We start from the raw sequence: 288,358 nt of genomic DNA on the forward strand, positions 1-288,358 counted from the left end.
TCATTTTGGGGCACAGGCAAATGCACTGAAGATTCATTTGGATACTTTTTTATGTCTAGATTTGCTTGAATGTCCAGAAATATTTGTAAGACAGAAGTAACAGTCTGAATAATGGTCATTAGGCTCACACGACACCATCAGAACAGTGAATGGCGTGGCTCGGCGTTTTCCTTTCAGCCAGTCGGTTAAGGTTGTAGTACACGTTATGCAGGCAATACGAGGTGCAAAATTTTCATCTTGATCACCAACAGGACAATCAAAATACAATTTATATGCCTTCTTAACCAAATCAATGATTGGTTTTCTTTAGGCTTTTGGAGTGACTTTCCCACACACATAAAAAAAGTTGTCAGTGTGGTTTATACAGCAATGAGATTTACTAGTTGCCATTTTTCTTTGTCTAAGTTTTGAACACAGAAAGTTTGCACTATCTTTCACAGGAAACACTCACTGAGGATCTCTTTCACAGATGCAAAATGGCTGTTGACTAGTGTAATGGTATTGATGATATCCCCAAAATTTACTCTCCTATCCTTGAAGAGGAGCTAGGATGACAATACTTTTTTTTCATATCAAGTCGTAGACCAATGTATGGACACAGAACTCTGTGTGAGTCAGAAAATGCGTCATTAGCAACGAATACATAAGGCACTGGCGTTTTGTTTATTTCTGAAATTTGTTTGCCTTCTGGAATGTCCAAGTTATTAGACAGTATTCGCTTATAGAACACTGATTGTTGAAATATTGTTGACTCAGCACATTTACCATATGATCCAACATCCACAGTGACAAATTTGTAGTTTGTATCACTAGCAGCCATTAATACAATAGAGAAATATTTCTTATAGTTAAAAAACATTGATGCACTGTTTGCTGGTTTCACCAGTCTCACACGCTTTCCTTCAACAGCACCGAGACAGTTTGGGAAATTGGCCTTAGATTCAAAATCTTTTGCTGTTTGCAACCAATCGCTTTTGGTAGGATCTGACAAACATTCGTCTTTCAAGGTAATCCAGGTTGATGAACACACTCTTCTTACGATTTCTCTGATTGGTGTTACTCCAAGCCGAAAGGCCTGATGCAAATCAACGAACGAATATCCAGTTTCTAGATAACTGAAAGGGAGAAATTACTAAATCAGTTCACACTTCTGGGAAACAGGTTACATTTCAGGCAACCTTTTCCTGAACGTAATTTCGTGAAACATTTTGCTAAGATAATCTAATAAGCAGAATTATTGTAATATTGTTTAAAAAATTAACTTATGGTATGTGGAAACTCGTTAACATATCACTGCTTGCGGTATCAGTTTACAAACAATGGACTTTATTTATAGTTAAAATAACGTTTCATTATTACAGGCATGCAATTACAGATGAAATGTCGCAATATCAAAGACTCTTACAACCGAGAGAAGAGGAGATTAAATGGTAAAAGTGGTTCTGCCGCTGCAAGGAAGACACAATATTTGTATTTCAATTTGCTGTCATTCTTCAATATCACCAGTCCACCCTCACATACGCACAGCAACGTATCGCCTGAAAACGTTGAGAATCGGGCCTGACAAGAAAGTGAAGCAGCAAGTGGACCATACACGGCTAGGGTGCTAGGCAAGAAAAGGAAACCGCAAGATGAAATTGGTAGAGAATTAATCAATGTGCTGCAAAAATCTGCAGAAGCAAGACAGCAACTAGACACACAAATGATGACAGACTGTTTATGTTATCTTTGGTCTCCGATTTTAAGAAAATACCGCAGCACTTGAAGTTGTCAGTAAAACGAGGTATCTTAAGTATTATCGAAGATGCTCAATGTAATCCTAGTTGTCCAAGCACATCCAGCCATGAACACCACCGACAGAACTTTTTTCAGCCTTCACAATTATCAGTATATTTCTCACAATGCCATCCTTTAGTTACATCGCTACTTTGTGAAGCAGAAGGATATTATCAGCAAAGCTACCCTGCGCAACCTGTTTGTTCTTCTTCACACGACAACATAGCGAAGTCTCCACAAGAAACCATCAATGATGGCAGTATTGACAATAGTGCTACGTCACCTTTACTCAGTAGTTTCATGAATGATAAAGTCAATATCACTAAGTGTAGTGAAATTAAATTTTTTATTCTTCATTTTCATAAGATAACTTTTAGTAAAACTTACCTTAAGGTAACCAGCAGTTTCTCTTCATTTCCTATGCATAGCCACATTGTTCCCCCCCATGAACCATAGACCGTGCCTTTGGTGGGAAGGCTTGCGTGCCTCAGCGATACAAATAGCTGTACCATAGGTGCAACCACAACGGAGGGGTATCGGTTGAGATGCCAGACAAACGTGTGGTTCCTGAAAAGTGGCAGCAGCCATTGCAGTAGTTGCAGGGGCAACAGTCTGGATGATTGACTGATCTGGCCTTGTAACACTAACCAAAACGGCCTTGCTGTGCTGGTACTGCGAACGGCTGAAAGCAAGAAACTGCAGCCGTAATTTTTCCCGAGGTCATGCAGCTTTACTGTATGATTAAATGATGATGGCGTCCTCTTGGGCAAAATATTCCGGAGGTAAAATAGTCCCCCATTCGGATCTCCGGGCGGGAACTACTCAAGAGGACATTGTTATCAGGAGAAAGAAAACTGACGTTCTACGGATCGGAGTGCGGAATGTCAGATCCCTTAACCGGGCAGGTAGGTTAGAAAATTTAAATGGGGAGACAGATATGTTAAAGTTAGAGATAGTGGGAATTAGTGAAGTTTGGTGGCAGGAGGAGCAAGTTATAAATACAAAATCAAATAGTGGTAATGCAGGAGCAGGTTTAATAATGAATAAAAAAAATAGGAGTGCAGGTAAGCTACTACAAACAGCATAGTGAACGCATTATTGTGGCCAAGATAGACACAAAGCCCACTTCTACTACAGTAGTACAAGTTTATACACCAACTAGCTCCGCCGATGATGAAGAAATTTATGAAATGTATGATGAGATAAAATAAATTATTCAGGTAGTGAAAAGAGATGAAAATTTAATAGTCATGGGTGACTGGAATTCGATAGTACGAAAAGAGAGAGAAGGAAACATAGTAGGTGAATATGGATTGGGGATAAGAAATGAAAGAGGAAGCCGCCTGGTAGAATTTTGTACAGAGCGTAACTTAATCATAGCTAACACTTGGTTCAAGAATCATAAAAGAAGGTTGTATACATGGAAGCAGCTTGGAGATACTAGAAGGTATCAGACAGATTATATAATGGTAAGATAGAGATTTAGGAACCAGGTTTTAAATTGTAAGACATTTCCAGGGGCAGATGTGGACTCTGACCACAATCTATTGGTTATGAAGTGTAGATTAAAACTACAGAAACCGCAAAAAGATGGGAATTTAAGGAGATGGGACCTGGATAAACTGACTAAACCAGAGGTTGTAGAGAGCTTCAGGGAGAGCATAAGGGAACAATTGACAGATACGGGGAAAAGATATACGGTAGAAGAAGAACGGGTAGCTTTGAGGGATGAAGTAGTGAAGGCAGCAGAGGATCAAGTAGGTAAAAAGACGAGGGCTAGTAGAAATCCTTGGGCAACAGAAGAAATATTGAATTTAATTGATGAAAGAAGAAAATATAAAAATGTAGTAAATGAAGCACGCAAAAAGGAATACAAATGTCTCAAAAATGAGATCGACAGGAAGTGCAAAAAGGGATGGCTAGAGGACAGATGTAAGGATGTAGAGGCTTATCTCACTAGGGGTAAGATAGATATTGCCTACAGGAAAATTAAAGAGACCTTTGGAGGAAAGAGCACCACTCGTATGAATATCAAGAGCTCAGATGGAAACCCTGTTCTAAGCAAAGAAGGGAGAGCAGAAAGGTGGAAGGAGTATATTATACAGAGAGGGTCTATACAAGGGCGATGTACTTGAGGACAATATTATGGAAGTGGAAGAGGATGTAGATGAAGATGAAATGGGAGATACGATACCACGTGAAGAGTTTGACAGAGCACGGAAAGACCTGAGTCGAATAAGGCGCGGGAGTAGACAGCATTCCATTAGAACTGTTGATAGCCTTGGGAGAGCCAGTCCTGACAAAACTCTACCATCTGGTGAGCAAGATGTATGAGACTGGCGAAATACCATCAGACTTCAAGAAGAATATAATAATTCCAATCCCAAAGAAAGCAGGTGTTTACAGATGTGAAAATTACCGAACTATCAGTTTAATAAGTCACAGCTGCAAAATACTAACGCGAATTCTTTACAGACGAATGGAAAAACTGATAGAAACCGACCTCGGGGAAGATCAGTTTGGATTCCCTGGAAATATTGGAACACGTGAGGCAGTACTGATCTTACGACTTATCTTAGAAAAAAGATTAAGGAAAGACAAACCTACGTTCCTAGCATTTGTAGACTTAGAGAAAGCTTTTGACAATGTTGACTGGAATACACTCCTTAAAATTCTGAGGGTGGTAGGAGTAAAATACAGGGAGCGAAAGGCTATTTACAATTTGCACAGAAAGCAGATGGCAGTTATAAGAGTCGAGGGGAATGAAAGGGAAGCAGTGGTTGGGAAGGGATTGAGACAGGTTTGTAGCCTCTCCCCGATGTTATTCAACCTGTATATTGAGCAAGCAGTAAAGGAAACCAAAGAAAAGTTTGGAGTAGGTATTAAAATTCATGGAGAAGAAATAAAAACTTTGAGGTTCGCCGATGACATTGTAATTCTGTCACAGACAGCAAAGGACTTGGAAGAGCAGTTGAACGGAATGGATAGTGTCTTGAAAGGAGGATATAGGATGAAAATCGACAAAAGCAAAACGAGGATAATGGAATGTAGTGGAATTAAGTCGGGTGATGCTGAGAGAATTAGATTAGGAAATGAGACACTTAAAGTAGTAAAGGAGTTTTGCTATTTGGGGAGCAAAATAAGTGATGACGGTCGAAGTAGAGAAGATATAAAATGTAGACTGGCAATGGAAGGGAAAGCGTTTCTGAAGAAGAGAAATTTGTTAACATCGAGTATAGATTTAAGTGTCAGGAAGTCGTTTCTGAAAGTATTTGTATGGAGTGTAGCCATGTATGAAAGTGAAATGTGGACGGTAAATAGTTTGGACAAGAAGAGAATAGAAGCTTTCGAAATGTGGTGCTACAGAAGAATGTTGAAGATTATGAAGATTAGATGGTTCAAATGGCTCTGAGCACTATGGGACTTAACTTCTAAGGTCATCAGTCCCCTAGAACTTACAAGGGAACCTCCCCATCGCACCCCCCTTAGATTCAGTTATAAAAGGGCACAGTGGATAGGTCTTGAAAAACTGAACATAGACAAATCTAGAAAACAGGAAGAAGTTGTGTGGAACTATGAAAAAATAAGCAAAATATAGAAACTGAGTAGTCCATGTACAAGATAGGCAACATCAAGGAGAAATGGAGCTCAGTGGTGCCGTGGTCCCGTGGCTAGCGTGGGCAGCCACCGAACGAAAGGTCCTTGGTTTAAGTCTTCCCTCGAGTGAAAAGTTTATTTTCTTTATTTTCGCAAAGTTATGATCTGTCCGTTCGTTCATTGGCGTCCCTGATCACTGTAATAAGTTTAGTGTCTGTGTTTTGCGACCGCATCGCAAAACCATGTGATTAGTAGACGAAAGGACGTGCCTCTCCAATGGGAACCGAAAACATTTGATCGCAAGGTCATAGGTCAACCGATTCCTCCACAGGAAATCACGTCTGATATATTCTATACGACACTGGTGACGGCATGTGCTTCACATGACAGGAATATGCTGTCGACCCACCTAACTTGTACACTTGGCGAATATGTAAAAAGATTCTTCTACCTTGCCCGATTTAGGTTTTCTTGTGGATGTGAGAATCACTCCCAAAAAAGTGATGAAAACATGAGAGTTTGTCACATAAGCTGAAAATAAAAAAATTAAAATTTCCATTCGAAGGAAAACTTGAACCAAGGACCTCTCATTCGGCACCTGCCGACGCTAACCCCGGGACCACGGCACTACTGAGCTCATATTCTCCTTGACGTTGCATATGTTGCACATGGACTACTGAGTTTGTATATTTTGCTTATTTTTTCATAGTTCCACACAACTTCTTCCTGTTTTCTCTATTGATCTGTGTTCAGTTTTTCAAGGCCTATCAACTGTGCCCTTTTATAACTAAATCTGAGGGGGGTGCGATGGGAGGTTCCCTTGTTAGAACTACTTAAACCTAACTAACCTAAGGACATCACACACATCATGCCCGGGGCAGGATTCGAACCTGCGACCGTAGCGGTCGCGCGGTGGAAGATTAGATGGGTAGATCACATAACTAATGAGGAGGTATTGAATAGACTTGGGGAGAAGAGGAGTTTGTGGCACAATTTGACAAGAAGAAGGGATCGGTTGGTAGGACACGTTCTGAGGCATCAAGGGATCACCAATTTAGTATTGGAGGGCAGTGTGGAGGGTAAAAATCGTAGAGGGAGACCAAGAGATGAATACACTAAGCAGATTGAGAAGGATGTAGGTTGCAGTAGGTACTGGGAGATGAAGAAGCTTGCACAGGATAGAGTAGCATGGAAAGCTGCATCAAACCAGTCTCAGGACTGAAGACCACAACAACAGCAACAGCCGCATTGTTGTATTTATACTCCTTATACTGTCTCCAATTTTCTTTAACAATTCATCAAAAGTTTTTGTTGACATTCTAGTGAAATTGAAGAATTTCTCTTCGTGTTCGCGAAGTCCACAAAAAAAAAGTAACAAACATTCCGTTTGAAGAGCGGGATTGCAACACAGGATGTACCCAATGTCGCTTCTTCTTTCGTTTTTTCTCACGATTCCAGAGGTAGACAGCCGTAGCTGTCTCCGTGACGCCCGTCGTGCCACTGACTGCCAGCCGTGCCGGCCAGCCGCAGTCCTGGTCGCAGCCGTTGGTCGTGGCTGTGGCCGTGGCCGCACTAGTGCGCTATCGCGGCACTCGCGAATGTTCGAAATTTCACAATATTAACGGGTGTTGAAGCAATCATTGAAAGAGTATGCAGAAGCGACGCAAATAGTAAGATATGCGAATCTAGAACTTCAAATCTGCACACAAATCTTGTGCACGCGGTCTCACGCAATGGAAAATTCTGAAGTCGGCTTTTATATACAAATAAACGTTCACATTGCACAGATTTTTCACTTAGCTGCTTCTGTGCAAACTTCTACACTGGCGTGCCAAACAAGAACGCTGAACTTGAGTTTACCTCGGTCAAAATCACTAAAATGTGCAGCACCAATAAAGCACATTTTCTGCCTGTTGCAGCTAACATTCATAGTTTACAATCTTTCTTGTCTGGTCATTATCAATCACAATATCATTGATTTTCGATTCCATAAAAAATTAGGAAAAAACTTAAAATTATTGATGTCGTTGTATTACAAATTGAACTCCTGGACAGAGAGTGCAGCTATTTATACAAACATCCAAGATTCCAAAATGTTGGTTTTTAAACAAACATTGAATATTTCAGAGTATACAAACAATTAAAACATAAAATATATGAAGAACCTGCCAGAAATGATAGATACTAAATAACAAGTAATTGGAAATGCTTGGATTTGAAATGGTGACCAGGAAAATGCCAGCCAGTGGTATTAACGACTATGCCACAATGTATACACCAGAATTAATGACAATATTAATTTCTGTAACAATTCCTAAAATCAGTCTTGAAGCTCACTGAGCTAGTGTCATTACCATGATTTTTTTTCTGGTGAACTTGGTTTTTGTGTAACATGTTTGTAGGGTCTGTGATATACTTTCGTTATAATGTATTACATTACATTTTCATGTTGTCCATCCTGCCTGTCATTGTCTCGTGTCCACCTTCGCATTCAGCATGCATTCTACCGCCTCAGGAAAATGCAGGTCACCCACAAATTGCCTGCATTCCTTACACAGCCCCATGTGGCTGACGGTTTCTTTAATAAAATATCGTGTGATAAAATGTGAAAATTTTTTGATAAATCAGGAAGTGTGCCGTGTAACAATGGTCTGTTTTGTAGTTCCTTAATGTATTGTGCCAGAAATTACACAGTAGATTTAACGATACTCATGCTTGATTTCATACCAATCTTATTTTCACTAGAGATGTTTTCTTCAACATAATTTACAATCTGTTTATTCAGTATAGCTACAGTTGCTTTTTATAGCATTGGAAATAGTGACATAAGCTTGTAATTGTCACAACTTGAGAGACTACCACTCTTATGAAGAGAAATAAGGCCGAACGGGATTAGCCGAGCGGTCTTAGGCGCTGCAGTCATGGACTGTGTGGCTGGTCCTGGCGGAGGTTCGAGTCATCCCTCGGGCATGGGTGTGTGTGTTTGTCCTTACGATAATTTAGGTTAAGTAGTCTGTAAGCTTAGGGACTGATGACCTTAGCAGTTAAGTCCCATAATATTTTTTTGTAAAAAAAGAGAGAAATAAGTTTCACATTCTTTAGTGCCCTTGAGAGCTAGGATTCCAGTACACAAATATTCAGTACATACATCAGTAGTCCTGTTAGGTGAACTGATTCACATTTTGTCGTTGCTGTATACAGTCCATAAATATCACTACCGAATCTATTTCTCATCTTTGTAATGGATTTAACCATCTTGCCTCTCAATCTATACAAAACAGAATGCACTTACTGTCTTTGTAGCATTTTCCAAAAATCTTATAGTCAATGATTAGCTACACCCATGATCGGGTGTGAGATCATCTCGGGGTGCGGCAGGTGGTGAAAGACTTCCCAGGGGGCCGCACATAAGCCCCCCCCCCCCAGTTAGTCTGACAAACAGGTTCCATGTGCTGCCTGTGGCTGACACTGCCGCTCAGCCAGATGCAGTCGCCTGTTCTGTTTCAGAGGAAACCTTGCAATGTGCAAGATCTGAGCAATCACAGAGGGTGGGATTATTGATGGGTCTCCTTGGGGACATGGCTGCCAAGAAGGAGAAGAAAGCCAATGTGCACTGTGTTTGCATGTCGGGAGTAGTCATTCCAGATGTGGAGCGTGTCCTTCTGGATGCCATGAAGAGCACAGGGTGCAACCAGCTGCAGGTGGTGGTTCACGTCAGTACCAATGGTGTGTGTCGCTTCAGATCATAAGAGAACCTCTTTGGTTTCAAGTGGCTCACACAAGTGGTAAAGCCTGCCAGTCTTGCTTCCAAGATGAAAGCAGAGCTCACCATTTTCAGCAGAGTTGACAGGACCGATTGTCGACCTCTGGTACAGAGCCAAGTGGAGGGTCTTAATCAGAGGCTCAGACGGTTCTGCGACCGTGTAGGCTGCAGATTCTCGACTTGTCTCATAAGGTGTTTGGATTTGGGGTTCCGCTGAATAGATCAGGGGTCCACTACATGCAGGTGGCGGCTACACGGGTGACAGAGGCTGTGTGGTGTGGACTAGGTTTTATAGGTTGGAGGGCATCGGGAAAACACAAAAAGAACTTCAGTCTCAAAGGGTGCAGGTCTAACACAGAAAGAACGTAGATACAGGAACCATCGGTATGTTGTTGTGTTGTTGTGGTCTTCAGTCCTGAGACTGGTTTGATGCAGCTCTCCATGCTTCTCTATCCTGTCCAAGCTTCTTCATCTCCCTGTACCTACTGCAGCCTACATCCTTCTGAATCTGCTTAGTGTATTCATCTCTCGGTCTCCCTTTACGATTTTTACCCTCCACGCTGCCCCCCCAATACTAAATTGGTGATCCCTCGATGTCTAATAACATGTCCTACCAACCGATCCCTTCTTCCAGTCAAGTTGCGCCACAAGCTCCTCTTCTCCCCAATTCTATTCAACACCTCCTCATTAGTTATGTGGTCTACCCATCTAATCTTCAGCATTCTTCTGTAGCACCACATTTCGAAAGCTTCTATTCTCTTCTTGTCTAAACTATTTATCGTCCACGTTTCACTTCCATACAAATACTTTCAGAAACGACTTCCTGACACTTAAATCTACACTCGATGTTAACAAATTTTTCTTCTTCAGAAACGCTTTCCCTTCCATTGCCAGTCTACATTTTATATCCTCTCTACTTCGACCATCATCACTTATTTTTCTACCCAAATAACAAAACTCCTTTACTACTTTAAGTGTCTCATTTCGTAATCTAATTCCCTCAGCATCACCTGACTTCATTCGACTACATTCCATTATCCTAGTTTTGCTTTTGTTGATGTTCATCTTATACCCTTCTTTCAAGACACTGTCCATTCCATTCAACTGCTCTCCCAAGTCCTTTGCTGTCTGTGACAGAATTACAATGTCATCAGCGAACATCAAAGTTTTTATTTCTTCTCCATGGATTTTAATTCCTACTCCGAACTTTTCTTTTGTTTCCTTTACTGCTTGCTCAATATACAAATTGAATAACATCAGGGAGAGGCTACAACCCTGTTTTACTCCCTTCCCAACCACTGCTTCCCTTTCATACCCCTCGACTCTTATAACTGCCATCTGGTTTCTGTACAAATTGTAAATAGCCTTTCGCTCCCTGTATTTTACCCCTGCCACCTTCAGAATATGAAAGAGAGTATTCCAATCAACATTGTCAAAAGCTTTCTCTAAGTCTACAAATGCTAGAAACGTAGGTTTGCCTTTCCTTAATCTTTCTTCTAAGATAAGTCGTAGGGTCAATATTGCCTCACGTGTTCCAACATTTCTACGGAATCCAAACTGATCTTCCCCGAGGTCGGCTTCTATCAGTTTATCCATTCGTCTGTAATGAATTCGCGTTAGTATTTTGCAGCTGTGACTTATTAAACCGATAGTCCGCCAGTTTTCACATCTGTCAACACCTGCTTTCTTTGGGATTGGAATTATTATATTCTTCTTGAAATCTGAGGGTATTTCGCCTGTCTCATACATCTTGCTCACCGGATGGTAGAGTTTTGTCAGGACTGGCTCTCCCAAGGCCGTCAGTAGTTCTAATGGAATGTTGTCTACTCCGGGGGCCTTGTTTCGACTCAGGTCTTTCAGTGCTCTGTCAAACTCTTCACGTAGTATGATATCTCCCATTTCATCTTCATCTACATCCTCTTCCATTTCCATAATATTGTCCTCAAGTACATTGCCCTTGTATAGACCTTCTATATACTCCTTCCAACTTTCTGCTTTCCCTTCTTTGCTTAGAACTGGGTTTCCATTAAAGCTCTTGATATTCATGGAAGTGGTTCTCTTTTCTCCAAAGGTCTCTTTAATTTTCCCATACGCAGTATCTATCTTAACCCTAGTGAGATAAGCCTCTACATCCTTACATTTGTCCTCTAGCCATCCCTGCTTAGCCATTTTGCACTTCTTGGCGATCTCATTTTTGAGACGTTTGTATTCCTTTTTGCGTGCTTCATTTACTGCATTTTTATATTTTCTCGTTTCATCAATTAAATTCAATATTTCTTCTGTTACCCAAGGATTTCTACTAGCCCTCGTCTTGTTACCTATTTGATCCTCTGCTGCCTTCACTATTTCATTCCTCATGGTTACCTATTCTTCTTCTACTGTATTTCTTTCCCCCATTCCTGTCAGTTGTTCCCTCATGCTCTCCCTGAAACTCTGTACAACCTCTGGTTTAGTCAGTTTATCCAAGTCCCATCTCTTTAAATTCCCACCTTTTTGCAGTTTATTCAGTTTTAATCTACAGTTCAAAACAATAGATTGTGGTCAGAGTCCACATCTGCCCCTGGAAATGTCTTACAATTTAAAACCTGGTTCCTAAATCTCTGTCTTACCATTATAAAATCTATCTGATACCTTTTAGTATCTCCAGGGTTCTTCCATGTATACAACCTTCTTTCATGATTCTAGAACCAAGTGTTAGCTACGATTAAATTACGCTCTGTGCAAAATTTTACCAGGTGACTTCCTCTTGCGTTTCTTACCCCCATTCCATATTCACCTAGTACGTTTCCTTCTCTTCCTTTTCCTACTGTCGAATTCCAGTCACCCATGACTATTAAATTTTCGTTTCCGTTCACTACCTGAATAATTTCTTTTATCTCATCATACATTTCATCAATTTCTTCATCTGCAAAGCTAGTTGGCATATAAACTTGTACTACTGTAGTAGATGTGGGCTTCGTGTCTATCTTGGCCACAATAATGTGTTCACTATGCTGTTTGTAGTAGCTTACCTGAACTTTTATTTTTTTATTCATTATTAAACCTACTCCTGCATTACCCCTATTTGATTTTGTATTTATAACCCTGTATTCACCTAACCAAAAGTCTTGTTCCTCCTGCCACCGAACTTCACTAATTCCCACTATATCTAACTTTAACCTATCCATTTCCCTTTTTAAATTTTCTAACCTACCTGCCCTATTAAGGGATCTGACATTCCACGCTCCGACCCGTAGAACGCCAGTTTTCTTTCTCCTGATAACAACGTCCTCCTGAGTAGTCCCCGCGCGGAGATCCGAATGGGGGACTATTTTACCTCCGGAATATTTTACCCAAGAGGACGCCATCATCATTTAATCATACAGTAAAGCTGCATGCCCTCGGGAAAAATTACAGCTGTAGTGTCCCCTTACTTTCAGCCATCGGTATAACAGTTGTAAATTGTTGTTGCTGTGCTGGGAAAGTACCTGAGCTCTAAGCACTACTAGAATGCACTGATGCTCAAAGTGTTATAGGCAATGAAACCTGGCTAAAGTCGGAGATAAGTTCGCCGAAATTTTTGCGAAAAATCTAACAGTGTTCCTGAAGGATAGGCTAACCACAGTTGGTGGTGGAGGGTGGAGTGTTTGTTGCTGTTAGAAGTAGTTTACCTTGTCGTAAAATTGAAGTAGATAGTTCCTGTGAGTTAGAATAGGCCGAGGTCATTCTTTTCAACGGGAATAAAATAATAATTGGATCCTTTCGCGGACCTCCGAATTCAGATGACACAATTGCTGAAAGGTTCGAAGAAAACCTGAGTTTGATTTCAAACACGTACCTGACACATACGATTGTAGTTGGTAGTAACTTTAATTTACCCTTGATATGTTGGCGAAAATACATGTTTCAGTCCACAGGTATGCATAAAACATTATCCGAAATTGTGTTAAATGCATTCTCTAAAAATGATTTCAAGCAGTTAATTCATGAGGCCATGGGAATTGTAAACGTTTGTGAAAACACACTTGACCTCTTAGCAACAAATAATCGTGAGCTAACAAAAAGCATGAAATCGGACACATGGATTAGTGAACACAGGGTTGTCGTAGCGAGATTGAATATTGTAACCCCCAAATCCTCCAAAAATAAACGAAAAATATACCTATTCAAAAAAGCAGATAAAAATTCACTTGACTCGTTCCAAATTAACAATGTTAAGTGTAGAACAGATGTGGCTTGAATTCAAAGAAATAGTATCGGCAGCAACTGGGAGATTTAAACCAAATAAATTAACAAACGACAGAGCTGATCCTCCTTGATACAAAAAACGGGTCGGAACACTGTTGCAGAAACAACGAAAAAAATATGCCAATTTTAAACTGACGTAAAATCTCCACGATTGGTAATCTTTTACAGAAGCTCGAAATTTAGAGCGGACTTCAATGCGAGATGCTTATAATAGTTTCCACAACGATACTTTGCCTCGAAACCTGGCAGAAAATCGAAAGAGATTCTGGTCGAGCGGCAAGACACAATCAATGCCTTCTCTGAGCGATAGTAATGGAAATACTATAGACGACAGTGCTGCTAAAGCAGAGTTACTAAACACAGCCTTCCGAAATTCCTTTACTAAAGAAGACGAAGTAAATATTCTAGAATTCGAATCGAGAATAGCTGCCAAAATGAGTAACGTAGAAGTAAATATCCTCGGAGTAGTGAAACAACTTAAATCACTTAACAAAAGTAAGTCTTCTGGTCCAGACTGTACACCAGTGAAGTTCCTTTCAGAGTATGCTGATCCAATAGCTCCATACTTCTTAAATCATATACAACCGTTCGCTCGACGAAAGATCCGTACCCAAGGACTGGAAAGTTGCACAGGTCACACAAATATTCATGAAAAGTAGTAGGATTAATCCACTAAATTACAGGCTCACATCGTTAACATCGATATGCAGCAGGATTTTGGAACATAGCGGGCTTATGGAATATAGTCTCAATTATATAAATGGATTCGTGATTTCCTATCAGAGAGTAACTGACGGAAAGTCATGGAGTAAAACAGTTGTGATTTCTGGCGCTCCCCAAGGTAGTGTTATAGACAGTCAGCGCTTTTACAAGAATTCATGTATAATATGACTTATTTCTGAATTAGAATTTAACATAACTGTTGTGTAACCCACTTCCCATCACCGTTATGATGAACAGGTTTCCTTGACACCTATCTGCTGAAGTGAATTGAGTGAGTTTGAGACACACTTGTAGAAGACAAAAAATTTTCCAAAATTTTTGAAAAGGTAATGCACTCTAAAATAATATATCACCTGAGCAACAGTAACATCCTCAGCAAATCACAGGTTGAATTTCAGAAGAGTTGCTATACTAAGAATGACATTTACATGTTCACTCAGCGAATTTAACAAGCACTAATTAACAAAATACCACCAGTTGATAATTTCTTCGACCTATTTAAGACGTCTGACTGCATGTGCAGGGTGATTAATCTATGTATGACAGAAGGTCTGCAGTAAGTATAGTACGATTTGTTGAGTAAGTTTTTTTGTAACATGCATAACATAAACACTTAAAAAAATATATTACTCACGTTTATTAAGGAAGGAGATGCTGGTACTGCCTCCTTTCGTTGTACAAGCATTTCTGACACCTGCTTAGGATATTTCTCATTACACTCTGCAGCTCTCTCTGAGCAATGGTAGCGATTTCTTGAGGAATGTTAGGTTTGAGTTCGTTTAAATTGTGTGGATTTGATTTGTACACTTACTCTTTTAGTGCCTAAACAGATAAAAATCGTAGGAGGTTAAATTGGGGGAACAAGGAGACCATATATATTTTAGTGACAATTCTATCCTAAAACATGTCATGAATTTCCTATAGTGAGAAGCTAAATGTATGTACTGTAGCGGCACCACTGTTTAAGATAGGAAAACGTTAGATACGGAGCAATATTTCTGAGTGCGCAAGTTACAGCAAGGCGCAGGCCTGTTGACAGTAAGTTATGCCTACCAGCAGTTGCGAAGTACAACGGAGGCCACAGGGCTGCAAAACCGCTGAAAAGACCAGCCGTTTGCATGGCACAAGTTACAGGCAGAAGGGGCCCACTGGCCCAACCTAGGTATTATGAGTACATGACTCGGAGCGGTGCGTTAGCAAAACAGAGGCACACAGCCGCATATAGATAGGTGCCGGTTTTCTAATGAAGGGGATTCAAGTGTGGCAGCTCTCCTGGATGGTGAGGCATGTCACACCACCAGCTACAACAGCAACAGATGGGGCGCCAGCGTTCGAGTCCATGGCGGGTCGCTATTTCGACCCTCTGAGGCCAATGCGGGGTCTGTAGCCAGCCAGCGGTGGGCCACTCGATGGCTTGCTACCGCAGGCAGTCTTTTTGGCTCCCAACACACGCCGGCACACGCCGGAGGAATCCTGAGGCGAGGCGAGGGCTGCAGATTTGGTTGTCGGATTGCCTGCGCTTGTTGTCACCGTGACCCGGTAAAGAAGCACACAACGGGCTGCCCTGTGGCTCCCTGCGAGTGGGGCTGAGACAATGGGGACGAAAGCTGCTGAGTCAGCTTCCAGTGCATCCTGACGTCATCAAAACTCCGTGGCTGTACACGGCCGGCATGCCATAGTACGTTGCATGGGTCGCTGAGGTAGCCGTTCCACGTCAAGCTGTTTTGCAGACAGCAAAGTGGCGTCCTCGGCATTGCGGGACCCTGTGACGTGTACAGAGAGGAACGCGGCACTGTAGCTGCAAATAACAAAACACCTGAAGATCACAGCCGAGCTTTAATACAGCACATCCTGACGGTTTCCATCCACGTCCAACATTCCTCCACCGCACGCCAACATCTACATTTGGCAGTGATGGCTACATTTGGTGTCAGAATAGCGGGTGTCGTTTGTACAGTACGACGTTTTGAGCTCCCGCCTGCATTACAGTCACAAAATGTGGTTGGAATGGGACTAACTGGGAACGAAAGCAACACAGTGGCAGAGTCAAGGACGCAAGGTGTATCGGAACCAGAAGCGGTACGGATTTTGTTGGAAAAGGTAGCACAATTGACAGCGGAAAATACACAGTTGAATAGTGAATTAACGTCTAGGAGTGAACGGGAAACCACATCTGATCAGTCGTTGTTGCCTAGGGTGACACAACAGGAGATTGATCCAGCTGCCGCGAGTTTGATTATTCCGTTTTCTGGCAAGGCATCTGAGGATGTGCGTTCTTTTGTGGAGGACTTAGAAACTTCAGTTGTGATGAATGATTGGTCTGGTGAACAGTTGTTACATGTAGCCAAGATTAGATTAACGGGTGAAGCGAAGACATATGTAAGGTATTCTGAGGCCCTAAGGAACGCAGGACAGTTTAAGCAGTTGAAGGAGGGGCTTTTACAGAGGTACAAGAAACAGAATAGCGCTCGGTACTTTAGGGAGAGGTTGAATACCATGACGAAGAGACAGGGGGAGACAGTAGAGAAATTTGCAGACAGAATAAGAGAACTTAACGACTATACTTTGATGTATTTTTGAGGGGGTTGCCGGCGCATATGTAGCGGAAAGTGCATGAAGGGACTCCGAAAGATTTGTATTCGGCCATTCAGCTGGCAATCCAATGTCAGGAAATAGACATGACAATTGGGGTAAGTGATAGACAAATGGTGTTTACAGCTGATATAAAATGTTATGAGTGTGGTCGTACAGGACATGTGCAGATGCAATGTACCCAGTCACAGAGGAATAGTGGAAGAGATGGAAATGAGCAGCGTGGAGGATGGAGAAGTGGAGTTAGTAGAGGTGGACAATCGTTAAATGGCAGAGGGGGCCCAAGACCCACCTAAGGGAGCTCTCGCTTAATTTCAGTGCTACAAATACGTATTCAGAGGTGGAATGTTCAGTGGTAGGATCCATAGGAACTAAAAAGTTTAAAATTTTGTTGGACACAGGGGTGCAAGTGTCAGTGGCTACTAAGAGTTTAATGGGGCGAAGGAAATTAGAACCACTACGTTATAGGTTGCGTGGAGTGGGGGATAAGGAGGTCACGCCTTTGGAATCGGTGACAGTTGACTTTCGAATAGAGAAAGCCCGATTTAATGCATGCATGGAGGTAGTACCAACGGGTAAGCGAGGGCTACGACATGATCCTAGGAGTAGATTTCTTGCATCAACATCATGCCAAAATTGACCTTGGACAACGAACTGTAGAATTTAGTGAAATGTTATTTCAGCTAGGGGAAACTGTTGTCGATGCAGAGCTGTCGCAAGGGGCGTTCAACGTATTGAACAAACCAATTGAGCCGGATACATTAGCGTTATGGCTTAATTCGCATGAGTGTGTGTCCAGTGGCACCGGGAAGTCGCTTTGAGTAAGTGTAGAGTCGAATCTACCTGTGGGTACGGTATGTGTTATTGAACCATTGGAGGATAATGAAGTTTTGGATCCATTAGGTTGTTTTGTGAAACATAGTATTGTATGCGTACAAGAGGGAAACGACGGGCGAATAGTCCCCGTGAAAGTGGATAATTTCAGTGCTGTAGACGCTAATTTGGGAAAAGGAGTTTTAGTAGCGAATTTGGATGTACCAGATGACGAAGGCTGGTGTTCGAGAGGTAGGCACAGCGATCAGCCACTAACTGCCGATAGAACTGCATTGTATAACAAAGTTAAGCATTTGAAAGGAGGAGAAAAAAAGCATATGAAAGAATTGTTGTGGGAATTTAAGGATTTGTTTTTTGCGCGAGCGCCATTACCAGCAATTCCATTAGTTCAACATAGGATACCAACAGGGAACGAAGCACATGTTTACCATAAACCATACAGAATACCGAGGTATTTGCAGCCGATTGTGGAGGATTTCATTGATCAGCAGCTTGCGGACGGCATTACAAAGTATAGTAATAGTTGCTGGGAAGTGGGCATTGTCGTTGCGCCCAAAAAATCTATGAATGGAACTAAGAAATACAGGTTCTGTTGTGACTACCGATACCTCAATAATAAGACAATCACAGATGCATACCCCATTCCAAAAATATCGGAGACTTTGGATCGCTTAGGACAGTGCCAGTACTTTTCTACGATGGATTTGACAAGTGCTTATCATCAGTTAGAGTTGGGTCCAGAGGATCGTCCAGAAACTGCTTTCTCTACTCCTGGAGGCCATTAGCAGTACATCGAAATGACATTCGGTTTGAAAAACGCTCCGGCAACGTTTCAGAGGTTGATAGACAGTGTGTTAAAGGGTTTGAAACCATGGCAGTGTCTTGTCTATTTGGATGACATTATAGTGTGTTCAAGTAGTATGAAATGCTTAAGGGAGGTCCTTATGAGGTTAAGAGCAGCTCGTTTGACGTTGAGACTGGAGACGTGTCATTTTGCATTGGAAGAAGTGAAGTATTTAGGTCATATCACCAGTAAGGATGGAGTGCGAACATATCCGAGGTTGCTACAGGCTGTAAGGGATTTTCAGGAGTTGAAAACAGTTAAGGAAGTGCAATCATTCGTCGGAATTTGCAATTTCTATCGAAAGTTCGTGAAGGATTTTGCAGATTTAGCACACTGACGTGATTGTTACGGAAGGGTGTGAAATTTGAGTGGACAGAAGAGTGTCAGAAAGCGTTTGACAAACTGAAAGAAGTGTTAACATTAAGTCTGGTTCTTGTATATCCAGATTTTGAAAAGGAATTTATTATAGCATGTGATGCATCGAATCAAGGATTAGGGTGTGTTCTTAGTCAGGAAATTGATGGGAAAGAACATCCAGTAGCCTATGCGTCTGGGCAGTTGAATGCAGCAGAGGAATTACCCACTGGCCCAACCTAGGTGTTATGCGTACATGTATAAATACGTGTCGATTTTCTAACAAAGGGGATTCAAGTGTTGCAGCTCTCCTGGATGGCGTAGCGTGTCACACTACACTACACGCAGCAGCAGATGGGGCGCCAGCATTCGAGTCCATGTCAGGTTGCTGGTTCCACCCTCTGAGGCCAGCGGCGGGACACTCGATGACTCGCTAGCACGGTCAGTCTTGTTCCCTCCCAACACACGCCGGAGGCATCCTGAGGCGAGGGCTGGAGATTTGGCTGTCAGATCACAGGCACTTGTTGTCGCCACGACTTTAAGCACAACAGCAAAGAAGCACGCAGTGGGCTGCCCTGTGGCTCCAGGAGAACGGCGCTGAGACAATGGGGAGGAAGGCCACTGAGTCGGCTGCCCACGCATCCTGACGTCGCCAAAACCCCGTGGCTGTACACAGCCGGCACGCCGCAGTACGTTGCATGGATCGCTGAGATAGCCTCTTTGCATCAAGCTGTTTTGCAGACAGGACCCTGTGATGTGGACAGAGAGGAATGCAGCACTCTAGCTGGGAATAATAAAACACTTGAAGATCACGGCAGTAGGGGGACAAGGGGGATGCCAGCTCACACTGCATTGTTGCCAAATTTATTCAAGATGGCGATGATGAAGTCATCCAAGATGGCGGCATGTAGACTTGGCAACAGCGCATGACGTCATTCAAGATGACGGATTTTGGCGGGAAAATAGGCCAATTGTGCTATGTCCACTAACCACAACTAAAAAAAATGGCAGGAAGTTTGAATTTTGGCGGGAAGTTTCAATTTTGGCGGGAAAATAGACCAATTGTGCTACATCCACTAAACCAAGCCTCCAGAAGAAAAAATGGCGGGAAGTTTGAATTCCAACAGGATAATGCATGCAAAAACCGTACTTGTCTTTATTATTACTGATTATCATTCATTAACATTCACTATCATTAATTATTATTTATATAATGCACGTATGTATGCATTCCAATGTGAATTAAATATTATTACCATTGCTGCAATATTCTGCCAGCGCTCGATTTGTACCTATTTTTCCGCTCTTAACTGTTGTCACCAGCGGTCAAATATCACTATCTATAGATTGAATAAATTTCCACATAAAAAAAATCTCGCCCCGCCATTTAGAGACTCCTATATCCGAACACACAGCATCATTCAACTATCACTTTCTCTTATCTAATAACTCACCCATCAGGTCTGGGGGCAAGGTCACCCCTTTCTTTCTTTCATTCAGCAGCAGACAGCTATTTTTTTTTACAGTGGTAGCTAAATTGCGCCATCAACTTAACACCACCATTTGCGAAACATATCTTCAAATACGTAAACACTCTTACTCAATTACACAGCGGTCCCGCTGAGGACATGACCTTCAATATTACAGTTCTTAATCCAATAACCACCGAAACAAGTACTAAATGCCCAAACTAATCCCATAGCGCCTTACAAAGCGAGTGTCCGAGCGCCGCCGGCGGCACGTCAAAGCCACACAGCTGTCCATCTAAACAACCGTCCACTTAGCCCCCAGAACCATCATGCTGAAGTGGGCTCTCCCTATAACTGCTCTCCAGCTATTGTCTAACGACATACAGTGCACAAATGGATTCCTGAATAGCGCAGATCTCTATCTCCCCCTTGCATCTCCAACAGGACATGTAAACAGTGTCTCCCACAGCCAGCGAACCTGACGTCATTCACCCTTCGCTGACAATTTGCACTCACAAATCTTAAACACTCACATATATAAAACCATATTCACTCCTGCAAAAACTCACTTAATAATAAAAAAAAAAGCATTCTCCCTTTCTAAGCATAGATGAGTATGCATTTATCTTCACCTTTCTGATCTCTGCAATTTAAGTTGGAGAAAGACATATATATTACCTTCTGCAACCTGTCTATTAACAGAACGATCTCAGTCACTACAACAGGATCTTGTTTTGACCATTAGCGGGAAATGCGCACAATTTTGTACACCTCAAACTAGGTACAAGTACAACAGCTCCTCAACACCCTATCATCTTTATCCTCTACCATCAAACAGTGAAAAAGTCACGAAGGCACCAATGCGATCCACCTCCAGCGCGGACAAACGGAATTCACAATACTCTCACTGAATAACTCAGAGTGCGAGCATCCAAGAATTCCAACAGCTCGCCAAGTCCGACACCTCAAACTACAGATGCCTATATGAACAAGATCATATTAAATAAACACACTCTGCAGAGACCCCTTTAAAGTCTGATCACCCATACTCTAAGCGAATGAGAAGCTGCCTCTGGCCCTTGTTCAAACAGTGTTTTGTAACACGTTTTTACACACTACCGAGCATTTCGTCTTTCTGCCGCGACTTCAAAGTCAGTGTCTGATTCTAAACAGACATTAACACAGACTGTTGCACGGCCTCTCGCAGGAAACTATACCTTGCCCCTTGTAAATCATGTTCTTACAGTCGATAGCATAACATTGAATGATTTTAAATAAAGGATAGCCACAACATAAGGAAACTAGAAGAGCCTGGTGGCGTTGTAGCGACTTCCCTCGAAAGTGATTGACCACCTCTACATTTAAACTCATATGTGGCAGTGACCAAATAGTTTATAACTCTGCGTTCCATTTGTAGTGATTGGTCATTTTTGCACACTAGTACGGGATCACCGTTTTCGGTGCTAGCAATACTGAGATTCATTGGAAGAATCCTCAGGAAATGCAATCCGAAAACAAAGGAAGTAGGTTACAGTACGTTTGTTCGCCCAATACTGCTCAGCAGCCTGGTAGCCATACCAGATAGGGTTCATAGAAGAGATAGAGGAGATCCAACGGAGAGCAGCGCGCTTCGTTACAGGGTCATTTAGTAATCGCGAAAGCGTTAAGGAGATGATAGATAAACTCCAGTGGAAGACCCTGCAGGAGAGACGCTCAGTAACTCGGTACGGGCTTTTGTTGAAGTTTCGAGAACATACCTTCACCGAGGAGTAAAGGAGTATATTGCTCCCTCCTAGATATATCTCGCGAAGAGACCATGAGGATAAAATCAGAGAGATTAGAGCCCACACTGAGGCATACCGACAATCCTTCTTTCCACGAACAATACGAGACTGGAATAGATGGGAGAACCGATAGAGGTACTCAGGGTACCCTCCGCCACACACCGTCAGGTGGCTTGCGGAGTATGGATGTAGATGTAGATGTAGACCAACCTACCCCACAACATCGCTACCCAATTATTCCTCAACCGAGCAGACGAATGCAGCTACACTCCACCACTCTTGACTGAATAGACCTTTCCTAGTCCTATCCCACTTCAGCATGATGGTCCTGGGGGCTGAGTGGACGGCTGTTTAGATGGACAGCTGTGTGGCTTTGACGTGTCGCCGGCGGCGCTCGGATGCTCGCTTTGTAAGGCGCTATGGGATTAGTTTGAGCATTTAGTACTTGTTTCGGTGGTTATTGGATTAAGAACTGTAATCTTGAAGGTCATGTCCTCAGTGGGACCGCTGTGTAATTGAGTAAGAGTGTTTATGTATTTGAAGATATGTTTCGCGAATGGTGATGTTAAGTTGATGGCGCAATTTAGCTACCACTGTAAAAAAAAATAGCTGTCTGCTGCTGAATGAAAGAAAGAAAGAAAGAAAGAAAGGGGTGACCTTGCCCCCAGACCTGATGGGTGAGTTATTAGATAAGAGAACGTGATAGTTGAATGATGCTGTGTGTTCGGATATAGGAGTCTCTAAATGGCGGGGCGAGATTTTTTTTTGTGTGGAAATTTATGCAATCTATAGATAGTGATATTCGACCGCTAGTGACAACAGTTAAGAGCGGAAAAATAGGTACAAATCGAGCGCTGGCAGAATGTTGCAGCAATTGTAATAATATTTAATTCAAGGTGGAGGTGGTAAATATGGACCAGGCTTTGAATACTGGTGTGATTGTAGTATTTGCTTGATGCTCTGTATAAAAGTTTGACTCTTTAATTGCGTTTGGTATTTCTGGGTGTGTGTAAAATTAATTTTTCTGTTGAAAGTGAGAGAAAGATGAGTTGATTGGTGTTTAGATAGAGGCTACGTTTGTAATTCGAAAAGAGGGGATGAGAATGGTAAATTGATTGATGGACATGGTTTGTGGGGTGATATATGAGTGTCAAGATAGGACTGAGGATGTCTGCATTTGTTGATGGTGGAACGGGTGTGAGGTTAGGTGCGGTTGGGGATGTAAATTAGATCTTTTTTTTTTTTAAATGTTGTAAAGTAAGAATAATATTGAGAAGGTTTCAGATCGCTGGTCATGCGACGATGCGAGAGTAGGGATGTGTAGTGATGTTTAGTTAAAGGGCCGTGTAAAGTCGTGTCAGGAGCAATGCACAGTGTGCTACTGTGTCATAGGAGGTAAAGACATGTGCTGCTATGATGTGTCTAGCGTATGGAGGCTGCGCTTTGGAATTATGCTACGTTGATATAAAGTTGACTTTCACCCGCGTTCAGTGGTCGCGGCTCGGGATTGTGACGGATCGCGGTGCTGGTCGGACGTATGTGTGTGCTTTGACCGCTGACGAGCGCGTTGACCGCGCCAACTCACGCTTGCGGAAGCCGAGCAGGGGCTGTGCGAGGTCTGAAATCAGACGGATGGGTGACTTCACGATCCTGTGGGCAGGGTGCGGAGTAGGGGGTACCTGTGCACGTCTGCTGAGTTATTTTGCGAGCGGATCTGCAGGCTCTGCTATGCGTTATTAGGATGGTTTACGAGTACTGAGCGTATCTACACATTTGTGTGAGGAATTATTTAGTAGCAGTTTGCTATAGTGTGTACTGAAATTATGATTGGGTGTGTGTCTGTGGGCTGTGCAACACGGCCCAGGGCACATCTGGGTGGGTGTTTTGTGGTAGCGTAATAGATATACTGTATGGTTAAATAAGTTGTTCGAAAAAATAAGTAGAGTGTTCTCAATGATTACTCGCGCCTGCAGCACAGATCAGAGTGATTGGTTTTGCGTCACAATCTCGGTTGCATGTGAGTTGTAAATGTTTTCCCGGTCGCGTTAATCGTGTGTGTCAACGAGCTATGAGCTATTCTGACAATAGGCGTGAAGGCAGGTCCAGACCTGAGACGCCGGCGGTATACATGAGAAGAACAATGCAGCTTTGACATGTGTCAGAAGAGAGTGCCCTTTCTGGTCGGCTGTCACGAGCGCTCGGAAGCTCAACTTGACTCTAGACTCTGGAACCCTCACTCCCGCCGACCTGCGCGCGGCCTTGGATCGTAATCTAAGGCGCATAGGCGATATCAGTTTTCCGGTGTTGAAGGGAGGCCGAGCAGAGACTTTTGTCGGTTTGGCAGCTGGGGCTGTTTGGGCGCGTCTGTTGCACTATTTTGCGAGCATTTATGTGCACTGTGCGGTGCTTTATTTGGAGAGTTTAAGAGTACAGAGCTCGTCTGCTGATATTGTGTACTGTATTATTTAAGAGCTGTTTGCTAGTGTGTAGTGAAATTAGGAGTTGTTTACGTGTTTGTGGCCTGTGTCAGATGACCACAGTCGGATCAGTGCGGGTGTTTTGTGACAAATATACTCCACGACTAAATAAAAGGGATCCAAATAAATAGAGTGCAGTCCTTCCTTACTTCCCCGAGCAGCACAGCGCAGTCTGAGTGGCTTTTGCGCAAAAAACTGCAATCTGGTCAGACTGTGAGTGAGTCGACAAATAATTGGACAAATTTATCTGTAGAGGAGTTACAGGTCTGGATTGGAATGAATATCTTGATGGGTTTGGTTGTGATGCCAAGTGTAGTGCACTACTGGAGTTCAGAACATGCCTTAGGTCAGTTTTACATATTGAAACCTATGAGAAGCAAAAGTTTCAAAAAGATATGTCCCAAATAAATAAAGTACACTCGTTACTCCTTCCATCAGCCTACGCACTGAAATTATTTGCGAAAATTAGGAGTTGTTTGGCTACTTGGATGTAAATGTTTTGCATTATTTACGAGTGGTTCGCATGTCTGTAGGCTGTGCTATGCATTGTTTTTAACTGTTTACAATTAGCAAGCGTGTGTCTAGAGCATTATAAATGAGTTATGTAGGAGAGTTTTGCAGGTCTGTATGGTGTGGAACATGTCAGTGTGATACATATACTCCATTCCTAAATAAAGTAAATTGGTTCCTCCATCCATGGGCCTAGTGCAGGGCGAGTCCTTTTACCCGAAACGTGTAGGAAGGGGTTGAGTGCTGGTGGCTTAGTTTAGTGGTAATGAGCTTCGTTTGCAACAATTTTCTTAGGTTGGTGGCAGAAGTTCAAGTGAGCTTTGTTTACTGGCAGATTTCAAACTTGGCGCTGGTTCCTAGGGAGAGGTGGCTGTCTGGTCCTCGAAAAGTAGTTGAAATTGGGTAATTGAATACCTTTGCAAATGTATATGAAATTGTAAGTTGAATTATTTAATATGATTAAAAACGAAATGGAATTAAGTACTTAGGTATTTACAGAAGACTATGTCTGTCGTGTGTATGGAGGGTGTGTGACGTAAGCGGGGTGGCGGCGCAGCGATTGTACGATTATTATGCGGGCCTGAGAGAGAGTCAATTAGCGAGCGTTCTAGTGCGGACCAAATGTGCTGTTATATAGTCATGGCGGATTCCACTGTCGAGCAAACTTTGCCGCCAAAAGTGTAGCACTGCATTCTCCTTCGCACAAGGACATGTGGTGGACGGTGAGCGGTCGGCATCGACAGGCCTGAACGTGCCCAGGAAAAGAACTTTGGCGCCAAAAGTGTGGCAGGGAACGGCCGACCGTTGTGTGATTCAGCTCCGAGACAAACAATTTTTGGCGGGAAACGTGCGGAGGCGACGAATACACGTGGTGAGCGGACAAGGGACCACTCTGACATCAAACTTGGCAAGTTCCACAGTGTCCAGCGAAAACATGTTTACGATGTGGGAGCGATCGCTGGGCTCGCCCCCAGCGTACCGCCAGTCCAGCACGAGTGGCCAGCCGCCTCACGTGACAGGCATCAGCAGTGTCTCCGCACGCTGGCCAGGGAGTGGCGAGGATTTGAACTAATTCAGTTGGAGCGCGGACGTCGTGGCGACTGCACTGCGATATCAAAGATGTGTGTGCTGACTGTGTTGGAGAACAAGTGATGACCGTACTGCTTGAAATAAAGTCTTCAGTCCCTTCCCCCCTGCAAAACCAAAGGACGTGAATTACGTTACTATAAGAGCAGTTTATTATCTGACGCGATTATGATAGACTACCAGTGAAAAAAGATAAGTGAGGGAGAAAGTTCGTACATGTGATCAATTATGGTGTTGGGATTTGAAATTGTGATAGATTTTTGTTATGGATGTAAGGAAAATGGCTTTCTCGCCGAGAAAATCGGCCATCTTGAATAAATAATAAATGATAATAATAAATAGAAGTACAGTTTTCGAGACATTATCGCGTTGGAATTTGAATTTGGCGCAATTTTCTAGTGGAGGTAGGCCTATAATAATGAATAATAATAATAATAATAATAAATTATAATGAATGATAATAAATAATAATGAATGATAATAAATGACAATGAATTATAATGTATGTTAATAAATGATAATCAATAATAATAAAGAAAAGTACGGTTTTTATATGCATTATCGTGTTGGAATTCAAACTTCCCGCCATTTTTTCTTCTGGAGGCTTAGGTTAGTTGACTTAGCCCAATTGGTCTATTTTCCCGCCAAAATTCAAACTTCCCGCCATTTTCTCTTGAGGTTAGGTTAGTGGAAGTAGCACAATTGGCCTATTTTCCAGCCAAAATCCGCCATCTTGGATGATGTCATCATCGCCATCTTGAATAAATTTGGCAACAATGCAGTGTGAGCTGTCATCCCTCTTGTCCCCTACTCAAGCCAAGTTTTAATACAGCACATCCTGACAGTTTCCATCCACATCCAACATTCCTCCACCGAATGCCAACATCTACATTTGGCTGTGACATCTACTGTACTGCTACAGAGTCCCACTGAAAGGTCACAAAAGCATGTTCTCCCCCAGTTCGTTGACCAAAAAGAGTTTGCTAAATGTTTTCCACATATCTCTCACTGTTAAATATTTCATCAAAAAAACATGGTCTCTTATTCTCTCACCACAAATAGTGCTCCACACTCCTATTTTTTTGATCATGCAGAGGTGCCTCGGGTATTGCATAAGGCCTTTAGAACGCCAGTAATGGATACTTTGTGAATTAACGTGTCCACTTGGGTGGATTCTTGATTCGTCCAAAAAGAAAGTTAGGTGAGTTAAAATTTCTCTGCTAAGGACCATATCCAAAATCCATTCACAAAACTACAACCTTTTTGCAGGGTCACTTTGTTTAAGCACTGCAGTTACTTTATAGGACTGTAACTTCAATAACTTTTAAGCCATTTGAACTCAGCCGTGGGAAACTCCCATTTGCTCTGAACGACCTCGAACTGATTTTCTAGGAGGCTTTTCCACAGCATGACAAATGTTATTGAGAGTTTCTCCTGTGAGTCTTGTATGTGGTTGTCTATGTTTCCTGTCAAGAACACTTCCTGTTTCACGAAATTATTTATCAACTTATGAATCACACTACGATTAGGAACTTGATCATTTGGAAATTCCTCTTGAAGTAATCTCCTTGTAACACACGCAGATTCAACATACACATATGAATCATACATGAATACTCTCAGGCGAATAGAATACTGGTATTTCGCAATTTTACTTGAAACAGTTTAATGGAAAACATTATATTCCGTAGCATAACAAACATGTGCTACCTCCACAACAATTCTACAGAAGCAAAGGCCTCACAGTGGAGAAGAAATGCACTCCCTACCAGCACCACCACCGCATTATGGATTGATCACCCTGTATAACAGTATTGTTCTAGATAAAATGAGGTTTGATGGAAGTGATGGTACAGCCAACGAATGGATAATATCATATCCAACCAAAAGCATGCAGAATGTTGTACTTAGTAATTCAAACAATTTAATCAGGAGAGGTTCTTCTGACTGGGAAGAAGAAGAAGCTTAAGGCATTCCCCAAGGCTCTGTCTTAGGTCCACTATTCTTCCGCATACATGTAAACAATCTTCTGTTTAATATGCAACAAGCAAAATTAATTCTTTTTGCAGATGACACTAGTATTGATTCTTGAAGCTCTCCTGGTGTAAAGAGTATTCAATGAAGTTTCAGCATTGCAGCCAGATGGCGTCGACACCTTCCCACAACATTTCAGTTGACAACCATTTAGCCATCATCACTGAGTGTTTTAGGCAGGAGACTGCTAGTACATGGAGCTAATTCTTGCAAGATCATCTTGTAAACACGTGTTTATAGACTCAGGGACTTTGACTATTGCTTCACAGTATACTTATTCCAGTTTTTTTGTAATTTACTCTGATCCAAAAAACTCATGTGGTTTAAAAAAAATTAAAACACATAAAAAGCACAATAAAACCCAACTGTATTTAATCTCAGAAATTTAATTAACATTCAAAATATGACATAATTAGCTTTACACAAATTAAAAGGAACCTTCATATTTAGTGATAGCAACTATTTACTGTCACAAGAATTTATTTTATTAATATTTTTTTTTACTTTTCTTGCAATATAAGGGAGACAGTGAAATAACATTTACACTTGTCAAAAAATGCTTTATATACAACTGTAATGGCTGTAAAGTACAGTTCAGTTTAAATGCAGAAATTCTATATCTTCACTAATTTCTTGGATCTTTTCTCTCCTAAATCATTACTTAATTTTGACAAGACAAACCTTAGGTGGAGAAGATTCTCTGAATGGATTTAGTGTTGCTAGGTCAAGAAGTGATGGACTAATGAACTAGTTTCTTTGTTACGAACAAATTAATCATAGGAATTTAAATTGAATTATCTAATCATCAGTACAACAAAAAAACCTAATATCCATAAAAATCCGATTTTACCCACTGGGTTGGTTTTTTAAATATCCAGCTTTTTCCCTGCCCTACTTTATTCCTAAACGAAGTTTGCTTCAAATGATCCAAAGAAGCTCAAAAGGAAAAATAATGCACATAATTACAATACCAGAAGAAATCGATATGATGACTACTCTGTATTAAGGATGTCTTTAGCTCACAAAGGGATGCAAAAATCTGCAAATAAACGTTTTGATAATTTGTCCAATCAATAAAAGATCTGACTGAAAGGAAAGTAAAATTTGAAAGCAAACTGTAAAAGCTTCTCCTTGACAATCCCTTCTATTCAGTAGTAGAATGTCTGTTATTGTAATGTGTAAAAGGTGGTGGGTAGGATTTGCTAACACACATCTGCAAATAAAAAATTAATGAATAAGAACCCTTGCAAATGGTCAGCATGTTCTCATATTTACAAATTAATTTGTGATGGGAATAGAAAATGACTCATTTGTATCATTATGATTTAATGTGCAAATCATCCATGGGACATTAAACTTATTTGATTTGATTTTTTGTTTAGTCCTGTTGATTACATATTGTACAAAGGGTGTACTAGTAATATAGGTCAAGTCAAGTGAATAATACAAAATCATGTGAGAATTTTATGTATCATACAAATACTTATTTTCTATGAACAATTGATTATGAACAGTACAGTGTTATTCTAAATGATGGAGCCATTTTCAAAAATTCGTATGTTTTCAAGTACAAATCCAAAATGAATAAGCTTTATACCAATTAAACAAGGAAGCTTCAAAGTTTATGGTGGGCAGTGGTGGGTGGGTAGTGATGGTTTCGGAAGTGGCCAGTAGAGATCGTAAGGTAATAGGCTGTCATTCTGTTTCACTGTCAGTTGAGAGTGACATGGCGACTGTGGAGCACAAGGTTTTCTCTGTTCTTGAATTCGCGAATAGTGAGTTGCAAATGCAGTCCAACAGGCATTTTGTACCAAGGGCCGACCGCATGTGCCATGATTCAAGAAAGTTTTGTGCACAGTCCTAGTAAGTCTACCAATAGAGCCAGCTGAGAACTTGGAATACCCCAACGAACTGTATGGAAAGTTCTGAGATAGCGTTTGCTGTACAAGCCCTACCGATTACAGCTTGTGCAGGCTATCAACACCAATGATAAAGAGAAGTGTCTCGCATTTTGTGGTTATGTGCTATCAAAGATGGAGGATGATGCATTTCTACAGCGTGTAACTTTTACTGATGAAGCCATATTCCACCTTAGTGGAAAAGTCAACAGACACAATGTTCGGATATGGGGTTTGGAAAATCCGCATTCGCCATTGCAACACGCAAGACACTCACTGAAGATTATTGTGTTCTGTGCCATATCCTGTACAAAGGTTTATAGACCATTTTTCTTTTTAGAAAGAATGGTAACGGGAATCACGTACCTGGACATGTTGAAAAAATGGCTGTGACCTCAAGTTATGGAAGATTCCTAGGACTTCATTTCCAACAGCATAGAGCTCCGCCACATTAGCACCGTAATGTATGAGGCTTTTTGAATGACTCCCTTCCGCAGCGCTGGATCTGTCACAGGGGACTTAAAGACCTAGCTCTGCACTTCTTGCCACATAGATCTCCTGATCGCAACACCCTGCGACTATTTCTTATCAGGTTATGTGAAGAAAGCTGTTTATGTCCCGCCTCTGCCAACCACTCTGAACAATCTGTGGAACCGGATCACTGCTGTTGTGCACTCAGTAACAGCAGATATTCTTTCGCGTGTGTGGGACAAGTTTGGCTACCTCATCAATGTTTGCTGTGCAGCCAACTGTACATTGATAATATTTATCACATACATAATTATTAAATAATTATATGAAACTAATTAATTACAAATTATTAAATTTATGAAATTGATATGAAACATTATGAAAAAACTTTGAAACTTCCTCTTTTCATTTGTATAAAGCTTGTTCATTTTGGATTTGTACTTGAATAAATATAAAGTCTTGAAAATGGGTCCATCATTTAGAATAAACCCGTAATATAACCTGCATTTTACTGGTCTAAGTTCAAGTGAATGCTTAAAATAGCAGAGTGCATGGAAATACACATTTTTTCCCAGTGTCACAAATAAATAATGAAATTTACATTTTGTAATTATGTTTGGAATTAAAATACAAAACTTTTATCTTCATCACGCAAGTAACTTCAAATGAATACTTAATAGTATAGAATAATTGCCAGTACACATTTTAACCTATGATATAAACACATTTACATTTTATGACTATAATGTATGTTAGAAGTACACCATTTTGTCTTCACAACATAAATAAAGATTTTCTTTTCTCTATTTTTACTCAAAAGGATGCCTTATTACTCTAGCAATTCAGTCACATTATAATAAGTTTGTTCTCTGAGGAATGTTTTTAGTTACATTTTGAATACCTGCATGTTATCAGTTTCCTTTTTTATACTGATGGGAAGCTTGTTATATAATTTTATTCCTGATCCAGCTACTCCCCTATGGACCATTGTCAGAATTGCAGAGTCTTGGTGGAAATTTTTCCCCTGTCTTGTATTAAGCTTGTGAATTTCACAGTTTCTTGGAATAATTCATTGTTGCTCGCTATAAACATCATCAGTGAGTACATATATTGAATTTCAACAATAAATATCATGAGAGACTTAAAGAATGCTCTGTAAGATATTCTGTTAGAGACCCCAGATATCAACCTCGCTGTTCGTTTTTGTAATTGGAAGACTCTTCCAGCCATTTCCCCAGAAGATAATCTCATAGAAGAGTACAGAATGGAAACATGACAAAAGCAATATTTCTCTGTTAACAAGGTGAGAAACAGGGCATAACATGTTGTGTTAAATTTTTCTTGACTCGCTGATCCATTTGCTCTGTCTGCCTTAGCAGGCTGTCTATCTGGATGCCTAGGAATTTTGTATATGTGGTTTCATAAATTTTTTGTTGTTGATCTCCATTTCTGGAACTTGGTGTTTTCTTTACTGTCTGAAACGGTATAATGTTAGTTTTTGAAAAATTTAAGACTAGGCTACTTATTGTGAACTATCTGTGTTCTTGGTTAGTGACTGTCAGGGCTGTATCCTGCATCCGTCATTAATTGTAACTGGTAGATCGTTAATGCAGATCAGGAAAATCAGTGGCCCAATGATCAAGCCCTGGGGGACTCCATATTTTACATTTCCTTAGTCTGTGTTCGCTGTGTCACCTGCCTCCATTAAGATAACTCATTGCTTCCTGTTGTGTGGATAAGAATCTTGCCACATCAAAGGCTTGTCTTTGATGCCATAGTGTGGAAGCTTTTCTTGCAATGTGATATGATCTACACAGCCGAAAGCCTCAGCAAGGTCACAAAAGGTCCCCATTGGATACCTTCTGAGATTTAATTCACCAAGAGTTTCATCTGTTTAAGTACAGCTCTCTCTGTGGAGAATCCCTTATGAAAGCCAAACTGTGTAGATGTCGTATGCCATTTTGTGTCATGTGGCCATAAATCCTATCATAAGCTATTCTCTCAAATGCCTTTGAAGAACACTGGCAGCAAAGAGATGGGCTGATAATTGGATAGTACATTCCTTGCCCTTCTTTTGTGGATTGGCATCACTACTGCATGTTTCAGTCTGTCTGGAATATCCGAGTTATTCATTGATTTGTTACATAAATAGCATAATACGTGACTGATAAAGTCTGCACATGATTTTAGAATCCTATTTGATATTGCATCATATCCACAAGAGCCAGAGCTATTAAGTAATTTTATGATTATTTTTCAATTTCTTTAGTAAATGTGGTTTTGAAATGAAATGCTGTATTTTGTGTGATTTGCATGTGACTTAAGAGCTTTGTGGCTTCAGTGGGAGACTGCTTATTATGGATCCCTGTTCTTTCAGCTACAGTGAGAAAAACGTTATTAAAAACAGAGCCTGAAACACTACCAGAGGACTGTGGAGTCCTGCTTTTTCAGATTTTATGTTCCTATTTGTCTAACTTTTTATTATGTTCCATGTGGTTTTTACTTTATTGTTTAACTACCTAATTTTTTTCTGCACACTGCATTTGTTTGGTCTTTCTGTTTACACATGTTAAAATTTTACAGTATTTTTTGTAATATAGTTTCACTGCTAGGTTTTTACTACATTTTCTTCTACATACAGGTCTCTCTTTTTAGCACATAATATTCTGATGCCAGCTGTTATCCACTCTTTACTTTCACAACATATTGATTTCATTTTAATCTGTCTTTGACAGATGCAACCTTCAATATGATTGAGAAATAAGTCCAGGAATGAATTGAATTTCTCATTCATTGTAAGTGTCTGGTACACTTCCTCCCATTGTTCACAGTGTAAACTGTTTCTAAATAGTTAGTAGATTCCGTATTTATTATTCTAATATGCCTTACCTGGGTGTGGCCATTTACTATTTTCCTACTTGCGAGTTTTAAGGTTATCATTTGAGCATCGTGATTGGGCAGGCTGTTTATTATGGCTTGTGTTTTTACATAATTGTAATTTGTGGGATTTGGGAACAGATTATCAATTAAGGTCTTGCCATGCCCATATAGTCTTGTTGGGAATGAAACCATCGGGAGAAGGTTGCAAGTTGAGAACAATGATTCCAGTTGATTATGACTGTTTCTATTTGAAAGAAAATTAGTGTTAAAATCGCCACATACTGTAATCTGACTGTTGTTCCTATAAAGTATTGTAAGAACTAAACGTAGCTGCGAGAGAAACTTTTATTTTCCCACGGGTGTCCTGTAAACTGCAATTATTATGAGGAACTGAGTTTCCACCACTAATTTGACAGCACAGCATTCAAAATGTTGTCAATACAGTACTGGACTACATCTACGGTTTGTCATCTCAAAATATTGAGCATATAAATTACCACCCCACCCTGCCTTAAGTTGGTCCTGCAGTAGAGACAATTCTATAACTATTTAAATGTATTTGATTGATTTCTGTAGCTTCCAGGTGATGTTCAGTGAGGCAGAGCACATCAGTAATAGTTTCATCAATGTCAGCTGTTTCTCGAAGAGAAAGCAATAGTTCTTCTTTATTTAAAATGTTTCTTATATTTTTAAGCTATGCAGATAATCTGTTGAACTTCTGACAGGTTTCTTAACGTTAGGTTTGACATGAGCTAAATTATTATTGCAGGGTACATTTACTCTGTAACTTTCCCTATCCTCCAGTATAAAAAAAGGCTGTTTTGAGTATTGACTACTACAGGAATGTGCTGCAATGGCAAAGAATCACTACTTCTCTTTTTTTTTATAAAGGGTCATACAATACTTTTTATAACTTCACTTGCATCTGACATGAGAAAATTACATACAATTGTTTCGACTATTTTTGAGCTATGAACTTTTTCCCAAGGCCATTCAAATCAAGGCCATGTGTGATATGGAATCTTTGGCCAATGCTATTGATTCTAACTAAATAACTAGCATGGGATAGGAGATGTGTTCCCTTTACGAAAATTTACTGTTAGGTTTTCGAAAGGTAATATTTGTGGGAGATTCTGAACCATTCCTACCATCACCATCACGTGTTTCCTTTCAGAAAAAGATTACCAAGTACAGAATGCATACATGTTTACAGTTATAGTGGTGCTGCATTTGATCTGTGAAAATTGAAAGAAGAAAGCAAAGGATTCTGATTAAACAAGAAAACACAGAATTGTGTTGAGTTACACTTTTATTAGAGACTTTGATAAACAGCTTATGTTTAGATTAAGGGGCCCTGAAACGTTCAACATTATTGTAAAACTTTCAGTATATTGACCATCTGAAGGCATGTATTGATGTATTGTTAATCCTTAAACTATTGACGAGCAGTACTGATGGACCTCAAAATATTCTCAGTACTGTCAATATATACGGAACGTGGAAACTCAGGTATTGATGGTTTGACCATATTCTCCATTCAGATGTTGACAGAGCTTCAGGAAGCAGCCAAGCGGCATTAGTGTGCACTGTTTATTTTTCAATATGTTGTTGTGTATGCCATACCTCAGATTCAAGTTTCAGGAGTCTTTTAACACAGAAGAATTTTAATAGGCCTATGCAAGGATAATCATTGTACATACCACTTTAGGACAGTTAGCGGAGGATTCGCTATTCACTGCTTACTTCAATAAATTGAAAATATAATATAGATTGGTGTACTATATAGCAGTTAGGAGAAACGATCCCAGGTCGAAAAATAGGTCATATATCTGCAATGACTAGTAAGAGGTCTCACAAATACACATCAGTTTCACCAAACTACGGCAAAACGAAAAAATCTGCTATAAGTTAATTGCTAGAATAGATTCTGGCCAGGCAGATATAATTGATTCACAGTTTTCCACAGAATTTTACTACATCACATTACATTGATACTTGTTCCATAGATCACGATATGACATTTTGTAATGATGTGGAATGTGTCAGTTTAAGATAAGTTTTCATTACACAATATATATATATATATATATATATATATATATATATATATATATATATATATATATATTACTACTTCGTATCTAAAAATTCATCAATTGAGTAGAAGGTGTTGTCATTCAGAAATTCTTTTCATGTGTTTTTAAATGTTGGTTGGCCATCTGTCAGACATTTAACACTCGAGGACTGAGAAATAAAATTAATGAATTAATGATCTGCATAGATGAATTAAGAGTCTTCAAACCCAGCTGACATAATCTGCCTCTCTGAACATCATGTGACCACTGGTATGGAACTTCTAAGTGTTACAGGGTTTAGGTTAGCATCTCACTTTTGTAGATCAGAAATGGGGAAAGGAGGAGTTGCTACATTCATCAGGTCCTGTCATAAATAAAAACATAGACATTCATTAATTTTGCCTAGAACAGCATATGGAAGCATGTGCAACAGATGTAGAGTTTCACAAAAAATCCTTCATAATATTAAGTGTATATCGACCACCTGCAGGTAACTTTAATGTGTTCATAAACGACCGTGACTCTGTACTGGTCCATTTAAAAACCAAAAACAAAGAAATAGTGGTTGCTGGCGATTTCAATGTAGATTTCCTTAAAGACTTTCCCAATAAGAACTTATTTGAGTTAGTAACACTATCATTCAACTTAATTCCCACTATAAAGTTCCCCACTAGGGTAACCAATTGCTCACAAACAGCCATTGATAATATCTTTATAGAAAAGTCCAATGAACAAAAGTATATTACAAAACCAATAGTCAAAGGCCTCTCAGACCATGACATGCAGTTCCTTCTGTTAAATCTTAATACTGAACAGGATATAAAACCTGTTAAATCTGAGCTCAAGAAGGTAATCAATAAGCCAAAAATTGATTATTTATGAAACTCCTCAGAGACATTCACTGGACTGATGTTTACAGTGCTCATGGCATGAATGAAAAATATAACACTTTTGCTAATAAAGTGTTTACCTTATTCGAACATTGTTTTCCCCCAAAACTTACCAATGTTAGAGCGAAGTCTACAAAGAAACCATGGATTACTCAAGGAATAGGGGTATCTTGTAAAGCAAAAAGAAAACTGTATCTGTCAATCTGAAACAGTTCCAATGTTGATGCTATAGCACATTACAAGAAATACTGCAAAATATAAAAGACTGTAATACAGACATCAAAGCAAATATATTACAAGGAAAAGATAGTCATATCAGGTAACAAAATAAGGACTATATGGGATATATTGAAGGAGGAGACCGGTAGAACCAGACACGAAGAGAGACAAATAGCATTAAGAGTAAAATGATACATTGGTGACAGACGTGTATAGTGTTACAGAACTTTTTAACAAACATTTTATAACTGTTACTGACAAGATGGGGTTGTCAGGTTCTGCAGATGCTGTTTTGGAATACCTCTGACCAGACATTTCAATAAGTTCCACAATATGAACTTGACCCTCACTACCCCAGCAGAAATAATATCCATCATAAAATCTTTAAAATCAAAAACATCAGGTGGGTATGATGAAATATCAACAAAGTTAATTAAAGAATGTGATTCTGAGTTAAGTAACATATTAGTCTATTTGTGTAACCAGTCATTTATTAATGGAATATTTCCTGAATGGTTGAAATATGCTGAAGTTAAGCCAGTGTTTAAGAAGGGAGATAAAGAAATAGCATCAAATTTCCGTCCAATTTCATTTTTGGCTGCATTCTCAAAAATTTTAGATAAAGTAATGTACAAGCGGCTTTATAACCATCTTATCTCAAATAACATACTCTCAAAGTCACAGTTCGGATTTCTAAAGGGTTCTGATATTGAGAAGGCTACTTACACTTACAGTGAAAAATTTGCTTAATTCATTAGACAAAAAATTGCAGGCAACTGGTATATTTTGTGATCTGTCAAAGGCATTTGACTGCGTAAATCACAATATCCTTTTAAGTAAATTAGAATATTATAGTGTAACAGGAAATGCTGCAAAACGGTTTAAATCTTATGTCTCTGGCAGAAAACAAAGGGTGTTATTAGGAAAGAGACGTGTATCAAGCTATCAGGCATCATCCAAGTGGGAAGTAATTACATGTGGGGTCCCACAAGGTTCCGTTTTAGGGCCCTTACTTTTCTTGTGTATATCAATGACCTTTCGTCAGTAACATTACCAGAAGCCAAGTTTGTTTTGTTTGCCGATGATACAAACAGTGCAATAAATAGCAAATCAAGTTTAGTCTTAGAAATGTTAGCTAATAAAATATTTGTGGACATCACTGGTTCCTAGCCAATTGTTTGCCACTAAACTTTGAAAAATCACACTACATGCAGTTCAGAACTTGTAAGGGGTGTCCCACGAGTATATGCCTAACATACGATGACAAGCAGATAGAAGAAGTGGACAGTGTTAAATTGTTGGGATTACAGCTTGATAACAAATTCAACTGGGAGGAGCACACAATAGAACTGCTGAAGCATCTTAACAAATCTGTATTTGCAATGCGCATTGTGTCAGATATAGGGGATATAAAAATGAAAAAGCTGGCATACTATGCTTACTTTCATTCCATAATGTTATATGGGATTATTTTTTGGGGTAATTCATCAAGCCAAGCTAAAGTTTTCCGGGCACAAAAACGTGCAGTAAAAGTTATATATGGTGTGAACTCAAGAACATCCTGCAGAAGCCTGTCTAGGGAACTAGGGATACTAACTACTGCTTCCCAATATAGTATTCCTTAATGAAATTTGTCATTAAAAATATATAACTTTTTTAAATCAACAGCTCAATTCATGGAATCAATACTAGAAATAAGAGTAATCTTCACAAGGATTTAAAGTCACTTAGCCCTGTACAAAAAGGTGTGCATTATTCAGGAACACACATTTTCAATAACTTGCCAGCAGCCATAAAAAGCTTAACAACCAATGAAATTCAGTTTAAGAGAAGCCTAAAGGATTTATTGGTGGCCAACTCCTTCTACTCCATTGATGAATTTCTCAGTAGAACCAATTCATTTGTATATATAAGTACAATATAACTTCTGCACAATTTCACATAATGTGTTCATTGTAAATAAGTGTATGTGTGTGTGTGTGTGTGTGTGTGTGTGTGTGTAAGTACAATCTCACTTCTGCACCAGTTCAGTGCAGTAATGTGTTCATTGTAAATAAGTGTTATAGTAATTGTAGTACACGTTATTACCTTATAATTAAATAAAAAACTTTTTATTTTATATTCAGCACCTTAGTATTTGTAAAATGATTCTTTCATATAGCGTTCATTAAAAAATGACGACCATGCCACTTGGGACCTGTGGTATGGTACATTAGCTTATTTGTTTGAGTTGTAAATAATTGTCATGTATTGTTGTTTTTCTGACATGTTCTGCATCCTGAAGGACCTCCTCACTACGGATCAATTGGATTGAAAGTAAATCTAATCTAGTCTAATCTGAGAAATCAGCAACAGATGGCAGCAGAATGCCCACCTATGTGTCTTAACAGTAATCTTTGATATGAGCTGCCATTTTGATGTTTCGATCAGCTGTTTTATGCTGTTAGTTGTTGCGTTTTTGTACTCCTCTCTCCACGAATATTTATAAGGTAAGTTTTGCATAATATTGTTAAAACTGCAATGTATCACTAACTGTAAAATAATGACACATTTGTAACGATTTATACTCAAAACACTTAATAAATTGTGACTGTTGCCATTTGGCAACTATGGGAATTCATGTCTTGCATTTACATAACCTCAGAAACTGTTTCCTGTTTCACAGGTTTCTGAGAATGGCATTCCCCCAGAAAAGTCTAACTGATAAGGAAATATTACAGATGCTGCAGATTCTAGATGGTGATATTTCAGAGTTTAGCTTTTCGTCAGATGAAGAAAATAATGAGTCTGACTTTATCCAGCAAGACCCCGACAGTGTCCTAGAATATCCACAATGTAATCATATTGAAATACACATGCAAGGGAAGGATTACACTATTGAACATGACATCACAAACTGCAAGCAACAAACATAGAAAGTAATGGTGTACAACATTCCACCAGTGAGGTGAGTAATATATCTTTTCAACACGAAAAATTATTACATAGTGTTACCTCAAAATGCACGTAACTGATTGTTTATGTATACGTTATGCTAAAGGAAGCACCTCAACCCGCAAAAAAGAAGAAGAAAAACTGTTCATGGAAGAAAGGTGATTTCGTTCTGCCAGGTACCATTAGGAAAGACAACATACTTCCACCACCATCTGATGAAGACCTAACTCCAATGAATTCTTTTCAGATTTTCGTTGATGATAAAATATGCGAATCCATTGCCCTTGAAACAAATCATTACACACACATCAAAGATGGGGTTGTCATTGATGTTTCTTGCAATGAAATAATATAATGATTTTTTACTATTTATGAGTACAGTTACAATGCTACAATATAAAATGTACTGGTCACAACAGAGTCGCTTTCCTCCAATTGCAGATGTTATGAGTAGGAATAGATTTGGAACTCTAAGGTCATATTTCCATCTAAATAATAACAACAACCAGAAACCGAAAGGTGATCCCAAGCATGACAAGTTATTCAAAATGAAGCCCCTGATAGATTCTTTACAAAACAATATGTTGCAACTCCCTCCACAAGAGAAACAGAGCACGGATGAACAGATGATCCCTTTCAAGAGAAGAAGTTCTTTAGTTCAGCATCTCAAAAACAAACCTCATAAATAAGGATATAAAGTGTTTATTTGAGTTGGAGTATCAGGCCTAATACATGACTTCGCAATTTATGTGGGTAAAGGCACATGTGATGAGCACGGTTTAGGAGTTTCAGCAGATATTGTTCTGACACTGTGTGAAGATTTACCAGAGGGCAAGAACTACAAGATATTTTTTGATAATTGGTTCGGCTATTTAGAACTTTTAGATGTTCCCAAACGGAAAGGTATTTTATGTGTTGTGGCTATTTGTTCAGACAGAATGTCACTTAGCCCTGTAGCAGGAGAAAAGGAGCTGGAAAGGAAAGGAAGAGGGGCACTGGATTATAGCACTGATGAATCATCCAACATCATAGCAGTAAGGTGGTATGGCAATAAAGTTGTGCAACTGGTTTCCACATATGCAGGTATAAATCCACGGGATAAATGCAAGAGGTGGAGTAAAAAGGATAATCAGTCCATTCAGGTACATCGACCACTGATTGTGAAGGAATATAATGAACATATGGGAGAAGTGGATTTAGCAGACATTCTCATAGAACTTTATAGTATAAATGTCCATTCCAAAAAGTGGTTGTAAATTCATGGTTGCTTTACAGACGTCACTTGAATCAGTGAGGTGCAACAGCTCATCTTTCTCTTCTGGATTTCCACACTCATAATGCTTCTGGTCTTACTATGGCAGGAAATGTTGTTCGTTGCAAAAGAGGAAGACCATCTACAGAAGACATACAAGCTCCAAAGAAGAGGTGTGTAGCCTCCAGGGGTTTTGCAGATGTCAGATACGATGAAGTTGGTCACTGGCCACAACAGAGCCACCAGAAAGGCCGCTGCAAGCTCTGCCATAAATGATTCAGCTGAGTGTCATGCTTAACATGTAAAGTGTTTCTATGTCTAACAAGTGAAAAAAATTGCTTTATGTCTTTCCACACCAACTAATAAATAAAGTATTCTGTAACTTACCTTGACGACATGTTTATATGATGTTGTATAAGAAAATTTAGAAATGGTCATGTCATCCATATAAAGGTATATTCTCCTTGTTGCATTGATAGTCTCCCTTCTATCACAAGCATATGTTGTATTTGTATTCAGTTCTTCAATGTAAATGATTTTATCAAATTCCTACCATATGGCAACTTTTTTTCAAAATTCGGTGGTGGAAAATTTAGGAGAACTTCAAATTATATTTCCAAATACATCCTAGATAACATATGTCAAAGCAAATATTTTTGTAAACCACATATAATAATTCGGGGATGAAAGGGTTAAATAAATGTCTGCAAGGTGATCTCGGGTGGGCTCCAGCTGTAATTCTGATAACATACTTTTCTGCAACGAATACTTCTTCTCAAAATGTCAAATTACCCCAAAATATGATGACAGATGAAAGCAGTGAATGAAAGTAGGCTAATTTACTGACATGTTTATCACCAAATTTGCAATAACCTTAAAGGCACAAATAACTGAACCTAACAGTTTCAGCAGATCATCAACGTGTTTCTTCCAACTCAAATTTCTCATCGATCCACACACCCAGAAATTTGGAATATTCTGCCTTACCAACAGGCTTCTGTTCAAAGTCTACATTTACCAATGGTGTTATGCCATTTACTGAACAGAACTGTATATACCGTGCTTTCTCAAAATTTAGTGAAGGATCATTTGTGGAGAAACATTTAATAATTTTCTGAAAGAGATTATTTACAATTCCCTCAGCTAATTCTTTTATTTCTTTATGTGATTACTACACTTTCATCATTAGCAAAAAAGAATGGCTTTGCATCTTCATGAATTAGGAGAGGCAAGTCATGAATATATATTAAGAACAATAAGGGACCCAAGACTGAACCCTGTGGGACAGCATTCTTGATACCTCCCTAGTTAGAGGACTCTGCTGATTTTTGCAGATTATCTGTAGAGTTAATTTCAACCTTCTGCATTCGTCCAGTTAAATATGAATTAAACCATTTGTGTGCTGTCCCACTCATACCACAATGCTTAAGCTTATCTATGAATTTCATGATTCACACAGTCAAAAGCCTTTGAGAGATCACAACTCATGATGTTCAGTTCTTCAGAGCATTTAATATTTGATCAGTGAAAGCATATATACCGTTTTTACTGAAAATCTTTTCTGAAAACAGTGTTGACATTTTATTAGTACTTAATTTTTACAAGAATTTTTACTTTTTCAAGAATTTTGGATAAAGCTGTCAGATGTAAGACCGAGCAGTAGTTGTTAGCATCGGACCTATCCTCTTTCTTATGCAATGAGTTAAAAACTAAACTCCTTGTGAACAGACCATGAAGGCCCAATGGTACCGACTGGCCGCCATGTCATCCTCAGCCCATAGGCTTCACTGGATGCAGATATGGAGGGGCATGTGATCAGTGCACTGCTGTTCCGGCTGTAAGCCACTTTCCGAGACCAGAGCCACTACTTCTCAATCAAGTAGCTCCTCAGTTGCCTCACAAGGGCTGAGTGCACACTGCTTGCCAACAGCACTCGGCAGACCAGATGGTCACCCATTCAACTTCTAGCCCAGCCTGACAGCACTTAATTTCTGTGATCTGACGGGAACCGATGTGACCACTGCAGCAAGGCCATTTGCATGCAATGGGTTAAGAGTAGCATATCTCTGTCTATCTGGAAAAATACACTGTTTCAGTGAGGTATGCATATGTGGCTGAGCATCCTACTTATCTCTTATGAACAAGCTTTTAGTGCTCTGCTGGGAATGCCATCAATTACATGTGAGTTTTTACTTTTGAGTGTATTTATTGTTTCCCTTATTTCAGTAGGAGGGGTAGGTTGAATTTCAGTTTTATGAAATTGCATAGGTATTGTCACTTCCACACACAGCCTTGCATTTTCTAATGAATAGCTGTATCCTATTTTCTCCACAACACTTACAAAATGACTTTTAAAAATATTTTCTACTTCTGACTTTTTGTTAACAAACTATTCATTGATTTTGATAGAAATACAGCCTTCCTGTGGTCTTGGTTGCCCTGTTTCCCTTTTAACAATATTCTAAATTGTTTTAATTTTATCATCGGAAGTGCTAATATCAGACAATACACATACTTCTGGAATTTTTCTTGATACAGTGCAGTAGTTTTTATGATGTTTAGCAGTTACTGGATTCTGTTTACAAGATATTTTTATCCTTTTAGTTGGTTTCTTACAATTATATTTCACTATTTTCTATGGGAAACTGTTTTTAAATATACTCACAAAGGTATCATGAAATAGGTTACATTTTAAATTAGCATCAGGTTCCCTGTACACTTTATCCCAGTCTAACTGGTGCAAGCTTTCCCTTAACTTTGCAAGTGTTAAACTGTAATTGAACGCATTATTTTGGAGAACTGCCTTGCGTTACTGTATGGAGGTATTTCATGTACTGTAACTAGCTGTGCATCATGATACGATGGACCATTCTTAACAGGAAAAGTTTGTATTTCAATAAATTTATCTTGAGCTATAAAAACATTATCTAACAGAATGCTGCTTTCCTGTACCACACGAGTAGGAAAATCAATAACTGATATCAAATTGAAAGAACCAAGTAACTTCAAGGTCTATCTTTCTATCGGAAGCAACCGTCTTGTGACAAAAGCGATATTTTAGGGTTCTGCATTTTATTATACAGGCCCATCTCGTCGCTTTAAAAAAATAAAGGTAACTGTCTCGAAGAGGCAACCGCTTGACCTTTTTACAAATTTGGTGTGGTACTGATATGCTACTTGCAGGAATTTACCCAGCTATATTGGTGCCCAAACGTGAGACGAAATTTAGTTATGACTGATCACAATACAAAGAAATGTGATATTTTGGCACTCGAATAACGTACTTAAATGCGATAAAAATAGAAACTCCAACATCGTCACGAAAACCAACAAATGAGCCATATATCGATAGTTTAAAGAAATGAGCGTGCTTTTACGTGCTTTAGTGCAGTATTGTTATGTGATAGTAGTGTTATATTTAGTGATGGAAAATGCAGTCCTCGGTTTTAAGGCTATTGAAAAGCAGTATCGCACAGACAGGTTTGTTACATAGTATGGTATTTCAGCGCATTATTTATGAAATGGAATGCCGCCAGATGGTACTCGTGCTACGCGAGCAACAAAAAAATGTATGCTTGGGACTTCCATCGATGAAAGATCGTCACACGATTTACATTTCTTTTTTTAATGGATTACCTTTCAGAAGGAAATTGTCCCCCACATTTAGGAAATGTTGCGTGATGACAACAAAATCCGCGGGAATTCGAAGCCGCAAGAAACATAGAACAACTTTTCACTATCCATCTGACAATGTTTCGCTGAGACCCTTTGTTTTCAAATGAGAAGTGATGAACTGTCAGTTTTTATTTGTTAGCTACAATGTGACAATAGAGTCCGGTTTTAGCCATGCTGGTGCTAAAGTAATTAAGACATACCTCTTCTAAAAACGTTGTAACCGCTTTGAAATAGTTCTGTTATGTGTACGTCCTCCCCGTTTTCGGACCGTACACACGGTGGTTTTAAACAAAATTAAACAGTGTGGAACTGAGACTTTATTATGGCAGAAGGCAGTTTATTAGAATACTATTTGTTTACTTGCTCACAGTTCTGCATTACGTCGCCTCACTACTTGTAATGATACGTACAATGATAGAGGAGGAGATACATCGAAATGTGCGTACTCATGTGGGGGGAGGGGGAAAGAAGCATCAGAAGACTATGTAGTGTTAGAAACAGTCACTTTAATCTCAATGTGTGGTCACTTTGGGGTCCCGCAGGTGTTTTCTATAAGTAAAGTTATTGAAAAATGTTGTGAAGTAAGACAGGTTTAGTGTGGATAATTTCTTCAGGAGGCTACCATTATTTAACATTTGATGGTAAATTAAGATTAATTTGTAAAATCTATTTAAAGTCATTGATATATTTGTATATTTACACTATTCTGTTTGCCAGTAGAAGTTGAAAATGTGGTGGGTGGAATTGTGAAGCTGAGGGAATATTCTGTTTATATTATGTTCCATTTCTAGAATGTGTATGAAAAGATCTACTAGTCAAACTATGGGGGGAAAGTCCAAGAACTTTTTACCCTGAAAATGTTCTTTTGTATGATAATCATTCATCATAATTCTACATTATAAGCCTGTAACACATAGACACCTTAAAGAAAAAAAAGGCTATAATTTGTAATGAAATCAACAAAACTTGGTTCATCTGTGGTAGTAGAATCTGCATGACATCCACAGCACTGATAACAATGTAAGCAGTGTAATTTTTTGGATAAAAAAGGGAAACCCAAGTGTATAATGTTGCTGCTTTCTGTTCTGGTATTGTTCCTTGTGCCTACCAGTAGCTGTTATTTCTTGTCTTATCCTTCAATTTTCTGTACATTTCCCCCATCAATAATTATTAGTTTATCACTGAACACTTGATTTGTTCTTAAGTGTTCCATGATATTACCAGAAGTGGCACAATAGTTTAAGGTACTAGATTTGCATTTTGGAGAGCAGGTTTTCAGTCCATGCATGGCCATGAAAATTTAGATTTTGTCTAATTTCCCTAAAATTGCTTAATGTGATTGATGTAAATGTTTCCTTGAAGAGTCACGTGTAATTTCCTACCCCATACTTTAATTCGATCCAAGCATGTTCAGTGTAGGGAATGACCGTGTCTTTAATGGAACACCGTAACTCATTTTTTTTTAATTTTTTTATTTATTTATTTATTTATTTTTTTTAATTGCCTCTGTTCTGGTGGATGACATGTAAAGAACACTGCACATATGAATACTAGGTGCGCTCTTCCCATTTAAGAAACAGACTTACCCCAGTGGATAGGCACATGGGCCTGTGTATGATGTTAGTGTACTGCTTTGAAAACATTTTTTGAATTTTTCAGTTGGTACCTATTCAATGGTTGTTTCAGCACTGATTACATTGTTTACACAATGAGTACCATTTCTGATCTTATCAAAAGGAAAATTATAAAATTATGGAACAGAATTGCTAGCCACTACTTACTTTGAAGAGAAATATTCAGCACTACCAAATTACACGTAAAAGTACATACACTATCCTAGCTTTTGGAACTAATAGTTCGTTCCTTGGGAAGTAGCTTTGTCTCACCTTGTCCTCACAACAGGTGGGTCCCTCTCATCTTGGGGCCTGAGTGACCTGTCCCCTTTTTAATCTTCTCCCTCCTGGGAGTTTGTAATGTAGAAATGGTGAAAACTGTAAAAAGGGTTAATACTGCAGTCTGTGTCTGTGCATGGATTTTGCACAGGCTGTATTGAAGTATGCATCGGTAACCTCTTCCACGATTGTCAAAGAGGATGTATATGCTTCACCACAGAGGTGAATAGTGAAAAGAAGGTAAACAGTTCCAGGATTCCTAGAAAGCTCCTCGAAGGATTCTATGATAAGATTATCATAAGAGGGGTCCAGCCTGATACACACAGGGGTTTATTTTATTTGCATACTGTCATGAAATTGATGAATTTTGCAAATGGCATAGGTGAACAATAATCTGCAGTATGACACTGGAACATTTTAATGACTATAATAGCATAGTGTTTGGGTTTTGTAGTATATTGAAACCCTTAAAAACACAATCTCAAAAGTAAAATTTAAGAGTGAGGAATCCTGAACTTCAAAATAAAGGCAGGTGCCAGACAAGGTGATGGTTTAATATTGGTGCACCAAGAATAATTGCAGCTGTTTGTAGGCGTGTCTGTTGGTGCAGATACTACAGTATGAACTGCCACTTACAACACTAACTATGGCCTGGCTAATGTTTGCACAAGGACTTTGCTACTAGTGTTGCACGTGTGTACAGTGCACTTTGCTCGTACTGTGCACCTGTGAGAGCTGACTTGTCATGGCACAATAGTAGTATGTCCTCTTTTTTTTCTTTTTTTTTCAATTGCATCATGAAAAACTGTGAGAATTTAAAATAAAAAACTTAAAGAAAACAAAAATTACCACTTATGCTGGGAAGAAAGAGTAAAGGTGTTGTAATAAATAGCCTAGTATTTACTGATGATTTTTCTGTATTTTCTGAAAGCCTTACAAATGCAGTGGTACAAGTCACCTGGAAGAGATAGCAACGTGGTACTATACTCACTTGTCATACCGGACTCGAGAGTCCATTACCGCAGCAATGTGTTTTCGCCATCTGTCCCTGTCTTGGGCTATTTCCTTCCATTCACCTTCAATACCTAGGCTCCTCAAATCAGCTTTCACATTGTCCTCCCATCTATGCCTTGGTCTCCCCATAGGACGTTTTCCTTCTAGGTGCCCTACCAGCACTCTGTGCGCTGCCCTGTCCTCACCCATTCGAGCTATGTGACCTGCCCATCGCAGCCTACGTGATTTAATAATACTGATTATGTCAGGGCTTGAATAGAGTTCGTGAATCTCTTAGTTATGCAGTTTTTTCCACTCTTCGCTAATGTCATCCCTTTTTGCTCCGAAAATTTTCCTCAAAATTTTGTTTTCAAATACTCGAAACGGCTTTTCATTTTGCACAATGAGAGACCAAGTCTCACACCCATACAGCATAACTGGTAGAATAATAGTTTTGTATATTCTAATCTTTAAATTATATTTAAAAACAAAGATGATGCGACTTACCATACGAAAGTGCTGGCAGGTCGATAGAAACACAAACAGACTCATAGATACACACAAAATTCAAGCTTTTGCAGCAAACTGTTGCGTCATCAGGAAAGAGGGAAGGAGAGGGAAAGACGAAAGGAAGTGGGTTTTAAGGGAGAGGGTAAGGAGTCATTCCAATCCCGGAAGCGGAAAGACTTACCTTAGGGGGAAAAAAGGACGGGTATACACTCGCGCGCGCACACACACACACACACACACACACACACACACACACACACACATCCTCTTTAAATTCCTAGACAATATCTGTGATAAAAGTAATCTATTCAGTGAGAAGTAGCATGCATTTCCCGCCCGTAATCTCTTCTTCAGTTCGGATTCAATCTCATTTCTCGAAGTGATGTCCACGCCTAGATACTTAAATGTGTTCACTTTTTGAAACTGCATGTCTCCAACTGTTAACATTTCCTGATCTACTGCTGTTGGCATTCTAGTAGTAACCAGGTATTTAGTTTTGTCTTCACTTATCCTTAGACCTACATCTTCACTAGCCTTGATTAACACATTCGCATTTGCTGTTACAGATTCTTTCCTATTGCTAATGATGTTTAGATCATCTGCCTACCCTAATATCTTAATATTTCCATTTAACTCCACACCCTCTGAATTATCTGCTGCCATTTGTACAATATATTCTAGGACTAAATTAAAAAGTAGCGGAGACAGGGCATCTCCCTGCTTAAGTCCGTTCTTTATTACAAATTCTTCTGACTCCAATTTCCCCACGCATACTCTACCTTTTGTGTTTTTCAAACTCACTTCTATAAGTCTAACATACTTCTTTGGTATTCCAAGTTCCAAAAGAATTCTGTACAGTTTTGACTGCAATACTGAATCGTATGCTTTTGTAAAATCTATGAACAGATTATGAACTGGTTTATTGTATTCCAATTTCTTTTCCAAAATTTGACGCAGGGTGAATATTTGGTCTATAGTTGATCTGTGCCTCCGAAAGCCGGCTTGGTAATCCCCCATAATTTCATCTGCATATGGTGTAAGCCTGCTTAGTAGAATATTCGAGAAAATTTTGGAACATACTGGTAATAGCGATATCCCTCTATAATTACTACAATCCATTTTGTATGAACCTTTCTTAAAAATTGGGATCAGAATCGACTCCTGCCACTCTTCAGGTATCATCTCTGAGTTCCATACTTTAGTTATCACTTTGTGAACTACTTCCACCAATTTCTGTCCGCCATTTTTAACTAATTCTGCAGTTATGCAATCTGATCCTGGATAGCAACATGGTAGGCTTAAGAATATTTACAGAAAAAACAATGTTTGTAATAAATATAAAATGTGCTCAAAAATTTTATTACAACGTTGGTCGCATATAAAAGGTAAAGAAATTAAGATGTTTGGAGAAACAATTCAAGAAAATGATTTAAAAAAATTGGTTCTGAAGGAAAGGAAAGACAAAATGCAATGAGGAAACAAATGCTTATATCAAAAGGTCAGAAGGAAGTAAAACAACGTAGTTGTGAAACTGCCTGTATTAAAGTAAATGCTTATTAGTTAATTATAGACCTGGAAAATTATGTGTGTTGGGAAGAAGAATCCAAGGAAAATATTAGGTGCTCTTAAAACTTATGTAAACTTAATAATTCTGGATATTAAGAAGTGGCAAGAAAATGTATCAAAACATAGAAAGCCTATCAGAATCAACAAGAAAGAGGGGTTCACAATTCTTAGGACACATTTATGGCATGGATGGCAACAAACTAATCAGTGTGTCTTCAGATATCTTTGGATAACTAAAAAGAAAAATGAAATGAGCGTGTGGCATTGTTGGCCGGGAGGCCCCATGCAGGGGGAGTTTGGCTGCCGTATTGCAAGTCCTCTTTAGTTGACACCACTTTGGCAACTTGCGGGTCAATGATGATGAACACCCAGTCCCCTGTCAGAAATTGGACCCGGGCCCCCTGTGTGGTAGGCGGAAATGCTGCTGCTACGCTACAAAGGCAGACTTTGGATAACTAATGAAGAGGTACTGAATCAAATCGGAGGGAAGAGAAATTTATGGCACAACTCGATTAAAAGAAGCGATCGGTTGAAAGGATAAATCCTGACGTGTCGAGGACTATTCAGTGAGGGGAGTCAAGGCTCAACTGCAGTAAGCCCGTTCAGGTGGATGTAGGTAGTAGAGTACAGTGGTTATGTAGAGATGAAAAATTAGGATACATTATCCAGGAGAACTTCTTTAAACCAGTATTTGGACTGAAGACCACCACAGCATATAAGGAAAATGGAGGTCATAACTATCTATTTTTTTATTTATTCATCCAGTGATCAGGATGATATAGGATTTGTCGTCATAATACAATAAAAATAAATGGCTCTAATATACATACACACAGATTATCAAGTGTGTGCTATGAGGATAGGATGGATGGTCATCTGTGGCCTTGCTAATAAACCATTCCATCATTTATCTGAAATGGTTTAGGATATGTTAAATCAAGATGACTGGACAGGGCAAACTTCATCCTCCCGGACATGAAGTTAGTGTCTTAACAACTTCACTGCCTCATTCAATTGGTCCATATTTACAACATTCTTCTGATCATACACAAAATGAAATGATCATGTGGCATTTATTGGCTGGGATATCCCCTTCGGGGTTCAGCCACTGTATTGCAAGTCCTTTTAGTTGACGCCACTTTGGCGTCTTGCGTGGCAGTGATGATGAATATGATGATGAAGAACACACAACACCCAGTCCCCTGCTGGGAATCGAACCTGGGCCCCCTTGCATGGCAGGCGGTAACGCTACCGAGGCGGACTGATCATACACAGTTTGCACCAGATAACTTATTGCATAAAACACAGTTACGTTACTATAATGCGCTATGTACCTTGACACACGTGCTTGCGATGCATTACATTGTAATCGTCTGTTTATATATGACAGGGTTTTGTAGTTGGCCCCCTTTCATTACTAAGCCCCATTCTGCATCATCTAAGTAATCTTTAATTATGTAGTGTGCATTACTTAAGAAGTATTTTTAGTGGGCTTTTAATTAGATGTATTTTAGTAATATTTTTCATCTTCAAGGGGAATTTATTTTTACAGGTTTTATTTCCAGATAGAGACTGCTGTTTTGATTTCTTTGTTTTTCAGTTGATAAATGGAAGACCAGACTGGCTCTTCTGCCATGATTATTGGTAGAACTATTAGGGAAATACATGGAAATGTTTTTTCTCAAATGCTCATAAGATTACTAGCTGCACTTATTTGGTGCAGTTAGGATATCCAGTTTTTAAAAAAATAGTTCTTAACTATGGCCCCAGCAACTACTTTGAGTTTTTTATTCTTATGGTACTTTTCTGCAGTTTGGAAATTGTGTTCATGCTTTCTGCCATTGCCCCCAGTAAAAAATCCCATAGCTAAGAATTGAGTGTGGATAGGAAAACTGTCACCACAAGATATTGGCTGTTAGAAACTGGTGGTAGAACACTAAGAGCACAACTATACTTGTGACATTCTTTTCACTAACAAGGGAACCTCCCCATCGCACCCCCCTCAGATGTAGTTATGAGTTGGCACTGTGGATAGGCCTTGAAAAACTGAACAAAGATCAATCGAGAAAATAGGAAGAAGTTGTGTGGAACTATGAAAAAATAAGCAAAATATACAAACTGAGTAGTCCATGTGCAAGATGGGCAACATCAAGGATAGTGTGAGCGAAGGAGCGCCGTGGTCCCGTGGTTAGCGTGAGCAGCTGCGGAACGAGAGGTCCTTGGTTCAAGTCTTCCCTCGAGTGAAAAGTTTAATTCTTCATTTTCAGTTTATGTGACAAACTCTTATGTTTACATCACTTTTTGGGAGTGATTATCACATCCACAAGAAAACCTAAATCGGGCAAGGTGGTAGAATCTTTTTACCCATTCGCCAAGTGTACGAGTTAGGTGGGACGACAACATATTCCTGTCATGTGACGCACATGCCATCACCAGTGTCGTATAGAATGTATCAGACGTGCTTTCCTGTGGAGGAATTGGTTGACATATGACCTCGCGATCAAATGTTTTCGGTTCCCATTGGAGAGGCACGTCCTTTCATCTACTAATCGCACGGTCGCATGCTTTTGCGGTGCGGTCACAAAGCACAGACAATAAACTTATTATCGTGAACAGAGACGTCAATGAACAAGTGGACAGATCAAAACTTTGCGAAAATAAATAAAGTAAAATTTTCAGTCGAGGTAAGACTTGAACCAAGGACCTCTCGTTCCGCAGCTGCTCACGTTAACCACGGGACCACGGTGCTCCTTCGCTCACGCTATCCTTGATGTTGCCTATCTTGCACATGGACTACTCAGTTTGTATATTTTGCTTATTTTTTCATAGTTCCACACAACTTCTTCCTGTTTTCTCGATTGATCTGTGTTCAATTTTTCAAGGCCTATCCTCTGTGCCAACTTATAACTAAATCTGAGGGGGGTGCGATGGGGAGGTTCCCTTCTAAGATTATTGTGCATTCATTCCATGTTAATTGACAGGCAGTATTCACCCCTCAAAACTTTGTATTGGTCATACAGTCTATATGTTTATCATCTATGCTTAATGTGACACAATTGTTTTCCCTCTTTGTGCTGAAATGCATGCTATGTGTTTTCATTATGTTTGGCGGTTATTTATTACATACTGCCCAACTGTAAACATCCTTGAGCGTTTCATGTGGCTTTTCTGTTAAGAGTTGTGGTATTTTATTGACAACTGTGATGCTATGATGTTGCTGCCTCTTGCTGAGCTCTTTTCTGTTAAGAGTTGTGGTATTTTATTGACAACTGTGATGCTATGATGTTGCTGCCACTGGCAAAGAGAACTTTTTCTCCATTTCTTACACTGTGTGGAAATTCATTGATATATGTTAATAACAGAATTTGTACCCAATACACTAACCTTTGGCACACCTATGTTTGTATGTTTCTTACCTGACAGTCTTTTCTCTGAACTATCTTAACTTTTGCAGCCTATTTTCTAGATAACAGGAACCACTGGTTTGCTGTTCCTCTTATATGTGATGCTTCTAGTTATAGTTAAATTTTATGGTCAGCAGTGTCAAAAGTTGTGGACAGGTGTAAGAATATGTTAGTTAACACAAACATCCTTGTCAAGACCTTCAAGTACCACTTTTGTGAACTGTCATGGCCGCTATTGTACTTCTCGCGCTTTGGAACCTAAACTGTGCTTCCTCAAAAATGTTTTATTTATTCCTGTAATCATTAGTTTATTTTTCATGATTGATTCAAAGTCACAGTAGAGAAACTGGCCTGTGGTCTTTTACAGTCTCTGCATTACTGTTCTTTAGTTGTGGCTTAAGTCATGCATGCTTTAGGTACTCATAAAAGAATATCTGAACCATAGAAATCATTTATTATATTTATTTATGGGGTTTGTATGCCGTCGACACACACCTTTACAACAGAGAACTCAATCTCATCTATGCCAGCTGATGTCTTAATTTTTAATTTCTGTATTGTCTTCCTGACTTCAAGCTCTGCTGTGGGAAAAATCATCCCTGTGCTTTAAGTGTAATGCATTTGCAGGTGCTACATGTGTTTTAGGAAGACTTTATTGCAGTTGCTTAGAAATACCAGAGAAATAACCACTTACAAAATTTGCCAATTCCTGAGAATTTTCTATAACTTTACTCTCATCTTTGATTTGTATGTTACTATACTTGTGTCCACCTTTTGCAGTTCCATAGTTAGCGACAGTCAATACTACTATGTCTTTATTTTCTTCAGTGTATATTATTTTGCCATTGAATGATTTTTTGCAGCCAGCAGTACCCTCTTGTATATCTCTTTGTATGGGGTATTTTGGCAACTGGCTCAGCAAGTATGGCACAGCAAATTTTCCCACGTATAAAGTTAGTATGATTTATCATCAAATGTTTTTGTCTGGGTCGATACCCAGGACCTTGTGTTGATGATTTCCATTGCTGAAATACTGCCTGTACTCTCCATATCCATTTGATGTGAGTTGACTGTTTTAAGTGTAAGTAAGTGGAATTTCATGACATTAGTGTTTAAGCCCTGCTGAAGGAAATAAGAGGTTACATCTGTGACATCACCAGTCACAAGTGATCCTAGGGCACTACAGTCTTCCATATAAAACAGAAGAGAGACGTCATGTGCATAGTTTACTGTGTGTGAATTGGTGGGGTTGAGCAATATCATTAATGTACACCAGAAGAGAAAAGGGCTAAGAATTAAACCTTGGGTGTCCGCAGCTCATGGTCGTGCGGTAGCGTTCTCGCTTCCCGCGCCCGGGTTCCCGGGTTCGATTCCCGGCGGGGTCAGGGATTTTCTCTGCCTCGTGATGACTGGATGTTGTGTGATGTCCTTAGGTTAGTTAGGTTTAAGTAGTTCTAAGTTCTAGGGGACTGATGACCATAGATGTTAAGTCCCATAGTGCTCAGAGCCATTTGAACCAATTAAACCTTGGAGAACACACTGTGTTTCCTGTATCACAGATGGACTGAAAAATCTGTAATTTGTTATCCATTTCATATGAAAGCTTTGTATACTGTTAGTGATTCATTAAGTACGTGGACAGTAGCTGATGGGTGAACACTTGATATTATATGCCTTCAATATCTTAAGCAGCGTGTCATGTTGTATTGAAACAAGTGAGTTTGAGAGCTCAAAGAATATGCCTGCAGAACTTGCTCAAGGAGACTATTTGATGGAGAAGCTCAAGGACTGCTGTAGTTATACTGTGATCTTTCCTGAAAGCATTCTGTTTTTACAAGTATCTTGTTTTGTGGGAAGTAAGCATGAAGTAATGACAGAATAACTATTTTACATAGGCCTACCTTACTAAAAGTGAGGATAAATGAAATTGGTTGGTAGTTTGAAATTTCTTCCTTGTTTCCATATGTATGTGCTGGTGTGGTGATGCTTATTTTTAAGCAACTCTGGTAGGTGTTCTCTCTAATGTTTCAGTTGATGTGGTGGCTGGGTGGGTTTACTATTTCCTTTATACAGTCATTAATTATGACACTTTGCAGTACATTCTATCTCATCCCAGCAAGAATTTGTTCTTTAATATGTGAATTGTTTTGTATACCTCACGTTCATTCACCTGTTCCAATGTAAGACCATTATTTGGATGGTGTAACACGGTACCATTTATTGCAAACCTATATTGTGTGCTGCACTGAATGACTGCCTGTTGGTGAGGTAAAAGTATTTATTTAAGATGTTTCGTACTGTGTATGGGTATTTCATGAATTTGCCATAATGTTTAATGTGTGTTTGTTCACTGTCCCCAGTCACAGAGACTTTTCAATACTTACCAGTTAATTTCAATGAACCTTTCCTTATGCTACAAGGTTGTGCTATGTCATTGCTGCCTACCTATTTTTAAACATTTGAAAATGTTATCTTTAAAATTTTTCAGCTGCCTTATATTTTTGCTTGAACAGCTGTAAATGTGTTTACTTGTGTAGCACATCCATTATTCCACCTAAGCTCAAATATATAGGCTGGAAGTGTGAATCTGATGCTATTTTCACTTTGACTGTATGTAAATATTCCTCAGATTCCTCTAACGGGGCAAAATTAATTATAATGTCCCAACAGAGTTATGTAGAATTTCTCCCACCAATTTTTAAACATTTGAAAATTTTATCTTTAACATTTTTCAGCTGCCCTATGTTTATGCTTGAAAAGCTATAAATTTGTTTACTTGTGTAACACATACAGATCATGATTTTTCTACCTAAGCTCAATTATATAGGCTGGAAGTGTGAATCGAATGTTATTTTCACTTCGACTGTATGTAAATATTCCTCGGATTTCTCTAATGGGGCAACATTAATTGTTATGTCCCAGCAGAGTTCTGTAGAATTTCTCCCACCTGTTATATGATCCTTTCACACAGTAGAGTGCACAAACAAGGAAAACAGCTTACCCATGTAGCAGAGGTCAGTGTGAGGTGGCTTGAAACAGTGCGAAGAGTATCCCCGTGTTATAAAATGGGGGTAACACACAATGGCAGCCAGGTCGCACCACCGACTCCAGTGTATAGGCGCCACTTGCCTAAATGGAATGAACAGAATATTATTTTATGTAAATGAAGGTGGAAGAGGGGGGGGGGGGGAAGAAAGGAAAGGGAAGGAATTATTGATGTTAGCTGCATCGGGACTATATGAGGGATCAGCAGTGATGAGTGTACTGGGCCGTGACTCGAACCTGGGATCTCCTCCTTACTAATCAGTTGCGTAAACCACTGCGCCATCTGGACACAATGTTTATTGCAATGACATGGACTATCTTGGCACACCTCCCAGCCGACCCACACTCCCACCGAAGCATCCCCTATCCACAGTCCCTGTCTGTGTCCTCCATGCTTGCAACTTTGAGATTCCCGCAGGAGGTCAGATATAACTGTGTATATGCACTGAAGGTGGCGGCCTATTAACATGAATCAATTATATAAATTTGTGGTGTCTGTCCTTTTTGGACATGTCCGGAAGAACAGACACCATGCATTCGTACAAAATAATATTTGCTTGCTTTGGTGCGGCCGATGGCAGACACTTTACACCAGCAAAACAAAATCGTGCTCACATCGGCTGTTCTGCAATCTTTCACAAATAATTTTGCAAAAACTAGTTGGTGAAAAATGTTGATTCTTTGGTTGCTTGTAGCCTTATATGTCAGCTACGTAGTAAACTGCATAGCTTTTCATTAATGGTCATAGTTATTGTTATTATAAACCACTGTACGAAATGCAAGTAGTTAGCAACAAAAAATAGGAGTCGCTGTGAATTTGTATTTGGTGCGTGTCAGGTCATACATTGGTGCATGTTAAAAGTAGATAGTATTTTAAAACTGAGGTGTATATCTACCTCCAGTCTTGAGAAAATGGATTGTAGATAGTACACTCACTTTTGCCTGTGCGTGAGTGCCATAGATGCCAGGTGGTGCTATAGGTTCCAGAGACACCAAAGCATTTGTCTCAGATGCCCCAATGTCATGCAGCGCAGGTAGCAGCCTGAAGCCTGTTGGCCGTGGCCAACACAGCTTCCAACTGTTTATGTATAGCAGGGAATTCCTCCTGCATCTGTACACAACAGGTGCATTCCCTATCCATGATTACTGAATTTTTGCCTATATCACAAGTAATGTGACAGTAACCCAAGAAGTCATGTGGTGCAGTCAAAGTTGTGCTGCTACGATATCTCTAGTTTACACTTCACTCAGCTCACATGAAGATAATGCACCAAACTTTACACAAAAAACTTAAGTTAATAAACACTAATCTATGCAATTCACTTCTTGGTAGAAGTATGTGAAAAACAGAAACTAAACTAAATTACTATGTATTAAACAAACTGCTACTGCTCCACAGGAATCTGCTCAGCTCTTAAACAGCTGCTACACTGCCAGTGCAAACACTGTACCCAACACTTACAGTCCTTCAAACGATTTCCGTAAATGCTCCCGACAGTTGCACACGAACAGCTGATCAGCTTTGCTGTTTCCAAGATACTTGTTCCTGGTACTGGACCACAATAATCTGCTTTTTGTCAAAGTCGATTATGTCATTGGATTTCCTTTCATCTTGTTCCATCCTTGAATGACTCCCCATTCATCTCTGCTCTCCTTACAGACTTTCCTTACTGCATCACTTATCCACAACACTGCCAGGCAGCATTCAGTCTTGTGGGTGGCAGTGGTCATAATGTTTAGATCCGTCAGTGTATTCCTAAGATACTGCACATTTTAGTTTATTACCCTAAAATTTATTTTGCATCTTTTTTGTTCATTACTCGTCAGTGATTTCTGTTTCTACTATGAGAGATCCAACATCAGCTACTTCTCTGCTTACATCTTACAAGTCTTCAGCATTATGTAGCATTCCAGTTTGTTTTGATCAGGCCCAGCAGTAGTTGGGCTTCGTCACTGTTTGAAGTTTCCCTGCTTTGAAATTTAGAGTTTACTCATTATTGTTGGTGCAGCCTGATCAATCTTTCACAACTGTAATGTTTTCTTACTATGTATAGTTTCTTCCAGTCCATTGAGATGTTTACCATGTCCTGTGTGCCAGCTTCTGTTATATTGACAATGTGATTTATGAATTATCAGTTGACTGTCTACAATTAGTACTTTCATCAACATCTACCAGTGTTTTGTTTTTAAGTTATCTACAAATTGAATCATATACCTTATTAGCTTTACAAAATTCCATATTTGCATTCAATTAAGTCATAGCGGTGTGGGATTTAAACTACTATAACATTTTGAATGCGTTAACTTGCCTGATGTTTTCTCCACTGCTGATGTTTTTGCAGCTGTTTCATTTTGATGGGTATCAGTAGCACAACCTGTGATCACTTCCTCGGCTGTCACTGTTTGGCAGAGCCTGCCTCCTCCTCACAAAAGTGAAAATGATTGGAAATCATGTAATTGAATATGGAGTGGAGGATTGGAAACATAAGTTCATTTTTGTGAGTGGTGTCGATTGCTGAAAAGTTGTACTGGATATATTGTGTATCAATGAAGAACATTGGTGTAGAGGCAGGAGGCATCAGTGGTGACTGACAAGAGATGAGGTAGAAGTGGGATGGGCACACATTGCAGGCAGATTGGGAAATGGTTTGTGTCTTTTAAGATGTGGATGAAGTTTTTGGCAACAATAAAAGCAGAGACATTTTAAATGTTTTCTCCATGCCACAGTCTCTTCATACATTGTTCATAGTAGGAAAGCACACAAAGAAGAATGCATTGTGGTCTGTGTTATATCCTGTGACTAGTGCATATGCCCCTAGAGTGGTGTTGCCGCACATTTGTGTTTAATTCGGGTACCAGCTTTATCAGCATGGGCCGGCCACTGGAGGCAGCCTGTGGGAGGTGTGCATACGGCGAGGCCTTCTCTCCGCTATCTACCAGCGACTTTCTCTCTCTCCCTCAGAGACACACAGGGATCACACTCCAGATACGTGAGCTGTGACCTCCTCATGCAAGCCTCAGATTGGTTGCTCGTCATCCTGGAGCATCGGAACTCCCGGCAATGGCTGCCGTGCCAGATGCCACTTGCTGTGGCTGGGTGGCCCCCGTGAGGAGAGCCCCTGATCGGAGTGGGTGGTATAAGGGCAGACGCTATGCAAATGAAACGCATACGGGTCCAGAACTCTGGCTGTTCTTCTGCGGCCGTCTCTCTGCATGGAACTGATTCTTCTAGTGCTGCTTCTCCTTCCTCTTTGGCGTTCCCTTCCATGGCTATCCCCGGGAAGAGTGTCAGGCCCGTCGGCTAGGGGCAAAGCCTTTCCCCCACTATCTGGTTTGCACCAGGACTGATGGGGACACTTTCACCAATACCAAACCTTTATTCTTTGTGGAACACATTGAAGACAAGTTTGGCAAAGTGGACTTCCTGAGCGAGGTGCGGTCGGGTTCGTTGCTGATCAAATCTGCTTCAGCTGCCCAGTCTGTGGCCCTTCTTGCCTGTACCCATCTTGGTACAATTCCTGTGTCCATTAACCCCCCACCAGTCTCTGAAGATGGTTCAAGGTGTGATTTTTCACAGTGACCTCATCCTTCAAACTGATGAGAAACTTCGGGACAATCTCGGACGGCGGGGTGTTCAGTTTGTTCGGCATGTTCAGAAGGATCCTAAGGACAATCACATTGATACTGGTGCCTTTATCCTGGCCTTTGAAGGGGATACTCTCCCTGAGAAAGTAAAGTTTATGGTTTATCCCCTTCCACCTTTGCAGATTCAGTGCGGCATTGAGGAGGCCTGGAGAGGGTCCAAGACTGCACAGAAACAAAATGCTCTGTCGAGTAAGCTGGCAGTCAGGGTGCACCTCCCACTGTAGTTTAGCATTATGTCTACTCTGAAAACTTCTGACTAGAAATACAGAAATACAGACAACATATGTGCAACTTTCAGCTATTTAACTTGATAAGAGATTATTTCTCTGTGAATCTCTTGTATTGACATTTTGTTCTTAACAATATTGATTTAACTACATTTCTAGAATCTATTTGTGAAAACTCTGTAGACTCCACGAGGCTCTGTTTTAATAGCATGCAACTCAAAACAGACCAAACATCAGTGAAGTGTTTGGTCCATAATACCTGCTATCATAATTAGCTTTAGAATGTGATGTAATTATTCATCACTTCTCAGGTACTTATATCTTAAGTGAAATCTCTTAGCCTGTTCTGGTAGTCAGTCAAACAAATATTGAGGAATATTTTCTGTAAGTCCATCTTTTTCCAGGTTGGTTGCAGGACCTTGGCTGTTGAGTATAAAATGTCAGATCAAAAACACCTTCAGCTGTCTATAGTTTCAATTTGATGTTATTGATTTGACATTTTATTGAGTGATACTAGTTATCACTTTATCAATAACACAGTTCATTCTACTGTCACCTGTGCTCCTGGCAGCTCAGTTTATTTTCTCTAACCAGTAGTGCCAGTTTATAAGCATGAAGATGAGAGGAGCTTTCTACCATGAATGGGCCATGATACAACCAGTGATTCTTTTTTAATGTCGTAGTTCTTCATAATCTCCCCTAGTGTTAACAAGAACTAAATACTCATTTTAAAGATTGTAACCTAGTTGCCTTCCTATCATGTCATTTCTTCCTATGCAATGCTTGCTTATAAACCTGCTGACAAACTTCCCTTTTTATCTCATCTCTTGTCAACCTTTGAAGAACAGGGAAAAGTACCTCCTCTCTGATGTTGGTAGCTGGCATTTTATCAAACATTAATTTACATTCAGCAAATCGTGTTGCCTCAGGCTATGTACTGTTTATTATTCCTTGTAAAGAAGAGTTAAGTGTGTCTCTTATTACAGTATGTTCTACACAATCTGTTTATCTCCTCCATAATCCTTTTTCTGGGACTTCTGTGTGGAAAATAGGGTGAAATTTCGGTGTGATGAATCTGGCAACTTTCTGATGCAAGTTCAATTGTGTTGGCTATGAAATGATACCATTATCAGGTAGAATAGATCTTGGCTTTACTGTATGAACAAAATAGCCCTCCGGTTTATCTATTGGTACTTAAGCTGTGCTTTTTTGATGGTAGACAGCTTTACATATTCAGAATGTGTACGTAGCACTTCAAACATATATGAACAACCTCTGTGCCCATGTTGTGGTCCAGATAGATCCGCAGCCATGGGTACTCTGACTCTGTTGGCTCCATACTTTGCATCAGACCTTGTATAGGTACAGCTGTTGCGTGTACTCTGTGGACTTGCTCACATGCAGACACACTCTTTCAGATGCAGTACCATAGGTCACTAAAAATAATAGTTTCTTGAAGTTTCACAATATACTTTTTTGCACCAAAATGCCCGTAACTTTTGTGTACAGAATCAGTCAATTTTTGTGCGCGATGTTCAGGGAAGGACAACTCCTGGTCTTCACCTCTTAAACAATATACCTTTATGCAGTTTATAGTAAGTTTTTGCCTTTGGATGACCCTTTGAATTCAACGTTTGCTTTACTAATAGTGTATTGTCATCTGCAGTCTATTCATGGCAAAGTTCTCTGTGTATCTTCCAAATGACTTGCACATTTTTAACACCACATTAGTAAACCATCCTGATAACCAATCATATGGTGTGATCATCCTTACATGTACCTGCAGGCACATGAGACAGTGTATCAGCAATCATATAGTTTCGTACTTTTACATATCGAATTTCGAAATTTTATTACTGCACATATACAGCCCAGCTTGTGAGATGTGGATGCATTAGTCTGCATTGCTATAAAAAACTGAACAGTCATTACAATAGTCTGGTGCCTTAGCAAGTAGCATGTGAACTTCTGGAAACCCTAGACGATTGCAAGTGCTTAAAATTCGGAATTGCAATAGTTTCTTTTTGTTGTGTTTAACTCCATCTTGCGAATACAATTATCCTGTGGACGTCTCCTCCTTCAGTCGATTCCATCTGGAACACCCCAATGCCGATGTTTCTGTTGGCGTATAAGAAGATAGTTAGAAATGTGGATGGTATAAAATGTGACTATTAACTAACCTTGACTTTAACTTCAAGAAAGCCTGTTCACATCCTACAGGTCAGTTCCAGGAGACATTTTTATTTAAAAGCTGAGTGAGACAGAACCCATTTAAAGCGTGTTTTGACACAAATCGTCATTATAACCTGATCATGACAAACATGGCTTTCAATTGTTTTGTATTCTTTGGGTATGGCGCTAAAGCTCTTTCATGTATTACATGGTAAAGGGAGTGATTTTTTTCTCACAGATTCTACCCTGACTATATACCTTGTCGAAAAAAGAATGTGACACCCTCAAGGATTGCGTTCAGTGGCACTGAGGGGTAATGTGGACATACTGAGGGGTTGAAGTGTTTAAGTGATTCATCTGTCATGCACGTTGGCAATCACTGGGTGCACAGGAAGCTTGTCTGTGCACCTTTTGTTTTGATCTGTAGGCAGTAACTGTTCTGAGTTTGGAGATGGTCGGTATTTGCAGCATGCATTCTAGAGTACGACCATGCCCCACTGAGAAATGTGCACTCCTGTTGGACAGCTTCAATCATTTCATCGTGGTTACATTGTGGGCCTGCAGAAAGCTGGAAGGACATGTTGACAGATTATAGCACTCACCGGTCACAGTGATGTGTGGAACATTCCCACACTTGTAGACTGGTTTCCAGACATCCACATAGTACAGACACAATCAAGATCGACACTTGTGTCAGCAGTGGTAGTCGACCGAACATCATCCACAGATGAAGTCCGGGCACATGTTGCACCTGGTGTGTCATAAGGGAGCTTTGGGAACCATATGCGCGCAGCAGGGTCATGATCACATATGCCTCTGGCCAGATTATCACTGACACCACATTGCCAAGCATGGCTACTCTATTGTCATGAAAGAGTTGACTGGAGAGTGGAATGGCACTCTCTCATCTTCAGTGATGAGAGTAAGTTTTCAGAATGAGATTTTCACTCTGCTGCGGAGTGTGCGCTGATATGAAACTTCCTGGCAGATTAAAACTGTGTGTCGGGCTGAGACTCGAACTCGGGACCTTTGCCTATCACGGACAAGTAAGTTTTGTCTGCATGTGAGAGACATACATATACAGGGGACAGGCAAAATAATGTGGACACCTGTCTTACTTGGAAATGGTTTGTTAATAAGGGGTTGGACCCCAATTTGGCCATAATACTGCTGTAATTCTTCTTGGAATACTGGCATATAATGATTGCATAGTCTCCAATGGAATGTTATGCCATTCTTTGATCAGAACCTCTTCTAACTCCTGTAGTGATGAGGGAGGCGGGAAATGCTTCAGAGTCTGCACTCCAGTACCGCCCACGAGGATTTGATACTGTTAGAGTCCAGGGATTGTGCTGGACAGGAAAGATGCTGCAGTTCAGTTGCATGCTCGTCATACCACGACCTACTGTCCTGGTTGAGTGAATGGGTGTATTATCATCCTGAAATACGGCATCATTGTTGGGGAACATTTGGATCACGGGGTGCACCTGATCACATAAAATGTTCACATAATCGTTGGCTGTAACACGGCCTTTGAGAGTAATGATGCCATGATATGGGTGCCCACACCATCACATTTCCATCTCCATGCGTAACCGTTGGAATCAAGCAATCGGGATTGTAGGCTTCTTTTGGCGTTCTCCAGATGTAAATCCTGCTCGATGTTGGAAATAATAAAAATGTTGACTCGTCAGACCATATGACGTGTTTCCAATGATAAGCCATCCAGGTTTTATGCTCCTGACACCATGTTTTACACTTCTTTGCTCGGTTGTCATCACTAATAGTTTCGGTATAGCAGCTCGTCCATAAATATTCACTTTATGGAGTTCTCGGCAGACAGTGTCGATAGATACAGTGTGTCGAAGATGGCTGTTGATCTCTGCATTCACTTTAGCTGCCGTAGTTTTGTGTTGTTTTGACACAATTCGTGTTAGCGTATGACGATCTCCATCATTTAGTTTTGATTTACGCCCAATATTACATTGACACGATGACATCTTTCCATGTTTTGTGTAGGCTGTCATGACTGTTGAAAAAGTTGCCTTTGAAACGTTCCATAAGTTGAAGTCATGGTTACTGATGCTGCAACTAATCGGGTCCCAACAATCTGCCCTCTTTGGAACTCTCTTAGTTCTTTTATTGCACGTTGACCTCGACCTCTGAATGCAAATACGAAGTGTGCACTACTCGTAAACAACCTGCACTGATGGCTAATCCGCACTGAACACGCACAGTCCAGTGTAACATGTGGATTACCAGTGTTGTTGACCACCAAACGCAACCATCCTGTTATTACCACTGTTCACATTATTTTGCCTGTCCCCTGTATGTGTATGGCACAGACCTCGTGAGCTGTCTATTCCAGAGTGCATTTGTCTGGGACACAGAGGCTCCTTCCCGGACTTCAACCCCCTTGCGGGTCTGGGTGTTAGAATAGGCTCGTATTCCTGCCTGTTGTAAGAGGTGACTAAAAGGAGTCTCACAGGTTTTGGCCTTTGTGATGGTCCCCTGGGGGTTTGACCTCCATTTTTCAGAATTTTTCTGAAGAGCAAGCCAGTTGGGGGGGCACCTTACATGGTGCATCGTGTCCATCATGCGCTGAGACCTATCTTATCCTTCGTGGACTTGGATCTGCACTTCTGCTCATTCTCGAACTGTTGGTTGAGGTCACCCTCCTGGGTGCGTATTTTTCCATCAACTGTGCCGTATCGTTTTCTACACTGACGATGATAATGGACTTGTTTGCATGGTTGCACCTCATATCCAGCACGGTAGCCAGTCCGTTGTGGTGGAGCCGCCATGTACCCTGTTGGTTGTAGCCCCCTGACCACACAGGGATCGCTCTGCTGATGTATGTGCCGTTAACTTCCCACGTATACCAAGGGGTAGATGCCCATCCCCCTGGGGCATCGGCACTCCCGGCAATAACCATCCTGCCAGGTGGCCTGAGCTGTTGCTGGGTGGCGCCCATGGGGAGGGCCCCTGATGAGAGCGTGTGGCATCAGGGTGGCTGACACGCGATGAAGCATAGTACATCATCTCTATGAAGCATAGTACATCATCTCTTGCTGGTGGTGAAACACCAGCAGTCTCTAAGTGTTCACAGGCTCAGTTCAATGCACAGAAGTACAACCTCAAATTGTTCCCCTCCCTAGCGACACCATAGGAGGAGAGTCAGGCTAAGGATGGCAGTGGCCCAGGTACGTTGTATGTTCGAGAGGTGATGGGGAATCTTACAGGACGATGAAGCCTCAGTTTTTTGTTGAGCATTTAGGGGACAAGTTTGGGGAGGTGGAGGGCTTGTCCAAAATGCGGTCAGGGTGGGTCTTGATCAAAACAGCATCCTCTGCCCAGTCACGGGCACTACTCACCTGTGACAGGCTGGGGGATGTTTCCGTTTCCATGATGCCCCATAAGAGCTTAAATATGGTCCAGGGTATCATATTTCTCAGGGACCTTCTTTTGCAGTCTGACGATGAGTTGCGCGCCAATTTAGAGCAGCATGGTGTCGTTTTTGTATGGCATGTCCACCGGGGTCCGAGGGATAATCAGGTTGCCACTGGAACCTTAATCTTGGCCTTCGAGGGTGATACATTACCCGAGAAGGTCAAGGTGATGGTCTGCCGCTGTGATGTAAAACCCTATATCCCTCCCACAATGTGGAGCTTTAAATGTTGGAAATTCGGTCATATGACTTCCAGCGTCACATATTGAGATTGCGGACGCCCATCACATCCCAATACTCCATGTTCACCGCCTCCCATCTGTGTCAACTGTGAAGAGCACGATTCGCCTTGCTCACCAGACTGCAGGATTCGCCAGAAAGAAAGGAAAATGATGGAGTACAAGACCCTGGTCTGACTGACCTACACTGCGGCTAAGAGGAAATTTGAACACCTACATCCTGTACGCATGACATTGTCTTACACCACCGCTAAAACAGTTCTACACCATCAGCTCTGCCAACCCCAGACACCTCTCAGAGCCAGAAGACTACACCTGCCCCCTTGATGGTGGGGGGGCATTTCCCTCCCTGTTGCTCCTGCACCACTTACTTCAGGAGCAACACCGCCCCCCCCCCCCCCCCCAACCATCGGGGACGTCCATCACCATTTCTAAGCCAGAGAAGCGTACAACTTCTTTGGCTCCTCTCGCTAGGAACGGGTCCCTTGGGTCACTCCCTTCCCAGGTTTCTGCTAGTGGGAAAGATGACACCCACCACTGGCTGAAGAGCCCAAAAGCAGCTGGTCGCAGGGCTTCACGTTCATCCTCAGTCCCAGAGACTGAATCAGTGAAGTCCTCACAGCCAGGGAAACCCAAGGCTCAGCGAGAGAAATTCAAAAAGAAGGTCCCCAAGACCAAGGGAATTGCTGTGGCACCCACACCACAACTACCTCCGAGCTCCGCGTCTGCGGATGAGGTGGAGATTCTGGCGTCCACTGAGGACCTAGATCTCGCCAGACCCTCAGACAAAATGGATATAGACTGCTCAGGCAAAATGTTGGTGGCAGCAGGTGACCCTCAGGCGTAAACTGCCTCATTGAATGTTCCATGCCTTCCCAGTCTCATGATGACATCATCATTCAGTGGAATTGCGGCAGCTTTTTCCACTGCCTGGCTGAGCTACAGCAACTATTAAGCTTTACACCTACTTTCTCCATTGCCCTCCAGGAAACATGATTCCCGGCAATGTGGACCCCCGCCGTCCATGTCTATAAGGGTTACTACAGGAACCATAGTGACTATAACTGAGTGTCAGGTGGAGTTTGCGTCTACGTCCTAAACCCAGTCTGTAGTGAACCTGTGCCCCTACAAACCCCTCTTGAAGCTGTGGCTGTCAGAATAAGGACGACGACGGAAATAACTGCAATGTATATCTTCTTCCAGATGGAGCAGTACCCCTGAATGTATTATCTGCACTGATTGATCAACTCCCTAAATCTTTCCTACTTTTGGGATATTTTAAGGCCCCTAAGCCCCTTGTGAGGTGGCACCATGCTTACTGGCCAAGGCAGAGATGTCGAAACTTTACTGTCTCAGTTCAACCTCTGCCTCTTAAATACTGGGGCGCCACACATTTCAATGTGGCTCGAGGTAGTTACTCGGCCATTGATTTATCAATCTGCAGCCCAGGACTTCCTCCATCTATCCACTGGAGAGCACATGACGACGTGTGTGGTAGTGACCACTTCCCCATCTTCCTGTCACTGCCCTGGCGTCAGTACCACAGACTCCTGCCCAGATGGCGTTTAAACAAGGTGGACTGGGAAACGTTCGCCTCTGCTGACACCGCTGAATCTCCCCCACACGGGAACAACGATGTGATGGTTGAGCAGGTGACTACAACAATCGTTTCTGTGGCAGGAAACACGATCTCTCGCTCTTTAGGGTCGCTGGAAGTCGCTGAAGCAATTAAGGAACGTCGGCGAGCTCTACAGCGCCATGAGCAGCATCCTTCCCTGGAGCACCTCATAGCCTTTAAATGGCTCCGTGCTCATGTTCGCCAACTTATCAAACGACGGAAGCAGGAGTGTTTGGAGAGATATGTCTCGACCATAGGGTGCCGTACGTCAACTTCCCGAGTCTGGGCAAAGATCAAACGTGTTTTTGGGTTCCAGACCCAAACAGATGTTCCCGGTGTTAACATAAATGGCTTGTTATCTATCGACGCAAACGCGATTGCTGAGCACTATGCTCGAGCCTCTGCATCGGAGAATTACCCCCCAGTCTTTTGCACTCTCAAACGGCGGCTGGAAGGGAAAGTCCTCTCATTTACTACATGCCACAGTGAATCCTATAATGCCCCATTTACAGAGTGGGAGCTCCTCAGTGCCCTTGCTCATTGCCCCGACACTGCTCCTGGACCAGAGATGATTAAACATCTCTCCTCTGACTACAAGCGACATCTCCTCGTCATCTGCAATCGCATCTGGTGCGATTTCGTCTTTCCATCGCAATGGCGGGAGAGCACCATTATTCCAGTGCTCAAACTCCGTAAAAACCCACTTGGTGTGGATAGCTATAGGCCCATCAGCCTCACCGATGTTCTTTGTAAGCTGCTGGAACGTATGGTGTGTTGGCGGTTGGGATGGGTCGGATCCTGGAGTCACGTGGCCTACTGGCTCCATGTCAGGGCAGCTTCTGCCAGGGTTGTTCTACCACTGATAATCTTGTGTCCCTAGAGTCTGCCATCCGAACAGCCTTTTCCAGACGCCAACACCTGGTGCCTGTCTTTTTTTGATTTATGAAAAGCGTATGACACGATCCGGCAACATAATATCCTTGCCACATTATATGAGTGGTGTCTCCAAGGCCCACTCCCGATTTTTATCCAGAATTTCCTGTCGCCTCGTACTTTCCAAGTCCAAGTTGGTGCCTCCCATAGTTCCCCCCCCCCCCCCCCCCCCCCAATATGCAGGAGAATGGGGTCCCGCAGGACTCTGTATTGAGTGTCTTTCTATTTTTAGTGGCCAGCTGTAGGAACGTCCGTCTCACCTTCTCTGTATGCAGATGACTTCTGCATTTCGTACTGCTCCACCAGTACTGGTGCTGCTGAGCGGCGCCCTCAGGGAGCCATCAACAAGGCACAGTCATGGGCTCTACCCCACGGTTTCCAGTTTTCGGCCGCAAAGTATGTGTTATGCACTTCTGTCGGCGTCGCACCGTTCATCCAGAACCAGAACTTTACCTTAATGACGACCCACTCACTGTAGTGGAGACGTATCGATTCTTAGGACTGGTTTTCAATGCCCAATTGCCATTGGATACAATGGATGTCAATCGCACAGGTACTCATCTTGTGGCAGAAGGTGACCTTGAGGCGTTTCCAGTGGAATTGCGGGGTTTTTCCACCACCTGACTGAGCTACAGCAACTGTTAAACTTTACACATGCTTTCTGAATTGCCTTCCAGGAATCCTGGTTCCTGGCAATGCGGACCCCTGCCCTCCGCGGCTATAAGGGATAGTACAGGAACCATAGCGACTATAATAGTGTCAAGTGGAGTTTGCATCTATGTCCTGAACTCAAAAAAATGTTTCAAAATGGCTCTGAGCACTATGAGACTTAACTTCTGAGGTCATCAGTCCCCTAGAACTTAGAACTACTTAAACCTAACTAACCTAAGGACATCACACACATCCATGCCCGAGGCAGGATTCGAACCTGCGACCGTAGAAGTCGCGCGCTTCCAGACTGTAATGCCTAGAACCGCTCGGCCACCCCGGCCGGCTTCCTGAACTCAGCATGTAGTGAAATGGTGCCCCTTCAAACCCCTCTTGAAGCTGTGGCTATCAGGATACGGACGATGCAGGAAATAACTAATCTTCCTGCAGATGTTGCAGTATCCCTGAACATATTGGCTGCACTGATTGATCAGCTCCCTAAACCTTTTGGGATATTTTAATGCCCATGACCCCTTGTGGGGTGGTGCCAAGCCTACTGGCCGAGGTAGGGAGGTCGAAAATTTACTGTTACAACTCGACCTCTGCTTCTTAAATACAGGTGCCCCCCACACACATTTCAGTGTGGCACATGGCACATATTCGGCCATTGATGTCGTGGTTTGCAGTCCTGGCTTTCTCCCATCTATCCACTGGAGAGCACATGACGACCTGTGTGGTAGTGACCACTTCTCAATCTTCCTGTCACTCCCCTGGCGTCATGCCTACGGATACCTATCCAGATGGGCTTTAAACAAGGCAGACTGGGAAGCCTTCACCTCTGCTGTCACCGCTGAATCTCCATCACATGGTGCCATCGATGCTGTCATTGAGCAGGTCACTACAACTATCGTTTCTGCGGTGGAAAACGCGATCCCTCGTTCTTTAGGGTGCCCCCAGCGAAAGACAGTACCTTGGTGCTGACGAAGATCAGACGTCTTTTTGGGTACCAGACCCCCACAGGTGTCCCTGGCATTAACATCAATGACGTGTTATCTACTGATGCAAACACGATTGCCGAGCACTTTGCTGAGCACTGTGCTCGAGCCCTCAAACAGCGGATGGAGAGGAAAGTCCTCTCGTTCATTACACGCCACATTGAAGTTTATAACGCCCAATTTACAGAGTGGGAGCTGTTCAGCACCCTTGCACATTGCCCTGACACAACTCCTTGGCCAGATCGGTTCCACGGTCAGATGATTGAACATCTCTTGTCGGACTACCAGCGACACCACCTCTTCATCTTCAACCAAATCTGGTGCAATGGCGAATTCCCGTCACAATGGTGGGAGAACACCATCATTCCAGTGCTCAAACCTGGTAAAAACTTGCTTGATCAGCCTCACCATTATTCTTTGTAAGCTGTTAGAACGTATGGTAAATCAGCAGTTGTGTTGGCTCCTGGAGTCACGTGGCCTACTGGCTCCATGCCAGGGCGGTTTCTGCCAGGGTCGCTCTACCACTGATAATCTCATGTCCCTCAAGTCTGCCATCCGAGCAGCCTTTTTCACACATCAACATATGGTTGCTGTCTTTTTTGATTTAAGGAAAGCTTATGTGACAACCTGGCGACATCATATCCTTGCCACTTTATATGAATGGCGTCTCTGGGGCCCGTTTCCAGTTATTATCCAAAACTTCTCGTCGCTTCTTACTTTTCGTGTCGAAGTCGGTGCCTACCATAGTTCCCCCTGTATTCAGGGAATGGCGTTCCGCACAGCTCCGTATTGAGTGTCTCTCTATTTTTAGTGGCTATTAACTGTCTAGCAGCAGCTGTAGGGCCTTCAGTCTCACCATCTTTGTGTGTGGACTACTTCTGCATTTTTTACTGCTCCTACAGTACTGCTGTTGTTGAGCAGTGCCTACAGGGAGCCATCAACAAGGCGTAGTCATGGGCTCGAGCCCACGGTTTCCCGTTTTCGGCCGCAAAGTCGTGTGTTATGCACTTCTGTCGGCGTCGCACCGCTCATCCAGAACCAGAACTTTACCTTAATGACGACCCACTCACTGTAGTGGAGACATATCGATTCTTAGGACTGATTTTCGGCACCGGATTGACTTGGCTGAAGTGCTGGCAGCCCCTCAATGCCCTCCGCTGCCTGAGCAACACCAACTGGGGTGCAGATCGCTCTATGCTGCTGCAGTTCTACAGAGCCCTTTTCAATCCTGCCTTGACTATGGGAGTCCGATTTACGGTTCGGTGGCACCCTCAGTGTTGTGTTTACTCAACCCAGTGCACCACTGTGGTGTTTGCCTAGCGACGGGAGCATTTAGAGCGTGTCCGGTGGGCAGTGGCATGGAGGAGGCCAGAGTCCCTCCATTGAAGGTTGGGGGGTGCACAACTGCTCGCCAGTTAACGTTGCACACGTTCGTAGTTCTCCTGCACTTCCGAATTACCGCCTTCATTCCAAACCACGGCGGCTCATCTCCCGCATCAGTGGCCCAGGTGAGGGCTTACAATTGCGGTTCCCGTTCGGTCTCTTCTGTCTAAACTGGAGTCCTTCCCGTTACCACCTCTTCTTGAGGTCCATTCACGTACACCTCCATGGTGTACACCTAAGTCGCAGATTCTTCTGGACCTTTCGCATGACCCTAAGGACTTCGTTAACCCCTGCTGCTCTCTTCTATCACTTCCTCTCGATTCTTGACATGTCCTGGGGCCATGAAGTGGTTTACACCAACGACTGGATGGCTGATGGTCACATAGGCTTTGCATATGTTCATGGAAGACATATTGATCAGAACTCCTTGTCAGATGGTTGCAGTGTTTTCACTGCAGAGCTGGTAACCATATCTCGTGCTTATGAGCACATCCGCTCATGCCCTGGTGAGTCATTTCTCCTGTGTACTGACTCCTTGAGCAGCCTACAAGCTATCGACCAGTGCCATACACATACGGAAAACAGCAAATGCTCTCCGAATGTGGAGGTGATTTGATACAGTCAAGTACAGTGCTATATTACACCTCCAGATCAGTGCATTTGGGATAGGTGTTGGCAGCTGTGCTACATTTACTGGCAATTTTAGAACACAGAACGATATGTTATGTCGTGAGTGCATGGATAGATCTGACCTAAAATGGGTAGAATTACGAAAAATGACGAGGGAATAGGTATAAATTGACAGAATATACACCAAAATACTGTGGAATTGAGGAAGTACTTGCGTATCTTCTGGTTCACGCCGAACAATTTGTACATGGGGAAAAGTATGCGGCAACAGGAGGAATCTGGGAAAACGTTGACATCGAAACGAATGGAAACAGGGAGGTAGTGAATTTTTTTCCGTCACGACAGTATTATACTGTGTGTCGTTTGAGGTACCAGTGATACACGCGAGTTGGCTACTGTATTTGATGCTTTTCAGGAGGACAGAGAACCATTCACTTCTATACTTACTTACATCTGCATTAAAGGATAACAGAGATTGGACGGGGTGATTGATTGAGATAGAGTTATAACAAGGTATGATTTAATGGTTGACTGATTGATTCTAGAGAAGGAGAAGTTGCTGGAGGTCAATTTTTTTCCAGTGTTCTGTCCGGATACATCAGTCGCGTGACATAGCCTGCATTCTACTTGTATATAACAACGTGTTCTTCACGAGACGTGGAGTGTAGCGGTCTTCTTCTGGTCAGTTGCAGATTAATTCGCTAACGGTGCTGCAGGGCTGGTTGGCCAATGGCAGTGTGAGGAGGGTCTTTCACTCTCGAATTTAACCCTAAGACAGCGAGAATGCTCTGTGACTCCCATATGCAGAGAGACAGATCATAAATTAAAGACTATGCTCGAGGCGATAGAAATATGTGGAGGGCTGTCTGGTATACTTTGATGATTTGTGTGTTCGAGAATTAACACTGAATGGACTTACTGTATCGTTATCTATCCATGTTCACAATGATACTCGCAAAGTGGAGAGGGGATGGTTTAGCTATGATACTGAAATTGGGGAAACATGCTGTCACATCATTGGCCGGTGTTGAATTTAGTGCAAAATTCGTTGCTCTATCAAGTGTGATGTTTATTATTAGAATACATAGATGGTGTCTTTTCCATCTGGTATGGCTTGTTTGAGCTGGGGAAAAAGTTTTGGTGGATGGACGGCAACTTCTGGGGTGGATAGCACCGAAACAGTGATCGCACACATGAGTGCAATATGAGGAATCAGTCGAAAGGGAACGCAGAGTCGTCAGCTATTACACCAGTGTGAGAAACGAGTGAATCACCTTCGGACTGTAGTTTGGAGACCTACGCCAACGCCGTAAAAGTCTTCCAGTTTGATTATGTTGTAACTGTCTTTTATTTAAAATCATCCAGTGTCATGCCATCCACCATAAGAACATGATTTACACTGTGAAACGTCTAGTTTGCTGCGGAAGGCTGTCGATCGGAACTTCTTAATGTCAGTTTAGAACCTGGCATAGGCCTCGAAGTCGTGACAGAAAAACGACGTGTTTGACATTGTACAAAAGCGTGTTAGGAAACTGTGTTTCAAACAACTAAACACGATGAGAGGGATTTAGTATAGTCTGCGGGATACGATCATTCGAGGCGCTATAGCTGGTCAAACTTTAAAGTGGCCTATGCAGTGCGTGTATATTTAATAGGCGGCAGTAGCAGCAGTAGTTTGAGATGTGAATTCGGTGAGGGACTTGGTAAACCGTTAGGATTGCTTGGAGGGCTGCACACTGCGCTATTCTGGGGAGTATTGCGAAATCTCTTTCTCCGCACTGGAGCCCCACCACAGCTATGCGTTGGGGAGTATTGGGAAATCTCTCTCTCCTCGCTGGACCGGACCGCAGCTATGTGTCATTGCACCAGCATCGGTGCCTAGTTGACTTCTAAATAGGATTAGCTTTTATAGTTCTTAATTTTGAGAATAACGACGATAGCATGTTGGGCTGACTGATTTGAATGGGTGCGGATCTATAGTACTTGTATGCAGTTTGGGGACGTACAACATTGCGCGCATTTCCGCCGAATGGTCGAAACACGATCCTGTTGCAGTAACTCAGATCGTTCTGTTTCTACATGGGTTGCAGAATGTGGTGGATATGGCTTTCTCCGACTTCTGCTCAGTTCTGACTTAATTTGGAGCGATCACATGCGCAGAGCTGCAGAAATGGCAGCAGTTGCAAGATGCGTAGGGACTGACTATAACCACGTTGTAATTTTACTGTAGCAGACAGGTTAGAGAAGGGTGACTTGTTTCGAGATATGAGAGTGCCAGAAATATGATTCACTTGTGACTGTAATCATTAAAAGATCCAACACAGGTATGTGCTTGCATCGAGGGACTTGATTCCAAATCCCTGACAGTATTTCTAGCGAATAGCATAACAGTAGAGGTCTGAAAAGTTAGTGTAGATTTCTTACGACCTCAATCAGCACACCATCTACTACTGTTTGAGATCTGTCTCAGTCAGTCATCCCGTATAACTCAGTGGATGTACCGCAGAACCTCTGACATGGCATAGAGAGATAGTAGGTTACAAATACTGTAGAAATATCTAGCTGGGGTGGCGTGAGGGAGTCGCAAATACCGGTTTCATACCACATTCCCTAGCTGAATCACTTTCAAAATTCAGCGATTTTATCATGAGGTTGCATCATGGGCTACGCGCAACTGGACTGTTGGTCTGATAATATACACTCCTGTGATCACCGTCACGGTATTTGTCTGGACAAGAAACCACCTCATTCAGAGGTTATGTCGTACCTCAATTTATAAAGCAAGTATAGCTTTTAACGTGGAAACTTATATGCACCTGTAGAACCAAGACCGCTTGTGATGGTGATATGGTTGTATTTTCTCTCTGTTTTTAACATCTTGCTGTTTGTAAGACGATTAAGCCTCTCTTTCTAAGACACAGTGGTAGCATTTGCAAGAAAAACTTACGAGACATGTCCACCCATCGTTGATTTTCGGCCAATGTTATTTCGTATCTCCAGCAATCAGTTATTGACGATGTATTATACTTAGTAGTAGTAGTAGTAGTAGTAGTAGTAGTAGTAGGGGATGTGGGATAGGTTTGCATTGAGCATCAGGCCTATAAAGTGTGTGTTTGTGGTCAGACAAGTGCAAAGGAAGGTATGGATTTGACGTGGAATACTGTGATGACGAAGGGAAGAGTATGTCAAGTCACAAGAATGGTACAGATATTTCTATTTCCAGAGCCATCAGCATGATGTATTTCCGATACTTCGCTCATTGTCGAACATCATTCAACTGAAACTGCAATCATAACATTTAATTGTAAGTATAGTGATCAAATATATATGTGACTGCTTTCATAGGATGATTCTGTCTACGTGTGGCCTGTGCTGGGAATGATTCACGTTTCCAGCTAATGGTAGAGGCCGTCCGAATGGAGACAGTCGAATAGCAAACTAATACTTAGTATGTGTTGGATAGCTTTCGTAATCACATGGAAATTTGAGAAGATTATGGACGTGTGTTTGCGCTGGGGCATTATTCTCACCCTTGTAAATTGTTCAGTTGACTGCTTGTTCACATTTTGTGTCGTTATTTAGTTGAGAGAACATCGATTGTGGTGTGTGCATCTAGCAGGTGAAAGACACATTTGCTGGTTCTCTAGATATGAGAAACACCTTAGTTGGCTTTGTAAATTATAGGGGTGATTTGGAATCTGTTACATCAGTGACATCAGTATTCCGCAAGTGGAAATATTTTCCCATTTTCCTCTATTTGTTTCGAGTTCTCACATAAAGATCTTCGCAGACGGGTACTTTCTAGTTACTCAGTGGTCTAGACCACGCTCCACCTCACTAAAGTTTAGGGTTTCTAGAGAAATAACTCCATTCTTTATCTTCGGAATTATGTTGCACAAGCGATCGGTAGGGTACCACTGTGTGCTTGATATCGAGAAGTACCTCGAAAATGGTATAATTTATGGCAAACCATGCGAAAATACATGTGTTATTGTAATCCCAGAGTCTAGAGATTGGTGTAGAAAAGCAAACAAGGAAGCAGGTTCGAACCAGAAACAGTAATGCGTTTGTGGCCGAGGGGGAACAAGCCCGAATTTGTAGAACAGTTGTGAGACTGACTTCGGTCCGCTGAGGGTCCTCTGGTCACTCGTAGGGGGTGGATGACCACCGACCTCGCACGGAAATATCTAGTGCTGTGAGGAGTATATACGGTGCTGTCCATCTTCGTGCTATATGTACAATTGATGTAAAAGGGCTGATTTTGTGTGGCGCAGGATACAAATTGTATGTTTACTACATCGACACAGTACACGGTGCTATATTGTTGGGTTGGAGATTGGTTTCGTGCTCTAATATTCAAGCTCCTGTCCTCAGTGGGAAAGCAGTGTAATTGAGTAAGAGTAGGGGCACTTTGCAAGGTTTAATTGTCGGTGCAATATGACGATCTGTGTAAAATCTTTTTTCTGCTGCTGTAAGCCTAGTCTGCAGAAAGAAAAAAAGGTGAATGGTGCTTCCACGCCAGTGTCATCAGTAATTCGGTGGGTAAATTCGATAAGAGCCAGTCATAATGTACAATTTTTCCCAAGATATCCTTTGTTCTGGGATATTGGAGTCTCTACATAACGGTGAGAACGTTTGCATACGTTGAAAGCAGGAAGGGTGACACATGATGAACTGGATGCCACGTATTCAATGCGAGGAAGAATGTATTTGACATTATTCTGCGCTATTTTCGTCAACAGGTTCTGTTAGGACAAGAATTATCATGCATACAAGCCGAGACATCACAAACACTACTACAAAAGCACATGTTAAGTATTTCTGGGACACTATACAATTTCCGAGAGTTCGAATTGGTTCTTATTTTAGATAGCCATGTGGCTTCAGTATAACATTGAGAACGTTGCTAGATGCTCTTGCAGTGGTATGTAGCTATGTGCGGCAATGCGTCAAACCACATGTCATGCATGTCCCATTAGAATCTCTAGGGAGAATGCAGCCTATGCTATTCTGGAATGGATTTCTGCAGCGTCTGCGAGGGTGAGCTGCTCGGCAATTAGGTCTTTGCTGGACTGCAAGTAGAGAGAGGAATCACACCAGCAGTGATGGACACATGTGCATGCGACCCAGAGGATGAGTTGGCACTTATTTAGATAGACATGTGACGTCAATATAACACTCGAAGAACTTTAACTGTAGAGGTGACTTTGACATGCCATCGGCAGTGGCGTGAGAGTGATGGCTCACGCTGGCTTGCATCCGGCAGTGTCGACGTGCGCGTGCCCTTGGAGCATCTGCGGTCTGCAAATAGGTCTTCACTCCCATCTGGTCGCATCATCAATGGTGCCTAGGTGATCATGTATTTCGAGAGGAATTTCTCAGATGTGAAGTACGAAAGGGATGCTGCCGCCTCATGCTTGAGGGATCTGAATGGGCACCTGTGTGTAGCTTGGCAGCTGATGGCCGCGTCACTTTGCGGGGGCTGCAGGTGCATCCCGACTTCTAGGAACGTGTGCGGTAGCCTCCTGTGTGGTCCAGTTGACAGAGGGTGGCGGGCACTGCCTGGATGCGTTGTTTGCCTGTCTGTTGCATTATTTTATGAGCAGGTCTGCAGGTTGCACTATGCGTTATTTGGACAGTTTACGAGTTGATTTCGTGTCTGCATGTCAGTGTACTGCATTATTTAGGAGGAGTTTGCATGTCTGTGTGCTGTGTACTGAAATTATTTCCGTGTTTTACGAGTTGTTTCTGTGTGTGTAGTGAATTATTTAGGAGTAGTTTACAGGTCCGTAGGCTGTGTGGCATGACCCCAAGCATGTCAGAGCGTGTGTTTTGTATCAGTGTGATAAATATACTATCTCAAATCCATTCCTAAATAAATTATTCCACAATAAATAAAGTACACTCCTTCCTCTCTCCAGAAGCCCAGTGCAGGCTGAGTAATTTTTTCCTCCAGACAGCCATCTTGGGTTACGTCACGGAATGGACGATTGTGCTCTCTGGTGGCAGTACTGTGTAATAGGTTGAGAGCTCACGGTGAACACACTGTTTCCCGCCATTTTCCCCACCATGTTGGATTATTTCATGGAATGGATGACAGTGCCCTATGGTGGCAGTACTCTGTACTAGGTCAGTTGGACTCTGGACCCCATGGCGACCACACTGTTTCTCTCCATTTTCCCCCGCCATCTCGGATTGCATCACAGAACGGACAACAGCGCCCTCTGGTGGCAGTACTGTGTATTAGGTCAGTTGGACTCTGGACCTCGTGGTGAACACACTCGATGGAGGTACTGCCTCTGTTTAAATAAAGACTGAAAATAAAGACTAATGTTCAGCACAGGTCGAGTCCTCTTCCCACCATTTCCTATGAAGAGGTGGTGGTCGGATGACTTAGGTTAGTGGATGTAGCCCAAGTGCCCTTTCTTTCCCGCCATTTTCTTAGGTGAGTAGAGATAGCCCAAATGGCCTTTCTTTATCGCCAAAATACAAATTTCCCTCTAATTCCTTGGAAGAAGTGGCGGTCAGACGACTTAGTTTAGTGGAGGTAGCCCAGTTAACCCATCTTCCCATCATTTTCTTAGGTTAGTAGAGGTGTGTTGCATTATCCTGATGGAATTTGAACTTCCTGCCATTTTCTGGGGGGGGGGGGGGTTAGGTTAGTGGAGGTATCCCAGTTGACGTATCTTCCCTCCAAAATCCGCCATCTTGGATAACGTCGTGTGCTGTTGCCAAGTCTACAGGCCGTCATCTTGGATGACTTCATCACCGCCGTCTTGGATACATCTGGCAACAGTGGAAAGTGGGGTGACGCTGTCCTAGTCCTAGTACTGGTGGGGTAGGACTTCCCATTTTAACGTTTCCAAATACGTTTTGACCTCTTTTGCAACGTGGGGTTGAGCGTTGTCGTGCTGCGAAATCACTTTATTGTGCCTCTTGCTGTATTGCGGCCATTTGTCTTTTAATGCTCTGCTCAAACGCATTAATTGCATGGGATAATGAGCACTTGGTTTTAACACCTCATAGTACACGACACCAAGCTGGTCCCACCAAATGCAGACCATGATCTTGGAGCCGTGAATATTCGGTTTGGCTGTCGACATGGAAGGATGGCCGGGATATCCACATGATTTTCTGCGTTTAGGGTTATCGTAATGAACCCATTTTTCGTCCCCGGTCACAATTTGATGCAGAAATCCCTTCCGTTTTTGCCTGTGAAGCAACTGTTCACAAACACGCAAATGCCGTTCAACGTCTCTTGGTTTCAGCTCATACGGGACCCAAGTTCCTTCTTTCTGAATCATGCCCATGGCCTTGAGACGTTTTGAAATGGCTTGCTGTGTCATTCCCACCAATCGTGCCAATTCTTCTTGAGTTTGACGAGTGTCTTCTGCATCTTCGAAAACATTCTCTCCGTCACCACTATGCCGGTCTACGACGTTAAAATAACCGTCTTGAAGCGTTGAAACCACTCGTAACACGTTCTTTCACTAATAGCGCCGTTACCATACGTACTTGAGAGCATTCGATGAGACTCAGCCGCTGTTTTCTTCATATTAAAACAAAACAGTAACACCTCCCGCAAATGACGAGAATTAGGCTCGTAAACTGACATTTCCAATCAAGAACAACTTTATGATGGAGACATAAGTCGACTAATGTTGACCGAGGTCCAAGCTAACTGCCTGACGCCTGCAATCTGTTCCTTTCGACCGCTACTTACCGTTGTCGCCACCTATCGGCAAACTGGGGAAGCAAAGTTGTACACCTTGTAGTTGAATTTACAGCCTTCAGATTTGTGTGACTTAACGCGTAATCCAAATTTAGCGGATTTCTTTTAGTACTCATGTGAATAACTTCACACTTTTCTTTATTCAGGGTCAATGGCCACTTTTCGTACCATACAGATATCCTATATAAATCATTTTGCAATTCGTTTTGGTCATCTGATAACTTTACAAGACGGTAAATGACAGCATCACCTGCAAACAGTCTAAGACGGCTACTCAGATTGTCTCCTATGTCGTTAATATAGATCAGGAACAATAGAGGGCCTATAACAGTTCCTTGGGGAACGCCGTATATTACTTCTGTTTTACTCGATGGCTTTCCGTCTATTACTACGAACTGTGACCTTTCTGACACGATATCACGAATCCAGTCGCACAACTGAGGCGATATTCCATAGGCAAGCAGTTTGGTTAGAAGACGCTTGTGCGGAACGGTGTAGAAAGCCTTCTGGAAATCTAAAAATATGGAATCAATTTGACATCCCGTGTCGATAGCACTCATTATTTCATGAGTATAAAGAGCTAGTTGTGTTTCACAATAACGATATTGTGGTGTCACCGCCAGACACCACACTTGCTAGGTGGTAGCCTTTAAATCGGCCGCGGTCCGCTAGTATACGCCGGACCCGCGTGTCGCCACTGTCAGTGATTGCAGACCGAGCGCCGCCACACGGCAGGTCTAGAGAGAAGTCCTAGCACTCGCCCCAGTTGTACAGCCGACTTTGCTAGCGATGGTTCACTGACAAATTACGCTCTCATTTGCCGAGACGATAGTTAGCATAGCCTTCAGCTACGTCATTTGCTACGACCTAGCAAGGCGCCATTATCATTTGCTATTAATCTTGTGATGCATGTACCGTCAGACCGATGTTCACCAATTGTGGATTAAAGTTAAGTATTCCAGCAGAAACGTACGTTATTGGCTATCTTAATTACCTTGTCCTGTTCCAGACCTCACGCCAGCCTGCGTGAGCTTAAACGCGTGCCTTTCGGCTTCCTGTCCTAGTGGCTTGGCTGTCTTGCCAGGTCACAACAGATATTTTCTGAATACGTGCTGACTGCGTGTCAATAAATCGTTTTCTTCAAGGTAATTCATAATGTGCGAGCACAGTATATGTTCCAAAACCCTACTGCAAATCGACGTTAGTGACATGGGCCTGTAATTCAGCGGATTTCTCCTATATCCCTTTTTGGGTATTGGTGTGACTTGAGCAATTTTCCCGGTGTTTAGATACGGATCTTTCAGTGAGCGAGCGGTTGTATAAATTGCTAAATATGGAGCCATTGTATCAGCATACTCTGAAGGGAACCTGACTGGTATACAATGCCTTTATTAAGTGATTTAAGCTGCTTTGCTACGCCGAGGATATCTACTTCGATGTTTCTCATATTGGCAGCTTTTCTTGATTGGAATTTGGGAATACTTACTTCGTCTTCTTTGGTGAAGGAATTTCAGAAAGCCGTGTTTAATAACTCTGCTTTAGTGGCATTGTCATCAGTGACTTCATCATTGTTATCGCGCAGTGAAGGTATTGATTGCGTCTTGACACTGTTGTGGTTTATGTATGACCAGAATCTCTTTGGGTTTTCTGCCAAATTCCGAGACAGAGTTTCGTCGTGGAAATTATTAAAAGCGTCTAGTATTGAAATACGCACTATATTTCGAACTTCTGCAAAACTTTGCCAATCTTGGGGATTTTGCGTTCTTTTAAATTTGGCATGCTTTTTTCGCTGCTTCTTAAACAGCGATCTGACCCGTTTTGTGTACCATGGTGGGTCAGTACCATGACTTATTAATTTATGTGGTATATATTTCTCAATTGCCGTCGATACTACCTCTTTGAAATCATTCCACATCTTTTCTACACTTACGTGATCAGATCGGGAGTGAAGACTGTCTCTTAAAAAGGCGTTAAGAGCATTTTTACCAGATGTACTTTGCGTTTCTTTTTGATGGTTGTGGGTGTTACGGTATTCAGCCTAGCAGCAACTGCCTTGTGGTCGCTAATCCCTGTATTCGTCATGATACTCCCTATTTGTCCAGGACTATTTGTTGCTAAGAGGTCAAGTATGCTTTCACAACCTTTTGCGCTTCGTGTGGGCTCGTGAACTAATTGTTCAAAATAATTTTCTGAGAAAGCATTCAGTACAATTTCGGATGACGTTTTATGCCAGCCGCCGGCTTTAAACATATAATTTTTCCAGCGTATTGAGAGTAGATTGAAGTCACCACCGACTATAATTGTATGAGTGAGGTACTTATTTGAAATGAGACTCAAGTTTTCCTTGAACTGTTCTGCAACTATATCTTCTAAGGGGGGGGGGGGGGGGAGACGATCCAATTAATGGTTTAGTCAGATTGTCAAATATAACCTCTGCCCATACTATTTCGCAGGAACTATCTACTTCAATATCACTACAAGGTAAGCTGTTTCTTACAGCAATAAATACTCCACCGCTAACTATATTTAATCTATCCTTTCTAAACACTGTTAGGTCGTTTGAAAAAATTTCACCTGAACTTATTTCCGGCTTTGGCCAGCTTTCCGTACCTATAACTATCTGAGCTTCAGTGCTTTCTATTAGGGCTTGGAGCTCTGGTTCTTTCCCAACACAGGTACGACAATTTACAACTACAATACCGATCGTTTCTACAACTACTTGACTGTGTTTTACCTGCCCCCTTTTAGACGGATGGCGTTCCTGTGGTTTTCTGAGACACTCTAACCTAAAAAGCCGCCCAGTCCCTTCCACACAGCCCCTACTACCCATGTAGCCGCTTCCTGTGTGTAGTGGATTCCTGACCTGTTAAGCGGAAACCGGAAACCCACCCACCACCCGATGGTCAAGGAATTGCAGCGTACACGGTCACAGAACGGCCTGAGCCTCTGATTCAGACCCTCCACTCGACTCTGCGGCAAATGACCACTGTTGGTTCTATCAACGATGCTGCAGATAGTGAGTTCCGCAACAGGTGATGGAGTTTCTACAAGCCGGGGGAAAGACCTATGGTGGTGCTTGTAGTTGACCAGAAAGTAACTAAATCGGTAAAATAGCTACTGGTAAGCATCTGGAACGATCTGAATGTGTATATCAGTCTCAGCTTCATTTGCTGGAATCCCCAATAATGCAAACATTTGGGAGTGATAGATCGAGTTATATGTGGCAGGTGAGGAGCCACAAATCCTGTCTACGCACTGCCCACTACTTTAGCTGGAATACGACATCAAAGTCAGCCCACTCTCAAATAGTGCGTGGGGGGCAAGGGGAGTGTGTGTGCTGGAGGCTCTGTGACGATGTTAGATTCACATTATGTCAGTATATTCCAATTGAAAAAGCGTTTATTATCACAGACACTTTGATACTCCAGCCTTATTTGAGCCAGATATCAGTTTACTTGTCATATGTTTCAAACTTATATCCTTGCATTAAGATTGCAAGTGTTCATTCAAACTGTTGGATCTCCAGGTATTGCAAACCTGCTACATTTGTGTGAACTTTTTAACTCAGATATGTCCACAAAACCGTGAACTATTCTCACGTCATAACCACACTAATGTTCGGATCCAAAAGCATGGTCGTCAGTGAAGTACAACAGTTAGTGCCGAACACCAACATACAGCCAGAACCGAACTGAATTTGTAGATATAGAGCAGGCTCATCCAAGAATTGCGCCCGGCGGGCGCAAGGCAGTGTACTTCAGCGCCCCGTCCGCTACCGTGTGTCGCTAGTGTCGACATAGGAGCGAGAGAGAGAGAGAGAGAGAGAGAGAGAGAGCTGCGGAACGAGTGTGAGAGCGAACAGCACTGCTCTGCGCTGGACTGTTCCGCGGTCAGATCTAACGTAAACAAAATATTCTATTTTAGAATTAATTTTATTTAAGGGATATAGAGTCTCATTCTCACTGTTAGTAGTTACAAGTAAGTATTTTTTGTTATACTTCGTGCTACAATTTTTTGTATCCCTTTTCAGAGTTTAGAAATCGGATCCTCAGTTTGCTGTTTCGTACGTTTTATTTTTAACTGACCAAGTTTGAAAACGTATTAAAATGGAATTAAGGTTATAAAGCTCTTTAATTCTTACAGTCAACATTGTTAAAGAAGACAATTAACATTTTACACGTTTTTCTTCTTTGAGGAAACGATTTTGTCTAGGCTAGGTACAATATTCCGTGAGACTACTAACCTCAAAGAATTGGTCAAATTTTTATCGCCAAGGAATGAAGGGTTCTTAGTTTTAGCAAGCTTTAAAAGAGGGAAAAAGCGCTCACAAATATACGTGGAACCAAACATTAAGAGAACTTTGGCCGCGTGCTTGTGCAAAAGAGGTTATTTCTCTCGTGGAAGACAGCTGTAAAAGTCATCCAAAGTTTTACACAGAAGAAAGCGGTCCTTCGGGCGGATATGGCACTGTAGGTCAATCGAAGCACTTGTGAGACGTCCTCTGCCCGAAGGGAAAACGGGCGAACAAATATATCTATCGGCTGGCGTTCGGGCGGTCCGCACGGCCAGCTAAGCGGCACGGCTCGGCCACTGCAGCAACGTACGAATTCGCCCGGGGCGCTGGCCGCGGGCGCTAGCGCCCCAGGGGCACAGTTTGGACGAGCCTGATATAGAGTGTTGCTACTTTACAAACATTGCAATCATAATAAATTTGGAGAACATTCCAAAAATGATAAATACTAAATAACAAATAATTGCTGATGGTGGGGTTTTAACTGGTGACACAGCACGACACAGCGTCAACCATTACCCCACAATGCACGCACTACAGCTCGCAGAATTCCTTCACGTCCTGAATAAGGGGTGACCTGCTGTTTCAGAAGTTCTCATTGGAGCCAACTATAGCACTCTGGGTATAGATCGTGTGTTAGGGGGCCCTGGTTCTTTCCCATGTTCTGGTCGTGTTAGTACATCTTCTTCACTATGATAGACCTCAGAGGCAGCCCCTACCATCAAAGCTTCACTATCGTCGAGCAGGTCTTCAGTTTCTTTTCACGAGAAGCCGTCATTGTCAATCTGCACCTGAGGTCTGCAGTAGGGTATAGTATAGCAGATATGGATGATGTCACTATGCTTTCGCCTTCTTGACAGATGGTGGCAATCCTTGACGTCTTATGTACTGTCCGACAAGCAACAGAGGACACGATATAGCCAAAAGTACCACTTTAGTAACTGTTACGATAGTCCCATTTTCCGCAGATGAGTAAAAATTTGTAGTAAGTGTCTCAGGCAGTATCTTAATGGCCAGTGCTTGGTCTTTATAGCGCTCTTGGTCTTTTTGCTGGGTGCCTTGCTTGTTTGGTAATGGTGATGAGATGTCTCGCGTAGTCATCTTAAATGTTTTCCACTTGAAACGGGAACAGTATACCCATTGTTGTTTCGGCCTTGTGAGCGTGGAGCAGAAAGAACTGTGTGAAGCCTGTAATCTCTTGTTTCTCTGTGTTATGTGCAAAAGTGACGCTGGGCAGTATTGTATCCCAATCTGCCTGTTCAGCATCAATGTACATCGAGAGCATATCAGCAAACACCTTGTTAATGTGTTCGATGAGGCGACTCATCTATGAGTCGCCAATTGTCATCCTGTGTGTAATGTCACAATGTGAAATAATCTCTGATACTAGTTTCAAAGATTGTCACACGGGGTGCTCCGAACTTCAAAATGATGTCTACTACATTGAACTCAGCAATTTCTGTAGCACTGCTTTGGTAACAGCGTGACGGGTGAGGTAGTCTGCGATTCTCTTTGTCAACTTCGGGAGCCTCCACAAGAGATGGATTCCAATTCGGCGGAATGACGCTTTTTCAAGTGGAATTGGTGCTAGATGTCCTGGAGGTAATGGCATCACTTGCTTCCGTTACTGACAATCCTGGCAGTGGCTCGAATAGTGTTTAAAGGATTTGTAGAGACCTGGCCAGTGATACTTGCGTCTGATTCACTCTAAAGTCTTGACAAATTCCAGGTGACCAGATGTTGGAGTATCATGGAAGTACATCGGGGTAGCTGGCCGTAAATAAGCTGGGATGATGAGTAACCCTTTCGATCCCATTGGATCATAGTTCCTCACGTACAGTATCCCATTTATTAAATGGAATTCTAATTTGGTCACAGTCTCCTCCTTCAAGGCTTCTAAAGTTTTAAGCAGTGCAAATTCTTCCCTCTGTTCAGCAGCAGTGTCTTTACTGCAGCGATAACGGGGATTGATCCACCTATAGGATTCTTTGAGAGACAGTTGAGGTCTTCTCTTGTGTACCAGTGTGACGATTTACTTCTGAAGCGACCATCTCACTGACCTGAATAGAAGGAACGGTCCCGGGGGCAAAGTGGGCAGGGTTCATTGTACTAGGCCTGGCCACGATGTCTCCGTCGCCAAACAGGATCAGGGTAAATGGCCATAAGAGAATATTCGTGTAGTTATTGACAGAAAAGAAATCCGCCGTTTCCATGACTTGTCTCTGGAAGAAAGAAAAATAAACAAAAAGCTACACTTCTGCAACAAGTATATGCGGCGTCGATAATCCACGGACGCCGCCGCCGTATTTTCATGGCATGTCTTCTTGTAATGTCGTGTAGGTACCGTTATCTGTTCATCTCCTTGTGTTTATGCATCAAATTTATCTCCTGCAATGAATAATCCAGCTACGGGACAGATCGTGGAAGATGCACCACAAGAAGCTCATAAAGTATTGACTGTACTTAGGGTTCTTCACAATAGCACAGCGACGATCGTTTAAATAGTTCCAAAAATCCGTGAGTTCTCTGTCGCCACCTCCAAATAAATAATGAATTGCGTGACCGTTGATCCGCGTGACAGGGTTGTGTTTCGTTCTCAGGTAATAAGACGTCGTCCGGGTAGAGTAGGGTGCGGTAATCGACATAAGAGGGTGACATTCGTAAAAAGAGAGCCAAAATTTGACGCACAAAATACCAGATCTTTTCCGCCGGCCCACATTGGAGCCGGTGTTCGTATGTATCCTGGACGTGACAGTTCACACATAAAGGCGAAGCTGCAAGATGGATCCTACGGAGTCTCTCTCGAGTAATTTGTTTTCTGTTCACCGTCAAGTACCAGGTGGAACGTACAGCTGAATCGGGCGTTACCGCGTTGACAGTGCGCCGTACTATGTTCCAACGCACGGTGGCACATGTCAGTTCGACGACATTAGGCGACCGGCGGCTAATTAGTGGTCGGTAGATGTCAGTTGCCGTTGGTAATCGAGAGACGGGGAGAACGTCCCGTAGGTAGCTATACTCCCGATAAAACATCCCAAAGTCGCAAAAGTGCATCGGTATTTCGGTAAGTGCCACTGGAGGGTCGAGGGACTATGGTGCCAGAGCCAGTGAGGCTGGTCGGGCATCTTCACCGAAGCTTGAGGTGCATACTAACTTATAGAGATACTGCTCGGTCATGAACACTGACAATGCCAAGTCCGCCTCGTTCTTTAGGAAGAGTATGGGAGTCGTATCGAACCTTAAATATCCTTCCAGCGCTGACAAAGGAACCGAATGCTGCCACGATGCTCCGAGCTATGTGTTTAGGCATCGGTAGTGTTCACGCTATATGCGGAATTCGTGATGTCTGATAGACGTTAACAAATTCGATCCGTGATGAAGGTCCAATGCACGAATACGATGATCCCCAAGTCCAGCCCGGATGTATTGCAAGTGGCTCCGATAATTGATGGTCGTCTTGCGTGGCTAACCAATCCGAGGCTCTGCGAACACCGTGTTCGAAGAGTTAACATCAGATCATCAGCATACGCAGTGCACCTAAAAACCGAGCCACCAGGAGACAAACCCGTGAGGCAGTGTTGCAGCCCGCACAACAAAGGTCTAATGCTAAAGCGTACAGTATTGTCGGTCATGGTCATCCCTGTCGAACAGAGCGGCGAATTTGCAAGGTCTACCGTTGACAAGCACTTTCGATGTTGCGCCACGTAGGAGACGGAGTGCCACCTCGACAAAAGCACCCGGGTAATGCATATTCTGAAGAACAGCAGTTAAGTACATATTACTGACGTGATCAAATGCTAGACTGAAGTCTATCGCAGCCAGAGAACCCGATATGTGACGCACATTAGCGAGGGCAATCAGATCCCTGTAGCGGCACAGGGCGGAGCGGATATTATCCGTCCCACCCATCGATGCCTGATCCACTGATAGGACATGGGATGTCGTATGCCGAATTCGAGCTGCCAGTAGACGTGTGAAGATTTTCATGTCACAGTTCAACAAAGTTAATGGTCGGTAATCTGTAATACGCGAACTTCTGCGAGGTTTACGTATTGGAATGACGATACCTTCCACAAATGCAGCCGGAAGTTGTACCTCTGGTGTAATGAGCTCTTGAGATATAGTAGTCCAAGAGGGCACCAATAGTCTCTGGAACTTCCTATAAAACTCCAGGGGTAACCCATCCGGTCCTGGTGACTTTTTGGGTGCCTCTCTTCCTATGGCATCCAACACTTCTTCAGTCACCGGCTCTAGCAGTTCCTGTTGGAGTTCTGGGTAAGCATTGCATGCGTCAAACCAGCGACAGCAGTAATGATCTCTGGGTCAGATCTTTTCTCCGCGTACAGTTGAGAATAATGGGTAAAGTATGCATTGGTTATGTCTCTTTGTGTGACGTGCCGGACGCCATCTTCTGTCGTCACCTCATGGATCAATGTCCAGTGTCTGCGCTTTCTTTCCATGGCTATATGGTACATGGAGGGCCGTTCGTTGGCGATTCCGACAATTTGTCGTATGCGAATGATGGTCCGTTCCAGGTGCTGACGTGTCAACTTCAAAATCTTCGCTTTTGCTCGGTTGACGGTCTTCTGACGGTCCGGTGATGGGAGCATAACGGAACACTCCCTTAGGATGGCGTTGTAGAACTCTGTAGTGCTGCGCCTCCATGCCGCAGCTTCCCTACCAAAAATCTTAAAGGTACGTCGCAGGCTCGGCTTGGCACAGTCCAGCCACTGCTGTAAAGCAGATGTATATGCTCCTCGTCGTTGTGGGCACTGTCTCCATGCGCCGGCCGAACGGTCCCAGGCGCTTCAGTCCGGAACCGCGCGACTGCTACGGTCGCAGGTTCGAATCCTGCCTCGGGCATGGATGTGTGTGGTGTCCTTAGGTTGATTAGGTTTAAGTGGTTCTAAGTTCTAGGTGACTGATGACCTCAGATGTTAAGTCCCATAGGGCTCAGAGCCATTTGAACCATTTTTGTCTCCATGCGTCTCCCACTGCCGCTTGACATTACGGTGAAGCTAGGTGAGCGGTGTTAAATTTCCACGGACTTTCTCGTCGAAGCGTGAAAGTACAGATGTAAGCAGTGTGGTCAGTAAATGCTGTTGGCCACATTTCGGCTGCCGTGACCCTGAGAGAGTGGGTGGTGTATATCCTGTCAATTCTGCTAGACGAATGTTCCATAAAGTGCATGAAACCCTGTCTATCAGCATACATGATGTTCCTAGTGTCTACCAAACCTAGCTCACCGAGCGAAGTGGCGCAGTGGTTAGCACGCATTCGGGAGGACGACGGTTCGGTCCCGCGTCGGGCCATCCTGATTTAGGTTTTCCGTGGTTTCCCTAAATCGCTCCAGGCAAATGCTGGGATGGCTCGTTTGAAAGGACATAGCCGACTTTCTTCCCTAATCCGATAAGACCGATGACCTCACTGTTTGGTCTATTCTCCCACACAACCAACCAAACCGAGCTCGCGAATGACAGCGCCGAGTGCTGGGCGTGGTGAATGCTGAGGAGTTTGGTCCTTGGGAGATCGTGTACAATTAAAATCGCCCCCGATCACCATATCATCCAGCCTGGCTCGGCATAATTGTGTTAATTCCTCAGTAAAGAACAGCGAACGTTGACGCCTCTTGCTGGTACCGGATGGTGCGTAAATATTGACGAGGTATCCCTTGGACTGTAAGCGCCGTGCCCCTGGCATTCGGTAGGTAACGTATATCGGTGGCTATTAACCCTTCTTTGAGAAGTATTGCTACGCCACTGCCCGTATCCGACGCGCTTGATATGCATGTCGTGTATCCGATAATGTCCTGGAAGGCAAGAACGTATACCTCCTGCAATAAGGCCACGTCAATATCGGCCGTATATAGTGTGTCGCGTAGTAATGATAGCTTCTTGCGCGACCGGATAGTATTGATGTTAATCGTCCCGAATCGATACGACTGTCATTCGCCCTCAAAGGAAGCGGCATCCATCGGTGTACGCAGTGACGACAGGTTTGGTCACCCCAACGCCACCCTGACGTTTCCATTATCATGCTGTCCGCAGGAGATGGGGAGGTTTATGTAACTTCCCCTCTTCTGTATGTGATGTGCCCGTCAAAGAGTCGTCTTCCACGTCGTCCGCCCACGAGTTACTGGGAGGAGGCTATCGGAGTGGTCCATTGGCTACCAAAGAGGCCCTTTGACTCCTCACGGCTGCGACGGTGTTCCACGGCCCCCTCCATCTCCGCACGTGTGTCCAGGAGAAGAAAAGTCCATCGTCTCAGTTCCTAAAGAGTGAGCAGTTTCGGTCGAAGTCTCCGGAGCACGGCCATCCACGACAGTGTCGAAAACAGTACGATCGTTTGCATCTGTCTTCAAGAGACAGTCGTCAGACGGCGTCCGTCGCCGTTTCTTGTGCTTGCGGGGCGAATGCTTCTTCCAGTCGTGCGTCTCCGTGTCAGAATATGAGTGTAGATCCGACTCCTCTGCGCTTCAGAGAGGTAAGCTCGGGTTTGCACGACTCAACATCCATCCGCTCGTTGTGCGGTGGCAGTTGCTGTTTGGGTTTTATTTGGTGACCCCATCTGCCTCATCAGTAACGTGTCCGTCTGTCTGCGGTAGTAACCGATCCCGATCCCCACCGCCGGCCGAAGTGGCCGTGCGGTTAAAGGCGCTGCAGTCTGGAACCGCAAGGCCGCTACGGTCGCGGGTTCGAATCCTGCCTCGGGCATGGATGTCCTTAGGTTAGTTAGGTTTAACTAGTTCTAAGTTCTAGGGGACTAATGACCTCAGCAGTTGAGTCCCATAGTGCTCAGAGCCATTTGAACCGATCCCCACCGCCTGACGTCGCAGGTGCCGCCATTTGTTTGCCAGACGTCGTAGGAGCCGTCACTTATGCATAAGTAATGGGTAGAATCGATGGAGAAACATGTTGTACGGCTTCTCCTGATGGAATCTGGGAGATCCGCCGCTGCAAGCAATCAGAGCGAACGTGACCCTCCTGTACACATCGTGAGCATGTGCGCGGTTGTCCTTCGTACATAATAATTGCACGACAGCCGGCAATGTTTAAATATGAAGGAACATGCTTCGTCAGTTCGATTTTGACCTGTCTTACTCCGCTGAGTGCGGGATACGTTGTAAAAGTCTGGCACTTCTCAGCCACGGGGCTAATGACAGTCCCGTACGGCTTGAGAGCGGAGATAACGGCCTCGGCGGGTACCTCAAAAGGTAGCTCGAATACCCAAGGGTCCTCATGCGTAGGCCTCCGTTTTCAACGGTAACATCGCCGGTATGTCCATCTCAGCGCCTTAACTGTGGTTTGGCGGCAGCGCCGGTAACCACCTTCGTGCACGCTTCTTCGTTAATCATCTTAATATTGACTACACTGGCCGTGCTCGAAAAGTGAATACCAGTTATGTCCTGTGGATCTAGACTTAGTTCATCACGCAAGAAGTTTTCTACTTCATATGCTTGCGGTCTCGGATATTCGGCTTGGAACGTAATCTTGATGGTGTTCTTCCTAAAGGTGTTCGCCATGTTACTACAGTGAGCTTGTAACAAGTGTCCCGCGCTCGCTCGAAGTAAACAAACTCGCGTTCGCCACTAGACCGGCGGAACGGCAAACACGCGTCCTCGCCACTCCGTCACATGGGTTGAGGTCAGGACTATTGGGGGGCCAATTTTGTCCGTCATTGAAGCGACCTGGAAACCTGAGTGAAATGATCCGCATGTCGAAATGCTCGTGTAAAAACTCCGACACAGTGTTTGCAGTATGTGGCCTTGCTCCATCTTGCATGAACCACTGCGTGTTGAAGGGCAAGGCAGTAGCAAGAAGCTTTGGAATGAAGCTATTGCGAAGCGTGCTCAAATAACGCTCGCTGTTCACAGTTTCTTCAAAGAAAATGGGTCAAATAAGTCCGTGACTGGAAATTGCTGCCTACGCTGTAATCCTCGGAGCATAATGTTGTCGTTCGTGAAGCACTTGTGGGTTTTCAGTGGCCCAAAAGCGTACATTTTGTTTGTTAACCACACCGTCTAAATGAAAATGCGCCTCGTCTGAAAATCAAACGTTGTTGAGAGTTTCTTCCCTATCCTCTGCCCACTGAGCAAACAGTAGTCTCTGCTGCTTGTGTTTTTCAGTGAGCTTCTGTGCACAGGTCATCTTGTATGGGTACATATGGAGGTCACTTTTAAGAATGCGTTGAACGGAGCGTCTGGATATTCCCAGTTGCACTGCTGCCTTTCTACACGATTTCCCGGAACTTCTCTGTACAGCAACTCGTACCGCTTCAATATTCTCCGGCGAACAACAGGCTTAGGCCGAGGTCGCTTCGCTTCCAATACTGTTCCTTCCTGTACAAAATTTATCGTACAACCTGTGGACGGTCTTTTTGCAAGGGACCCATCGTGTGTTAAACTGTTGTCGAAAACGCCTCTGAGTCACAACAAGACTTTTCGTTTCATGAAGAAATAACACAATTGCCGATCGTTGCTGTGTCGTCAGTCTTCCATTGTCAGCCATTGCCACTTACTAGTCTCCTAGTGGCAGTATCGTGAATTACACGTCATTTCGGAACTCATTTGTTTTTCCAAGCTCTGCTGGTACTGCTGTAGAGATCCTAGCGGGATATCTAATGTGTGTCGTAAATTGTGAAAGAAACAATTGGTAACACATTTCGTGCGCCACCCTGTACATTAGAACGGCACCTATATCATAACTGCTAGCGTAGATGTGAAGTTCTGTCTCGGCATTCTCGTCACATTGCTAGGACTGGAGAAGATGCTAGTGCCTCTTTAAGCTCAAGGAAAGGTCTTTCTTGCACCTTGTTCCAGGACAGTTTTGCGTCTTCTTGCCGTAGTTCTTGCAAGGGATGTGCCTCGGTACGGAAGTCCTTCATAAATTGATTAAGATTATATTCCGAGAAAACTTCTCACAATGCAAATCTCCTGAGGAGTCGGAAAAGCTGTAACTGCTCGTAGTTCCTCTGGATCGGGACAGACTCCATCATCATTCACTAGACGCCCCAAGACTATTTTTTTTTCTTGGGCAGCGAAGAGGCAAATATCGGATTCAGGCAGCGACCTGTAGTCTGAACACACTTAAACACAGTTGATCATGTGGCTTAGACGTTCTTCAGATGTCTTCGAAGAACGACAATGTCGCCCAGATAGCAAAGACGCATCGTTCATTTAAGGTGCAACGCAGTCTGCCCGTTATATGTTTGAAGATGGCTGCAGAATTAGAAAATCTAAACGGCGTAACGTCAAATACATAAGTATCATCAGGAGTTACATAGGCTCTCTTTTCACCGTCATCTTCGTCAGCCTGAGAAATACTGTGCTTCTTTCAAGCAGTCTAGCGTGTCATCAGAGTGCAACAATGGATAAACATCTTCCTCCATGATGTAGCGGAGTCTTGAATAGTTGACGCAGAAATGCAGTGTTCCATCCTTCTTCTTCACAAGAGCCACAGGAGAGTAGCAAGGATACACTGAAGGTTCAATGATGACATCTTGCAGCATCTTACTGGATTTTCTGTTATTCAGCAGGCGACACCCTATACAGGCGCTAGCTAATAAGTGGATGATCCCCAGTGTTAATATGGTATTTTCCCATGGGCCACTTGATCTGTCTTTTCTCCACCCAGTAATGGGCCAGAACGGCTAACACTTGCTGACGTTGTTCCTAGGTCAAGGCTAGATCTTACTAGCTGTTCGATAGTACCATCCTCCCTTGCATTGTTTGTAATGGTAGCAGAGCACAAGTCTTCATTGAGGGCACTAAACAGCCCTTCCTGCACTGGGATGAGTGATCACTGATGATAGTTAGTGATCAAAAATTCTCCTTAGCCTGCAGCGCTTGTGATTGTCACTGGCCTGCAGATTTATTTTGTGACCCTGAGTAGCATCTAGCAATCGACAAAAGCTCCACAACTTAGCTGAGCATCTCGAGTGACGACATGAACTAATCTCGGTGATCGCAGCGCGACAACATCATCTTCAGCGGCAAACAATCGCCAATAGCAATCTCTCTTACGTTATCTTGTTGCAATAGCTTTGCCAATGAAGCTTTGGTCTTCGACCGTCTATGACTTGTGATGCCTACAAGAAGGCCCATTCAAGAATAACATTCTGCTAAAACGGCCAACTACATGGGCCGTATTCTGTCACTTATAGTTATGCATCAGTGACCTATAACTTTTAAGTGGGGGATGCCCAGCACTGGTCTTTGGAAAGGTGAACTACATTTTGCCCGTAATTTTGTTCATGCCATAAAAAGACATTGCCGTCAGCCCCAATAAAATCAGTCGATTAGAAAATAAAAACTCACAAACACGTTAGAATCCGTATCGTGAGCAAATAAAACTGCAGACAAATACCAGTTAATCTAAGCTCTTTTAAATAAAACATACGCGATGTAGGTATTAAGATACATATTTACGACAAAAGTAACAAAGCTAAATCCGTAGATTACTATAAATTATTAAATTGTATAATTAATTATATTATGCAGTGTTACTATAATATGTTGCTCCTTGTTTATATTTAAGTTTGCGATGTTTTGGCGTTTACCTGCAGTGCTTTGGCGTTTACCTGCAGTGAGGTGAACAGTTGCAGTTAAGACGTAAAAAAGAGACGATCAGAGAAACGATATAGCTTCAAATGTCATTTAATTTGCAAACATAATGAAATAACATACGGCAAAACTCCTGCGATACGCTTCTTAGTGCACCAAATGGAAAACATAACATGCTCTCGTTCTTAACTAACATAGCATTGCAATTAAAAAAATATAGTTGTGAAAATTCTTAACGCAAACACAGCGTACTTTTGCTGCGTGATCTGTATGTGGCATAAAAGCGTATTGCAGGGATTTTGCCCTATAGCTAAATAATGAAGCCACTGAAGGTATTAGTATGTCAGTCGTCTGGTAATCTCTGAAGTCTTTCCATATCCGAACCCGAGGAATGATTCCAGTACTAGAACAGTCATCTGTTGTGTTGACAACGAGGCGATCAACAACGGAATCCACGAAGCAAACCAAGCGCTACATTTCTCCTCTTCTTGTATGACGTGCTGTTCTGCATTCAGCCAGCGTTCGGCAGTGATGTGTGACAAAAATTCGTACATTACTTCTAGTGCGTCAGGCAGCTTAAATTCGTTAATTTGGACCCAGATCAGTTCTGTTGGGTTCAGGTTACAGTGGCACTGTAGTAAATGTAAAAATGCAGCATTTGTACAGTGTGCTCAGTGCCGTGAAAATTATTGTTTTCCGTTTTTCTACGACGCTTACCGGTATCACTCTGGCTCGTATGAGACCGCATCTGTGGTATAAAACTATCTTCATAGTGAAAATAAAGATTTTTTTGATTCTTCATTTTTGTCTCAAAAATTTAATTTGTAATGTTTTCTTAATGTAAACACTCATTATCAACGATATTTTATAAAATGTCGATAACTAGGAACTTATATTTATAATGGAAACCGGAATTTTTCGTATGATGTGTAGTTAGAAATAAGAAGACGTGCATTTTTCATAAAAATGATGACTAGTTATGTTAACTAGCATTTCTTTGAAGAAATTTTACATGTAAATACTGTACATATTCGAAATGAACGAAAAAAAAGAGGAAAAAGAAAAGCCCACAACGGTATTCGAACCAGCGATGCGCAGAATACCAGTTTACTAGTCTTCAATGCTAGCAATTAAACCACGTGCAGCCGACCCTGTTGACCAAGCGGTTCTGGGCGCTTCAGTCCGGAACCGCGCGACTGCTACGGTCGCAGGTTCGAATCCTGCCTCGGGCATGGATGTGTGTGAAGTCCTTAGGTTAGGTTTAAGTAGTTCTAAGTTCTATGGGACTGGTGACCTCAGATGTTAAGTCCCATAGTGCTCAGAGCCAAACCACGTGCTTGTTTACAAAAACGCATCAACTTTGTGTACCAAAGCCCTTCAGAAAACTTCAAAATCGATTTTCCCTGTAAACTCGTAAATATCATTGAGAGCAACCTGTTTATTACCATTTTTAACGGTGTTCCATGCGCGTGTTTCACGGAGCAGGAAGCAGCGTCACACATTTTCACAGATTGTGTTCACAGCTCGACAACCAGAGCACAACTAACGTTTACAGAGATTGCGACTGCACACGATTTTTGAAATAAAACTATGCAGCTAAAGTGCATTAAGAAAATCGTTGATGGCTGTTAATACTTTAGAATATCTTAAAGTTTCATTTACAGTAACGTAGTAACAAGATATCTAATACATAAGTAGGAGCTGCTGCCAAGAGCGTAACAACACCAGTGTACGTGTGCTACGGCTGCTGACCAGTCATCGCGTTTGTGTGTTTACACCAGATTTAACGTCCGGTCACACATTTTCGGGCTCTCGTTTTATAGTTCGACTCCTCTGGCTGGATCCGTCCGCTCTCTCTCCCGGGAGTAACTGTGAAATCGCAGGACTGGTGACCTCGCAGTTTAGTCCCATAACCCCCCGCTCAATTAATCAATCAGTCAACAGGTCTGGGCCGTGTCAGGACCGATAGTCGTACGAGTGACGCGCGTTCCTCTAGGAACAACACATAACCGAGGCTCGACCGCGTTTTTGTTGTTTCTTGTAGTGACTCGGTAATGGTGGTCTGTGTTCCCGATTCTCAAAGCTGTAAATGTGTCCGCTCATTTTCGTAGTAGGGAATTAGGACAGATAATACTTGCATTATGCGAAGAAGAAGAAGAAAAAGAAGCAAGGCAAAAAGAAGAAGAAAGATGTGTACCCACAGTGACTGGGAAATAAGACCAGAACAGGAAGAGTTTCGAACATTATTTCCTCATCTCATGGATGATGGGACAAAGTTTTATCAATATTTTAAGATGATGCGGCACACCTTCTGTCAACTTTCAAACAAAGTAGAACCAAATTTGAGAAAAAAAAACGACATTTTCTGGAGACTATCAGTTTTACCCAAAGAACGCCTGGCTGTTTTTTTAAGGCAGGTTAAAAAACTGTTAAATAGAAGGTAAACAAACGAAGACCTCACGACCTTCTTCTATTAGTCTGTCGACGTCCATTTTTGGAAACAAAACTGTCTTGCACAGCTTACGAATCAATTGTACCGTCGCGTCGTCCGTCACGTGAAAAATTGAACACAAGAAATGCCGCCCAGCACGCTCTCGGCTTACTGACGTTACTGGAACACGGTCCGGTCATGTCTGGACCGCTACATATATTTTAATGGTCTATTTCGTCTTCCGGGTGACGGCCGATACTCGAATGTGCATATGGCACCTGGCCCTTATTCTTATGATGCACGAAGTATTGCAGCGTCTTGAAGTACCCCAAGTGCTACGCGTACTACAGGAAACATTTTTGCAAATCTTTCGACAGCCACATGCTTTCCGGATCAACACGTGTCATAAAGGGAGGCAAGCTACTATACTTCTCACAGTTCCGTATCATATGTATCTGACATGAATGCGCAATAACTACATTAAGAAAGTGAGCCACACAGTGTACGAATTGCACTCTTCGTGTACTGTTGTGCATTTATTGTTTCACGCCTCGAAACCTGTCGCTCATCACTGCAGCACCATCAAAGCCTTGCTCTATCAGTGTTTCCAGATTCAAGTTATAATATAAGAGATGCATTATAATCGTTGTTACGAGTACTTGAGCTGAACCATTTCTACGTAGATACATTCAAGAGAATACTCCCTGATAATCGATTTTCCACATGAGTAATCTACGTAAACATGACGTTAGTTTTTCTTGCTGAGACACAGGTTATCTTCTGTTTGGTCAGCCAGTTCTGTAAAAAACCTGCCTCTTTGACACTTTTAAATCCAAAAAATTACTCTTTTTTTTTTTGCTACTGAAAATTAATTGGAACATTCCTCTTTAATGTAAACTTTGAATTATTGTTCTACTCGCCCTAGAAGTGGAGTTAATACCATTTTCTCCCACCCGTGCAGAGGGAATGGGCGGCCGCTGAATGCATCCAAAACCCACTTACTGGCGAACTGCTTGGGATTTTCTCGGCCTGTTACGCATACAGCGCCTTATGTTACGCATACAGCGAGTGTGCAAGGGTTGGCTACATTGTTTTCTGTGACAAATGAAGCGCTAAGTGCGCGGAACATCGTCTCTCTGCTGTTTACCGTTTCGGCTTCGAAGGCTCAAACAAACTTTGGGTTCAAGTAAGCTCAGTGATGGAAAGACAATAGGAGGGTGAGGCAGGCGTACTGATGAGGTGAATGAACGTCTACAGAGATACTATGGGTATGCTATAAGGCAAAATACTAGTAATGTTAGTGACACGCGAAAAGCAGTGTGGGCATTGTTCCTTCATACTGCCTCTTCCAATGAATACCCTCAACACAGCCTGTGCCCAAAAGATTCCTGGTGCAAATATAATGCAAAAAAGGACTATGATCACAAACATGGTTTGCCAGCAGCTGTGATAAATGCAATAAAACCAATTTTTCATGGCTTAGCACAGCCAGAATTGTTACACAAATGTCTACACGGAAAGACGCAGGATCCTAATGAGAGCATAAACAGTTTGATTTGGAAAGTGATTCCTAAAAGGGTGTTTGTAAGTATAAAAACACTGCACTTTGGCATTTATGATGCAATAGCAACCTACAACCAAGGGAACAGTGTGAAGTGTGAAGTTCTGAAGGCATTAGGATTTACAGCTGGGGTGAACACTGTACGAGCACTAAGAAATATTGACAGAGAAAGGATAAGAGGAGCAGAAAGAAGAGAAAGGCATATGAAGTAAGATGGAACAACAGGCCAGAAAAGAAGACAGAAGAGGAAGCTTTCGGAGGATGAAGAAGAAGACCCTGATAATCCATCCTATAGTGCAGGAATATGTTGGAAACTTTGATAGCCATTTCCCATAAATTAGAATTTTTCGAATATAAGGAACATTTTCTCAAAATCCACTCAAGCTAGAGAGATGAAATTTTTATACAGCACTCCTAGTGGTGAAACTTACATTGTAACACAGCCATTTGGCAATATGTTCAGTAGTTTCATTTCAGTTTAATTATAAAGCAATTATTTGTAAAAAAATTTGGGTCATTAATAAAAAATTAATTGGAAGGAAACTAGAAAAGATACTCCAAAATCCCTCTGTCATAACTGCAATACTAAACCACTCTATATGTAACAAAAAAAAATTCAAATTTTTCTATTTGGTAGTTTATTCATAAATGTTCCTCAAACTTAGTGATTTTAACATGGGCAGCATAGGCACCTCCGGCTCCCCTTAAATACTTGTGCACCAATAGCATTACCACATAGCTGAACAACTCCATTTTGAATTCCTGGAGAAGTGTACGTGGCTCTACTATGGATGTTTCGTGCAAGTAAGTGATCCTTAAGAGCCTCAACGCGCGATCGAGCCGAAAACGAAGTAGTGCTCTAAAATTATGATTATTATGTGCGTGGTCATTTATTGCACTTTGTTCAGTATCACGGAATCGTCTCAGGGCAAGTTTCTGTCTTCTACATAGAAGAACTGTTTCCACAATAGCTATTAATCTTTTTATGACCTCTTCAGAAATTTTACTATTTTCCACATTGATGGATTCCATAACATCAAGTGCTTTTCGTTCTGCGACCTTTACAAAATTTTCTGTCTATTCGCCAACGAATGTATGATAGTTATCTGCATGGTGAGCAAAGCTCTCTAAAGCTTTCTTCCAGTTAGTAAAGGGCTTACTGAGAAAGGTTAAAAGTTGTTAATGACTACTACCGCCTTGCATTTTTCCAAAGAAGATACCTACTTTACAAAATGCTCCCTGCATGACGTTTGAATATACAAGCTATGAGTGAGTGGCTGGTAATCCAAGGGTGTTAGAAAGAAAGTTTCTTGCCAGTGACTGGAAACTTGAAAGCATCCAGTGGGCTTGAGGCCCTTTTAATACTCTCAGCTTTCCCTCATCATTAGTTGGAGGATTACCGACATATCTTCCAATATCATAATCCATATATGAAACCGGAGACAAATCCACCACGGCTGTACAAGAAAAAATAAAAATAAATAAAATTAATGTTACAACAACACGCATCTGTTCTCGCTGGTATACAACTAGCTATAGGGATGATCGATAAATCACAACATGTTGCCTTATGACAGATGTTTTTCTGTCACTGTTATGTCTGTGACGCACTGCCTGAAATATCTGTGACTCTCACAGGTAGTCTGCAGCTCGTGGTCGTGCGGTAGCGTTCTCGCTTCCCACGCCCGGGTTCCCGGGTTCGATTCCCGGCGGGGTCAGGGATTTTCTCTGCCTTGTGATGACTGGGTGTTGTGTGATGTCCTTAGGTTAGTTAGGTTTAAGTAGTCCTAAGTTCTAGGGGACTGATGACCATAGATGTTAAGTCCCATAGTACTCAGAGCCATTTTTTTTCACAGGTAGTACATACCTGTCACCGGGTGGCCTGCGTCAAAAATAATGCCGTTGACTGAGCTGTGACGGACTGCAAATACGACAGTCATGCAGGTCCTCCAGTCACATCCAACATTTTTTTTTTTCTTTATCGATTTTCAATTCCCCCCGAAGGGGGCGGGCCGGCAGCAGCTTACTACGCTGCTCTACAGCCTACAGACTTTTTTATAATAAAGGAAGAAGAAAGAAACAAGGAAAAACAGGCGATAAAATGGCGATTTAAAGTGAAAAATGGCGTAAAATTGCGGAAAATTAAAACAGAAAGCAAAAGGGGGTTGGCAATGTAGATAAAAGACACAGGAATCAGACAAGTAACACAGTAGACACACAATTAAAAAACATGGCGACAGTCTGGTTTCTGTTCGCAAGTAATAAAAAGCACACCCAGCGACAGTATGATGGCTGTTCGCTACACTTCCCAACAGACACAACACAGAGCACGCACTGGAAAAACACACTGGAAAACACTGCACGAAAAAGGCGGCACAAAGATGGCACTCCCGACCCAAGGCAGATGGGGGGGGGGGGGACCTGGAGTAGGGGGAAAAACAAGGAGGGAGGAGAGGAAAAAACGAAAAGGGGGGGCGGGAAACCAAGAAGGGAGAGGACTAATAAAGGGGGAGAAGAGCAGACGCGAGAGGGAATGAGAGGAGGCAGAGGAGGGAAATGTAAAAGGATGCGGGGGAGAGAAGGGGGCAAAGAGAGGGGAGGTGGGGAAGAAAGAGGATGGAAGGGGGGAGAGGGAGCCCGGGAAAAGGACAGAGGAAAGGAGGGGGAGTGAGGATCAGAGTTGATAGGAGGGATAAATGGAGGGAGAGAGGGCATCATCCGGGAGGGGGAGTTGATTGAAGCCACCTTGGGAAAGGAGATGTAGGGTGTAGAGATGGAGGGTAGGGGGGACACAACGGTGAAGATGGGGCAGGGGGATCCAACATCCGTGCAATTTCTGTTTTATTCAGAATATCACCCAAAATAATCTACACGAAACTGACAATACAAATAGCTGTATAGTTCTTCACAAGGAAATAACGAGGCGATACTAGAATAAATATATTGTATGACTTGTTTATATAGGGTGAACATTAATAAAACCGACAAACTGCAGGGACGGATTCCTGACGGCAAATGGAGGAAAAAGGGTCATATGAACATGTGCCCGGAAACGCATCATTGTCACAGTAGATGGCGCTGAGCAAGGAAAGTTTCTCTGACTACGTGCCGTGTGTTTCTTGTGTGTTGCAGGCTGTGTGATCGACTCAGCGTACTGTAAGCAGCAGAATGGTCCGGTATTCGTGTCTGAAACAAGCCGAGATGGTTTTTGTGAACGGTCGAGAGGCAGCACGGCTGTACCAAACCAAGTACCATCACAGACACCACACGTTCCACTGCTGATAATCCTTGCACTCGTTGCAGGTGATAGGGATAACGGTTGTCATACAGGATACACAGAATCGTACTTCGTCTTACGCCATGTTGGCGGGCTACTTGCCTGGTGCTTGTACTAGAGCTTGTCTCAATATCCTAAAGAACCCGATCCTCCAAATCTGGTGTACGCACAGTCTTCCGCGTCGCTGTACGTTCGTCTATCTGCAAGGACTCGTGATCACACGAACCCCCAAAAAGGGTTTTAGATGTTGTGTGATGTGGTTGGTGTCAGTGAGGGTACTTGTTTTGGTACAGCCGTGCTGCCTCGACTGTTTCCATATGCTTGGCCGTACACAAAAACCATCTCGGCCTGTTCCCGACATGAATACCAGTCCACTCTGCTATTTACAGCACGCTGCATCAGTCACACAGCCTGCAGCACACAAAGAACACACGGAACGTGGTCAGAGGAACTTTCATTCGTCGGCGCCATCTACTGTGGCAACACTGCATCTCCGGACACATGTTCATAGGGCCTTTTTTTTCTTCCATTTCCACTCGTGAATCGGTCCCTACAGTTTGTCGGTTTTATTAATGTTCACTCTCTATAATTTGTATTCACATTTCCATACAAGAATCTAAGTAATTTGTTTAGTTGAGTGTTATTGTCTATGGTTACCTGTTCAATACAGAGGAAGTCTGCTTTCTGTGTTATTCCTTTCTTATTTCAACATCTTATGTGAATGGGCAACATTAAGATTTTGGTGACAGTGGCTTTAAAAATTTTTAATTTGTGACCTTAATGCTGTGTGAATTCAATCTAAATCAAACTTCCGTGCCTTTTACATACAATATACTTTAATTTTCGCTAATTTGTCCTACAAAATCACTTTTTGCAGAGAACTTGATAGGAGAACCGAAGCGAAGTCCATAAGAATTCTTTCTGTTTTGTTTAAGTTTAAACTGTGACAAATACTGTGGTATTGTCTACAGGCAGTACGGCCAACATATAATTTTAGTCTGTCCAACTTTTCTTGAGGCCTGGGCACCGTAGCTCTGCTCAGGACTCGTCAACAGACTTCGGAAGTTTTAGTAACGAGTGACACTTAGTGGTGCTGCAGTGAGCTGCTTATCGTTTGACATTGTGCTGCGGCTTGAATTTAATTGTATTTCAGATTTCATATCCATTAACATAAGTATGATATGTGACCGTGAATGTCGTAACGTACTGTCTTGTTGTTGCCGTGCGTAGTTCCCGTCAGTGCGAGTAGTCAGAACTTATCAGCAGCCGCAAATGCTGTCAGCACTCCCACCGCAACATTTTGCACCCCAGGGCTCCAAAGGTGTATACCGTTTCCTCTCCCTGTACTGCGCTGCTCATGCCTCGAGAAACGTTGGATTGATTATAACCTAACTTGCTTGCAAGTTTGTCACAGATTCTTCTCAGCCAATAGACAATCAGTATTTTGGTGCAGCGCCCCGTGGCGCAGATAACACGAAGCTGCTGCTACACAATCACTCTTCAATATTACTCTTTATAAAATCGGTGTCACATTGTACAGTCTCAGTGACAGTTATAGTTTTAGATAAATACGAAAGAAAACTTCGAAACAAACTCACGCTTTCTGTTATAAATTTATACTGGGTTGAGAAAATGTTATTTTAGAAAATTATAAAAACTTTTTTTGGGTGTATGATAGATAATTTGAGATTTACACTACCAATGCATGTGCCTCTGATCTATTAAAATTTATAAATATTGGACAAATACGTTCAAAGAGTTTTAAAGTCAGCAGTTGCTAGTGAAGACGCCCAAAACTCGGACAATTCTTACGATAATTGTTGTTGTGGTCTTCAGTCCTGAGACTGGTTTGATGCAGCTCTCCACGCTACTCTAACCTGTGCAAGCTCCTTCATCTCCCAGTACCTACTGCAACCTACATCCTTCTGAATCTGCTTAGTGTATTCATCTCTTGGTCTCCCTCTACGATTTTTACCCTCCACACTGCCCCCCAATGCTAAATTTGTGATACCTTGATGCCTCAGGACATGTCCTAGCAACCGATCCCTTCTTCTAGTCAAGTTGTGCCACAAACTTCTCTTCTCCCCAATCCTATTCAATACCTCCTCATTAGTTACATGATCTACCCACCTAATCTTCAACATTCTTCTGTAGCACCACATTTCGAAAGCTTCTATTCTCTTTTGTCCAAACTATTTATTGTCCATGTTTCACTTCCATACATGGCTACACTCCATACAAATACTTTACGATAATTATAAATAAAAAATAGGTATTGAACATTAAAACCAAAGTGTCTCATATAGCCTAACGCAAGGAATCAACAGGAATAAATATCGGCTCGCTACTTCGCTTGTAATTAAAGCCACGAGTGTCCGTATCCGAGACTGATGACCTCAGATGTTAAGTTCCATTGTGCTTAGAGCCATTTGAACAATTTGAGTGTCCGTATCTGTAGTACAAAAATCCGACACTAGGCGTCAGACTGCAACCAAACTGCTAACTCAAAACAAACGACACTATTACGATTCTGCCCAGTATTAAAAAATTATTCATTGCAACTGGCAAAACTTGTAAACTACAGATTAAATGAAAAGTTATTGGAGAAAGAAGCTTTTTTTTAACCGCTCCCGCTATATGCAGAGCTATGCAATTGTCTTTTGAAACAAGTTTATGAGGGATGGTCTGTTGTTTGGAAACGAAAACCTAAAAGCTATTTCTGACTTGTCCGTTTGATAGTTTCTTCAAACGAGACTGTTATCAATTAACACACACAGGCAGAGCTAAACACGCGACGCCAAAAACTTTCACTGTTGGTTGTTGACTGCCCAAAGCGAAGTGACACATCAGAGTAGCTCGGTTCCGTTGAACGCATAGTGACGGTGGGGGAAGACACCTCGCTTTTGGGCACAGCTGTCGTTTGTGGAATCATACTCCCACGATTTGTCGCAATGTCAACCAAACGCGGTGCGTGACTACTATTTTGTGGCAAAAAAAATGGTTCAAATGGCTCTGAGCACTATGGGATTTAACATCTGTGGTCATCAGTCCCCTAGAACTTAGAACTACTTAAACCTAACTAACCTAAGGACATCACACACATCCATGCCCGAGGCAGAATTCGAACCTGCGACCGTAGCAGTCGCGCGGCTCCGGACTGAGCGCCTAGAACCGCATGGCCACCGCGGCCGGCATTTTGTGGCACTGGGTTTCAAAAATCGAGTATTCGACTAATATTCACCTTTTTTATTCACCTTTTTCTCTATAAGGCGAGGAGGGGGACCGGACCATCAACACCCCCTCCTCCCCACCTCCCACACCCACTTACGTACGTTCGTCCGATACATGTTACTATCGGCTGGATGTATATTCCATTTACAGCTTTCAGCACAGTCGCTTTCATACCACGGAATGTAGTCTTCTTTAGCTGACGACGATAAGCGTTAGCCATTACAGAAAAGGTACACCACCAGTCGACCAGTGTCCCGAAGTGTTTTTCGTCGGTGAGGACGTCAGTGAGATTTTCTGACACATCGGTGATTGTCGTTCGTGGAAGATTTTCATCTGTGGCGGCCTCACCTCTGTAGATGGTCGACTCTCTTAGTTTTTCTGAATTTGGGAGGTAGGCGAGTGGCCGGTGACTGTACGGTGACGAGGATAGGCTAAGTCTTACTGGGGAGTTGGGAAGCGGCCTCGTCCAGGGTAGAACGATGGACTTCGTCCGACAGGTAAACTGTAATCATCTTCAGTTTACTGCCGTTAATAGAGCTACTGCTACGGTCGATGTCTGGTGGTGTAGTAGTTGTCGAAAAGTCGCCTTCTTTCTCTGCAGTAACATATAACGTGTCCAGGGCATTCACAGTGAAAACACAGCAGTGTGTTGTTCTCTGCCCTCCAAATGTCTGTTCTTCTACAGGGTGCTTTTCTTACTGGAGGGGTCGGTTGTAGCTCCATCGGTCGGGTTCTAGGTTGTCGTTTGACTGCTGAGCCATAAGTCCAAGCTGGGTGAGCCCATTCTTCGTGATGCGCTCAACTGTTTAAAGATCTAAGCACCTCTTCTTCAACATTCTCTATTGCTCTCGTGCTCACTCGGTCGGACAGTTCTGGTTGCCATAAAATGATGTCACTCTTCTATTACTACCTGGTTTATGAGAGGCGAGGTTGTAGTGGTGTTCCACAATTGCTGCAGGGACCACATTCAGGCGTCAGTCATACTTCTGTTGTCAGACTCTTTTTGTTGCAGTGCCTCGTTACGCTGGCACCACTTGATAAATTCCTCGGTTTTTGTGACGTCCTTTAGCATGAGAGCACGGTACATGTCTTCTGTGACCCATTGCATCAAGTGTGAGATTTTGTCAGCTTCTGTCATATTCGGATTTACAGTGTGGCATTGAGCCGAAACATTCTGTTCTGTGTCGTTTCCTCACGATGTTGGGCCCTGTGCTTCAGTTTTCTTCCGCTAAGCGGACTTGCTGCTGACTGCCGCAAAACATTTTCTTCAGTTCGGCCAGGAATTTAATCCAGCAGCTGAACTTCTACATCTGTGTCTTACTCCGCAAGCTACCTAACGGTGCAAGGCGGAGGGTACTTCAGGTATCCGCTTCCCTGTTCCACTCGCTAATGGCACTGGGGATGAATGGTTGTCGGTAAGCCTCTGTGTTGGCTGTAATTTCTCGATTTTTTGCGAGATATATGTGGGAGGAAGTAAAATGTTGTCCGACTCTTTCTGGAGCCTGCTGTCTCGAAATACCAATAGTAAACCTGACCGTGATGCGCAACGCCTCTGTTGCAGCATCTGCCACTGGAGTTTGTTGAGCATCTGTGCAACCCTCTTGCGCCGGGTAAACGATCTTGTGACGAAACGTGCCCCTCTTCGTTGTATCTTCTTTACCTTTTCTATCAGTCCTACTTGGCAAACGGCCCAGAGTAATGAACAGTACTCACGAATCGGCCGAACAAGCGCCTTGTCGTGGATGAGTTACATTTCCATAAGATTCTTCCTATGAATCTGCCTGTCGCCTGATTTTCCTGCTATTTGTTTTAGGTGGTCATTCCGCTTAAAGTCGCTATGGATAGTTACTCCTCGATATTTTACAGTAGATACTGTTTCCAACAATTTGTCATCAATAGAGTAGTTATACAGTAGTAGATTTCTTTCTCTATGTATCCGCTATACTCATATGTTATATTTATTTACGTTCAGGGTCAACTAATAGAGACTGCTCCATTCAGCAACCTTCTGTAGGTCACGTTGCAAATCGATACTGTCTTCTGTCGTTGCTACTTTCTTATAGACAACCGCATCATCTGCGAACAGTCTCAAAGAGTTTCTGATGCTTTCTACTATATCATTTATATACGTTTTAAACAGTAATGGTCCTATCACACTCTCTTGGGGTACGCCGGAAATTGCCTTTAAATCTGTCAGTTTTGTTCTGTTGAAAGCGACATGTTGAGGTCTTTCTGTAGGGAAATCTTATTATCCAGTCGCAGATCTCTTACGATACTCAGTAATCTCGTTTTTTTTTTCCACTAAACGGCGGTGTGGGACGGTGTGAAACGCCTTCCTAAAGTCAAGGAACACGGCATCAGCCTAAGCGCCCTTCCCTACAGCGCTATGGATCTCGTGGTGGAATACAGCGAGCTGAGTTTCGCGATCTGTTTGCAGTACATGTTGATTTTATAGGGGAGATTATACTTCTCCAAAAGCGTCAAATACGTGAACACAAAGCATGCTCCATAATTCTACTACAGATTGTTGACATCAACACTATAGGCCGACAATTATGTGCATCTGTCCTACGATTCTTCTTGAAATCTGGAATGACATGCGCTTTTTTCTACTCGCTAGGGATCCTTCGTTGCTCCAGTGATCTACAATAAACTGCTGCTAGAAGGGAAATAATTTCTTTCACATAATCTTTGTACAGTCTTATAGGTATGTCATCTGGTCTTGATGCCTTTCCACTACTAAGCAATTGTAGTTGCTTTTCTATTCCGCGATCAGTTACCTCAATATCTGCCATTTCTACTTTCGTACGATGATTGAAAGGAGGGATCGTGTTACAATTTCCGCGTTGAAACAGTTTCGGAAGACCGAATTCAGTATTTCAGCCCTCTCTGTTATCTTCGTTCCGTTGCCAGAATGGTCTCACTGACTGAACGAATAGAGGATTTAGAACCGCTTACTGATTTTACGTACTAAAATATCTTAGGGTTTTATTCACATTGGTTGTCAAAATTTTACTTTCAAAGTCACTGAACGCTTGTCTCATTGCTTTCCTTACACCCATTTTCGCTTCGTTAGTTAGGTATGCTCTGACTTCGCTTGAATTTGTGATGCTCTCTTTGTTTACGCAGCAGTTCTCTAACACTGCTATTAAACCACGGCGAGTCTTTCCCATCCCTTGAAGACCTTGCTGGGAACATACTTGTCTAAAGCATATTGAATGATGCTTCTGAATTTTTCCCGTTTGTGCTCCACGTCTTCGTCCTCAGCACTGAATAGTTAATGTTGACTACTTACATACTCTGCAGTTTGTCTCCTATCACTGTTGCTAAGCAAAAATATTTTCCTACCTTTCTTAACAATTCGTGTAAAACCCGTGGTTATAGATGCGATCACAGCCATATGATCACTGCTACGCTCATCTACGTTAACTGATTCAATAAGTTCAGGTCTGTTTGTTGCTAGGAGGTCTAAGACGTTACCTTCACTAGTTGGTTCTCTGATTTTCTGCTCGAACTAATTTTCGGACAAGACATTCAAAATAACCACACACGAATCCCTTAGCACCAGTGTTGATAGACAATATCTGAACTTAGGATTTCGTTGCTGTTCACTTTTGGTTTCAATCAACTTTCTGTTCTAATACTATCCGAGCATTATAACCTTCATTTAGCGATACTAATTCTGGAACCTTTCCTTGCACGTTCCTACAGTTTACTTGTATTAATCTTTTCTGTAACCGGTCTGCGAGGACGAGCACAAACCAGATGACCGCAATCAACCCTCGGTACGATGCTACAAATAGTCAGCTTTGGCTGCACCCCGTGTGCGATGCTAGTTGTTTTTTCACCAAATCAGCCATCCGCCGACAGGAACCGAGAACCGAGGATGGCCTCAGAACCCAGGCGTTAGGCGTCATTAGTGTCAACTTATCCGCCGACAGGAACCGAGAACCGAGGATGGCCTCAGAACCCAGGCGCTAGGCGTCATTAGTGTCAACTTGTGTCACTTTTCCTCCCTCAGGGGCTTCATTACCTGCATAAGTTGGAGATTCCAATGACTAGGATACCCGCCCTCTGCACTTGTCTGGACTGGGCAGGAAAATCGGCCGCTGGTACATTGGGAGACACGTCCCGTTGTGGCTCAGAACTATTATCGACACAGGTTAGCACCTCGTACCTGTTGTTAAGGTATACGGAGGCAGCCGTGAGGCGCATTCCCCTTTCGCCTTTTGCCCAATGACACGCGCACGAACACGCCACTGTGCGCCACTCACTCACTCTCAAGTTAAGATATTGTGTATCAGAAGACGCAGGGAAAACGTACCAACCAGGGCGTTCCATTGGCACTGAGGTGTCGCAGGTCTCGCAACCGGCGCCCTCATGTCACCACAGCCAGAAGCCTGTCGACTGTGGCCAACGCAGCCTCCAGCTGTTTACGTACCAGCAGCCAATTCCTGTGCTGACAACAAGAACACTTCCTATCCATATCTACTGTATAAAAATCTGAATAAGATCTCATAAATACAGGAGTGTGTGTGTGTGTGTGTGTGTGTGTGTGTGTGTGTGTGTGTGTGTGTTGGGGTTTACAGGCGCTCAACGTCTAGGTCATCAGCGCCCACAAGCAAAGCAATGAGGAGTGACTGAAAAAGTACGAACAGACGCCCGCAAAAGAGAAAATTACCCGACTGTGGCGCTTCTGAAGTGAAGCGCTCAACCTGGTATATAAACACTAACTGAACGCAGCTGCACAGCAAAAAATGGCTCTGAGCACTATGGGACTTAACAGCTGTGGTCATCAGTCCCCTAGAACTTAGAACTACTTAAACCTAACCTAAGGACTTCACACACATCCATGCCCGAGGCAGGATTCGAACCTGCGACCGTAGCAGTCGCGCGGTTCCGGACTGCGCGCCTAGAACCGCAAGACCACCGCGGCCGGCAGCTGCACAGCACACAGACTCGCAACGAACTGAGGCTGCCAACTGGCTGCTCCAAACGTTCAAACTACTCGACTGTGGCGCTGCACGCAGCGTAAATCTACACTATTGAAACTCCGATACACACAGAAATATATGCAAGAAAACAAAAACTGGTTCTGATGTCTTTTAGACAGCGCTAAAGACGATACTAATAATCAAACTCACAAAATGAAAAGCGCAAGGTGCTATGTAAGCACTAACTCACTGCCGCAACTACAGAGCACACAGGCAGACAACGAAAAAACTGTTGTTCGTTGTTCCAGAATCGATGCTGAGCTGTGTTGTCTAAAGGCCTTTGGCATCGTCTTTCAGTGGCGAGGGACGCCACATAGGAAGCGGTTCCCCCACAACAGCTGATATGGTACACGAGAAAAATGAGTTTTCCGAATTTCTTGCTGTAGAAAATGCTGTGTGTAAATGAAGCAAAACTACGTCAATTCCTGTAGTTAGTTTTTCCGTAGAGATTCTCTTATTCTTTTAGAAAATTAAAAACCACTTCTTTAGGTTTTGTGCGTTTGCGTTTTTGTCATTATAAAATCCTTCTCATTCGATTCTGAAGAAACTAATACGCACAAAAAGTTGATATTTGCATATCTTATAGTTTCACATTATAGCTCGATTACGTATCTTTTTGTCGATGTGATACCTACTTTCCAAGCACTATGTAGCAAACTTTGAAGGGTTTGCAGTGAAAAATATGGTCGCTGGCTACTTTATATTTCATTCGTTTCAGGTGATACGTTGCTGCTGACTAAGTGTAGCTATTATATCAAAATTGTTTTTAAAGTTGGAACGAAAGCTGTATCTCAGTACAGTATGGAGAAAAGAGAAGTCGGAGTACTTCATTTGTGCGCGCTGGCGCCGAGCGCACTGCCTGAGCGCGCCACGGCCGAGTACTGTAGCCTGAGCCCACCCGGCTAGCCGCGCGCTCTAACGCGCTGCTTCCCGAGCGGGAAGGCGTGCCGGTCCCCGGCGGATTAGGGCCGAGGTCCGGTGTGCCGGCCAGCCTGTGAATGGTTTTTAAGGCGGTTTCCCATCTGCCTCGGCGGCTGCGGGCTGGTTCCCCTTATTCTGCCTCAGTTACACTAAACAGGTATCTAGGTCCCCGGTTCAATACGCAACACACACGCACAAACGCGCGCGCGCCCACACACACACACACACACACACACACACACACACACACACACACACACGGCGTAGCCTGCAGCTCAGTCGTGAACATTTCGTAGCAATACACGCACCTTTTTTCAAATTAGTGATCGCAAATTATTATTGTATCTACTGCTAGAAGAAAATAATGAAAAAGACATTCTACTCCAACATTTGTGTAATAGAAAGTGGGAACATGTCCTGTCTCTAAGACAAGGCTCGACCAAAAATTTCGTTTACGACACTTACCAGGAACAAGAAACAACCTCATCTGTAAACTCTACCGAACCACCTGGGGATCAATGGCAACAACTCTGAGGGCGTCTGCACTGAGCCTGGTACACTCTGCGGCAGAGTACTGTGCACCAGTATGGCTAAATAGCAGCCGTGTCAACAAAATCGATGTTGAACTGAACAACAGCACGCGCATTGTTTCAGGAACCGTTAGGTCTACACCTAACATATGTCTACCTATCCTGAGTCATATACCACCCCTAAAAATGCGACGAGAAGCAGCCTCGGTCAGGGAATACGACAAGATCGAAGAAAACCCTGAACTACTGGTACACATAGATATACCTGATCTGAGTATCGAGAGGCTTCATTCAAGACAATCTCCTCTTGCTCTCGACAGCTTCACTGGGGCTGACGTCAACTCTTGGAGAAGAGACTGGCTCCAAAATGCCCCAACAACTTGCCACCTATTGCCTTGTATTACTGAGGCAGTTCCTGGGTTTGACCAGCCCCGCAAGATCTGGTCAACTCTGAACCGACTAAGAATGGGCATGGAAGATGTGCTAACTCACTCTTCAAATAGCGACTTCTGTCTTCGCCAACATGTGACTGCAGGGTGTGTAAGGAGACCGTACAACATATCAGAGAAGAATGCAGTACCAGAGCGTTCAGTGGGGACTTTGAACAACAACCTCATGGCATCCCAAAAATCCACTGAATATATCCGAGGACTAGATGTTTGCTGTGATTATATATAATCTTATGTAATGTAAAATAACGTGATCCAATACTGAAATGTAATTAAATGCCATAAGCGAAATAAATAAATCGTTATTTATTAAACAAATACAAAGTTCTGTGAGTTTTACAGGTTAAATATTTCCCAGTTTAACTATTTCCTAGATCTGGTCAAATAAGCTTTCGGGAAGAATTCATAAAATAGATATTTGTATCCAATAACACCCGACGCGAAATTAGCCATAACATTAAAGCAAGAAAAGTCAAAATACCTGGAAAACTATTGTAAAGGGTGTTTTTTCGATATACCTGGCAAATACGAACAAAAGCAGAACAGCCAGATTTTCACTTCAGATAGAACATTTTACCGTTTTCGATAGAGTAAAGCTAGTTTGCATTAAAATATGGCACACTTTGTATAACTACATAACAAATTATCAGAATTGTGTTAACACTTATCAGGCTGAGCCTGTCGTAGCCACAGAACCATTCTGTCTAGTATCTTATAACGCAGTTAACGGCAGAGCTAGCTATGTTGTATTTTCAGGTGTATCCCGACATAATTCTACATCTATATCTATACTCTGCAAACCGCTGTGAAGTGCGTGTCAATGGGTATGTCCAATTGTACCAGTTGTAAGGGCTTTTTCCTGTTCTATTCACGTATGGAGTGCGGGAAAAAAGACTGTTTAAATTCCTCTGTGCGTACTGTAATTAGTCTAATCTTGTCCACACGATCCATATGGGAGCGATACTTAGGGGTTGTAGTATATTCCTAAAGTCATCTCTGAGGCAGCGATGAAGTGGGGATTTTCCCATACGACCCATTTCACGAGTATACCGTGAGTATCAGGAAACCGGTAAAACATCAAATCTCCGACATCGCTGCGACCGGAAAAATATCCTGCAAGAACGGGACCAATGATGACTGAAGAGAATCGTTTAACGTGATGGAAGTGCAACCCTTCCACAAATTGCTACAGATTTCAATGCTGGGGCATCAACAAGTGTCAGTGTGAGAACCATTCAATGAAACATCATCGATATGGGCTTTCGGAGCGAAGGCCTACTCGTTTACCCTTGATAACTGCGTGACACAAAGCTTTACACCTTGCTTGGGTCCGTCAACACCGAAAATGGACTGTTGATGATTGGAAACATGTTGCATGATCAGACGATCTCGTTTCAAATTGTATCGAGTGGATGGACGTGGAGGGGTATGGAGACAACCTCTTGAATCCATGGACCCTGCACGTCAGCAGGGGACTGTTCAAGCTGGTGGTAGCCCTGTAGTGGTTTGGGGCATGTGCAGTTGGAGTGATATGGGATCCCTGATACGTCTGGATTCGGCTGTGACAGATGACACGTACATGAGCATCCTGTCTGATCACCTGCATCCATACATGTCCATGGTGCATTCCAACGGACTTGGACAATGCGACACCCCACATGTCCAGAACTGCTGCAGAGTGGCTCCAAGAACACTCTTCTGAGTTTAAACACTTCCCCTGGCCACCAGACTCCCCAGACATGTCTGGGATGCCTTGCAACGTGCAGTTGAGAAGAAATCTCCACCCCCTCATACTCTTGTGGATTTATGGACAGCCCTGCAGGATTCATGGTGTCAGTTCCCTGCAGCACTACTTCAGACATTAGTCAAGTCCATGGCATGTCGTGTTGAGGCACTTCTGCGTGCTCTCGGGGCCCTACACCATATTGTGCAGGTGTACCGGTTTCTTTGGCTCTTCGTTGTAGGACGGTAGTTTTGTGGATCACTTCTGCTACCCTTCTTGTAGATGAATGTGACGCTTCCTTCCAATTACTGAGCACGGTTTTTGTTAGAGGGAACTGTGACAGATTATATGAACAGCAGTGAGTGCTAACTCAACTGCAATATAAAATTCAATAGGGATTCCATCGGCCCCTGGGGCTTTGTTCAGTTTTAACGAGTATGTTAAGTTTTTACTGATTGCAAATGTTAAGGATACAATTTCTCATAAGGCATGAGGTATTGCTTTGAATTGTATTACAAAACAAGTGTATGGAATAACATCTTTGGTTGTGTTAGAAACATGCATGAAAATAATTCATTTTGACATCAGAAACCATGTGAGGCAAGAAAATTAATTTTCGTTGAATGCGACACGTAATTGTCTTATGTGAAGTTCATTTTCTCGTGTTGCTTTCCTTTTTGATCACATGATTGCTTACATACTTCCTGTACTATCTTTCAGATGCCTCAAGATATAATATACCCTAACTGATTTCCAGTATATAACACTGCACTCTACTTCATTTTATGTAACTTATTGTATGTGTGAAAATTAAATTTTTTGCAAAAATATTTACCATTTTGGACCAGTTTAGCAGCTATGTCCCTCCATAATTCGGCCTTCTTCAAAATTTTCTTATAACCTGCATCGCCTGTACTGCACAAGAAGCTGTACTTCCTCACCTGTCCGATAAGTTTTCTGTTTGTATGATTTCCACTCATTGCACTGCATGCTCACAGATATGACAGATCTGCCTGTCGCCATTGCTGGCTCAGTCATCGGTGTGAGCACACAGCAAAAAATGCAGCTGCAGGCGCACCCAACGCCGACCGCTTCGGCGAATGTGTTTTTTGAGATAGACTGGTGCTTGCCACTGTGGCAAGACCGCCCACTGCCTGACCGACCCGATGCAACAGCACACATTTCAACGACGCGGGCTGCCCGCAGCAGTTCAAGGTCAAAGAGCGCATTCTGTGTGGCCAGGCCTTTAGTAAAACTACACATTTGCCAAACACAATATGCCATCCTGCCCGTTGTACACTGTCCAGTCACATTTATGTGACCTCCTGTCCAAAGACTGAATAACTACCTTTTGCAGTGTGAACCGCTCAGAGACATGCAGGAAGTATTTCAGTTAGTTTCTGGAAGGTAGCGGCAGGGATGCAGAGCCTTGCCGACTCCAGTACCATGGCCAGCTTGCTAGGTTTCCCGATTGAGGATTCCTGTCGCGAACAGCCCGATCGAGGTGGTCCCACACATTCTCGACTAGGTTTAAATTGTGGGAGTTAGGTGGCCAGGGGAGTACAGTAAACTCATCCTGGGGCTCTTCGAACCACGGATGTACATTGTGCACTATAATATGTTGTGTTGTCCTGCTGAAAGATACCATCCTGCTGTGGAAAAACAAACTGCATGTAGGGTTGCACATGGTCCCCAACAACAGATGCATACTTGTGTTGAGCCATTGTGCCTTCTAGAATGACAAGATCGGACAGGGAATGCCATAAAAACAGTCCCCAGACTATAACGCTCCCTCCTTGTTTGCTTTCAGACATTTCACACCATATACGCCAATGGCTATCTGTTTGATGGAGCATAAAACAAAATTCATCTGAAAAGGCCACCTGTCACCACTCAGTGCTGTGTGCAAATTCCAGGCTTAGTCACTGATGAACAGCAGCCAGCACAGGTGCACGAACCAGACACCTGATGCAGAGGTCTGTACACAGCAATGTTCGTTGAACGGTCATTGAGGAGATACCATTGCGGTCAGTTGCTCAACAGTTGCACATCTATTCGCTTGTAGACATCTCCATAATCATCGTTCACCCCTGTTATCTATGACCCGTGGTGCACATCAGTTGCCTCAGAGCCAGTTCTGGATATCGCCATTTTGTTGTGCACAGTATACTTAAATACAGCAGCGTGTGAACAGTTTACAAACGTAATCATTTCGGAAATGTTTCCACACGTGGTCCGAAAGTCAATGATTGTGCCCTTTTGGAGGTCAAATAAATCCCTCCACATGCGCATTACGACAAAGACTGCACTGTTGTCTGCGTCCTCCCGACAACACTTTATACACCCTCCAAGTTATTGCACGATTACATCAAACATAGGGGGTGGTCACAATAATGTGACTGGACCGTGTATTTGGCGACTGTAAAATCATTTCAGCCATTTCATTGGGTCCTGACTACAATCTCCGGAGAGCACTGATGGGTGCATGATGTGCAGCTCATGTACTGCTGGTCTGGAGTCCATTAGTCTCCTGAATATACCGACTACGGGAATTATATGCTGCTTGTATTCTGGTTCCTGTCTGTATAGGTCACAGGTGCTAAATTGTGTAATTGGGGCCATGGGGCTTTTACATTGCATAATTGGAGCCACAGTGATATAGGTGTTTTGCACTAACCAGAGTCTCCACCAAACAATGTCACATTGTAACGAGAATCAAGTCCAGTACTCAAACCAAGATCATTAATGAAGTATTACACTTAACACTGAAAGCATATTTTTTACAAACTCCAGTATACAGCTAGAAGAGAACAGAATTCCTGGACAGAGTGTGCTGCTATTTATATAAGCATCAAATATTCCATAAGATGTGAAGATATACCCAGACTCATATTTGTAGTGTCTGTTCTGCCGGACACATCTGACAGAACAGATACCACTATCTGAAACAGTGGTGTTTATTGTGTTAACAGAGACACCAATGACAGTAGCAGTTGTGCTCTGAAGTAAATCCTAAGATGACAAATGAAATTTTGTGCCATATCAGGACTAAAATCGGATTGCCCGATTAATGGGACAAGTCCCTGGATTGCCTCAACTATCATGGCATGCTTCCCATCTGACCCAAATTTCCATCCCGTTGTAAGCAAGTATCATCTCAGTCCATTCTCCTCCTGCTGGCAGCTCATCTTGATTCCGACAGGAGTTTGTATGTAATGTACATTCAACCTGATGTAACTGTAAGAGCTGTCACACTCATAGACATGAAATATACACACACACACACATCCATGGTGTCTGTTCTGTCAGACATGTCCGGCAGGGCAGATGCCAGAGGTGTGTGTGCGTGCGTGTGTGTGTGCCTATGTTTGTGTATGCATGCCCTGTAGGTATCAGGGTGAGCTGGCAGCAAGAGAATGAACAAGGACATTGCCTTTGTATGTCAGGATGGAAATTGGGGTCAGATGGGAAGCATAGCCGATGTGGTCAAGGCGATCTCTTGCGTTAAGTGGGAAATCCGGGTTCGAGTCCCACTCCAGCACAAATTTTCACCTACCATCTTTCGATTTATTTCAAAGACCAAATACATCTTATATCATTGGTATCTGACAATTCATATTCCATAAGATACAAACATTGGAAGCATAAGAAATTTAAAGAACCTTTTAGAAATGCTAAATATTAAATCAAATAATTGCTGGTGGTTGGGTTTAAACTGGCTTAGTCTACACTGCTTGCACCGCAGCATTCAGCTGTGTTCATTATTTTCTCTGAAATTTCCTGTATAGCCAGTCACTCATTCAGCAGATCTGTGTAAGGTCAAAAAGTACTTTTTTTACGTAAATTCTATTACCGAAGGTCTTAGAAAACCCTCTTGAGGCACCTAAGGATTCTTAAACTCAAGTGTCAATACAGGTACTCCTTAGGCCTAATGGTTTTTTAGGTTAATAATGAGAGGAAATTTGGGGTGAATTGTAAAATTCACAATCATAGTACTGCAAATAAAAATAATTTCCATGCAGACTGTGTGTGTGTGTGTGTGTGTGTGTGTGTGTGTGTGTGTGTGTGTGTGTGTGTCTCTCTCTCTCTCTCTCTCTAGGGTTCTAAATGATTCTTTTTTATTTGGGGGTAAAAGTCATCACCAGGTGGCGATCGGACATTGTGCAGGATATTGGAACATAAATGAGCGGTGGATTAAAATCAGGCTTGAGAAACAGACTGCTGCAGAGAAAGTGACTGGTATGGAACAAGAGACTAGAAGTAATGAATAGTATTATGAAGAGTGTAAGGAGGCAGCAAGAGCAAAAAATGTATGATACAGAAGGATGTAGGCCAGAAGAACAAGAATGGTAGTGAATGACTACAGAGAAAAAATGTGTGTGGAAAAGCAAATTTTTGGAGCAAAGAAGAGAATTACTTTTGAATGCATTGTGGGAACAGCAGTGATCAATGTCTTATAAATAATTACTATTAAAAACAGTCTTGACCACAATTTATTTAATAAGGTGACCGGTTTCGACCACTACTGTGGTCATCTTCAGACCTATAAGTTGTATACAAAGCTCTAATTAGAGGGCTACATACATTAAACAGAATACATAAAGTTATAAAGCTATAAAACGTTGAATTACCATTGAGTAGGAACCTCTTTGTTGGAGAATCACTACTGGAGAAACCAGTGCATGTCTTACTATATATATAATGGAGGCTCCACCCACTTCTGACTGCATGATGTCATTATTAACCAATGAGTTATAAGTCGAATTACAAATTTAAAATTTCTTAGTTAAAAGAACATTGTCAAGAATTAGAAATAAATACACACTAAACTTAGCTTATTAAACAGCTATTGTCAATTAAGAAGCGTTAAAAATATTTAAATATGTAGGAAAATGAACTTCGGTTTGGCAGTAGATGAGTTGCCCTCTCGAGGCCTGTCAGTGAACCATTTGGAACCACTGGTTGCTATGGTGAAGGTAGACGCCGTTGCAAAGATGATGCAGCAGGCTTTCTTCACTGAAGTTGTTGTACAGTCGATAGTCGAACTAGTGGTTGCCATGGTGAGGACAAACACCAGTGCAAAGATGTGGCAGCAGGATTCTTTCCAACGAAGTTGTTGCGAAGTAGAATGTCAAAGACTGTGGCGTCAGATGATGTATTATTGAGTAGCAACTTGTCTTTATTGAAACGAAAAGAGTAAGCTACAATAATCTGTAGCTAACATGTATACCACATGCTGCCCAAATATGATACGAAGTAGTTGACCATATATATGAAATATTATCTATGAAGTTGATATGTAGATTACATGAGCCTGTTTTTTTTTGATGCATTGCTATTCCTCTGTTTATATGCCAGTCATATAAGCAAATAAAAACGAAAGACTTTAAAATTATAAAATTATGAACCAGTGTCAAAAATAAAACGATGCGAATTAGCAATATGCAGTCTAAAAACATAAAAGCAAAAATTCTAAAACATATAGTCAATCATAAAATAATGTTTGGTAAAAGATGATTACAATGTGAAGCTAAAATATTTGATAAAAGTCTTTATAGTTAAATATATATATATATATATATATATATATATATATATATATATATATATATATATATATATATATATATATATATATATATATATATATATATATATATATATATATATATATATATATATATATATATATATATATATTATTTAACCATTTAAAACAAATAACAGAAGAGTAAACATTCTAAAGCAGATCATCGAAAAGCTCAAAGAAATGTTTGTCTTTGAACTGAAGTTGTTCGTTTAAAACAGATAATGGATTACTTTTGTGAAGTGAAAAAATTTCAATTTCTTCTAAGGCATTTAGCAGTGGTCCTTTTGGCACAGTATGTAATATTTTCAAATTGCTAGAAATGCTACCTTCAGAATGATTGTATCCATCAAGATGTTGACCAAATATTGATTTTATGCGTGCAGTACCAGTAGTATGTTCTTTGAAACGTGTTAAAAAGTTATGGCCAGTTTGGCCAATATACTGTTTCTCACAGTCATTACATATTATTTTATAAACGCCTGACCTTTGGTATCTATTTGAGTCTCCAATTGTGTGTTTCAGTTTCATCTGTAGGGGGTTATTAGTTTTAAATGCTATTGTCACGCTTGTGTTCTTAAATAATCTATTTATTTTATCTGAGATAGGTCCCATATATGTCATTTGTATAAATCTCTTCTTGGAATTTATAACAGCGTCATTTTTTTCTTTTAATTTTTGATATAACAGATCAACCTGAAGGGAATTATAATTGTTAGCAACTGCTATCTGTTTTAATGTATCAATTTCCTTTTGGATTGCGTCATGTTGGAGGGGTAATTTCAGTATCCTATGTATCATAGTTTTAAAAAATGCCATTTTGTATCTTAATGGATGGCATGATGTAGCATTTATTATTATGTCGGTTGATGTGGGTTTTCTATAAATAGAAATATTATGTTTTCCATTCTGATTTGTAATTGTGAGGTCAAGGAAATTAATACTATTGTTACTTTCGTGTTCTACTGTAAATACAAGTTTTGGATGTAAATTATTTAAGTTGTTAGCAAAAGCATCAATTTCTTCCTTAGAGCCGTTATATAATAGCAGTGTGTCGTCAACATATCTTTTGTAGTATATAATTTTATTTGTTATTTCTGGATTATTTTTGAAAAATTGGATTTCAACGTAGTTGACGAAGATATCTGCTATAGTGCTAGCCAGGGAATTCCCCATTGCAAGTCCATCTTCCTGTATGTATATTTTATTATTAAATGAAAAATAATTAAAATCTAGAGTAATTCTTAACAGTTCGATGAATTCTACTATTTCTTTGGGGCTCATGATTTTGTGATGTGTTAAGTTATCATTAATGATAGAGATAGTCTCTTGAATAGGTATATTCGTGTAAAGATTTGTGATGTCCAACGATGCGAACCTTGCGTTTTTTGGAATATCCACATCATAAATTAACTTAGTTAATTCAAAACTGTTTTTAATACTATAATTTTCATCATAAACGTAGAAGGATTTTAAGATTTGATTGAGCTTCTTGTTCAGGTTATAAGAGGGACTGTTGGTATTATTAACAATTGGACGAATTGGTAAATTTGGTTTGTGTAATTTGATTTGCGATCTCAACTTAGGTAAAGTTGGGTTCATAACTCTAAGTGTTATTTTATCTTTAGGTGAAAGTAAAGAGTCATTATCATCAATCAGCTTTTTAATTTTCGTTTGAAATCTTGAAGTCGGGTCTTTATTAACCTCAGTTATTCCATTAGCGTTAAAAAATTGTAAAGTTTTAGAAACATAATCATCTTCGCTAACAATGACTAGAGTATTCCCTTTATCTGCCTTGATTGCAATAGCTTTATTAGTTATTAACTTCTGGTTGATTTGCTTTACAAGTTTTAATTCATTATTATGTTTATTTTTATCTTTTTCATTAGTGATGACATTCTTAGTTTTACGTGCAATGTCACATATTTCAGACCTACTAAATTGTGCATGTTTTGCAGCAATCTTTACATCAGCAATCACACGTTTAATATTTGCATTATTCAATTGTGGAGCTAAATTATATTTTAGGCCTTTGTTTAAAAGTGTTGTCTCAGCAGGAGTAAAAGAAATTTTGGTTAGATTGGTTACTCTTGGATAAAAGTTATGTACATTTGGTGAAACATCTGGTGAACACACATTTTGGCGACTAACAAGGGCTGCCATTTTCTTATTATGCTTATTAAGAATAGTTTCTCGTACTGCATTAATTTTGTCATCTGTAAAGTTAAGTAGCTGTGAAAATATTAATGGTGACAACTGACTGCTAATTTTTAAATGAAAACTGTACATTTCAAGATTTAATGCATCTTTTTCTTTATATGCATCTTTAATTTCAGATCTAACTCACAGAATGCTACTCTTCTGTCGTAAAAACTTTTCTATATTTGATCTGGTATTGAAACTAATTTTTACATAATTAGGAATCACATTATTCATTAGGCATTGTTTGTTAAAAGATATTTTGGAATTAAGTTTCATAATTTTAGTGCGTAACCCTCTAAACTTCTTGTAATCTCCCAATACCTGACTTGGCAATAATTCGACTTATAACTCATTGGTTAATAATGACATCATGCAGTCAGAAGTGGGTGGAGCCTCCATTATATATATAGTAAGACATGCACTGGTTTCTCCAGTAGTGATTCTCCAACAAAGAGGTTCCTACTCAATGGTAATTCAACGTTTTATAGCTTTATAACTTTATGTATTCTGTTTAATGTATGTAGCCCTCTAATTAGAGCTTTGTATACAACTTATAGGTCTGAAGATGACCACAGTAGTGGTCGAAACCGGTCACCTTATTAAATAAATTGTGGTCAAGACTGTTTTTAATAGTAATTATTTATAAAGAAGAGAATCCTTTTTGGAGACAGTTGCAGGATATTGAAGTACTGAATAACGCTAATGAAAGCAGATAATTCTATAGAAAGGTCAGTACCTTAGAAGGGGCATTCAGCCGAAAACAACAAAATAAAATGCTGAAGCATGGGAACTAACCGAAAACCAACAGGTGGAAGAAGAGGAAAATGAGATTCGGCAAGCACTAATGAAACTACTCGACAATAAGCCACCTGGCTGTGACAACCTACCAGCTGAGCTTAAGTGTGGTAGAGATAATCTAGTTTGATGCTTGTATGCCATGATCTCATATATGTACTCAAAAGTCATCCCAGATGATTAGAAAGTAGGAGTAGTATGTGCTATACCAAAGAAAGTTAAACATGGACGGGAAACAATTTAGATAAAAAGAGCATAGAAGCTTTTGAAATGTGGTGCTTCAGAAGAATACTGAAGTTTAGGTGGGTCGATCGTGTAACTAAGAAGGAAATACGGAATAGAGTTGTGGAGTCAAGAGATTTGTAGCACAATTTGACCAAAAGAAGGGATCGGTTGATAGGACACATTCTGAGATGGGAAGAGATTACAAATTTAGTATTTGAGGGAAGTACGGGGGAAGAAATCATAGAGGGAGACCAAGAGATGAATACAGTAAGCAGATTCAGAAAGTTGTTAGTTGCAGTAGTTGTTCGGAGATGAAGAGGCTCGCACAAGATATAGTAGCATGGAGAGCTGCATCAAACCAGTCTTTGAACTGAAGACAACAACAACAAGGTAAGAAAGTGGATACCCTGCAATAAACAAACTGTAGGGGAATTACAGTATTGAGCACTGCACATAAAACATTGTCCTCCCTGATTTTTACATGCATAAAACCTTTTGCAGAAAAACCAATCAGGAGATATCAGGCAGACTTTACATCTGGCAGATCACCTATTAACTAAATGCCTGCCGTGATGCAAATATTGGGAAAAAAACAAAAAAAAAAAAAAAAAAAAAAACAAGGAAGTACGATATCAAAACATGTCATACATTTGTTGATTATAAAGCAAGATAGTTTATTGAAGCAATGAATGAACCTAGCATACTGCAAGAGTTAATACCCCTTGTATGTGTGACTATAGAAAAAGTAGTATGCTACTCGTATGTAAAGTACAAATACAAGTAAATTTAACACCAGCCTTGGCGATCATTGTGGAATGAAGCAAGGGGACGCACTATCGTGTATGATTTTTAATAAGATCAGCTCCGATGAACATAACGGGCACAATATTTAATAGAATAGAGCAGGTTCTGACCTATGGACCTATGCAGTTGATGTTCACATCATTGCAAGAACAAAACTAGCTGCTTAAGAAACATGTAGGGCACTGGTGGCAGTAGCAGTAGAAATGAGCAAGTAGAATAAGTTAGTGAATTTCTCTACCTTTGAACCCTGGCAACATCACAGATCATCTGCTCCATCATGAAGTCCACTGGTGGGGATAGTAAATCTCTTCCTCCTGAAAAGGCCACGTATTGCTTAAATGCCAGTCTGGGGCTACGACCTCCAGCATAGAAGGGGAGAAAATGCCACAGACCCGAGCATTGGACTGACGACCTAAGGCGAGGCTGTTGCTGCCAACTCTGTCAGAGGGGGAGAAGGGGTGCAGAGGTGAGGCCATATCCACTGGTGAGAGTGGAGAGGAGGAGGAGGAGGAGGAGGAGGAGGAGGAGGAGGAGGAGGATGGGTCAAAATCCATGGGCTACACATTGGTAGATATTTAAGTGATCCTCACTAGGGCCTGAGGCTAAAGGCTAACGTAGGGCAGTGAAGGGTACAGAGGGCTGTCGCGGGGAAGCACACCACGGCAACTGGGAGCCCGCACCCTGAATGGTGCCACGATCAACCCTGATGCACGGCAGAGTGGAAGACCTCTGCAGTAACGGGCAGTGGGGTGCAGGCACAACTGATTGGAACGACAAGTCAGCTGCTCCAGACTGACGTCCACTGCAAACAACTGCTGACCTTTGTTGCCTACCACAACGCCAGGCAACTGCCACTGTTGCAGGCTCTAAGACTATTCCTAAAAGGCAACCTCAGTGGAAAAATATGAGGAACCACTTAGTTTGTAGTCACAAAACTCAAAAACATATTGTTACAGGAAGAGGTACACACACACTTCCCCATTTGAGTACTGAACGTACATAGGAAGCTCACCACCTCAAGAGGGTTCAATTGGCTCTGAGAACTATGGGACTTAACATCTTAGGTCATCAGTCGCCTAGAACTTAGAACTACTTAAACATAACTAACCTAAGGACATCATACACATCCATGCCCGAGGCAGGATTCAAACCTGTGACCGTAGCAGTCGCGCGGTTCCGGGCTGAAGCGCCTAGAACCGCTCGGCCACCGTGGCCGGCCCACATCAAGAGTTAGAAGTTGGGTGAAATGGGGTGGTGATCAGATTCTGGATATCATTGTGAATGCAAAAGTTTTCAAACTCCCAAGACACAAATTGGCAATCATTATCAGACACTAAGGTCGTGGGTTATCCCTCAGAGGCAAAACTGACCAGCAATCATTGACAGTGGCAGTCAACGGTGTGGAGGACAGATTGGCGGCGTACAGGAAATTTAATAAGGCATCAGCCACCGACAACTACGTGCTGCCCAAAAATGGGCCAATGAAATCAACATAAACTCTGTCCTGTGGGTGCTCTGGGACTGGCCATGGCCATGGGGAAAACTGGCACAGAGCCTTCAAGCATGCACTAGATGTCTGACATTGTGATCGATTGCTGGCCAGTAGATGTGACGCACCAGTACCTTCGTAGGAGTCGTATCCCAGTGCAACACATGCAACAACTGGAGTATGTGAGGAGACAGTGCTGGGGGACCAACACATAACAGTTTTGCTCCGCTGTGGCATACAAGACCCCCGGACAACATTGAGTTGATCACAGTGAAGAAAAAAAATGTATGCCATGCAAGATACGCACACAAATAGACAAACTCTGGCAAACCCACGTAGACAGCCAAAACAAAATCCCAGAAAAGTGGTTAGGCGGCCATGTCAGTCACGACCTTTTGCAGTGTCAATGGAAAATCCAACAAGGTCTGCTGCACGGTATTGTCCAATGCGACCACGAAAGCCTCCTGCTGGTCAAACCCTGGATTGGACCCTACCAGCAGCCGTGATAGCGCATCAGCATTTGCCTGCGGGGTGGTGGAGCAGTAGTGAATGTCATATCAATAATTACTGAGAAAGAGCGCCAACATCTGCAGTTGGTGGACAGTTGTATCTGGCAGCTTGGAAAGAGGGCCAAATAAGGAAACCAGCAACTTGTGGTTTCTGATGTGTGTGGAGGGGGTTTGGTGATGTGGAGAAAATGTGAAATTCTTTAAGTCCGAAAACAATAGCAAGCACCTCCTCCACCTGTGAATAGCTGTGCTGTGATGCAGAAAATGTCTCTGATGTGTAAGTGATGGGCTGCTCTGTGTCACCTGTGTTCTGATGGGACAGAACGGTACCATACTGGTAGGTGTCACAGGCCAGAGTTAAAGGTTTACCTGACATAAAAGAAGCCAAAAAGCGAGCAGAGCACAAACACACAAACACTACCTGAGAGACTGAAAAGCTTGTTGACAAACTGCAGACTAGACAAACTTAATGCCCTTGTCTTGGATTCTGGCAGGGTGACGATGTCTTTGGTATGATTGTCTGTAAGGACAGGGCCATCTTTGCTAAGCACACTTCCCAGGAGTGCACCTCTAGGGAGAGAAAACTCTGCTCTTCCAGCTTGCGTCTAAGGCCATTCTCCAGAAGGTGTTGGGAAACCTTTGTACATTTTGTAAATGCTTCTCTCATAAAGAGCACTTAACCCAGATGTCAAGTTATTTTACTCAACAGGGGAAGTCCTGAATCTCCATATACTGCTGATAAATTCGTGGCCCAGATGAGATTCAAAATGGCAAGCGATTAAATGGGGTACACTCAAAATGACACATGAGAGACACTGCAAATAGGTGATCCAGACAGCATATGACTGCCTAGGTTTGTTGTGGTGCTGGTTAAACATCAACTGTGCTGCCACCACTTTGGTTTGATGTCTGGAATACTGCATAAGCAACCGACAAAGTTTGTCAAGGGGAATATCTTGTTCTCAGTGGAGGACTTAAAATTTTGAGCAACTCCACATAACCCGGCACTGCTATACAATAACAACGTGGCTTTATCCACTTTATCAACAATATGCCTTACCTGGCAGTGCAGCAGGAACTGGCACAGTTAATTTTCTCATCTTTCCATAGACACACTGAAACCAGCAAATGGCATCAGGGTTGGGCAGAAAACCACACAGTGGGCACCTGACCTGCCAGTAGTGTAGCATGGGCATGAAGCAATTCCACGTTCTGGTTTAGCAGTGCCTGCATCTGCGCATGATGCTGCTGCTCCTTCTATAGGCCCAACTGTTCCTGCCAGCATTGCAGAAATGCAGGTTCATGGTGACCCAGAATTAACCCTATGAAAAGGAAGGAAGGAAAATAGTGTCACATGTGTAACAAGATCCTCCGTTACCACTGTAATATCTGCGCAGGTGTGACAGTACCACTAAACAACACTGTCGGTACAAGGCACTGTACGGGCTGACAGTGCCTTGACAACAAACTGGGGAACAGAACCTTGCAAGAAGAAATGAAAAGTCACCATGTGAAGCAATGTATGGGAAATCAGAAAGTTGTAAGCCACATAGAGACCTGCACGGGGATGAACACAACAACAGCAGGCATGGGTGGCTGAGTAATGAGCACACGGCTTGAGGCGCAAGGTAAGGTTCGTGGTGGTAGAACTGAGAATTATAGCTGCCCCATCTGGCTTGTTGTTGACTATAGATACACATTTCTGTCAGAGTGGGTCTGCTCATAAAAATGCGTCACACGTGGCCCCCCTCCTTCCGTAGCAGTTGTCTGCACTAGTCCACTGCCCTACTCACACCAGAACATCTGCCTCCATCGTGATGTTGGTTATTGGTGATACTGAACTCTGGACTTGGTTAAACCAGCAGCAACTGTAATATATAGTCTGTGATGAAGCAGATTAATAAGTTTATGACTTTTGTGGATCAGAGCCCACATTAAACTTTTAAATGTTATTACAACTATTTGGGTCATGGCAGAAGACAAGGCACAACACCTCCAATAGGGTCATGTATATTAATCCAATGTGCTGTTCAAATGAATCTTTCGATCATGATAACTTAACTTCACTTTCTTTGTAGTGACTGAACCTCTCTCATAACTTATTTTCCTGGTGTATATAGGGTGTTCTAAGAGGAGTGTTTGACTTCAGAGATATAACAGGAATTATTATTCGATGCAAAAAAAGTCTAGTAAACATTGTTATGGCTGTGCCCTCCTGTAATGTTTTGTGGATCCTGGCTGGTTGAGGAGAGTGTGGTATGATAGGTGGGTGGTGGGTTTCCTCTCACTACAACACAAAATGCGTACATGGTTAAAATACACTTTATTACAGGAACCAATTGAGTACTTAACTTCAGTTTTGTCCAATTTGAAGTTCTGTGCTTAACGGTGAGCAGTTATATGTACTAATTCTTGAATCTTGTCTGTGTCCATATCACAACGATATAAAATGACTAATGTTCCCTCACAATTAGCTAAGGTGCAAGGCGACGACTATCACTGTGGAAGACTAGAGCACAGTACATATTGAGGTGCAGTGCAAACTGAGTCCCGATGCGATGTATTGAGGTACAGAGATTGAGATTGACACAGCTTGGTCTGCAGCAGTGGCCTATATGCACGCTGCCCAGGGGGCATTATCGGTGTGTAGCCTGGGGGTGTGTCTTGGTCCTCTCTTGTCATAGGCACATAGGCATGCTTAGTTCAGTGCCTGCTATACAATGTTTCCTAGTACCAACTGGTGTGCTGGCAAAGGTGTATGCCAACATAAATGTGGGCTCTAAATGCATACCTTAGCTCACAGCTCTTAAGGTACACATTTTAGAGCACATGTTTACTAGACTTTTTGCTTCAGGTGGTTGTTCCTGTCATATCCCTGAATAATGACCATTTTTCCAGGGACACCCTGTGTTTTATTCCAGCTGCAAGCCTAAGCTATTTTTCTTAGATCTCATTCTTAGAGTTTTATTGTTAGTTTGATGTCACACCTTTTCAATTTACAAGAACACTATTAGTTCACTGTTCTAGGTTATGTTTCATAAATAAACATTTAATATAAATTTGTATCAAGTGTAATTGAAGTATACCTTCAGTTTCGAAGCCCTAAACTTAGTGTTATGGATAATATGTCAGGGGGATACTTCATTTATTGAAAGGAATATTCTCTTGAATTTTATAGTTTAATTGTGTATTTTTTTCTATTAGATTCCTGAATGAATGCATGGATATTGCTGCATCTATAAGAGTGAGGCTGCTGCCATGGCTTCATGCTCTCTTTATCCCTCAAACCTCTTTGCCTAGGTGTGATGAATATATGATTAGGTCAGAGACATCTCCTCAAAACCTGTGTAATAACTTAAATTCAGTGAATTAGTTAGCCTGGTTTTTGATAGTGCTGTTGAATAAGATCTGAAAAAAATGTTTCACTTCTGTTGTGTACCAAAAGATGTAATAACTTCTCTGAACAGTGTAAATACATCTTTTTTGAGAACACATCTAACTGGAGGTTATAGAATACTGAGAGTATGACTGTTAATTTTTAACTGCTAATTGTCATGCCAATTTTTTATGGGAAGATTTATTTTGAATTCTAATTCTGTTGCAGGAAATGAGATACAAAGAATTTTTTATGGCTCCTATTCAAGATACGCAGTTGAAAAAGGATCTGATATGAAAGAGAAAACATGTGGTGTGATTGGTCAGCCAACTCATGTGACACATCCACATCTGCTAAAAAAAGGAGAGGTAAGCACAGATGTTTGCCTCAAATTCCAGTACTTGTACAAGCAAACCCACTGGACAAAATATTAGGCACCCCCTTAAAAGATCACACTGGTTGGTTTGGAATGCTGTAGATGGTGTACTACTGGTACCAGATGGTCATGTGACCCTCTGCCTTTCACATAAGTCATGGCAGTGAAGCGGTGTGTTATTACCAGTCGGTTGTATGAAAGTAGTGCTGTAAGATGGATTCCCATGGGGATGTGACAGAATGGCAAAAAGGAGTTCTCATATTTGGACATGCCCATGACCACGCATGGGTGAAGTTGCCCAATTTGTTGATATATTAGTGAGAACTGTCCAACACCTGCAAGTAATGTGAACCACTAACAGCCATGCAACGTGGCATAAGAACTGTGATCATAAATACACTCCTGGAAATGGAAAAAAGAACACATTGACGCCGGTGTGTCAGACCCACCATACTTGCTCCGGACACTGCGAGAGGGCTGTACAAGCAATGATCACACGCACGGCACAGTGGACACACCAGGAACCGCGGTGTTGGCCGTCGAATGGCGCTAGCTGCGCAGCATTTGTGCACCGCCGCCGTCAGTGTCTGCCAGTTTGCCGTTGCATACGGAGCTCCATCGCAGTCTTTAACACTGGTAGCATGCCGCGACAGCGTGGACGTGAACCATATGTGCAGTTGACGGACTTTGAGCGAGGGCGTATAGTGGGCATGCGGGAGGCCAGGTGGACGTACCGCCGAATTGCTCAACACGTGGGGCGTGAGGTCTCCACAGTACATCGATGTTATCGCCAGTGGTCGGCGGAAGGTGCACGTGCCCGTCGACCTGGGACCGGACCGCAGCGACGCACGGATGCACGCCAAGACCGTAGGATCCTACGCAGTGCCGTAGGGGACCGTACCGCCACTTCCCAATAAATTAAGGACACTGTTGCTCCTGGGGTATCGGCGAGGACCATTCGCAACCGTCTCCATGAAGCTGGGCTACGGTCCCGCACACCGTTAAGCCGTCTTCCGCTCATGCCCCAACATCGTGCTGCCCGCCTCCAGTGGTGTCGCGACAGATGTGAATGGAGGGACGAATGTAGATGTGTCGTCTTCAGCGATGAGAGTCGCTTCTGCCTTGGTGCCAATGATGGTCGTATGCGTGTTTGGCGCCATGCAGGTGAGCGCCACAATCAGGACTGCAAACGACCGAGGCACACAGGGCCAACACCCGGCATCATGGTGTGGGGAGCGATCTCCTACACTGGCCATACACCACTGGTGATCGTCGAGGGGACACTGAATAGTGCACGGTACATCCAAACCGTCATCGAACCCATCGTTCTACCATTCCTAGACCGGTAAGGGAACTTGCTGTTCCAACAGGACAATGCACGTCCGCATGTATCCCGTGCCACCCAACGTGCTCTAGAAGGTGTAAGTCAACCACCCTGACCAGCAAGATCTCCGGATCTGTCCCCCATTGAGCATGTTTGGGACTGGATGAAGCGTAGTCTCACGCGGTCTGCACGTCCAGCACGAACGCTGGTCCAACTGAGGCGCCAGGTGGAAATGGCATGGCAAGCCATTCCACAGGACTACATACAGCATCTCTACGATCGTCTCCATGGGAGAATAGCAGCCTGCATTGCTGCGAAAGGTGGATATACACTGTACTAGTGCCGACATTGTGCATGCTCTGTTGCCTGTGTCTATGTGCCTGTGGTTCTGTCAATGTGATCATGTGATGTATCTGACCTCAGGAATGTGTCAATAAAGTTTCCCCTTCCTGGGACAATGAATTCACGGTGTTCTTATTTCAATTTCCAGGAGTGTAGATCCTAACTGGCAGGGAGCAAAGATGACTGTTACATCTTGCCACTGATAGTTGGTTTCAAACCTGTCAGGAATTGCTGCTGTCATTGCAGAACCATTTCAACTATTTTCTGAATAAATGTCTCAAAGGGTGCATGTGATAGATAATGGAAGTTGGTTGCCTTGCAAAAGGCCATAGCTCACATCCGTACATAAAGCTACATGACTTCAGTTTGCTGAACAACTCAGAAACTGCTCAGTATCAGACTGGAGGCATGTAGTGTGTGGTCCAATGGGTCACAGTTCTTCCTTTTTTCAAACAGTGCGAGGTGTCTAGTACACCGAGCACTGACTGGAGTGTTTAACCTACAGTGTGTGGGGGTGTAGTTAACCTGTAATACTTTTTGTAATGTTCTGTGGTGTTTTTTGTTTCATGACTAGGGCCCAATAATTAAGATCACCATGAACATGACTAATATATTTATTCTAACTTTCTCATTGACCAGTTGTTGCTGTCTCATCTACATCTTCCTGAAGAGTATGCTGTGTACACTCAAGCACCCTGTTTTACCTTGAATGTCTGCTTAATCTCCCAATCTTATTACCATCAAAAATCTGTGGCACTATTTGAAACAGCAGAAGGTGACACACAGTAATCAACATCCTCATAATTTGTTTGCGCTTTGGGGTGTAATCACGAGTGAGTGGCCTTATCTGTATATGACATACCTGAAGAAACTTGTGGACTCTTTTTCTTTGCTGAAGCTATATCTACATCTCCATCTACATACATACTCTGAAAGTCAGCGTATGGTGCATGGTGGAGGGTACCCCATATCACTATTAGTCATTTCCTCTTCTGTTCCACTCACAAAAAAAGTGAGAGAAAAACAACTGTCTGTATGCCTCCCTATGGGGACTAATATCTCTAACCTTATCTTCACCTTACATGACATATATGTTGGTGACAGTAGAACCATTCTACAGTCAGCCTCAAATGCCAGTTCTCTAAATTTTCTTGAAAGTGGTCCTCAAAAAGAACATAGCTTTGCCTCCAGTGATTCCCATTTGAGTTCCTGAACCATCTCTCTAATACTTGCATGTTGTTTGAACCTACTGGTAACTAGCAGCCTGCCTCTGAATTGCTTCAGTGTCTTCCTTTAATCTGATCTGGTTCGGATCCCAAACACTCAAACAGTACTCAACAATGGATCACACTAGTGTTGTGTATGTGATCACATTTACAGATGAACCACACTTTCCTAAAAATTTTCCAATAAATCAAGGTCAGCCATTTGCCTTCCCTACTACAACCCTTACCTACTCGTTCCATTTCATATTGGTTTGCAACATTACACTTAGATATTTAATCGATGTGATTGTTTCAAGTAGCACACTACTACTGGTATACTTGAACATTGTGGGTTTGTTTTTCCTACTCATCTGTATTACCTTGCATTTTTTTGCATTTAGAACTGCTGCCATTCGTCACACCAACGAGAAATTTTGTGTAAGTCATCTTGTATCCTCCTGCAGTCACCCAATAATGACACCTTCCCATACACCATAGCATTATCAGCAAACAACCACAGATTGCTGCCCACCCTATCATTTGTGGATATAAAGAAAAACAGTGGTCCTATCACACTCCCCTGGGGCACTTCTGATGATACACTTGTCTCTGATAATGAACACTCACTGTTGAGGACAACATATTGGCTTCTGTTCAATGCTATAGGTGGTGATAATTCTTTGTCTGATATGCTTATTTCAGAAGCTACCAGAAGTCATGTTGCAAACTCTGATATAGTTTGAACAGTAATTGGATGTTTTATGAAAGATATGAGTTACTTAGCATTCTACACGAGTCACATTTGCCCCCCCCCCCCCCCCTTTTTTTTTTTTTTTTTTTTTTTAAAAAGGAGTATGGTATTATTTATTAGGTCTGTGAAGTACATTGTAGTCCACGGGATATCCCAGTTTTAATCCGATGTAATCCTCTGCCAACATTATGACAATGACTGTTATTATTGGTAGGTCTGAAATTTAGTATGGCTCTTATGAATTGTTGAATGGAGGCAGTGTCACCTGCTACACATTCTCGAAGAATGTAATTTATATTATCTCAGAAATACAAAGTTGCATGATCTAGCTGATATCAAAAAAAAAAGTAATGACTTGAATGAAATATTTTATGCATCACCAGCTTTGGACATATTTCCAGAGAGGAAAGATATACCTGAATTAAGTAGTGTTATAAGAAATGTGACTGGAGATATTAACAACGTATGTTTTTAATGTTTTTGTTTTTCAAAATTTGTGTCTCATCATGATTGTGATAATATACTTAATGAATCACAGGTTGAAATTTTGAAGGATTTCTTGACTGAATAATCCATTTACAAATGCAGTCTACAAGTGGTACAAGAATTAGAAGTGTAAATTGTAATGTAATAGCAAGTAATACTTTTTTGTGAATTGTGCAGTTGCTTTGATTATGTGAAACGATATGTTTTCTGAAGAAATTTGAGGTTGTAGACTTGGGTTGTGTGGCAGGCATCTCATTTGAATCTTGTTTAACATTAAGAGCATGGATAGAAAGAGAGAAACTTTACTATTAAGGTAGGTCATATTCTGCAGTGGAATATAAAAGGGTGCATGACACATTTGAAGGAAGTGAAACGTCTAGCAAAGGGAAGTCCTTGTGTTTATATTCTGAAGAGATACATTCCAGATTTATGACCCCTATATGCCAAGGATTTATAGCCTTCACAAAAATGCAATAAGGAGAAAGATAATTGGTTAGTTGCTGTCTTTATTAATGACATATACCACAGTAAAACTCTTTCCCTTGCAGCCAATATCCAAGCACTTGGCTCTTGCTGTACATATGATCTACAGGGTAACCTAGAGTGTCCATTCATCCCATTTTTCCCAGGACAGTCTGTTTTTTCCCAAAATATCCTACTGTCCTGAAAGGTTTTTTGGGGATGCTCAGATATCTCACTTTTTGTTTATTCCACATGGATAAAGTACTTGCACTACCAGATGTTTGAAATTTTTGAAAATTTGTGTTAAGGTCTTATGGGACCAAATTGCTGAGGCCATCGGTCCATCCAGATGTTTGATTTCCAATTTACTGTGGATTGCGCAAGTAAATATGCTAGGAAATGCCACTTGTACAACTTGCTCTATAATCTTTGTTTATTTATGTTAATGTTTTGCACTGTTGGTAGTACTGATTCATGTTCACTGTTTCATCCTGCCAAAATGAAAGCGTAATTTTAACAGCAGTATAAAAAGTGAGTTGAGTTTTCTTACTGTCAGGACAGAAACTGCAGAAAGTATGTTGTGCAAATCAAACACACTACTGCATGTGTGATGGAAGATTTGGCATTGTGAATCATGTTAAGATGAAGAAACATCGCTTGAGTGTTCAAACAAAAATCGACATCTTGATAAAGTACATAAAAGTGAGAAGTATGGTGACAATGCAGCAGAATAATTGTAAAACATCATTTGGGATCATCTCAGTGTATGACGCAAAGGTGAACTTGTATGTTCATTAAATTTTGTCAATACATTTGTCCCCATTTTCCTCCTTAATTATCCTAGGTTTTTTCAAAACTTTAAGAAAGTCCCATTTTCTTAATAAAAATGAAACTGGACACCATAGGATAACCAGTTACCAGCAGTGATGCTGGCACCAAGCGAATTGCATAGTTCTCCTGAGCATTTATCCTTGCATATGTTATAATACATGGAACATGTTACGTAGATGTTCTACAACTTGCCTCTGGGCTGATGCTACAGAGAACCCCACATTATCAGAGCACCTGTATGCTCTGAATATTGGGCAGGGCAGAGAGTTCAGCACTGCTGCAGATTCTCTCTTATTAATGATTATCTTCTCTCATGACAGACACCAAGTGGGAAATGATGATTGGTACATATGTCAGTGGCCTGTTGGTATTTGGATACAGATAGAATACCACATGAAAAAATAAATGCATAAATGGGTTATCAGCAAAGTGAACTGGATAAATGTACAGCAAACTGACTGTGCTTAGACACAAACCTAGTGTCTAAGAATTGATCATGTTACTATGATCCACTAGTGGTTCCATTTTACACTTCTCAGGGAAATATTAGAGGCAGCTTCTCGATGGTGTAGTGAAGAGGACTACCCTGTATTCAGTCAGCTGATTGGTGCATTTGTTCCTTTAGGTTAAGGTACCATAGTGCTCCATAGTGTGTGGCAACTGTGTTGCACTTGGAAATTCAAACACTGACTGACTTCAGAGAACTGCATAGCTTTTTGAATACTGAGTAAAAGATATCATATTTGGGAAACCATCAACAAGATTTCAGGGACAGGTGGGAGGTGCTGCTTAAACTGCTGACTTTAGACTAGCCCAGGAGATATTGCCCAGACAATAGTGGCACACTGGCAGCCAGATGAAGTTGACTTCTGTCTATTCTCCATACAGGAGTTCTGTTTTACAATTTCTGGAGCCTTGTCACTACACCAGATATTTATAAAATTCATTATGCAGTGTAGAATTTCATAAAAAGCTATATTAATTGAAAGAATATAGGAAATACATTAATTTGCAGGCAGGCACAATTAAAAGACACTAAATATTTTGGCCACAGCCTTCGTCACTAAAAGAGAGACACACACCATTCATACACACAAGTAAGCACACATCATGCACACGTGACCACAAACTCCAGCATCTCAGGCTGGAATGCAACTATTATGTGAGATGCAAGCAGTAAGCTGGAGGGGACAGGATGGGAAGGAATAGTCGTGTGTGGGTGGGGAGCGAGACGAAACACTGTCTGGTGGAATGTGCAGGGCCTAGAATGGCAACAGGTGCAGCGTCAGGAGGTTGTGGGGCAGGGAGGTGGGGAAAAAAGGAGCAAAAAAGGAGAGGGATGGGGAAAAAAGGTGGATGTGTTGGCAGAGGGTGTCAAATAAACAGGTTGGGAGATGAGAATGGGGAGGAGATCAAAGGACAAACAGAGTGGAAACTGTTGGGTGGAGGGTTTGGGGACAGTATGTTACCATAGGTTGAGGCCGGAATAATTACGGGAGCGAAGAATGTGTAGTAAGGATAACTCCTATTTGCACGGTTCAGAAAATCTAGGGCAGAGGGAGTTTCCTATATTAATCCTATATTAATCTAACTTGATCTTTGTAATTTAGTGAAGGAGATAGGATACTTTTCCAACTAATGGAAAGAAGCAGTTTTAATTACACAATTTAAACCTAGGGTGGATAATTAACTACCATAATATGGCCCCTATAGCTGTATAGGAAAGATATTTGATTCAATAAGTAACCACTATCATGTCTGTGCCTATAATCCAGGCAGCTCTGTAGTCACATGAAACAATTTACTCACTGCAGGTAATCTGAACCATTGATGGCAGCCATACAAAAGGCTTTAATGAAGATACACAACTGATTAGGTTTTTTTTTCTACCATGAGAAGGTGCCTGATACTACTTGGACCATAATATCTCCTCATAACTTTATTCATGGAGATTCTGGGGACATCTTACTATTTTTATATTGTTTTATCTCCCATCATATTAATGTAAATACTGAGCTATTGATACCCTATCAAACCAATTTGCATGGCACCCTCAAGTCAGTTGGGGCTTACAAATGACAGGCTGGGGTAAAAGAAAGAAGAAATGTTCTTTTAGGTCTCAATTATGAAAACTCTTTTTAAACATTCATATTTGTAATTCTCTAGAATTTAGAGTTAGGCATGTCACTTGCAGGTCTAAAGATTTGGTGAGGCTCCTGGGCGTTCTATGATGTTTCAGAACATTTTTTTACTGCCAGCTTGGTTATGTGTACAAAGTATATGAGCCAGTCTTGGTGGGATGTAGTCCACCCTAAGAGAACTGTGATGACCAACAGGACTTTTAGGACCAGCTATAGTCCCCTACTCCTTGCACTGCCCAGTCAGGCACCAGTTAATATGAGATCCATTTTCATGATGTGACAAATGTATAAAATATACTGTTTAATCCAGACAAATATATACCATAGCAGGTTTCATGCTGTGTTGGGCCGTGATGGTCTTTTCTCAGGCTACCAGTGAATGTAATGACCTGCACTGTTTTGAGAATTTGGGTTACTGCTAAACGTTAATGGTTATTGATAGCAGATCATAAGTCCTATCAGACATCTGAGCAAATATTCTCCAGATTGTCCACAATAAACAGTTTCCATTAGTAGGACCTAGTTTCATAACCATTACGCATTTAAGAACTGAATAGTATTACAGGCATAATATGTAATCACGAATGGTGCAATCACTGATAAAGAAGAGAATGCTTTCGTGTAAAGGAAAAAAAAATTGTATTGATCGGAACACTGTAAAATTGACACACAGTCATGGTACATGTTACAACATTATATCAGTAATAATTACACACATTGATTAATGTCAGTAATGTATATGCATAAGATATTCTGAACATATAGATCATTTGTCTGATATACATTCTCTCATTGGATGAAGCTGTTTCTTTTAACATGCCCATTCATCTCATAAGAGCGTAGCTGTACTGTGATGTTAGTGTAAGAGTATCCACCATATTAAACAGTGCCCTACATCTATAATTCATGGATTATCATCAGACATGATGCAATGGCCATAATGTTTTTACTTAAATTCTCTGCTGTCTCATGCAGAGATTGCTAGCTTGCAGAGATTGCCAACTTGCTTTGTTAATACCTAGATGAGCTGTTCCTGAAACCAAACTCTGACTCTACTAATGAGTTATAGCTACTGAAACAGGCAGCTGCTGTATTGTCCATTTTTTCCCCTTCATTCCCATTTAGATTTATCTTGAATGCAACTTCATTGTCAAACATTAATGATGCACATTATCAAAGAAGTCAGTAACCAAAAATAGAGAGAAGACAGTTTGTTGTCTGATATTCCTTTACTTACACAGATTTAGTGAGTTTAATAGAGGAGATTCAAAAGACAGTAGTGTTTATAATGATTTCATTTTGCAAGCATGAGAGAATAATAGAGATCCTTGCCCATCTCCAATACAATGGGGGTATTATGCACAATGAGGTTTACTGTTAAAACTTTGAGAGCATACATTGTAAGAGGAATCAAACAACATATTCTACCTGCATCAAAATAAAGGGAATGACTGTTGAACATGGAAGAGTTTGTGAGGTGTATGGCTGTCATAGGAACAGATTTGCGATTCCTTATTATTATGTTCACACATTCCTTCCTGATGTGCAGTAATGAGATAACTTTTCGGGATTCTAATAGCCTTATTGCTGTTTGATTCATTCTGTTACTTAAAATAAACTAACCTCAATGAGAATTGAAGTTTACATGAAAAAAATTAATTACATCAGTTATGTCACTGGCTGAAATATTTGTCTGCAACTGATTGCAGTAATCAGCACCTAAAGTAGGAGAGCAATATGGCAGCATGTAACAGAAGTCTGCCCAACCCCATTCTGTGGTTGATTGTTCCTAGGATACCTATCCTGCTGACAATTAGCTGTTAATCATATTTTTATTCTGATCAAGGTTTACTTCCTGTCACATATATATTGTGTGTTTATGATAGGAAATTGGAGAATTTTGAGCTCTTTGCTTTTGTCAATGTGCGCCTGTAGAGTCCAGCCAATAAAGGAAAATAAGGGAAAAAATTCTGTGTAGTCACAAGTTTTTGTACAGTGTTAGGGATGATTGTTACAAATAGCATATTAGAAATCCCCAACCTGTGGGGTGTGAGCATTGGGGTGGTGGGGCATTTAAAGGTCACTATTCTTTTACTTTTCTCTTAAATAACTTGAAAACTGTGGCTTATAATGAAAATGTTTCCCAGTATAAAATTAAACTACATTAAATTTGTAACTCTTCAGGCTTTCCCGGCGATCTAATGACATCTTGGGTTGTTGGGTCTTCTGCCGGATATCAGCGTCGTACTTGCACGATATTTCGGTCACGTAGCTCGTGACCTTCATCAGGGGCGACCTGAGACTGCTCCTCAAGTGGACCTGGTCCAGTATTTATGCCTATGGCCTTTCCCCTCCACCAACGGCTGCAGGCACTTCCTCTGTGGTCCACGCCCATTCCCTGCGACCTGCTGGAGCGTTGCTGCTCCGTTTTCCGTCCGCTGCGGTTCTAGGTGTTCCCTCTGCGGTCCGCGCCCACCAAACCCGCTCCTGGGGGTTTCATCTACGGTCTGGGGTACCAAGCGTTCCCCCTGCAGTCCGCGCCCGCTCACCACGACCTGTTGGAGCGTTGCCGCTCCGTTTTTCGTCCGCTGCGGCTCTGGATGTTCCCTCTGCGGTCCGCGCCCACCAGTCCCACTTCTGACGGACTGTCAGGGGCTCATTTTCCATCTCCATGTCTCTGGTTCTTCTGTTTGTGTAGTGTTGCAGCTGGCCCCGTTGCTCCTTTAACAATTCCAGAGCCGGATCCCAGGCTCTGCTTAGCTGGTTCCCTGTGTCACAGTTCAGCTAAGCAGAGCCTGGGATCCGGCTCTGGAATTGTTAAAGGAGCAACGGGGCCAGCTGCAACACTACACAAACAGAAGAACCAGAGACATGGAGATGGAAAACGAGCCCCTGATGGACTGCCAGGCGCACCAGACCGAAGATGGAACACCCAGAAGTGGGACTGGTGGGCGCGGACTGCAGAGGGAACATCCAGAGCCGCAGCGGACGAAAAACGGAGCGGCAACGCTCCAACAGGTCGTGGTGAGCGGGCGCGGACCACAGGGGGAATGCTTGGTACCCCAGACCGTAGATGAAACCCCTAGGAGCGGGTTTGGTGGACGTGGACCACAGAGGGAACACCTAGAACCGCAGCGGACGGAAAACGGAGCAGCAACTCTCCAGCAGGTCACAGGGAATGGGTGCGGACCACAGAGGAAGCGCCTGCAGCCGTTGGTGGAGGGGGAAGGCCATAGGCATAAATACTGGACCAGGTCCACTCGAGGAGCAGTCTCAGGTCGCCCCTGATGAAGGTCACGAGCTACGTGACCGAAATATCGTGCAAGTACGACGCTGGTATCCGGCAGAACACCCGACAACCCAAAATACATTAAATTTCTTACAGAAAAGGCCTTATTAATTTTTTCTTGGAATAATAGTTTTTGCATTACAGGGGATGGAAAAATTGAAATTGTTAAAAATAATGTCTTAATGGTATAAAATTAATCTTTATTGTGAAATGAAGTGGGTTAAAAACAAATATTAAATGCCTGTGCTACGGCTAAGAGCAGTAGACGTGTACTAAGAGATAAATTGTGTTCTTGGGATGTAACAGAGTGAAGGGGTTGGGGGTGGATGGTAGAAGTGTCAGGAAAATTAAGTCACCGGAATGTAGTCATGAAGTTCCCTTCATGATAGGTGTGCAATTTGAAGAGAGAGAAAGTAAGTCCTCATTCTGTGTACCCCACCACATCACAAGGAGCAACTAAAATGTGTTTCCCAAAGTTACATTGATCCTCCGCAGTATGCCTTATGAATCACTGGTGACTAAATATGCAAACATGGCAGAGGGGTGTTTGTTTTCCACAAAGTGTGTTACCAACATATGGAATACAAACATGAGTTACTAGTAATACTAATGCAAGAAACACCCATGGACAGAATCTAGGTAAATGTCAGCATACTGTTCTACACTGATAGAGGGGATCCTTAGCATCCTGTACAGCAGCTGTAGTGTTCTTGTGGGGAAGGTTACCTCCCCCAGTATGAGCACTGCTCGCTTTTCAATTTACAGGCAGACTATACATCTCCAGCATTCCCTGTCCAGTTTTCATATGCGAATAGACAAAATTACTTCACTAAGCTTGTGTTTATACAGTAGAGTTGTTTTCAGTTTATTACAGAAGTACTTATTATTTTCAGTTGTTAAATGCCCTATCATGTAAAAAAGTTCAACAGCTGGATCTGTCTATTATCTGCCACCCTGAAGAGCCTACCTCCAGTGTAGTATACTGTCAATACATATTGGACAATGGTGATAGCACTGTTTCCACTATCAATGGCTGGAATACTTTTCACAATATGAAGGGTATCAAATGAATTACCCTAGCTTCAGCTTTTCCAATATTTGAAGAGGCCAGAGGCTTAACTTGTCTTCATCTGCAGCAGAAGTATGTCATCTTGGAGTTATGGAACTTCAAATATTCTCAGAATTGTATGTTTATCAATGTAGATTTACACTGGTTTAGGATGAATAATTATTTTTGAACAAGGATACTACTGTTAAAATTTTATATAGTGCCAATGTAGACTATAACTGATGTTATAGAAAAAAATACAATTTTTTGGCATTCGACATTTGATGATTAACTGTATATCACGACATGTACACAAATTTTGATACAGTTAACACAAAAAGACATTTAATTTTAAATGTTGTGTTTAGTTCTACAACCTTAGTTTTCTATGCCAATTATGTGACACATGTGATTTTACTAGGACATAAAGGCAATATCAGAAGTCAGCTGATTTACATAAATATGTGTTAATAAATGTGTGAAATGCACAGATTTTTCACTTAACTGGTTTGATGACACCTGCTACACTAGGATGCCAAAGATAAACACTACGAGGGGCATTTGAAAAGTCTGTGCAAAGTCCGAGAGATGGCACCACAGGCGCATATCGAGGTCATGTTTAGGTAGTAGCATCTTTGGAAAGAATGCACACCTAGTTTCAGCCATATTGGTCTATTTATTTGTGTTTGGCATTCATGTGAATCAAAGAAGTCGAATGATTGTCAAAAAAATGGACGAAAAAAATTTCGTGTGGTGATTAAACATTACTTTACGAAAGGCAAAACACTTCAGGAGACTACAGACAAGCTTGATAAACATTACAGTGACACTGCACCTTCGATTAAAACAGTTTATAAGTGGTTTCAAAATTTTTGGAGTGACCGTATGGGCACAAGTGATGCTGAACGTTCTGGACACCCTGTGGAGGTTACAACTCCAGAAATCATTGATAATATGGTGGTGGATGATGGAAGAGTTAAGGTGCGTGAGATTGCTAGTGCTGTGGGAATCTCGAATGAATGGCTACATAATATTTTGCATAAACATTTGGGCATGAGAATGCTATCTGCAAGATGGGTTCTGCAATTTCTCATGCTTGACCAAAAATGGAACCGTGTGAAGTATTGCAAGGATGGTTTGCAGCAATTCAGGAAGAATCCGCAGAACTTTAAGCGTCGTTTCATCAATGTGGATGAAACACGGGTACATTACTACACTCCTGAGACCCAAGAACAATCTAAAAAATGGGTTACCAAGGGAGAATCTGCACCAAAAAAGGCAAAGACCATTCCTTCGGCCAGAAAGGTTATGGCAACTGTCTTTTGGGATTTGCAAGGGATAATCCTCATCGACTATCTGGAAAAGGATAAAACTATTACAGGTGCATAGTATTCATCATTATTGGACCATTTGAAAACTGAGTTGCAAGAAAAACGCCGACGATTGGACCGCAAAAAAGTCCTTTCCCATTACAACAATGCACCAGCACACACCTCAGCAGTTGTAGTTGCAAAATTAATGGAAATAAGATTCCAACTCATTTCACATCCTCCCTGTTCCCCAGACTTGGCTCCCTTGGACTACTATTTGTTCCCCAATTTGAAGAAATGGCTGGTGGGACAAAGATTTTATTCAAATGAGGTGGTGACTGCAGCAACTAATAGCTGTTTTGTAGACTTAGATAATTCCTATTATTCTGAAGGGATCAACAAATTAGAACAGCGTTGGACAAAGTGTATATGTCTAAAAGGAGACTATTTTGAAAAATAAAGAAGGTGTACCCCAAACATGTAAGTAGTTTTTATTTTTACATGGACTTTTCAAAGGCCCCTCGTATGTGTCAGCATGTCCCAGAAAAACTATAAAAATTATGACTACAACTAAGCATGTTTTCCACATGAGGCAGCCAACAATGCAATCTGAAATTGGCAATGCAAACAATGTGAAGCATCAGTAGCTGTAATAAGACTTTTGTCTGAAGAAAATGTAGCCAAATAGGGAGCCATTCAAAGACATTTCTTTAATAACTGTACCATGGGTTGAGGCCACAGTCATGTAATGCTCTTTAAGTAAAAGTTCTGCCATTTGAATGTATAGATCATTTATTCTACTGTAGAGTCATAACTTCGGCCTTTGAACATTTTCAAGTACCACAGTGTTGGAGATTATCAGATTTTTGTAAATAAAGACATTGCTGAACTAGATTAAACTTTGTCAATGACTTTGTTTATAGAAGTCTGATCATGGCCAACATTGTGGTACTTGCAAATGGCCAAAGGCCAAAATCATGATTGTACAGTAAGATGAAAGATCTATACAGTCAAATGGCAGAAATTTAATTTAAAAAACTTTTCTTTGCTTTGAAATATGTATTGTGGCATGCTTTGTGGTGAAATTCCAAGCAGATGATCTGACTCCTTTTTTACACAGCTAGTTGAGTGTGTGCAAAACAGCTAGTTGAGTGTGTGCAAAATGTGGGCAGCCCGCGGAATGAACTTGGCATAATAATTTACTTTACTGAGGAACGACTGCATCTCGTTCATGATGGATAGCTTGTGTATGAATTCTACATGATTCTGCATGCATGTTAACCCCATTTTGCTCAAGACATTATCGAGGTACTTAATGCTTGTTTCAAAAAACTGACATGTTGAACTGGCAAAGCAGTCTCTGGGCTTGCAGCCACTCAAATAATGTCTATAAATGCTGCTGTCTCATAATCCCTGTTACAAATATAAAAGGTATCCCATGAAGAATACAACTTTTGAGTGCATAATAACATACAAATTTATTTTTGAAATTAAGTAATTTGCATATTATTGCAGTGTATGCTACCTGTGATTATGTATAAAATATGATAGTACTCAAATGCCCTCCATGACACTGCAGGCACTTTGTTCTTTGATGAAATTTTCCATAACTTTTCAGCATACTTGCACCTCTAGTTCTGAAATTATATGCTGAATTTCAGCCTTCAGCTCTGGAAGTGATTGTGGTTTGTTGGCATAGACATGAGATTTCAAATACCGCCACAGAAAGAAATCTCATGGTGTCATCTCACAAGATCTGGATAGACAGTTCACATCACTGTTGTGAGAAATTACCTGGCCAGCAAACCTCTCTCATAACAAGTCCATAGTTGCAATTGATGTGTGAGAGGTTCCACCATCTTGTTGAAATTGAACCTCTTCTGCGTGCTGATAGAGTTCAGACAATAAAGCTCTCTTTATGTATTAGCATGGCATTCGTTGCCCACTGTTAATGCATCACAGGCACTATCCTTGAAGAAGTAAATCCAGTTATGTTTTTAGTGTAAATGTCCTGCACCCAAATACTTCAATTTTGCTTGTTCTTGAAGCAATTCTACAGAAACTGTGCCTTGTCAGTGAACATTGTATTTCTTGATGAAATCATTGTGTGCTCTTTATCTCACAAGGATCCAGTGAGCATATGATCAGCACTTTTCATCATCATCTGGAGACTAGAAGTCTACTCTGTAGGAATCAGCATGGGTTTCGAAAAAGGCAATCGTGTGAAACCTAGCTCACACTATTTGTCCATGAGACTCAGAGGGCCATAGACACGGGTTCCCAGGTAGATGCCGTGTTTCTTGACTTCCACAAGGCATTTGATACAGTTCCCCACAGTCGTTTAATGAATGAAGTAAGAGCATATGGACTATCAGACCAATTGTGTGATTGGATTGAAGAGCTCCTAGATAACAGAACGCAGCATGTCATCCTCAATGGAGAGAAGTCTTCCGAAGTAAGAGTGATTTCAGGTGTGCCACAGGTGAGTGTCGTAAGACCATTGCTATTCACAATATATATAAATGACCTTGTGGATAACATCGGAATTTTACCGAGGCTTCTGCGGATGATGCTGTAGTATATCGAAAGGTTGTAGCAATGGAAAATCGTACTGAAATGCAGGAGGATCTGCAACGAATTGACGCATGGTGCAGGGAATGGCAATTGAATCTCAATGTAGACAAGTGTAATGTGCTGTGAATACATAGAAAGAAAGATCCTTTATCATTTAGCTACAATATAGCAGGTCAGCAACTGGAAGCAGTTAATTCCATAAATTATCTGGGAGTAGGCATTAGGAGTGATTTAAAAGGGAATGGCCATATAAAATTAATGGTCGGTAAAGCAGATGCCAGACTGAGATTCATTGGAAGAATCCTAAGGAAATGCAGTCCGAAAACAAAGGAAGTAGGTTACAGTACACTTTTCGCCCACTGCTTGAATACTGCTCACCAGTGTGGGATCAGTGCCAGATGGGGTTGATAGAGGAGATAGAGAAGATCCAACAGAGAGCAGCGCGCTTCGTTACAGGATCATTTAGTAATCGCAAAAGCGTTATGGAGATGATTGATAAACTCCAGTGGAAGACTCTGCAAGAGAGACGCTCTGTAGCTTGGTACAGGCTTTTGTTGAAGTTTTGAGAACATACCTTCACCGAGGAGTCAAACAGTATATTGCTCCCTCCTACGTATATCTCGCGAAGAGACCATGAGGATAAAATCAGAGAGATTAGAGTCCACACAGAGGTATACCAACAATCTTTCTTTCCACGAGGAATGCGAGACTGGAATAGAAGGGGGAACCGATAGAGGTACTCAAGGTACCCTTCGCCACACACCACCAGGTGGCTTGCGGAGTATGGATGTAGATGTAGATGTAGAGATCATTTGGCTTCAGTTCTTGTGTCAGTAGAAGTTTATTAGATTAAAGGTCAGATCTTCTTTCAGAATTCATTGCTTGCTGGTTCTGAGAATATCCAACTGTTGTGAATGTCACTGTAAAGTTTTACCAGACTTGCATCATCATCATCATCATCATCATTCATGATGGTGATGTTTTCTGCAGTACAACTAACATGAGGGTGCCTCAAGAGTTAATACCCACAACTGAACCGGTTTTCTCAAAATTAGCAATCAGTCCAATCACAGTCGAGTTATTTGGTGCATTACATTGCCCAAGCATTCCATGGAGTTTGCAAACATTCTCTGCCACAACATTCACCACATTATAATAAGATTTCACTGTGACAACCTGCTATTCTGTCATGAAGCCCTCCATTACTAGCCACAGAGAAAATAGGTGGAGACCGTGCGACATTTAGCACTGTCAACTTACGAGAACAGAAAAAGGGACACTTCAAAAGTCACATTCCTTACGGGTAACCCTTTTTTATCCATATAGTTTAGACGATTTGAGATGCCTTGAATTAAATGTTTGAGATACATCTCGTTAAGGCAGTTATTGGCTTGTAAATACTGCTATGTAACATTGGCTGCAGATTAACTTTTCAATAGCTGTGAACATGGTTTATGACCAAAACTAATTGGAATGAAGTATAAATAAAGTCAGCATTTGTGTGTCATGCATTTTATAAAGTGTTCAAGATACCTCTGAAAAATTGTGGGAGAACTTGGGACTACGAACATAATCTGTTGTATATAAACTTGCATAAAGGCATATTAATAACTAGGATCCATTTTGTTTCCTCAACAGGAAACTACAAATATGCATCAGCTACATGCATTTTTGAAAACAAGGTGCCTCATTCATTTGACCTAGGAATCGGATACAACCACATGTGACTGAGCATTTACCACAATGGAAATTACTGCATAACCTATTTGCTCAATTTGCCGCCTTAATGATTACCGACAGTGCTGTCCAGTGACTTGAAAATACAGTAGATATTACCCTTAAGCTTTGCAGCCTGTCAAGTTGTATCTTAACTTGTTTGCATATAGGGAATGGCACTGGATGTACTCTACAGAACTTGGGTACTGCTGATCGTTTTAACGAAATGTGCACCTTAAAATTCACAGTACACCTGAAGGTGGGTCCAAAAATCTGTTTACTCTATGCACATAATGAACTGAGTTCCTTGTGCGGGATTGCGTTAGAGGCCAGATTAACTTGGTCTTCAATCTTGAAGCCAAAAATCTTGACTGGATCCAGTCTGAAAATGTTAGTACCCATACAGAAATTCACTGTTTTAAATGTTATTTGTCTGGCTGCATTCTCATACTAAGTTGAGACCATTGTTTGGCCATGCAATGGGATCGATTGGTTATTTTATGTCACCACCATCCACTTAGTGTGCTGCATATGTGGGAACCCGCTGAACTGGTATGTCTCCAGGTTTATAAAAGAACATTTTGTACAATTTTTTATAGAAAGGCAAAAATGGAGCACTCTGACAAGTTCTGTCCAATATCTGACTTGCCTCACAACAGGTATCAAAGAGATTTTTGCTTCTTTCATGAAAGCGAGTGAATGGTTGAGGAAGAAGTGATGTAGCTTTTGGTACTAGTGTTGGCTGCTGCTGCTGTTGTTTTTGTTGTTGGAGCAGGCGGATGAGTTGCTGTTATAGTTTCTTCTTCTGTTGCTGCTTTTCTTGGTGTTGCAGTGCCATCTGCAATTTTCACAACTTCAAAAACTCAGGATCCACCATTGCAAGATGAGTAACATCCTCAGTGTCACTTAATATCTTATTTGGTGTAGGTAACAAAAGTTCAGTATTGTGCAGCACATGGTGACACTGTGACTGGTAGAACAAATGGTAGTTTTAAGTGGTTAGTAACAACAAAATTCACTTAGTGAATGGCTGGATAGAAACAGTCTGAAAAACACCAAGTTTGCCATAAGCATAGAACATCAATCCAAAGTGAATATTGAAAGAGAGAAAACTGTAACACAAGCAATAGTCAAACATTATATTAAATGTCACAGTCTGAACGCTTCACGTGGTAACAGGCAAGGGGCAGTATCTGGTGGACCATGTGCATATTTAAACACAGAACTCTGTGCCCATTGTACCTTTGGGTTATGTCATGTGTGACCCATGGCTGTTTGCAGTTCAGACTATAAATCATAATCAATCTTGGATACAAGATGACAGTCTTTGAGTAAGATGGTACTTATCGTATGTGATGAGTATACGTGTCAACACATGTTGTTCAACACCCATGGCCAGGATTATGGTTTTATTTGTTCCTGTAGAACTATTGTGTAATTGGGCCAGTCATCAACTCCCATCTTGGCCTTGACCTTTAGAATATTTATGGCTCCTTCAAGAGAGGATATAACAATGGCAAAATATTCTACCTATTTGCACTAATGCAAGTATCCAGGGCTGAGGAGCAAGCCAGATCTTTACTGTGTGTATTCTCCATATCCATTTACCAAGGCGTTACCTATCATGCTAAATTTAGTTTACATGTGTTCAACGGGATAAAGTTCATGTGGTGCATATTTAAGCATAGTAAGCGCCAAAAATACTTGAGAAATATAAATTAAATGCCTTGCTACAATTATTTGTGTATTTCAATTGATATTCCTGTCACATTTAATCCTAACTTAAAATCTTTACATTCAGACTGTGAAGTCTGTTTCTTGATTGTGCGACAGGAAAAATTCTTCTCTTTGAAGGAATTTGGTATTGTATGTGTCATGTCAGAATGTTCAGAGTATAGTAAATCAAACAATTTTGATTTATAATGCTATGAAACACTTAGAAAAATGGATGCTGGACTATGTGAAACAGTTACACCTGATGTATTTCACAGATATTTCACTGTACCACTGTACACTTCACATTATTAGTCCAGGAATTTGTTAAAGTATAAGGATAGAGTCTGAAAGACTTTATGTAACTTGAACTGTGCAAGTTATTCTATGTGGTAATTTTCTTTGTCAATAACAGCATGCCTGTTTTGATTTATTACCAATGTAGCATATTCACACAAGTGATAACTCTACAGATTTTCCCCATCAAAGCATGCTGTAAGGTTATTAACTTGTTTTGTGCCTCATAAGTCTCATAGATTTTCTTCGTCACCTTACTTCTCCTGATGAGTACTACATGCTCTAAACAATTGTGAAATGATTGCTCACAACACATGTGAGTTTATTTTCCACTTCATTCAATTTTATATCTTTAAACACATTTACGGTGATCAAATTGCATGATTATATTGGAACTTTGGTAATCTAATTCTGCAGGTTGGGCTCTTAGTAGCCTACCAAAATTTAAGAAGTGCCCATCCATAGTTAAAGAAATGATTGACTAACTGACTGCAAATCACCTACTTCTATAGTATCTGTATTCAATGTAAAATTGTAATTGCAATATTTGAGTGTTAGCTGCCGATGGACTCTGGCTTTGTGTGTGATGTCTGTATAAAAATGGGTGTAGGGCAGATAAATGGTAAAATACACAACAATTACACCTTCAGTAATAATAATATAAATATGGGAAAAATTGTTAGTATATATACACATAAGATAATGAAGTAATTTGGTTTAACTATAAGCTGTATAATCTAAAAATGAGAAAAATGATAGGTATTGTCTATGAGCGGAAAGTTATACCAGTTGTTGGGATTTCCAAGGCCTGCCAAGAAATTTCAGGAAACTTAATTTTCTGATTGGAATATTTCAAAACCAACTTGTTATTTTAGTAAAGCTGTCCACTTCTGGAATGTGAGAAATGGGGACTACAAAACTGTTCTTTCAAAGATGGGAATGAGGGCTTTCATACAAAGTAAGTCAGCATTAAAACAAATAATTAGTAGTGGGGTCAAATATAAAAGTGCATGTGGTTAACATGACTCTAAAATTGTGAATACTTCTTTAAATAAAATGTTTCTTCCAAAACTAAGTATACTGTGGAGTGTTATCATTCATTGGCCCAAGTGGTTAGTAGTGGAACACGTTATTCCCTAGACTCGACATGTCACATCACAACTGTTATCATCAGTGGTCTGAAAATTATAACTCAAATAATAATGTTTATCAAAATCCTGCATAATAATTAGCAATTGTCTGTGCTTGTGGCTTGTGCCTTAAGTGTAGAAAAGTTATCAGAAAAGGAAAAAAATTGTTTATTTTAGGAGTGGGACTGTAGCAAGTGGGATTTATTGCTACATTTCAGTGTTGCATACCACTTGAGCCCTTTCTCCAATCATACTACTGAACAACTAAATGTTTTCAGTACAATGGCGGTCTTCTCTCTTTATCAGTTCAGTATATTCACCACCATGAGGCATACTACATCAGTTTATGTACCTATGATTGACAGTGGATTACCTTTTTTGTGTATCAGGCTTTAAATAACACCTTTAAATAACACCCTTGTATATTTACTCATTTTATGTCACATACTTCTTTTCTCTTTCAGGTACTTCCTGGCCTCTGTATACAGGAATTTCAAGAACGCCGTCAGAAGTTGCTGTCCAGCATACTGAGATATGAACCAAACCTGAATCATGTCATTGTTATACCATCAGCCACAAAAATATTCATGACTGAGAAAATTCCATATCCATTCCGACAGAACTCAGATTTTCTGTATTTGACTGGATGTTTGGAACCTGAATGTGCCTTAGTGATGTCATCTCATTCTGGGAAGTCCAGGTCTGTGTTGTTTCTAAGAAATAAGGACCCACAAGCCGAACTCTGGGATGGGCCTCGCACTGGAATTGATGCAGCTCCTTCATTTTTTGGTGTAGATGAGGCATTACATATAAGAGATCTTGGAACATTTCTTCAATCCTATGCCAAAGGAACAAGTTCATTTTATCTGTGGTATGAATATATTCAACCTGTGCAGCCAAACCTGCATAAAGTGATGCGCGACTATCTCAGTGGAAAGTGGAATAAGGTAACTATATAGATGCTAAGAAAATATATTCAAAAATGAAGTACACCTTTGTAAACGTCATATTTCTTCACCATATTTGTTATTTGAAAGGGTTATTTAAATTTAGACCAAGCAAGATGGTATAGTGGCTCTCCAGCCCAATGCCAGCCTTTTGACATTACATCACTTCAGCAGCCTATGTTGCAATTTTGAAAATCAAGGTGGTCACTGGGCGTTGAATCCAGAACCTTCACATTAGCCAAAAATGATAATCACTAGATTGCAGAGGCAGTGAAGTGGTTGAGGCCCTGTACTCCAATCCAGTAGGAATGGGGTTAAAATCTCCATATGGACATCCATATTTAGGTCTCCTATGGTTTCTCTATATTGATTAAGCGAACCACTGTTATCGTTCTCTGAAGAGGACATGGTCTGGGTGATTTCCTTCCCTATCCTTATCCTAACTGCACTTATGCTCCATGTGGAAGCTTCCTTTTTCAATCCGATTTGTGTTTGAATCTGTAGATCATGTTTTTAGATGAAATTTGAGAAATACGAGGGTTGGAACTTTAATAGTGGCAACTACTTATTTACAGCTCGTAAAAAATAGATAGGTGTTTCAAAGTTTTACTGACTTTCAAAGTAGTCACCGGCGTTGCCAGTGATGTGGAAGTCGTAGGATACTCTTGGCAGTGCCAGTTGTGTTGATAGTTCGAGCGGCGTGGTCTGTTGCCCGACGAATTTTTAGCAGTTCTGAAGTGAATGCCGTGAAGTGTTTCCTTCAGTTTAGAAATTGGGTTGAACTCATGAGGTCTTAAGTCAGGGGAGTGCAGTAGGTGGTATAGCACTTAGCAGCCCCATCAGTCAAATAAATCAATAACAGCTTGCACTGTACATGTTTGAGCATTGTCCTGTAAAATGATGGCCACGTCCTGCAGAAAGTGTCATCACTTGTGTCTCTGTGCTGTTCATTTTTGGAACACAACCTGTGACCAGCTTAGAGACAGAAGCGATGACACTTTCTACAGGACGTGACCATCATTTTACAGGACAATGCTCAAGCACGTACAGTGCAAGCTGATATTGGTTTGTTTGACTGATGGGGCTGCTTAGTACTATACCACCTACTGCACTCCTCTGACTAAAGCCCTTGTGGGTTCAACTCAATTTCTAAACTGAGGGAAACACTTCACGGCATTCACTTCAGAACTGCTACAAATTCGTCGGGCAGTAGACTGCACCGCTCGAACTGTCAACACAACTGGCACTACTAAGAGTATCTTAAGACTTCCACATCGCTGGCAATGGGTTATACACAATGTTGGTGGCTACTTTGAAGGCCAGTAAAACTTTGAAACATGTCTTTATTTTGTACAAGCTGTAAATAGATAGTTGCCACTATTAAAGTTCCAACCCTTGTATCTCTGTGCATCAATAAAATATTTGAAATTTACACACAAAAATATATGAAATGTGTAAAAGTGAGCCTTGTTTCTTCAACTATTTAGACTAATTGGTTCTTTTACGCAGGAGACTTACATTACTACAGTTTTGTGCACATTTGAAAGATCCATTTTTAATCATTTGAGTAGAAAATAGAAAATGTATTGTATGAAAAATTATGTGTTATACAACAATATAAGGAAAAGGATAGTAGCTACTCAGCATATAGTGGAGATTCTGAGTCGCAGAAAGGCACAAAAAAAAGGCTATTGGAAAGTTAGCTTTTGGCCAACAAAGTCTTTGTCAAAAATAGACAAAACACACACACACACACACACACACACACACAATTACTAAAATTGTAGTCTTCAGATATTTCATCAAATGATAAACTCAATTTTAAGCATTGCTTCTTTTCACTTTTAAGAATGGATTTTCATATTATGGTGGTAAATATGTAATTTCATGAACTGTTTACCTGCTCCCATGGAGTGGTCGCATTTTTATCACAGATTTATGCTCTGGAAGGGTGATTTGTTTTGGGGAAGAGAACTCTATAGCTAAGGATCATCAGAGTGTACATTCTGCCTGGAATTAAGTTGTTTTTTTAAAAACATTAAGACAGCACAGTGTCAAGCTCAAATGGGGCTTTAGTTTTTAGGCACTACAAGAAAGATGTTGGTCATTGAGGGGAGCTCTCAAAATTCCAAGTGCTCACATTACATTACGAGTCAAAGAATGTACTGCTTTCACCAAGGTACATCGTATGTGATGAAAATGATAAAATTCAGGAAGCATAGGCTTATGTAGAAGGGCATTGAGAATGCTCCATCCAAGACAACATGTTGCGTCCTCCCTATCAAAAAGTTCTCAATCCAGTCACAAATTTCACTTATACCCCATATGATTGTACTTTTGACAGTAAGCATATGTCTGGTACCGAGTCAAATGCTTTTGGGTAATCAAGAAATACTGCAACTTCCTGCTTGCCTTGATCTAAAGCTTTCAGTACATCATATGAGAAAAGTGAGAGTTGGATTTCACATAATCCATGTTTTCGGAATCCGTGCCGTTTGGTATGGAGGAGGTCATTCTGTTCGAGATACCTCAATTATTTTTGAGATAAGAATTTGTTATAAGATTCTACAACAAATTGATTCAAGGATATCAGATGTTAGTTTTGTGGGTCACGTCTGCTACCCTTCTTGTAGAAAGGTATGACGTGTGCTTCTTTTCCAAGAACTGGGCCTGGTTTCTTGTTTGAGGGATCTTCGATAGTTTATAGTTGGAATAGGGGCTAACTCAGCTGCAAATCAAGTATAGAATCTGATAGGGATTCCATCAGGTCCTGGAGCTTTGTTCAGTTTTAATAATTTCAACTGCTTCCCAACACCACTGACACTAGTGCTTGTTTCACTCATCTTTTCGGTGGTATGAGGATTAAATTGGATTGATTCTTGTGGGTTTTCCTTCGTAAAGGAACATTTGAAAACAAAGTTAAGCATTTCAGCTTTTTATTTGCTACCCTCAGTTTCCAATGTGGATCACAATCTGCAGTTGGTTGCACCCTGTTCCCTCAGTGGGTACCAGAATAGCCTTTTCAACATGTTAAATGAGGGCCCCAGGTGCACACACTGAGTGCACATTGTGTCCTTTCCTGTCCCTTTCTACCGTCATTCAACATACGTTTGGTCCCTTTCTACCATCATTCAACATACGTTTGAAGTGCGAATCATTAATAGACTCCTACCCTTTTTTGGGTTTGCCTCCTCTTGACACCAGACAAAGCAGGTTTCTTCAAAAAGACTGCACCTCAAACTTGTTAGTTAGGGGGATAGGTACAACACCTTGAGTTCTCCCTGGTTCCCATCCACCATGTACGGGATGCCTAGCTCTACCATTGAAATGCCACTCACAGTCAAGTGGACGAGTAATGACAGATCCTGTACTTTCTGCAGAGGAGACAGGAGCAGGTAGTACGTTAGGTACTTTTGGTACCAGTACCATGGTTATCTGATTCTTGCGAGCTCTTCCATCATGACGACTTGCAGCAGCTGCCTCTTGTTTGACAGTAGCCAGGGTGTTTTCCAGCTGCTTATGAATGTCAACCAACTCATTCCAGATTCAGGAGCAGCATTCACAGTGGGGCTGCATTTTAGCTGGTGTGATATATTACAAGACAACGAACAAATAACTTTAAATTAAACCCACTGTGTATCTTTTAATCTCTTGAGCTATAAACTTGCTAATTCCCTATAAGAATTGAAGAAAATACACAAAATGAGATTTCTATTAAGGCAACAGAAACCCTGTGGTAAAAATTAGGAGTTTCCTAAAACTTTTTGAGGTTAATTATAGTTGTTAGCAAACATGAAAACAGAGTTAATTTATGATAAATGTAGATATTATATAGGGCTACTCCTCTTTAAGGGAACACTAGGTGTAATACAATATGTCTGAATATCTGCTACAGTAACTTTTATGTCCACCACAAGAAACACATACTCAACTGAATTGATTAATTGTTTATTCACACAATTCTGTTTATTTGGACAAGCAACTTAAATGTACTTGGAGAGTCTTCAAGATTAAACAACAAATAAATACACACTTCTTCTGTAATTCTTAGATGGCGTAAAACTCTATTTTTGCTACTGCCAAGAATTAAATTACTTGCTAGACTATATTGTGGAAGTTCTGAAATACTGCTAGTCTGCTCATCTTGAATACATTGTTTTTTTATGGTTACGAGTGATCTGAAGTTAAATTTTTTTACTGCAATCCCTGAAATGATGTCCTAGTCCAGACCTGCCTGGCTGATAGTGTCTGATTCCCAATAGTGTGATGTTGTGGTCAGAAGAGTGGTGGTGAATGGTGGACTGGACGATGACAGCTGCAGTGGCAGCATATGTGGTGATGATCATCAGTTCCAGGCAGGTGATGTCACTGCTTTCTACTGCTTCAGTGAGAGCTTAAATCCTTGCTTCATGAATGATTACTTGTTTTGATTGGCTGCAGAGCTGGGCAATGGAAGCAGAACATAGTGCCAATCAGCACACGTCAAGTCTAGCTGCGCATGATGATTGCGGTTTCAAAGTGACCACTGGAGTAGCCCTCTGCTGACTTTCTCACCCTGCCATGATACAAGTGGAGCAATGGGCATTTGAATATTGTGGCCAGCAAACATTCGGCTGCTAGCACTCTGTGGTAGGTGCACCAAAACAGTAACTAAATCACAAATAGCAATTTAATACCAAAAGCACATTTACTTTTATTGACATACATTGAAATTCAGGGGTGTTCTGTTCTTTGGAAAAATAAGTTGCATATCGAAACCTTTTGTTGTATGGAGAAAGTGATATTCTGTGAGTAAGGTTGCACGTCACTATAAGCATAACTAGGCCTAAAATGGTGGAAAGTGCACCAGATTCCTTGTGTTTTTTTTTCTTTTCTCTTTTTTACACATCTTCAATTGTAAAATTTCCTGGAATGTGCTCATATTGTTGCTGAAGCTTGCTAGTATTGTGTTTGAATAGTTTTCCAGGCTGAACCTCTGTGACATTTTAAAACTCATGAGTAACCCTTAACTGAAGATTACAGCTGGTTTCTTAAGGAAAACTTCCAATTTGGAGGGTTTGGAGAGGGAAAGGGGCTAATGGAATTGTAAAGTAAGGAATGCATTATTATACATTGTAGGAAGTGTGCTTATGCTACTTGCAAGGGGACACGACACTCCATGTTGGTTACAGTGAAAACATACACACATAATTATGCTTTAGTCACACGAGTCATAGAGTGAAATAACTACTGTAGTATGTAGATCAGTTTGTAAAGTTTCCCACAGTTTATTCTGAATAACAAAAGCAAATTGAGTGGAGAATTAGCAGTTGACGCCAGCTTGGTTGTATAATGTAAAGAAGTGGTTCCTAGAAATGTTTTTTTTCTTCTATATCTGTATTATGACAGGTTCAACTGGATGTGTGCCACTTTCTTTTGCTCTGTCTCTCTTTCTTAATATGCTAGTAACTTCATCTATTTTCAATGTCCTCCAATATTCCAAGCCTTGTACTTCTTCTCCATTGCTTCCCTGCAGTCTTTCCTGTGAGTACTATTCAATGCAGGCAATTTCTTCACAACATGTGCCTCAACCAAGATGTTTTCCTTATTTTTATATAATTTCCACTAATGTTCTTTCCTCTCCTAATCGAAGGTATGTGTCTAGCAAGTAACTTCCACCAATAATTTCTGCGTGTTTTTGCTTAAGTGTTTTTCATTAGAACAAAAGCTTGCACAAATTTACTTCTACAAGTCACTTAGGCAAGTTAATTCCAGCAACTTGCTGCAGATACTTCCAGAAGTGTTTCCACTAGAGTTATGTGATGAAACACGCAAATGGAATATGTGAGTGTAGGCTTTCTCAGCGAATTTCATTTATGAAGTCTTCACGGGTTGTCAGCTGAGATATCAATTTGCCTGAAGATGATGGAGACGCATTCCGTCGAAACGTTGCTACAAGACGATGACGCTACTTGGCTGTGACAACCTGTGAAGACTTCATGTATGACATTTGCCGAGAAAGCCTGCACTCACATATGACATACCTTTACGGGGATGATATACATCACAGTTACAAGATGCTGCAGAAGCTACAGAGCAAGAAGGGGAAGCTGCTCACCAGGTTGGCCTTCTTACTCCGATGTCAGGATAAAGAAGTGATGCCTAAGTTTGCCAACTTGTGGCAATACCAACAGGACGAGACACATCTTACGATGGGTGAGCACGGCCCTAGTATGAGAACACAGCAGGGTCACAAGACTGGAACTCAACAAGAATGCTAGAATCCTGCTTTCTCTACAACTCCGAATGGCTTCCTGTCTCCCAGAACACACTGGATAGAAGGCAATATGTTTGCCAATGGTGAATGGTCCACAAAGAAAGCCACCGAAAGGCAGTGCAAGAAATTCCTTCGACTTTTGGAAGTCCGACAACAGAAACAAAAACCATCTCCCAACAAGGTTGTCATTAATCTGACAAATAAGGAACTGGATGGGCCAACATGAGGTGCTGTTTGAGGGCCTAAACTTCACCCCGGTTCCGAGACCCTGCTGAAACAGGACATCATAAATGGGTTAGAGCAAGCCATAATGAGACTACCTGAAGAGGCTGCAGAAGAAGTAAGAAGAGATGTCTGCAAAGTACTAGACAAAGCAAAGATACCAAAGAATAACATTTCGGCGGCAGAACACGAGGTACTATGGGCACTCAGGGAGGACCAGGACACAGTGGTCTTGACAGCGGATAAAGGGGACGCGACAGTGCTGCTTAGATCAGAAGACTATTGGCAAAAAATCTATGCCCTCCTGCAGGATCCTGCCTACAAACAACTAGGGAAGGACCCCACCACCACAGTGACTCGCACGTCCATTGAGATGCTTATCAACTCTGGACTAGAGAAGAATATCATCAGGAAGCTGTACCCGAGGGCACTGGCACCACCACGTCTCTATGGCCACCCAAAGGTCCACAAAGAAGGCATCCCATTACGACCTATTTTGAACACTATTAACTCACTGACATATGGTATTGCTAAGCATTTATCACAGATGCTAAAACCCTTGGTGGGTTACAGTCCACACCATGTGAAAAACTTGGCTGAGTTTGTGAAGGTACTACAGGGCATGCGGCTGGAAAATGAAGACCTAGTAGTCAGCTTCAATGTGACATCCTTATTCACACGAGTACCGATAGAAGACTCCCTGGCTTTACTTGAAGAACATTTTGAGGAGGATATCATCAAGCTCTTTCGCCATGTGCTAACCACCACCTATTTCAAATGTGGTGGGAAGTTCTACGAACAGATAGATGGTGTAGCTATGGGGTCCCCCCTAGCACCAGGCGTAGCCGATCTATACATGGAGCACTTTGAAAAGCTAGCACTGGACACTGCTAAACACAAGCCAAAAGCCTTCTACAGGTAAGTTGACGATACTTTTGTAGTTTGGTCACATGGCAGGGACAAACTGCTAATGCGCTGGTCCTCCAATGGCCAAGATCGCGAGAATTCTCAAGAAACATAAAGTGAAGACCGCTTAGTGGGAAAAATCAAAGACCTTCTTGGTTCAACCAAGGATCCACTAGGTCTGACGACACCTGGTGTGTGCAAGATCGGATACGAATGTGGGATGCAATATGTAGGACAGACACAGCATTGCATATCTCAGCGCTGCAATGAACACATCAAGCATGTACGCTTGGGTCAGACCAACAAATCTGGTGTGGCAGAACATAGTATTGACGAGAAGCACACCTTCGATTTTGAGGACACAAAGAAAATATGCAGTATAAACGGATTTTGAGACTCAGTAATTACAGAGTTCATAGAAATATGGTTACACAACAAGCTAATCAACTGCGAGAGTGGCTACCATCTCAGCACAGCCTGGGAGCCTGCAATTAGTAAAATCAGAGAAGAATGTTCTGTTCCACCAAGGGCCACGGACAGAGCAAACAGAGACGGATGCTGGGACACGAACCCCACAAACAGAGACGGATGCCGGGACACAAACCCCCCACACACTTGCCCCCCACCATCGGCTGTTCCAGGCCCATTGGGTGATTCCGCGGGCACGTGATTGGCCAGCGGCGGGAAGCGGAGAGTGGCCCATCGGAGATATCAGCCTGCGACTGACGATATCCCGACAGTTTACCTGAAGATGATGGAGACGCATTCCATCAAAACGTTGCTAGGAGACGACAATGCTGCTTGGCTGACAACCCGTGAAGGCTTCATATAGGCAAGTGGAACTTTACAATATCATGCTTAAAAATCAGAGCAGCTGCAACTTTTGCTGCTTTACTATTATTAAAGAAGAAGCATGGTGAAAAACAAAGAGTTAAAAAAATGTTTGGGAGAAGAAATGGATTCAGAGCTATTAATGTTTCTAAGAAATGCTTCATTAATTTCTTTTCGATACGGGGCCTGTAATTTGTGATTTTTGTTTTGGTTGTTTGTGTGTGTGTGTGTGTGTGTGTGTGTGTGTGTGTTTTGCAATATATTTTAGTGTGCCTTGGCTTATAACTCTGTTATGTAAAATCCACTTGTTTGGTGCTCCACAGTACAGCAAAGATTTCACTTTCTGAATTAACAGTTGTGTTCTTTCAATGGTCCACAAGTACTCCTCAGTTTGTGACATGATGTGTTTTTACTGGTATTCAAAACACAAAACTTCTGCAGGTTAGAGAAAAACTTCCAGCAATTGGGTATGACAAGTGATTGCAGAAAAACAAAAAAGTGTTTCCCACTAACTTGTGGAAGCTTCTTCTGGAAGTTGATGAAACTTATGAAGCTGACTTGCAGCTGTAGCTTCTATAAATGACTTGCAGAAGTCTTCTTACTAGTGAACACACATCTTTTGGAGATGTATATATATCTCTGTTTACTTCAAGCATTTCTTGTCCTGTTGTTATGAAGTATTCCATGGCATCTCATTTTTCTTTTATATTAAAAAACCAGAAACCCGCCTCGATTGCGAAAAATGCACCTAGTGTTAACCTACATTCCGGCGTAGATAACTACACCTTCTTCAGAACAATAAACCCACAAGTGCCTAAGAAGACCTTTGTCAATGATTAAAAGAACACCATGGCTTCTGAAGAAGGTGTAGTTATCTACACCGAAACCTAGGTTAACACTAGGTGCCTTTTTCGCAATCAAGGCGGGTTTCTGGTTTTTTAAGATATTAACCAATGATTGCCGACGCGCTGCGATGTTGAAGGTTCATTTTTCTTTTCCATTCCTGCATCCAACCTGATCATCTTGAATGTTTTCTTGAATTTTTGTCTCCAATGGCCTTTTGTAATGTGTCATACCCCCCCCCCCCTCCCCCTTGCCCCAGGGAGCTCACCGCTCTTTGGCAGATTCATACTTGGCTACCATGTGTACCCAGCCTATGCAGCATTGTTTCCCTTCCGTGCTGCATATCTATCCTCTTGCTATTCTTTTTCCCCTCCCTTTGGGAAAATGTCTGGGGTGTTTCTGGGAATGTATTCTGCATCATCAGTACCCTGACATCAGAACAGTCTCTCCACTGTTTTTTGTTCCTCTTTTCTTTCTTTGTTACCCTTTTCCTGTTCTTCCTTTGCTTCGTCATTTGGGGTTCCTCTTTTTCTCTTCCTCCCTGTGTGCTCCTGAAGGCCAGTGACACATAACAGGTGACTAGGTAAGGCATAATTCCCAGCCCTGGGTTGACAGGTAGGGGTCGCATGTACCCCGGGTACAGACCAGGCCCAGTGATGGGTGATTGCCTGTGCTGCTACCTCCCCAAATTGCAGATTGTTCCGTCTGTCAGGTGTTCAGGAGGCATGAACTGAGGTGTAAACAATCACGTAAGGTGGGTGCGCCCCTTCTGAAGGGGGGGCGACCATCGGAGACACTGGCAATCATGGGGGATTTTTTTGCAATGAGCCAATCATCTTTTTCCCAGTCAATGTCTACCAAACATAAACAGAATGAGGCTAACAATTCAAAGATCCTCCCAGCAGCACCATGGTTCCTCGTGGTTTCAGTTCTTTGCTACAGTTGAGCTGTTTCTTATTCAGAAAGGTGTTGATGCAGTTGCCGGCTCTGTGAAATCCTGCTCCCATTTATGAAATGGCACTTTGCTTTTGGAGACTACTTCTAATTCTTAAGCACAATAACTACTTACATTTTCACTCCTCCACGGCTGTCCTGTTCATGTCGAGGCCCATCTAACACTGAATTCTTCCCATGGTGTTATTTACATTAGGCTGCTCAATGGTCTGAACAAGGCAGAAATCCAAGTGTACCTCTCTGATCAATGAGTCATTGCAGTCCATCAGCTGATGAAAAAGGTAGATGCATCCTTAGTGCCTGCATGCTCTCTTTTTCTACCTTTTGATAGAGTGGTGCTTCTCTCAAAGATCAAAGCAGGTTATGAGTTATCACAATCTGTCCATACATTCTGAACCCAATGCGCTGCTACCAGTGTCATCGTTACAACCACACCTGAATGTCCTGTCGACACCCAGACAAATGTGTAACCTGTGGTCGGGATGTTCATGAGGGCGATTGCATGCCTCTTTCTCCCTGCTGTATCAACTGCAATGGTGACTGTGCTGCCTCCTCCCAAGATTGTCCCATTTATCTCAATGAGTAGGCTGTCCAGGAGATCTAGGTGAAGGAAGAAGTACCTTACCCGGTCACTTACAAGTTGTTGGCTAGTTGGAAACTCTGCATTCTACCATCCAGCACTTACAGTACTTTTCTTGCTACATGTCACTCCATGAAGGACACAGGCATTCAGACATATGACCTCAAATTTGGCACTACACTTGTGAAATCACCCAGCGTCATGGTAACATCCCCGTTTCCTCCTCCACCTATGCAACAAGCCACCAAACTTTTGCGTCATGAAGCAAAGTCACCTGCTTCACAACAGGCAGGCCGGAAAGGATGGAAGGAATACTCCCACAAAGACTTCCTACGTCCCTCCAGCCAACCAACATCTGAGTCTTCCTCTGTCAACCGGAAAGGCTCCAAGAAGTCAAACAAAGGCAAACGGTCTTCTCCTTCACCAACTCGGAGATCCTCTTCAACGGTGTAGCCACGTGATACTCTTGCCCAGTCGACCTCTGCGTTGCCATTGTGCACCACCAACAGTTTTTCTGCCCTGGACTCCAGAGACCAAGAGAAGGAGATCTCATGGAGCAGGATCCTCCAGTCTCTGTGCCCTGTAGCAGTGAGTCTTCAAAGGCTGACACTAGGCAGCTGCTGATTTGACACGCCTTCATTTTTTCCCTCCTCCCCTTTCCTCATTATGACTCTCCTCCAGTGGAACATTTGTGGCATTAAGTCCCACAAAGAGGACTTAAGGCTGCTCTTAGAATTGCAGTGTCTACTTGTTCTCTGCTTCCAGGAAACAAAATTGTGTCCTCATGACTGCCTTGAGCTCTCGCATTTCTTCCCTGTTAACTTTGACCTTCCCCCCAAGGATGGCATCCCATTTCATGGGGGAGTCATGCTTCTCATCTGGGATGATGTTCATAGTCGGCCTATCTCCCTGGCTACCTGGCTTCAACCTGTTGCTGTCCGCCTTTTCCTTCCCCACTTGATCTTTTTCCTTTGTACCGTTTACATCCCCCCATCATTCGGTGTCACCAGGGCAGACTTCTTCCAGCTTATTGGGTAACTCCTTCAGCCCTTGCTGCAGCTCGGCGACTTTAATGCCCACCATCCCTTTTGGGACTTGTCCGAACCTGTCAGAGAGGTGCCCTCTTGGCTGACCTTCTCAGTCACCTTAACCTCATATGCCTTAACATGGGACCATCCACATTCCTTTCTGACTCCAGTAACACCTAGTCCCATGTGAACCTCTTTTTCTGCACTGCCCAGCTTGCCCAACATCTTGAGTGGTCCATTCTCTCTGACACGTACTCAAGTGACCATTTCCTGTGTGCCATCCAATTGCCGACTTCTACCCCGTCTATGTACACAGCCAAATGGCAACTTTCTAAGGCTGACTGGAGGCTTTAATCATCCCTGGTGACCTTCTCTGAACATTTCCCCAGTTGCAATGACTAGGTAGAATATCTTACAAAACATTATTCTTACCACCACAGAATGTTCCATCCCATGCACTTTCTCTTTGCTGCACCATATCCCAGTCCCTTGGTGGACTGAGGCATGTGGTGATGCAATTTGCACATGGAGACATCCTCTCCGCATTTTTAACTGTCATCCTATGATGGCCAACAGCATTCATTACAAACAGTTGCATGGACAGTGTCATCATTTTCTTCGGGATAGCAGAAAAGCTAGCTGGATTTCCTTTACTAGTTCTTTTAACAGTTCCACACCATCTTCCGTCATGTGAGCCAACCTCTGAAGACTGTCTGGGACCAAGGTCCATTCCCCAATTTCTGCTTGACAGTAGCAGACGATCTCATAGTGGACCATACTGCTGTTTCCAACACCTTGAGTCGCTATTTAGTGGAGATTTTGAGGTCCACCCACTATCACCTTGCCTTCCTCCATTGGAAATGAGTAGAGAAGACTTAGGTGGTACATTTCTCTTCTCAGAAATGTGAGTGCTACAATGCCACATTCACTATGAGGGAGCTAGATCATGCTCTCACTTTGTCCCGATCATCCACCTTAAGGTCAGACGATGTCCACATTCAGATGTTGCAGAATCTTACTCTAGCGGGCAAGCACTTTCTCCTTCATATGTACAATCACGTCAGGGCAGAAGGCATGTTTCCCAGATGCTGGTGTGAAGCCACTGTCATACTCAAAACTAAGCGTGGCAAGGACAAATGCCTTCCTTCTAGTTGTTGCCCCATTTCTGTCACCAGCTGTGTTTGCAAAGTGATGGAACATATGATTCATGCCTGGCTGGTATGGTGGCTTGAGTCTCACAATTTACTAACCACTGCAAAGTGTGGATTTTGAGTGCGCCATTCTGTGGTTGACCATCTCGTCACCTTGCCAGCCCATGTCATGAATGGTTTTCTGTGGAAATTCCAGCATGGGGCAATGTTTTCCGATTTGGAGAGAACCTACAACATCTGCTGGAGGACTGGTGGTGTCCTCTGTACTCTCTACATGTGGGGCTTCCTTGGCAGCATGCCCCATTTCTTTCAGGAATTCTTAAAAGACCAAGTTTTCAGGTATGTGTGGGTTCAGCCTTGTTGGACACCTTTATCCAGGAAAATCGTGTACCTCAGGGTTCCATCCTGAGTGTCATCCTCTTTGCTGTAACCATTAACCCTATAATAGCCTGCCTCCCACCAGGCATCTCCAGCTCCTTTTTTGTTGATGATTTTGTCATCTGTTGCAGTTCTCCATGGACTTGTGTCCTAGAGCGGTGTCTTGAGCAATGTCTCAATCATCTTTACTCGAGGAGCATCGACAGTGGCTGTCGCTTTTTTGCTGACAAATCCGTTTATATGCATTTCTGGTGGTGCAACTGGTTTCTTCCACCGTCTTTACATCTTGGGCCTTTGCTCTTCTGTTCATTGATGTTACAAAATTCCTGGGGCTCATGCTAGATGGGAAACTTTCTTGGTCCTCCCACGTGTCTTACCTTGCTGCCTGCTGTACACAGTCCCTCAATGTTCTGTTTGTCCTGAGTGGTACTTCCTGGTGAGTGGATTGGACCACTCTCCTCCGTTTGTATCAGTCCCTTGTCCATTCGAAACTAGACTACGGGTGTTTTGTTTATGCATTTGCATATCTGTCCCTTTTATGCCATCTCAATATATCCACCATTGTGGCATCCGTTTGGCCATTGGCTCCTTTTACACTAGCCCGGTTGAAAGTCTGTATGGCAAAGCAGCCTAATTACTGCTGTCATATCACTGTGACTGTCTCCTTGGCAGATACGCATGCTGTTTGTCTGTCATACCTGGTCACCCATACTATGCCTCCTTTAATGACTCCTTTGATCACCAGTATGGGGCGTGTCCCTCTTCTCTGTTACCTCCTGGAGTTCGCTTTCAGCTCTTGCTCTGGGAGCTTAACTTTATGCTACCTGCCACTCTGCTGATGGATGTGAACCGTTCACCACCTTGGCTTCGTATGATGGCCTGTGTTCACCTTGGCCTTCATTCATTTCCTAAAGACACTACTCTAGCCTTGTTCTATCACTGTAAGTTTCATGACCTTTGCATGGAACTTCACGATAGTACCTTTGTGTACACTGATGGCTCTCGGACTGATTGTGGTGTTGTGTTTGGCACCAACATTTCTCGGTATCAGCTTTCAGAACACTACTCAGTATTTACAGCAAAGCTCTTTGTCCAGTAACAGGCCACACAGTACATCTGTTGACACAGTCTTTTCCATTGCGTCATCTGCTCCAACTCTCTAGGTGCCCTTCAGATCCTCAGTGTACTGTACACAGTCCATCCCTTAGTGGAACAGGTACAGGAAAGCTGTCACTTGCTCACTCTTGATGGAGCCAGTGTGATGTTTATGTGGGTTCCTGGTCATGTTGGTCTGATGGGAAATGAGGCTGCTGACAATGCTGCCAAGGCTGCAGTCCTTGTGCCTTGGCCCGCTAGTGCTGCCACCCCCTCTGATGATCTCTGTGTAGCCATCCGTCAGCAGGTGGTGTCACTTCTGCATCACCACTGGTCCTTCCTTCACGGGAACAAGCTCCGGGGAATTAAGCCTCTCCCATTGACTTGGACAACCTCCCCTTGGCCGTCTCACCATGAGGAGATCATTTTAACTATGTTGCGTATTGGGCACTGTCTTTTTAGCCATCACCATTTGTTAAGTTGTGGTCCCCCACCACTGTGTGCTCATTGCCCTCAACCTCTGACAGTTCGCCATTACCTGATTGAATGCCTTTTCTTTTTTTTTTTTTTTTAACCATTTACATTCTCATTTATGTTTTTCATCTAAGTTACCAGCCATTTTAGCAAATGACATGCAGCCTTTTGACTGCATTTTACTTTTTATCCATTGTAGCAATATGACGATGGACATTTAATCTTTAGTTCAGGATCTCTGTTTCTCTATGGCATATTTTACAGTCCTTTCTCAAAGTCCCTGTTTTTAGCTGTCTTTCCTTCTGTCAACTGGGCTTAATGAGTAGTTGTTTTTAACTCCTTTGTTCTCTTTGTGTTCTATGGTTCTGACTTGGGCATGTATTATGACCCTAGTTGTTTTTGTGCCTTGAAACAAAATAAAACAAGCAAACAAATGTGTCACATGAAGCTAACTGTCATATAATTTCACAGTATTTGGTGTTGTGTTTGTTATGTGAAGGAACTAGAATAGTTTTAACTAAATTTACAGTTCAAATACCCTTGTAATATATCATATAGATAAAACTGGTCAGTCAGTATGTTGCTCCATTTCCTAAGTTTATAGTATTTCAGCTGATATTTCATCACAGCTCATTGCTTAAATAGGCTTCCCGATTTCTCTGTAGCCTGATCTTAATATCTCTATTTTCTGACAGTCTAATTTATGCTCACAGTTCCACAACAATCTTCATCTCTTCGGATTCCACCAGTCACTATCCCTCATAAACCTTGTACTGCAGAAACATATCTGCATGGCACAGGCATCCCAGACCACCTCTTCTACCTCCACAAGGTAAGGTTACTATGCAATCCTTACTAAATACATTACATCACCAAAACTGAAACTGTTGCACTCCCAACACCTGGAAGAGCATTCCAGATGTCACCTCCATAACCTGTCCAACCTGCTGACATCCTACTTTCACCTTGGGTCACCTGTATCCAGCAATATGTATCCTAACCACAATGAACCCCCTTGTCAACCCTTCACAGCGCCCAGATCCTGCCTAGCCGACCTTTGCAATTTACCACATCTGCCAAAACTTCCTTTCAACACACCACAAAATCTAGAAACCAAACAAAACCAAACTGTTGTTGTTAACCTTTCCACAAAAAAACCTCAGTCCCACAGAAGTTTTGGTCCTATCAAAAGGCCTCACTTTCAGCCCCACACCCAAATTTAATGTTGTTGTACTTGTCAAAGACCTACTCTCCTACTCCTGATCCCTACAGTGGAAACACTTCTTTGCCACCAGTCCCTCTACCCAAAGCGAACCTAACACAACCGAAGCCTCTCTCAGTTCATATTAACATCCAACCATGACCTTCCTCCCCTTCCACCTAACCACCACCTGGTCACCATTCAGGAATTCCTTACCTTCAACTTGGCCTCACCATCCATCCCCAGGTCCCTTCCTAAGAACACTAACCTTTCAGCAGAAGAAAGGACAGCCATACCCAACCTCAAAACAGATTCTGACCTAATTGTCTATGCTGCAGACAAAGCATCCATGATTGTCACAATGAATCGCAATGACTACCTGGCAGAAGGCTTCCACCAACTGTCTGACTCCTCCATGTACAAGCTCAGCCATAGTGATACCCTCCCAGAAGTCGAACATAGTCCCTACTGAAATCCTTAGGCCCTTCCCAGAACATCTTCCCTGAGTCCTTCTCTTCCTGACCCCACAGACACCCTGCGCACCACCATTCTACATGCCTCCCAAAATCCTCAAATTCAATAATCCTGGACACTCCATTGTAGCTGGCTATTGTGCTCCCTCTTAAAGAATTTCCACTGATATTGACCATCTCCAACCAGTTGTCCAAAACCTAGCCTCCATCATCAAAGATACTAACCACTTCCTTCACTGACTCTCCACTTTCTCCTCCCCCTCCCCCTCCCCCTCCCCCTTCCCCCACCCCCAATCACTACCCATCACTGTTGATGCCACTTATGTATACCCAACACCCCTCATGCGCATGGCTTTTCTGCTATCCAGTAGCACCTTTCCCCACATATGTGAGACTCCAAACCAATTACCTCATTGCTCATATGCCTTACTAACTATATCCTGATACACATCTACTTCGCCTTTGAGTGGAAGGTGTACAAACAAATCTATATCACAGCCATGGACACCCCCAAGGCACCCTCCTATGCCAAACTGTTTTATGGACCATCTAGAGGAGACCTTCCTAGTCTCCCAAAACTCCAAAGTCCTAGGTTGGTTCAGTTTTGTAGATCATATCTTCATGATCTGGATGCAGGGCCAAGACACCCTATCCTCATCTGTTCTCAACCTCAACACCTTCTGTCCCATCTCCTCCATCTGGTCCTCCTCAACCCAATGTGCCACCTTCCAGGACATTGACCTCCATCTCTCTGACAGATCCACCCATTCCTCTGTCCACATTAAACCCACTAACCACCAACAATACCTGCATTTTGACAGCTGCCATCCATTCCACATCAAAAAGTCCCTCCCATACAGCCTCACTACTCTGGAGGACATATCTGGAGGGATGAGAACTCTCTTGCCTAGTATGCTGAAAGTCTCATGAAGGTCTCCACAGACTGGCACTACCCCACAAACCTAGTCTGCAAACAGATACCCCATTCCATATCCTCACATTCCCACTCCCCCCGTCACCCCCAAGAATCAGCTACAAAGGAGTGCCACCCCCCCCTCATCTCCCTACATCAACCTGGACTGAAATAGATGAGCCACATCCTGCATCAGGGCTTTGATTCTCTGTCATCATACCCTGAAATGAGGGACATCCAGACCAAGATCCTTCCTACCCATCCTAAAGTGGTGTTATGTCAACCCACCAAACCTACATAATATCCTGTGCCACTCCCACTCCCAGCCTGTTGCCACAGGGCTCATATTGCTGTGTGAGACCAAGGTGCAAGACCTGCCCAATCGACCCACCCATCACTTTCTACTCCAGGTCTGTCACAGATTTATCCTACCCCATCAGCGGCTGTCCCACCTGTGAAAGCAGCCATGTCATATACCAGCTCTGCCACAGACACTGTAAAGCTTTTTATGTTGGTATCACTACCAACCAGCTGTCCACCAGGAGAAACGGCCACTGCTAAACTGTGACCAAGAACAAAGTTGACTATCGGGGGGCACAACATGCATAACATGTTGAGTTTTAATGGCTGCTTCGCAACCTGCACCATCTGGATTCTTCCTTCTACCACCAGCTTCTCTGAACTATGCAGATGGGCGTTATCCTTGCAACTCATCCTTCATTCCTGTGATCATCCCGGTCTCAATCTCTCTTAACCCACTGTCCCCATGCCCTCCACCCATTAGTTTCCTCTTCCTAGGGACATAGGGGTGTGTGTGTGTGTGTGTGTGTGTGTGTGTGTGTGTGTGTGTGTGTGTGTGTGTTTATATTTCTACTGTAGCTCGAGGAAGGATTTACTCCAAAAGCTTGCAAATCTTTTTCTTTTTTGTGTGTGGCTGTCAGTGACTCAATGCTTTTGCTTTTCAGTGAGTGGTCTCCTTTACTCTTAAAGTATTTACTCGAAGTTGTGTATGATCCTGTGCTTCATATGATTCCTCAGCTCACTCTTCCATACCTGTTTGCTCTCCACAATTTTTATTTCACATTTTCATTTCTTTTAAAGTTCACTGTGTTTCCAAAGTTTTCTTGCACTTTGTTAGGTATGCAACTATTCCATACATATTTTCATAATGTATCTTGCTTTTCCAGATATTCAGTCTCCTCACACTGACTTTTCGCCCACTCCTCTCACATTAATCCATTTTGTGTAACATTCCATTCTTTCCTATTCTTTTCCTCCTTTACTTCTCCAACCTCTTCTTCTGAAGCTTTCAGAATTACATTTCTATTCATATTCTATACTTCTGCTACACTGGTTATACTCCAATGAATTTTCAAGTTTTTCTTGTACAGTTTGAGAGTATGTCTTCTTGTTGTGGTCTTCAGTCCTGAGACTGGTTTGATGCAGCTCTCCAGTATGTTTTAGATCTGTATAAACGCAATGTGAATGTCTGGTCAGTATAGGTGACGTGTGGACATCCCAGGGCAGTGTTAAAGGAGAAAGTAAATATTCCTTTGATAATAAGCATTTTATTCCTATATGCATTACAGTTGGGCCCACTCAGAATGGTATGTCCAGCTACCAACAATTCTTAGCATGGCCAAAGTCTCAGTTGGCAAGAGCAAGTAGAGATCCTGCAGTAGCTGCACACTACAGAAAGTACTTAAAATTACTAAGAAAGTTATTCAAAAGCCAAGAAACATGCACATAATGTCAGAGATGAGTAATTCTGACAACAGACATAAGGAAACATGGAATGTAGTGAAATGAGAGACAGGACAGCCAGCCACAGAAAAGGATAACATAACTATTGAACTGAATGGAAGGGTTATAAATGATGAGTCACAGGTAGCAAATATATTAATAATCATTGACTGATTTTCAGCAAATGGTCTCGCCCTCAATTTTAGAAAGACACAACATATTCAGCTTTGCACACCAATGACAGGTGCAACACATGATGAGGAAATAATAAATAGGGTGAAAACTTCAAAATTCTCAGGTGCTCATATTAATGAGAATTTAAACAGGAACAAGCACATTTTGGAACTCCTAAAAATGTAGTTCATCCACATTTGCACTTAGTATCATTGCAAATCTTGGGGAGGGACAAATCAGTAAGGTAACATATTTTGCATATTTTCATTCACTAACATCGTATTGAATAATGTTCAGGGTAACTTATCTTCAAGAAAGTCTTTGTTGCTCAAGAATGGGCTCTAAGAATATTATGTGATGCTCACCCACAATCATCTTGCAGATGTATTTTTAAGGAATTGGGCATTCTGACTACTGGTTCACAGTATATTTAGCCCCTTGGGAAGTTTGTTGTAAATAATCCACTGCAGCTCAAAAGGAACAATGACATTGATAATTACAATACCAGGAGGAAAAATTACATTCATTACTTCACATTAAGGCTGTCTTTTGCACAAAAGGAAGGGGACACAATGCTACTGCTAAAATTTTCTGTAACTTACCCAGTGATATAAAATGCTTGGCAGACAGCAAAGTAAAATTTAAAAATGAACTGAAAAAGTTTCTCCCCAACTCCTTCTATTCTACTATGTGAAGTTATCATATTGTTGAGTAAGACTAAAATTTTGGTATTCAAAAATGAATATTTTTAAGTGTGTTTTTAAAATTAACTTACCTCAGATCATTTACATCACTGGGTAAGTGATTGAATGTTCTTGTCACAACAAATATCATTGCTTTTATAGTCAATGTGAAAAAAAAAAATTCAAGAAGAGAAAAGAAGATCATTCTTACCTAGTATTATTTTTTTTGAAAGTTGTTAACCTTCTTGAGCTGCTGTTTCTAACAAATTTCAGTAGAGAATATGTGTACTGCAAAGCTATAGTCAAAAGTCCAGCTGTTAAAGATATATCAACACTGAATTAATTGGCAATGTTCATCATGACAAAAGAGGGCAAAGGAAAAATGATGTTATTTTGAGCTTTCCTTCGTTTTCTACATTTCAGAAGTGTAGGCTAGGATAGGCAAATACTAGGGGCAATATATTAACCTCTTGGTCCCCTGTGGGACACCTTTATTCCACATCAAACTCCTGACACTTATTAGAAATGCTACTGTTTGCGTCCCTCTCTCAACTTCCTCATCATTTCTTCCATTTGTTTCCATTATTGTTCCAAGATATTTGATACAGTAACCTTTTGTCAACTGTTCCCCTGCCAGCATTATTCTGTGGGTAGTTGTTTCTCTCTTCTGTTTTCATGATTGTGAACTCTTATCTGCCTCACATTAAATTTCACAACACATACTCAAAGCGCTTCTGCCCATGCATGTAACTGCTGGTAAGCTTCATTTTCCTTACTCCCTCAGACCATTAGGACATTAGCAGAGGCTGTTAATTTATTATCAGTTGTTGTTAACCCAGATTAGTTATAACTAATACTTTCTTTACCAACAACAGCAGTAGTTTTTTGGAAGTTGCATCTTCCTTCAGGACCCTCCAAAAACCATCTTTCAAAACATCTCTTCTTCACTTGTTACATGGAATGTAGAATATATTGTTAACAATTCAGAACATATTATTTATTCTCTTGTGTGATAGGTGGCCAAATGTGCTCTCAGTTACATAGACTGACTGACTGGTTAAGGCAAGGTTCAAATGGTTCAAATGGCTCTGAGCACTATGGGACTCAACTGCTGTGGTCATAAGTCCCCTAGAACTTAGAACTACTTAAACCTAACTAACCTAAGGACAGCACACAACACCCAGCCATCACGAGGCAGAGAAAATCCCTGACCCCGCCGGGAATCGAACCCGGTAACCCGGGCGTGGGAAGCGAGAACGCTACCACATGACCACGAGATGCGGGCGGTTAAGGCAAGGGTACACTTTTGGGAGAAGTTAGTTCAACTTGCCATTCAGCTATCCAAAGTTATTTTTCCCATGGTTTCGCTAAATTGCTTAAAGCAAATGCTGTGATAGTTCCTTAGAAAAGGCTGCGGCTAATTTAATTCCCAGTTCATAATTACCACATTGTCAACAGGATGTTAAGCCCTCCTTCAGTTATGAAGATATGAGACAAAGTCACTTTGCAACTTGCTATTAGGATTTTGCGTAATAAATTGTGACCTCAAATCTGAATAGTGTGGCAGGTAATGTGTCAGGAACACATCTGAAGCTCTTTGATTTGATAACTTGGTGAAAAAGTCAACTTTGGTGTTGTCATCTAATATATTTTTTGTGCTTAAGTTGAATTAATATGAAACTTCCACACCAAGTGAAATATATGCTTGGTGATTGGGCAACACCAAAAAAATGAAAAATGGGACAGAAACTATAATGTATTACTGTACTTGGTTCTTTCCAGAAAGGAAGCATGAAAGAATAGAGAATGACATTACTGTGGTCATACCAGACCCGAAGTAATTCTTAAATTCATCGTTGCCCTTCCATGCACACTTACCTTCATGTGGCTATACAAAATTCAATTTTTTCTGATGAACGTTTGCACTCAACTGTTTATATAACTCAGTCTTGTAACTTTCACTTTATTTATTTATTTATTTATTGTTCCATGGGACCACATTAAGGAGAAGTCTCCATGGTCATGGAACGAGTCAATACATGAAATTATAACACGATTGTAGAAACAGATAAAATGAAATATAAGAAACATATTCAGGTGACATGTCATTAGTTCAAATAAAGAAAATCAAGAATGTAACACCGGAATTTGCTTAATTTTTTGGCTCTTCCAGGAGCTCCTCGACAGAATAGAAGGAGTGAGCCATGAGGAAACTCTTCAGTTTAGACTTAAAAGCGTTTGGGCTACTGCTAAGATTTTTGAGTTCTTGTGGTAGCTTATTGAAAATGGATGCAGCAGAATACTGCACTCCTTTCTGCACAAGAGTCAAGGAAGTGCATTCCACATGCAGATTTGATTTCTGCCTAGTATTAACCAACTGAAAGCTGCAAACTCTTGGGAATCGATTAATATTGCTAACAGCAAACGACATTAAAGAAAATATATACTGTGAGGGCAATGTCAGAATTCCCAGACTATTGAATAGGGGTCGACAAGAGGTTCTCGAACTTACACCACACATAGCTCGAACAGCCCGTTTTTGAGCCAAAAATACCCTTTTTGAATCAGAAGAATTACCCCAAAAAATAATACCATATGACATAAGCATATGAAAATATGCGAAGTAGACTACTTTTCGTGTTGAAATGTCACTTATTTCAGATACTGTTCTAATGGTAAATAAAGCGGCATTTAGTTTCTGAACAAGATCCTGAACATGGGCTTTCCACAACAGCTTACTATCTATCCGTACGCCTAGGAACTTGAACTGTTCCGTCTCGCTTATAACATGCCCATTCTGTCTGATTAAAATATCAGTTCTTGTTGAATTGTGGGTTAGAAACTGTATAAACTGAGTCTTACTGTGATTTAGCATCAAATTATTTTCCACAAGCCACGAACTTATTTCATGAACTACATTATTTGATAATGTTTCAATATTACACACAAGATCCTTCACTACCAAGCTGGTGTCATCAGCAAACAGAAATATTTTTGAATCACCTGTAATACTAGAAGGCATATCATTTATATAAATAAGAAACAGCAGTGGCCCCAGCACCAATCCTTGGGGAACGCCCCATTTAACAGTGCCCCATTGGGACTGAACATCATTACCACTCTCAATATTGCGGAGAATTACCTTCTGCTTTCTGTTCTTAAAGTAAGAGGCGAACCAATTGTAAGCTACTCCCCTTACTCCATAATGTTCCAACTTCTGCAGTAATATTTTGTGGTCAACACAGTCAAAAGCCTTCGTTAAATCAAAGAAAACACCTAACATTCACAACCTTTTATTTAATCCGTCCAAAACCTCACAGAGAAAAGAGACTGTAGCATTTTCAGTTGTTAAGCCATTTCTAAAACCAAACTGTACATTTGACAGCAAATTATGTGAATTTAAATGCTGCAGTAACCTTGTATATACAACCCTCTCGATAACTTTAGCAAACACCGATGGCATAGAAATAGGTCTATAATTATCAACATTATCCCTGTCTCCCTTTTTATAAAGTGGCTTCACTACCGAGTACTTTAATCGGTCAGGAAACCGACCACTCCTAAAGGAAAAGTTACAGATATGGCTAAGTACTGGGCTAACATACATGGAACAATACTTTAGTATTCTGCTAGATACCCCGTCATATCCATGAGAGTTCATGGTCTTCAGTGATTTAATTATTAACTCAATCTCACTCTTGTCAGTATCATGTAGGAGCATTTCAGGTAACAGTCTCGGAACACTTTTTTCTACGAGCGCTATATGATTCCCTGTTGGGACTAGGTTTCTATTTAGTTCACCTGCTATATTCAGAAAGTGATTATTAAATACTGTACATATATGCGACTTATCAGTAACACGGACATTCCCACTACACACTGATTCTATATCCTCGACCTGTCTCTGCAGACCAGCCACTTCCTTTACGACTGACCATATGGTTTTAATTTTATCCTGAGACTTAGCTATTCTATCTGCATACTACATACTTTTTGCCTTCCTAATAACTTTTTTAAACACCTTACAATACTGTTTGTAATGGGCTACTGCAATTAGATTGTGACTGTTTCTAACGTTTTGATATAATTGCCACTTTGTTCTACAAGATATTCTTATACCTTTAGTCAGCCACCCAGGCTGCCTGTTCGTGCTAGTACCCTGTTTTGAACGTTCTAACGGAAAGCAGCTTTCAAAGAGCATGAGAAAAGTCTTGAGGAAAGCATTATATTTATCGTCTACTGTATCAGCACTATAAACATCTTGCCACTCTTGTTCCTTGATAAGGTTTACAAAAGTCTCTATAGCAACTGGATCAACTTTCCTAAAAAGTTGGTAACTATATTTAACCTGTGTTGCAGCACAAAAATCTTTTAGACTTAAAATTTGTGCATAATGATCTGAAAGGCCATTCACCATTTTGCTAACAGAATGCCCTTCTAGTAATGACGAATGAACAAAAATATTGTGTATGGTTGTTCTACTGTTCCCTTGCACTCTCGTTGGGAAGAATACGGTTTGCATAAGATTATATGAATTAAGGAGGTCTACCAGCATCCTTTTCCTTGCACAATCACTTATACAATTGAAGTCACAACATATAACTAACTTTTTGTATTTCCTATAAAGTGAGCCAAGAACCTCCTCTAGCTTTAGCAAAAATGTTGTGAAATCGGAGTCTGGGGATCTATAAATAACAACAGTAAGAAGTTTAGCTCCACTAAATTTAACCACATCTGCACAACATTCAAACACCTTTTCAATGCAGTAGTTTGAAACATCAATTGACTCAAATGGGATACAGTTTTTCACATACATGGCTACTCCCCAACACCGCAAAGAGCTCCTAGAAAAGCTGCCAGCCAACCTGTATCCTGGTAAAGGAAGCCTCTGAATTATTTCCTTATTTAAGAAGTGTTCAGATATACCAATAATTTCAGAGTCAACATCTATAAGGAGTTCACTAACTTTATCTCTAATGCCTTGTATGTTTTGATGAAATATACTAATTCCCTCATTAATCGGATACCTAAGCTTTGTCGAAAGTGGTTTCTTTGTTAGAGAGACTTTCCTTAAGCAGGAATACCTGTCAGCTGACTTCAATCTAAAAAAGGTACAGCTCTAACACCCACAACTACCGGAATTTTCCCATGAGTGATCCCACCACCCCCACCTATGCTGTCACCTATAAGCTTTGCCAACCTCCCCTTTCCATACCTGTTGAGGTGCAGGCCATGTCTAGTGAAACCTGCCCTGCTGATAGACTCCACCAACACCACTGAAATGTGACTCATGCCTTCTGTCATTAGCGCACCCCCAAGTCTCATGTTATTACGCCTGACGGCTGTATTAAGATGAGGCCGATCGTGACGCTGAAACAGTTCCACGAAATGCACATTCGTGTTGCCAGTCTGAGTGGCTATCTTTTCCAGGTCACCATCTATGTCATACTCCCCATCCCTATCAATACTATTACCAGCCCCACCCACAATCACTACCTGATCCTCTTTTGTAAAATCCCTACATAACCCCCCTATGTTAAAAGTCACCTGAGCCAATCCTGCATTAGGCTTCACAATGCTGGTGACCTGGTACTCACTCCCCAAAACTTCCTGCAACTGCTGGCCTACACCTCTACCATGAGAACTACCTAACAGCAGAACCTTCTTCTTTCTCTTAGACTTTGCAACTGTCCTAGCCACCGTAACTGCTGAGGTCTGCTGCATACTTCCTACATCTACAGCTACTAGAGATTCCTCTCCACTAGACTCTGACAGTTGGTCAAATCTATTACAAACACCAATAGTAAAACTATCTGAAAATCTCCTTCTCCTAGCAGATCTCTTGCCAACAGCCAGCTCCCATTTCCCAATCCCCTTTTCCCTCCTCATCCTATCTAGCTCCTCCTGTGCATTTTTCAACTGCACCTGAAGGGCACAGATCTTACGCTCCTGCTCCTCTATCGACTTACTCTTGCTACATAACCTGCAGTTCCAGGAGAGGATCTCACCAGAATGCCCACTGGCTTCCCCACTTCATTCCCCCCAGTGAAAATACTTCGAACAAGTCTCACACTGCAATCCACTACTCACGAACCTACGGCAAAGCCCACACTTCTCACTCATGGTAAAATTTTACAGTTATTGAAACAAGAAAACAACTTTATCTAAGTTCCGCTACTACAATAATAATATGTTAAAAACTGACTACAATAATCGCAAACTTGCTCCACAAGGAAAGAAACTACTATTATTGACAGTATTAATCAACAACAAATTATTGGTGTCACACATGCCTTTCATGTCCTTTTTGTTACTTCACAACCAATTTTATTCAGAGTATAGTGCCATTCCAGATTCCTGGCAATAGAAAACCTAAAGTGCCTTTTCTCTTCCTCACACTCCAGTCCTCTACACTAGTTAAACTTGGTTTTTGTTCTAAAATTTTAAGTAACTATATGAAGTATTTTCATAAAGTTCACACTAAAGTCATACAGCAGAATCAGCTGATTGAAAATGTGTGGAAGAGTTGCAGGCCAGCTAATACGCTTCAGTAACTGCATATATCACACATGGTAATTCAGTTTTACATGCTATAACTGAATGTAGTAACTTCTGCGAATGTATTTAATGATGTGCTAGAACCTATCTAAAGTTAGGTAGGCAGGGTAATAAAGTTAAACATACTGAATTTCTGAATGTAATTTAAGTTTTGTGAAAGACCCAAGACACATTAAGTTCCACTGACTGTAATTTATGGCAATTTGAAGATATATATAACATCAGTTTTCACAGTAACCTAAATAACATGCTTTTGAGCCATAATCAGTGTATTGTATGATCCATAATATAATTAAGAAAGCAAATGTTTCACTGATATAAGTGGAGATCAGTCTCTGCATGCCTTAGAAAATTTAGTGAATTTGCACACTTATAATAAAGTAACTTATTTTCTGGTTGTAGAAGGTAACACACTGCTTGTCACAACTTGCCCACATCATAGTAAATTTGAGGTAATAGCAGAAATGAGCACTTAAGAGCAACTTTTTGTTCCAGTTTGATAATTTTGTAAGTGCTGCAGACTTAGTGCGCAGTTACATGACTTGAACAACGTGATATTCAGACAAACTTGATCCCCACTGGAGGAAATGGACATCTGTCCAGATGCAACATCATGGTCTGTTCCCCAGTACTCTAAATCACAGAGTTCAGAGATGTAAGGCAGTGGGCAAATGCTGGTACTGTCACAAAGGAAGATGCAGCTACCCACACAAGTAGGTAGTTTGCTAATACCATCATTTACAAAAGATTTTTCACTACTCATCGTCAAATTATTCTACACTGTATGCTTGTGGCCTGTTGGTAGTAGGTTCAGACAGGCGTGACTGAAACAGAAAACTGAATCCATTCTCATTGTTTTTATGTAATTTTTAATTAACTTTTAATGTTCCCAGAATGTTTCTGAATCAGACAAACCTTAAACTATAGTTAACATGCACTGAGGTGACAAAAGTCATGGGATACCTCCTAATATTGTGTCGGACTCCTTTTGCCTGGTGTGGTGCAGCGATTTCATATGGCATGGACTCAGCAAGTTGTTGGAAGTCCCCTGTAGAAATATTGAGCCATGCTGCCTCTATAGCCTTCCATAATTGTGAAAGTGTTCCCAGTGCAGGATCTTGTGCATGAACTGACTTCTCCATTATGTCACATAAATGTTTGATGGAGTTCATCTTGGGCAATCTGGGTGGCCAAATCATTTGCTCAAATTGTCCAGAATGCTCTTCAAACCAGATGTAATCAATTTGTGGTCCAGTGATATGACATCGTTGTTTGGGAACATGAAGTCCTTGAATGGCTGCGAATGGTCTCCAAGTAGCCGAACATAATCATTTCCAGTCAATGATTAGTTCAGTTGGACCATAGGACCCAGTCCCTTCAATGTAAACACAGCCCACCCCATTAAGAAGCCACCACCAGTTTGCACAGTGCCTTGTTGACAGCTTGGGTCCGTGGCTTTGTGGGGTCTGCGCTGAACTCGAACCCTACCATTAGCTCTTACTAACCGAAATTGGGACTCATCTCACCAGATTACTATTTTCCAGTTGTCTAGGGTCCAATCGATATGGTAATGAGCCCAGATGGGGCGCTGCAGGCAATGTCATGCTGTAAGTAAAGGCACTCACATTGGTTGTCTGCTACCATAGTCCATTAACACCAAATTTCACTGCACTGTCCAAACAGGTACATCTGTCATATGTCCCACATTGATTTATGTGGTCATTTCACATAGTGTTGCTTGCCTGTTAGCACTGACAACCCTACACAAACGCAGCTGCTTTTGGTCATTAAGTGAAGGTCATTAGCTACTGTGTTGTCCATGGTGAGAGGGAATGCCTGAAATTTGGTAATCTTGGCATACTGTTGACACTTTGGAGCTCAGAATATTGAATTCCCAATGATTTCCGAAATGGGATGACCGTGCCTCTAGCTCCAACTATGTTTCTGCATTCATAGTCTGTTAATTCCCATGATGTGGCCATAATTATGCCAGAAACCTTTTCACATGAATCACTTGCACACAAATGGTGGCTCCACCAATGCACTGCCCTGTCATACATTGTGTATACGAGACTACTGCCATATGCTATGCCATGACTTTTGTCACCTCAATGTATAATGGCATGAGTAAAATTAACTACTCACCTTATAGAGGAAGTCCAGAATAGCTAATAGCAACATAAGCAAAAAATTAAATATTGCAACTCAACTTTTAACTTTGGCTTGCACATGTGTATGCTTTAAAGATGGCTCAAGTGCAAAAGTTTCTGTTAAACTTCTTGTATATTTGTGTAGCAGTGATTCCTCTGTACAGTGAGTGGCTATCTGTACTTGTACCACTGTTTATATTCCACCTCACCTGATGATTTTCACCCTTTCTGTGTTATTTTTTCAATATGAGGAGCTTTTGTTTATCTTTTACACATTATGATGATTGTAAGTATTGCGCGCACCATTTTGTGTCCACCATGAAGCTGTTTTATTCCATGCCATACTGTCTGTCATTATCAAGTGTTACTGGTCACATTCTATGTCTGCTAAAGTTCTTTATTGTCACCACAGTTTGTACTTTGATATTGCTTAAGATATTTCAATTGTAACTGCTGCCCTTTCTGTATATGTCTACATCTGCTCTCTGCAATTTGCTGTACAATGAATTACTTGGTTTATTGAGGGGGGGGGGGGGGGTGCTGCTGGTTTTGTTTGTCTAATTGTATAAGAAAAATAAAGGGATGTATGCTTTCATTATTATTATTTCTTTCTTTTCTCAGACGTTATGTCTGGTCAAAAATGGAAAGTGACGCGGACCTTCATCAAGCGTGACTTCCTTTTAACTGTACGGTATATGTTATATTGCATTTAGGAACTTTCGGGTAATTGAACATGTATCAATAATTACGGATTTCTGTAGTTGTATATATAAGTTTGGATGTAGCTGTATTACATTGATGTACTGGTGGATATTGTGTGGTATGACTCCTGTAGTTGATAGTATAATTGGTATAATGTCATCCTTATCCTGATGCCACATGTCCTTGACTTCCTCAGCCAGTTGGATGTATTTTTCAATTTTTTCTCCTGTTTTCTTTTGTATATTTGTTGTATTGGGTATGGATATTTCGATTAGTTGTGTTAATTTTTTCTTTTTATTGGCGAGTATGATGTCAGGTTTGTTATGTGGTGTTGTTTTATCTGTTATAATGGTTCTGTTCCAGTATAATTTATATTCATCATTCTCCATTACATTTTGTGGTGCATACTTGTATGTGGGAACGTGTTGTTTTATAAGTTTATGTTGTAAGGCAAGCTATTGATGTATTATTTTTGCTACATTATCATGTCTTCTGGGGTATTCTGTATTTGCTAGTATTGTACATCTGCTTTGATGTGATCTACTGTTTCTATTTGTTGTTTGCAAAGTCTGCATTTATCTGTTGTGGTATTGGGATCTTTAATAATATGCTTGCTGTAATATCTGGTGTTTATTGTTTGATCCTGTATTGCAATCATGAATCCTTCCGTCTCACTGTATATATTGCCTTTCCTTAGCCATGTGTTGGATGTGTCTTGATCGATGTGTGGCTGTGTTAGATGATACGGGTGCTTGCCATGTAGTGTTTTCTTTTTCCAATTTACTTTCTTCGTATCTGTTGATGTTATGTGATCTAAAGGGTTGTAGAAGTGGTTATGAAATTGCAGTGGTGTAGCTGATGTATTTACATGAGTGATTGCTTTGTGTATTTTGCTAGTTTCTGCTCGTTCTAGAAAGAATTTTCTTAAATTGTCTACCTGTCCATAATGTAGGTTTTTTATATCGATAAATCCCCTTCCTCCTTCCTTTCTGCTTAATGTGACTCTTTCAGTTGCTGAATGTATGTGATGTATTCTATATTTGTGGCAGTGTGATCGTGTAAGTGTATTGAGTGCTTGTAGGTCTGTGTTACTCCATTTCACTACTCCAAATGAGTAGGTCAATATTGGTATAGCGTAAGTATTTATAGCTTTTGTCTTGTTTCTTGCTGTCAATTCTGTTTTCAGTATTTTTGTTAGTCTTTGTCTATATTTTTCTTTTAGTTCTTATTTAATATTTATTATTATTATTCTTTTAGTTCTTCTTTAATATTTATTATTATTATTATTATCATCATCCTTACTGCTTTTTTTTGCATACCTATCTGATCAGTAATCCACATTTGTTGGAATGGAGAAAAAATGTCATTACCTTTTTATCATATGTATTTTACTGTATAGTTGTTTTAATCACAGTAGCTTTTTTATTCCTGTTATTATAGTAATAATATCTACACTAAGGAAGAATCCTTTACAGATGAGCTGTGTTATCTGATCTGGAGATTAGTGAAGGTTGTAAACTATATACATCATCAGTTTTTTTTAGATGTCCACAGCTGTAGATTACTTGACCTGTGTTAAAGGCTGGAGACTTGTAGAGTCACCCTTGATTAATCAGATGTGCTCAATTTGTTGGAAATGACTGCCTGGGTGGCAAAGTACGTGTGGCATGTACTTTGAAGTTTTTTTTTCCAGAAGACAAAACTCAGAGATTTCCTTATGCAAATCTAACTTATCACAAACCAGTTATTAAAACCAGTCAGACAACATTCATCACTTGAGAAAAAAAAGTGAAGCATCCAGAAGATGTCCGATGTCAATGTAACTTTGTGCATGTACACACCTTTGGCGGGTATGTAAATGATTAGAGTTACAATTCTCTGTGACAGGTAGAAAGGCCACCAGAGTGAGTATCGGGTGCTGAGTGATCATTGTGAAGAACACAAGATGCTGTGTACACATGTGATACAGCATTATCAGCACTTGACAGAGTTTGAAAGGTGAATAATTGTTTGTCTTCATTTGGTCGGCTGGTTGAATTGTGCAATTATCAGATTTGAGGGCCATTTGCATGTGACAGTGGACTGATGTTGAAATGCGTAGGAATGTGAGGGTAGGCATACTAGTTGTCAAGTTTCTGGTTGACAACAACAAGGGATGATCACTGTATTGGATATCAATCACATTGTAACCTATTTGCATCAGTGCCTGTTATCTGAGAATGAGTAATGGATTTGCTGCAGCATTCTGTGTCACTCCGCACAATTTTTTGGAAACTAGCAGCAGCCAGACTAGGGAATTCCTCTCCTATATAGTGCCTTGACTGGGAATCATGGACTCCTGATGGAGGACACTGAATTAGATGAAAATTGTTGACAAGTGTAGCGGTGACCTGGGGATAGGTTTCTCTCTTCCTTTGTTTTGGAAAGACACAGCAGTGTTACTCCGGGTGTTATGGTGTGGGGAACCATTAGATGTGACTTCAGGTCATGGGTGGTAGTGGTTGAGGGAACTCTGATGGTACAATGGTACATTACAGACAGCTCGCATCCTCATGTGTTACCTCTCACACAATAGTACCATGATGCCATTTATCGACAGGACAATGCTCCTCTACACGTAACACGTATGCCATGAACTGGATGCATGATGTTGAGGCACTCCTGTGGCTCACAAGCTCCCCAGATCTGACTCCAGTAAAATGTGTGGAACCAGCTCATGTCAACTTCATCCCAGTCCCATTATCTGGGACCAGTTACAGCAGTTGTGGGCCACCTTGCCTCAGGAGAGGATACAATGGCCTTATGACACCCTTCCCGACTGAATTAGGCCAGAGGGGGGTGCGTTATCATACAGATAAGTGAGCTCATCCTGCCAAGTTATTTGTAAATGTAGCCCGGTTTTGTAATCACTGAAATGACTCACATATGCTCTCAACCCATGAAGATTCATTTTGTTTCCTCCTTTCCTTCTGAGTGCTTCACTTTGTTTTGTCAGGCAGTGTATATTGAGAGAGAGAGAGAGAGAGAGAGAGAGAGAGAGAGAGAGAGAGACAGTGTCAGAGTCGGAGGGAGTGGGAGGAGGGAGGTGGGGGGGGGGGTTGAGAGAGAGAGAGAGAGAGAGAGAGAGAGAGAGAGAGAGAGAGTGTATTAAAATGCTACTTTTTAACTTCCAAAGTGATCACAGAAAAGTCTCAGAATTCACTATAACCAGGTAAGCAGTCACCATACATAATACTAAGAACTGATAGTTTGTTCAAACCCATATTTGAAAGCAGAGGAAATTCTGGCAACATGTTGAATACAGGTAGGTCATGATGTGGAATGTTTATAGCAAAAAGCAGCAGGAGGATTTCTAGTGAGGTTAGAAATCAATCCCACTGTGAACTCATATGGACAAGGGCGGCTGGCAGTGATGGACGCTGATTAATAGTCGGGTGTTTTCCATTTGATAACACTCTAGTCGTATGGTAGTAGTTGAGATTGATTTTATAGTGGCTAGTACATAACATAGGGGAAAGGCAACCACTCAACTTTAGTGGATCGATGTTTGGAGCCTGAAACACACAAGGGAAAACATCATTTACACTAACTTTTGAGTACCAGTTCTTTTTCTCTGGCAATAATACACACATTCACACATACACCTACATAGATGCCTGAACACACACTCCCATGGTCATGGCAAAACCAATAATTGATAATTTCTTATTGAAAGTAATTGCCTGAGCTGACGGAGGTGATAGTGGTGATGGGAGTTGAATTAGGGATGGATGCAAGGAGGGGTAGCAGGTTTTTGGATGGATGACCTCACGGCTGTACAATGAAAGGGAAAGAGTGCAGGGGGGGGAGGGGGGGGGCTACAGCTGCTTCACTACTCAGGCCATATGTTGGATACTACCTTCCAGCAAAAGTTTGTCTGAACTACACAGACGGGAACTGTCTCTCCAACACATCCTGCATTCTTGCAATCCCCCTGTCCGAAACCTCTGCTAACCTGTTCCTGTTGTCTCATCTTGCCTTTCTCCCTTCTCTCTTCTGTCCACACCACTCCTCCTCCTCTGCCCAGGTCAAGCACTGCCTTCTCCCACCACTCTTCCTACCCCCCACACCCATGCGGGCATTCTCTCTCTCTTCCCCCCCCCCCCCCCCCCCACTCTCTCTCTCTCTCTCTCTCTCTCTCTCTCTCTCTCTCTCTCTCTCTCACACTCTCACCCCCACCCTCCCTCCCTCCCTCCCTCCCTCCCTCCCTCCCTCCCTCCCCCTTCTTACTCCCTCTTCATCTGCACCTTTCTCTCCTTTTTATCCCCTCCTTTTCTCTCCCCACAGGTTTCCCCCTTCTCTGTCTTTCTACACACATACACACACACACACACACACACACACACACACACTTAGGTTAAAAAATCTGGGCGTACATAAATTTCAGTAGCAGTTTTGATACTTCATTTATTTATCTACTTATTCATTTATTTTTATAATTAGTTTGATTTTCGTTAGAACATTTGGCCAACATATAATTATGTGAAAGTTAGTGTACAGTCTAACAAGATTCACTTGTATATTAACCAACCTTTTAACTGAAGTCACTATTCCATGATTGTGCTGTTGCACTTGGAGATAATCAGTGAAATCCTGATGATGGAAGAAATTTTCATCAACAGTATCTGACCAATGAGGGAAAGAGAGACAGTGGTGAAAAGTGCATATTCATGAGACTGTGTGCCAGTTTTCTGGGTTAAATTTCATACATCGCTATTATTGTGGTGATGACACTGTTGATGGTAATCCATCAGATGAAGTTGTTAAAGCTTGGAAGTCCTGGGATGTTCCTTTCAAGAGGAGTGGGCTATGTGTCAGCACTTTACTATTAAGATTTGTCTACAAGTTGATTGTGGAACAGCTCTGTATGTTATTCTCAATACACAATTTTGTGCATTGGTAAGTCTCTGTCAGAACTATAGTCCTCATGAAATTATAGTGTCCTTCTTGCCACCTCTTTACCATCTATGACAATTATTGTGGTGTATTTTTGTTATCATTATAATTATTATTATGATCTAAATGAAAGATTACTTGGAGAATACTTTGTAATTTAGAAAGTGTACTATGCACCATTTCCCTTTCTCCAGCGTATCTGTTACAGCAGTTAATGATGTGTGTGTGTGTGTGTGTGTGTGTGTGTGTGTGTGTGTGTGTGTGTGTGTGTGTGTGTGTGTGTGTGTTTTCATTTACAAAAAGGAGTTACACCACTGGAAGAAGTGGAGGAGTTCTTGTTTAGCAGAATTCCAGACTAAAAAGATATCACCAATGAACCTGTACTAAGCAAATGACCACAGATTCTTGGAGTTAATGTATTCTCTTGTCTACAACTCATGCAAAGGCTGGCATAGAATAGGAACATCATGTTCCTCATAGCCATTCCCATGATGTGTTGGTAGGATTCTTCCTCAAATGTGAACACTAATCAGCATCATACTTACATTTAATGTCTTCATCTTTGAGGAACATACCTGTAAATAAATCAGTGGGATGACATGCATTAAGTGCCAGAGGCTGCACACTTTTGCTTTGTACAGGCTCACTTGTATCATTTTTGGAGTCTGAACTGGTAATGAAGTACAGCTCCTATACTTCCATCCATAGGCAAACACCTTTTCTCAAGCTGCTCCCTGAAGTTGGACTGCTGTCTTGCTGATATGCACATTGTAACTCCTGTCCACATGAAACCAACAAGTAAACAACAATATCTCAGTTTTAGTAGCTACCGTCTCATCTGAGGTAAACATATCTTATACAACACAAAATTCCTCAACACGTATACCAACTGACTTCCATTCAAGCTACCCATTTATTCCACTTTCCCATTATCTTCTCCAAAAACAACTCTACTGATCTGTCACTTCATTCCTTCCTTCCAGCAGCAAAAGTTCCTGCTTCAAAATCATTGAGGAGTCCTCCCTATATTTCCTTATTATCTATTACCACAAAGTTCTTAAATGCCTTAATTCAATTTTCCATCAGGGTTATGTTGTTGTTGTTGTTGTGGTCTTCAGTCCAGAGACTGGTTTGATATAGCTCTCCATGTTACTCGTATCCTATGCAAGCTTCTTCATCTCCCAGTATCTACTGCAACCTACATCCTTCTGAATTTGCTTAATGTATTCATCTCTTGGTCTCCCTCTACGATTTTTACCCTCCACGCTGCCCTCCAGTACTAAATTGGTGATCCCTTGATGCCTCGGAACGTGTCCTACCAACCGGTCCCTTCTTCTTGTCAAGTTGTGCCACAAACTCCTCTTCTCCCCAATTCTATTCAATACCTCCTCATTAGTTACGTGATCTACCCATCTAATCTTCAGCATTCTTCTGTAGCACCACATTTCGAAAGCTTCTATTCTCTTCTTGTCCAAACTATTTATCGTCCATGTTTCACTTCCATGCATGGCTACACTCCATACAAATACTTTCAGAAACAACTTCCTGACGATTAAATCTGTACTCAGTGTTAACAAATTTCTCTTCTTCAGAAACGCTTTTCTTGCCATTGCCAGTCTACATTTTATATCCTCTTTACTTCGGCCGTCATCAGTTATTTTGCTCCCCAAATAGCAAAATTCATCTACTACTTTAAGTGTCGAATTTTCTAATCTAATTCCCTCAGCATCACTCGACTTAATTATTATCCTCGTTTTGCTTTTGTTAACGTTCATCCTATATCCTCCTTTCAAGACACTATCCATCCCGTTCAGCTGCTCTTCCAAGTCCTTTGCTGTCTCTGACAGAATTACAATGTCATTGGCAAACCTCAAAGTTTTTATGTCTTCTCCATGGTTTTTAATACCTACTCCAAAGTTCTCTTTTATTTCCTTTACTGCTTGCTCAATATACAGATTGAATAACATCGGGGATAGGCTACAACCCTGTCTCACTCCCTTCCCAACCACTACTTCCCTTTCATGCCCCTCGACTCTTATAGCCGCCATCTGGTTTCTGTACAAATTGTAAATAGCCTTTCGCTCCCTGTATTTTGCCCCTGCCACCTTCAGAAATTGAAAGAGAGTATTCCAGTCAACATTGTCAAAAGCTTTCCCTAAGTCTACAATTGCTAGAAATGTAGGTTTGCCTTTCCTTAATCTATCTTCTAAGATAAGTCGTAGGGTCAGTATTGCCTCGCATGTTCCAACATTTATACGGAATCCAAACTGATCTTCCCCGAGGTCGGCTTCTACCAGTTTTTCCATTTGTCTGTAGTATTTTGCAGCTGTGACTTATTAAACTGATAGCTTGGTAATTTTCACATCTGTCAACACCTGCTTTCTTTGGGATTAGAATCAGGGCTATAACTTCCGTAAAGTGAGCCCTGAAATCAGATTATCTCTCCATAATACCTCCCTCCCCCCTTGTGAGTTATAGTTGCTTTTATTGGTCCTAACCTTCCCAACATTTTTATTAAGCGCTATGACATTCGCATACTATCATTTCTGACCCAAGGCTCCTACCTCTGCAACTAATCTTTCTCAAAAACTTAACATCATATAGCCATCTACAACTGGCCACACACTCCCCATCATCAGCAGACATAGCCATATGCAACACTATGCATGCCATTTACCAGTTGACATATTCAGTAAATGACACTCAACATACGTTACAAACTAGTTCTATGTTGTGGACAGCTGCAACTAAAGTAATCCATATTTCATGAATAAATTGCTTCCAGCTATATATGAATCTTTATTTACAGAAGCCTGATCAGTTTCATGATATAGAACACACCCTCAGGTGTTTATATGTCAGCAAAACATTAAGCTCATAATATGGGAAGGAGGGTGCCCAATCTCCTCAAAATAAAAGGCTGTTACCTGCAACAAGCAGGGCATCACAGTTCAAATTCAGCAGTTGAAAAACTAGCATGTTAAAAAACCACATTAACCACGAAGCGGCAGACAGCATCTCTCGAGCAGCCTCACTATGCAGGGCCACATTGCTACTCGATGTACTCGTGACTATGTGCCTTGTTGTCATTCCTCATGTTGTTTCTCGGATCTCAAATGCCCATCAACTGAGGAACATTAATTTATAAAGCACACTATTCTATTCACATGATATAAAGTAGCTGTAATGAACTATGGTTTTATACATGGCTTTGTAATAATATCTGAAAAAAAGTTTTTTTTAATAATAATCAGAAACCTTTTCTCAGTACTCTCAACTACAGGAAATCACTATACATAGCCACCTGTGTCTCAGAAGTAAAAGTAAATCTCTATTCTCAGTGCTGTTCAGTAGAATGCACTGTCTTTCCTAGACTGAACAGGACATTGTGGCTTGTAAATACTGTCCAGACTGTCAGCATGGCTTTCAGTGTCCTTTCAAGCATGATCGATAACACCAGATGATAATCGCTACCTACAAATTATGGCTTGTAAGTACCTAGAGAAGAATGCAACAGAACTGTATGCTACCTTTCTGAAGGCAACTCTGAGGGCTGCGTCGACATACAAGGTATGAAATCACCCCCACGTGATCAGTATGACCTCAAGGTGTCAATTATATCACCCCTCCCTTCAGCACAATGTTGCAAGTTTTGTCTGATGTTTGACGAGTGTCATAGAAGAGTGTCAGGGTGGCCAGTGCATGCTTCATTTGCGTAGTCCCTCAGGTTCAGCAGGGAGAGGGTCAGTTGTGTTTTGGGCCAGCATCACTTACGGGTGTCAGGAGAAACCTATTAGAGCTATTGAGGGTAATTTGAGTGCTGTGCAATATTGGGACAGGATCCTTCAGTCTGTTGTTCAACCATAGAGTCAACATTTTGGTAATGAGTTCATCTTTCTACATCTACATCATCTACATCTACATCCATACTCCGCAAGCCGCCTGACGGTGTGTGGTGGAGGGTACCTTGAGTACCTCTATCAGTTCTCCCTTCTATTCCAGTCTCGTATTGTTCATGGAAAGAAGGATTGTCTGTATGCCTCTGTGTGGGCTCTAATCTCTCTGATTTTATCCTCTTGGTCTCTTCGCGAGATATATGTAGGAGGGAGCAATATACTGCTTGACTCTTCGGTGAAGGTATTTTCTCGAAACTTCAACAAAAGCCCGTACCGAAGTACTGAGCGTCTCTCCTGCAGAGTCTTCCACTGGAGTTTATCTATCAACTCCGTAATGCTTTTGCAATTACTAAATGACCCTGCAACGAAGCACGCTGCTCTCCATTGGATCTTCTCTATCTTTTCTATAAACCCTATCTGGTACGGATCCCACACTGCTGAGCAGTATTCAAGCAGCGGGCAAACAAGTGTACTGTAACCTACTTCCTTTGTTTTCGGATTGCATTTCCTTAGGATTCTTCCAATGAATCTCAGTCTGGCATCTGCTTTACCGACGATCAACTTTATATGATCATTCCATTTTAAATCACTCCTAATGCGTACTCCCAGATAATTTATGGCATTAACTGCTTCCAGTTGCTGACCTGCTATATTGTAGCTAAATGATAAGGGATCTTTCTTTCTATGTATTCACAGCATCAAGATGATAACTTACCTCCTGTGCATCTTCTTTCGGAAGGCAGATATACATTGGATTGACTGTTCTAGTGTCCAACTGAAACTTCCAGTGCATCATGTCACGACTCCACTTCGTGGACTCAATGGCCTCGGGAGGGCCAATATGAAAGAATTGGGCAAGCTCAAGCAGCAGTATCTCAAGCACCTTCTGGATGGCATACTGAGGAGGATCTGAGTGTTTTACAGTCTGAGGAGGCTATCTGCACGGACAGTGAGAATGTATTTAATTTGTTAGACAATAAATTTTAGGCTACTGGCACATTTTGTGATCTGTCAAAGGCATTTGACTGTGTAAATCACAATGTCCTTTTAAGTAAATCAGAATATTACAGTGTAACAGGAAATGCTGCAAAATGGTTCAAATCCTATATCTCTGACAGGAAATGAAGGGTGTCAGTAGGAAAGAGATGTGTATTAAGCTATCAGATATCATCCAGCTGGGAACTAATTACATGTGGTGTCCCACAAGGCTCCATCTTAGGGCCCTTACTTTTTCTTGATTATGTCAATGACCTTTCATCTGTAACACTGCCAGATGACAAGTTTGTTTTGTTTGCAGATCATACAAACATTGTAATAAACAGCAAAACAAGTATAATCTTAAAAACATTGGTTAATGTAATTGTCATGGACATTAATAAATAGTTCTTAGCTAATTCTTCATCATTAACTTAAAAAAAAAGAAAAAAGAAATGCACTTACACAGTGTAAAACTTGTAAGAAGTTTCGCATCAGTACCTAAAATACAATGACAGGCAGATAGAAGAAATAGACAGTGTTAAATTCTTGGGATTACAGCTTGATAACAAATTCAACTGGAAGGAGCATACCACATGACTACTCAACCATCCAAACAAAACTCTACTTCTAACGCTAATGTTGTCATACATAGGTGATATATAAATAAAAAAGCTAGCATACTATGCTACTTTCATTCCATAATGTCATACAAGATTATTTTTGGTTGTAACACATCAAGCCAAGCTAAATTTTTCTGAGTATAAAAAAGGTGCAATAAGAAATATTTATCGTGTGAACTCAAGAACATCGGGCAGAGGCAGGTTTATGGAACTAGAGATATCAACTAATGCTTCCAAAATATTTATTTCTATATGAAGTTTGTCATAAATAATACAGGGTGCACATGTCATTTTGAAGAGAAACCCTGAAAGGTTTTTTTTTTTTTTTTCATGTATACCACCACAGTGTAGTTTGGTAATTTGCCAATAGTCAACACTAGTCGCAAACATGGTGAGTTCAGGTGCGGAGCGAGCTTTCTGTGTGTTGGCGTTTGACAATAACAAGTGTGCTACAACTGCTCAGCAGATGTTTAGAACCAAGTACAGTAAGAAGCCACCAACGGAAGGCCATTTACCACTGCCACAACAAATTTGTTATGATGGGTTGCGGGTTGCTTGTGTCCAGCAAATTTCCCAGCGGACATCCAAGTGTGAGAGAAGTGAATGTGGAGTGTGTACGAAAGACATTCATTAGGAGTCCAAAGAAACTGGTGTGTCGTGCATCCTGTGAATCCTGTGAACTTGAAATTGCTCCAATGACAGTGTGCAAAGTCCTGTGACAGAAGCTGCCTATGAAATTATTGAAATTGGAGCTAGTGCAGAAGCTCAATGATGACGACAAAGACAAGCATTTTGAGTTTTGTTCGCAGTTGCAAGAATTGAATGAGGATGGGGATGGCATTTTTGATCACTTAATTTGTAGCAGCGAAGCTGCTTTCCACACTAATGGGGAAATGAACGGGCATAATTGTTGAATCTGGGGTACGAAGCATCCACACGAAATCACTGAATTTGAGTGTGATTCCCCAAAGGTAAATGTGTGCCTTGTCACATCGAAAACTGTACTGGCCGTTCTTCTTAGCCAAGAGCACTGTCATTGGATATTCCTACTTGAACATGTTGTAGCAATGGCTGATGCCTCAAATGCTATCGGACTCTCCATTCGTCTTTCAGCAGGATGGGGCTCCACCCCATTTTCATCATGAAGTTTGTGGGTACCTGAACACACAGCTGCCGCATTGATGGATCGACCGTGCTACAGTTGGGACAGCTGTTTCATGAAATGGCCTCCCCAATCACCAGATCTCACTCTGTGTGACTTTTTTCTTTAGGGACACATTATAGATCTGTGCCATGTTATGACGGGTATGGCATCAATTTGATTACCATATTTACATCTGCTGGGTCACTCATGGTTCGCATATAGAATGTTTGTAAAAAAAATTTCGGGGTTTCCCTTCAAAATGCAATATGTATAACATCTGTACAATGTTTAGATCTTGTGCAAGAAATAACTGAAAGTGTTGCCGGACTTTATGTACACCCTGTATATCTCTTTTTCAAACTTACTGCTTAGTTCATGAAATAATAATAGAAATAAGAATAATCTTCACTGAAATTTAAAGTCAGGTACTTTAATCCAGAAGGGTGTCCATTATTCAGGAACACACATTTTCAAGAACTTGCCAACAGCCATGAACAGGTTAATTACTAATTAAGTTTTAGTTTAGAGGACCCTAAAGGATTTATTGGTGGCCAACCCCTTCTACTCCATTGATGAATCTCTCAATAGAATCAACTGATGTGTGTATCTTACTAAACATATTAAATCATGTGAATATTATGTACAATCTGACTTCTGTACAAATTCACTGCAGTAATGTGATCAACTGTAAATAAGTACCATAAAATGATTTTTGTGTTTGATGATGCATGGTTACAAAAGCCTAAGAATTATCATGTGAACCTCAGTGTGTTGAACATTTACATGTTTTGCGACAAGTTTGCTATTATCTTTCTTTGAAAATATGTTCAAGATTTTTTGGACTTTTTACACATCTATGAGGACCATTTCACTGGAATCTGTGGATGGTACATTAGCATATTTATATTTCTTTGTAAATATGTGTTGTGTATTCTTGTTTCCTGACATTTTCTACGCCATAGAGGATCTCCTCAAGATTGAAACAAAAACTATATCTAATCTAATCTAAAAGGGTGGAGTAATAAAGTATTGATTGTTACTGAGCAGCAGAGTTTGATTTTACAAATGTGTACCTTCACTTCAAACGAACTGCTTTTATTCTGCTTGTTATTCTATTTTTAGTTAACAGTTAAGTTAACTTATTAGTTTCAGAAGACATGTTACTTTGATTCCCTTGTTCCCCTTGATTGTAATCACACGTTTGCAGATGTGCTTGTGGTAGAGAAAGTTTTTCGATTAGTTTGCCACAAAAAATTCTTTCACCATATTTGCCTAGTCTGTTGTCAACTGTGTGAAATGATATAGATACTTGTAGCTTACAAATTTCATCTCAGTCTGCCTCTTGCAAAATATTTAAAAAGTACTCTTGTATCATCAATTAGCCTCACTAAGTGCAAAGGGTGTCTGTGTATGTTTTGTGATACTAGACTGTCTCAATCTACTATGTTCCACAATCACACATTTTATTCAGTACATAAAAATAATTATTTCAGAGTTATAATGTAAAAGACATGCACAAAATTGCTTACTAATGTAAACATCCTGAAGTACTGACGTTCTGACATTTGCATAGATAGTTTGTGTTGTGATATGTTAAGGCATTTCTATTAAAGCACTGAGCTCTTTAATATATGATTAGTGCTGCTAATGCTGATTAACTTAAATATGCAAATGAGGAATATGTGCAAATTAAGAAAAAGTTTACCTCTGTAAGATAATAAAGTGCAAATATATTCTGAGCGATCATAAGTTGAATAAGTAACTAATAACTAATGGCACTGGCAGTTTTGTTCACTTCTCATGTGGGCATCATTAAAAGGAGACTGAACACAATATGCTTTTTTTGTTTTACTGCAACTTTCTGATTTTCCACAGTTAGTGCATTTTTTCCTTTCTTATTTTTAAGTGTTGACCATGATGCAAGTTTATTGAAATATGAACTAGAACATGGTGAAACTATTTCATAGCTTTCCCCATAATACTGTCACAATTAAGGTCCTATTTTCATTGAGAAGCCTTGTAGTTGTATGTGCTCATTAATAGATTTGCTTCTGACAGATCAGGAGAACGTTGTTATGCTGTAGAAGTGAATTGTGGTTGAGTTTTGGCAGTGAGTGTGTTTAAATCCATATGAAGCTTTCAACATTGTTTTGTTTAACGTATCTTTTGAGATTAAGATGTGATACATGTTTGTCAGAAGCAGATTGCTTTTGATAGAAAATCATTCAGCATAATTGAACATAAAACATACGTAAGTAGAATAGTGTCTGTTCTGGTGTTTTTAGACACCAGCAGCTGTTAATTTTTCCAGAATCCAGAAATGAATTTCTCTTATTTTAAAATACCTTCGTTCTCACCATTCATGGAGAAGTTCAATCTGTTTGACTTCTCAAATGTATGATTCTGTTATTAAAAATAAGATGTTTTAGCTGTCAAGTGTAGTAACTGACTGTTTCTTCTCTGAGGTGTACACACATTTTGAGTAATAATCCAGAAAAATGAGATAAATTCAGTATGAAGTAGTCCTTTTTGGATGACCATAGCATCTTGTTACAAAATTAGAATTTGCTTGTCTTCCAAATGATTCATTAATGAGTTTTTCTGACACATCTACATCACCTGGATTTTCTCTCTCCCTCTCACTCCCCATACCCTGCTACACCCTACTCTCTTAACATTCTTAGAACTGTTTATGGAATAGAGAGATACTTATTCACTACCTGACTTGATTGCTATTCAGTATTTAGTCTCTCACAATTTCTTGTCTTATCTAATCTTATGATCAGCAGAGAGCTTTCATGTTTTTTCTTTGTTTGTGTGTGTGTGTGTGTGTGTGTGTGTGTGTGTGTGTGTGTGTGTGTCTCCACAACCCAACAGTATTTCAGATCTGAAAACAAGTTCTGTCTAGACTGTTACTGAATTCATTTATTTAACAATCACGAGTTTTACATGTGTGCCATTCTCAAGTGATATGGTGCGTTATCACTTGAGAGTGGCGGGCATGCTCAAATCACAACTGTGAAGTAAATAAATCTAGTAACAGTCCAGATGAAAAATATTTTTGTTCCTGAAAGCAGAGAGGTTATCTTCTAGAACATATACTCGTTGCAAAAAACTTGTTTTTGATGTAGGTATTACAAAGAGTGATGTGTGTTAAGTAATTAAAGCAGATATCAACCCAAAGTTTCCGTTGAACAGATAAGTACTCCATGAAGCATGATTTTGTTGGAGGTGATATATCTTTGTCTTTCTCCTGATTTGTAAAGTGGCTTATTCAGCTCACTACTGGGAATCTAAAATTTAATGTAATCTCAACCTGGTACCCGCTTTACCAACAATTAATTTTATATGATCAGTCCACTTCAAATCGTTCCGCACGCACACTCCCAGATATTTTATAGAAGTAACTGCTACCAGTGTTTGTTCCGCTATCATATAGTCATACAATAAAGGATCCTTCTTTCTATGTATTCGCAATACATTACATTTGTCTACGTTAAGGGTCAGTTGCCACTCCCTGCACCAAGTGCCTATCCGCTGCAGATCTTCCTGCATTTCGCTACAATTTTCTAATGGTACAACTTCTCTGTATACTACAGCATCATCCGCAAAAAGCCGCATGGAACTACCGACACTATCTACTAGGTCATTTATATATATTGTGAAAAGCAATGGTCCCATAACACTCCCCTGTGGCACGCCAGAGGTTACTTTAACATCTGTAGACATCTCTCCATTGATAACAACATGCTGTGTTCTGTCTGCTAAAAACTCTTCAATCCAGCCAGACAGCTGGTCTGATATTCCGTAGGCTCTTACTTTGTTTATCAGATGACAGTGCGGAACTGTATCGAACGCCTTCTGGAAGTCAAGGAAAATAGCATCTACCTGGGAGTCTGTAACTAATGTTTTGTGGGTCTCATGAACAAATAAAGCGAGTTGGGTCTCACAGGATCACTGTTTCCGGAATCCATGTTGATTCCTGCAGAGTAGCTTCTGGGTTTCCAAAAACGACGTGATACTCGAGCAAAAAACATGTTCTAAAATTCTACAACAGATCGATGTCAGAGATATAGGTCTATAGTTTTGCGCATCTGCTCGACAACCCTTCTCGAAGACTGGGACTACCTGTGCTCTTTTCCAATCATTTGGAACCTTCCGTTCCTCTAGAGACTTGCGGTACATGGCTGTTAGAAGGGGGGCAAGTTCTTTCGTGTACTCTGTGTAGAATCGAATTGGTATCCCATCAGGTCCAGTGGACTTCCCTCCGTTGAGTGATTGCAGTTGCTTTTCTATTCCTTGGACACTTATTTCGATGTCAGCCATTTTTTCGTTTGTGCGAGGATTTGGAGAAGGAACTGCAGTGCGGTCTTCCTCTGTGAAACAGCTTTGGAAAAAGGTGTTTAGTATTTCAGCTTTACGCGTGTCATCCTCTGTTTCAATGCCATCATCATCCTGGAGTGTCTGGATATGCTGTTTCGAGCCACTTACTGATTTAACATAAGACCAGAACTTCCTAGGATTTTCTGTCAAGTCGGTACATAGAATTTTACTTTCGAATTCACTGAATACTTCATGCATAGCCCTCCTTACGCTAACTTTGACATTGTTTAGCTTCTGTTTGTCTGAGAGGTTTTGGCTGCGTTTAAACTTGGAGTGAAGCTCTCTTTGCTTTCGCAGTAGTTTCCTAACTTTGTTGTTGAACCACGGTGGGTTTTTCCTGTCCTTCACAGTTTTACTCGGCACGTACCTGTCTAAAACGCATTTTACGATTGCCTTGAACTTTTTCCATAAACACTCAACATTGTCAGTGTTGGAACAGAAATTTTCATTTTGATCTGTTAGGTAGTTTGAAATCTGCCTTCTATTACTCTTGCTAAACAGATAAACCTTCCTCCCTTTTTTTATATTCCTATTAACTTCTCTATTCAGGGATGCTGCAACGTCCTTATGATCACTGATTTCCTGTTCTGCACTTACAGAGTCGAAAAGTTCAGGTCTGTTTGTTATCAGTAGGTCCAAGATGTTATCTCCATGAGTCGGTTCTCTGTTTAATTGCTCGAGGTAATTTTTGGATAGTGCACTCAGTATAATGTCACTCGATGCTCTGTCCCTACCACCTGTCCTAAACATCTGAGTGTCCCAGTCTATGTCTGGTAAATTGAAATCTCCACCTAAGATTATAACATGCTGAGAAAATTTATGTGAAATGTATTCCAAATTTTCTCGCAGTTGTTCGGCCACTAATGCTGCTGAGTCGGGAGGTCGGTAAAAGGAGCCAATTATTAACCTAGCTTGGTTGTTGAGTGTAACCTCCACCCATAATAATTCACAGGAACTATCCAATTCTACTTCACTACAGGATAAACTACTATTAACAGCGACAAACACGCCACCACCGGTTGCATGCAATCTATCCTTTCTGAACACCATCTGTGCCTGTGTAAAAATTTTGGCAGAATTTATCTCTGGCTTCAGCCAGCTTTCTGTACCTATAACGATTTCAGCTTCAGTGCTTTCTATCAGCGCTTGAAGTTCCGGTACTTTACCAATGCAGCTTCGACAGTTTACAATTACAATACCGATTGCTGCTTGGTCCCCGCAGGTCCTGACTTTGCCCCGCACCCTTTGAGGCTGTTGCCCTTTCTGTACTTGCCCGAGGCCATCTAACCTAAAAAACCACCCAGTCCACGCCACACAACCCCTGCTACCCGTGTAGCTGCTTGCTGCGTGTAGTGGACTCCTGACCTATCCAGCGGAACCCGAAACCCCACCACCCTATGGCGCAAGTCGAGGAATCTGCAGCCCACACGGTCGCAGAACCGTCTCAGCCTCTGATTCAGACCCTCCACTCGGCTCTGTACCAAAGGTCCGCAGTCAGTCCTGTCGACGATGCTGCAGATGGTGAGCTCTGCTTTCATCCCGCTAGCGAGACTGGCAGTCTTCACCAAATCAGATAGCCGCCGGAAGCCAGAGAGGATTTCCTCCGATCCATAGTGCAAATCAAAGTCATTTGACAAGCTGATAAAGATTTAAAACTGCAGCTAAAGTTCAGTTTCAAGGAGAATATTTCCCAGACACCATTATTTTGATTCTCCCATGATTTAATATTGATCCTAAATAATTACAAAACTAAATGATTAAAGTGTTTTTTATTTATCCTTGAACTTCAAAAATTTCTTATTTAATCAACAGTAATGGATTTGATTCATTTGCTCATTTCACTACTCCCACAACATAAAGTTTACTGTTATGAATTAATGATAAATGATTAACTTTAACTTGTAATAAATCTACTGTAAAGTAATGCCCTGACATTTAACAACGTTAACTTGTTTAGTAACATATTAATGTTTAATGAAGTTAACTTTTTGATTAACATTGCCCCACTGTGACCAGGGGTATCTGTATCGCCAATGACATTGCCACACTTGTAATACTGGTACCTGTCAGATGACCAAAGATAAGCACTGGTGGGCTTGGCTAGCACTTGGATGAGTGACTGTCCAGGTCTGCCGAATGCTGTTGACAAGCGGGTTGCAATCAGCCCTTGTGAGGCCAGTTGAGGATCTACTTGATTGACAAGTAGTGGTACAGTATAGAAAACTGACAACTGACAATGGCTGGAAGAGTGGTATGCTGACCTTTAATCTCTCCATGTCCACATTCAGTGACACCTGTTGGTTGAGGATGACATAGCCATTTGTCGGTACCATTGGGCTTTCTTTGGCCTGTTGGGATGGGTTTATTTAGTATTTGTATCAATAGAAAGATCTCAAAAAGTAACTAATGTGCTGTAGTTGGTGATGTAATTAGTAAGTCACAAAGCTGTATGTGTAAATTTTATAACTGGTATAATTAGTTATTGTACTGTTGAAAAATGCTGTATAGATGTGTTCATGTAATAACACTTTCAGTTATTATAGTTTTTTGTTGTATAAAACTATCATCTCACCAGTGTGCTACCCCCCCCCCCCCCTCCCCCGTCACTTAATTTTTTGGTCCTGAATGGAAATGGTACTGTCAACTCTCTCTCTCTCAGTAATGTGTGAAACTTTCCTTTGTGATATTACACAAGGTGGTCAGAAACAGTCTGTAAAGCGCGTTACGGATAGGTTGGCTGAGAAAGAATTGTTAAGAAAAGAAATTGATACTTTGTGCCATTTCCAAGTTAATTAGCATTGAAGTTAGCCAATCTGGCCACCTCATGTGCAGATTCAAGCAGCTCGCCAGATACAATTAGTGTCAGTTGTTCTTATAGAATAGATGGGAGTGCACGAGACTGCTCAGCCTTTGGCTCTGGTTTAATTCTTACTACCATCCCACATCCAAATTTGCATTGCTGTCTTGTTCAGGGTTGAGGAAACCAATCGTAGAACACCATGTTTTCTGACACTGTCTCTGGCAGCCACTTGAATTTGTGCATGCCATGGCCAGAATACCCAGTTTCAGTGCTAATTAACTTGGGAATGGTGCAACGTATTGCATTTTTTCCTTAACATTTATTTCTCAGCACAGTCTGCTCTGGATCATCTGTCGAAGCTTTTCACATTGTTTTTTATCACCCTGTATATCAGTGTCATCTACTGTAATGCAAGAAAGTTTGAAATTAAATATTTTGGTAGGAGACAAGGCTCTGGATGAATTTGTGTGGATGTTTTATTCAATATATAATTTGTGTGTTGTCATAAAACTCACTCTGAATGTGTTTGAACTGCTTTATATAGTCAAAACATAATTTTTTTTTCTCTCTGTTGTAGACCTGGTCATCACCAAGACCTTTCATTCACCGCCTGCGTCTTTACAAATCTGATGCAGAAATAAATTTGATGAAGACTTCATGTGAAATAGCATCCAAAGCAATTGCAACAACGATGTCCATCACAAAGAATTGCACAACAGAACATGAATTGCAAGCTCATGTTGATTTTGAGTGTCGAATGCATGGGGCACAGCAACTTGCTTATCCCCCAGTAGTAGCTGGTGGGGATCGTGCCAATATTATTCATTACATTAACAATGATCAGGTTTTGAGAGATGGAGATATGGTACTGATGGATGCAGGTACAAATTGATATGTGTGTGTGTGTGTGTGTGTGTGTGTGTGTGTGTGTGTGTGTGTGTGTGTGTGTGTATATATATATATATATATAAAACAAAGATGATGTGACTTACCAAACAAAAGCGCTGGCTGCTTCGTCAGGAAAGAGGGAAGGAGAGGAAAAGACGAAAGGATTTGGGTTTTAAGGGAGAGGGTAAGGAGTCATTCCAATCCCGGGAGCGGAAAGACTTACCTTAGGGGGAAAAAAGGACAGGTATACACTTGCACACACACACACACACACACATATCCATCCGCAAATACACAGACACAAGCAGACATTTGTAAAGGCAAAGAGTTTGGCCAGAGATGTCAGTTGAGGCGGAAGTAAAGAGGCAAAGATGTTGTTGAAAGACAGGTGAGGTATGAGCGGCGGCAACTTGAAATTAGTGGAGGTTGAGGCCTGGCGGATAACGAGAAGAGAGGATATACTGAAGGGCAAGTTCCCATCTCCGGAGTTCTGACAGGTTGGTGTTAGTGGGAAGTATCCAGATAACCCGGACGGTGTAACACTGTGCCAAGATGTGCTGGCCGTGCGCCAACGCATGTTTAGCCACAGGGTGATCCTCATTATCAACAAACACTGTCTGCCTGTGTCCATTCATGTGAATGGACAGTTTGTTGCTGGTCATTCCCACATAGAAAGCGTCACAGTGTAGGCAGGTCAGTTGGTTAATCACGTGGGTGCTTTCACATGTGGCTCTGCCTTTGATCGTGTACACCTTCCGGGTTACAGGACTGGAGTAGGTGGTGGTGGGAGGGTGCATTGGACAGGTTTTACACCGGGGGCGGTTACAAGGGTAGGAGCCAGAGGGTAAGGAAGGTGGTTTGGGGATTTCATAGGGATGAACTAAGAGGTTACGAAGGTTAGGTGGACGGCGGAAAGACACTCTTGGTGGAGTGGGGAGAACCTCCCACAGAAGAACCCCAAAAGTGCCCCACTTGTGACAGGATACTTTCTGGGACTGGATCACACTCTGAATGTGGCTCTCCAGCAGGGATACGACTTCCTCAAATCCTGCCCTGAAATGAGATCCATCCTTCATGAAATCCTCCCCACTCCACCAAGAGTGTCTTTCTGCCATCCACCTAACCTTCGCAACCTCTTGGTTCATCCCTATGAAATCCCCAAACCACCTTCCCTACCCTCTGGCTCCTACCCTTGTAACCGCCCCCGATGTAAAACCTGTCCCATGCACCCTCCCACCACCACATACTCCAGTCCTGTAACCCGGAAGGTGTACACGATCAAAGGCAGAGCCACGTGTGAAAGCACCCACGTGATTTACCAACTGACCTGCCTACACTGTGAAGCTTTCTATGTGGGAATGACCAGCAACAAACTGTCCATTCGCATGAGTGGACACAGGCAGACAGTGTTTGTTGATAATGAGGATCACCCTGTGGCTAAACATGCCTTGGTGCACGGCCAGCACATCTTGGCACAGTGTTACACCGTCCGAGTTATCTGGATACTTCCCACTAACACCAACTTATCAGAACTCCGGAGATGGGTACTTGTCCTTCAGTATAGCCTCTCTTCCCGTTACCCACCAGGCCTCAACCTCCGCTAATTTCAAGTTGCTGCCGCTCATACCTCACCTGTCATTCAACAACATCTTTGCCTCTGTACTTCCGCCTCGACTGACATCTCTGCCCAAACTCTTTGCCTTTACAAATGTCTGCTTGTGTCTGTATATGTGCGGATGGATGTGTGTGTGTGTGTGTGTGTGTGTGTGTGTGTGTGTGTGTGTGTGTGTGCGCGCGCGCGCACGCGAGTGTATACTTTTTCCCCCTAAGGTAAGTCTTTCCGCTCCCAGGATTGGAATGACTCCTTACCCTCTCCCTTAAAACCCACATCCTTTCGTCTTTCCCTCTCCTTCCAAATTTCCTGATGAAGCAACCGTTGGTTGCGAAAGGTTGAATTTTGTGTGTGTGTTTGTGTTTATTTGTATGTCTATCAACATATCAATGCTTTTGTTCGGTAAGTTACATCATCTTTGTTTTTTGATACATTTTTCCCACGTGGAATGTTTCCCCTCTAATATATATCTGTGTGTGTGTGTGTGTGTCTAGCCAGAACTCAACACAACTGTATGGAGAGTTGTTATCTTTATTCCTTCCAGTGAAAAAAGTAATATATGATACCTCCTTTTTTATAATCGAGGAAGAAAACAAATGAGTGAGGGGGGAAACAGAGAGTTTATGTATGGTAGTAATCCTAATAGTAGTAGTAGAAGTAGTAGTAGTAGGACCAGCAGCAGTCATGGAGTGCTTCAGAGAACAGAGCCAAGTTGCTGTTTCCAATTTTTGCACAATATTTTATGATGTACCCAGTCATCATCTTTGTCAAGTGGGATGTGACTTACGCTGTTATAAATACTCACTGACTGGAGTCCAACCAGACTGTATTATTGTTGGTCTTATGCTGCTAGTTACAGCTGATTGTGAGTTCTGCTCCCAGTGCCCACTATGTCGTTTGATGATGCGGTTTGGTTTTCAAAACCGGTAATGATATTTTCTGAAATGCACAATCTCTTAACATTTCCCAACTCTGGTGGATGCGATAGCCGGCAAGATCTTAATGAATTGAGTGCAGGAATCCAGACATCATTTAAATAGAAATTTCCATCACTGTTCATAAGATTTTCTGACACATTTATTTTGATAGTTTCCTTAATTATGCTGTCTCAGAAGCTTGGCATAATATTCAAGATAATGCTCAGTGACAGCTGATTTTTTTTTTTTACAGGTCTGTTACTGATGTTTCTTGAATTGCTCTTTGACTGTTCTAATAGTCTTCTGCAAATAATACATGCCACATTTGTGTGAAATGTTGTGCAAACCCAGCTTTCAGAGACCTAGGTCATCCTTAATATTACAAAGAAGACTTATCTTTACTGATGGGAGAAAAGTACACTAGATGACATTTTTCCGTAGGAGTCTACCAGTCTTTCTGGATATTGGACCAATGTAGGTAGATAAGTGACTCTTGGCAAAGAAATTTCGTGCCGAGGACTCTAGACAATGTAGCTCAACACTTTCAGGCAAGGAGAACATTGTCGAAGAATTACAACACATAAATAATGTTTTGAAGAAATGGGTACTCAAATAAGCAGATTGAGTGGGCATTGCTGCCAGAACAAAAATGCAGCCAAGAATTGTGTATTATCTTATGCTGGTCCAATATCCAGGAGGATTGGTAGCTTCCTATGTAGACATGGCATCCAGTGTATCAACAGAGATAAAAAGTCTTGAGTGTAATGTTAAAGGTGATCTAGGTCTCTGAAAACCAGGTTTGTACGATATTCCATGCAGGTGTGACATGTATTACATGGGGCAGACTATTAGAAAAGTCAAGGAGATATGCAAGGAACATTGACAACACACCTGCCTAAAACAACCAAGCAAATAATCTGTTGCCAAGCTCCATTTCGAATGTAATCATGAAATGAAATATGAGGAAACCAGTATCATGATGCAAGTCCAAGTTACTTTGACAGCATAATTAAGAACTCTATTGAAATAAAGGTGGTGGAAAATCTAATAAACAGGTACAATGTAAACAAGGCTTGGGTCCAGCACTCAATTTATTAAAATTTTGCCAGCTATCACATCCATCAGAGCTGGAAAATGCTAAGAGAGTGTGTGTTTCAGGGAATATCTGCATGGGCTCTGGAAATCAAACAGCATCAAAGGATATAGTTTGCATCAGGAGTCAAACTCATAATCAGCTCTAAATAATTACTCAAGTCCAACAATAATTCACAGTCTGGTTGCAGTCCAGGCAGTGAGTACACATAATAGCACAACACAGAGCACCTGAAGGAGAGGACTGGATCAGTAGTCAAAATATTGTGCAAAAAATAGAAAAACACCCCAACAAAACCTGAGATGACACAGGAGTAGCAGTAGTTCATTGCAAGATATGTTTATATAGACTAAAATGCTATGGCATATGAGGAATGAAAAGAAAGAGGTAAAAGATGGAAGAGCAGAAAAACAAATGTGGGAAGTAGTTTAGAAAATAGCTATTGTGTGGAATAGTGAGATCGTTTTTGGAACAGGGAAATGAAGAGTAACATAAAAAACAAATGGGGTTGGCAGGAGACACTGGTAGCACAAAGAGTACGTATTTGTAATGTTTGGGACTGAGGGGATTGACACACTACGATTGATGTGCCTGGGTAGGCAGAAACAATGGCATTTTATTCAGTCTGATAAACAAAATACAGTAACAGTTTACTGGAACAAGAGTCAGTACTGCTTGATTCAGTCAGATAGGTAATCACTGAAGCACTGGAATGTCCCAGCAAGTAAGAACTGATACTGTACAGGAATGTCCTAGCAGATAATCACTGACATTGGACTGTGGATGTTCATATGTGGATGAAGTCTGTGAAGGCAGTGTCCTGTGAGATGGTGAGCTCAGAGATGAGCCTGAGACAAAGTCCCACAAAGTGGTGAGCTGTGGTGTACTCCAATTCATGGACCACTAGGCACAACTGGCATACAGCATAGACTGTAGAGGGCACTGGCTGGAATAACTCTGACTGACAGGTCTTTATGTGTGGTTGCCATAGAGTTTGGAGTATAGAGTGCATTTGGTGAAAGAACTGTGGTTGAGGAAACACTAGGTGTGCTTGGATAAAGCTCTGTGTGTGGACTGACTGCACAGTGAACAGGAGGAGACATAAATAGTCATCCAATGGAAGGATACCAATGGAGGCACCTGACCCGTGGAAGTGGGGCAGTGCCATGATGACAGTGCTGTTTGCGACAATAGGAGGCAAGGCTGGTGCCACACCATACCATGTTGGCTGCTGGATGTTTGATTGTAAACGACATGGGGAGGTATTTGTGTGTAGTGGATTTTTTCATTTGAGATCCAGAGGAAGTGAGGTTAGCGGGCCAGCTCTCTCTCTCTCTCTCTCTCTCTCTCTCTCTCTCTCTCTCTCTCTCTCTCTCTCTCTTTCTTTCCTCTGACTGCTGTTCTCCTTTTTGCCTATAAATCTTGGCTTCTTTTATGCAAGGCCTCATATATTGGTGGTTATTCCAACCTCTTAGCTTATATCCCATTACCATTTACAGATTATGAAGTACGTTTCTCATTAGTGGGTTTATATTTCTACTTTTCAAATTTTTTTCTTACTACTGAGGGCCATGCATGGAAAATTGTGCAATGTAATGTATGATCTACTAGATACGCAGTTTCACCTTATTCGCCTTGTGTGTGTGCTATATGTAGTTATCCAAAACTTAACTCAGTAGCCAACTCATTCTCTGAATCTTCATCCATACTCTGTGTACTCTGCTTAAATACCTCTTTGCATGTTGCAGTTATTCTAATATTTTCTTTGCAATCTATGCAAGAGCAATATGTAGGGGGCTGTAGTATATCCCTTACTTAATACTGGTTCTTGGAACTTGGCTTTGTTATTAATCACGAGTGTGATACTGAGTCAAATGCTCTAAAGAAGGCAATAAATACTGCATCTATCTGATATCTATAGTCTATGACTTTCAGAATATCATGTGAGTAAAGCACAAGTTAGGCTTCACACAGCTGATGTATTTGACATCCACTTGTGATGGCATGGAGGAGGTCATTTTGTTCAAATTATCTGCATGTTTGAGCTCAGAAAATGTTCAAAGATTCTATAACAAATGGTTTTCAATATAATGGATGGTAATTTTGTGGGCCATTTCTGCTACCATTCTGGTAGATGGAGATGGATGTGACCTGTGCGTTCTTCAAACCACAGGGTACAGTCTTTTATTCCCCCCACCCTCCCCTCCTGAAGCATGTACAGTATGTTATGGTTAAAAGAGGGGCTAACTAAGTCACAAATTTTGTATAGAATGTGTCAATGATTCTATCAGGTACAGGGACCCTGTTCGGTTTAACAGTTTTCAATTTCCTTAGTTTGAGAGTGTCTGATAGGACCTGCAACATTCTATTCATTTCTTTCTCAGAGTCTCCATCTATCACAATGTCACCAGCTAATCTAGTACAATGTATCCTTTCACCATTGCCTTTTATTCCCTTTGCCTCCTTCTACATCATATGAGTAGCTTCCTCAATGAACACATTAAATAAATACGGAGATAGGCAATGTCCTTGTCTAACTCCTTTTCTAATCCTGGTCTCTTCCTCAATACTATTGATGTTTATTTTTATGCTTTGGTTCTATACAGTTGATTGATAATTCTTCTATCCTTCCAGTGAAGTCCTATTTTTTCACACCTTTGAAGAGTAGCTCCCAGTTCACACTGTCAAAAGCTTTTTCTAATTCAGTGAAGGTAACCCAAGTTCTTCTATTTATATCCATCATTCTCCCCAATAGCATGCGTCATGCCAAAATTGCTTCTCTTGCCCCTCTGCATTCTCTAAATCCAAATTGGTCTTCTCCAGTGTACTTATCTACTTTTCCTTTTATCCTGCTTTTTAACTACATTAGTATTTGATATCCTGATGTCATTTCAGTTTTTCAGTGTGTGTGATATTTGAACAGAAATTTTATCCTTTGGTTGAAATAATATAATTTACCTTCACTCATATTGTAGCTGTGTAATTGAGCTACTAATAAATGAGCTAAATTTATTAGCTTTGCAACATAGTTTGATGAGGAGATTTTGCAGGATTATAAGAAAGGGGGGGGGGGGGGGCACCACTTACCTTTTTAAAAGCTCTTTTTTTACATGCAGGTTAAATTTGTTCAATTGGTGAATACTGAGAGAATGGATTCCAGCTTCTGGCACAAAACTTACTCAACCAGTGCTGTGATGTCACTAGCAAGACATGGTAGCACACCAGACATTGTCGATAGCTGCAGTCTGCAAGCAGAAGTGGTTTTGTGAGCAGCTAATACTGTGGTTTAGATTGTCACTATTACTTTTCTAGTCTAAACTGAATTGGCCATGAAATAAGAAAGAACAGTCATAATTATGTGGTCACTCATTATAACAACATGGCCTCCTAAGGGATGGGATGTTATGTTTTACTGTTTTCCAAAAATCTGGAATCTATTCTGAATTCACCCACTTTGGTAACAGTTAAATAAAATTTGAACCTCAGGAAACAATTAAGAACAATTCTTTCTTCTCACCTTTCACTCCATCTCTGAAGGCAATGGTGGGCTGTGGCAGGGCAAAGCTCTTTTCAGCCAGTTGTGGCACTGTTTATTTTTGATCGTAGGTCCTTATTTGGTGTGGACATAATACATAATGCTGGTGAATTGGAGGAAGATGTCCTTATACTTACTACTTAATTGTGGTATTCTCTTTGTGCCTAGAAAAAAACTCCCTATGGGATGGTGTTATAACAGAGACCGAAAACTCAACCAGTTGGAAGCCCTGGAAATCAACAAACATCTGGCCTCCCAGGCCTGACTTAATATTAAATGACCAAACACAGCTCAATACTTCCCCCCTTCTAAATTTTATTTAATCTAAATCCTCTCTCCATTTTCCAATGCTTCCTTACACCGCCTGTTCCTTTCTGTTCCTCGATTTTCCTGTATTTATTTATTTTAATTTTATTGTGATTACCAATATACTCCGTATATTCTGTTGTGACATTTATCTATTCCATCTTTTAGTCTACTTCCATATTACATTCTATATGTAGTATCTCTCTAGGCTTTTCTTTAATTGCCATTTCAAGTACTAATTTTATTTTATTGGAATTGTTGAATTAATTTAGACTGTCATGTAGGGACAGTTTTTTGAGTGTAGTGTTAATGTTTTTCCTGGTGTGCCACTTCATTTGTATTTATTGTTCAACTTTTTACCTTTTAATTGCATTACCACTGCACTGTCAAAGATGACATATACTGTGTGTTTGCACTTCAGTCTAGATGAGTAACATCTTTACCATTGTTGTTCACAAATATTGTAACTTGTTTGATGATGATGATAGTCAGTTAAAGTGTGACGATGACCTCATAAGCTGAAAACCGATTAACTAAATTAGTTAATCTGTAGAACATTCACAGTATTGTGCTTCTCATTTATTATCACATTCTAAAACAAAAAAGAAAAAAGAAAAAAAAAACACTGCAAAGAAATTATCTGAATGGGACAGTAATTGGTAAATATGATGTAGATGTATTGACAAACAAGTGAGTATGATTTCAGAAAAATTGGGTGGTCTATTCAAGAGAAAGAGCTTCAAAAATTGAGCAAATCAATAATGTGTTGGTCCCCCTCTGGCTTTTATGCAAGTAATTATTCTGCTTGGCATTGTTTGATAGAGTTGTTGGATCTCCTCCTGAGGGATATCATGCCAAATTCTGTCCAACTGGTGCATTAGATCATTAAAATTTCAGCGCGTTGGAAGGCTTTGCCCATAATGCTTCAAATGTTCTCAGTTGGGGAGATATCTAACATTCTTGTTGGCCAAGGTAGGGGTTGATAAGCATGAAGACAAGCAGTAGAAACTCTCGCTGCATGCAGGCAGGCATTATCATGCTGAAATGTAAGGCCTGGATGGCTTACCATGAAAGACAGCAAAATGGGGTTTAGAGTATCATTGATGTACCGTTCTGCTGTATCGGTGCCACAGATGACAACGTGAAGGGTCTACTGTGAAAAGAAATGGCAATCCAGACCAACAGTTGTGATTGTTGGGCTGTATGGTGGGCAACAGTAAGGTCGGTATCCCACCGCTGTCTGGAGCATCTCCAGACATGTCTTCAGCCTGGAATTTCATTGAACGGAGTAGAATTGTTTTCAGTGATGAGTCCTACTTTGAACTACGCCCCAATGACCAGTGAAGACATGGCTGGAGACACTGCAGACAGTGGTGGGATACCAACCTGTCACCTGCCATATAGTCACTCCACAAAGCAGTGGAAAACCAATCTGACCGTCATCCGCCATACGGCCTAACAACCAGGAGTGATGGTCAGGGATGCTATTTCTTCTGATAGCTTGATCCCTTAGGCTGTCATCCACAGCACCCTTACAGCACAGCCCTGCGTCAATATTATTCTGTGCTCCGTTCCCTACATGGCAAGCCATCCTAGGCCTACGTTTCAGCAAAACAATGCCAGCTTACACTCAGTGGGGTTTCTATAGCTTGTCTTCATGCTTGCAAACCTTATCTTGGCCAGCAAGGTCACCGGATTGCACCAAAATTGTGAATGTATGGAGCATTGTGTGCAGGGCCCTCCAGCCAGCTTCGGATTTTGATGATCTAACATGCCACTTAGACAGAATTTGGCACGATATCCCTAAGGAGGACATCCAACAACCCTACCAATCAGTGCCAAGCCAAAGAACTGCTTGCATAAGTGCTAGAGGTGGACCAACATGTTATTGACTTGCTCAGTTTGTGAAGCTCTTCTTCTTGAATAAATCATCCAATTTCCTGAAATTGTAATCATTTGTTTGTCTTTATATGTATGTCACATCTGCCGATTTCTGCCCATTTGGAGAATTCCTTCATGGTTCATCTTTTTTTGCCTTAAAGTGTATGTTGTTTTACCAAGAAGGGAGAAGAATCAGTTAAGATAAAAGAAATGGATATTTTCTTGATTTTTAACTTCATTTGATAAGCCTTTTTTTTAGCTAGGTCACAATGTTATCTTTCATTTGGTTCATTATTGTTTGCTGTTGGGGTTGTAACTATGTCGCCTTTACTTGTCACCAGTGATGAGGTTGGAAAAAATTCTGAGGCAGCTTGGAATTGTTCTTTCAATGCACAACATGCTTCCACTCATTGCTCTTTTTGCTGGTCAGTGGAAACCTTAGTCGCAAATGTGGCAACAACCCTTTTCTTTCTCAAATTTTCTACTAAAATTCACTGAACTAAGCTCTCAGAAATCCAGTTGACTCTGTTGTGTTCAGACGTTCTCCAAGCTCAAGTTTGTGGTTTTTCTTGACAATTTCATCTGTTCAGGCAGTTAATAGATGTCCAGAATGAGGTTTGTCAACTTCATTTATTATCTTTGTTATCAAGAAAACCATCTGTACACATGAGTTTTCCCTTAGTATCATCTTTGTATGCCATTTTTGATATCATGGTAGTTTCTGTGGCATTTTTTGTAAGCAGGATACATGTCAGACCTCTACTGAAAAAATATGTTTTATTCAAACTCTGCTCAACGCAACAGTACTCCGCAAACTTTTCAGTGGCATTGTTCACTAAGCTGTGTTACACTTTTTCTTTTTTTACTTGAAATTCTCATGTAAGCTTGCTGTTGTGCACACCTTAAGACATTTTCATGTAACAAAAAAGGATTTGCTTTATAATTTTGTCTTTTCAGTTGTTTTTCCCATTGTTTGTTTGTATTTTATTCGTGTTGCCTGTTTGTAGTGTCTTTTATACACAGTGTCAACAGCAGTTGATATTTTTGTGTTTCAGGTTGTGAGTACCACGGATACTGTAGTGACATAACTCGCACATGGCCTGTTTCGGGAAAGTTTTCAGATGAGCAACAGGTTTTATATGAGGCCTTGTTGGAAGTGCAGATGTCCTTAATACAGCACTGTTCAACATTTCCTCCACTGGATGCTCTCTTTCACCACATGTGCACACTCATTCGGGAGAAATTAATTGCTGCAGGAGTTATTTCTCGGAGTTTTAGAAATGAAGATGGAGCTTCTGTGAGTAATACTGGAGCCTCTCTCTCATTTTTCATTTATTTTATGCCATAGTACTCAGTATTAATTATTTACTCACCATTCGACCTCACTTGATAACACTGCATGCAGAAGTTAAAGATTTCATTAAATATGGAATCCAAGAAGTCACTTTCAAAGCTTCCTACATCACTCATGGGTTAGGCCGTAGGCTTGTTCTGACTGGCCAACATCTGTCTACAAGGCTACTATTCAGTTTTTTCTGAAGTGTTCTAAGTCTCTATTTTTTAAGATTTATGTTAATCTGTCATGTAGCATAAAGGATGTTCTTCTGTTGTTTCCGAATAGAGGTCTTATAAAATAGTAATTTAACTGACTTACAGAAATCTTACCAGTTGCAGTTGGCTTTAAACCACTTTTTCATTCTCACTTTCATGGTAGAAACCTGAGATGGTGCACAAGAACATGTTATGATCATTTGTGTATTGCTGGCTAATGACATTTTTAGGGTAAAGAGACTGATTATATGCAGTTCACATAGAAATTTTCTACAGCAGTTTTCTTTCTAGAAAACTTCATTTTATTTCCTGCTGTTAGCCAAGCCAGATACTTGTAGGTGAAAGACATAGTTTTGCTTGATGCATGAAGCTCCGTCCAATAGCTGTGGTCATGCAGGTGGTGAAAGTATGTCATGCAACCCAGGGTTGAGATATTTGAGAGTATACTTACTGCAGTTCATTTAGCTGTGGAGCTCTACTGTGCACAACTATTCACAGAAATATTAATTATGAGACAAGCTCTATTGCCCAAATGGTCATTATTTAGCCATTAAAATATATTATAAATATTTACCTCTTGGTATGCTGTTTTGTTCACATATATCTGAAAAGCAAAAATTAAAAAATTAAAGAAATGGATTAATGTGGATACGTACTATCCATTTATAGATTTTTCCCGTAAAAATGATTAACTATTTCTGTTCAAGAATTCCTCTGAGGAATAGAAGGTACAGATTGATTTGTAGATTATTTTAACTCAGTTCTACAGGGATGGTATTGTGTAGTATCAAATATCATTTTCATTTAATCGTAAAAATTGGCTTGAAAATGTATATATCCATTTTTGATACTAAAATGTACACATGTTGGCATTTAATTTGAACGCATCTGCAGATGACTGTTATGCAAATTTATCACAAATGGTTAATCAATCCCATTTCTGGAAGGTGGTTTTAATATGAAAAATGTAATACTGAATAATCATTCAAAGTCAAAGATTGTACTTATCGTATAAAATGTAATAAATTATTGATATATTTCAAGTTTCTTAGAAATTGTGTAGTGGATGAAAAGGGAAAAAGAATTACAAAGTATTGTGTGTGTGTGTGTGTGTGTGTGTGTGTGTGTGTGTGTGTGTGTGTGTGTGTGTGTGCATGTACGCACATGCTGTAGCTCGAAGGAGGATTCATCCAAAAGCTAGCAAAGTTTCCGGTCTTGTTTGTGTGCTTTTCGACAACTCGATACTTCTGCTGTTTGATGAGTTATTACCTTCACTCCTAAATTATTTACATTCTACAAGAACATTCCATTACAGATTATTCAGACACACATCAAAACACAATATTGATAAAAAATACTAGTTAGTTCATTGATTGAATCTGAGGTTGACATAGATTTCGGTGGTTGTACATAATTATGAATTCTTCCATGATGCACATTCTTGTATCAATACATCAATCCAATTTTCTTCATAATAATGTTTTTATAAACAACCTTTAATGTCATGAATATTTTTTTACTCTTTACTGGCACACTGGGACATTATTCAAGGAGATTATTCACTCTGCTCTATAGTTTGTTTTACAGGTTGCTCTTTCTTCCTCAGTATCCGAACTGTAAGTTCTACCATGACTCTAATATTTCTGATCATTTTTCTCCCAAAAATTACAGACCTGCATGCAGATAGTCTTAAGTGGAGATATCTTGCTGTCTGAAGACGTTGTTTCACACTTACTTTTAAATCCTGGTGTTTCTGATCTTTTCTGATCAATCAGATTTCTGTATCTGCCAGATTCTTGGTTTGCTATTTGAATATTTAAGTTGAAATGGGCATGCAAAGTCATGATGATGTCCATCAGTCAACTTTGGATAAATTACTGAGTGAGCTTAAGTTTCCTGCAAAAGAACGCTAACTTCCATATAGGAAGATATTGTAAATGGTTGGTAAAATCATAATTCCTGTAACCAATCCCTGGTCCTTTTGAAAAGTGTGTAACAGAACTTCACCTATGCAAAGGCTTCTCTGCCGTCATGTGAAGAGCAAAACTGGTGAACTGTATTTGGTGGCTGTATATATTTATGAATTCTTCCATTATGCACACGTATAACAAAGCTGAACCATTAACTTTGCAATGTCTAAGTCTGATAGGACATATGTATAACCTAAGAATGGGACAAGTGCACCATCCAAGATTGTGCAAAATGAGCTCCCAAACTACATTAGAAAAAAGAAAGGAAAAAACAAGATGATGAAATTTTTTTTTTGGAGCAGGTCTCAGAATTCCGTAACACACACACACACACACACACACACACACACACACACACACACACACACACACACACGGCTACATTATGCTAGCTGATAACGTGGTAATGCAGCTTTGCAGCTCAACTGTGATGAGTGGTTGTATTGGGAAGAGTGAGCAAGGGGTGAGAGGGAGGAGGGGGTGGGGGTGGAGAGTGGGTTGGGGTGGATGAGTGGCTGATAGCATGGAGGGAGAGGCAGCAGATATGTGAAATAAAGAGTGTGGGAGGAAGATGAGGAATGTGAATGTGCCATGGCCACAGGTTGTAGTGAACTTGTGCAGCACACACCGGAATGGGGAGTGTGTTGGGAAGGGGAGATGACAGAGAAAGGGGAGACTGTGGGGAATAGGTTGTGGCTGCAGGATGAGAGAAGTTAGGGCCCTGGGGCAGCGGACTACCGGGAATTCAGGTTGGCAGGATTATAGGATTCAAGGGTGTGTTGCAAGGGAAACTCCCTTCCGCATAAGAGCAGCTGGTGTTAGGGGGAAGGATACAGATGGCACCAGTTAAGAAACAGACATGAAATCGAGCATGTTGTGCTCAGCAGTATGTTCTGCCACTGAGTGGTCAACTGTGCTCTTGGCCACAGTTTGGTAGTGGTCACTCATTAAATCAAAGAGAGGTAGAGATACCTGCCACACGTACCACAAAACATGTGAACCTAACACATCATAATATTATGTTGAAACTTCTATCATTTGTGATACATCGGAGTATTAGGAACTGAAGAGTGTCACTTCACACAATAAATCACTCCTACTGTCTTTTGAAATTTGATGATGAGCAATTGCAATAGAAATAAGGAAATAGGCAAACAGGACAATATGCCAAAGGTAGCTGTCTGTTAAAGTCATAATGCCATGTACCCACCATTCACCTAAAGGGATCAGCAACCTCCAGACATTGAAGCATCTCAGGTTCGCATACGTACAAGTCATTTCCCAGGTTCGCATACGTACAAGGCGTTGCCTTCCTGGATTGCATTGATCACAACAAGGATGACACACGGCAGGACAAGTGCCACCAGAGGTCCTCTGTGCCAGAGACCTATTTCCTCCACCATGTTGCATGTTCGGAACTGGATCGATGAATTTCTCCTTGCCCCGGCTATATAGGGCAGCACAAACCAACTGTTTGGCAGTTCACTCCACTTGAGCTGTAGGTCAGTTAGAGTGTCATCTCTTAGCAGTCCATCAGACAGAGCCCAGTTGGAAGCCACCTTGGCAGGACCTATGACTTTCCAGCGATATCCTGAGATGTATCTGTCAGCCAACTATGCCAAAACTCAACCTCCATCACTAGGGACTATCAGTGGCATAGTTTATTCACTGTGTGTTCCAAGCGTATGCTTGTTAGTGTCAGAGAAGCTGTGTCATTGAGAAGAATTTTCTTTTGTTACTAAATCTCTCTACTGTGCTTGTAATAGCCATTGTTCTTGTTTACATGTGCCTTATTATTTATTATGAAGCATCTCCCCATGGGAGATGTAGCACATTCATTATCATTCACTTCTATTTCTGTTACCCCAACTTTCTCACAGTCTTCTCAGTTGCTGCTGGAGTACTGGTTATTCTTCAGGTTTTGCTGTCCCTGTTAATACAGTTCGTTAAACCAAATATCACAGTACATCAATTTGAGTGTGTCATATAAAATGGACAAACAACAATTAACTTTCAAAGAAATTTTGTTTGTAATGAGAAACAAACTGATATTTCATTATATCCATTCTAAATGCCTAACTGCAACTGTGATTGAAATTGGTGGCTTATAATATGCAATCAGTCATTTTTGATACAATTTATTATACCATTCACTAGCTTTTAAGCCACTGTAGGCTCATCATCAGATGAAGGTGTTCAGGGACATTATGTTCTGGACCATGTGCAGATAGAAACTAAAGTCATGGAGTGTAGTCACTATGATCCTAGTGTCTAGCTGCACGTGGTCCAAAAAAATTGTGGTGGTAGCACAATAGTGCCAGAGTTGTTAACAAATACTACATATAATATAATTATGACTGAGTTGGAACTAGAGAGGCAAGATACTCTAACAGTTATAACATGTACAAAATCTCAGAGACATAGTACAAACAATCAAGAGTCCTATTGACAGAAAATTTGATCAGACTGACAAAATTTAGTAATTAGACCAGGTATGCATTCAGTTAGTGTAATTTGCAATATTAGTTTTGTTAAATAATTATGAGCACTATATTTTTAAATTTCTATATTTTGTAGATTTTTAAGAAAATTTATGTGATGTGGGATGTATTGATGGGTAGGGGTAGGTGCACAGATGAAAACAGACAGAAGGTAGTGGCCTAGACTGTTATATGGAATTATTATTGCTCTTTGTAGACATAAGGTAATGAGTTGTATTGTAATAAAATAAATTAATAAAAAGTGTTATGGACTGACAGCACTAACTAGTCACGTGCACAGTTGTCTGACTCACCATATCTGTTCCTGACCAGCACTTGTTAAGGTCCTGGGAATGTTACAGTATGTTGCCAAAACATTATAACCACTACTTAATAGCTTATTGCTGAACTTCTGGAATGTGATACATCTGTATGGCATGGATTCGACAAGTCCTTAGAAAGTTTCCAGATGCATGTGGCACCAAATGTCTGTGCACAGGTCATGCAGTCTTGTAAATTATGGGTTGATGGTTTGTGGACACGGACCTGGCACCCGATAGTGTCCCAGATGTGTTCTGTTGAGCTCAGATCAGGCATATTTAGTGGTCTAAACATCAGTATGAGTTCACTTTTGTAGCACATTTCTGAGATTCTGACACAGACAGTTATCCTGCTGGAAGATGTCATCACCTTCGTGGAAGACATCAGGCATGAAGCCATGCAATGGTTTGCCATAATATTCATGTAGTGCACTGTTGCAAGGTGCCTTTGATTACCACCGCAGGTCCCGTGGAAGCCCAGGTGAATACACCCCATCGCATAAAACTGGCCTCATCGGCCGTTGTCCGTGGTGTGGTGCATCTTTTGAGCAGCAGCTAGCCTGGATAACACCATATCTGCACATGACCACTTACCTGGTGTAACAAGAAATATGATTCATATGACGAGGTGACATGTTTCCATTGATCCATAGTCCAGTCTCCATGATCTTGTGCCCACTGCACTCATAACTGTTGATGTCGTTGGGTCAACATAGGAACGTGTAGGCGTCATCTGCTGTGGAGCTCCATGTTCAACAATATGTGCTTAACAGTGTACTCCAAACCACTTGTGCCTGCACCAACTATATTCTCTTCATCAGATCCACCACAGATCACCAGCCACGTATCCTGATATACAGAGCAAGCAAACCTCCAACCTCCATGTTTTGTGATGTGGCGTACTTGTTTAAAGTGTTTTTGTCTGCTCGTGGTTTGACCATCCTTCAGCCTCTTTCCATGGATGCTCACAACAGTAGCACACAAATGGCTGACCAGCTTCCTTTCTGAGATGCTTCTTCTCAGACACTGAGCCATAACAGTCTGACCTTTCTTGAAGCTATTAATGTCAGCAGATTTCTCCATTCGAGGTATGGACATCGGACACCTTGTTGTCTACTTGTGTTTTCACTGTCCTTCAACTACTTTTCATAGATGCTCACAATGGTAGCATGCAACCAGCCAACCAGCTTCACCATTTCCCAGATGCTTGTTCCTAGGTGCGGGGCTGTAACAATCTGCCCTTTGTGAAATTCACTTATGTCAGTGGATTTCCCCAATTACAGCCCACATCATCACTAGAATGATTCCTCATTTCTCTCTGCTCTGCTTATATACAAGGGTTGCCCAGAAAGTAATGCACCGCTTTTTTTTTTTTTTTTTTTCCTGAAAACAATGCTATGAATGCAAAACATTACGTATGTATTATTTGAAGCCTCCTGAGTGAGACACCAAGTTCCCATCACTTCCGACAGATAGCGTAGCTGTGGGACAGTTGCAAAATGGCATCTGTAGGTCATGTACATTACAAGCAATGTGCCATCACTGAATTTCTCACTGCAGAGAGGGAAACTGTGCAGAATATTCACAAATGCTTGTGCAATGTCTATGGAGTATCTGCTGTCAACAGAAGTACAATTAGTCACTGGGCACGGGGGGTGAGGTCATCAGAAGGCGGTTCAGCAGAGCTCCATGATTTGCAGTGGTTGGGGAGACCATCCATGGCTGTCACACCAGACTCATTTGAGCGAGCTGATGTCATTTGCGAGGACAGATGCATTGTGACTTGGCAGTTGGTGCTGCATTTGTCAATCAGCAAAGAAACTGAGGATGCCCAAGGTTGAGGACTGCTAAACACATCACAAAACAGGGTTGGACAGTGTTACCCCATCCACCCTACAGCCCTGACCTAGCCCCCTCAGACCTCCACCTGTTTGGCCCATTAAAAGATGCCATCCGTGGAAGACATTTTGAGGACGATGTGGTGTTGATTCACACAGTAAAGCACTGGCTCCGCCACCAGGACAAGGATTGGTACCGACTGGACAAACACGCCCTTGTTTTGCACTGGAGGAAGGCCATAGAACGGGATGGAGATTACATGGAAAAATAGGGTGTGTAGATAAAACACCATTTTCTTATGTGTGTAATTCTCATTATGTTCAATAAAGAATTGTTAAAGAAAAAGAATGGGTGCATCACTTTCTGGGCAACCCTCGTAGTTTCCTTATTTGATCTTTGCATGCAACACCACTGAGCAACATTCATTCATGTGGTGGGTGGTGGCCACAATGTTTCCTCTCAGTAGTATAATGTGCAGCTGGTAAGAGGATTGTTATGTTATAGTCTATTACTAGGAGAGAGAACCATGCCATGGTGTAAAAAATTGTTTATCATAACTGCTTTATAGCCTGATATTGGTAAAGTTATAAAAATACATTGACTGTAAACATCATCAGATAATATTCTTCTTTTGTTATATGATCACTTGCATTCCTACACCAATCTGGGAATGTCATTCATTTGATACACACTCTCATTATAAGTAACTGGTTCACCGGTGATGTTTTACTAATGAATACTTGTGATGTAGCCCCAGTAGTGACATCACTGTGTGTTTAACTTAAATAACCAAGAAACGATATATGAAGTTATAATATCAGTGCAGTTGGCCAGAACAGGGTTGATGAAGGTAATATGTTTTGGACACATGACAGCTAAGTCTTTGCCTTAGAGAACAGGGTTGAGTAAGCATGTTGCATGGTGCAGTGAGACATTGGCTAGCATGAGTAACAAGTAAGACACTGTGGAAGCATGTACTTTGTTAAATTCAGAAAAACTGGCTTGTCATCCGAGTAACTGACCATTACATAGGTAAGTCAAGAATGTATATCATTTAATTCGATTATGATGGACAAAGTTTTTGCAGATTGTAAACTGCTCTCTGGAGAAGTATGTGCTGAATGAGTGATTAAAGACTGAAAAGACCCACTGTTGTTTAATAACAAAATTCTGAAAATGATGAGGAAGTAGAGACTGTTGCACTCTTGCTTCAAAAAAGAGCACACAAATGACAACAGGGAAAAGTTAGTAGAAATTCTTGTGTCTATAAATAGATCGATGCATGAAGCATACAACAACTACCACTGTCATACCCAGCAAAAAGACTGCCTGAGAAAATTATAGTCCTGCATAAAATCGCTAAGCGGATATAAGACTTCTATCCAGTCACTCATTGACTGGACAGTCTAGTGTGACTAGACAGCAAAAGGAAAGCTGAAGTTTCAAATTTGACATTTAAGAAACCATTCATGCAGGATGATTGTACAAACATACCAACATTCAATTGTCACATAGACTTCCATATGGAGGACGTAGTAATAAACATCCCCGTCACCAACAAACAAGTGAGAGAGTTGAAACCAAATAAGTCACCAAGTCCAGATGTAATCCCAATTCAGTTTATTATGAATCTCTTGTCAAGTGCAAAGTCCAAAGTGACTGGAAAAAAGTCCAGGTTACTCTTGTATATAAAGAGGCTAAAATAACACACACACAAAATTACAAACCAATATCCTTAACATTGATTTGGTGCAGAATTCTTGAACATATTCTCAGCTGAAATATAATAAATTTCCTTGAGATGGGAAAGGTTCTGTCCACAAGTCAGCACAGATTTAGAAACCATTGTGCGAAACTCAGCTTTTTCTTTTATCACATGATATCCTGCAAACCACAGATGAAGGGCAACAGGTAGATTCCATATTCCTAGATTTCTGGAAAGCATTTGACACAGTGCCTCACTCCAGACTGTTAATGAAGATATGAGCATACGAAATAGGTTCCCAGATATGTGAATGGCTCGAAGACTTCTTAAGTAACATAACCCTGTACATTATCATTGATAGTGTGTGTTCATCTGAGACAAGGGTCTCATCAGGAGTGCCTCAACGAAGTGTGACAGGATCGCTCTTATACTCTATATATGTAAATATCCTGATGGACAGGGTGAACAGCAATCTGCAACTGTTTGTTGATAATGCTGTGGTGTATAGGATGATGTTGTCATTGGGTGACTGTAGGATATAAGGTGACTTAGAAAAAATTTGTACTTAGTGTGATGAATGCCAGCTTTGTCTAAATGTAGAAAAATGTAAGTTAATGCAGGTGAGTAGGAAAAACAATCCTGTACTGTCCAAATACAGTATAGTATTGGCCTGCTTCACACAGTTATGTCAATTAAATAATGTCACATAGAAGAAGGTGTAATTAGATGAATGATGAACACTAACTTGACTTAACGAAGGTTTATTCAGCACTTACACATACAAGAGTGCGGAGCAAACTGCCTCCAGCCGGAACACATACGGTATATATACAGCTACAGAACATTCCAGTACAATGATTCTTGACATTTGTGAATACTTTTAGAATGTACTCGAACCAAATATAGAAATTAAAATTGTACAGTCCAGGTGAGTTTTGAACTCACGACACTCCATGCAGCAGTTAAGTATCATAACCACTACATCACGGTGCCTCTCAGCTTCTGCTGTGACATTGCTCCCTCCTTTAGAGAACAGTGTCTCGGTGTTATGTCCTCCTAGTCCGGGAATGAGTCACCTGTCCTGCATACTTCGACTCCCAATGACAGATGCTTGCCCTGGTGGTGATCTTCTGAGAACTTTTTTTGCTGCTACACTCTTCGTCACCTTTCCGCTTGTTGCCTGTCGCTGGAGCTTCTATTTTCCCTGGGTGGCAGGATCCTTGTAAGGCTTCATTTAAAGACGTGGACCGTATCTCTGATCTTTCATCGTCTTGCATCGGGGTCGAAATCTTCAACTTCATAAGTAACATCAGACAACTGTCTTACAACCTTATAAGGTCCAAAGTAGTGCCTGAGGAGCTTCTCAGAGAGACCAACCTTCCAAACAGGAGTGATGATCCAGACAAGGCCACCAGGCTGGTAGACAACAGGGCGGTGGCACACGTCATACCTTTGATGATCGTTTTCTTGACTTTGCAGTGTGCGGAGTCGAGCTAACTGCCGAGCTTCCTCAGCTCTGGTTAACATCTGGCCGATGTAGTCATCGTCCGCGTCATCAGTATGTAACGGAAACACAGTGTCCATCATCGTAGACACTTCACGCCCATGCACCAGGAGAAATGGCGTAAATCCTGTGGTGACTTGTTTGGCGGTGTTGTAGACAAACGTCACAAAAGGTAGCACCTCATCCCAGCTGCTTAACATTGACAAACATTGATAACATGTCGGCCAAGGTCTTATTAAGGCATTCAGTAAGCCCGTTAGTTTGCAGATGGTTGGTAGTCATCATGTGATGAGTAATGTTGCACCGATGCTTTATCTCTGTCACAAGATTCGATTGAAAAACTTTCCCTCGATCTGTAATTAACGACCTTGGGGCACCGTGTTTTAATGCAATGTCTTCCATGATGAATTTGGCTACCTCAAATGCTTTGGCTGTTTTCATGGCTTTTGTAATTGCATAGCGTGTCAGATAATCTTTGCAAACAAATCCATCTATTGCCACTAGCAGATGTTGGAAATCATTTGAGGAGGTCAATCCCAACATGCTGGAAATATGTTTCGGCTGGTGGAATTGGTATGAGTTGACCAGGTGGTTTCTGAGGAATTGCCTTTCTCCTCTGGCACTCTCTACAGTGCAACACATAGTGACAGACACTCCTAAATAAACCTTGCCAGAAAAATCTCTTGCGGACTCTATCGTAGATCTTAATAAATCCTAAATGTCTGGCTGCAGGTGTGTCATGAAATTTCTGTAGAACATCAAACCGCATGTGTTTAGAAATCACTGTTAACCACCTCTTTTCAAACGCATCAAAGTTTTTCTTGAAAAGTAATCATTAACTACCTTAAATTGTCCTATCACATCCTCTGACTGGTTTAAGGCAAGCATAATTTGAGATATCTTGGCATCATTCTTCTGCTCAGCAGAGAGATCCTGGAGTGCAGCGAGACAGTCACTATCTTCATCAAAATCTTGATGGTCTTGCACAGGGTTTCTTGAGAGACAGTCGGCATCTTGGTGTTTCCTTCCACTTTTGTACACTATGGTAATGTCATACTCTTGAAGACGTAGGGCCCACCTGTGGAGTCATTGTGTTGGATATTTACGACCTGTCAGCCAACAAAGTGAGTGATGAAACTTCCTGACAGATTAAAACTGTGTGCCCGACCGAGACTCGGAACTCGGGACCTTTGCCTTTTGCAGGCAAAGTGCTCTCCCATCTGAGCTACCGAAGCACGACTCACGCACGTTCCTCACAGCTTTACTTCTGCCAGTATCATATCAGCGCACACTCTGCTCCAGAGTGAAAATCCATTCTGGAAAGTGAGTGATGGTCTGTAACAACTGCAAATGGCCTTCCATAGAGATACTGTCAAAATTTGCACATGACCCAGATCACAGCAAGACATTCTCTTTCTGTAGTTGAGTAGTTGCTCTCGGCTTTTGTAAGTGTCCTGGATGCATAGTTTATAACCTTCTCTTTTCCATCCGAAATTTGCACCAGAACAGCACCGATCCCATATCCATTCACATCTGTGTGTAGTTCTGTAGGTGCTCTTGCATGATACGGGTCAGGTACTCCTTTTTGTAGCACATCAAAGGAATCTTGTTGAGCACCACCCCAGATAAATTTAGCTTTTAACAACTCTTGGAGTGGCCTGGCTTTGATGCAAAAGTCTTTGATAAAACAACGGTAATAAGAACATAATCCAAGGAAGCTTCTTAATTTCTAATACTTTTAGGAATAGGAAATTCCATTATAGATCTCACCTTCTCTGGTTCTGGCTGCACACTTTCGTTTGACACAAGGTGTCCAAGTTCCCCCCCCCCCCCCCCCCCCCCCCCCCCCCCCCTCCAAAGAGACACTTTCTTGGATTAAGTTTCAGTCTGCCTTGTTGAAGACACTTAAGAACGGCCCTCAGTCTTTTTATATGTTCATCAAAAGTCTCTGTGAACACTATAATTTCATCTAAATAACAAAGACACATCGTCCACTCCAGGGGACATAGAAAATTATCCATCATCCGTTCAAAAGTTGCTGGTGCATTACACAAACCAAACGGTACTACCTTAAACTCATACAGGCCCTCAGGGGTTATGAATGCAGTTTTCTCACGATCAGCATCATCTACTTCGATTTGCCAATATCCCGAGTGTATGTCCATGGTTGAAAAAAATGTAGCCCCTTCCAGACAATCTAGTGTATCGTCAATTCATGGAAGCTTCTTGTAATCAACACAAAAGCGCCAACTGCCATCCTTCTTGCTGGCGAGAGCCACTGGTGACAACCATGGACTCTGCAAAGGCTGAATGATTTCATTCTTCATCATTTTCTCTACTTCGTTGCGAATTATTCAACATTCCATTGTTGACGCACCCTATGCTCTTTGGCTTATTGTTTGATGGTCTCCAGTGCTAATCCAGTGATTCACCGTCGATTTGTCTAATTTGCTCTTCACCTGTGGACTGAAGCACTCAGAGAACTCTTAAAGAATGCTAAGTAGCTTCTTCTGTTGTTCCTTAGTGAGATATGGTGATAGTCGAGCAAGAGGATCTTGTCTCGTAGGGGTAGCGCTAATTTCACCCACAGACGTGGCATGGGAGATTTCTATGATGCTCAGCTGTTCTTCAATTAATGGCTCAGCATTTGCTATGCACATGCATCTTGGAAGGAGCTGCAGTTCTCGGTGACAGTTAACTATCCACAATCCACCGAATCCATTCTTAAACGAGATGACAGTGGCTGGGATGACCAAGTTATTCTTCAGTGGTATGCTTCTCTTACATTACACTACAAGGTCCATGGACTGATGCATGACATGACACATGACAGTTACCTTTCTAGTGCAGGAGTGATCACTTCATCCAACACACAGTCTCCACACACTCGGATGCGCATCTTCCTGTCCACAGTATCTCATCTCGTGTAGCATAATCTTGGAGTGATCACAATCTATAATTGCCTGAGAAGCTTTCAAAAAGTCCCATCTGAGAATGATGTCATTACTACACACTCGTAAGATGATGAATTCTAAGAGCTGTGTGTGGCCACTTATACCCACATGAATGGTACATCTTCCTGTAGGTTTTACATATTTCCCATTAGCCATCTTCAGCAGAGATCTTTTGTTGTCGTCTAATACGGTTTTCTGCAACTGGTGACAGTACTTCTCCAAAATGACTGAATATGATGCTCCAGAGTGCACAAGAGCTTAGGCTGGTTGGCCATCCATGAGGATATTGACATAGTTTCCTATCATTTTTGTAGTGATCGACATCGGAGGATTTTTCTCTTCGGCGGCCTCACCTCCAAGGAAGGTTGCACCCTTTAGTTTTCCAGGTTGCGGTGGCTAGGTGATCGGCTGGAGCTTCTAAACAGTGTGTTGGGGAGCATCCTCTCATGCAGCTAGCTTGTGGTGATGGTGACCTATGTCATCCTGCACCCACATCTTCTTGTTCTGGTGCCCATACAGGTTCCTCATGCGGCATTGTAGGAATGTAACTCTGTCTGGGTCTCGACTTTTTCACCGTTTTAAAGGGAAATGAAGGACAAGAGATTGAGTTCAATGTCTGTTCCACTTTCTCCCTTATGACCTCTTGAAGCATCTCAGTTTTTTGCTTGCTGTGATATCCAAGTGCCTTCTGAACTTCCTCTCTCACCATCTGATGAAGAACACTTGTGAAATCAGTTCCTTCACCCGTCACAGACATCGATACGACATTTGGAAGCCGTTCAAACTTCTAGCGTGTAATTCTTTATTGATGCATTGTCTCGATATACTGGCACCATTTTATGAAGTCGTCTGCTGTCGAAACCTCCTTCAGGAGTAGGGCTTGTTACATGTCCTCAGCAACACCCGTCATGAGATGTGCAACCTTATGTTCCTCCTTCATTCTAGGATCCACTATTTTACAGGGCTCCAAGATGTCTTGAATGTAGGATGCTGTAGTTTCTCCTGGACGCTGTGCCCTGTACTTTAATTTATCTTCATCCTTGCACTTCTGTCATTGTGTGTTGCCGAAATACTTACGCAGTTCTGCCTGGAATACTTCCCAGCTTGTGAGCTTCTCCTTGTTGTTCTCGTACCATTGCTTGGCAGTGCCCTCGAAGTAGAAAAATGCATTAGCCAAACACACAGTGTCATCCCATTTGTGAAAGTTGGCTATACACTCATATACCTTCAGCCATTTGTTTGCATCTTGGCCATCACCACCAGAGAACCCAAAAGGATGTCTTATGTGGTGGCACACAGTTGCTGTCATCGTAACGTCCTCTTCTTCTTCTGTCTCCGATAGATTGTGATCTGTTGAATATGGCTCGAACTCCAGTTTCTCGCCACGCAAATAGCAACTCTATCGTGGCCTGATGGGAGCCACTGTGTTGTCAATAATGTGCGTTATCACAATTTCCAATACCTGGCACCTTGACCAGAATAATGTTGTGTAGAGGTAGATGTAATTAGATGAATGACAAACACTAACTTCACTTAACGTAGGTTTATTCAGCACTTGCACATACAAGAGCGTGGAGCGAACTGCCTCTGGCCAGAACACATACAGTATGTATACAGCTACAGAACATTCTGGTACAATGATTCGTGACATTTGTAGATTCTTCTAGAATGTACTCAAACTGAATATAGAAATTGAAAGTGTACAGTCCAGGTGAGTTTTGAAGTCACGGCGCTCCATGCAACTGTTAAGTATTATAACCTCTACACCACAGTGCTACTCAGCTTCTGCCATGACAATATCGAGGTATAACACAAAACAATATGAAATGGAATGAGCACATAGGCATGGTAGTAATGAAAGTTAATGGTTGACCTCAGTTTATTGGAAGAATTTTAGGAAAATGTGGCTCATCTGTAAAGGAGACTGCATTATAGAATATTAGTGATACCCATTCTTGAGTACTGCTACAGTGTTCAGGAACCCCACCAGGTCAGATTAAAGGAGGACATCGAAGCCATTCAGAGGTGGGCTGCCAGATTTCTTACCGGTAGATTCGAACAGCACATGAATATTTTGGATATTGTTTTTGAACTCAAATGAAAATCCACAGCTGGCATTTGAAGTTGACTGCAGAACAATTGTACTGCCACCAATCTACATTTTGTGTAAGGACCATGAAGATAAGAGAAATTGGGGCTTGTACAGAGGCATATAGACAGCAGTTTTGTCCTCTCTCTATTTGTAAGTGGAGTAGGGAAGGAAATAACTAGTAGTGGTACAAGATACCCTTTTCCATGTACCATACAGTTCCTTGTAAAGTCTCCATGTAGATGTAGAAGTAAAGAATAGACTCATTGTTCCTGCTTATCATCGCTGTGCTCCAAACAGAGATATATTGTATCATTAGTGATTAACTATTTGTAGAAAGAATGATACCGTGACCTTGTACAAGATAGGAACTATAGTTTCTACCAAGCAAAGCAGGATAGTAGTAAAGATACTGGACTCACATTCAGGAAGATGAAGGTTAAAATCCTTGTCTGCCTACCTATATTTAGGCTTTTCGTGGTTTCCCTAAATGGTTTAAGATGGATAACAGAGTGGTTCTTTTGAAGGAACATGGTCAAAACCTCATCCTTCCCTAATCCAAGCATGGGCTCCATCTCTAGTAATCTTATTGTTGATGGGACATAAAATCCAGATCTACTCTCTTTTTAATTGTATCTTTTTTGTTGCCCGCCATTAACCTATTGACAGCAGTGAGTTATTCCGTTAGTGGTTCTGTTATGAGCGGATATTTTAGCACTGTGTTGTGAACTTAATATAGAGAATCCTCAGCAGCATGCAAGCAAAAGGAGCATCTTGAGTATCGCATTGTATAATTGCTATGGCATTGTGAGGGATGCCGTAACATATAATTTACAATCCCTCCAGTTTTGATACAGGGAACTGCATTCAAATATACAAAGAATTCTACAAAAAAATATCCATCCAACCATAGAAAGGTGACAGATGCCATATTTGGTAAGGATAATGGTTGCCCTCATGTTGAATTTGTTCAAAATGCAAATATGCTACTGTTGTGTGTGAGAATCCCAGACTTGCCTATTGTATTTTTCTAAGCATATTCAGTGGATGTCAAACTGAGCCAGCAGTGAGTAGTATTAATTTGAGACACCAGTTGACACAGTTTTCATTTAAAACAAACCAGTTTTCTGTAGTCCCATGCCTGCAGATTATCTGTCTGAACATATTTTGTGCATTTCACCATTATGATGTAAGTTTCTAATTCATTTCCCCGTAGAACTAATAAGGGAGCACTTGTTTGTGTTGTAGTGTTAGGAAACGTGAATATCTTGTTCTTTATATGATGTATGTCTGTAGTCATATTAATTTTTAGTATTTCTCCTTCTTTTCAGAGGATTTTGTCATAGCTGTTTCAAAATGTTTAGCTGTAGAAAATATGCAAATGAAACTTCTTTTAAACTGTTGTGAAACAGCAGTTAAACTGTTGTCTGTGATGTATGCATACCACTGAAGTATTCCTATTTTTTATTGTCACGAGTTAAAATAAAGATATTTAACATTGCAGGTTGGGTTTTCATTGTGCCCCCATCACGTCAGCCATTACTTGGGAATGGATGTTCATGACACACCTCTTATTGCTCGTAGTATAAGATTAGAACCGAGAATGACAGTGACTGTGGAACCAGGTGAGTTGTTTCAACTGTTCTTCATAGGTAATCAATAGGATATCAAAAAATAACAGCACAATATATTATAGAATGCCTGATGTTGCATGTATTTAAATGATACAGGTCATTGTACTTGGAAACTCCAATAATTTCTGTATTCGGCAACAAATAACAACATAATAAATAAATCCAAAGCATCCAACTAGAGCCAACAAACAGTCGTTTTATTCAACATTAGACCGTTGTTTCGACGGGTGTAAACCTGTCTTCTTCAGAAATATATGTAACTAAAATTTCACATTGGGAAAACACCAAATCGTGAAATGATCAGACATTTGTCCAATGAAAATATGCTCTCAGCACACATCATTTTATATATTATTAAATATGCTGACCCCTGCGATCTGGGCTTTTTGAGTAAGAATTGTTGAAATTGAGACATAAAGACAACAAAATAAAATGTCACATCTTGTTATGAGGCGCACGCCAACTCCGAGTTTACTAAAGTCACTGAGCAGCTCGTAACATTACCTGTCATTTTATTTGATTGGCTTTGTTTCTGAAGTTAACTGTTTTTCTTGACAAGCCCTTTTCATAGGGGGCAGCACATTTAGTAATGTATACAGTGACATGCAGTGACCACATATTTTCAGTGGCCAAAGTCAGATTACTTCATTATTTGGTATTTTTTTCCAGTGTGAATTTCTGTAGAAGACAAGTTTACATTTGTCAAAACCTTGGTCAAAGATGGAATAAAACCACCTTTTGTTGCAACTGGTTGGCTACTTTGGATTTATTTACTGATTACTAACCATTGTGGAAGTGCAGCTATACTGAAAATACAAAAAATATTAAATAACAATTTTTTAAAATACATAAATTAAAGATTGCAGTTGTTTGAACAGGTCTACTTGTTTTATGTGTCACTTATGTTTCCGTAGTTTAAATTAAACATTGATGTACCAAAACATTATGACCATCTGCTTAATAGCTTGTTTGTCCATCTATGGAGTGAAATACATCACTGATTCTGTATTTAGGGGGTGACAGTTTGTTGGTAGGTTTGTGGAGGTATGTGGCATTAGGTATCTACACACAGGTCATGTTATTCGCGTAAATAATGGGCTGCTGATTTGCGCAAATGGTGATGGCGCCTGATAGTGACCCAGATGGGTTCCATAAGATTTACATCAGGCAAATTTGGTCACTGAGACATTAGTGATGAGCTCACTGTAATGCTCCTAAAACCACTATAGTATGGTTCTGGCTCTGAGACATGGACAGTCATACTGCTGAAAGAGGACATTGCTGTTGTGGAATACATCAAACATGAAGTGAGGCAGGTGGTTTACAGCTATCAGTGTGTCTTCAATTACTAACACAGTTTTTGTGCAAATGCAAGAGAATGTCTCCCACAGCATAATACAGCTGCCACGACCTGTGTCCATTGTGCGCACAGGTTTTGAGCCTCCATTGACCTCAACAATGGCATTCGTGGAGATGACTATCGACCTAGTGCAACAAAAATCTGATTCACCCAAAGAGCCGATTGACAGTCAAATCCTGATGGTCCTGTGCCCACTGCAAACATAATTGACAGTGCCGTTGGGTCAACACGTGAACACCCTGGGGTGGTCTGCTGTGGAGGTCCGTGTTCAATGGTGTGTGATGAACAGTGCGCTCTGAAACACTTGTGCATGCACCAGCATTGTGCTGTTTCGGCAGAGATGCCACAGATCACCTTCTATCTTACTTTACAGAGCAGAAAAGCCTCTGAACCCCACATTCTGTGAAGAGTCATGGACGTCCAACCATTTAGCACCAAGTGGTAATTTCACTGTCCTTTTATCTCTTTCCATAGATGCTCATGACAGTAGCATGTGAACATTGACCCAATTTTACCATTTTTGAGATACTTGTTCACAGGCTCTTTGTAATAATACTCTATCCTTTGTCAAAGTTGCTTATCTCAATTGATTTTCCCATTTGCAGTCTATATTTTTGCTAGTGTGATCCCGCCATCTGTGTCTGCTCTGCATACATACTTATTTTACTGTGTCACATAACCTCAAAGCCACCAGGCAGCATCCAACATAATGGTGAGCAGTGGTCCTAATGTTTTGGCTTATCAGTGTACTTATCATTGCTCTTGTACAACAAACTTTTAAAATGGCATTTTGAGCATCAGATTTTTCTGTAGTAAAGAAACATAGGTTATGATACCCCCAGTGTTTAGTTACCTTGAAATAAGAATACTAGCACATTAGTCCTTGGAAGAACTAGGATTAACAAGCCAAATAAAGTAGTGTTTATGTTTTTAGTCTCACTTAAAGTTGTAAATACATCATAGGGAAGACAAGCCTAGTGGTGCAAGATGTCAGGACCATAAAATAATCATGTTAAACAGCCCAGTATTCCTCATGAAAGACTCATATTTGCCAGATCTGATATACCATGGTTATGAAAATTTTTAGTAATACGATATTTCATGCTGCTGGCCATTACAGTTGCACCTAACGGGCAGATATCAAATATCAAAATTTTAATTATTGTGTGTTTGCAGTGTACGAGGAACAATACATGATTAAATTTGTAAGTGATCTGGGGGTACACAGAGCTACCACTTCTAGCTGCAAAACCAGCTGTAACATGGCTGGGTATCAAGTCAAACTGAGTTTGGATGACAGATATGGGTACATCACTCCGTGCTGCTAAACTCTGCACCAGAGTTCATCAGTTGTAGTGGCTGGTGATTCTCATCATGTCATTCTTTCTGCAACCTGCGACTGGGTGCTTTCAATGGGGAGAGATCTGGAGAATGTTCTGGTCAGAGCAAGTCACACACACTCTGTATTGCTTTTGAAAGATGATGTCATGGATACCTGAAAATAAGCCACAGTCAACAGTCGTAACACATCAAAAATGTAACGCATGCTATTCAAATTGCCAGCTATGCAAACCAGAGGTGATAATGTTGTATACCCAATGGCATCCCATACTTGCATCCCCAGTTCTAGGCATGTATGATGATGGTGATGATGAATGCAATCTGGCAATGTCTGTTCATCTCAAAGTGTCCTCATTTGGATGTGTCCATTGTGATGCTATACACAGAGCCGGACTTGTCTGAAAAGATGACGAGGTGCCAGTCCTATGCCCAGTGTGGTTATTTGGTGAACAACTGTCATAATTTGGAGCTACCAATACACTGAATTTTTTTCTGAGATCATTCACAGAACATACCTGCATCTGATTTACTTATTTTAGTTTTTGAGCAGGTTTATTTTCATAATTTTTTTGTAAGTGAACAGGGGATTGTTGTAGTATTAGTGGTGCTAGTGTTAATTCATCCACAGATTACTTTTGTAAGAATATTGGTCATATCTTGGTATTACAGTTTGAGACCAACAAAGAGTCATAACACTGAACTATGCATATGGTTGGAGAATATTCCAGAATTTGATAACTTTTTACTTCCAGTTTGCTTACAGCTCATTTTCCCAAGTAAAATTAGATTCAAAAGTTATCCTATTGTAGAGAAAACTGGATGCACTCTGAATTGCAAGTGTATTTTTTTTATTATTATTTACAAAAGATAAGACTGAATATGAACTGGAATTTAGCCCCATTAAAAGTGTAACTTATTATATATGCATAAATTCATTGTTACGCAAGAGGAGCTGAAAATTACTTTGTCTGTTATTAGAAACCAGAGGCTGTTACTCATTAATGTGTTGGGTGATGCATGTAGGGTGTCAGAAACGTGCTGAAAATAAGTATCAGATACTTCTTTCGTTCAAGAAATGACTGACATGCAGACAAGATCATGAATGGTGTGACAGCAACAAAGAATCTGAACACTTAAGATATTTGGAAACCACAATCACCCCCTGATGAACTAGCCTGAAATGACATCTGAAAGCTGAAAGTAGCTCTGAGCTACTTTGTAACACTTGTGTTGTTCAGAAAATAGATAAATCCAATGCTGGATCAAGGCAAATATGTTCATGGCTATGTCTGTTAATCATCAATAATTAAGACATGGTGAATAATGAAAAACTTAGGAAAATGATGGATGGACATTAATATAGTAATAAAAACCTCTGGCGCAGAATGAGATTCGTTTTATAAGCAACCCCTAGGCTGTGACCAGTACTTTCTTCCAGAAGTGCTAGTCCAACTAGGTATGCAGAAGTTTGGAAAACAGGAGAGAATTACTGACAGAAATAATACCTTAAGGATGGGTTGCGAGCCATGCCTGGATAGCTCGTGTTGGAAAGAACATTTCCTGCGAGGCAAGTTTTTGATGTAATTTTATATTGTTGTTTGGTATGAGTAATCACTTAACTTTCTTGCTTATTTTGACATTCTTTTAAAGCTTTCTGGCACATTTTAGGTAATGTTACATTTTATTTGCCTGATTAAACAAACTGTCTTAAGAATTTCTAACATTTTCTTTTGCCTTTGGTTAACTGTGAGTTTAACAGCTTTAACCTTTATTTTCTTTATTGCATTATTATTTTCTTTACATGTGATTAAAAACCTTGAGGGTTTCACACTTTTTGCTGCGTAATACTCAGTGAGCTATCAGTTTTTGGCAAGCACTTTTTTGAGGTCTCACAACCTTGTCATTGTAGAGAGCAGCATTTCACTCATGTGTCATATTTGTGTTTGTCAGTAAGTATATGATCAGTGGATGGAAATGACTACCATGCACACTCAGTGTATACCTTGTAGCCGCATCCATCTGCTCACTCATCTGTGACTGCAGATATTGTGATTACAGGATGGATCTAGTTACAGATTGTCCCACGTGACTGAAGCAAGGATCTCTGTTACATTTACCGTGAACTCATACTTGGATTCTTCTGGTGAAAGAGAAAGAAAGTGTTGGAAATGTATGTAGCTTGCAGGGCATCATTTTGGTTCTAGTTATACAGTATTGTCTCTGAAACATGGTATCAACTTTTAGTTTCCAGCTGAGTGGAAGGCATCATCCAGAAACTTTGGCATTTTTCTGCCAACCAAGTTAATGACTTCATAAATCTGCACCAAAGAAAAAATATATCTAGGATCCTCTCTGCGAGTCAGATGCACAACACATACTTGAATGTGTGTAAATGGCTTCCCACTGCCTTGACTAATGAATGAATTTCAAAATAGGATCACAGATTGCATGCAGAGTGAGAGTGTTACAAATCCCACTGTCCTCTACCAAGGTGTTCCCAACAATGATGTGACTCATACATGGTATAATGAGACTTCCAGGAAATCAGCATGTGTTCCTGCTCCCAAAGAAAGCAAAAGAACTCATACAATACTATATACTAGGAATCTGATGTAAGCAGAGACGAAAAGCAGTGACTTATTCAACAAGACTTGGAACATGTATTGAAGTAGTAATGAATGTCATATACCTGAAACCTTGTTGAGTCAATGACAGTACAGATGTCACTCTACAAGTTCAGTTACTGTAAAGAGAAATGTTATATATATATATATAAAAACAAAGATGAGGTGACTTACCGAACAAAAGCGCTGGCAGGTCGATAGACACACAAACAAACACAAACATACACACAAAATTCAAGCTTTCGCAACAAACTGTTGCCTCATCAGGAAAGAGGGAAGGAGAGGGGAAGACGAAAGGAAGTGGGTTTTAAGGGAGAGGGTAAGGAGTCATTCCAATCCCGGGAGCGGAAAGACTTACCTAATATAATGGAAGGAAACATTCCACGTGGATATAATGGAAGGAAACATATATTTTCCCACGTGGAATGTTTCCTTCCATTATATATATATATATATATATATATATTTCTTGTTTTCTTTTTTATGTGGCAGAATGTTGCCGGTACATAGTAACAATTAACATAGCTCTCTGTCTGTGCTGTATTCTACTGAAGAAAAAGACAAGACACCATTAGGTCACTTTTTATGATTCAAATATCGAGTTTTGACCTTTTTACAGGTCATCATCAGACCTAACATCTCATTACACTGAAAAGCAGCTTGTCAAAAGGCTGAAAATTCAGTAACATAAAAAAGAAATAAAACCTTGAATCTTTGCATCATGAATGAGCTTCACTTCACAGTATTTAGATATTGGTTCTGGGAGTGATGTGTAACAAAGGGTAAAACCAGTATTTGAGACATACGTAAGAAGTGACCAAGACAATGTCTTTCTTCATTATATTAAAAGTGGTGACTGTACCTTCAGACACCATGTCTTCAGTTGTGCAATATCTTACTGATCTTGACTTAAATTGCCAGTCCCTTCCATTCGTTCTGTTGCAGGTATTTATATCAAGAAGAACAACAAAATGATTGTTCCTGAATTCCGCGGTCTTGGAATTCGCATTGAGGACGATGTGCTCATTACAGAAGATGGCCCTGTTGTATTGACATCTAGCTGCCCCAAGCACACTGAAGATATTGAAAAGATGTGGACTTGTGAACATGATTGTAACTGAATATTCCTTACTTTGAAATATAATGCCAAATGAAATCCATCAACTTATATGTAGTTAAAGCAAGTATCCTCATCAGACAAATAAATTGTAAATTGTGCTACAGCTGAAAAGAACACACACTATCAGAAAATGGAAAGAGGCTGGGATTTGCAATAGAATAGACTGCGCACTACTGATGATCTGTTCTTTACTCTGTATGTTGAGATTTTGTTTCCTTAAAAAAAATGTACACACACACACACACACACACACACACACACACACACACACACACACGCGCGCACGCACCGGGGGGGGGGGGGGGGGGGAGAGAGAGAGAGAGAGAGAGAGAGTACTGGGAAGAAGGGGGGGGGGGGGGATCTGAACAATAGTAATGCATACAAAAAACACAGTAATAACAAGTGACAAGAGAAAAGAAACTGAAAGGTGATTATTGTGTGGTAAGATGTAAGTAACAGATGAAAGTACCAGCAGACATTTTGATTTTGGAAACAGAAGTCATGGAGATTTGCATGAGGATGGAGTATGTTTCACATATGGGGTGAACCAGTACTCCAACGAAAAACTTTCAGAGCTGGTTTTATGGACCAACATAAGAAAAAAAAAGTCCAGTTAACATGGGATTTTAAGTGCATACTAAGTGTTATAAATACTTGTTCATCTTTGCTACTGTGAAACTCATCTTTTCTACTAAACAAATGCTCATAGCTCATAAGGTATGCATTTTAAGCCCATGTTTACTGGACATTTTTTCTTGTTTTGGTCGATAGCACCACCTCTGAAAGTTTGTTGGTGAAGTTCTGGCATATCAATGTGGAACTAGCAATTAAGAAAAATAGACCATTCATACCCTGTGACATCTTGGATCTTGGTGCAGTTTTTACCACTACTTCATATTTTACTTGTAGGGGCTGACTGATTCCAGTAAATAATGTTTTTGTACCTACGACTAAATGCAAAATGAGTGAATGTATCAGGTGTCATGGTTTTAGATAGTGTGTTTTGATGGTAATTATTCTGCTAGAGCCTTGTAACAGCAGATCCATGATATATGGTTAAACATTAAAAGAAATTATTTTTCTTTTAAAATTGAATGTTATTTTTCCATCCAAAAATTGGATTATGTGTTGTGTGACATTGTTTGGTTGTGAAAAACGCCCTTTCAGATAACTTTGAAGCAACAGTTTTGTTTTTAAATTTTACCGTTTTGGCTTAAAGAGGGACTCCAGGATCACACTTGCATCACTGGCGTTGTGCATCTAATACACTAAAACACTATCTAAAGCTTCAGATTGCCATTGTGGGAACCAACTTGTGTCTGCAAAGTACAGTTTAGACAAGATGAATTTGCTGGTCTCATTTTTTTGTTTCCCATTTTAAAAAAAGATCAGATCTCACCACTGCTTTAGCTTTCATATACATTGAGATAAAAGGATGTACTAATTGTACTCTTCTTAGTAGTGAAATATAAATGCATATATTTATATAAAAAGTGAAGATCAGAAATTGACAGTTTTTTGTTACAAAAATGAACTTATGGCTATATACACTAAGAGATTTATAAGAAGATATTACAATGTGAAATCTTTTATTGAATAGCAGCATATTTCCCCATTAATAAATGCTTCAATTTATTTTTAAGGTATTTAAATAAGCTATCTTAAAAGCAAACGGTAGTTTGTTGTAAAAAAAAAAAAAAAAAATTGTTCCTGATGTATGTGGATTTCAGTCTTCAGCCTTTTGATTACTTGTAATTCTGTGAGTTTTCCCTCCCCCATGTATTTTAATTATGTACATTGCTGTTCATTACATTATGTTCTGGATTATCAATTAAATGAGGCGGGTCAATGAAATTAGTCACATGCCAACACAACATTGAAGTAGTCACATATCAACTTTACCTCCATTCAGTTGGAATGACAAACACTGGCAACGAAGGTAATAACAATTACAAGTTGCTGTGCATTTTAACCAAATGTAACCAAGAGGATATTTTGTACGTTTCATGTAAGAAAACATTTCATTTAATTCTGGTACATTCTGTTTGTATGTTTTTTGTATAATTAACATGATTGTTAAGAAAAGTAGAAAATGAACTCTAAGGTGGAAATCAATTATTTCCACATCAGTGCCCACAAAGCACATTTATTTCCTCTATGTGGGAGGAATATTTACTGAAAGTTTAGACATACCATTTTGTTAAACCCTGTAGTTATAACACTAAACAAGTTGACTTGTTGCAAATAATTAATGCTATTATTTAATGAGACTGTTTTTTTATAATATGATGTCTTCTCCAGCAAGTCCTCTAGGCAACTAAAAAATCCTAAATTATGCGTCCAGGTAACCTATGCAAAGCTGCTATAATCAACCTGTTTTAAATTTATAGCTGCAACCACAAGTACCATTTCTGTACTCAGATCATCAATCCATTTGACTGTTTGAAATGCTATATCATTTCTGTTATAAATGCCCACCCTACTACATTCATGTGTCTTCCTATAGAACAAAATTTATGAGTTTGCAGTTATTTAGCTTGTATTTACAACCATCATCTTCCTTGCAAACCAATTCATTCATTGTAAGAAAATCTGGTTTAGTTTCATTTAGGTATTTGCCCAAGTTCTCTGCTTTATTTGTTGAATATTGAATATTCTGGTAAGATGTTTTAACTTTATTTCCTAAAGTCGCACAACTACCTGTACGGGTAAATTTTCTGTGTTTTATTCTAAAAAAGCATCCCTGTTGCCTTTGTGATTGAGAATTTTGTTTGTCATCTTTTCTGTGATAATTTTGATGAGTCATCATTCAGCCAGTCATTTGTCTTTGTCTAGAAGAAGGTATAGTAAAAGAAAACTGTGTAATTCATATCAATAACTTTTGTAGAGGCTCTAGTGAGGCATAATATTACAAGATATGTGTTACACATTAATTGTTAGTAGATACTAGTAGGTGATAAAAATGACAGGAGCAAGGAATACACATTTATTTGACAGCTGTAGTTTTTACTTATTCACCCAGGGATGGTTTCAAAAGATACAGGATTTTTCATCATAATGCAATGAAAACAAATAGCTCAACTATACATACACATAGAACATAAGTATGTTTACATTGGGTTAGGACAGTTGGTTGGCTATGGTCTTGCTGAAGGAATTGTTCCAACTTTCGCCTGAAATGATTTTGGAAAATCAGAGAAAACCTAAATCAAGATGACCAGACACAGTTAACTCCATTGTCCTTAATATGAGGTCAGTGTCCTGACAGTTGCACTACCCCACTTGTTTGGTCCCGGTTTACAATATTGAACTATTAGTGAAATTCTTACTAATGTTTTCCTTGATATACACAACAGATTGATAGGTGTATTCGCTCAGCATGTATGAAGGCCAAGGTGTTTTTACTATAGTTCCTGCTAGTTATCCAAACTGCTGCTTTTAGTTATTATTATGGCCCTTTTCTGCAGTTTAAAACTGTGTCTATATTTTGTGTCTCTGATTCCCAGAAAAGAATCCCATAGTGAAGAATTGGGCGTACATAGGAATATTGTCACCACAAGACAGTGGCTATTACAAACTGATAATAGAACCCAAAGAACACGACATGCTGATGACATTCTTTTTGCCATTACATTTGTGTGTTCATTCTGTGTTAACTGGCAATCAATATTCATCACTAAAAACTCTGTGTTTGTCATGCCATCTATAGGTTTACCATCTATGCTTAATGTGACATAATTGTTTTCTGTCTTCATATTGAAGTGCTTGCTATTTGTTTTTTTATGTTCGGTGTTAATTTATAACATACTGGCCAACTATAAACATCCATGAGGGTTTTATGTGCCGTCTCTGTTAGTAGTGCCAGTATTTTGTCGATGACTATGATGTTGTCATCAACAAAGAGAAATTTTTCTCCAGGTCTTAGACTGTTTGTAAGTTCATTGATATATGTTAAGAACAGAATTGGACAGAACACACTAGTATGAGAGTAACCTATTTTTATGGGTTTCTTGTCTGACAACTGATCACTAAAAATTTATCATCAGTAGACATTTGAACTGTATCTACATTTTACACTCTATTTTTGTGGTAAGATTGAAGCAACTGTATTACTACTCCTATTACATCTTGTGTTTCTAGTTTGTTTAGTAGAATATGATGGTCAAAAATGTCAAAAATCTTAGACAACTCTAGGAATATATGTGTAACACAGTCATCCTTGTCAGGAGCTTCAAGTACCATGTTTGTGAACTCTGTAATGGCCAACAATGTTGAACATCTCCCATTTTGGAAACCAAACTGTGCCTCATTAAAAATGTTGTATTTATTCATGTAACTAGTCAGTCTATATTTCATCATTGATTAAATTATTTTTGAGAACAGTGATAGTGGTGAACTGGCATGTGGGGTAAAAGTCTAGAATAGGACCAGAAGCATTCTTACGTGTTTCACCCAGGAATGTTGTCAGCTAATGCCGTGAGGTATGATGGGAACAAAAGGTGGTGTGTCAGCTCTTTATGTTATGTAGCCAATGTGAGAGCAGCAAACAGACGATGTGTTTTGAATACATTCAGAAGAGAAATTGAAGCATTGCTGTAAATGAGATTATTAATGTAATACAATGACAGTGTCATAACCCATGATGTATTTGAAAAATATATCTCTGCTTTGTGTTGCTATGGAGGTAATTTGTGTGAGCACTCTGAGTAAGTGGATCACTGTTTTTAAATCATGGGAATAGGTAGTTGGCTTAATGTTTTTAATTAAATCGTGCGGTGAGGTAGGTGGATCAATGTTTTTAATTAAATCATTGGAGGAAGTGGGTAAGTCAGTGTTTTTTTAATTAAATCATGGGAGAATTTCTGGGAAGGAGGATTAATGAACAGCAAACAAGACAATGGATTCAATTTCAGTGCTAGAAATATATTGCTTATGTTCTTGCCTCTCACTGGTTGTTGGAAAGTATATCCCCATTGGCCATGCCACACTGACAAATTGCAAACTTATGAGCAATAGATAATCTCCACTTTGATTGCTGCTGGTCCTGACCTAGACAATTACCTATTCTTCCCTCATTACCTTTTTCAATAACGGCACAACTAGTATGTGCACTGGGTACAATAGAAGAATACCTGAATTAGAGGCCTTATTTATGTTTGTTAAAGGGGTTTGTATGCTGTCTGTGTGCCTTCATAACAGAGACTGAGCTGTCAGCTTCTTATTTTTTAATTTTTGTGTTTTCTTAATTTTCTATTCTGTTGTGACTTCTTATTTTAGTTTCTGGTGTGTTTTCTTGACTTCATGTTGCAACATCATCATTATGCTTGCTATATAATTAATTGTGAGTGCTGCATGTATTTCAGGAAGATTCTTTGCAACTTTTCGGGAATACCAGAGGAATTTTCATTTACAAAATATGCCAATTCCAGAAGATTTTCTATTACTCTACTCCCATCTTTTATTGATAAGTTATTGTACGTGTATCTGCCTTCCCAGTTTTGTGGTTTATAACATCCCATACTACTTTGCTTTTACTTTCTTCATTTATTTCATTTTGTCACTGAATAATGTTTTTGCAGTAAGCAGTAACATGCTGTATATCTTGTATTATCCTGTGTTCATAACTTAAGGACTGTGGAGTAGTGCAGTACTTTTGTGAAGAACTAAGAAATTTTAGTGTCTAGAAGGACTTTCTAATACCCGTTGTTATCTGTTTTCCTTAATTGCTGCCGGTTGGTGTGGCCGTGCGGTTCTAGGCGCTTCAGTCTGGAACCAAGTGACCGCTATGGTCGCAGGTTCGAATCCTGCCTTGGGCATGGATGTGTGTGATGTCCTTAGGTTAGTTAGGTTTAAGTAGTTCTAAGTTCCAGGGGACTGATGACCTCAGAAGTTAAGTCCCATAGTGCTCAGAGCCATTTGAACCTTAATTGCTGCTGTTCAAGTGACTACTTTTGGAAATGTCTCCTCAAAAATTAATTTAAACATTGTACAGAATCTAGAAAACTTAGGCTCTGTAGTCTTTTTCATACATATTTCATTCCAGGTGTGATTTGCTTATGCCATAGAAAAAGTGTGTATTTATGTTCCAAGAAGATTCATTTGTAGGCCTACAGTTTTTTGCATTTTACCAAGCCTGTTTTTAGCTTTATTATCTGACAGTAATGATCAGAGAGGCCAAGATCTTTTTTATAAACATTTTACAATTTTCCCTGCCAATATCTGTAAATACACGGTATAAGGCTGGTGGTTTTAGGAAGTTATTAGTAATTTAACCCCAACACCAGTGGTAATATTCATGTCCTCACTTATTGTTATGTTAGTTTTTGAGCCTGCAACAGTTTCCAGAGCTTCAGTTAATTTGTTGAAGAAAGTGTTCACATTACCACCAACGGTACACAGAGAGAATGGTTAACTGTTTGTGGATGCCTTGTTTTACTGGCGGAACACATGTGAATTTACAATGTGTATATACAGTAATTGAGATCAGATCTTCTCTAGTCTTAAAATGCGCACCACTTCTGATATACATGTGTACATGTTCCCCAAACCTTTAGGGTGGTTCTGCACTAGTAACTTGCACATTCATGTGATGATAACACTATATGCTGTATTTCAATGTCTCTTTGCCAGTGCTCTGTGCTGTTCAAAGAGTGTAATTCAGCATGAAGCTAGTGTACTTTATTTTTAATAGACTGCATAATTTGATGATGAATATGTAATTCTAAACAAATTGTGACATTTGTCCTCATGACTGCATTTTCCCTCTGATAACTGGTGAGTGTGCACACCACCATGATACATTCTATCTGCAGTGTACATGTAGAAGAAATCTTTGGACAGGTTGTTTCACTTTTAAGGGAGGGGAGCCTGTTTTCATGATGTATTCTAAAAAGAGACCTACCAATCCTACCCATGACAACAGGTATTTGACCATGTGTGCTCCCGTCTGCTATACTTTCACTAATTAACTCCACCAGCATTGTCTTTCCAAGCCCTGTTAAGGTGCAGGCCATGCCTAATGTAGTCAAATCTCCCAATAGTCCACACTGGCATGAGTGCAATGTATGGCCAGTCATCAGCTCCATTTCCAGCTCTCCATTGACTTGTCATACAACACTGCCCAAACAAGACCGATCATGCTGCCAGAAGAGCTCATCAGGCACACATTGGTGCTACCAGTTGGGGAAGATATCATACTCAGGTCACAACTTATGTTGAACTTCCTGTCCCTATTCAAACTGATCTGAGCCCCACCAGCACTATCCAATCATCTTTCATGAAATCCTTGCACAGAGGCCCTATACCCTCAGTCACCTGATTCAGCCCAGCATTCAGTACGGAAACACTCTTCCCCGTACTCTCTTATAATTAAGTGCCTACACCTCTGCCATGACACCTAGCTACACTACTCTCTGCTTCCTAACGTTATTGGTATTCTTAGCTTTCCTACTCATGAGCAGGGTCTGCCCCACATTTCCTGTTCATGCACCAGAGACTCTTCTCCCCTTTACTCTGGCAGCTGAAACCTGTTCCTGGTAGACACAGCAAAACAACCAAACTGTGTTCTCCACCTCCCACACTTCCCAGGCTTCCTACCAACTGGCAGATCCCAACCAGGCCCTTCAGCATTGCCTTCCTTTATCCTCACTAGTTTTCTCCTCGCCTCTTCCACTTGTGCCTGAAGTGCACAGACCTTTCTTCCCTGTTCCTCTATCTGTCTGTTACTACTGTACATTTTGCATTTCCAAAAGAGGCTCTCTGTGACTGCCAGAGTTCTCCCCCCGTCCCCTCCTGTGAAACCATTTGCTACAGCTCCCACAATGTACACTACTACTCACTTTCCCAGGACATTTCCCACAGTTTTCACTCATTGTCAAATGAAATAACTGTAGCAAAATATAAAAACTGTATATATCTAGAACCAAAGTAATATTCTGAAATGTTTGTAAGCTTGTGAATATGTGTTATGTTTACTTTGGGCTCCACTGCAGTAATTGCAGACATACGTACATAAACAGAGCATTAGATTGAAGTCACACCTAACAGAAATTCAAAACAATATGAGATATTTCCTAAACACAATGTAGAGATGGCAAATCTTCACTTATGTGACAAGGAAAAGGACACTTGTGCAGATACTCATACCATTATGTAAAATATGCACAGATGTGCACAGTTCATCATGAGCATGAAATCATTATGTAAACAAAAGACAGACCTAGATAGCACCAACTGGAAATTAATTGTACAGGCAAACTTTCAATACAATAATCACTAAGTGTGCTAAAAAAGTATTGAAAATTTGGAACTGAAGAAAAAGAAAAAAAAAATCAGAACTTGTGTTTTGATGAGCACTAAAATCACAATTATGAGACAGTAGCAAAAGCTGCTACACTTGTATGTACGCCTACAAAATGTTTCATAGTTAGTTAACTCAGTGTTTCATAGATAAATCTGATTTATCTCTATCAAAATGATGTGGTGCCTATAAGGTATATAGGACTGCAAGCTAGAAATTTACAGATTACTAAATACCATGACAACCAAAAATAATGCATGTGAGGATACTAGATAAATAAGTTTAACAACAAAAAGACATGTACTTTCTGTGCATACTACTAGTCTTAATTAAAAATTTGTCATCAGAGTAGCAAGAGATGTCCAGAAGAAATGATAGCTGTTTATGTGTAAACTTTGCTTGCCTGCATGGTACTATCAGGCAATTAATCAATGTCATTTTCTTATTTCACATTCAGATGAATTATTTATGACAGTTTTCCAGTGGTGGCTGGTGCTTATTTTCATTGGGAGGAGGGGGTGAGATGAAAAAGCAAGAAACTTGAAAACGGAATTGTTGTTATGTAACCTTCATTTTTGTCATTTACGGTAGAGGAAAGGAATCTTTCAACAGGTTTCTTCCCCTTTATATATCATAGTCCAATGTCAAAGTGATTTTTGCATGTAATATTTGTTGTTTTGTCTATCTGCCCAGAAACAAACGTGGCACCACCACGTCCAGCACAGTTCTGTACAATACGTCAGGAACAGAAGGGTTTCTTTGACCACGACCTCACATCCTGTAAGGTTTACCAGCAGCTAGTGTAAAAGTTCATTTTGTATAATGTGTGACACATAGTTAAATGACAGAAGTAAGAGAGCTGCTAAAATGGTCATCTAACACAGTCAAGATTTCCTAGAAGAGATAACAAATAAGAGCCCTTGGTGCTCCACAAAATGTTAAGCACACTATTACTCTGTTTAATGTGTGTCTATTTTTCATAACTAATTCATTATGTTTCTGAATTGACATTTTATATGCTGAATCAATCTGAGCAGCAGTGTTACTGGCACCAAACTTTTTGTATTTACAAGCATTTTCTCTTTCCTCATGTTTCTTAATTCAGTCACATAAATGCTTTAGATCCTTACAACCAACCTGTGCCCACAATCTTTCACCACCAAATAATACACCATAAAAACAAAATAACTTTTATTTCTCTTCATCCACTGTCAAGCACGAATTCTTGCAGAACCATGTATTCCAGAGAGTTCTGTTCTTTGTTTCATCAAGTTGAGACATTAAGAAACCTTTTGGTTGACATGTATCTAACCACTTGATTTCTAGCTTCTCTTCCATATTTAATAAATTGAAGGACATTTTTAGCAAACAATCTACTTTGTTAAGATACTCAAGTTCAACTCCACAGGTCCAGAATACAGAACACTACTGAGAGATGGCCCCATTTGCTGTTTGTGATGTTTCCTGTTGATGACTCCCAATAGGGTGAGAATTGAGTGGGGAGGGGGGGGGGGATGGTGCACGGCAACTCCAGGTAGGTGCATTGAGCGATGCAGGCGAGAATTCAAGTTACGGGTACAAGCTAGCTGGCTCGTAACGTTGTGTAGAAATGTGGACAGATTGGAGAGTGGTAACAAGACAGACACAGCAGGGTTTGCTGGGATGCCCGAGATGATCCATCCACTGGGTCAACCTAAGGTGACACTAAACTATCCTACAGTGAGGAGTGACATGAATAAAGGGAAATAGTTTGGTCACATCACTGCGACTGCAGTTTCCAGAACTGGGGGGAGAAGTATACGGGCGGAAGCATGTGGCTTGTGGAAGTGTGGTACGATCGCATTGGCAGCACTATTTGAAGTATTTCTTCTGCATCTGGCAACAAGGCTGATGCCACCAGATACTGTGGCAGCTGCTGGAGTTTCGGTTTAAAACAACCTGATGTGTATCTGTTGCTGTGGACTGTATTCATCTGAGCTCTAGAAGAAATGTTTGTGGGCTGGAGCTGCAGCAACGTGCATTATGTGACTGTATGGCTGTTGCCTGTGTCACCAGTTATACAACAATCTCTTGCATACTTTTGGTGGAGATTTGATGTCAAAGAAAGGCTGTTTTTTCAGTAATTTAATCATGACGTGTATCTTCATTCAGTACTAATGTAGCTAGGCTGCCTTGTTAATGCAGTGGTTAGAGTTTTTAATTGGCATTTCAACTCTGGGAGTAGGCATAATTTTTCTGTATTTCCTAATTTTTTTCTGCCCAGTAAAGTTGCAGTGTAAATTGTATTTTGAATGATACATATCTACAATTATAGTTTTTAAAACACTGAACATATAAGTTTTCAATTACATCATTCCCCTTGTGGTAGTAGACGAGATTTTCCACATATCCACATATCCATTGATAAAGTCAATAATTGAAAGTTGAAGCACACAAATAATCACTACATGATGATGGTAATGAAAATAGTGACAGAGTTTGGTTAGTACCTGTGAAGTGGGATTGCCAGCCCCACTGGTGGTGTAATGGACATGGTTCTGATTGACAGACTCAATGGCTGAAAAATATATGGGGCAGGCAGATGAAAACTGAAAACCTGCCAAAATGGCACCATGGAATTCAAATGTAATAATCATCACACACATTAAGACATCTATCCCACCATAAGACATGACTCAGTTCCAGTTTTGTAGAATGCAGTCAGTCACTGATGGCTCCATGACTACACCAACTCTTGCGCTCACTCATCTGACTGGAACCAATATCCATACATGTCTTTGTTCACGTTACCAATGATGCAAAAATCACATGGTGGAAGGTCACGGTTGTACAGAGAATGTTGTAGTGTTTCCAACCAAGTCACTGAAATTTTGCCTTTCTCAGTTGGCAGTCTGGCGGGCAGGCATTATCATGCAACAGGATGATTCCATCTGAAAACTTTCCAACCACCTGAGGAAACATCACACACTTACCCCACAAAGGAACTCCAAAGATGTTCACACAACTTCTGGCAAGATCACGATGATGTTCTTCTTAGACTGCAGGGACCCTCTGCTCATAGTTCCTCAAGCGTGAAACCATAATCAATGCACAGCACTATGAAGACACTTTGCAGAAACTGCGGTGTACTATAAAGTTAAAAATGCGAAAAGCTGTTGGAGGGAATCATCCTGTTGCACGATAATGCCTGCCCCCAATTGGACTAAGGCTGTACTTCAGCGATTTGGTTAGGAAACACTGCAACATCCTCCATGCAGCCAATATCTGTCACAGTGTGATTTTCACATCTTTGGCAACCCGAAGGAAGGCACACATGAACATCAGTTTCAGTTGTATGAAGAAGTGCAAGAGTAGGCGCGGTTGTGGATCTGTCAGTGGCTGACCAAGTTCTACGAAACAGGAATTGATCATCTCATCTCCCAGTGGGATAAATGTCTTAACGCAGTTTTGAATGGAACCATTCCATGCTCACTTTATGGCAGGTGTTCGGTTTTCTTTAGACTGCCCCTTGTATACCAGAGACTGAACTTAAATATAGTTGAATTAATGCAAAACATTACACTTAGATAATGTGGCTATGTGATGTGTATGGTTGCCAGGCAACTACCTATGATGAAAGAAGCAGCAGTAATAGGCCAAGAAGGAGAAGGTGGAGCCCCCTTTTTTGTACTTTGGGAGATAAATATAGCTCAAAAAAGGTAGCAATGCTGATAATGGACCAGACTGCATGGCAGGTTGTAGTGCATGGAAGAGAACAGGATTAATGTTTAAAGGCAAAATACATCTTTAAAAGTGGAATAATAAAAATGATTGTGCTCTCATATCTGTGTTAGTGGTAAATAATTGTATGTTATTTGTATAAGACATGGTTTAATTGCTCTATAACAATTAAAAAGACAGCTGCCATATTCTATAGTTTAAAATTAGAAGAAAAACATTCATCTGTAACCAGAATGAAACTCTCACGACTGCAGTAACTAGGCAGCATAGCTACACATCGTGAATGAAGATACTTGTTGTTCATGTGCTTACAGTGTTACCAAAGTTCCTTTCTTTGACATCTATTTTATACCAAAAATATGCATGGGACGAAATTTTGTTAGAGACTTTTTTTGTGTGTTTAGTATGCAAGGAGTTACACTGTGGCATATGAGTGTGGTTGAACCTGTATGTGCTTTTCATTCTCTAGGCAGAGCAGACTATTTGAGTAATCATCCCAGTAGAGTCAGGGACTTTTCAGCCAAATATCAGGCAAGCTGCTATTGGAGTGGAAGGAGTCCCAATTTATAATTTTGGGACTCAGTGGGCATCCAGTTGAGAGGATGGTTGAAATAACAAAAACGTATTTATCACTAATTCACCAGCTTTATTGCTAAAGACTAACAGATACATGAGTGCCTGAGAAGAATACCAACAGACTGAGTGGATATGGCATCTAAGAGGACAGAAAAGATGTATCTGCTTGGGTCAGGAGCTGGCTGGCAAGAGCAGATGAGAGATCTCCTCAACTACACTCCTCAGTCTGCTCCAAGGCCCTCATGTGACCATTTCTACCTCTCTCATTGGTGGTTCTACAGCATCAGTGTTATTCCTAAAGCATCCCCTTGTCAGCAATGCCGACTGTGAGAGTGATGTTTACTGAGCAACACATGAACAGAGTGTGGGTTGGTGCTGGAATTTGATGCCAGACCAGCCCAGGCTCAGCCACAGCTTACAACAAAAACTTAGTTACTTCAAATGACGAATAAAAATTTACTTGGAAATATCTACCTTCTGTACAGACTTCTGGCCCATCTTGTACAGAATGAGTGTCCATAGCACTGTACATCACTCTGCCTTCTGCAGGAGCAGAGAATTTGGTTCAGACAAGGATACAAACTTTTAAGAAGGAAGCTCCCTTAAAAAGGCGCCATTTACTGGGGACATAATTTTGTAAGGGAGGATGAATTAGATTTAAATCTGTTTCATTTAGAAAATGAAAGTTGGCCATGATACAGTATAAAGCTGTAGAATATACAATGTTTTGACTTGAGCTTTACAATAATAGCCACAGAGCTGGCAAGGTACAGGGTGGGGTGGCAGAGTGACAGCATGGTGACAGCACCAAGCACAGTGATGGAGTACAGGTGCCAATAACTACAGTGCTGATGCTGCTGAATGGTGGTGGCAGTTGCGGTGACCAGGTGTCACATATTAATGGCAGGCAAGGCTATAACATTCTGTGGAAGAGGCAAATCAGTTGGGGTTCAGGAGGGAGATTTCAGAAGAGGAGGAGAGGGTGAAGGACCAGTTTAACAGAAACTCTAACGGCCACTAGACGCTTTAGCAACTAGCTTTGATTGGTTTAATGGAACATGAAATGTTGGTAGAACAGCTTCTAGCTTATATAAAAGTAGTGTAGTTGACTGACTGCCTAGGCAGCTATATCATTGTACTAATCCCATCTACAGATGGCATAACCCTTTAGCATGTTTACATTTGAATATCTACTATAATTGATCCCATATATTACTTCATCTCAGTTACATATTACAACTGACACTACACAACTCTACTTTTGAAACCATCCCTGTGACCATTAACATTCTGGTCCAGCTTATAGTTCATTACTTTATGTCATGAACATGAGAAGACAGAGTTGTATTAATCTGAATTGTAATACCAAAGTACACAATGGAAACAAGACTAACATACCAGCACCTTAATCCTAAGGCTTAAAATTAATGGAGGGCCATGGCTAGACAATAGTACACTCTTCTTTCCAGCATTAAATATTTAAGCATGTTAGTCACAACAGTAATCTTCTTCTTCTCACGGCATTATAACCCTGTTTCGGTTTTAGTTTCCTCCATTCTGCCTTCACCAGTACGGTTCTCTGCCATCCTTGGACTCTGAGAGATTTTATTTCTTCTTCCACATCATCTATCCACCATTTTCATGGCCTTCCTCTCTGTCTTCTTCAAGTTGGCCTTCATTAAAAAATCTTTTTTAGTTGTTCTTCCAGTATCCATGTCCAAGCCAGGCTATTCTTCTACTTTTTATAATTCTTATGATGTCAGCTCCTTGTATGAGGTGATCCAGCTTAGTATTCATCCTAGATCTCCATAAACCATTAGTATCCTGAACTGCCCCATAGCTCTTGTGCAACACTCTATATTCAAATATCCTGAGCTGCTGCTCATCATCACTCATTATCGTCCATGTTTTGCGTCCATAGGTTACAAATGGCCTGATCGTAACGTTAAATAGTTGCAGCTTCAGCTGCCTATTTAATAACCTATAGACCAACAATTTCTTAAATGTGTAGAAGCACCTATTATCACTTAGGATGCACAGTTTTATTTCAGTTGACATGGAATTTGTGCTGTTAATATTAGAGCCCATATAGTCCAAGTTCTGCACATGCTCCAAATTGAAACCATTTGCTGATAGTCTATCCAAGTTATTATTTTCCTTCCTGGTGAAATTCATGTACTTAGTCTTTGTTTCATTTATAGTAAGGCCTCTAGGTTTTGTGGCTTCTTTAAGTTCAAATATTGTCCTCTCTAATGATACCCTTCTTCTACTAATAATTGCAACATGATCAGCATATGCGGATATCTGAATAGATTTCATGCCTATGTAACCAGATAGCTGAAGCTTTCGCATGGCTGCTTCAAGAGTCAGATTGAAAAGCATTGTTGAGAGTGTATCCCCTTGTCTGACTCCTTTACTATTGCTAAACCAATTGCTCAGTACTCCATCCACTCACACTGCAGCCTTGGAACCTCCCCAAGAATCTCTTCTGCATATGGTGCTAACCTGTTGTAGATAATACTACAGAAGATTTTATAGGTTACATTCACCAGAGTAATTCCTCGGTAATTTGAGCAGCAGGTCTTGTCTCCTTTCTTGTATATTGGTTGAATTACACCTAAGATCCATTCATCTGGGATTCTTTCCTGACTCCATATCAACGTAATAAGTTTGTAGATCTGATTATAAAGATCAGTTCCCCCATTTTTTAGCAGTTCTGCAATTATTTCATCAGTTTCTGGTGCTTTGTAATTTTTTAGACAATACACTACCTTCTGTACTTCCTCTAATGTTGCTTCCTCTATTTCTAGATCTGCGGTGAGTGGCGGAAGAGTGGCTGCTCATTCCTGGTAGGATTTCTTTCCAAAATTCCCTTGAAGTATTCTCTCCATATATCCAGAACATCTTGTTTATCTGTCAGCAAATCTCCCTCTTTGACCTTACAAGCTGTTGTTTTCAGTCTATATTCTTGAATTCCTTCTTTAATTTTCTTATAGAATTTTCTGCTTTCATGCCTTTGGTAGTTCTCCTCCATCTCCTCTATCTTTCTCTTCGAGCGTTCCCTTTTTTCCTTCTACATACCCTTGCTGCCTCTATTCTATTTTCATTATATGGTACCTGATTTGATCTAGTATTCTGCTGCAAGCATTTCAGCCTTGCTTCCATTTTCTGTTCCACTGCCTGTCTACATTTATCATCATACCAGTCTTCATTCCTAAGTCCCTTTGTTTCCCCCAGTATTTCATGTGCTGTTGTCCTAATGTCATCTATAATAGAGTTCCATTCCTTGCCTATATCATCTCCACCAGCTTTTGTTTGTTACTCCTGTCTCAATGTGTTCCGGGCCTCCTGAACAGTAGACCTATCTTTCCTATATTCCATTTCTTTACTCTGGTACTACTTCCTTAGGCAGCCATGGCAAGTTTCTGTCTCATTTTGGCCCCTACTAGGTAATGGTCAGACTTAGAATTAATTCATCAGAAAGTGTGCTCATTTGCCATATCAGATCACCACATCCTTGATGTCAGTATATGGTCTATTTGGTTTGCTTCATTTGTTCCTGGTATTTTCCATCTCCATTTGTAGATGTTTTTCCTTGGAAAACAGGTACTTACAGCCTTCAACTTGTTTGCAGAAGCAAACTTGGCAACCCTCATATCATTATTATTATTATTATTATTAGTTTCATCATGTAGACTTTCCTTACCAAACACACTTCTGAACCCCTCTTCCTTTTCCAGTTTTGCATTATAGCCACCAAGAACTATTTTGGAATCATATCTGGGTACTGTGTCACAAACCTTCTGTAGCTGATCATAGAAGATGTCCACAGTACCTGCGTCTGATTCTTTGGTTGGTGCATATACATTCATAAAGGCCACAGTGTGAAATTTGTCTTTCATAAGCAGAGTACATATTCTTTCATTATGTGAGGTGAAAGCAATAACAGATCTTCACATATCCTTGGAGACTATAAACCCAACTCCATACTCCCCTTGTCTTTTGTCTTTTCCTGAATAGTACAGGGAGCATTTCTGCTTATAAATCTCTCCTCTTCCCTTCCACCTGATTTCCTGGAGTGCAAAAAATCCCATGCCATACCTTAGCACCTCTTCTGAAACACTACTCATTGCTCCTGTTTGCAACAGCATACCCACATTCCAAATTGAAGCACCAATAAATCAATATTCCTGTTTCCTAGCACAGTTTGTCTTCATAGGGGCAGTCTGGCAGTCCTTGTTCAATTATTCAAACAATGGAAAATCCCGGATGGAATGTAACAATATCAGAGAAAGAAAGTTGCTACTCATCATATAGCGGAGATGCTGAGTCGCGATAGGCACAACAAAAAGATTCACACAATTAGAGCTTTCGGCCATTGAGGCCTTTGTCAGCAGTAGACACACGTACACACATGCGCGCGCTCACCCACCCACCCACACACACACACACACACACACACACACACACACAAACGCAACTTGCACACATGTCTGCAGGCTCAGAGAGCTGAAACTACACTGTGAGCATCAGCACCAGTGCATGATGGGAGTGGCGACTGGGTGGTGGTACGGAGGAGGCTGGGATGGGGAGGGGGAGGGATACTATGGTGGGAGTGGCAGACAGTGAAGTGTTGCAGTTTAGAGAGGGTAGGAGAGAAGGTGCAGAGGGGGGAGGGGGTAAGTAGTGGAAAGGAGAGAAAGAAAAAGAAATTAGAAGACTGGGTGGTGGTGAAATGACGACTGTGTAGTGCTGGAATGGGAACAGGGAGGGGGCTGGATGGGTGAAGACAGTGACTAACGAAGGTTGAGGCCTGGAGGGTTACAGGAATGTAGGATGTATTGCAGGGAATGTTCCCACCTCCGCAATTCAGAAAAGCTGGTGTTGCTGGGAAGGATCCATATGGCACAGGCTCTGAAGCAGTCATTGAGATGAGGGATATCATGTTTGGCAGCGTGTTCAGCAACAGGGTGGTCCACTTGTTTTTTGGTCAGTTTGTCAGTGGCCATTCATGTGGACATGACAGCTTGTTGGCTGTCATGCCTACATAGAATGCAGCACAGTGGTTGCAGCTTAGCGTATTAATCACATGAGTGGTTTCACAGGTAGCCCTGCCTTTAATGGGATAGGTGATGTTAGTGATTAGATTTGAGTAGGTGGTGGTAGGAGGATGTATGCGACAGGTCTTGCATATAGGTCTAATACAGGGGTATGATCCATGAGGTAAGGGACTGGGAGCAGGGGCTGTGTAAGGATGGACGAGTATATTGTGTAGGTTCGGTGGACGGTGGGATACCATGGTAGGAGGGGTAGGAAGGATAGTGGGCAGGACATTTCTCATTTCAGGGCACGACAAGAGGTAATCAAAACCCTGGCGGAGAATGTAATTCAGTTGCTCCAGTCCCAGGTGGTACTGAGTTATGAGGGGAATGCTCCTCTGTTGCCGGACTGTGGGACTTTCGGAGGTGGTGGGAGACTGGAAAGATAAGGCACGGGAGATTTGTTGTTGAACAAGGATGGGAGGATAATTACGGTCAGTGAAGGCTTCAGTGAGACCCTCGGTATATTTTGAGAGGGACTGCTCGTCACTGCAGATGGCTAGGCTGTACAGAAGGGACTTCTTGGTATGGAACGGGTGGCAGCTGTCGAAGTGGAGGTATTGCTGGTGGTTAGTAGGTTTGATATGGACGGAGGTACTGATGTAGCCATCTCTGAGGTGAAGGTCAACACCTAGGAAGGTGGCTTGTTGGGTTGAGTAGGACCAGGTGAAGCAAATGGGGGAGAAGTTGTTGAGGCTCTGGAGGAAAGTGAATAAAGTGTCCTCACCTTCAATCCAGATAGCAAAGATGTCATCAATGAATCTGAACCAGGTGAGGGGTTTAGGATTCTGGGTTTTTAGGAAGGATTCCTCTAGATGGCTCATGAACGGCCACCAATAAACTGTGGCCAAAAAACAAGTAGACCACCCTGCTGGTGAACACGCTGCCAAACATGATATCCCTCATCTCGATAACTGCTTCACAGCCTGTGCCATATGGATCCGTCCACCAACATCGGATTTTCTGAATTGCGCAGATGGGAACTTTCCCTGCAATACATCCTACATTCCCATAATCCTCCTGGCCTCAACCTTCATTAGTCACTGTCCTCACCCATCCAGCCCCCTTCCCTTTTTCCCATTCCAGCACTACACAGCCGTCATTTCACCACCACCCAGTCTTTTAATTTCTTTTTATTTCTCTCCTTTCCACTACTTACCCCCTCCCCACTCCGCACCTTCTCTCCTGCGCTTTGTCTAAACTGCAACGCTTCACTGTCCGCCACTCCCAGCATAGTATCCCTCCCCCTCCCCGCCCCAGCCTCCTCCTTACCCCCCACCCAGTCGCCACTCCCATCATGCGCTGGTGCTGCTGCTCGCAGTGTGGTTTGAGCTCTCTGAGACTGCAGACGTGTGTGCAAGTTGCATTTGCATGTGTGTGTGTGTGTGTGTGTGTGTGTGTGTGTGTGTGTGTGTGTACTGCTGTCAAAAGGCCTCAATGGCCGAAAGCTCTAATTGTGTGAATCTTTTTGTTGTGCCTATCGCGACTCAGTATCTCCGCTATATGGTAAGTAGCAACTTTCCTTCTCTGGTAGTGTTGAATTATTCACAATAATAGACTCTTTACAAGCCAGGGGTATCAATCCTGTGCTCAACCACCAATCTGGAGGACCGGGCTTTCATTTCGGGGTTAGCTCCCCTAGAGGGGTTGACGACCTAGCCTTCAGAGTTCCAACCTACCCTATGATGTGGGACGCAATTCATCTAGCTCATCAGTCGAGACCACTCTAACTTGGGTGACCCTGCCAGTAGCTACACTACTGCCAGCACAGCTCTCGACCTCATTAAATGCAACCACTCCTGCCTGGCACTGAAGGTGCCTATGATAGGGCAGAGTCCCCTGGGAGGGGGTCAAAACAGTGGTAATCTGACCGAATTTGTGGGCTAAGCTTATCAACTGACTGGAGTAGGTAATTATTTCAATAACTAGGCAGCACAGGCCAACTATCAGGTTGTGGCACTACAAAAGGCAATTCAGGCATATACAATGGAAAAAACTTTACACTAACATTTTGCAAATATATTAGATGAGTTGATAGTTTAATTGACAGTGCAACCAAACCACAATAGGGACTATTATACAAGACACTACAGCCAGTTAAGGTAACCCTGTAAGTCTGAGACATAAAATCATCATGATAAAAAAGGAGTGCTGTCACAGTTGGCCGCAGTACAATGTACAATAGGCTAATACCAACAGGCATGAACAGAGGATTGTGCACCACTACAGCTGTGTAAGAGCAGGGGAGTGTCTTTGTTGCCATAAAGAAAAGAGTGATTTCACAATCAGTTACACCACTGTACATGATAAAGTGGAGCACTTGTAATAATTTATATGAATACAAAGCCAAAGTTCAGTGTGATGCATAACAGAATGAGTTTGACAATTATTACTAACAATCAAGATTTCACTTGTGTGGCAAGCCTGTTTCCTTACAGCTGCCCATGCTGAGGGAAAAGTATGGAGGCTGTAGCACAAATCAGAAATAAAAACGTCTGTGCACTTAAGGCACCAGAAAGATGAGACAAGCGTACTCTAGCAGCTGTGTAGTAGTACGGTCAAGTTGATTTCTGAATAGGATATATCATTCACATTGATGCCAACAGGTGGAATTAAACATTTGTTAAGATATGTAGGAAAGATTCAGCAGGCAGTAGATTAGGACTAGGTTTTTTTTTTCAGTCCCAGTTGAATAATGGTATGCAGGTAAGATGACCATATTTTCTAGACTCAAATTCGTGACATTAACATATTTCTTAGGCCCAAATCCAGGACACATTAAAAATTTTGCAAAATGGGCTATATTTATTTATTATATGAGAAGAAGGTTCCAATTAAATGTAATAAATACAAAATATCAATTAAATTTGTTACAAAGAAAAGCACATTTACATTTTATTAATACCTCCTAAGATGAATGAGTGTGATCAGGGCAACTGTATTTATCAGTGCTGTAAATTTTCTTTATCAAGTCTGTATTTTACAACATATGAAAAAACTCAACACAAGTTTCATCGTAATTTATTCTACTCACTAACATTGCTTTCTTGGTTTCTACAGCCAACTGTGTTTTGTCACTTGTCCATATATTGTTCATGTGGGAAAATACCCTTTCAGTAGCAGCATTAGTGCCAGGAAGGCAGAAAAGAAACTCCACTAGCTTGAGTACATTTGAGAATGGCACATGATTCTGGCTGAAATGAGAAATCTGTTGTGACAGTGCCACGACATTTAAGAGTGCCGCCACGTCAGTACACGCAAACGGCGATAGAGGTGCTCCGCAATTCGGCTGAGCGCGGGAGAGCCACCTAGCTACGAACGGTGCAGGCCGCATGTCACGGCACGGCAGTCAAATGACCGATATGGAATTGGTAGCATGTAACCAGCTCTTGTTTCTACGTTTGTATATCCACGCAATTTATTAGTGATTAAAGGTTATAACACTTTTTGGCGACGAGGTCGGATATTTTTGTTCCTGCGTCGTGGATTTGTGTGTTCGTGTCGGGGCAGACATGGAACAGCTTATGCAAGCGCTCATTGAACAGCAAACACAGCTAACAGCTGCTATTCAGGCATTGTCGATGTCACTTACTCATCGTCTGTCTTCCTCTTCTCCGCCTCCGTTCCCTCCTTACGACGAGGCCACTGAAGACTGGGAGGATTATGAGAAGCGTTTGCGGCAACACTTTGTGGCTTTCGGCGTTGACGACACTCCTATGTGTAAGTCGTTATGTCTGTCTTGGATTTCCCCATGGATCTATCAGCTGCTATCTCAGTTAGCCCCGCTGCGGGAACCTGCCTCGCTGTCCTTCCAAGAAATGTGTGACTTATTGTCTAACTATTACTGAAAAAACACCCACCACACTGGTGTCGTAAACGGCCCCATTAATCTTACCGGGCTTGGGTGGCGGAACTACACGGTCTGAGTAGGAAATGTCAGTTTGTCACGGAAACTCATCATGAGTCTTATGCTGATTCAGTGGTTAGGGATGCTATTCTATGGCTTGCTCCTGATAAAGAAGTTCGGCAACGTGCCTTACAACTGTCAAACCCATCGTTGTCGGAAGTTGTAAGCATCGCTCAATCTTTTGAAGTGTCTCACGGTGCTGGTGCGCAAATAGACGCGTGGTGTGATGTAGGCGCTATACAGACCACTTTCGACACAGACAATTTGCCTGTTTCCCAGGGGACCGACGATGTGGCGGCGGTTCACTCGTGTCAACAACGTCGCGTTGGGCCGCCACGCTCGCAGCAAAAACAGCAACGCCCGCATCTCGTGGTCGTGCGTTAGCGTTCTCGCTTCCCACGCCTGGGTTCCCGGGTTCGATTCCCAGCGGGGTCAGGGATTTTCTCTGCCTCGTGATGGCTGGGTGTTGTGTGCTGTCCTTAGGTTAGTTAGGTTTAAGTAGTTCTAAGTTCTAGGGGACTGATGACCATAGATGTTAAGTCCCATAGTGCTCAGAGCCAAAAACAGCAACCACAGAAGCAGGTTCGTTCCGCACTTCCTTCTTGTCCACGTTGTTTCGTACAGCATGACAGGGCCGCGTGTCCAAAACATTGGGCCACGTGTAATTCATGTAGGAAAAAAGGCCACATTGCTTCTGTGTGTCAGTCCCCTAAAGTTCCTGTCGACGAGGACGAGGCATCGGACATGGATGTTAACTGTGTGCTTTCTCAAACAAATAAGTTGTTTGTTACTGTTCGTGTTCCGGATAAAGACATTCGCATGCAAGTGGACACTGGCTCTGCAGTAACTCTCATTAATTCTCGCACGTATTTGGAGTTGGGCTCCCCTCCCTTGCTCCAGTTTCGCGGAATCTGAGAACTTATAATACACAGAAAATTCCTATCGTTGGCCAGTTTGAAGCTTCCACTGCCTACAAGTCTGTTGTTCGGCCCCTCACGTTATATGTGGTGGATCATGCGGGCACTGAAAACCTGTTCGGTTATGATGCTTTCCAGTTGTTCGGGTTCTCCATTGATGATGATGTGCACCTCATATCTGAGGATATTCTGTATCAACAGCTGGATGGATTGTGTTCTGAATTCTCGTCCGTGTTCTCTGGGTTGTGCCAAGGATTTTGAAGCCCACATTACTCTTAAACCTACAGCTCGCCCTAAGTTTTTCCGGGCACGCCCTATTGCGGTGGTGTTGCGTGCACCTGTCAAGGCTGAGATAGACAGGTTAACAGCTTCAGGGATTCTCCTTCCTGTTACCTCCAGCGAATGGGCATCGCCAAGTGTGGTGGTTTCTAAACTAAACGGGAGTCTGCGATTGTGTGGTGATTTTAAAGCCACTGCCAACGCTCAGAGCGTCATTGACACTTATCCTCTTCCCCGTCCTGAGGAGTTATTTACCAAGCTCGCTGGGGGCCAGTTCTTTTCCAAACTTGACTTATCGGAGGCGAACCATCAGTTGCCGTTGGATGCGTCTTCCAAGGGATTTCTCGTCATCAACACTCCTTGTGGGTTGTATCAGTACCAGTGGTTACCGTTTGGCGTCGCTAGCACGCCGGCCATTTTTCAGCGGTTTTTGGAACAGCTCATGGCTTCCGTTCCCAGCTGCATAAACTATCTGGATGACATTGTTGTCACGGGAGCCTCCACTGGGTAGCACCTTCGCAATTTGCGTTCACTGTTTTGGGTTCTGCATTCGGCTGGGTTGAAGTGCAATCTGGACAAGTCACAGTTCTTCCAAATCCACCATCGTGTATCTTGGTTTCCACTTGTCCCGTGAGGGTATACGTCCTCTACATCAGCATGTTGCGGCCATTACGCTCTACCCCGGCCGTCTACGGTAAAAGAACTTCAGGCGTTTCTAGGCAAGATTGCTTATTATCACAAATTCATTCCATCCGCAGCGGCGGTAGCTCATCCTCTGCATCAGCTGTTACGCAAAAACGTTCCTTTCTGTTGGTCCGACGAGTGTGAGCAGGCTTTTGTCCACCTGAAGGCTCATTTGCAGTCGGCGTCTTGTCTTGCCACATTCCGTCCGGGTCAGCACTTGGTTCTGGCGACTGACGCGTCCCAGTATGGCCTAGGGGCTGTTCTCGCCCATCGGTATGAGGATGGGTCGGAACGACCCATCGCCTATGCTTCCAAGACCCTCAACGATGTGCAACGGCGTTATTCTCAAATCGAAAAGGAGGTGCTCACTATCATTTATGCTCTAAAAAAGTTTTGCGATTTTTTGTATGGTTCTAAGTTTCACCTCATCACCGACCACAAGCCGCTGGTCTCTCAGTTCAGCCCATTGGCGTCGCTTCCGGATAAGGCAGCTCACCGCCTGCAACGTTGAGCCTTATACTTGTCTCGTTTTCACTATGAGATTCATTATCGCCCCACGGCCCAGCACGCCAACGCTGACGCGTTGTTGCGTTTGCCGATGGGCCCCGACCCGGTTTTCGGTCGAGATGAACTACTCTGTTTCCACATTGATGAGGCAGAACGTCGTGCGGTTGAGGGTTTTCTGCTTACAGGTTTGCAGGTCGCGTCGGCTACTGCGCGGGACCCGGTCCTGTGTCAGGTGATCGGTTTTATTCAACGGGGTTGGCCGGACAGGACCAAGGGCCGGGCATCGGATCCCCTTCGCAACTACCATGCCTTGCGCCTTCGTCTGTCTGTTCGTGATGGTGTTGTTCTTCTGGCCATGGATGGCGCATCTCCATGGGTCGTGGTGCCAGCCTCTCTTCACAAAGATGTTCTCAAACTGTTGCATGAAGGCCATTGGGGGATTTCTCGGACTAAGTCCCTGGCCCGCAGGCACGTTTATTGGCCCGGTATTGATTCGGACATTGCCCACATGGTCACTGCGTGTGGTCAGTGTGCTCAACAACTGGCTGCACTCCGTACAATGCCCTCTCCGTGGCCTGACCCGGCGCGGCCATGGGAACGGGTGCACGCTGACTTTGCCGGCCCCTTCCTTGGCACTTATTGGCTGCTGTTGATTGACGCCTTCTCGAAATTTCCGTTTGTTGTTCGATGTCCGTCGCCCACCACTGCGGCGACGACGCTGGCTTTGTCCAAAATCTTTGCGCTAGAAGGTCTTCCATCCACGATTGTCACGGACAATGGCCCTCAGTTCTCTTCACAGGCCTTCCGTGATTTTTGTACTGGACACGGGATTCATCATGTTACAGCACCGCCCTTCCATCCGCAATCTAATGGGGAGGTCGAGCGCCTTGTCTGCACTTTCAAAAGCCAGATGAAAAAATTCCTTAGTGATTTTTCCACAGATGACACTCTGTTGCATTTTCTGAGTTCTTATCGCTTCACGCCTCTGGGTGATCGCGGCCCTGCTGAACTCTTGCATGGCCGCCAACCGCGCACTCTACTGCACCTGCTTCATCCTGTCAGGCCTTGTACTGTGTCCCCTTGTGCGGGAAACTACTCGGTGGGTGCCGACGTGTGGGCACGAGGGTCTGGATCTCGCCCTAAATGGATTCCAGGGGTGGTCAAGGCTCTTCGCCGCCGTCGGCTTTGTGAAATACGTACGGACGATGGCATGGTTGTTCGCCATTATGACCAGATGCGCCGACGAGTGGTGGCCACGCCGGTGCCACTGCCCCTTCCTTCGCCTCCACCAGCCCGAGAAGCTAGTCCCGCCGATCTCCCGTGCGTGTTGCTGCAGCCGACGTCACTACCACTTCCGAGTCCGGCCCCAGTCATGACGCCGCCTTCTCCGGGACCCATCTCGCTGGAGCACACCCCCAGGTCCAGGACACCTATGGATGCTGCTCCGGAGTTTTCACCCATCATCTCGTCCAGGAGGCATGTTCCACGCACGAGCGTCCGTCCTTGACATTTTCGACCGTACTCTTGTGTTTCTCTGCGGGATCTTCTCGGGGCCTCCCAAGAGGCCATGGATGTCTCTGTGCTGTCCGTGTCTCCCAGGAAGTGAGTGTTTTTTTTTCAAGGGGGGAAAAGTGTTGTGACAGTGCCATGACATTTAAGAGTGCCGCCACGTCAGTACGCGGAAACGGCGATAGAGGCGCTCCGCAACTCGGCCGAGCGCGGGAGCGCCACCTAGCTATGAACAGCGCCGGCCGCATGTCACGGCACGGCAGTCGAATGACCGATACGGAATTGGTAGCATGTAACCAGCTATTGTTTCTACGTTTGTATATCCACGCAATTTATTAGTGATTAAAGGTTATAACAAAATCATCTCAACCCATTTTTGACCTGGAACAGTGTTGTTAGCAGTCCATTCAATGATTTTTTCATTGGTTACAAACTGTTTGACACTGACATACTCATCATACATTACATTTTCTGCAAACTGAACATATGACACAGTCTCGCTAACTAGAGAAGAAGTTTTTTCAATGTCATCCCATACAGGTATTTGATATGAGGTAACCCAATTGTAGCAGTCCAAATCCTCTAAACGTTTTTCAGTCCACTAATTTAAGTAGGATAGAGCAGTTTCATGGAAAAATAATACAGCACCATGAAAACTCTTTACCTCTGCTGGAAGCAGACCTACCTCTGTTTCAAGAGTTTCAAGAATTGTTTTAACTCTTGAGGGAAGGAACTGGTCTCCAATTTTGGACTGCAATGTAGTTTTCAACTTACTAATACAATCAGCCACTTCAAATATAGTGACTGTCTGTCTTTCAACTTTTTTAACTGCTTCATGAAAAGATGAAGCCAGACTGTGAACAAAGTATAGCCATACTTCAGACAAAGGGTTTTGAAGTAACAATGGACACTTTTTTTCAGATTGGAATTATGATTTTAGTGGTTTAAACATTTTGATGACTCGCTCAACAGCAGGCAACAGTGCTAACCATCTTGTCTGAGCATAACCCAAAATCACTGCAAAATCTGTTTCAACAAAGCTGCAAAAGTCCTTCAGAGTTTCAACTCTCACAGTGTATGATTTGAAATACAGAAATATTTTGAAAACTACCATTTCTATATCTACAGGCAAAATATCAGTAGCTGCTCGAACAGTATTATGCAGTATATGAGCAGCACAACCAACCCCTATCAGTCTATGACCGAGTTCCACTTGTAGTTTAGTAAAAGCATTATTCTGACCTTTTCTTTCAGCACCTCCAAGATTGCAATTAGTGTTATCAGCACACAATCCAACAACGTTTCCTTCTAGGCTGTTTTTTCTGAGGCAGTCTGTTAAATAGCCACTCAATAGTAGATGTTTCCCCAGGCAACGATTTTAATTGTAATAATCTTACTTTTACACCAGTATTGTAATCAAAATATCTGACGAGGATAGGAAAGACCTTAATCTCTTTGTGGTTAGATGCATCAGTCAGAATTGAAATAAATGTCACTTTTCTAAATCACGTCGCAACATATCTAATGCATGAGGAGCTAACACATTCACAATTATTGCCACTGTTTTTGTATGTGCACAAGCAAATTTAGGCTATAATGTCGCATGAAGAAGCTTCGATGTACAGTCCATAGATCTGAAACTATGATTGTGCTGAATTGTATGATACACAAAAACGCCCTCTCCTCCTGACCACAAAGTTTCTCTGATGTAAAAAATGACTTTAATGTTGCACTAGACGCTGCTGCAGAGACTGCTCTTTTATGTTTGTCACTTTTTTTAATGTAGTTGTATATCATCATGTCCATTGTGACTTAGTGAGAAACTAGAAGCACATGTGTTGCACGTAAAAAAAAAAAAAAAATGGTTCAAATGGCTCTGAGCACTATGGGACTTAACTTCTAAGGTCATCAGTCCCCTAGAACTTAGAACTACTTAAACCTAACTAACCTAAGGGCATCACACACATCCATGCCCGAGGCAGGATTCAAACCTGCGACCGTAGCAGTCGCGCAGTTCCAGACTGTAACGCCTAGAACCGCTTGGCCATCCCGGCCGGCGTGTTGCACCTCACTTTTCCTTTTGAGTCTGAAGAACTAATGTCTTTGATGAATGGAAATTCTTTCTGCAACTGTTCATTGAAGGAGCACTTGCGCTTCTTTGAACTCATTCTTGCGAAGAAGTATTGTTATTGTTATTGACTAGGAAAAACAACTAAACTTATCAAACTTAATATACCATAACATGATGTAACACAAAATTCAATCTGATATAGTATGGCACACACAGATGACAAATGGTAGTATTCTAGAGACCAACATACACTGCGTTGACGATGCCAAAGTCAACGAGAGCGTATATTACTGTTCGTCTGTTCGAGTTACTTTGTATTTCGTCTGCATGTTTGCCATAAAACCTCCTCTGCCTCTTCCATGGCTATCAGAAAATATGCAGATTTCTTCCTTCTTCTGTGTGAGTTATGGTTAGAACCGTTTCGACCGCGCGAATGCGTTCGAGTGCGACTTTTTCCCAGTTGTCATGGTCTCTGACTGCCCATTAGCTGTTCGAGCTGTGGCCAACACGTATTTGCACAGTAGAAACGGTTTGATAACGGTTTCGTCAATTTGTCATACCCTCTTTTCAAACAATTTCCCACCATAACTAAAACTAATAATAAAATATACCGATACAGGACAGAAACCAGGTGGCAGTTATAAGAGTCGAGGGGCATGAAAGGGAAGCAGCGGTTGGGAAGGGAGTGAGACAGGGTTGTAGCCTGTCCCCGATGTTATTCAATCTGTATATTGAGCAAGCGGTAAAGGAAACAAAAGAAAAATTCGGAGTAGGTATTAAAGTCCATGGAGAAGAAATAAAAACGTTGAGGTTTTCCGATGACATTGTAATTCTGTCAGAGACAGCAAAGGACTTGGAAGAGCAGTTGAACAGAATGGACAGTGTCTTGAAAGGAGGATATAAGATGAACATCAACAAAAGCAAAATGAGGATAATGGAATGTATTCGAATTAAGTAGGGGGTGATGCTGAGGGAATTAGATTAGGAAATGAGACACTTAAAGTAGTAAAGGAGTTTTGCTATTTGGGGAGCAAAATAACTGATGATTGTCGAAGTAGAGAGGATATAAAATGTAGACTGGCAATGCAAGAAAAGTGTTTCTGAGGAAGAGAAATTTGTTAACATTGAGTATAGATTTAAGTGTCGAGAAGTTGCTTCTGAAAGTATTTGTATGGAAGTGAAACATGGACGATAAATAGTTTGGACAAGAAGAGAATAGAAGCTTTCGAAATGTGGTGCTACAGAAGAATGCTGAAGATTAGATGGGTAGATCATATAACTAATGAGGAGGTATTGAATAGAATTGGGGAGAAGAGGAGTTTGTGGCACAACTTGATGAGAAGAAGGGACCGGTTGATAGGACACATTCTGAGGCATCAAGGGATCACCAATTTAGTACTGGAGGGCAGCGTGGAGGGTAAAAATCGTAGAGGGAGACCAAGAGATGAATACACTAAGCAGTTCCAGAAGGATGTGGGTTGCAGTAAGTACTGGGAGATGAAGAAGCTTGCACAGGATAGAGTAGCATGGAGAGCTGCATCAAACCAGTTTCGGGACTGAAGACAACAACAGCAACAACAACAACAACTGATACAGGTGAAATGAATGTCTAATTCGGGACAAATTGGGTCATGATTGTTAATGCCGTGACCAACAGGTGTCCCGAATTACCTTTGAAAAAATTCGGGACAGACACACAAAAATCGGGACTGTCCCGAAAAAAAAAAAAAAAACAGGACGGATGGTCACCTTACATGCAGGGTGCTGATGTGTAACTGTATTGTGTGAATGTTATACCCTGTGTTGAAAAAATTCATGGGATAGCGATATGCATATATACAGGTGGTGGTAGTATCACATAAATAAGGTATAAAAGGGCAGTGCATTAGCAGAGCTGTCACTTGGACTCAGGTGATACATGTGAAAAAGTTTGCAATGTGATTATGGCTGCATGATGGGAATTAATAGACACTGAACGTGAAATCGTTGTTGGAGCTAGACCCATAGTTCATTCCATTTCAGAAATCATTAGGGCATTCAATATTCTGAGATCCACAGTGCCAAGAGGGTACTGAGAATACCAAATTTCAAGCATTGCCTCTTACCACAGACAAAAATGTGGCCAAAGGCCTCCACTTATCCACTGACAGCAGCTGTGTTTGTGTAGAGTTGTCAGTGGTTCAAATGGCTCTGAGCACTATGGAACTTAACTTCTGAGGTCATCAGTCCCCTAGAACTTAGAACTACTTAAACCTAACTAACCTAAGGACATCACACACATCCATGCCCGAGGCAGGATTCGAACCTGCGACCGTAGTGGTCACGCGGTTCCAGCCTGTAGCGCCTAGAACCGCTCGGCCACTCTGGCCGGCCAGCTGTCAGTGATAACAGACAAGCAACACTGCATGAAATAACCACAGAAATCAATGAGGGATGTATGATGAATGTACCCATTAGGAGAGCATGGTGAATGTAGCATTAATGGGCTATGGTAGCAGATGACTGATGTGAGTGCCTTTGCTATCAGTATGACATTGCCTGAAGTGCCTCTCCTGGGCTGTCAGTGATAACAGACAAGCAACACTGCATGAAATAACCACAGAAATCAATGAGGGATGTATGATGAATGTACCCATTAGGAGAGCATGGTGAATGTAGCATTAATGGGCTATGGTAGCAGATGACTGAAGTGAGTGCCTTTGCTAACAGTATGACATTGCCTGAAGTGCCTCTCCTGGGCTTGTGACCATATCAAGGACTTCTGGTTCCAAACAGCAATGGAATTCTTGTGGGTGGTGATGCACCATGTCACTTAGTCACAATTGTTTGCAATTGGTTTGAAGAACATTCTGGACAATTCAAATGAATGATTTGGCCACCCACATCACCTGACATGAATCTCATTGAACATTTATGGGACATAATCAAGAGGTTAGTTTGTGCAAAAAATCCTGCACAGGCAACACTTCTATAATTATAGACAGATATACAGGCAGCATGGCTCAATATTTCTGCAGGGGACTTCCAATAACTTGTTGAGTCCATGCCACATCAAGTTGCTGCACTACGCTGGGCAAAAGGAGTTTCTATTCAGTATTATGAGGTATCCCATGACTTTTGTCACTTCAGTGTGCAACAGAACTTGCGATGTTTGGTCGTCTCCAAGGTAGCTGTTAAGTTGGATAGTGCCTCATGGCTGGTTATTAAGTCACACTGGATAGAATTCATAACCGCTTCCTACTACTGTACTAACTCTGTAGCTACCCTGTGGTACATGCATAAACAAACAAATGATTACAGTTTCAGAAAAGCTGGATGATTTATTCAAGAGAAAGAGCTTCATAAACTGAACAAGTCAATAATGTGTTGGTCCATCTCTGGCCCATATGCAAGCAGTTATTTGCCTTGGCATTGATTGATAAAGTTGTTGGATGTCCTCCTGAGGGATATCATGCCAGTTCTTTCCAATTGGCATGCTAGATCATAAAAATCCCATGCTGGTTGGAGGGCCCTGCCCATAATGCTCCAAGTGTTCTCAATTGGAAAGATCCGGTGGCTACTGAAATGTAATCTCAGGATAGTTTGTGATGAATGGCAACAAAATGAGGTGCAGAATATCATCAACATACCAGTGTGCTGTAAGGGTGCTGGTGATGGCTATCAAAGGGATCCTGCTATGAAAAGAAATTGCACCACAGACCTTAACTCCTGGTTGTTGGATTGAATAGCAGGCAACAGTCAGGTTGGTATCCCACTGCTGTCCGGGGTGTCTCGAGACACATCTTCGCTGACCATCAGGGCTTAATTCAAAGTGTGACTCAACAGTGAAGACAATTCTAATCCTGTCAATGAGATTCCATGCCAAGGAATTGGTACTAGGTGTTCACAACAGAGGAGTGAGGTCTAAAGGAATTGAGGTGAATTAATCGTGCACCTTTTACGAAGGAATCTGGTCTTACTAGACAGTGCAGATAACCACAAATCTAAGTATGGAAGTCTGCAGGGTAGGTATTGGAGAGCACAAGAATCGAGAGGATACCACCTTGAAATTGATGTGAACACTTGTGGAGGTTGTAGTGAAAACATGAATCCTCATGAAATTGTGAACTTGTGAGCAGTTGCTTAAGTGATGGAAACACCTGTACTTGCAAGGTAGGAGAAAGGAGGTCATATAAACGAGATGTAATACGACCGTAGATGCTGCTTGCTGTAGGCACAGCAGATGGTAAAACAATTCTCTTTTGTATTGTAAAAGTATGACGTTATAGAATGAACTCCTTGAGTGTACTATCCACATTGTGGGTTTTGATGAAGAATATCCAAACAAGGGCAGAATGATGGTCCAGCTGAGGATGCTGGGAATCAACAAACATATGACACATTGCCAGTTTAGTATTGAATGATCAAACTCAATTTGTTTTCTCTCCACTTCCAAACTGAGTTTATGGTGTGAATAATAGACTGAAATTATAAATTCAGAATTATTTCGTGTCCATTGGAGACAAAGTGAGCAGTGCTGTTAGCACCGAAGAATTGCGTAAGCAGTATTTTACTTCAGAGACTGCGTTACTTATCTGTGTCTGACACATGAATATTTATGAGTGCTTATGACAGTGCTAGGGTCCTGCACTGTGGGTATTGCTGTACAATATTAAAAAGGTAATGCTTCACTTAGTAGATATATTTGTTTGCGGGTTGGACTGACAGCTAGGTGCTTAGGTGAAGTATGCTTCACAAAACACACAAAGGGAGGCTGTATGACTCATGTTTCTACATGAGGAGTTCAGCAGTTCTTCCAGCAGGGAAAATCCCATTAGATGTGCATTCATTGCCAAATTGTGTTGCACAGTATTGAGAGTCAAACTGGCCATGAACAGTAATTTGTTCATAATTTAAATGTAAGTAACACATTTAAAATGTAAGTAACACATTTAGATTGCAAGTTTTGGTGTGGACTACATCATCATTGTTGGAACACAAAGATGAGTAAAGGGAGCCTGCCTGTGAGTCATCTCGTACACCAAATAGTGATAGAGCTTCTCCCGGGACACTCAAATTACTGCTGGTTCAAGGAAACTAAGTAGGAGGCAGGGGGACATGCTACACATCCCTGGGCACCAAATTAATTGATGCAATTGTTTAAGGGTATACTTTGTGCTTTGGTTGTGTAAGCATGATGTGTTTATTCCATTGATCCTGATGTGAACTGTGTCAGGAAAATGTGCCCCCCCTGATAAACACATTACAAATACATTCATTATTTTTTTCGCATTGATATTCTACTGATCTTAGTCCAGTGGATAAGTATTACTATAAAATATCATCATTAGTTTTGTGAATACTCCTTGACTGTGTGTTTTATCTTTTTATTTACTTAATCTTCTGTGTATTGCTTAATTCGTGTCAGTTCCAGAATACACCAAAGAAATTTGCTCATAACCATATGCATATCATAATTTACATGTTGTTTACTGGCGTGATATGGTTCTATGTCAAAAAATTTTGAGTCAGATGTAGTGTTTCTTTAAGTCTGGATCACATAATTAGTAATGTACATGAATGGATTAACGAGATACCCATTATCCCTATCTACTACCTGGTGAAACCACTGCCAAGAAAATGGCCTTGGAAAAATTAGGTTATATGCAGGTGAAGCTGAACCTGCAATTGGCTTTGTATTGCTTTGAGCTATGATGGCTCAACCAGACAATTCAATGAGGAATCTGTGGTATGTAAAAGTCTTACAGCAATTACCAGTTCTACACATGTAGTTCAGATTATGTGGCTTTTGGAGTTGCTGTAACAGGTGTTGTCCAAAAGTTTACTGACTGATAATTGAGTACTGGATCAACTCACCAGAAGGTAACACTGACTGCTTACTTAGGCAGCCATTTAAGACATAGTTCACATGCAATGACAAATCCTCAGAGAAGAGTTAAAATGGGCACAGCAACAAGAGAGCAGCAATACCTTGGTAACAATGGCTGGAAAGTAAGATAGAAACCTATGCTGTTCGGATAACATCTCACTGCTTGACAGAAGAAGAAAGACAAAATAGATCCACTGACACTGCAGTAGCTTAAAGAATAGCAGAGGAATATGGAGAAACAAACTGCAATAGCAAGCAACAGCAGCCACCTAATGGGTCTCAGTGGCAAAACAGACACTTGTGTTGTGCATTGTCATTAGCGTAAGAAACTGTGTCATTGAAGAGTCATCCCTTTTTGTCCTTGTTTACTGTGGGTAAGAACGAACCTCTTTACATAGATTACCTAGCAGCCAGCCAGGTTAGGACGGGCTAGTGTCGTTTATAGTCCCTGGAGTCACCAAAAGAGGTGATGGTAAGACAGCAAATCTTTACCTCATTACTTGCACTACATTCACTAAATGAGAGAGAATTTAGCCACTTTTAGGACAAATATTTATGATGAAGGCAACCTCTGCCAGGTCTTGGTGGGAAGTGAATGGATGTTTGTGCACATGGCTGTGCCTATAGCTGTCTGAATGGTGATTAATGCAGTAAAAGCATAACCATAGACAAGGAAATTACACTGACATAATTTGCTAGTGTACGTGCAACACAGGGGCTCTGGAAAGTGTTCTGCTAAAATGTCTGGGCCTATTAAAATGATGTAATATGGCTAGTGTAATATCCACAATAAGAAATTTACCCAAATGGACTGTTCATCACAACTGCTGAATTGGCTACTAAAAGGGGAAAAATCACTGGTAGACCATTCACTGACATCAACTTCTCCTGGTGAAACAATACTTCTAAATGTGGTCTTTCAATGTTACAAATAAAACATACAAGAAAAGTGGCGCACAACTGCATTCACATCACACAAGAACCCTTACATGACTTAACTTAAGAGGAGGTCTATCATGACCTCACACACTAGTACACATGTTAAGCATAGCAACATAACAAAAAATAGTAAATGAGTAGCATGGCAAATTCACCACAAAATAATAAGATAAATGCAGCTTAGGCACAATATAAAAACTTGTGGTGCAAAGAGACTTGAGCAGTAGACTCACCTTAGTGTGATCATAATAATCACATAATTTACCCTTAATATTTGAACCTTGAGTTGGTGGAACTATTCTTGACCTTTTCCTTCAGAGGGAGTGTGCTGCCAATGCCTCAGTGTTACCTCCAAAATAGTCTTAACTGTTGGTATGAATTTTCCTTAAGGATTTTGGTTTCCCTGTTTCTTCCAAGTACTTGCTGTCTGATCATTAATCAAAAATGGAAGTGATACACTGTCAACATATGGTCCACTGTTGCATTCATCAGAATTGTTCCCTTTTGACTTAAGTGTCATGGAACTTTGGTCCACATGGGGCGGGATTTCATTGTGCAGCAACTGTGATTGATGATTGGCTTACCTGCAGTGATACTGACTTCATACATCTATGTCCCTCCTGATTGAACACAGAATCAAACAATGGCATAAATTCTTTTATGTGTAATGCCTTCTAAATAGGATCATCGAGGTAGTGGGCATGCAAGACTTGTAAACACAACTTGTTTTGTAATCAAATATGTACCTATTAAATGAATGGCTAGGCAGAAAATTTCCTCATATGGTTGTAAGTACTCATATTTGAGTAGGCCACACCTCTTGGTGAAGCTTTAGGGAGATGCAAAGTGACTTTTTGCTGACTAGGGTGAGCAGAGTCCATTTCGCAGAACTGCCAAACCCTTGCTGAGCTGTGTACGACATGAGCAATTGCTGCATGGCTTCAGCCTCACTACAGTCTGAATGAAGTTGTTCTATCCTATCTGCTCTGTGCAACAGGGGAGGGACACATGCAGTTTGTAATGTGTCTTACATACTATCTAAAAGTTTCTGCAGATACATGGGTTGACAATGACTTCGTGTATGTGTTAGTGCAGAGTTCAGTTTATTTTCACAATCTGCTTCTTTAAGTATGCAGGACAATGATATTGTCAATATCAGTGGAGAAATTTTCCAGGAAGGTGGAGGCTCTCAAGGCAAAATAATGTGAATTTGAATTTTATTCAGCAGTAGTATGCATTAAATTTGCTATACATTAAATAGACAAAGTAACATATGCCTGTAACTTTCCAAAATTGCATGAATGAAGAAAAGTTGTCTTTGTGATAAAAATCATCAAATCATCAAGAAATACAAAACACGTGTAAGCTGTACTGTTACCCCTAGTTGTCTTCTAGTAAATGAGCTAAACTGTGATTAGTAGACACTCTAGCATGGGTAGCAATGTTATACTACTGTCAAGGACTTAAAGTTAAAGCAGCAATCTGTGCAGTGGTAATTACAGGCAACAAGGCCAAAATTAAACCTAATGGTTTGGGTCATTCCCCAAGGCATTCCAAGACTCAGACATGGACTGATAATTTATGAGTGGCAAAGCAGGTGACTGTTCTCAACGGAATGGTGGTAATCCATTTTCTTTCATTCGCAGGATGCACACATGTAGGCTGTTAGGTCTGACATGCATGTGTCTTAAACAAACATTCTGATCATTCAAATGAGGGCTGCTATGTAAGCAACTACTGGTCTAGTGAGAAAAATTTTAAACTGGGGCAGGAACTGATGTGTCAGTAATAGGTAGTTTGCGGAGTTTGCTCCTTATGAAGTTAAATGGCAAGGAAAATATGGTTTTCAGCCAGTAGAACAAGAAAGAAGGGAATAATGGCCATATAGTAAATGGTACACCAGTATTAAACTAGTTGTGCAACAAATTTTTATAAAAGTGTGTGTGTGTGTGTGTGTGTGTGTGTGTGTGTGTGTGTGTGTGTGTGTGTGTGTGTGTGTGTGTGAGGGGGGGGGGGAGGGAGGGGGTTGTATTAACACACAGTTCCTGTAAGCCTGCTGGGCACGCTACATGAAGTTAAGACGAATTAGGAGGCACAATGTCATGATATGAAGCAAATATTATCTAGATTAGTATATGCCATGTAAACAGCTGACTGTCTATGTCCAGACATGGTGCATATACAGTCTCACTAGCAAAGTTACAATTCATTTTAGTTCTATAATTTATCTGGATTACAATGTTGCAACTGGCAGGGATCACTCTACTGCTTAGTTAAGGGATATAAATGGACAAAAAAAATTTCCACAAACACAATTGGGTGTAAAGAGAGTGTAGAGCTGCTGAAACAAATGGCATAGTGACAAAATTGCAACAAATAGTGACATTAACTGAGTTTTGTTGTAATAGGAAAATATAAATTGGAAATTTACTCATGAATTAGCACTGGCATTTTGGATTGGGATTAAAGAATTAGTTTGACAGCTGTGCACAGAAACACATGCCAAAACTGCTGGCTTTGTTAAGGATATGTTCCTCTGCCAAACGGCCTAGTTACAAGAGTAGCAGAGTCAACCAAAATCCAGCAGAAAATGTCAGTCACTTAGGGACCTCTTGGCAGTTTGCTTTCATTCAGTGTGGGTGACAACAGCATCATATTAAAAGGAGAGCAGTTGGAAACCATTATCCAATGCCTTACCTGGCATTAATTTGATCATAACAGGAAAAACTATTGACGGACCATGATCAGCTGTACCATTATTGTTGAGTGTATGATCAGCTCATAGTGACCGAGGATTATACGGTACATACTGTGAGAACAAGTGAATGTTGTGTTCCATACAGAAGAATTGAATTGAGGAAAGGATAGCAGTTTTAATAGTAAAAGAGGTTGATGGTGTCAGGTGTACCTACAGTAATCACTGCTACTGGTCCAGTGGGATGTATCATCAATGGTTAAACAACACTGCTGTACAGGGGCAGTTATTTACTCCTGTAATTACATATTAGGGTGTTACTTCTAAACCAGTTACCAATAAAGCTCAAGAGCTGTCGGCAAGTCTCGTCTCACACATTTACAGGTTTACTGAGGTGGCTGATATCAAATACATCAATCTGTACTTTTAGAAATGTCTGAAAGAACAGACACCATTCTTGATTCTGCATATTTACATGTACATTATGAAATGAAATAAATTCTGACATTGGCCCAGTTGTAGCTGATGTCAGAATTTATTTCATTTCATCATGGATCAGTGATCTGTTTGCAATATTGCTGAAAAATTTAGTTCTTTTCTGATAATACATGTGTGCAAACTTATTGGGAGGGCCAGGCCATGCCCACTCCTGTGTAATGCCTCAAGATTGGCTAGTGCTGGTAGAAGCCGCACATCCACCAAGTTGGCTGTCACTACCACATGACTTTGCATATGCAGGTCACTTGTACTCGCATAGCACAGCTGTCCATGTTTCAGTTTTGAAATTGTCCTCGTTTGGCCTGCTTTCACAATCCAAAATTTTTCTTTAAGTCTCTTAAATAATCTTACACTGTTTTAGGATGCTAGAGCAATGTAAAATTTGTCATAAAAATAGAGTGAAGTGTGTGGTTTATAGAAAACAAAGATTGTCTAGAAAAAGTTTGTTGCTGAACAGTAATAAATTCTTGCATCATATGAATGTACACTTAGTTATTGTTTAAACCACATGCTCTAGGTTGTCTAACATGTACTGATGTTTTCACAACTTCCAAACACCCTTATTTTAAAACTAACATCACTGATTGGTGTGTAATTACAAGAAACTTTAGTTATGTGTTGGCAATTATCCTCCATGAATGCGACTAAATGTAGCAACTGTGGGCTGTAAATAACTTATTGTGACCTTTCTGCATTACCTGGTGTGTAAATCAGTCTCTAATACTACCATCCAAGTATGGAGTATTGTCTCCTTGATTTTCATATAGTTACAGAAGTCAACAAGTGACTTCACTTGCCTGTTGTACAGTGTATTAAAGATAGTAGCCCTTAGCTGTAACACTTCAGTGTAACAGTTGGTGTTGGCTAATTAAAATGCAAATATCACAGTTTGTCTGAAAAATGATCCACTGGTAGCAGGTTCATTATGTATATCTCTTTAATGTGTACGAGGTGTGTTAAAAACGAAACTGAACTTTTGCTGTATCAGCTTCATTGCTTATTGTACAACATTTTAAGCACTGTCCCCTTCACAATAGTCCCATATACTGGCAATACACCATTCCCATCATTTCTTCCTGTTTTGGAACGACTCCTGGAACACATTTTGTGAGATGGTGCACAGGTTTCTCATCCGATTCTTCTGTATCTCCTCTATGGTTTGGGAATGGCGTCCTTTCAATGTATTTTTCAGTTTGGAAAATAGCAAAAAGTCTCATGGGCTAGATCGAGGGAATAGGTGGATGGGGCACAACGGGAATGTGGTGTTTTGCAAGATAGCTGCAGACAAGGAGTGACGTGTTAGCTGGCACATTGTCATGATGCAACATCCAACTCTGGTTTTCCCACAATTCAGGCCTCTTCCTGCTCACAGCATCCCTCATGTGCACTAGGATTCCTTGGGAGACTTCCTTGTTGACCATCTGACCACGTGGCACAAATTCAAGATGGATAATGCCTTTGTAGTCAAAAAACACAACCAACATCACCTTTATCATTGACTGACTCATGCATGCTTTTTCTTGGATGAGGACCCTTTGCCCACCCACTGCAACGACTGCATCTTCATTTCAGCATCTTGAACATATGCCCACATCTCATCACCTGTTATGATGTTCTTAAAAAAGTTTTCATTGTCATTAACAGTGGCAAGCAGTTCATCGCACATTTCAACATGGGTCGCATTTCTGATCTTCAGTCAACAAACGCGGTACAAATTTTGCATTGACACGAAACATCTCAAGTTTTTCACTGAAACTTTGATGGCATTATCCTATGCTGATGTCCACCTCCTCAGCAACTTCATGAACAGTTAAATGACGATTACCACAAATCACAGCATGAACACTAACCACATGGCAATCATCTGTTGATGTGGAAGGACATCCAGACTTGGAAACATTTAAACCACTCATAGCACTGTGTGCAACTCATACAGTCCTCCCAGTATGCTTGGCTAAGCATCTGAAATGTCTCTGTGCAAGTTTTGCCAAGTTTGTGGCAGAATTTCACACTAAAAATTTTGTTCTTCAAGCTCCTTCATTGCAGTAATCCAACAAACAGGCCGTACATGTACTTATTTCAGCAGTTGTGGTTTGCTTGCTAATTGTCCGAGTGACATGAGGCAAATGACAGTTTGTTTTCAGAACCTGTCACTAGGTGCATTCAGTAGCCACAGTGTACTCTCTCTGCTGGTTGGCATACTATTTCAAAAGTTCAGTTTCTTTTTGAATATACCTCATATACCTAAACCTCACACAGTGCTGGTGTATGGCAGCATAACAAATGTCTTTTACCTTATGTTTTAATTTAGCCAGTGTCAAGCTTTCAAAGCAGCAAATAGCACTGATATACAGAAAAATATGTGTAGTTGGAACATAGCATTTGCTAAGGCATGTGCAACTAGTACTGTGTGATATTTCTTAGTGAATGAAACATAAAACTGATCAGTGAACCAGGTATCTCTACTGTGTCTTTCATCTTTACAAGTATAGTTGTGCTTATAAAGCTTTATCAAACCAGCGTATCGTATCTGTATTGCATAACAACACACTTTGATTTATTCTAGCCTATATACTAATATTTGTTATAAGACAACTAGAAATGGCTTAATACTATAGACCCAGTAACTGTGTAGGTGGTCATGCTTCAATCACCCATTAAACATTGCTAACTTTGTTAATCCTTATAACACGCTATAACTTACAGTAAAGCATAGCTCAACATCTGTTTTACAGAACGTCTCATGAAAACATCTTGTCCTACAAAAATATCCTTTCTGCAGTGGAGAAAGGCAGGAGACTGATTCTAGCAATCTGTTATCACTCTCAATACAAACCAACTACCACAGTTATCTATTTTATGATACAAAGACACAAAGAAATTAATAAAACCAGGAAAGAATCATTCACAATGAAAAAATGTAACTTGTGACATTTCAAATTGAAAGCACCTTGAAACGCTGTTAGATCACTAGTGAGAGGAAGCACAATCATGCACATAGAACAAAATGCAGCATAAACTTTACATGAAAATAATGGGTAAATTTAATCCCTTGATCTTGACCTACTTACACCTAAGTGCATACTTACAGCATGCTGGCAACAGTGTGACTTTCTTTTTCTTAACTTTGCTCACTACAGAGTCTGTATTCCAAGATGGTCCCACAATTACAGCAGGAGGTGGCAGAGCTTGCCCATGATATGGTCTTAGCCTGTCAAACTGAATGACTACAGTGCAGTCAGTCAGTCAGATTTCCACATTAACAGGAGATGTTAAGCGTGTGATTGGAGAAGGTCCTTAATACAGAGGTGATAATTTCTTGGTTCTCCCTTTCTTAGTTGCTGGGTTATGAATCACCCTTTTGGTAAGAGGGGAGTTCTGCTCCTTTATCACTCCATTGGACTTGCTTGGTGCTAGCCCTGTGGTTATTCTATTGTATCTTTTTCCAAATAGTTTTAAGAATGCGTGCCAACCCTTTAATGTCTGCTGGTTCTACACCAGATGGCAGCTTATCAACTTTGAATGGAGTTTTTATAGGTCACCTGTGTACCACCTTGTAGGGTGTGAACTCCATAGATTCATGGGTACAACTGTTATACAAGGACACCATGTAAGGAATATACCGATCCCAATCACTATGTGTCCTATTTACATTCTAGGGTGTGTACCCAGTAGATTCAAGGATATCACTGTTATAAAGGGTGACAATTACTGAACTAAATGAGAAAAAACCTAAATTAGTTACAAAGTACAGTGTGCACACACTTTATTCAACATGTAAATGACACTACAGATATTCAGATTTTGGTTATGACATGTTCGATATGTCTGCCATCATTGGTGATGATGTGGCACAGACGAATAGCTAAATTCTGCATGACCCACTGAAGTGGTGGAACATCAGTGCTGTCAATGACCTCCTGAATGGCTGTTTTCAGCTCAGCAGTGATTATGGTATTGGTGCTGTACACTTTGACTTTAATTTAGCCCCACAAAAAGGAATCACATGTGTTCAGATCTGGAGAATATGGTGCCCAATCAGGGCATAAGCCAGTTGCCTCTGGGTACCCCAGAGCCAGAAAGCGGTCCCCAGAGTGATCCTCCAGGACATCAAACACTCTCCTGCTTCAATGGGATCAAGCTATGTCTTGCATGCACCACATCTTGTTAAAATCAGAGTCACTTTGGATAATAGGGATGAAATAATCTTCCAAAACCTTCACATACCATTTGACAGTCACCGTGCCATCAAGGAATATCACAATGATTGTTCTGTGACTAGAAGTTCCACACCACACAGTCAGCCATTGAGGGTGAAGAGACCTCTCAATCACGAAATGTGTTTTCTTACTCCCCCAAATGCACCAGTTTTGCTTATTGACGAACACTCCAAATGAAAGTGGGCTTCATTGCTAAACCAAACCACTCTGTGCATACTAATTCCCACCATGCCCAGTGTCCACTGCTTGTGGTCTAAGGGTTAGCGTTGCTGCCTCTGGATCAAAGGGTCCTGGGTTCGATTCCTGGCCTGGCTGGGGATTTTCTCTGCCTGGGGACTGGATGTTTGTGTTGTCATCATCATCATCATCATCATTTGTGAGAGTGACTAGATTGGATTGTGAAAAAAATGGACTGTGTAAAAATTGGGACTTTGTACGGGCACCAATGACTGCGCAGTTGAGCACCCCAAAAACCAATCATCATCATCATAATCATGCACAGTGGCCAACTGTGCAGTTTGAACGTCCTAATGCAAACCATTCAGAAGTTATGATGATTTTATTTCATGCAGTTCAATAATTGTCAACGGTCTTGCCACAGTGGTAACACCAGTTCCCGTCAGATCACCGAAGTTAAGCACTGTCTGCCTTGGCTAGCACTTGGATGGGTGACCATTCGGTCTGCCGAGCACTGTTGGCAAGCAGGATGCACTCAGCCCTTGTAAGGAAAACTGAGGAGCTACTTGAGTGAGAAGTAGTGGCTCCGGTCTCGTAAACTGACATACGGCCAGGAGAACGGTGTGCTGACTACATGCCCCTCCATATCTGTATCCAGCGGCACCTGAGGGCTGAGGAAGACATGGCGGCCGGTCAGTACCATTGGGCCCTCATGGCCTGTTCAGGGGGAGTTCAATAACTGTCACCCTGTATTTGTACACTACGTAGGGAATATACCTGTTCCAGTCACTATGTGCCCTGTTTATATACTAAGCCATCATTTGAACTATAGTTCGACAGACTTCACGGTGGCTGTTCACTTTAGCATAGACAGCAGTTATTCTCCATTTCTTAATCCACAACAGCTTACACACCTGTGAGAACATGGCAGATGTGAAAGTAGTCCACTAATCAGTCATCATAGCATCAGGACATCTGAATGGCGAGATTATACGACTGACAAAGGCAGTAATGTCAGAAAGTGGCACCAGGTTTAAGTACCTAGAAAACTGATCAGTGATGGATATATATATTTATTCTATTGTGTACTTTGCAGAAAGGTGCCTATGATATCCAATGCAATGATTTGAAAGAGTTTTGAAGCCTCAGGCAGTGTTTCCAAAGGAATTCACACTTGTAGTTGCTGTGCTCTCCGTGCACAAGCCAACAGTTCCATACATATTTCTCAACATCACTCTGTCTGACTTTCCACCAAGACCACATTGCTGTTCTAGTGTTCATGACTCTTTGCCTACTATGACATACTTTTAAGCTGCCATGGTACTGAGCTATTACATCTGATTGCAGTTCTTTAGCAATTACTGCCCTTTTCCCAAAAGAAGTCTTTCGGCACAAAATCCTGTCATCTGCAACAAAATCTGGAAGGGAAGCATACTGGTGACATTCTACATATCGCTACTGTGCTTCTTGTAACTGTTCTATTAACACATCATCTTTCTGCACTACTCTGAATTTCCAGCTTAATGTGTGCGTATTTTTTGTGTAGCTTACCAAGTTTAAGGTGCACATCATAATGATATTCAGATAACTGTAGTGGCCAACAGGTTAAGAGGCTACTGGGGTCCTTCAAACTTAACAACCACAAAAGGGAGTGTGATCAATAACCACAGTGAATTTTCCCCCATACGAATAACATTTTAAATAGTTTGCTCCAAACACAAGAGCCAGTAGCTCTTTCTCTGTTGTAGTGTAATTTATTTCTGCCTGATCGACGTGGCTTGAAGTATGGTATATATACGGTTACAGAACATTCCAATACAATGATTCTTGATATTTGTGGATACTTCTAGAATGTCCTCAAACTGAATATAGAAATTAAAATTTTACAGTGCAGGTGAGTTTTGAACTCACGATCCTCCATGCAACAGTCTAGTATCAGAACTGCTACACCACAGTGACAGTGCTACTCAGCTTCTTCTGCGACAATGTTAGTGGGTACTGGGAAACCCTCAACTGCTTGTGTTAAACAAGTTTCTGACTTCACCCCAGCTGAAGTAATAATATGGATGTGTGACTTGGCAAAACAACACTTCCCTATCTTCAAACTCAAATGTCCACCCTGTAACCTTGGCAGTACACTCCTCAATCTCTGTACATTTTCTTCAATAGTCCTGGAGAACACAATAATGTTCTCTAAGTAAACTAAACACATTGTAGGCTTCATTTCTCATAGCAACAAGTCAGTGACTCTTGAAAGGTGACAGGTATGTTTTGAATGCTAAAATGCTTGTGTAAATAGTCATACTACCCTTGTGATACCATGAAAGTGGATTTTGGCCAGTGTTGGGGTGCAATCGGAATTTGGTGGTAGCCGGAACACATATCAAGGGTGGTAAATTTTACCACCCTGTTTCCAAAGGCAGTCTTTCGGCACAAAATCCCATCATGCAACAAAATCTGGAACAGAAGCATACTGGTGACATTCTACATATTCCTCCTGTGCTTCTCACAACTCTTCAATTAACACATCATCTTTCTGCACTAATCTGTAAGCTGTCCAATCTTTCATTGAAAAGGGGTAGAGGCTAAGTGTCAGATGCAGTCACTTTATTTACTGCTCTCATTTTAATGCTTGTTCAATACGTCTTTTGCTGACTGATTGTTTTCTGTGGCACAAGCATGACTGGCAAGGGCCACAGACTATCTGAAGATTGTGTTGGGCCTGCATCTAAGTGTTGTTGCATGGTATCCTGAACAACAGATGGTTTTGAACTATTGGCCTAGAATCTCCAGTTGAATTTTGTGGTGCACAAGGTCAGTTGATGGCATATATTGCTGTTACTTGAACAACCAAACAAACTCCTCTAAAACAGGATATAACAGATTTTGCTCTGACTCAGTTAAGCGCACCAACTTCCCATACAATTGTTTTCTAAGGAGTGGCACAATTGTACACAGTTTCCTCACTGGCAACTGCTGATCCCCACACTGTAATTCTTTTTCTCTACTTCATGTCTGCTTACAAGTATCCCTCCACAGGTTATCTCTATTTCTCTCTGCCCAAAATTAACAATGCACACTGGAATACAAAAATTCTTCCCTACTTCCACTCTGCTAATACTCATCTTTATAAGAGTTTGTAACCTGTTGAGAATGTTTTTGCTGACTGGATCAACCAGAAAGACAGATCTCATCAGTTTTGAGCTTCTGATGTTAATCCAGAGAACTCTCTCCATGCCACCACTTATTGTAACAGGAGTGTGGTACTTTTTTGTGCCTAAGTATGCAGTTCTGTGAAAGCTTGTGATATAGCCCTTTTTCACAAATTCCTCGTGATTGCGAGGTGCAGCCACCATCTAAATGTGAATTACCTCACTGAATCAAACAGTTTGTATCCTATTACCTATGACATCCTGGTACTAATGTAAGAAATTGTTCACTAGGGTGACATCAGAATCCCTCCTGTGCTATTTCAGTACCAAACCCATAACTCCTATGATGAATTTGTAGCTTCACAAAGCACATTACTACAGTTACTATCACTTTCTCTCCCTGGCCACTTATACAGCAGTGTGGCAGTTTCAGTACTTGTATTTCACCGTGAGAAACAAATAAAACTCTGATTTGTGAACCTGTATTAACTGAAACTTTGACTCCCATGATTTTTTTCCCTTCTCATATTATGTTTGTTACTTCTTCTACACCCCTATTATGAACAGGATTCATAACTTTCACAGGGGGTGGGTTCGTTTGGTGGGGCCTGCCATGTCTGAGGTTTCCCCATTGTTGTCCCTCATACTATCTGTAATTCTGTTGTTGGTTCCTCTGCAGATTATACTGCCCTTGTGTCTGGAGGCAACTATTGTTTGTGTGCCAGCAGTATGCCTGGATCTTTTACAGCACCCACAGTGTGTGCCATTTGTGAAAACATGGTGTGGCTTGGTGCTATGCAGCGAGGTGAAACAAATCTTCCATACTGCCTCTTTGTGGAGCAGGACCAATCTTAAAGCTTCTTCACGTAAAGAGGTTGGTGAGGCCACTTTAATCCCATTGCTTATTTGTGGGTTTATACCACATAATAGACATCTATCGTGCAAGCCTCGACCTCCTCTATTAACATATCATTTTGCGTCGCATCTGATCCCTACACGTAGGTGCAACATGACACTGTTTGAATCCAGTTGACAAAAGCCTCACAAGTTCTCACCTGGCTTTTGCCATCGTGTGAACAGGTAATCCCTGTAATGGTTAACTCCTCTCTTATCTGAGTAGGGCTCTGCCAATCCTGGGCTAGAACTTCAAACCGTTCTGCATCTCTCAGAATTGACAGTTTCAACACATGTATGAGCATCCCCTGACAGCTTCAACCTTTGCTACATTTAACAAAAGCCCATCTAGCCAGGAACAACTATGTCCTACATCATGGACACACTGCAAAAATGTCATTGCATTTTTGTTTGTCTTATGCTTATGCTCCTGACACTGGTCCTTGATAGTCTGACAAATGTATGACATGCCCAACAACAGCACAGAATACAGTAGACTCCCACCTTAAGCAAACTGAGATCATCCCTACAGACTCTAAAAGGACCCTAATCTTAGATGGTGGTCAAAAACCACACTTCACACCATGTTGCCTCAAAATATGACCAACACTGTTGGAAACACTAACTGTGTATCACTGTCCGTAATGTATGGTGTTGGTTTACTTTGATCGTGTGGTAGTGCTAGTAGTTTAGAGGATGCATTGTCATTTTGCATACTCTGCCTTCTGGTTCTTAGCTGGCATAACCCTGTTCACCGATCATTTAATTTGTCATGCACAGTGATTTCTCATTTTATTTGTGTCTTGAAAATGGCAGGGTGTCCACCTGTCAAAATACCACTCATTGTCAAGGACGTTACCTGACTTCATTCCTATAAGTTATGTGAATATTCAATGTGCCAAGAGAAGCATAAGTTTCATTTTCACATCATACAGTTGGATTGAGTTACTGTGTTTCTCAGTGGTAACATGGTTATCTCAGGGCTCCTATATTGCTTACAATGGGGAAAAGCATAACTCTTTCCTGTGTGTCTTAGGTAGGCCATGAAGTCATAGCAAGGGGGTTCTGGGCTGGTCTGGCACCAGATGCCCACACCCTGTACACATTTTGCTCGGTAAACACTCTTCTCACAGTCAGCAGAGCTGACAAGGTGACACTTTAGGAATAACATTGGTGGTGTTTATCTGTCAATCGGAGGGTTGGAAATGGTCACATGAGGACCTCGGAGCAGACTGGGGAGTTCGGTTGAGGAGATCTTTTGTTCTCTCTTGCCAGTTAGTTCTTGACACAAGCAGATGCATATTTCCTATTCTCTTGGATGCCATATCCAGACAGTCTGTTGGTGACCTCCCCAGGCATTGATGCATCCATTAGTCTTTAGCAATAAAGCTGGTGAATTGGCCAGTTTTACAGCACTAATATGTTTTGGTTAGTTCAACATCCTTTCAACTGGATGCCCATTGAATCCTGACTGCCTTTCAACAGCCATCCCAGACAGAGAACTGTAGTAACCCCCATAATTGGTGCAGTGTTCAATACTGCAGGAAGTGGCTACTAATACAGCAAAGTACATGTGGTGTGCACATGTGGGTTTTTTGGACAGAGAAATCCTTCCACAGGCCTGATAATATACATTCTGATTACTGATGAAAGAATACTGTCCCCATTAACTAAAGAAAGCAGCATTTGTCATGGCAGGTTGGGGAAGGAAAATGTTAAATCTTACAAGTTAACTACAGAAGTGTCTATAGAAAGTACCCAGAACTAGTCTTGGTTGTAAATGCCAACGAAGCCCAAATAGTGCTAAGGGCAGAAAGCTGGCCGAAACCAGATGTTAACAGCAATTAAATTCTAAACTTAATTGGAATTGTGTCCCAAAGATAGATTGAACACTGGTGGGAGCTTGTTTATAACCATAACAGATATGATAATATCTAATACCATTAGTACAGATTCAGAAAGTGAAATACAGTGTCTAACAAAAAAAGTGAAGCACCCAGAAGGAGAGGAGGAAATGAAATGGAACTTCATGGGGTAAGATAAGATAGTATGTGATGTTATTTCAGTGACTACAAAATTAAGTTAAATTTACAAAAAACATAGCAGTATCAGCTACCTATCAGTATGATGATGCATCCCCTCTGGGATTGATGGTTCCACTGGTTTTGATGGGAAGGGTGTCATAAAGCCATTGTATTCTCTCCTCTCCTGAGGCAAGCTAGCCTGCAAATGTTACAACTGGTCCATAATATCATGGATACTGTCACTGGGACAGAGTTGATGTCTGAGTTGGCCCCACACATGCCCTACTGGGAATAGAACAGTTGAAACATGATAACACAATACAGTCACATGAGAGGTAAAATATGAGGAGCAGAATATCAGTGACACGCAATTGTGCTGTCAGGGTTCCCTCAATTACTACCAGCCACGGCTTAAAGTCATATCTGATGGCTCCCCAAACAGTGACATCAGAAGTAACACCACATGGCATAGAACTACTTCAAAAACCTCTATTTGTGTTGTGTTATTAATGGCAGCCTATGCATAGGATGGTAATTCCCTGGTCCAGCTGCTGCTAGTTTCCAACCAATGATGCAAGATGACACAGAATGTTGCAGGGAGTCCATTACTTGTTCTCAGATGGATATAGCACAGTTCAACCAGTCGGCCAAATGGAGACTGACAATGAGGCCCCTTTCAGACTATGTCAGGTGCTGATAATGCTGCCTCACATGAATATGTGCCATCTCCATTTTCTCCACAGTGATCATTCTACACCTGACACTGCTCACACCCCTTAAATACTCTTAACAGGTCTAGTAACTGCACTGAAGATGAACAACACTAAAGCACTCTGGTGGGTGCTGTACCTTTCACAGAGGATTGAAACTCTAATTATTTACATAATCACCACTTATGTGTGCCTGTATGAAGTTACATTGACATCCAACCATGGTTTAAGGGTACATTAGCTTTTCAGCTGTCTGTGTAATTTAAATGAAGATAAATGTTAAAGGTGGATTAAACATTGCTGTCACATACCTTTATAGGCAGCTGTAGGGGCTGAGCATTTGAGGGTAAAATTGGAGAATATTTCATATAAAACTTCTGGTCAAGTGATAGTATTAGGTAGAGATTTCAACTTTCCAGCTATAGGCGTGGAGACTCTTCTGATTCATCAGGGGACAGGGAATCATGTGAAATTGTTATAAATGGCTTATCAGAAAATTTCCTTGAGCTGCTAATCAGAGAACAAACTTGTGAAAATACACTATTGGCCATTAAAATTGCTACACCATGAAGATGACGTGCTACAGACGTGAAATTTAACTGACAGGAAGAAGATGCTATGATATGCAAATGATTAGCTTTTCAGAGCATTCACACAAGGCTGGTGCTGGTGGCGACACCTACAACGTGCTGACATAAGGAAAGTTTCCAACCGATTTCTCATACACAAACGACAGTTGACCGGCGTTGCCTGGTGAAACATTGTTGTGATGACTCGCCTAAGAAGGAGAAATGGGTACCATCACGTTCCTGACTTTGATAAAGGTCGGATTGTAGCCTAACGTGCTTGCAGTTTATCGTATCACTACATTGCTGCTCGCGTTGGTCGAGATCCAATGACTGTTAGCAGAATATGGAATCGGTGGGTTCAGGAGGGTAATACGGAATGCTGTGCTGGATCCCAGTGTCCTCGTATCACTAGCAGTCAAGATGACAGGCATCTTATCTGCATGGCCTTAACGCATTGTGCAGCCACGTCTCGGTCCCTGAGTCAACAGATGGGGACGTTTGCAACACAAAAACCATCAGCACGAACAGTTCGACGACATTTGCAGCAGCATGGACTATCAGCTCGGAGACCATGGCTGTGGTTACCTTTGACACTGCATCACAGAAAGGAGTGCCTGCGATGGTGTACTCAATGACGAATCTGGGTGCACAAATGGCAAAACGTCATTTTCTTGGATGAATCCAGGTTCTGTTTACAGCATCATGATGGTGGCATCCATGTTTGCCGACATCACGGTGAGCGCACATTGGAAGCGTGTATTCGTCATCGCCATACTGGCGTATCACCCGGCATGATGGTATATGGTGCCATTGGTTACATGTCTCAGCCACCTCTTGTTCACATTGACGGCACTTTGAATAGTGAATGTTACATTTCATATGTGTTACGACCCGTGGCCCTACCCTTCATTCGATCCCTGCAAAACCTTACATTTCAACAGGATAATGCACGACCGCATGTTGCAGGTCCTGTACGGGCCTTTCTGGATACAGAAAATGTTCGACTGCTGCCCTGGCCAGCACATACTCCAGATCTCTCACCAATTGAAAACGTCTGGTCAATGGTGGCTGAGCAACTGGCTCGTCACAATACGCCAGTCACTACTCTTGATGAACTGTGGTATCTACATCTACATCTATACTCCGCAAGCCACCTGATGGTGTGTGGCGGAGGGTACCCTGAGTACCTCTATCAGTCCTCCCTTCTATTCCAGTCTCGTATTGTTTGTGGAAAGAAGAATTGTCGGTATGCTTCTGTGTGGGCTCTAATCTCTCTGATTCTATCCTCATGGTCTCTTCGCGAGATATACGTAGGAGGGAGCAATATACTGCTTGACTCTTCGGTGAAGGTATGTTCTTGAAACTTTAACAAAAGCCCGTACCGAGCTACTGAGCATCTTTCCTGCAGAGTCTTCCACTGGAGTTTATCTACAATCTCCGTAACGCTTTCACGATTACTATATGATCCTGTAATGAAGCACGCTGCCCTCTGTTGGATCTTCTCTCTCTCTTCTATCAACCCTATCTGGTATGGATCCCACACTGCTGAGCAGTATTCAAGCAGTGGGCGAACAAGTGTACTGTAATCTACTTCCTTTGTTTTCAGATTGCATTTCCTTAGGATTCTTCCAATGAATCTCAGTCTGGCATCTGCTTTATCGACAATCAACTTTATATGATCATTCCATTTTAAATCACTCCTAATGCGTACTCCAAGATAATTTATGGAATTAACTGCTTCCAGTTGCTGACCTGCTATTTTGTAGCTAAATGATAAGGGATCTATCTTTCTATGTATTCGCAGCACATTACACTTGTCTACATTGAGATTCAATTGCCATTCCCTGCACCATGCGTCAATTCGCTGCAGATCCTCCTGCATTTCAGCACAATTTTCCATTGTTACAGCCTCTCGATACACCACAGCATCATTTGCAAAAGGCCTCAGTGAACTTCCAATGTCATCCACAAGGTCATTTATGTACACTCCTGGAAATGGAAAAAAGAACACATTGACACCGGTGTGTCAGACCCACCATACTTGCTCCGGACACTGCGAGAGGGCTGTACAAGCAATGATCACACGCACGGCACAGCGGACACACCAGGAACCGCGGTGTTGGCCGTCGAATGGCGCTAGCTGCGCAGCATTTGTGCACCGCCGCCGTCAGTGTCAGCCAGTTTGCCGTGGCATACGGAGCTCCATCGCAGTCTTTAACACTGGTAGCATGCCGCGACAGCGTGGACGTGAACCGTATGTGCAGTTGACGGACTTTGAGCGAGGGCGTATAGTGGGCATGCGGGAGGCCGGGTGGACGTACCGCCGAATTGCTCAAGACGTGGGGCGTGAGGTCTCCACAGTACATCGATGTTGTCACCAGTGGTCGGCGGAAGGTGCACGTGCCCGTCGACCTGGGACCGGACCGCAGCGACGCACGGATGCACGCCAAGACCGTAGGATCCTACGCAGTGCCGTAGGGGACCGCACCGCCACTTCCCAGCAAATTAGGGACACTGTTGCTCCTGGGGTATCGGCGAGGACCATTCGCAACCGTCTCCATGAAGCTGGGCTACGGTCCCGCACACCGTTAGGCCGTCTTCCGCTCACGCCCCAACATCGTGCAGCTCGCCTCCAGTGGTGTCGCGACAGGCGTGAATGGAGGGACGAATGGAGACGTGTCGTCTTCAGCGATGAGAGTCGCTTCTGCCTTGGTGCCAATGATGGTCATATGCGTGTTTGGAGCCGTGCAGGTGAGCGCCACAATCAGGACTGCATACGACCGAGGCACACAGGGCCAACACCCGGCATCATGGTGTGGGGAGCGATCTCCTACACTGGCCGTACACCACTGGTGATCGTCGAGGGGACACTGAATAGTGCACGGTACATCCAAACCGTCATTGAACCCATCGTTCTACCATTCCTAGACCGGCAAGGGAACTTGCTGTTCCAACAGGGCAATGCACGTCCGCATGTATCCCGTGCCACCCAACGTGCTCTAGAAGGTGTAAGTCAACTACCCTGGCCAGCAAGATCTCCGGATCTGTCCCCCATTGAGCATGTTTGGGACTGGATGAAGCGTAGTCTCACGCGGTCTGCACGTCCAGCACGAACGCTGGTCCAACTGAGGCGCCAGGTGGAAATGGCATGGCAAGCCGTTCCACAGGACTACATCCAGCATCTCTACGATCGTCTCCATGGGAGAATAGCAGCCTGCATTGCTGCGAAAGGTGGATATACACTGTACTAGTGCCGACATTGTGCATGCTCTGTTGCCTGTGTCTATGTGCCTGTGGTTCTGTCAGTGTGATCATGTGATGTATCTGACCCCAGGAATGTGTCAATAAAGTTTCCCCTTCCTGGGACAATGAATTCACGGTGTTCTTATTTCAATTTCCAAGAGTGTATATTGTGAATAGCAACGGTCCTATGACACTCCCCTGCGGCAAACCTGAACTCAATCTTACTTCGGAAGACTTCTCTCCATTGAGAATGACATGCTGCGTTCTGTTATCTAGGAACTCTTTAATCTAATCACACAATTGGTCTGATAGTCCATATGCTCTTACTTTGTTCATTAAATGACTGTGGGGAACTGTATCGAATGCCTTGCGGAAGTCAAGAAACACGGCATCTACCCGTGAACCCGTGTTTATGGCCCTCTGAGTCTCGTGAACGAATAGCGTGAGCTGGGTTTCATATGACCGTCTTTTTCAAAACCCATGCTGATTCCTACAGAGTAAATTTCTAGTCTCCAGAAAAGTCATTATACTCGAACATAATACGTGTTCCAAAATTCTACAACTGATCGACGTTAGAGATATAGGTCTATAGTTCTGCACATCTGTTCGATGTCCCTTCTTGAAAACGGGGATGACCTGTGCCCTTTTCCAATCCTTTGGAACGCTACGCTCTTCTAGAGACCTACGGTACACTGCTGCAAGAAGGGGGCAAGTTCCTTCGCGTACTCTGTGTAAAATCGAACTGGTATCCCATCAGGTCCAGAGGCCTTTCATCTTTTGAGCAATTTTAATTGTTTCTCTATCCCTCTGTCATCTATTTCGATATCTACCATTTTGTCATCTGTACGACAATCTAGAGAAGTAACTACAGTGCAGTCTTCCTCTGTGAAACAGCTTTGGAAAAAGACATTTAGTATTTCGGCCTTTAGTCTGTCATCCTCTGTTTCAGTACCATTTTGGTCACAAAGTGTCTGGACATTTTGTTTTGATCCACCTACTGTTTTGACATAAGCCCAAAATTTCTTAGGATTTTCTGCCAAGTCAGTACATAGAACTTTACTTTCGAATTCATTGAATGCCTCCCGCATAGCCCTCCTCACACTACATTTCGCTTCGCGTAATTTTTGTTTGTCTGCAAGGCTTTGGCTATGTTTATGTTTGCTGTGAAGTTCCCTTTGCTTCCGCAGCAGTTTTCTAACTTGGTTGTTGTACTACGGTGACTCTTTTCCATCTCTTACGATCTTGCTTGGCACATTCTCATCTAACGCATATTGTACGATGGTTTTGAACTTTGTCCACTGATCCTCAACACTATCTGTACTTGAGACAAAACTTTTGTTTTGAGCCATCTGGTACTGTGTAATCTGCTTTTTGTCACTTTTGCTAAATAGAAAAATCTTCCTACCTTTTTTAATATTTCTATTTACGGCTGAAATCATCGATGCCATAACTGCTTTATGATCGCTGATTCCCTGTTCTGCGTTAACTGTTTCAAATAGTTCGGGTCTGTTTGTCACCAGAAGGTCTAATATGTTATCGCCATGAGTCGGTTCTCTGTTTAACTGCTCAAGGTAGTTTTCAGATAAAGCACTTAAAAAAATTTCACTGGATTCCTTGTCCGTGCCACCCGTTATGAACGTTTGAGTCTCCCGGTCTATATCCGGCAAATTAAAATCTCCACACAGAACTATAACATGGTGGGGAAATCTACTCGAAATATTTTCCAAATTATCCTTCAGGTGCTCAGCCACAACAGCTGCTGAGCCAGGGGGCCTATAGAGACATCCAATTACCATGTCTGAGCCTGCTTTAACCGTGACCTTCACCCAAATCATTTCACATTTCGATCTCCGTCAATTTCCTTCGATACTATTGCACTTCTTATCACTATAAACACGCCTCCCCCTTCACTGTCCAGCCTGTCTCTGCGGTATGCATTCCAATCTGAGTTTAGGATTTCATTACTGTTTACGTCTGGTTTCAGCCAACTTTCTATCCCTAGTACTATATGGGCGTTGTGACCATTTATTAATGAGAGCAGTTCTGGGACCTTTCTATAGACGCTCCTGCAGTTTATTATTAGCACATTAACATTGTTATTCCCTGTTGCAGTTTGCCTACTCCTACCTTGCCGTGTCTCAGGAGGTGTCTTGTCGGGCCTAGGGAGGGAATTCTCTAACCTAAAAAACCCCCATGTGCACTCCACATGTACTCCGCTACCCTTGTAGCCGCTTCCGGCGTGTAGTGCACCCCTGACCTATTCAGGGGGACCCTACATTTCTCCACCCGATAACGGAGATCGAGAAATTTGCACCCCAGATCTCCGCAGAATCGTCTGAGCCTCTGGTTTAAACCTTCCACTCGGCTCCAAATCAGAGGACCGTGATGGGTTCTGGGAATGATGCTACAAATCGTTAGCTCTGAATCCACCCCGCGAGTGAGGCTTTCCGCCTTCACCAATTCCGCCAACTGCCTGTACGGACTAAGGATGACCTCTGAACCCAGACGGCAGGAGTCATTGGTGCCGACATGAGCAACAATTTGCAGTCCGGTGCACCCAGTGCTCTCTATCGGCGCCGGCAGGGCCTCTTCCACATCTTGGATGAGACCCCCCGGCAAGCAGACAGAGTGAACACTGGCCTTCTTCCCCAACCTTTCCGCTAT

At 41.4% G+C, this 288,358-nt stretch overlaps 1 protein-coding gene and 1 pseudogene across 1 annotated transcript; both read left to right on the forward strand.

Moving 5' to 3' along the window:
* Positions 1 to 44,021: 44,021 nt before the first annotated feature.
* Positions 44,022 to 233,176, forward strand: LOC124721721 (xaa-Pro aminopeptidase 3-like). Its single transcript, XM_047246815.1, has 7 exons — positions 44,022 to 44,169; positions 128,629 to 128,768; positions 149,860 to 150,342; positions 198,991 to 199,294; positions 209,701 to 209,942; positions 226,562 to 226,682; positions 232,962 to 233,176. Exons 1-7 carry the CDS (start codon positions 44,121 to 44,123, stop codon positions 233,135 to 233,137), a joined length of 1,515 nt encoding a protein of 504 aa, XP_047102771.1. The 5' UTR covers positions 44,022 to 44,120; the 3' UTR covers positions 233,138 to 233,176.
* A 42,331-nt stretch (positions 233,177 to 275,507) lies between these two features.
* On the forward strand, positions 275,508 to 275,625 carry LOC124723264 (annotated as a pseudogene).
* The last annotated feature ends 12,733 nt before the right edge of the window (positions 275,626 to 288,358 follow it).

The sequence above is a fragment of the Schistocerca piceifrons genome, chromosome X (genome assembly GCF_021461385.2).
Source record: "Schistocerca piceifrons isolate TAMUIC-IGC-003096 chromosome X, iqSchPice1.1, whole genome shotgun sequence".
Lineage (NCBI taxonomy): Eukaryota > Metazoa > Arthropoda > Insecta > Orthoptera > Acrididae > Schistocerca > Schistocerca piceifrons.

Bases quoted from the DNA above. Each gene is read 5' to 3' on its own strand.
- LOC124721721 (XM_047246815.1), top strand. From the start codon at position 44,121: ATGCAGTCCTCGGTTTTAAGGCTATTGAAAAGCAGTATCGCACAGACA. The intron at 128,769-149,859 runs GTAAGCACAGAT...TTTCTCTTTCAG, and splicing joins ATCTGCTAAAAAAAGGAGAG to GTACTTCCTGGCCTCTGTAT. The intron at 150,343-198,990 runs GTAACTATATAG...TCTCTGTTGTAG, and splicing joins TCAGTGGAAAGTGGAATAAG to ACCTGGTCATCACCAAGACC.